Source organism: Hippopotamus amphibius, chromosome 8 (assembly GCF_030028045.1).
Source record: "Hippopotamus amphibius kiboko isolate mHipAmp2 chromosome 8, mHipAmp2.hap2, whole genome shotgun sequence".
Lineage (NCBI taxonomy): Eukaryota > Metazoa > Chordata > Mammalia > Artiodactyla > Hippopotamidae > Hippopotamus > Hippopotamus amphibius.
The window spans coordinates 11,422,444-11,637,521 of NC_080193.1; the positions used below are offsets into that span (position 1 = coordinate 11,422,444).

Below are 215,078 nucleotides of genomic sequence, written 5' to 3' on the forward strand. Positions count from 1 at the left end.
TATGGATATTTTCTCATTCTTAGATGGTGTAATTCTGAATATACTTAGGAGGCAACTTTTTAAAAAGGAAAATGGCCTCTGCCATTCTGGCCAGCAGGAGAACCCTTGCTGTGACGACGGAAGTGTCTCACTCCCTAGCGTCTCATGTCTGATAGAGGTCTTCTCTTTGCTGTGAGTAGTTGTTTTTGCTCCATTTCTAGCACCCTGAAGCAACAGACAGGAGAAAGGAAGGTTGCCTATTCCTCATCCAACACAGGGGTCTTGCTTTTTGTATAATAAATATGTAGGACACATCCACTAAGAGTTAGCATTTATTAAGTACAAGAAGGGTGGCGTCAAGAGAATGAGAATTAAGTGGGTCTGGGTGAGGACTCCCACAGAACAGGAGTAGGTGATAAGTGAATCAGGGAGACTGGCTGGATTCTCCTGAATGCAGACCACAGTGTGGCTGGTGGGGAGTACGTGTGGGACAGACATGGGACAGCAAGAAGAGGGCAGAGCACTGATTTTGGACCTCTTCCCTGCATTTTCCTTTTGTACAAAGTAGTTCTAAATCCACTGCCTATGCCTAAAGGAGGACACATGGTCTAAGAAAGGCCTAGACTCTCCCAGTGCAACAGTCCACTTGAGGAAAATCCTCACAAGAGTATATAAACCAGCTCCAGGACAAGGAGTGGGCAGAACCTGCAGGGTTAGGTTTACCTTTGACCTTGGGTATCCATCCCTTTAATCAGACTTTCTGTATGAAAACCATAGACTTTAGGGGTTGAGTGGGGGGCATAATGGAGTAAGAATCACATCAAGTGCAAAGAGACCATAATAATTAGAAATACTTTTAATTCCTAGCCTCTTGGCGACCCTCAAGCATCAGAGCCATCCAAGCATGTTGCCTTCGACTCTTCTCAGCAAGAGTAGATGATCACACAACTCTTAAGGTAAATCAAAATTAGATGAAGGTTATTTATTGGTGTGACTTTTCCTGTCATGAGCTTCCTTTACACAGCAGTGGTGTAAACAGCATCAAACTGAATGAAAAGTTTGTTAGATGTAACCATAAATAATTATAATAAATATACATCAAGTAACTTTACAGCACACATTTTTTTAGGGCCAAGGTTTGGATCTGTCTGGACCTCAATGTGCTCTCTGGGAGAAGCAGTCGTGTTAGCAGCAGATATCTTACTCACAGCTGTCACCTAGTCAAGTGATGGGCCAACAGAAGCTTCCCAAACCCCTCTTGGGGAGGTAGCTGACAATTCTGAGTCCATTCAAGGGATGGGAAGGATGCGGGGGAGGAAGGGACCAAGATTTAAAAATACAGGGAGGAAAAACCACTTCTAGTAAATCCAAAGCCTCTTTCATTATGCAGAAATGAAATAAGAGGCTCCTTGTTGTCAGGAATACATCCTGGCGTGACCCCCAGTCAAGGGGGCTATGGCCCCCACGAGGCAATGGCCGACCGCATTCCTTCCAATTAGGGAAACTGCTTGCAGGCGCCTCCAGACAGGACTGATCCTGCATCAAATGTAACTGATGCAACTGGAACAATTCATCCAGGTTGAGCCTTTCCTTAGGTCAGGGACTCTTTCTATAATGGTCCTCGTTTCCTCAATAGTAGGGAGGAGGTGGACGCTAATGCCTCTAACTCTCAATCTCACACATCTTTGCCACAGGCCAGGCCACAGCAGAGAGAGGAGCAGCAAGTCCTCTCCCCCCAGCACTCACACTCCAAAGCCTTCTAGACAGCACTCACTCACCACGTGCAATATTCACAATATTTTACAATAAATACAGGGATGCGATTCTGTGAGAACTGGCAAGGCCCGAAATGACAGTGTCCAACAAGATGGCACACGCTGCTCTCGAACAAAGTACCACTGGACAAAGACCTACTCGGGGCACAAATGCACGGGGGCAGCGGGTGAGCTGCAGGGGCTCAGCCCTGGCAGACGCTCACATAGGGCGGGGAGCGGGGGCCCGGGTGGGCCCGGCCAGAGGGGCAGAAGGACCCTGGCGTCTCCATCTGGACTTGAAGGTCTTAGTCACTGAAGTAGACCCTGAACTGAGCAGAGCTCCTCAGACAGCTCTTTTTAAAACGGGGTGCAGCCTTTCCTCTGCGTCTCACATCACAAACACCGCAGTGAGGAAGGGTCACGTCTGAGTACAAAAGTGGGGTAGGCGTGAATCATGTGCTTTCCTGTTCTGAGTCTTGGAAAAAGGTCCCCATCTGAGCACAGTCCCTCCAGCTCCAGGGGGTCCTGTCAACTCCTGAGCTGGGACGCACCTGGCCTGGCTCTGCGAACGAAGGCCAGGAAGGAACGCTCTGGTCTTCTGCTCCTGAGCAGCACTCCGGGCAGCTGTCAGGCTGGGGCCCAGGAGGCCCAGAGAGCAGAGTGGGCTGTCTGGGCGGGAAGGGACGGGGGAACCACTGTGGGCTTTTCCTCAGAGAAACCCAGACCATAGGCAAGGGTCTAAAGCCGGAAGATTAACACATAAAGCTCCCTGTGGGTGTCTCCCATGTTTGGGGAACGGACCCTACCACTTCAAGATGGAAGGAGGCCTGCAGGAACCACATCCAGGAGAAACTCCAGCTCAAGGCGGAGGGGCAGGGGGCTGGCCACAGACTTGTCTGTGGAGACTCTCTGCAGAAAGAACAGGATGTTCTGTGGGCCGAGGGTATCTCACGACCAGCTTCCTGCTGGGTGGTTCTATGATGTGGAACCAACTGGGGTCTCACAGCATCAGAACCTGGTGGCCACGAAGGAACACGTCCAGGAAGATCAAATGAGACACGAGCTGTCTGGGAACTAAACTATCCTACAAACATACCACAAACAGGTAAGCAAAAGAACCAACCCATCACAAAACGTACAAATACATAAGGTTAAGTCTTCCAGGAGGCCCTGGGATGTGGACAAAAGTTCGGAAAAGCAAGATGTCAACTCCTCACGCAGGGCCCCGGAGGAACGCGCCCGCAGTGGCAGGCTTCCCAAGCCGGCAGAGCTGTGCCTCGGTGACAGCCTAACTCGGGCTCCCTCCCTTCAGCCACTCAGGGGGTCTTCGCGGTAGTGAATGGCACAACGAAGCTTCTCCAGCATGATTTCCAGAGAGGAGTACTGGGGAAGCTTAATCATGAACATGCAGGTTTCCACTCGGATGTAGCGAGAGTCTGGGGAACCTACAGGAGAGACATTGCGCCAGCGTTAGAGCACGGGACTCGATACCAGGAGGACTGGCTGGACCCTCCGCCTCCAGGTTTGCCTCTCCGGGCGACTCCAAGTCAACCCCAAGGCCCAGTCGCGGGGATGAGGGCCTGGGGGCTGGATTCTGGAGGGGGAAAGAGCAGACACACAGCTGCTGTCCAGCACAGGCACCAAATGGCTGACCTGTGACAGAATCTGGTTGCAGGCAGGTTTGTCTGGCCAGCAAAGAGTTTTGATTTTTAAAATATAATTACTTTGCTGCATTTAAAAGTTGGAAGACTAAAACATTTTTGGATTTTAAGCTTTTAAAAATTTCAGAAGACGTGTTAACATCGGGCCTGTACTGCCAACTTGGCGAAGGTCAGATTTGGGAAGCACGTGACCCCTGCCCTCCAGCCTCTCATTTACATTTGGGCCTCGGAGTTTGGGGTCCCTGTCCACTGTTCTCCCCGCTCACGCAGGGCCTAGCAGCCCAGCTCCAAACAGGGTACATGTGTCCCTACTTAGAACACGACGGGGGTGGGGTGTGGAATACCTGCTGTGCCATCCGGGGGGGCAATCTTCATGGGGTATGGCGGCACGTGGGCGGTGTCGGGGCCCCCGTCTTTGCAGGGGCAGGTGAATGGGATGCGTTCTTGGTTGCAAGCAAACTTGATGAACTTGCACAGCTCCTCCTGGGTAAACATCTCCAGCGCTCCCCAGAAGAACTCGATGTGCTGGTCTGTCTCCATCAGCCCCACCTGGTACATGGTGTGGGCCTGGGGAAGGAAGGTCTCAGACGTCAGCAGGCCTGGGCCTCTAACCCAGGGGTGCAGCGCCCCCCTCCCCGCCCCAGGCTGGGCCCAATCCCGGGGCAGGGGCAGCAGGGAATCACTGGCTGCTGGGCACAGGGAGGTTACAACGCTGACAGAGACCCCAAGGGACGTTGTGACAGTGTCTGCTTGTGTGACTGTGGCCTACGCACAGGCCCGGCAGCAGGGGCTCTCCGTACGTTACCGCACGGACCCCGCTGGACAGGTCCTGCCACTATGCCCATGAGAGATGAAGTCACTTGGGCAAGGTCTCGAGGCTGGCACGGGCACGAGCGGGCCAGGCTGAGCAGTGAAGGGGGCTTCACCTCAGGCCAGTGGCTTCCTTCACAGGCTCGCGAGGCAGGTGGTCTGCCAACTTCCTGGCTGGGTGATCTTGGGCAAGTGACCCGTCTTAGCTTCGGTTTACTCAGCAATGAGATCGGGATGGGTACCGCTCCTCTCACACGTGAGGAAGACAGAGGGCCGGGACCCAGGAAGCACTAAGACGTGACAGGCCCCTGCCGACACGCCTGCCAGCCCAGCCTGGCCCGGCCACCGACCTTCAGGAACTCGAGGTTGATGTGAGGGAGGCCACACGTGCGCAGCTCCACCTCCAGCGGGCTGAGCGTGGTGAGCAGCTGCAGGGGGATGATGGTGCCCAGGCCCGCCCGCACGGCCGCCACACACTCGGCGTTCTGCAGCTCCCGCAGCCGCAGGCTCCGGATGGCGGCCGCGTAGATGTCCTTGTTCTCCCACCTGCAGGGGGAGCAGGGGCAGGACGATGCTCGGGGGGGCTGCTCTGGGGTCTGGGGGCCACACCCACCCGGACAGAGGCCCCAGGCCGTTACCCGGATTTCCCAGGCCTGGCAGCTCAGTGAATTCCTCTCCTGCTGTGGGTGTCACCCGCCCCAGAGCTGGTGTTTCTGAACAAAGTCTCTCTACTGAAGGCATTCCACCATCTTTCCTGGTGCCCCACCCTCCTGCCTCACACCCTCCCCCCGGTGAAAGCCGCCTGTCCCCGCACCTAGGCCCCGCGCACTCACGCCACAGGGATGTGCCGGCCGCGGCTGCACAGCTCCACCTCCTCGCCAGTCATGGTCAGGTAGGTGAACCGGCAGCAGGGCTTGTTGGGCCCATCGGGGCTCTCGGTGGCCAGGTGCTGGGAGGCAATCTCGGCGCACAGGGCCTCCAGCTCAGTCTCATCGTTGATCTGGAGGGAGAGCAGGGCAGAGTGGGGCTGATGGCTGCCCTGCTCCCCAAGCCCTCGGAAGATGGAACCCCACCTCCCAGTTGGGCAAATGCCGGTTGTTATTTGGGCAGGGGCTACCGTGGCTGCTATGAGCAGGCAGGTGGCAACAGGCCTGGCCGTCAGCCTTGCCATCGAGTTCAGGGTTAGGCATGTGACTGAGGCCTGGCTAACAAGACCCAAATTACAGCCACGCCCTTTCACTGGTGTGGACACGGCTGAAGGTGGTACACTTTGTACTGCTGGAGGCCACCTTGAGATCAGTCACGGATGACACCATCGGAGCACCTGGATTCAGCCCTGTCTGAAGCCAAATCTATATCTGTACTTTTAGTTTTAAGATCAAATCATTTAAAAAAGTTTTTCCCTAAGCTGGTTTGAGTTGGGGTTTCCGTCACGTGTCACTTGTACACAGGCCACGCCTCCACCATCGGGCACACTGATATGTAAACTCAGCCACTGAGGAGAGGACAGCGTCCGACCCAGAGGAGGACAAGCCTGCAGCTCTGGGACGGTGGAGGCCGCAGGCACCCCCGACAGAAGTTCAGGGCATTTCTTCCTGGTTCGTGTGCCTCTCCCGCCTCCCTTGGCGTAGGTCTGTCTCCCAGAAGCCTTGGCTGGACTGTCTGCTTGGACTCCGTCTTACATCTCCTGCCTGCCTCAGGCCCTTGCTGCCACCCACAGCTCCGGGAAGACGTCTCAGAGCAGCGCCTGGCAGCTACTCATAAATCCCCAGCCCGTGGCGGGGTGTCCTGCTTTGACCCTGTAAATAGTTCTTTCTGCTGAGACGCCGACTGCTGTCCAGGACTGTGGCTTTGCTGCTCCCGGGCGCTGGCTGCCCTCAAGTGGCAGCTAAGGGGACTACGGAGAGCCTGGCAATGAGGCCCCGATCAGCTGCAGAGCCGCCTTGCCAGGCCTCGGACACAAAGTCTGCTCCCCGGTGGGCAAGAGCCGTGGCCTCACGGGGAGGGCTGGATCACGGGCCACCTCCACACTCTGCTGGGACCGTCTCTAATCTGAGGAGAGCGTGTGGGGCCAGGAAGCACAGGCTCTCCAGCTGGCCAGACCTGAGCTCTGCTAGTGGCTTTGCCCCCAGCCAGCCCAGCGCGCTGAGCCTCACTTCCCTCCTGGCCTCGCCGTGAACACAGCCCTCCAGCGCTGGCCTTACATAAACCGAGAGCGGCCTGGCAGCGCCCTGACAACAGACGTGAGCCCAGCCCGGCCTCAGCCCCGGGCGGACCTGACAGCAGCTGGAGCAGCCGCCACAGGTGGACTGGCCTGCGTGTGGAGAGGGATGGCGGGACACCGCTGCGGTCTCACCACCTCTGTGCGTTCCTAGCGCCCTGCCTAGGTGACACCCCAGAGTTGACCTCCTGTGCTCTTCGTGAAGCCCTGAAACCAAGCTCTTAAGTGAAACTGGCTCTACGTAGAGCAGTTCCCACCCAACACTTCTACTCCTTCAGCTGCCAGGAACCCATTCCCCCGTGTCCTCGTGGGGCCCAGCAGGCTGGTTAGGTCACCCTGGGCTGCTGCTGTCCACAGGGAGGGAGGCTAGAGGCTCCTGTCCCCGTGAGGCAAGCCTGGCCAGCAGAGGTGCCTCACGCACCCTGATGATCCTCGGGAGATGCCGGCCGGTCCCCAGGCGGGGACACAGAGGCCACGGGGCGGCAATCGGGGCCCCGGAGGCACTGCTCCCCAGAAAAAATGTGCTTTTCACGTACACTCTCGAATTTCTTGACATAATTGTAGGTGAGTATGTCTGCTTCCTGCAGGTCTTGGTCAGGGTCCAGGGGTTCGCCCACCAGCGTCTTCCAGAAGCAGGGCAGGAGGTCCAGGGGAAGAGGGACATCTGCTCGAATCGCAATGCCCAGCAACTGGCCCAGGAAGTGCAGCAGCTGCTCCTCCCCATAGGTGATGGGGCTTGGGGTCAGGATGTACTTGCCCTGGAGGTGGAGGGAGAGGTGAAGGGACCGACGTGTGCCTCCACGCCCCCCAGGAACAGGGTCCCAGGCCCACGTGACCCACGGCAGGCAGGAGTGTGTCTGGCCAGCGCAGTGAGAGTGCCGCCCAGACCAGGAAGGCTCATGAAAGGGCGCAGAGCTGATGAGGACACGCACCCACGGGCCGAGCCCCCGCCCCTCAGGCAGCCGACGGTGGGGGCACCGGCCTCGGCTGCCCAGGCCACGCGTCTTACCTTGTTCTTGTTGACGGCGGAGCTGGGGCACAGCAGGAGCAGGGAGAGCGAGGAGCTCTGCAGCTCTTTACACACCTGCCACAGGAAGTGGCGGAAGGAGCCGCCTGCGAGACAGACGGGGACCTATCAGCCTACCCTGCCTGCAGGCCCTGTCCCCACCGTGAAGTCAACTCCACTGCCCCCGGGCCATGGCTCTGGTGGGTGGAAAGAGAAGCCACCCGAGGGCTGGGAGACCCGGACTCAAATCTGCGGGGTCACTAACTAGCTGGGTGGCTCCCGGGGAATCACTTCACTGCCGGAGCCAGCCTCAGCCCCTCGACTCGCAGGTGGGGGCAGTCCCTGTACCCACCTCCCAGGCTAGTTCCAGGGATTCAGCGAGGTCAAAGGCAGATTCTACGCAGGTCACCTCTCACGGCTGCAAGCTGACACGGGTATGAAGGCTTACGGGACCTGTGTCCGTCCCCTGCGCTGGGCCAAGAGCAACGCCCGTTTTCCTCAGCACTGCCTCCCACCAAGCCCAGGGCTCAGTGTGTGTCCAGTGAGAGCATAAATAAATGGATGGATGCACGGATACACGCAAAGGGCAAGAGCAGTGACCAGCTCCTCTCCTGCTGCCATTCCAGACATGCCTTTGGTTTTCTTGCAAAACTCCTTTCTGTGGCTGGGTCTCCTCTGCCCTTCCCTGTGCGTCCTATCAGTGCCCTCAGGTCAGGAAGCTCTGAGGACAGCTGTGCACACAGAGTACTTGCCTGGGGACAGCTGTCAGGGCCTGGCCCTCACTCAGCTTCCATGGAGAAGCAGGAGATGCCCACCTGCTTAACCACCAAGGGCTGGGCTTTAGAATCAGACAGAACTGGGTTTAAGCCCCAGCGAGTCTGCTGACCTTGGGGAAGCTACTAAAGTTTGCGGAGCCCCAGTTTCCCTCTCTGTAAAGGGGGCAGTGCTGGTGCCATGAGGAGTGTAAGGGGTTGAGCCTGGACCAGGCATGTTCTGATATCGCAATGAACAGAGCTGTTCTCCGAGGTGTGCCCAGAGGATGTCACGGCCCTGGCCAGCGGGGAGGCGGCTGCGGGAACAGGGTCCGATGATCAGGGTGGGAATGGGAGACGGAGCTGGCCCAATAGCTTTCCCCACCCAGTGCGCCCAGTGGAAGAACTTTCTCCTCTCATCCAGCATGGGAGGCATTTCCTGAATGTCTGGGCTAAAGTGACTGAAAGGACCACGAGGGAGCATCTTCTGAGCAGCCACTCCTCCTCCCTGCAGCGTGAGGTGGCTGAACATGCCATTGTCACCAAGGGCTCCCCGGACCCCTGTCTCTCTTGGGCACTTACAAGTTTTTAGCCCAACCAACCCCTCAGCCAAGAGCTCTTCCTCGAAGAGAAGTCCAATCCACACTGAGGGTGTCTCTCCTGGGTCTACTCAGCAAGAAATGTACTCCTAGCACTGATCAGAAGCCCAGTCCCTGAGCCTGGGGCAGGTGCCACACCCCCAGGGGATGGGGCAAGTCCAGGGAGGCTGGGTTTGGCGAGCCTGCATAGATGGTCACTTCAGGGCAGTCCTGGCTCTGTGCAGAGCAGGGTAACGAGGATGTGGCTTTACTCTGGCTAATAGGGAAGATATTGGGCCATTTAGGCTAAAAATAACCCCAGGAATTTTTACATTCTAAACACAGCCTCCGCCCTGAACTGGCTGCCGGAAGGCCGGAGGGGCTGCCACTTACTGGTGCCATGGACCTCCTCGCCCGTGAAGCGGATGTTGAAGGCATAGGTGGGGTCACCGCCGCTTGCCAGTTTGACGCAAAGCTGGGAAGACGGCACTGAGGCCAGCTGCCTGGCCGCCTGGCAGAAGTAGGAGTTTTCAGAGGCTCTGATCTCCCCTGCAATGAGAGAGGAAGTGCCGAAACCTCCGGGTGGCGATCTCCTGCCTCTCAGGACAGGACTGCTGCCTGGGCAGGCCCTGGCCTGCTGCTCCCACCTCGCCCCACCCCCTGGGGCAGCTGCTGCCTCCTCCCTGCTCCTAGAGCATCTTCAGTCTTTCACATCTCTGCCACGTGGGTCCCTCAAGGAGCCTGTTCTCCTGTGGTCAGCCCCTCCCATCCTTCTGCGTGTCTCGGGGGAGGCCCCTCACCAGGCCCCTGTCACTCCCTGGTTCATGCCCCTCCTGATGTCTGTCTGTTCACAGATTGTGGTGGAGACTCCTAGCTGCCTCCCCAATACCCAGCCTCCCCTCTTCTTCAGAGTCCCGATCTCAGCAGGTCCACGGCCAGATGAAGCCCGCCTCTCCTGCCCCCCCTGCACTGAGGCGCGGTCTGTGCCCCTGATGCCCCCTCACTCTGCCGCCTGGGTTGGGAGCTCGAGAGGGACTGGAGGGGGGAGTCACAGGCTGGGACGCAGAGCAGGGCGACAGGAGCAGCTGCACCAACGAGGGACTGTCACAGCAGCCCTGGACTCTCTTCTAAAGGCTTCTCTTATGTGTAAGAAATCAACGAGTTCAAACACGGCTGCCTGCATCCTCTGGTCTGTGTAGCTAATCTCACCTCCCACGATCTCCAGTGGGTCCAGAGTGATCTCCGGTGCCGCGTGGTCAGCCGTCCTCTGCACCGTGGCGTTCAGCACCCGATTCATGACGGTCACCTTCGTGTCATAAAAGATCAGCCCTGAAGGGAGGAATGTGGGAGAGAGGCTGGGATAGGGTGGCTTCCCTTCCTTCCCAGCACCCCGAGGCCTGGCGGAGGCCACACTGTCCCCTGGGGGGACACGCTGCTGGGGGCATAAGAGGTCCCGCCCCACTGGAGGTGATTAGTTAGTCTCCAGCCAAATGTGAATGCAGGATTAAACCCTTGGGCCTTGTCATGCCCAGGAAATACCTCGCTTGTAGGAATACAAACTCAAATACATAAAGAACAAGGAGGTTTGCTATGGCCACTTCTGAAACAGCAAAAAATAAAAACCATGGACGTGTCTACCTACAAGGGCACGGGCACCTATGCTGTGGACAGCAAGGCAAGGAGGGTGTGTGTGTCGACACGCAGAGATCTGGGAAGCAGAGGCGCAAAACAGAATGTATAAAAGGATACCCAGTTTTTGGTTAAAAAAGATGAAAAATGTGTGCGTGTCTATTTCTGTGTGAACAGCCAAGTCTGGAAGGACAGACTCATCTGTTAGAGATGGTCGTCTCTCAGATGCAGGGATGCTGGGGGCAGCTAGTGAGTCAGAGCTTTAACTTCATATATTTCTAAATAATCTGAAAACTTTTTTAGTAAATTAATTTTTTCAGTGCTTATTCATTTTTTCAGAGCATAGTTAAAGTAACTGCTCTTGGGTGGAACTGCCGCTCCAGAAGAGACTCACGCGTCAAAGGTAAGGCTGGGTGTGTGTGGGGGGGGGGTTCCCTGGGCAGCCGCCAGAGGCCAGACGGTGGCCGAAAACCCCAGGCGCTGACCTTTGGCCTCCTTCAGCAGGGCCGCGATGCTGTGTGTGTACATGGGCGTCTGGCGCAGCTCCACAAGCGGCAGGAAGAAGGTCTCCAGCGTGGTGTTCAGGGACTGCAGCAGGGCGAAGCGCAGGCGCAGACTCTCGATGGGCACGTCTGCGGGGCACGAGGGGTGGTCAGCGGGGGCTCGGCCCAGCGAGGCCGAGACTCTCCGTCTGTGAATGGCTCAGGTGGCCCGGTCATGGGGAGGGACCAGGAGGCTCCCGTGGTGGGTTTTATTTCTGGACCCAGGCAGGCTATTGGTGAGTGAGTGGGTCTGATTTCCCCGAGCCTGTGCCGAGCAGAAGCAAAGGGCGAGGCCTGGGCTCTTAAGGAACCCAAGGGTCCCCTCAGCCGGCCTTTGGGGCTGTGCCAGGGCTGCATACCATATTATTTTTAACTTTTAATTCTGAAACAATTATAGGCTTATAGGAAGTTGCAAAAAAAAGTAGAGTCCGGTGTACCTTTCACCCAGCTTCCCACGATGTGACATCACACATCCAAGCCGGGAAGCTGTTACACGGGCACACTGGCTTCTACTTGTCCGCCCTCAGGTAAGTCTCCTCTCTGACTGTGAGACTGACGTTGGGACAGTCTCTTGCCCGCGTTCACTGCTGTAGCATCTGGAAGAGCGCAGGGGCTCGGACGTGTGGCTGAGTGAGGGTCAGCAGGCCACGCGGGGCTGGAGGTGCCCGCGCGCCCAGCGGCGAAGCCCGCGCGGGGCCCGCTGCGTTGTGACGGGGCTCACCTCCAGGGTGGATTTACGCAGGATGTCCCTTTTCGTGTGCGCGTTCCCTTGTTGTGCATTCCTAGCTTTTCATAAACACATGCTGCTCTCTTGTAATGAGGATAATGTCTCTAACACACGCCACCAGACTGCCCGGGCCCCTCACCCCGTCACCAGCCTGGGATCCGGGGCGGCCTCCAGGCATGGGCCTGGGCGGGACGGCGGGGGTCTCGCCTCCCAGCCACCGCACTCCTGTGTCAGCTGCTTGGCTTGGTGGCAAGAAGCACATAAAAGGCCTCACAAACTTTAATTTGGTCATAATCACAGCTTCTTGTCGTTCTCTCCCTCTTTTTTTACCCACCTGGTTCACAGCAGGTGTTCCTAAGGATTTGTTTAACGGACACGTGAAGGGCATTTAGTCCTTCTAAGCACCCCCATGCTGTTGTGGGGTGGTCCCCACAGGGCAGCCCAGGGAGAGGTCCCTGAAAGGCATCCATCCCCCTGGGGCCACATACTCAAGAGACAGGCCACTCTGGGGTCGGCGGCGTCTGCGGGGTCCAGGTACACCTCGTGGGGATGCAGCCGTGCGGGCGTGATAGCCAGGTGGCGGCACAGCCGGTTGATGTACTGCACGAGCGCCACGTCCATCTCCAGGGTCCACTTCCTGGAGGCCTTGTGTGCGTGCCGGACGTCGATGCAGGCACACCTGGGGGCGGGGAGAGGCAAGGTGGGGCAGAGGTCGCTGGGGGACTGCTGGGTCCCTCCGCAGCCACGTCCCAGCCCCTGGAGGGCGTTTATGAGACAGCCTTGCCTCCCAGGCATTTCTCGGTGCTCCGCCAAGGTGCTGACGGCAGAGGGCCTGCTCGTCACGGGGGGATAGCTTCTTTCAAAAGAGACAAGCTGAGCAGGCTGGGGGGACAGCAACGCACATCCCCACATGCCTCCCTCTTGTCTGTGGGCAGCAGGGTCTTCGGGTTAAAGACGGGGCTCTGGAGTCCTTGGGTGGAAGCTAGGCTACAAAGCACACCTACTTCCTGAGCCTCAGCTCCTTCATCTATAAAATGGAGCTGGCAACAGCACAGCCTTGTGCCGTCAGGAGGACACCTGGGATGCACACAGCGCCGTGCCCAGCATCTTCCGAGGCACAGTAAGAGCCAGCTGCTGGGGATACTGAAGCCATCATCCTTTACCCAGCGACCCCACCCCAGGGTTCACCTATGCAGCTCCTTGAACAGGCAGGCAAAGGTGTGTTTGTGAGGGCTGCCTCGCCACAGCAACAGCTGCCGTAAATTACACCACCCCCAGGGACAGACCGCGAGGCAGCCATTAAAATCACCTGGGGGAACAGTATCCAATGGTGTGGAAAAATGGAAAAAAAAACCAAAAACAGACTGCAGGACAGTATATCCTGTCTGATCCCACTCTACAGTACTGAAAAAAATCTACTCCCGGAGAAACACTGGGAGAGTTGTTTTCTGAAACCTTTCAAAGTGCTTACCCCTGGGCACAGAATCACAGGAAACCGCCTTTGTGTTTGTATGTACTGTGTGAGGGTTTTGTTGCGTGTGCGTGTCCTTATTCCACAAACATTGAGCTCTTAGCCCGAGCAGGGCCAGCAGGCAGGCAGGTGGATGGACAGGTGCCTCTGGTTCCAGAACCTGTGGCACCTCGTGGCGATCACATAGCACACGGGGACCTGTCTCAGGGAGGTGGTGGAGCCTGGTGCCAGGCTCTCGTCTCTACAGGCCACCTCTGTCCCACCCTAGGAGTGCTCGAGAGACCGAGCTCCTCCAGAAGGGGGTCTCCTCTTCCAGGCTGGACGTGTCATCACTGTGGCCCCATAACACCGGTGAGTCAGCCCTTCCAGTTGTCACCTTGGAATTAGTTTGCAGTCCAGTTTGTTCCCTTCTCACTTGGAATGCAGTTTCTAGTCCAAAATAGGGGATTCTGCTTTTGACGAAAACCCCCAAAGTCGTGTCTCTCACTGGTTTCTAAAACCAGTCAGAGAACTTGGCCCCGCCACCGTGATCCAAGGCTCATCCAGAAATCGACTCTGCCTTCAATGAAGGTACAAAATGTCAGTGCCAAGGAGTAAACGATTTCTCAACTCTCGAAAACGGGATTTTAAAAACTTATGCTTGAGGCAGGCACTCCCTCTCGGAGGCCCAGCACGTCTTGCTGTGGGAAAGGGTGTGTAGGTCTGTGTGTGGCAGAGCCAGAGGGAAGGGGCAGGAAGATTTCTTTTGGTTTGCAAACATCTCGCCTGCTTCGGATTCACTTACAGCTAGAAAGAGGAAACCATATTTAGTCTTCCCTGGAGACATGGTGACTCACGACCTTGCTGTGCTCCTGCCTGGGAGGGAGACAGGGCAATGGAGACTGGGAGAGAAAGCGGGAGTCCAAAGAAAAAAAAGATTCTTTGGAATAAGAAATCATCCCTGTTAGGGACCGAAATGTCCCCTTCCCGCCAATTGCTATGCTGAAGCTCTAACTGCCAATGCGACTGTATTTGGAGACGGAGCCTTTAAAGAGGTAATTAGGTCAAATGAGGTCAAGGGTGGGGCCCTAATCCGACAGGACTGCTGTCCTCATAAGAAGAGGGAGAGACACCAGGGTTGCAGGTACACTGGGGCGAGGCCACGTGAGCACGCAGCACGAAGGGAGCCGTCTGCAAGCCAAGGGGAGCCCTCTGGAGAAGCTAACCCTGCTGACACCTTGATCGTGGACTTCCGGCCTCCAGAACTGTGACACAGTGAATTTCTGTTCTTTAGAACACTGTTTCGAAAGGGATGGAAAACCCACATTAACAATTAGGAAAAAATTAGAAGATAACTCAGTAGGCATTAAAAACAGGCCAGGTGGGATGGCTTCCCAAGAAGTGATTTCTTGGGGAAGTGTCTAGTGGCTGAGAACAATTTTTGAACAAGGTCTCAGCTGGGCTGGCAGCCTCTTACCTCTCAAAGTGAAGATCGTAACCACAGGATAAAATCGCCCTCCAGACACTGCGGATGTCTTGCTTGGCTCGGTCAATAACAAACTTGTGAAATCCTTCCAAGGTCAGGTACTTTTCCTCAGGGACTGATGGAAAAGCGTTTGCAGTGTTAGGACTCTGGTGAGAATGCTCTCACTGCACCCTCTCTTTCAGGGCCCAAGTCACCTAACCCCTCGTCCCCCGCCGTCACTCCAGGGTCTGTCAACAGACCACCTCCACCTGCTGCTCAAGGACACGCGTAACCCCTGACCTGACAGGTCTCAGCTGCAGCCTCACTTTCTCGGGCTGGTGGCCAAGTGGTGCAGTGCTTCCCCTACAGTCCCATCTTTCTGTATCTCAGAAATATTCCTGACTGACTAAGCAATTTTTTTGACAATAATAGCTTTCTCCAATTCTGCTTGGGCCTTTAGGAAGATAAGGTTCTATTGCCTCAGGTAAGTGCCCTTCTGCAAGAAAATTTCTGAGCAGATTTCTAATCTTTACTTTCAGTCACAATCATCTGTTCTTCCCTTGGGAGTACGGTATTCCTGGAGCTGCTACTCTGACCTCCGCCTGCTCCGGTCAGCAGAGGTGGAGTCCTGGAGCAATAATCACCACTGGCCAGGGATGCCTCCCCTGTCTTGAGCAGGGCTGCCCTGCCTAAACTAAAACCCCAGGGAGCCAGTGGTCAGGGAAAAGCAAAGAGGCTGCATCCCAGGCTGGGCCAGTGTCTCGAGGATGGAAGCAGCCCCAAGCCCGCATCAGGCCCAAGTTACTTGTTCACCTTCTTGTTTTTTGGTGGGTGACTTTTCTGGGTCCTTTTCATCTGGCTTGCTCTTTTCTGGTGACTTCGGCTTCACAGTGGGCTTCTTCTCACTCAAAGCAGTCCTGCTGTAGACCAAAGCACCGGGATCAGAATTCCTCACGCCCACACCTCCTCCTGGTGGGGGGAATGCAGAACCTCACCAGGCATTGGTTCAGCCTCCCCCAATGAACCAACTCATTGATGGTTCAGACGGGGCTGGGGTCAAGATCAGCTTTGTTCTGACCAAGAAAAGTTTCCTGAGCAAATGAGGAGGACAAGTTGATGCTTTAAAATGTGGAAAATCTCAGAGACACACTTTTCAAACATTCTTTCTACATACTTCAGAGCTGCACTGTCCAAGAAGCAGGCACTGGCCAGATGCAGCTACTTAAGTTTCGATTAATTAAAATTACAAGTCCAGTTCCTTGGTGGCACTTGCCACATTTCAAGTGCTCAGTAGCCACGTGTGGTTAGTGGCTACTGCGTTGAATAGCACATACAGAGAAACAGCACATTTCCATCGTCACAGAAAGCTCTATGGGACAGTACTGGTTTAAAAGCACCATTTATGTATAATCAATTAATCAAAAGACACTTTTTTCCTCTGATGATTCAAACAATTCCTCTAAAGACTCCTATTAGGTAATGTTTTACTATCTGAATTTCGACTTTAGGGTCATAAACTTGTATCTAAAGAAAATGCTATTAAATACGTGTGCATATTCACACATGGAATATTATGTAGCTGCTTTGAAAAAGGAACGGGGAAGCTCTTTTTGTGCTGGTATGGAATCATCCCCAAGACCAGAAGTCAACAGAAACAGCGAGGTACAGGCATTGCGCACAGTTGCCCACACCTGCGTGTGTGCTCGCTTGCTTGCATACACCCAGAAGAGTTCTGCAGGGCTACGCGAGCGACACTGCAGCCTCAGGGAAGGGACCCAGGAGGCTTGAGGATGGAGACGAAGGGGGGTGGCTTTTTGCTGCATATGCTTTTGAATATTGTACTATTTTAGCCAATTAAAATGTGTCAAAATAATACATATGCACAAATAAACATTCTGCACTTAAATGTTAAAAGCAGTTGCTATGTGCGGGGTACTTCAGTGTGTTGCAACATACATGGGTGCACTTTACAGTCTTTCTGCAATAGCCACGCATTCTATGTGTGGGTAAAAGAAGTTAGACTTTTTAAACAATTCTGTCCATTTTAGATGTTTTACTAATTCAAACTGGTCTGCCTTCCAGCCTGCATGGTCCAGATCTTACTCTCCTTGCAGGTAAAATGAAACGTTCTCTTCCAGTTGACGAAGCCGAGGGTGGAGAGGACCCCGGCAACAGAGCAGAGAGGAGCCAGGATGCCTGGCCCCCCTGAGGTGCCGAGAGCCTCCCAGGAAGTCTGCTAGGAGGTGGCCCCATGTCCCCCACACCCCGACTCCCCACCCGGCCCACCTTCTGAGCTCCTCGGTCACCCACCTGACGCTGTTGAGCACAGCCTTGTCCTTGGCGGGCGGCTTGGTGATGGGCCGCTTGGTGCTCACCACCTTCCCGGGGTGCTGCTCCTTCCCGGCCTTGCTGTACTTGCTCTTGTCGAACTTGGGCTTAGGCACGCCGTACTTCCTCAGGATCTGCGGAGCACCGGGGGGGCGGGGCCTCAGGCGCAGCCCTAGGGGCACCTGAGGCCCAGCACAGGCGTGGCAGGGACAGGGTAGCTACCTGGGTGAGCTGGTCCTCCAGCACCTTTTTGGGGGGCCGGACATTGGTGAAGAAGAGGTGGAGGAGGTTGCCTGGTGTCTGGGAGTTGATCTGCTCTTTGCTGAGATAAATGTCAGACACTTTGATGGGCTTTGCTGGTGTCAGGCTCAGCACCTGCTCTGAGTGGGCACAGCTCTTAAATATCTCCGTCAGCACCTCTCTGGCCCCGGGCACCAGCTTCTCACCTGTTACAGAATGGAGGGAGGGCAAACACTTCTGCCGTGAACACACTACGTCAGGATAAGCCCTGTAGCATCTGATTTATTTTTCATCAACAACTTATTTTTGAAAGTGGGTAGTGGGTGGTTAGTGGCAATGATGAGATGTCCACTGAGACCTGGTGTCCTCTTTCTGCACGCACACCTCAGTTACATGCCCAGCCTTCTCTGCCGTGAGGTGTGGCCCCGTGACATGGGCCCCTCCTGGGCCCGTCTGCTAGAGGCAGGAGATAGATGGGCTCCAGGCTAGGCATTTACAACTGGCTTCCTGTTTACATTACTTGGGGCAAGAAAAAGATGGGCTCAGGCTGGACACTTGCAACTAGCCTCCTATTTGCATTTCCTGAGACAGGAGATTGGTGGGCTCCGGTTAGATATTTACAACCAGTCTCCTGTTTGCACTTCGAAGTAGAAATAACAAACAGGGTAAATAGCCAGGCTTTGTCTCCTGTGGACACTTTAAGATAACAGTTGTGGCAGGGACAGAGAGGGGCTAAACCCTGTTTGAGTAAAAGATCAAGAGGTCACATAACATATTTCCCAACCTTGTGGCAAGGGAGCCCTCCCTGACTGCACATGTGCAGAAAGGCTCCTTGGGGGTCAACAAGGAGGGGGTACCACCCCATAATATGTGACGCCAACCACCCACCCCCGCCCCGCAGAGGCCTCTGGGCTGGAATCCATCTTGGAAAAAAGCTGCGCATGCTTGTTGGGGAGGGTCCTAGGGTAGGTCGGGTGTGGAAAAAGGAACCAGATAATTGGCCAAAGGTAAACAAAGGCCCGGAAGAACTGCCCTATATAAATGACCTAACTGCCTCTTCACTGCACTCCTCCTCACTGGGGGGGACACCCACACCCTTTCTCTCTGGGTGTGTATTTCTGCCTTGCTTCTGTCTTAAATTGATTCTCTGTGTACTCTCCCATCTGTTGCTCTGTGTCTCTAATAATAAACTTTGTACCTGTTTTTACCTCCTTGAGAAATGCATTTTTCAATGAGGGCAAGAGCCAGGGAAAATTTGCTTCTAGCCTCTAGCCCTCATGGTCTAGTGGCTAGGACGCCTGGTGTTCATCCAGGCCACCCAGGGTCCATTCCCGGACAGGGAACTAAGATCTTGCTTCACACCGCTGCTCACTGCTGCCCCTCCGAGATCACGCTCTCCTCTGCACCCGTCCCGGACACTGGCTCTGTGGAGATGACAAGCTCCCAGATGGCAGACGTCGGGGCTCACCCTGGACTCTTACATGTGCAACAAGTAAACTTCCACTGGGTCTGAGTCGCTGTACTCTGGGGTCTCTTTATTAGGGAGGCTGAACCTCCCTTAATGTCAACAGCATGTCTGTGATGGACAGTCCTCAAGGAGCAGGAGGATGTAGAGGCTGCAAGTGCTTTCAGTGCAAAGTACAAGCTGTTCAATAGTTATTATTAAAGGACACATTTCAAAGCTGGCACAATCAGCAGTTGGAAAAGGAAGTTCTCTCAGATACAAGAAAACTGTCCATGAGCATGAGAAAAAAAAGACCTATTTTTTTGGTGCCCAAACAAGCACTCCAGAAGATACTCTCACCTTTCCTAAGGGGCCAGTCAGGACCCACCTGCACATTCTTCATGGCCAAGGGCCCCCACCTGGGGGCAGGACTGACTTGTTCATCACACCCTCTCCTCCGGCCCTGCCTGTCCTCCTCATGCCCTCTCTCTGAGAGTCTGACCCTCCAGAGCCACACCCAGCTTAGGCCACGCTTCAGCAACCAGAGCACAAAGGCCCCCTGCGCATCTTGGCTGAGGGTAAGAAGACGTGTGTGTGTGTGTGTGGAAGGCATGGTCGAGACCTAAGAGCCGATTCAGTAGAACCACAACTTAAAGAATCTCAAGCAGAAGGCGTATGGCTGTAACGTGGCAAATACGTTATCAAAAGACTGAGTGTCTTACGTGGAAGTTTCAACTATAATACCATCAGAAGCTAGAACTAAATTCGGATTAAGGCATAAAAAGACTGGTAAAGCATTAATTATGGCAGAAGAAGATACCAGGGCTCCCACAGATCTTACACTAGCCACCCCTAGTGGGCAGCTGAGAGCCGAGGGGGTAAAGTGCTCGCTAATGAGGGAACAGGGCGGAAACCAGGGCACGGAGAGAGACAGGCGGCCCTCCAGGCAAAAGATTCTGGAAAAACTCAGAGATCAAGATATATAATCTACCCCCCCCCAAATAAATAAATAAATAATAAAATAATTAAATAATTAAATGAAAAAATAAAAAAATAAAATACAAGTCAAAAAAAAAGATATATAATCTAATGCAGCACTTTAAAAAAAAATCAAAATTAATACAAAAAGCCATGGTGAGCAAACTATTAAAAGAACTGTGCTGAGCCACACGAAAGCCTGATGCAAACGGAAAAATCATTAGTACCGATCCTATATTAAATATCTTTACTGAAAATTTTAATAGTTTGTTCACCATGGATACTCTGCATTAATTTTGACTTTTATAAGTATTGTATTAAAATATTATTTATCTAAATTACTGAGTTGTTTTGGAGCCCCATTAAATTTTGCGGCCTCACTCACCTCACTCTGGTCCCAGCCCTGAGGGAGTATTTCAGAATTTCATGATTGGGGGATAACAGTTTGAAACCACAACAAAACCCACACTCAAGATTACATTTCTGTCCTCAAACAACAGGAAAGAAAATAAACTCAACAACTCTATTATGAAATTTCAAACAATATTAAAGAGTTAGAAAAAAGAACATAAACCAAAAAATGTGAGAGAGAGACTGATACAAAATAAAGACGACAACACAAAGAACTATAGTTATAAAAAGAAAGGAGAAAAATTGCTGCTGCTTCTGAAGCGAAGCTGGGGGTGAGCTCTTGGCCTGAGGGTCTGCTAGATCCAGCTCTGTGGGGCCTCCATAGAACCTGGGGCCTGGGTGAACAAAAGAATCGGGGAAGTCAGACAGGGTCCCCCCACATAAGAGCCACCAGAATGACAAAGTGAGACTTTGTGAAAAAGGAACTGAAACCGTTTCTTTCCCAAGAATTCATTTTAAAGGGTGAGGCGTTAGCTGTCCTCAAGCATATTGACTAAATGACTACCAGCAACATATGTGGTACATTCTAGTTCTAGAGGACAGAACAAAATAAGTATACTTGAACTTGAACAGGGGTAAGCCTGACTAGACAAAAAGAAAAAAAGTGACTTGAGTGCAAGCCCACACTCACGGCTGTCGCATAGCATTTCCTGGCGGTCCCCTGGCTGGCTGAACGCAGCAGGCCTGCGGCGGGAACTGCCCGCTGGCTTCAGAGCCCTGACAGCTGAGAGACCAGGAGTGCTCTCATCGTGCACACAAGGCACCTTCTGCTAACCAAGCAACCAGCCTCTTGCCCCACCTCCCCAACATTCCCTGAATCGCTTCTTAAATCTTTGACCCCCAGAGCTCTTCTTTAAGGCAAGATGTTAAAAATAGGGAAAACTGGGCATGGAGAAGGGTATGAGTTTTTTTTTGTTTGGCTATGCTGTGCGGCTTGTGGGATTTTACTTCCCCGACCACGGATCGAACCCAGGCCCGTGGCAGTGAAAACACTGCGTCCTAAGCTCTGGGCTGCCAGGGAATTCCCAAGAGGGGTACGATTTTTGCTCAAGTTTTTTTTTTTTCTATAAATTTAAAAATTCTCAAAAGAAGTCTATTAATTAGAAAAAATTCTATAACCCACCTTTAATTGACTTATCATTGAAATAATCTTCTAATCCTGGACTCCCCTGTGTATCAAACAAACTCTGATTTACTACAGACACAGTGAGGATCTCTTCTGTTGACATTTCCATCAATTCGTCTTCACCATCCAAACTCGACAAACCAATCAAGTCATTATTGTTAAATAAACTCGCTCGAATTTTCTCGATTTTGGCTCGGGATCTTATCTGTGTGAACAAGGAAAAGGGTAAGGATTTGAGTGGAGAGACCATGCGGCTGTACGACATTTCTTTCCCTTCCGTCTGTCCCTGAAACCCTCTACTTGTCTTCAGCGTTGTGAGCTCGGCCTGACTTGGGCGAGCTGGTTTCCTGGCAAAGTCTCTCCCATGTGCCAACAGCGGTAACTTGCAGGAGAACAACTTAACAAGACATCTCTGTTCCTAAACCCTGGCCAGATCTGTGACTTTACGTGGATGCCCAAGGGGTTAAAGTCCATGCTTGGCTCTGAGAAAATCCCCAGGGAGAAGGTGGACAGATTAGACGAAGTGATTCTGGGAGGTAGCCGACCAGTGGACCCTTGAGCTCTCCTGTCAGAGCCCATGCAGTGGGGAGCAGTGCAGTGCGAGTTCTCTTCCTAGCGCCTTCCTCTCCACATCCAATAAGGGGGAGGATGGTTTTTACATCGCACCCGACTCCTGTTACACAGGGTGCAGGATTTCTAAAGGAGGCCCAGGAAACAGATGGGGTCTTCAAGTGGAAATGTAAGCTGGCAACACGCGCAGCATCTGAAACTCAGAATCACTCAGAACAGAACGGCGAGTCCGTTCTCACACTGCTCAGTGGGGACCCCTCGTGCCGCTGGCAATGGTTAAAACAACCCAAAGCCACTCAAAATGAGGCCACCGGGGCCTGAGTCGGAAAACACTCGATAAAGCCCACCCATTAGGAAAGGTCAGCCCCTGGAGCTCCTCCCACACTCAACAATGAGCTGTATTTACACCATATCGTGCTCAGAGACAAGACCTCGAATACAGGTAATCAACACGATAAATCATTGCTGTTGCCAAGAGCTGCCTCAGGGAGCCCCCCAAGTGTTCCAACGTCACCTATTAGTTAGTGCCTTGGAAATACCACTGGAAGGCTTAAAGAGGCCTGGGGGACTCTGACTACTCATGCTTTAAGCGGTTGCCAAGGCGTGAGGTGCTCACCTCCACGACCGCGAAGCCTCTGATGGGGCGTGCTGCGAGGGGCTGGTTGTCCAGGGATGTGACTGTGTACATGGAGCCCATGTCTGACACCGAGGCCGTTTCTGCGTTGTCCAGTGGCTCCCCCAGGCTCCCCAGGCTGCCCAGGCTGCCGGTGCTGCACAGGGAAATGTCCAGGCTCTCCTGGCTGGACACTACGTGGGGCTCCAACAAGCCCGCAGGGATGGGCAGCTCCAGGCCCGAGGGCAGCGGATCTGCAGAGAGGTCGTTGACCGTCTGCGAGATGCCCTGTGAGCTGCAGATGGAGGCCTGGCTGGTGGACGCGGATGCGGTGATGCTCATGGCGGGGGTCAGGCTGCTGGACGTGCTGACCTCCAAGCTGTCTGTGCTGGGGAAGCCGAGGCCCTTCTCCGGCTCGGCTTTCCCATCTCCACCCTCGGCCTTGTCTTTTGGCTTCTTGGGGTCTTCGTCCTGCAGGGGGATGTAGATCTCGTCTTTGAAGACGCCGCCGTGGGCGTTGCAGGCCTTGCGGATGGCACCTCTGACGATGCCCTCGTCCAGGTGGGTGGGGATCCCGGAGATGACCAGCAGGCGGCTGTGGGCAGTGGGGCCCACCAGGGCCTGGCAGGCGTCGGCGATGGCGTCGCTCGTCACGCCCAGCCCCTGCGGGTCCTTCCTGGTGAGGTGCCGGAGGATGATGAGCAAGGTGAGGGCGCGGTGGAACCACAGCATGTCCTCGGGCTTGCTCCCCCCGATGCTCAGCGTGGCGGGGTCTGAGTCCGCCGACCGCGCGGACTGGCGCCTCCCAGAGGAGGAGGCCTTTTCCCGCTTCATCTTGACCTTCTTCCTCTTGGACAGGAGGCTGGGGCTCTGCGGCGTCTGTCCTGGGGAGGATGACGAGGAGGATGACGAGTCGCTGAGGTTTGGGGCGGTCGCCGAGGTCACCCCGCTGGCGGTGACGCTCATGTTGGTAGGCAGGGTCACCTCGGCAACCGCCAGGCACCCTTCCATGAGCGCGTGGAAATACGTAGAGAACCTGCCCTGGTCGGCGGCTGCCGCGGCCCCCGAGCCCCCGCATGCGCTGCCCGAGACCCAGCTCTGCGTCTCCTCGTCGTACAGCTTGTGGAGCTCCGACTGCAGGGCCATCAGCATGGCCAGACAGGGGTTCAGCTGGAGGGCGATGGACGAGGACAGGCCGGCCGGGTGCTTCCTCTGCTCCAGGCCGTGCACCGTGCGCAGGAGCTCTGCCAGGAGGTGGAAAACCAGCTCCTTCACGCAGGCCGCCATGTCCGTGGTCCAGAGGAAGTTTCCTGAGGCAAATGAAAGCAATAATAATAATAATAATAAACCACTTATACAGAGCTTACTATGTGCCAGGCACATCTGTCCTAGGCACTTTAATGGAGTCAGCCCTCAGCGACCATGTGAAACAAACATTACATCCTTCATCCCCATTTCACAGATGAAGAAACAGAGGCTCAAAGAGGCGAAAGGCTCACATGGCTGCCACACAGTCACACAGGCTCACAGGGCAGAGCTGGGCAGGCTGGCCCCAGAGCCGGTGGCCTTAACCCCTGTGCCACATGCCTGCACAGCTTCTACAGCTCTGACCCCACAATCATTACTTTCTTTCTTATAAAGTTACTAAGCAGGTCAGTGACAAATCAGTAGAACAATGTTTCCCGAACCATGGGATGCTTACTACTGGGGGCATACAAGACAATTTTACCAGATAGCTCAGAAATACACATGGAAAAATTGATTGCTTTTAAACTCCTCTTTTAGTCCTGATTTTGTCAACAAGAAAGCCTCACTGTGGGGCTAGAATATTCTTAATACAGAATAGGCCAGAGACCCAGAGCCTCTGACAGGCAACAGTACTTTAGCCAGAATTTCCTAACAGTAACTGCTTATCTTTTTATTTTTATAGTTATCTTCTAGTTACGGCAAGGGATACTAATTTTCTGTTTAAAGTAGCAACATGAAGTTTCCTTTAACATTCAATTTAAATTTAAAGAAAGGAGAAAGGAGTTGATGGCCATAAAAACAAATCAACAAATGCTGATAGGCACGATTCACAGACACGGCAGAAACCACATAAAGGTCGCGTGAGGATGACTGAAGTCTAGGAAATGCTGTCTAGAACAACCACGGGCCACACGTCTGTGCCAAGATCCCCTTCACGCCAGATGCGTATCTTCTATCCACAGTCACATTGCGGGCAGGGAGTCCCAATGGCCAGGCCTCGCTGACTCACCAAGAATCAGATTAGGCCCAGAGCCTACAAAGGAGGGGACTAGGCTGACTACTCTCAGGGGTGATGCTGTTGTTGATAATTCTAATTGGTAATGAACTCATGGCTATCACGAGACACAGTGCTCACGGAGCCATTCACAGGGAACAAGGGCCAATGTGGTCTAAGGCCAGGTCCCCAGGTGCTCCCATTCCTTCTCTGTGGTCCTTCCTCTGCCACTGGACATTTTTGGAAGAGGACGGCCTTGGAGAGAAGCCTCCACCAAAACTGCAAATGGTGGCCCGAGAGCTAAGACCGGCCACAGACATCTCATTCCCACAGACAGTGGTTTCCCTGCTCACCTCTCCCAAGTCCCTGCCCAGCGTGTTTTAAAGAATGTGAATTAGTTGTCAACATTTAAAAACCGGGAAATTCATATCAACATCTAGATTTCTGGCTTTTTTGAAATAAAAAGTGATAGTATCTGGCAGAATGGGGCCACATTCTTATGTAGCAAATGAGTAGCAGGGCTCAGTGGCTGCCCCACAGGGCAACGTGCCCTCCACTTCACTGAAGGTCTGGCGGCCACTTTCCTCTTATATTTCTCTCACTCACGTCATCCGCCTGACCCCTGCAGGCAACTGAGTTTCCAACATGTTTTTCCCCCCAACATTTTATTATGAAAAAATACAAAAATATAAAGAAGTTGAACGCCATATACAGTTGTTTATACTGGATGCTCACCATCTAGATTCTACCATTAACACTTCGCTGTTTGCTTTACTACACGTCCGTCTATCCTTCTATTCAACCACAGACTCATCTTAGTTTTTAATTATTTCAAAATTATTTGCAGACATCAGTAAGTTTTATCTCTAACCACTTAAGCAGACACATCATTAAAGTTCAATATTTAGAAAAATTTTGATGTAAATTTATATACTAAGTTCACAACTCTTTAAGTTGACTATTTCATAAGTTTTGCCAAAATGCAATCTTTTTTAACCTTTTAGGAGCTGTGATGTCATACGCTTGAAGGTGAAAGGTGGCGTGGAAGTGAACAATGTTACAGAATCAAGGTGACAATAATGGCATATATTGGTGTTTTAAAGTAAAGTATGATAAAATTAACCTTATTTTCCTGGTTAGATGCCACCTCTCAAAATAATGAAAATACCGCACAAATCATGGATTTAGAAGTCTAGGCTACACCTTCCACTCAACTGACCGCAAGCTGATAAAAGCTGCTGCCACCGGGGCCACCGTGGCCGCCTCCGGGTGTACTGGCCAGCTCCTTCCCTGGGCGCCAAGCCAGCTACCGCAGCCCCATCCTGACGGAAGGGAGGCCTCACCGAGCAGCTCCACCACTTGTAGGAGGACGGACGTCGGGATGGTGTCAGGCTCGTCTTCAGATCTCCCTTCACCGTCCTCCAACTTCCAGGACAGCAGCTGCTCTGCAAAGGCCATCGCCAGCGGGAACTCGAGGGGCAGAGAGTGTAACACCAGCACGGCTCCGGGAGGGGGAGACACCCCTAGAAGAAGCGCCCAGGAGGAAAGCTCGTGATTGGCAGCACCTGATCAAAACAAGCTTGCGAAAAAGACCTGCTAGGCACGTGCAGAGAAACAGGGCCAGAAAGCCTGTCCACTTGTGTGCCGGGGGCGAGAGGAAATGTCACTCCCCACACTCCAGACAGAGTCAGCTGCAGGTGCAGGAGGAGCAGAGGACGTCCTCGAAGGAGTCCACATGTTAGTGTGAGAATGGGACAAAGGGCAGCAGTGGGGACAGGGAAGGGTAAACATTCCCCAGTCATTCAGGTACCACACGGCCTGATGACCCAGCATGGAGCTAGGAAGCCAGACTTTTAAAGATGCTCCACTGGCATGATACCGGTCTGGTAAAGAAATAACCAGCCCTTTGGTGCAGCTGCAATCCCATGGGAGCATCAGCTTATCTTAGATTTACAGAGTGGACCAGCAAGGGGGCCCCCAGACTTACAGCACTACCAGAATTCTCTTTATTGCCTTCTTTCATTGCCACGGGCTGAATCTGATCGAAGCTGCTTACGATGAGAGAAGAAAGGCCCTGAGGCCTGATCCCCACACATCCTGCACTGCACCCCAGCTGCCTCCGCAAGCACTGGTCAGACATAAGCTGGGGTACCAGAGGTCTCTAGCCAGGTCAAGAGGAATCTTGTTGACTGGCCTGTACTTTGGGGTGCATTTTTATTTGGGGAATGATAGGTAAGACAGAGATCCTCTGTGTTTAGTATACAGTTTTCAAAACAGTGTAGGCAAAATACAATGAAAAAAGTAGACCCTAATAAAGAGATCATAAGGTTGTTTATCCTTGACTAAATCACTTAAGAAATGTCCTTTCATTGTATTCCCTAAAGATGCAGTGTCTCCAGGACTGGAGCTGTGCAGAAGCCAAGGCCCAATTTTGGCTGAAAGTTCAAACACATCTTTATAATTGTCTCCAGCAAACATGTGTCCGTCTTTTCCTGTCCAGCATGCCAAGGGCGTGCAGTGGAAGTCTGAGACTAGGTTTGTGTTGACTCAAACAGAGACAGCTGGCCCCGGTACATAAAACAGACAGTCAGTGAGAGCTTCAGGATTTACAGAGATGGAGCTCTCAGCTAAATTCAGATCTGTGGAGGCTTAACAAAGGATGCCAGGGAGACGAGACCACTCGGGCCTCCCAGGCCAGCAGGCTTTGTTTACCATTTACACGGGGAGCGGATGATCGCCGGAGCCCATGCCCCTGGGAGCCACATTACACCCACGAGAATTCAGTTTTAATGAAAACTTGAGGAAGGGCAGCTGGGATTATTACAGCTAAATGATGGGACTGCTCTGTTCAGGGCATTCTAAACAGTATGTACCCCAGCACACACTTGTGAAAGGAGAGGAAATCCCCACTGTCGTCCGGGCAGCATCTGCCAGGCCTTCCTCAGGCAGAAAGGGGAGAATTTTAATCTACTGCCTCTGAAATACACTGGCCCAAGCAGTCCTATTCTTTACCCATAGGAAACTGGAACACAGCAAGGTTAGAAAATCCTTTCCATTTTCACAAAGAAGGAAAGCAGAGAGTGACTTCAAAGCTGTTCTTATTACCATGGGCTAATTCAGAGACTTACCCAGTTTGATGTGGACTTTGTCTGTGGAGAGGATCACAGAAGGGTACTGGTTGGTGGTGGGAGGCGGCGTGAGCCCAGTGTTGGCCGGAGATGCATCCCTCGGGTAACAGACGGCCTCAATGAGGTTTAGCTGCCCATTTCGCTTCACTTTGTGGCCCAGCCCGTACACCAGCACCCGCGCCCATGGCGCCTTGTACAGAGAGGAACTGAGGAGGAGGGATGAGTGTGAGCACAATCCAGCCACGTCAACAGGCACTTTGCTGGGGGGAGGGGGTGAGAACTGGGCATACTTAAGTCCTCTCCACCATGTTTTAGAGGGTCATTCTTTATAAAGACTAATTTCTAAAACATGGAAATTAGGGAACACGTGTCAATCATTTTCAAATACAGTATGCATGAAAGAATAAAAGCAGTACGTTTTTTTCCTCTGTAAACTGCATCAGAATTTGCCTTACTTTTCTCTCCCCAACACCATCCTCTGGAGTGCAGGCAACTTACTCTTTGCGGAATCCAGACTGACTTTCTTTGCAAGATACGACGACGAAAGCCGCCCCGGGGAAATTGACGTCCATGTTGACTTTGGACTCAGAAATCGGAAACTCTTCAGAGGGGAATTGCTCTGGTGCTGTCTGCAGAGACATTTAACAGGGAAAGCCACGGGTTAAACATGAGAGCATTTCCTCTTCCCAGTCCCCAGGCAAAGGAGAGCCAACACATACGTGGTAACAGGGTCAGGAGGACAAAAAAGTCCTCTGGGAGGAAGGACACCATGATGGGACAAGGCAGGGGAGACGAGTGGAGCGGGGGTCTTGGGGAAAAGTATCATTTTTAGCCAGCCAATAAGATTTCCAACCAAAACTTGTAACCCCAATTCAGGGACATGAGCTTTGGACTTTTACCTGCAGGAAAGAGCAGATCTGTTTCGTCAGCTCCAAAAGGCTCTCCTCACCCTGGTGCAGGGTCCGGGTGATGGCCACGTTGAGCCACTCTCTGACTGTCTGGGAGCTGCCCTGGTAGAAGAGGTCTGTGGCTGAGCAGTTCTGGGAATGGACGCAGTGCTGCAGGGACTGTGCCAGGAGGATGGAGCTGGAGCTGATGGTGCCATCTGGCGACAGGAAAGAACACACACATTGACAAGAACCACGGCAGCCAGGGGCTGGGAGAGCCTAAGTAACAAACACGGAGCGTTCTGTCCAGGAAACCGGGATGGTTAGCTTGGACATATGTCTTGGATAATAGACGTTACCAATCAGATCCTGCGGGGGCGGGGGGGATTCAGGAGTTTGGCGGTCTTTACATTTTTGCTTTCCTTTAAGCTACAAAACTGTTTCCTAACATAAAAACTTGAGCGGAGGCCCAGGTCTATGAAACAGGTAGAAGTGGAGCTGCTTGGATTCAGGGGTTCCCAGAGCCTGACCTAGCACGGCCCTGGCCCACCCTGAGCCACATCAAGGAACAACCAGGGTCGCTCGGAGTGGAGTTTATAAAGCATGTGGCAAATGCTTCTTCCACAAGCATCTTAAAGTTTTCCAGGTCTGTTTCGGAGCCTCTAAGCCCTTGGGGTGGGCCAGCGGACCCCACACGCTGCAGCGGGTCCGCGGAGAAACAGTTTACGCAGGCACTGGCTGCGGCCCCACGGCTGTGAGATGCCCTCCAGGCTTAGGATGCCACCTGCCCTCTCACTCCTGCTCCCATCTTAACAGCTAGGCGGTCAAGCGAAGCAGGCTGGAGGCCGACGTGCCAGAGGAAGACAGGAGGCGCCTTTCAGTCTTTGACTGGGCTGAGGGCAGAGGCATCAGTATTTACCAGGGGAACAAACACAGCATCAGCCCACACCCCAAGGGCCCTACACTGAGGAGATGCTTGAAGTCATGATGAATCAGTTAGGTCTCTTTGGCAGCATTTGATGGCAGGAATGTTTTCCTTTCTTTACACATCGAGCATAATGTCCGAGACAACAGTACAGTGACTAGATTTCATAAGTAATACTTCGTTTTCCTTGATCCACGATTAGTTTGGGAAACTCAATAAACGCTTAATAGGTTAATGACTAAACATGTCACCTAATACACTTAGATTTTTCAAAGAGTGAGCAAGTACTGCCAACACAACTGCACTCTTTCGTGCGGTCTACGTACACTGAGTCTAAAGGTCCCATGCAGGGACGCTTCCCGCTCACGAGGAGAATGAGGACACTCAGCACAGCTCCTGCCTGGGGCCCAGCTCCCCCTCAGGGCTATTCCATCCTGGGCCCGATTTCTGCAGTGACAGCGGCAAAGCCAAGGTTTACCTGGGAGGGGAGGAGCGAGGAGCTGATTGGACAGCAGCTGCAGGTGCTCCAGGGTAATGTCCCGGATGGCAGGGATGTGGAAGAGGCGGGTGAACAGGTGAGGCAGCTTGGGGGCGAAGATGTTGAGCAGGGCCATGCGGCAGTACAGCCTGGCCAGTGCGGCCTCGCAGCGCAGCAGCTCCCTGTAAGGGAAGGGCAGGGGATAGGCGCTGAGCTCTGATGCTCCGGCCCCCACACTGGGCTGGGCCGTGGGGCTGCTGAAGGGGAAGGACCACATCTCAGGCTTCTCTGGCCTCATGTTCTACGCTCTAAGTTAGACACGTGTGTTTTAAACAAAAAGCCACATTTAGTTATGTTTGATTTTTCCCAACTCAAAAATCACCGTGGAAAAAGAAATGAAAATGTATGTCCACATAAAGACTCACATATACATGTGTTCATCGTAGTATATTCATAGTAGCCAAAGAGTGGAAATAGCCCAAATGTCCATCAACTGAGGAAGAGTAAATCCATACAATGGAATGTTATCCACCACTAAAAAGGGATGAAGCACTAACATGTGTTACGACATGGCTGAACCAGGACAGCACTGTGCTCAGTGAAAGAAGCCAGACACAAAGGTCCACATGTTATGTAGGTCCACTTATATAGATCAGAGTACCCCCCTGATGAAACCCATACTATGACCAGAAACAGAAATGAGACTGATGGGGCTGGGCCAGGTGACAGAAAAAGGGCAACTGGCCACGAATGGGTATGGGGTTTCTTCTTGGGGGGATGAAAATGTTCTAAAACTGATGCTGATGATGGTTACAGAATTTTGTGAATATACTAAAAACCACTGGCTTGTATACTTTAAGTGGGTGAATTACATGGTATGTGAATTGTATCTCAGTAAAGCTATTATAAAAATTTCACTGTGGGAATTTTTTTTTAATGTGATGAATTTATGAAGTGACTGGCATTCACCTTGAATAACAGCCCATTAGTGACCAAGCAGATCTCATTTGGAAACGCATCTCCTGGTAAAGAATCTAATCTAGCTGACGCTACGCATAGGGGAGGCTCCCTGTATTTTATTAGCTAAGCACCATAATTAAAAACTCTGCTGGTTGTAAGCACTTAGCCATGAAGGCCCGTTAGAAGTAGCCCTTCTGTGTCTACAAAGCCTAGGTCTAAACCCACTCAGAGCCAACAGGGGTCACTTGATATCACCTACTGACCTGAACTAAAGGCAATGCTGGCCCATGATATGAAGTAAAGATACAAAAGAAACCAGCTAAGGTGCTGCTTATTAGGTGGTTTCTTTCTTGGCTCCACCAGTTTGTAACGTTCTTGTACCAGAATTTAAAACAGACCAACTTCACCTGCTTCCTCCCTCCTGGGAAGTCTGTCTGTTGACGGCACTAGCACAGCTAAGAGGACCAGGCGGCAAAACAGAGGAGGTCTATGAAAGCTGAAAGCCCTGCAGACTCCTCCCAGCTCTCTCCTCAGATCACAAAGCCTCAAGGTGCTGGACACAGCTGGAGTGAGGTTATTTTCGGTAGACCCTGCAGACGTAGCACCTCTGAAGCCTCTGCTGAGGAGCCCCTCGCCTCTTCATTCTCCAAAGTCCTCCCTCAAACCCACGTGAGCACTTCAGGCAGAGCACCCCTCTGATGAAAACCCGTACTACCACCAGAAATTCCATCACTGTATTGATCAAACAAGTCTATGGCATGTTGCATATTTCTCCCAGTACCGAGATCACCGCATTAATATAGATCATAAATGTCCTACATCGATAGCCTGATTATAACCTTAAAAAGCACTTTCTTGCCGTTTCTCTAAACTGCTAGTCAACTGTCAATAGGTTTTATCTATCAGAGAAGTTTGCCAAAAATATGACTCAGGGACTTCCCTGGTGGCGCAGTGGGTAAGAATCCACCTGCCACTGCACGGGACACGGGTTCGATCCCTGGTCCAGGAAGATCCCACATGCCACGGAGCAACTAAGTCCGTGTGCCACAACTACTGAGCCCACACACAACTACTGAAGCCCGTGCACCTAGAGCCCATGCTCCACAACCAGAGAAGCCACCGCAATGAGCCCGCGCACCACAACGAAGAGTAGCCCCTGCTCACCACAACCAGAGAAAGGCCATGCGTAGCAACAAAGACCCAACGCAGCCAATAAATAAATAAATAAATACATAATAAAATAAATCTTAGAAAAAGGCTCAAAGTCTTATTAAATGAAGTTTTAAAACTATTAAGAGTAACATATTGATATTCAAGCATGTATATTTGGGGATCCTTTTCAACAAATATTTGGAGTCCACAGTGTGAGCAGGGCCCAGATTAAGCACTGGGGGCTCTAGCAAAGAATCAGACAAGGTCTCTGATTTTAGGAAGCTTGCGTTCTAGAGGGAGGAGACATAATAAACAAGTTAAAAAAAAAAGCAAAAATATCAGGTCCTGGAAGGGAAGTAAAATACAGTGTTATGACAATGTGCTACTGTGGCCTTACTTTAGATGGCGAGGCAAGGCCTTTTTGGAAAGGTGACTATTCACTGTGATCTGAATGACAAGAATGAGACAGCCATGCAAAGTTCTGGGCAAAGCACTGCAGCCAGAGGGAACAGCTTATACAGAGACACCGCAGAGGAAACAAGCTTGGTATGAGGGAAACTGCAGAAGGAGAGTGCGCAGGGAGAAGCAGACAGACTCTGAGGCTCCGGGAGGGTTGCGTGAGCCACGTTAAGGGTTCAAATTCCACTCCATGGGAAGTGGACCGCCATGGGAAGGTTTGAATCAGAGGAGAGAGGAAGGATCTGATCTGTGTTTCTAAAAGATCACTTGGGCTGTTGTGGGGAGAAGAGAGAGCTGAGGCCTAGGCTAGTGTGGTGGGGGCAGAGATGGAGAGAAGCGGACAGACTGGGATGTATTTTGGAGGAAGAGTAATGTGACTTGCTGATCGGTTATGTGGGGCAGTGAGGACTAAGCATGACTCGGGTGTCCCTCACAGACGTGAAAAGATCAGTGGAGGGGGAGGCCCGGATGCCACCTCACATGTGACATTTTAGGTGCCTATTAGATTATCTGTGAGTAAAGGGTCAACCAAACCAGTGCCTCATCCACGTAAGAACTGACTTTGGTTAACCTGTTTTCAGCCCTGTTCTGAAAACCTGACAAAAGTAGAATACATCAGCAATATTACCAGGCACGTTGCTTATAGTCAACACGACCCCCCGTTGGCAAGCTGCACTGGGAGGACTGAAGGAAGAGCATTCTTGGTGGGAAGCCACAGTTTCGGGGCTTTCCAGAATATAGTGCCTCTTGCTAACTGGGCATGCCTCTTGCAGAAATTCCTAGAAGCTATGCCTGTGGAGTTGTTACCAAAGATACCGGCTTCTATTTGGAACACAGGGCTGCTTGGTCACGTGAACATGGCCACGTGAAGTCTATCCCTCACACCTGGGCTGTCACCGGGTGGGTAGGTGGGGTCAAGAGTATAGCCCTTGAACTTCTGCATGGATGACTATGACCCCTGCTGAAAAGCAGGCACGACACTGCCCTATGGCATGCCACGCTTCCCGTGCTGGATCTTTCCAAGTGAAGCTAGTGCCAAGTACAGCCTATCTGGGTCTTGTGAATTTGGCTGTCAAGTTGAATTTCACCCAAATGCGGTGATGAAATATCTGAGTGGAGACGGCAAGGAGGCAGCTGGATGCGTCTATCTGGTGTTCCAGGGAGGTCTCAGCTGGAGATATACCCAAGTTGCTTCAAAATTGACAATATAATGAGAAGTTATAATGCTAATGGATAAACAGTATGAAAAATAGTTTATGGACGCTTTTATCAGATAGCTCCATTCATTATTATATTTTCTTCTGAATTGCTGCAGGAACTTTTATGAATGAAAGAAGGAACTTACAGGTGCATGTGAGGGAATTTTGCCAGATCTTTAGGATTTAACCCACTGCGGGCAAGCACAGGTGCCCCCAGAGACCCCCACAGAGTGCCGGGCACAAGGCCGTGCTCGCTCTACCTTGTCAGTTTAAAGGAAGTGGGCTGTCTGCTCACACAGGGCGTAGACGCCTCTTAGTTGTCTCTTCTTGACTCACTTTACTCTTTAGAACTTTTCCACACTCTTCAAATCTCCACACGCCCCTCAATCCCCCCAGTTCATAGCAGAGTATCCATGGCATAGGCCAGGCGATACTGGATCCTGCAACTTCTCTTTCCAGCTCTTGCAATTTTGCTGTTATCTTTACTAGCTGCCTCTGTCTCTCTCTTAGCTTTGAAAGAAAAGCCTTCTTTGTCAACGATGAATAGCACACGTGATAAAACATAGTGGGTGGATTTCGGTGACCCACTAGAAAAAAGGGCTCAATTTTACCTGTGTTTTTTTTTTTTTTAAAATGTTTTTGGCCATGTCACGTGACTTGTGGGATTTTAGTTCCCTGACCAGGGACTGAACCCAGGCCCTCGGCAGTGAAAGCTTGGAGTCCTAACCACTGGACCACCAGGAATTCCCTTACCTGTGAATTTGAAGGTTGGTATTGTCCAACGTGACCAGCCCATTGGTGGCAGTCCTTCGGTAGCCTGCTGGGGGCCTTTCCAACATATCAATAGGATACCAGTATCGGACCAGCACACCTTCGCTTCGGAGGTACGTTTCTACCTGCACCAGCTCATTTATCTACAATAGAAAAAGGAAATGTCTATTTGTTTTTGGAGCACTGACGTTTTTTCCCCAACTTTTAAAATACATATGTATATATATAAGACCAAACTTTTATAGCAGTAAATGCTAGTTTCATGTCACTCACTGATTGAGTCTAAAAGTTCAAAGATATTTGGATAGTGTGTTTAGGTTTTCACACCAGTTGGCAAATTTAAATTAATACAATAAATTAAAGAACTTCAATGTAATCATGAGTCGGAAATTTAAAGAGAATAGTGCTATATTTCAGTAATAGTTCAACATACGTTGTTGTCAGGTAAAATTTACGTTCATTGTTTTTACGTTAATAATTTGGTAAAAGCAGGGAATCTGTATGTTAGCTCTACTTTATTGCTAGGAAAATAAAAAAGTAAGCTCAGCATACGCATTCTGGATTCAAATAGCAATGTCATCTTTACTTAGGGATTACTATTAAAACAAAGGGAATCAAACTACTTGGGAAATAACAGAATTATTATTTTAACCAAATTTCTATTTTTCTAATTTTCCTTTCACACATTTCCATTGCTGCAAAATATTGTCAGTTACGTACTTTCTGGTAACCAGAATCAGAAGTTTGTATCAGAAGGCAGTGGGAGATTAACAGTATTACTTTGGAATTTTCTACTTGAAAGTTCACCTTAGTTAATCACCAGCCAACAGCCTCTCTTAAAAATGTAATGATTTAAATTACATTCTGATAAAATGGAGTCAGCTGAAGATGTAAAACTTTCGATTTCAAAGCATTAGTGATATCTAACATTATCTGTATCCGTAGATAGATACCAAAGCTTATTATCTATGTGGTGATAGATACTTCTTTATCTGAGACTCTTAGGCTTGATCTGTGTATTATTTCTTCAGTTTTTCTTGCATGGGAAACATAAAATCAAGCACGTGCATGTAACCTAAGTCTCATGTAGTCACAGCCTTCAAACAGGCCTCTGTTTTCAAAGGAAAGCTTCAGCTTGACCCTTACTCTCTTCTATTCCTTCTCCCCTGCCACACCCGCTGCCCCCAATAACCCTTGCTGAGCCCCATGAGAGGGCTCTGTAAAGTGGAGAAGAAAACAACTGATCTAGCTTAATACACTCGTTTCACAGATGGGGAAATTAAGGCTGCGAGAATCAGTAAGATGATGTGATCAAAGCCACAAAACTATTTCTTTCACTCTGTGTAACAATGGTGACAATGACAGATCATTCATTCATCAGAGCCAACAGGAGAATTTTCCCTTGGAACTCGGTGGATATAAGGTAGGGGCAGTATGAACATGGCTGATGGAAAAAAACAGCAGTGGCAGCATGGTCTGAAGGCACTGACAGCACTAGAGTTAAGAGCTTATACTCTACCATCAGCTCTGCTCTGGGCCCATGAGAAAATCTCAGGCAAGTTATCTGGCATGACAGCACACAGTCTGGTTTCTTTATCCCTAATGTGAAGAGTAATCTCTATCTATAAAATCACTTTTTAAGGTACTTGGAGTTTGGGCATGAAAGTCTCAGCATATATAAAAGGCTATTCACTCACTGAATCAACATCTAAGACAACTCCATGAAGCCCAAAGGTTTTCAGCATCCCTCGGATGGCAAATTTTGGCAGGGCAGTTCCCACAGTACTGCTGGCTACATTATTGCTGTCTGGAGAGCGGGTTACTACCGTGAGACCTGAGGAAGGTAGAGGGAGAAGTGTTTTCAGGAGCAAGTACCATTATCATCTTGGGACCCTATATTTTAGGGTCTAAAATAACTCTATGGCATTTACCAATACCCTCAGTTTAGTTATAACCCAAAAGGAACATAGCTCAGTCTGGAAGATAGTAAAACAAAGTGTTATAAGAACTCTGGCAATTCAACAATAAAAAGACAAGCCAATTAAAAAATGGGCATAAAATTTAAATATTTTTCTAAAGAGGAAAGAAAAGACGTGCAACATCATTAGTTATTAGAGGAATGCAAGTCAAAGCCACAATGAGATACCACTTCACATCCGTTAGGATGGCTATAATCAAAAGACAATAGTAAGTGTTGGCCAGGATGTAGAGAAACTGGAACCCTCATACGTGCTGATGGGAATGTAAAATGGTGCAATCACTTTGGAAAACCATCTGGCAGTTCCTCAAAAAGTTAAACATAAAGTTACCATACGACCCAGCAATTCCACTCCTACATGTATACCCAAGAGGAATGAAAACATGGCCACACAGAAACGTGGACACAAACGTTCACAGTGGCATCACTCATAGCAGCCAAAAGGCAGAAACAGCCCAAGTGCCCGTCAACTGACGAATGGATACACAACATGGGGTGTTGTCCATATGATGGAATATTATTTTCCCATAAAAAGGAAGTACAAACATGAGCCTCAACAGGGATGAATCTTGAAAAATTATGCCATGTGAAAGAGGCCAGATGCAAAAGACCGCATGTTGTATGATTCCATTTTTATGAAACGTCCAGACTAGGCCAATCTATAGAGGCAGAAAGTAGATCAATGGTTGCCAGGGACTAGCAGGAAGGAGGAATGGGGAGTGGTGAGGGTACAGGATTCCTCTGGGGGGATAAAAATGTTTTGGAATTAGAGGCAATGGTTTAGTGGTTGCACAACTTCGTGAAAATACTAAAAACTGCTAAAATGTATACTTTAAAAGGGTGAACTTTATGGTATGTGAATTATCTCTCAAAAAAAAAAAGAAAGAAATTAAAAATGAAAAGTAAATAAATATATATGCCTGCCCTAATCATAATGTTCTGGTATTTTTGTGAAGGTCTAATACTGAGTGGTTTTAAATTCTTTTTTGTACTTTTCTGTATTTTCATTTCCTCAAAATATGCAACAGATTTAAAATCAAATGAATAAATACATTGTAGAAGATTCTAAAAAGCACAGTACAACCATATATTCATGGTTTACTAGCTTGGCAGCTAGGACTAAGCCCGAGAGGCCTATCTGCAGTCCTTTCCATGCCCCGCTTTTCTCTCTACAAGTGCCCTGTCTCACCCCACACGTGAGTGGTTCTAGGAATGTGCAAGAGGCCCCCAGGAGGGGCCTCTGCAACGTCCACTTGTGCCCCAGCAGGAGGCCTAGGGCCTCACATGGGAGAGCCTGGAAGAACTCACATCCCCTAGAGTAAGGACAGTCACCCTGGGAGAGCCAGTGGCTGCTTGGCTCAAACTCATGCTTGGGAAAATGCAACTTCTCATTTCAGAGGAAGTTTCACAGATGAAGGAAGGGGGGAAGCAAAACCTTTTCGAACTTTATCAACTGTGAACTTGTTTGCTTCATCCTTAATATCTTCGATGGTGGGAAGATAAAGGTCTCTCGGGATGCCACCATTCTCCTCGTACAGGAATTCAACTGTCTGCCGGGCAATATCCACCATGCCTAAAAAATATAACAGAACTGGTGACTCTCCAAAGAGCACACGATCTTCAGGCCAACCATGACACTGACATACCTAGAATGAAGAGATAAGGGGAATTTGTGGGAGTAAGTAGCCTTTTGGGAATGGTAATTACACAGCATCAGTCAAGTTTAAAACACTCAATGCCCTACTTCTAGGAATCTCTCAGATCTCTCCCACAGAAACATAAGCACAAGTGTATAAAGGTGCAAGAACACTCCCTGCAGCACTGCTGGGAAATACAACAACAAAAAATGGAAATAATGAAAGAGAGAATGCGTAAAAATGATGGTACATTACTATGCAGCCCTTTCATTTTAGTTAAGTCAAGAGGATAAACTATGGGACAAATGGAGAGGAAGAAGAAAGTAAGGGTAGTTTTTTTTCTTATTTTATACATTTTTGTACTGTGTTTGATTATTGCTACAACCAACAAATGTTGCTTATTTAAGAGAGACAGAGAGCTACATCGACACCTTCTATCCAGTACTGGAATTTGCTCTGTTCTTCCTTCTTGTGGAGGAGACATCATTATATCAATATAACAGTCACTATTAATTAATAAACCACGTAAATAAATGTCCAAGGCCTTGAAGAAAACAGCACCATGGGGAGACAGAGAGGTGGCTGCTGTTGCCACTTTCCACACTGCTGGGGAAGTTGTGGGTAAAAAACAGGTGTTGACAGTATCTGCTTTTAAACAAGGCTTATCTCCATCATACTCATCTACCATTCCTTTCTTCGCTGGCCTTGCTGCAATGAGAAGGCTTAGCAATTTTCTGAGTACAGTTAAGAAGGGGGCTGCAGTTAGATGGAGGATGCTTAGAGAAAGAAGTGTCATAGAGAATAACAAGAAATGCGGCCTGACAACAAAATGTGGTTCATGCATACCAAGCAATACTACTTCATAATAGATAGGAACGGGGAATTTCCTGGCAGTCCAGTGGTTAGGACTCAGAGCTTTCACTGCCGGGCCTGGGTTCGATCCCTGGTCAGGGAATTAAGATCCCACAAGCTGTGCAGTGCAGCTCCCTCACCAAATATATATATATATCAAATATATATATGTATTAATAATAGGAACATAATATTGGTACATAATATAGCATTAGTGAACCCCCCAAATATATGCTAGAAGAGAGACACAAACGACTACATACCAATGACAACTTATACTGAAATATCCAGAAAAGGCACTGGAACTGGGGGTAAGAGCAGGTATTGACAACAAAACGACACTGGAGAGGCTCCCTGGTGGTCCAGTGGTTAAGAGTCCGCCTTCCAACGCAGGGGATGCGGGTTCGATCCCTGGTCGGGGAACTAAGATCCCACATGCCATGGGGCAACTAAGCCCAAGCACCACAACTACAGAGCCCAGGTGCTCTGGAGCCCGTGCGCTCTGAAGCCCACGTGCCACAACTAGAGAGAAGCCTGAGCACCACAATGAGGAGCCCACACACCGCAGCAGAGGATCCCACATGCCACAACGAAGATCCTGCATGCCACAACCATGACATTATGCAGCGAGGGAAAAAAAAAAAAAAAAAGACACTGGAGAAGCTTGCTGGGCTGATGGAAATGTTCAAAAACTACACTGTGACGATGCATGACTTGTTAATTGACTAAAACTCATTGAACTCTACAATTAAAGTGAATGAATTTTAATATACAAACTGTACCTAAATAACATTGTAAAAAATAATCAGCAAAAGGTAGAGGGTTAGAAGTACAATAAAACAAATTGGCAGTAAGTTGAAAATTGCTGAAGCTGGGTGACGGGTAATGCAGGTTCATTATATAATTCCTTCTACTTTTGTGTGTATTTTTAATTTCCCATGATAAAAAGTTTTCAAAAGATTGAAAAAATAATGTGGCCTGGTATCAGAAGATTATGGAAAAATAGTATTTGCAACATTTTCCAGAGGAATAGGGGTTGGAGAAAAAAAATACTCTGCTGTCTACTAAGCAGGAATCCAGGGAAATGGGGAGAATGTCAAACCATGCACAGCACAGAGATGGTTTCATTACTTTCCCTGGGGTCCTGACAACAGGAGGCTGTCCCACCCTCACAGAGGCGGTCCTTGGAGCACTAGAGCCATCTCCCTGTCCTCCTTTCAGCCTTTGTCGCAGCTATATTGAAGGAGATTGTATTTGAAAGGTAAATGTTTTATGTTTTAATTAATATAGTTCAGATGATCTGCCATGACCACGTGGATGGGTCCCGAGAAGACGCGTGTCAGGGGCCACAGGCGCTTCTGGGCGACTCAGGAGGCCAGGAGTCACCGCTCTGGCTCTGGTCCGGGAGCCTCCTTTGGATAATCAAAATTTTTCTGCTGTGCTGTCTGCGCTTTCCCTCCTCTGAACTGGGAGCAGAGGAGGAGAAGGCACACTTGGCCATAGACATTCAGGATGGCTCTGGGACTGAACGGTAAAAGAAAGAGACATTTTGAGTTTAGCAGAACCTATGTGAAAATAAAGGCACAGCAACCCATGATCATATACTACAGCTTTCTATCCTTACACTGGAAAGACTCCTTCCCCCTTTCCTACTCTGCTGGAGCAGTAAGAAGCACCAGTCTCCCTGAGCAGATAGTGCTTCCTATTTCTAACTGTAGCACTGCTGTTGCTGAATTAGCTCCAGGTCTCTGCTTCGATACTATGTTGTGAGAAGAGCCCAACTAGACTGGGTACCCCAGTTACACCCGCGGTGGTATAACTCCCGGTCCACTGTACAGCCCTTCCCACAACACACTGTGTCGTTTCATTACCTGTTTCCCACTAGGATTTGAGCTCTGGGAGAAGGCAGCATCTGTGTCTTGCTCACAGAAGAGTCCTTAATCCCTAGCAAAGGGCCGGACCCTGGGAGGCACGTGTTGGATGCGTAAACAAGTAAGTGGATGAGCCGCTGATGGAATAAATACAACTGAGACAAAGCCTTGTAACTCTGAAAGCCAGTGACCCGCACTGGTGCTTTAAGACATCACCCTGATTAAGGGGAAGTCATCTGAAAACAAGATGAGGGCTGTTCTGCAGTCTGAAAGGGCATTTTTTTTTTTTCAGATGTTGAGAGTGCATTGAGAGGAACGAACTCTCTATCTGTAGGATCTACTACAGCAGATCACGCTGCTCCTTTGTTTAAAACCTTCCAAATACTCCCTGTTTTACAGAGAATAAAATCCAAAGTCCTCGCTGAGGCTGCCGCTCTCCCTGCTCCCTCTCACCTCTTTCTTTCCTGCCGCTCTCCCCCTCCCCCCCCCCCTTCAGAAACACCGGCTTGGCCTTGTTGCTGTTCCCTCAACCACCCAAGTTCACTCCCACCTGAGGATCTTCCTAATGTGGCTCCCTCTGCCTGAAACTCTTAGGGGAGAAGGGAAAGGGAGAATGTTAATTATCTGTCCTGGAATTTGGGTCGGCAGCGAAAAGAGGGCTCTGATAAGAGCAGAAAGCAATTACACCACGTCATGCGTGGCTATTCCCACAGGTGAAGTATAAACACGATCAGTCCACTGTCATAGGTCTTAGCTTTGGGGACAGAAAGCAGGAAAGAAAACACACACACACACACAGATCAGTCCTGACACCAATCTGAGAAAGGGGAATTGGCTATCACTGGATATCAGGGATTCAGCGTATTAGTTGGTCAAGAAATAAAGGTCTTTTGGTGGTTTCTCTCCTTATTTATTCCTAGTCTACATCAGGACAAAAGTTAAAAGAGGAGAAAGAGCAAATGCTATCTCCCTACACCACCTCTGACTGCCACACTGATGACAGAAAACCCAAACTGAGGCTCCACTGGAAGGGTAGCTGTGAGCCTTGGGAAAAGGCATCTCTGCATCTCAAAAAGCAGGTGTTTCATAGATGAGGCAAAACCTGAGAACAGATATCAGCTATCTGCACTTAAGACTCACTAATAATCCACTGTCTGCAGTCAAACTTTGCATTATTCTATGTGCCCAGTGGGAGAAAAATCTCACCATCATCATTGCTACTGTGACATTTAGAACTATATTAACTGAATCTTACCATGTGTCAGACACTGTTCTTAAGAGCTTTATCTGTATTAACTTATTAATTTTTCATATACATATGAGGTGGTTACCAGTACTGATTCCATTTTCAAGGTGACAGAAGTCTAGAAAGGTTAAGTGACTCGCCCAAGGTTACACAGCTGGTAAATAGCACAGGTGTGACTTCAAAGCCCAAGCCATTAACCACCATGCCATCCAGCCTCCTAGTATAACCATGCCAACTTCACTCTAGCAGCCCATCAACTCAAAATATTGAGTCAAATTGACAAGCAAAGAAAAGCCTAGCAAAGAAAGCAAAAGACCACAGAATTCAATAAAGCCCCAGGTAGAAGACACTGTTAAGTCTGGCTCAACCTTGGATGAGCCCCTCTTTTCTGATTTACATCCTGCGTTTCCCCTAAACATATCTCTTCAAATCATGAAGCGAGTTCCCTAGCAAAACATAAAGCACCAGACCTAGTTGTAAAGCACCCTTTATCTGGTCCAGGCCCGACTTCCGCTCTGCTTCATTGCGGAAGCGTCTTCGGATAGTAGGAAAAACCTTGGTCTCCCACGCTTTCACCAGCAGGGCGTAGTGGTCCTCCTGGAAGGAGAAGGCAAATGTGAACAGGGAAGGGATGCCTTATGCGAGAATCAGTCCTTCCCGACTTACAGCTCTCACCCCTGAGGTCTTCGCCCCCCTCAAATACCAGTGACAGAAACACACCATGAGGACCACCAAACTACATCCTCAGAAGTCAGGGGAGGCAGCAGCTGGCCTGGGGCAGGCTCTGCCTTTCCCGCTAAAGCCATACGAACACCTCACATGATCCCCAACTTTACTGCCGAATTACTATCAGAGCACTTTACGTCTCCAACATCCAGATCGCTACTGGGCAGTGGGACCAAACCGATGCGGCTATTGGATACATGGTTTAGAAAAAATAAATAGCCCAGAGTCCCTGTTCAGACACAAGGGTGTAACAGAAAGCACAACAACCCCAGCCTTGCAAGCTCACGTCAAAGCAGCCCCAGTGGCTTGTCCTGGCCACCAGGGAGCTAAGCAAGCGCCGTGGGGCTCGCACCTGCGGGATGTCGTCGTCGTCGTCGTCATCACTCTCGTCATCTGCGATGGGGGGCGGGTGGGGGTCTGGGCCGGAGGTGATGAGATTCTCATAGCTGAGCTCTACTTTATAATGACAGGAAGTGTCGCTGTCATATTCTGTAACAAAGCACAACGACGGTGAATTATAAGCGAGAGCACCTCAACGTCCTACCCTTGGACAGACCAGATTCTCTTAATCTGCATGATAGAAAGGCTTCGTTCTCAGAGAAGTTCTAAAGCGCAGAATCAAGGAACAGCTAATCACCTATCAGTTGCTTGAATCCTAACATAGTTTTTATGGGCATAATTCATTCAGCTCAGAGAAGACTCTGAAAGGTTCTTCTTTGTGATAGAAAGTTAAACAGATTCTTAAAACAATTTTCAAACCAGTATCTCAAAGGCCATATATGGCTGCAGGCATTTCATTTCAGGGAGCTCACTTTTATTCAACCTTATTATGAAATTTTTCAAATAATCAGGAATGTTTTTTAGTGCACACCTATACACCCACCACCTAGATTCCACAGTTAATGTTTTATTATTCTTCGATGGCTTCGGTTTTTTAAAAGTTTAAAAAATGCCTGACATATAAAATTAGGAGATTTTATATAAAATTCTGGAGTTCTTAGCTGTCTTATAAAAGTAGACAATCTTTCAGACTTGCATTTCCATGTGGCAATATTCTGCTGGCCTTGAGCAGTGGGCAGGCTTCTTGTATTCAGGGGATGCACTTTCTAGCCTGCCACGCTTCCTCCTGCTCCCCGCTTTGTTTCACCAGGCCTGCTACCCCATTACCAATGGGCACTGGAGTGTATCCAAGTTAAATGGATTTATGGAATTAACAGCATTCACAGTCTCAGGAAGCAAGGGGGCCCCGGGAGAAGCTGGCTTACGCTGCTGAGCAGTGGCCACGGCGGCAATCCGGCACGGTGGCCCGTGCGTGCCCGGGTCTGACGCAATACTGGTGCCAGCATCGTTGTCACTGTCGGATGCCATGGCAAAGGGCAGCGCCTCGAAGTTAGCGCTGATCTCCTCTGCCAGGTCGGTGCACTGGTCAGCGGCGTTGCGGTGGGCCTGCCCTTCAGCATAGGCAAATGGGCGGGAGCCAAAGTTAGCTCGAGTCTTGGTGTTCTGGAAAGGAGACCAAAGGAAGGATGTGAAAGCACTTAGGCAGGTTTATTTATGTGTTCATTTTTAACACCTCAAGGTGAACTTCACTCACTGCCCCCAGCTGTGGAGAGTCTGGGAACCCAGGCAGAGGGGCTGGTGCACCCGTGGACCCTGCCGCTTCAAGCTCTGCACAGCCCGCCTGGCCCGCCCTGCGCCTTGCCTCTCACTCACGCTTGCTGCTACTCACACAGTCACCTTTCTTGTCTCCAACACTGTTCCTTTCTACCTGATGCCACTGCTCATGCGGCTTCCTTCACCTGGAATGTTCTTTCCTCCAGTTTCGTCCATTTAAACTGGTTAATATTCCAGACCCGGCTCAAACATCACTTTGTCAGGGTAATGGGGATGTGATCAGATTTGCTTGGGACTTGCTCCCATAAAGTCTACGATTTTCAGTTCCACTGTGATGCTTAATTTTATGTGTCAGCTTGACTGGCCACGGGCGCCAGATTAAACATTGTTATTGCTGGGTGTGTCTGTGAGGTCAGCATTTGAATCGGTGGACACAGTAGGTGGGCACCCCCCATATAAGCTGGGCACCGTCCAACCCGTTGAGGGTCTGAATAAAACAATAGCGGAGGGAGTAGGAATCCCACCCTTTTACCCTGCATCCCTGCTTGAGCTAGGATATCTCATCCCATCTGCTCTTGCCCTTGGACTTAGACTGAATCACACCACTGGCTCTCCTGGGTCTCTGGCTTATAAACAGCAGGTCATGAGACTTAGTCTCCATAATAACAGGCGCCAATTCCTCAAAATAAATCTCCCCTCCCACCTCTGTCTACACACACACACACACACACACACACACACACACAGAGTATACATTTCCTATTGGTTCTGTTTCTCTGGAGAACCTTGACTAATCTACATAGTGTTTCTTAGTTTGTGATTATATACATACACATATGTATTTGCGTGAATGTTTGACTAACGTCTGACTTCTCCAACTGATTTTAACTGCATGAAGACAGCATATCTGTTTTGCTCGCTGTCATTTTATGTCTGGGGCTTAGCATAGTACTTGGTATATAGTAGATGCTCAATGCATATTTGTTGAATGAGTGAATAGAACAGACTGAGAATGCTGCCTTAAATTATTGACATCTTTAATTAATTCACTGAACAAAGTGAGAAAAGATGCTATCAGAGACATGCTATAGGGCCAGATGCTACAAGATCTTCTAAGTCATTATAAAGACTTGGGCTTTTACAACACGAGACATGGGAAACCACTGACTTGTTCAGAGTACAGGAGTGACATGATCTAATCAATATTTTTAAGGGATCACTGTGGCTGCTGTATTGAAAAGATGTGTAAAAGGGCAAGAACTCAGGGGCTAGGAGGGGAGGGAGATAGAGGAATACTGTAATATGCTACCCAGGAGATAAGGGTGGCTGGGCCACCAATTAAGTGGTCAGATTCTGGATACATTTTGAAGGTAGAGTCAACAAGGTTTGCTGACAGATTGGCTGTGGAGCAGGAGGAAAAGGAGGAGTCAAGAAGGAGGCCAAGGTTTTTGGCCTTAGCAGCTGGAAGGATGGAACTGTCATTTCCCGAGACAAGGAAGGCTAGAGAAGAAGCAGGTTGGGGTATGGGACAGAGCTAGGCTAAGTTTTAGACGTGTTAACTTTGACACACCAATGAACATCTATTTCTAGATGCTGCCTAGGCTGCTGAATATTTGTGTCTGGAATTTAGGGAGAGATCTGGGCTGGAGATAAGGATTTGGGAGCTACCAGTGTGTAGTAAGTAGTAATGTTCTGCAGAACATTAGCTGTTAATAGGTGCACCTTTAAAAACAGAAGAGTTCCATGATTAAGTATATGTGTAAGGATGCTGGCTTAAATAAAGTTGAAGTTTTGAATCTTTACTAAAGGATTCCTCTGAGCTTCTGACATACCAAAGCAACCCAAGGTCACGTTTGAAAGTTATTTAACCACAGACTCATTTTACTGCCACTGGAATGAACAGCAGTGTCCCTTGCACTGCTGTTTAGGAAAGATGGCCAAAAGGAGGTCAAAGCTGCTAAGCACACAGGTTCAACGCAAAGGAAGGACCCACTGCTCCAGGTTTGTTTGCGGTTCCTTCAGTTATCGGGTACCACATGTTATGTCAACAAGGCCACGTCTGGTATCTTTAAGTTTTCCGTTGCTGATGGAACAAATTACTGAGGAGAATTTGGTTTCCTTTCCCAACAAGATAACCTGCCTTTTTCTGAATGTGAACCACAGGCCACATCCCACCGGAGACGTCTTCGAGATATGGTGAGAGGCGCTGCCCACAGTATGTGAAGTACACTCGGCCCTTGGCTGGCTGCCCTGGAGGAGGAGGGGTCCCCTCGGTTCTCTCCCAGCCAATTCCTGCCACGTCACCTAGGGCAAAGAACAGGAAGGAAACAACACTTTTTTTCCTTTTATTGACTATTAATTAAACTTTCAATTTGCAACTGGCATGAGGCTACTTATCACTGACTATCCTGGTTTTTATTCATGCTATCAGTTACACCTGAAAAAGATATATATAAAATAATACAATAGAAAGAAACAATTTTAAAGTCAAAAACTGTTTAGAAAAACAAGAATAGTTAGTGTCTGAGCTAAGCTGGTTACCACAATTACACATTAAATCTAGCTTTTATTTTGCAGGCAGCCAAGACAAAAAGGGGAAACACGGGGTATGATTTTTTAATAGAGGAATACAGGTTTTTCTCTTTTGACATGTACAAGATTACTTATGCATAAAGGTAATATTTTCTCAGTAATTCTGCAGAAGATATAGAAAGGATCTAAAAAAGCATAATTTAAAACTCAACCTACAATGTAAGCTAAACATACACTGTTAAATCACATTATGTCCCCTTACTTACATGTATTAAATACATGTAAGTAAATACACGTAAGGCATTTTTGCAGGAAGCAAAGATAATACAAGCCAAGCTGCTTTCTGATGAGGTGCCTAGACACTGGGATAGAACTTAGAGAACCAAGGAGACCATGTCCACCACATCAGCACTACTACAGGCTGTCTCAGGCAAGCTGCTAGCACATGTAGCTTTATAATTAACCTGTTGTTGTAAATTCTCCAATAAGTGCATGAAGTTCTATAATTCTGTTTTTGATTAGTCTCATATGATTCTGAAACCACTAGGCTGGGCTTCCCAATGGCTGGGGACTTGTCACTGTTCACCAAAGCACCCGCAGGGCCTACAAGAGGGCCCTGCATGTAGGAGATGCTCACACAGTATCTGTTGATCAACGGACACTGAAAGTGTTGGTACAGAGGTTGGAATCCTGTTGTAAAAAGTGGCTTCTTGATTCCTATTCCCACACAGACACATTTCTCTAAGAAAAGGGCAGCATGTTTGCTTGAGGTCTGGTCCAAAATTTTCTCAAAAACTAAAGCATGATCAAACTAAAGTTAACAAAGAAATAGAACCCCGACTATGGATCTCTGGCTCTCTCTACTCCCCCTCCCTTTGTGCTTCAAGCGCTTAAGTCCTCAGCTGAGATTACAGAGTTCTGCTCCATAAAGTAAGAGAGAAACAACTTTCCAGGAAGCAATTTCCAAGGCATAACTTGACCGTAACTGAAAATACCATGCTCACTGGAAAAGTGCAATTTAATAAGCAGCTCCCTCAAGGATAAATGGTGACAAAATTACCCCCAGACAGCTACAAGAAGTTATCTATTAGGTTCAGTGACTCAGTAACCCCTATCTAAGCATCCCAGATCACCTATTATATTAAATAATTTCAGTTTTATCAGAGAGGATGCTAAGATGTACTGTCTGAAAATAAGCAGCCAACATGTTCGGCTGCTTCTAATGTCAAGAGGACAATGCCTATATTTTGCTAGTTCTGGAGCAGGGAGGACTGATCCCAATTCATCTACTATTACAGATGAAGTTAGTCATATGGAGGCTTAAAAAGAAGAGGAGGAAAGATTTCCTTTTTCTTGAATTGACTGAACATGACTGAAACATCTGGGCAGAAGATTTGTTGAAGTTGGACCAGATTCTTAGGCTATCGGCTACCGAGAGCGAAGTCTACAGCATGTATCTTCTCTACTGATAATATATTTCCTGAGCGCCTCAAGGCATCTGGTACAGGGTTTTTTGTTTGTTTGCTCGTTCGTGATTTTGATGCTGTTCATCGATGATGAGAGACCAAATTTCAGAGAAAAGCAAAACCTCAGATTTTTCTAATGATGGAGGAATGAAAGTCAATATGACTCCTAAGTTACCAAATGGAGGCTTTAATGATTGCAGTGCCTCATGAACGGAGAGGTTTGGTATAAATGACAAGTATTTCATTTTCAATGGAAGACAGTGTCCATTTCCAATGGCTGAGTTTCATTAATTTTAACCTGTTTTGACCCAAACCTGGGAACAACAGAAATACACAGAGTAAAAAAATAAAAATAAAAAAACAAAAAAAAACCCCTTCCATCACACTCACCAGGAGAGAGAGTCACGTCTAAGCGAACACTCTTCCACTGTAATAAACTGGAGCCATTGTAGTGCACGGCTCGGCCATTGCTGTTAAAAAAACCAAAGAGAAGTCAAACACAGAGAAAGGTAAGTAGTGAATGGGTGGAGGGGTTTCAGTAGCATGAGCGACATCAGGAGAGAAATCCTATGCGCTTTTCTCATTTACTAAACATGAGTACATTTCCAGCTGTTATTTTCTACATTTTTTAGGGTAGAGATTATAATGATATTACTTTAGTATTAAAACATCCATATCCACTACTATTTTTTTTTTAATAACAGCATTAGTAGCCACTTACTTATGGAAAAGACAAGTGCCCACTGGATTAGTCCAAGCCCCATCTCTTTTCTCTGCTTCTGTAGCAAAGCCAAAGGAAACGATTGGTCCAGTGTCATCATCAGTATCTCCATAGGAAACAACTTCAATTTCCCAGTAGAAAGACGGGGCCTGAAGAAACACCAGAGTGGGCAGAAGATCAGAGGGCTCGCCGTGGGCCCTTGAACTTCCTCTTTCTCTCACATTTGAAGGAAAGAGGCAGAAGACAGTGTGTCATGTGATTTCTCACCTGAACGGGCAGTGGTGAGGTGGCATAGATAAATGTGCCGCGGGGCAGACCGCCCCCAGCGCTGGGGTCAGCCAGGAAGGTGACGGAAGTGAGGTGCGATGAGAACATGCAGGCTCGGACAGGTGGAAACACTCGCGAGGGGCTCCATGTAATCTCTTTGGGCTGCGTTGGGGAAAGACACCCTCATTCAATAGAATTGCAAACACAAAATGGAGATGTTGAGATTAAGTGACATTTCTTCTTTCACAGATTTTTTTTTTATTTTATAAAGGCTGGTCACTTTATTATTTTTTTAACTTAGTTATTTTATTTATTGGCTGAGTTGGGTCTTCGCTGCTGCTGCGTGGGCTTTCTCTAGTTGTGACGAGTGGGGGCTACTCTTCGTTGCGGTGCATGGGCTTCTCATTGTGATGGCTTCTCTTGTTGTGGAGCACAGGCTCTAGGTGCACGGGCTTCAGTAGTTGTGGCATGTGGGCTCAATAGTTGTGGCTCGTGGGCTCTAGAGCACAGGATCAGTAGTTGTGGCACATGGGCTTAGTTGCTCCACAGCATGTGGGATCTTCCCAGACCAGGGCTTGAACCCGTGTCTCCTGCACTGGCAGGTAGATTCTTAACCACTGCACCACCAGGGAAGCCCTTTCACGGGTTTTTAACTTTCTTATTTTTAAATAATTTCAAAGCCACAAAAAATTGCAAGGATACAGCAATTTTTGTATATTCTTACCTAGATGCACTGATTTTTTGAGATAAAATTCACATAATGTACAATTCACCCATTTAAAGTGTATAATTCAATGGTTTTTAGTATATTCACAGAGCTGTACAACCATCACCACAATCTAATTTTAGAAATTTTTGTCCCCCTTGAAAGAAACTGTACCCATCAGAAGTCAATTCCCATCCCTCTCTCCTGCCAGTCCCTGGCAGCTACCTATCTGTTTTCTGTCCCTATGGATTTACCTCTTCAGTACATTAAAAGAAATGGAATCATACAATATGTGGTCTTTTGTGACTGGGTTCTTTCATTTAGCATAATTCAAGGTTTCTCCATACTTAGCATGTATTACCACTTCATTACTTTTTAAGGCTGAATAATATCCCATTGTATGAATATACCCATTTCATGCATTCATTCATCAGTTGATGGACATTTAGGTTGTTTCTACTTTTTGGCTATTATGAATAATGTTGCTAAGAATATTCACAGATTTGCCAGTAATGAACATTTTTGCCTCTTTTGTTTCCCTAGTGAAAACTTGTTTTTTTCCCTGTGAGTCTGCTTTTCCTTTCATTTTATTCACTAGTTTGTTGTATTTTTTTTAGATTCCACATAAAAGTGATATCATACAGTATCGTCTTTCTCTGCGTCACTTCTGCTTTTTAGTTATTCTATGCATACGTATTATGAGATGAACTATAGATCTAAAATTGTGAAAGAGTTTTCTTTGTCTGTTATTGATAACATAGAAATTATTTCAAAATTAATGAGTTCTGCTCCTCTGCTATAATCTTTCAATATTCAGAATGACAAATCAATGTGCTCTGACATTCAAAGATGAGAGCATGTCACTGCAGCGTGTACACCTCCAAATGGCTTCGCAAACACTGATTCTAAAGGTCATTAACATGCTGCTTGGCATTCTGTACTTCTTTAAGGCCGCGTACTGCAGACACCCAGCAGGTGTGGGACACCGCAGAGGGCTCACCTGTCTCCGGTCGGCCTGCAGCGGAGGTGGCGGGGGCCGAGCACAGTCCCGGTAGAGCATCCTTAGCCGTTCACACTGGACTTCCACAACCGCCAATCGCTCTCCTGGAGGGGGAGACGCTGAATACGTGAAAATAAGTCCTACAACTCCCGAGAGGGCTCCAACTCTTTTGGAGTAGGGCCAGAGCAATAAAATGCTTCCAGAGATTATTCAAATTCTTACAAGAGAGCAAATACCCTGAGCCATCTTTGTCTACTACGGGTAGCTCAGCAGCAGAGCAATGTGGTCAAGCGCATGGGCTCTGGCATTGGGCTGCCTGGATTCAGAATCTGGTTCCATGACTTGATATTTACCATCTCACTTCCAATATGGGGGTAATGATAGTAGCTGTGCCTTACAGGGTGGTTGTGAAGATGAGATAAAATAACATAGGTAGAGCCTTTAGCCAAGTCCCTGGCACAGGGCAAACACTCAATAAATGAAAGCTATTATTATCGTCTACTAAATGAAAACTATTATTCTTATCATCTAAATTGATTTTTTTAAAAGTCTTTGACCTGCTGAATATCTCCTATGAGCAAGGCACAGTGCTAGATGTTGGAAAATACAGCGTTAATACTAGCTGAAGCGCCCAATCTGGGAGCGATAAGACATGTATATGAACACACACATAGAATAAAGAACACAGTGCAAGGCTGGAATGTGCTATTATGTGACATAAGGCACAAACACAGGCACAGATGAGTGACTGCATTCCAGGATCTAGAAAGGCTTAATGGACACAGCATTAAACTAGATCTCAGAGAAGGCAGGATTTCAATAGCAGAGAAGGAAGGGAATTTTGGATGGCTTGGCACTATGAGACTAGTTTAGAATAGTCAAGATTTAGATGTCCCAGAAGTACCTCACATGACACAGAAAAATTCAAAATGGATCAAAGACCTAAAAAAACTATAGCTAAAACTAAAACTCCTAGAAGAAAATACTGGTATAAATATTCATGACTTCAGATTAGGCAACGATTTCTGAGATAGGACACCAAAAGCACAAGCAATGAAAGAAAATTTGATAAACTGGATTCATGAAAATTAAAAATCTTTGTGCTTCAAAAGACACTTGAGAAAGTGAGAAGATAACCCACAGAATGGGAGGGAGTACTTACAAATCATATCTGATCAGGGACAAGTATATCTAGACTAGATGAAGAACTGTTACAATGCAACAATAAAAAGACAAATAACCTAATTATAAACAGGCAGGAAATTTGAAGAGACATTTCTCCAAAGAAGATATACAAATGGTCAATAAATATGTGAAAAGATGCTCAACATTATTAGTCATTAGGAAAACGCAAATGAGATACCATTTTGATAGTTATAATCAAAAAGACAATACCAGTGCTGGCTAGAGTATGGAGGAATTGGGACCCTCATATGTTGCTGGTGGGAACGTAAGAGGATGTACCACTTTCGAAAATGGGCCCTCAAAAAAGGAAGCAGTTCCTCAAGTTAAAACACAGAATTGCTATAAGACCCAGCAATTCCACTCCTATGTATATGCCACAGAATTGAAAACATGTTCATATACACGAAACCTTATATATGAATGTTTATAGCAGCATTATTCATAATAGCCAAAAATTAGACACAAGTATTCATAAATTAATCAATGGATAAACAAAACGGTCCATCCATATGATGGAAAGGTATTCAGCCGTGAAAAGTGATGAACTACTTGATACCTGCTACAATATGGCCAAACCTTGAAAACATCAGGCTATGTGAAAGGAACCAGACACAAAAGGCCACACACTGTATGACTCCATTTAAATGAAATGCCCAGAACAGGCAAATCCATAGGCAGAAAGTAGACTGACAGCTGCCAGGAGCTGAGGGAAGAGGGTGAGGATAACGAATATGAAGGGTTTTCCTTTTGTGTGTGTGTGTGGGGGGGGGCTATAAAGGTTCTGGAATTAGCGGTGATGGTTGCACAACTGAAAAAAACCTGAACAAACTTTTTGGCCAACCCAATATTGAAACCCACTGAATTGTACACTTTAAAATGGTAAATCATGTGGTATCTGAATTATATTTCAACTTAAAAAGATGTCTTAGGAGGAAGAGAACGAAGTCTAATAAAAGTAAACCACAGAATATGTTTAGGATACTAACAAGAAAGATTTATTGACTTATACCTGGTACCTACAGACACTTAGACACCTAATACAGTCCAGTGATTTGGATTAGACAGCGATAGGTAGATGAGGCGAAGATAAAACAGTCAAAGTGGAGCTAAGTCAAAGTGGAGCCAGGAGTGAGGCCGGGCCATGACGCATGTGTCTAGTGTCCTTTATTTACACCTGGGAGTCGGGGACACAAGTCCAGAGCTGTGCTTCCCAACAGACAAGCCAAAGAGGGAAACTATTCAGTTACAAGGTTTGTGGAGTCCATTACATAAATGTAAACTGACTAGTCACAAAGAGCCCAATTATTTTTAATAAACATTTTCCAATTATTTTCGTGAAAATGACTTACAAATTATTCTGAGAGACCTTATACACAGCATGCTGGATGACACAATGAACACATCTGCAGCAATGTCCTTACTATCAACAAGTAACAAGTGTCATGGAGATATTTCAATGCAGACAGGTGGAATCAGACCAAATAATAAGGGAAAAGAAATTCTTAGGAAGAAGGAAGGTGGGCGCGGAGGTAGTGGCGGGGGGGGGGGGGGTTGCTGTCTGGCAGAGTTGAGGCATATTTGCCACGAGGTAGGCTTAATGTAAGAGGAGATTTTACAGTATCTGGTGTGAGAATAAAAAGCTCCTATACTCCAAATTCAGGAAAGACTGATTGTACTTTAGCTATAGTAACAAGTACCTGCCAGACCCGGCTGTAAATTCATTCCAATCTATACATGACAACTTAACAGCAGTAACTACACTTAGGAAAGCTAGCCTCTCAGTGACAGCTCTACACCCCTGACAATCAAGGCACTCAAATCAGTGCTTCAGGAAGGTAACTGATGACAGTGTGAAAAGACAAAGTGCAAGAAGGAAAAGTTTGGAGAATAACAGACATCTAAACACTATATAAAAAGCACGCGACAGAGTGGAGGTGAACAGGAAAGGGATAAATTTCAGGAGCACTGCAAAGCAAGAATCAGATATGGCAACTGATTAGATGTGGAAGGACAGGGAGGAGGCGTCACATCTGACTCAGTGTCTGAGGGTCAATGACAGCCCGAGTATTACTTAGAATAGGGAATTCGGAAAGGAGAGTGGATTCCAGAGTAAATGATGACTTTGGTTTTAACTGTGGTATATTCATGAGGTGTGTGTGTGTGTGGTGGGGGTCCTTCTATGAAAAACAGCTGCCAGGCCTGCACCTCAAGAGAAGGACTGCCCACAGCAGAAGCCATGAAAGTACAAGGGAGGGCAGATACAGCAAAGAAGGTGGGTCAGGGCAAAACTCAGAGCAGTTTCTTCATGTGTGGGGTGAGGGCCACTTGTGTCACAACTGCCCAGGCCCACCCTTGACTCCTAACTTTGTGGTGGAGCTTGGAAAGCATTTTAAACTTGTCTCCCAGAGATTCTTATCTCAGACTTTCCAAGCGTGAGAACCTCTGACTCAGGGAATTGTGTACATTTAGGAAGGAGAGAGAAGAGGAAATCTGAGAGATTCTGGCTGCTGTAAGAGCATAAAAAAGGTTGAGAATTTTTTTGGTTTCTATATGTCTTTTCTTCAGTTTCACAATCTGTTTCCTATGCTGTCTCAGCCAAGGGATCCAGTTAACTCCTCAGGAATACTTCTTTCTTTCTTCTCTTTTTTTTTTTAATATTTATTTATTTGGCTGTGTCGGGTCTTGGTTGTAGCATGCGGGATCTTTAGTTGCGGTACATGGGATCTAGTTCCCTGACCAGGGATCAAACCCAGAGCCCCCTGAATTGGGAGCATGGAGCCTTAGCCATTGGACCACCAGGGAAGTCCCCAGGAATATTTCTTTATGAGAAAAAGCTCTGTAGCGCTATCTTCCTAGAGCAAATGGAATTAGGTACTCTTTTCCCTGGGTTAGAGAAGCTATAAAATTTAGCTATGAGTAAGTTAACATTACAATGGCCAGGCGTGTGGCTTAGTTCATCCCAGATGAAGTAAAATAATAAATGGAATTCAGTGAAAAAATTTTCATTTTAGAGAATCAATATATTATTGCCTACATATTTTATGATATTTTCATACATGAAATTTAAAAATCTTGATACATTAAAAAATAAAATTAAAGAACTCTTTCTCTTCTACCTACCACCTTGAATCTCATTTATTAAACAGCATTTCTTCTGAGCACAGGCTATGACTCCCTAGCAGGCTATAAAAGAATCCACCATTGTGTTGAAAAGTAATTCGGATATACGGTTTTGTTTTGTTTTGTTTTGTTTAAGTACAGGTAAATGACTCAGGAATCAGCAAACTTGGAGATCTACATTAAACCTCAGCACTCTTTCTGGTAATCTGATAAGTGAGTTATTAAGGACTGTTAAACTTGACACAGGACACTATTTTAGAATATAAATCACTGTGTATAAGCTCATAGTCTCCTCTTTTGTAGCAATGAATTAAGAACTTCCCACACGTTTCTTTCCAACTCTTTGTTACCACAGGGTTCTTTTCCACATAAAAAAATGGGCTAGGTGGGTTATTATTGAAACCATTTGCTCTAAATTATTACAATTCCTGGCTTGTACATTAAGTACCAAAGTTAATTTCACAGAATAAGACCCCTTTATTCTATAAAATGTATAAAAGATACTCAGAAAGAGTCCTACAGAAGAGTAAGTGATTCATTCAGCAAGTTATACGCTTGCTAAAATCAGTCAAATAAGTCTTAGGATACAACCTAAGCCAAGAAGATTGAAAAGCAGAGGCAGGGAGCTACCTACCACAAGTACAAAAGTAAATTATAAGCAAGTATTTAGTCACAGGTAATTTAGCCTGAGAAGCCGAGCAAACAAACTCCTTTTCTTTTGTTCTTTTTCTCTTTTCTTGGGGCCTCTCTGAGGTTTTTTAACGGTTGCTGGCTCCACACTGCTGTGCTTATTAAGGAAAGCAGATCTGAGAAGCAAAACAGATATAGAACGAAGACAAAGAATGAAAGCAAACCAACAGAAATCACTGCCACGTGAAAAAGGACAAAAATTTAAGAACAGAAAAGAGATTAAAGAGTTACTGACAAAAGCAAACAGCATGAGAGGCTGTAAATAACATAGATGACAAAAAGGACCAAAAAAAAAAAAAAAAGCATAAGACTAAAACCATTAAGGAAGGTAAAAATATCCACTTCTTGCTTATAGTTTATGAAAATGCTAGTACTAGAGCGTTGGAGAAGTGCCAATCTAACAGTGAACAATTACACTTACAGTCCAACTGTATCCTTGGGGATAAAGGGTAAATTTTCACTTAAAAACACCCAAGCCAACTATCAATTTACAGGAAATTCAAGGACAAAAGGACACATTAAATGACACCACAGGATATAACTGGAAAAATCCAGACTGTGGGAAACTCTCCAACAAATAAGTTGCCAGGGAAAAAAAAGATACGGAGGGGACTCTATATTTTAAAAGAGATTTAGAAGGCAGCAATGAATTATAATGGATGAACTTTACTTGGATCCTGATTCAAATAAACAAATGTAAGAACAAGAAATTACTTTATGAGAAAATTAGAAAGTTGAACACTGACTTGACATTTAATAATACTCAAGAATTATCGTAAAGTTTTTAGATGTAGATAATGACATTGTAGCTATTTTAAGAGTTCTTATTTTTGACACACATACTAAAATATTTATGGATAAAATAAAAGACTATCTAAAAATCTGCCTAAAAATAATCTAGGAGGGTGCAGCATAGATGAGACAGGATTGGTTATGAGTTGATAACTGTTGACATTAGACGATGGAAACATGAGGGTTCATTATACCAAAAAAGTCTATTTTTGTATTTGTTTGAACTTTTCCATAAACACACACAAGGACATGCAGAAACACACACACAAAGATGGATGTTAGTGCAAATTCTTGACTCTGAATTCAAATGTGGCCAATGCCAATAGTCAGAGAGTATCTGCAGCCCTAAGGACAGCTCATAAATAATTCTAGTGGAGAAATAAAGGCAACTAAATATGAATGGGGAAAAGAAAACACTGACACGGTGGTCATAAAGTTAAACTGAAAAATGCTGATTTCCCAGTTGGCATATACTGAAGGTTTTTATTTACACTTCTAGATCTGAAATGAAAGTAAACTGTGGTAAGTGCTGTGTTTAGAGCTCAGTTGTTGGATGTGCAAATGAAAACAGTTAACATTCCATTATCAAATCGTAAATATGCTGAGAAAACTCAACAGGATAGGGTAGAAAGGAAAGTAACAGGTACTTACCAGCACTGCATTCCTGGGCTACTAGGTTAAGAACTTCAACAGCTGCTGGACACTGCTGTATGAATTCTTCACAAAATAAGCTGTCTTCTAAAAGCTGGGCCATGACCAGGCATGCTCTTAATGTTAAAAGATTTACAATATTTCAGAGTCATCAATGGTCATTCTCTAAAAGGTCAACTGTGAAAAACATTTCAATCAATTTTATCCCCAATTTAAACAAGGTTCAAACTCCCCATTCCTCTTGCTTTTTTTTTTTCTGAGCTGGACTGGTTGGGAAATGTACAACTAACTTCTCTTTTCCCGCATAGTAAGTGCTGACACTGTGCGGACAATCAGGAAAGGGAAAAATGGCTGCCGTCTCCCTAAATGAAGACACCAAGTGCCAGGTGAGAAACCGGCACCATCTCTTAACAGCTTCTCCTAACCTGCGCTCCGTGGGAAATATTAACATTCTGGGAGCAAGAGAGGTCCAAATGCTCGGGAAACCTCTATGCTGATCTCTCTCACCTGATTCAAAACACATATTAGAACTTTCTGACAAGTTTCATTGTCAAAAGAAACTTATTGCTATTGTTTAATTGGAAATAAATGTATTTTCTTTCCAACTCCTACACTTGTGGGCATTCCCTAATTTTCTCCTCAGCCGTTTGGTACAGATAAGTACTAAAGTGGTCTGAATCACTTTAAAAAAGGCAAAATTGCAGAAGAAGTCCTGTGACAGAACAGAGTTCTTTTACCAAAGCAAATCAGTGGAGCCTTATGTATGCGCTCCATGTATCAATCATATTTTGATTATTTATTTTCTTAGGGAAACAGCTAAACTTTTTTTCGAAGTACAGAAATTGGGGAATGCAACAAAAACTGTAGTAGACATAGCACAAGGGGATGGTTTCTGTTACTCAGTTTGGTATGAAGTTCACACTGCAGACCCACTATGCCTGGCGTAGAGGGGCCCATGGAGGACCCCTGTCTCTGCCTGCACCACCTCAGCACATTAGGGGATCTTTGGAGGGTGCTCACCTTGTTCTTATTTCAGCCAGGAGCCGAACGACTGCCATCACAGGAGCTGACCCATCTCCTGTTGCAGGAAGTGAGGTATGAATAGAGAGACTTCCCTCCTGAGGAAGCAACATGGACTGGACTGCCTGTACTACCTTCTCAGTAATGGACAGTTTATGAAGAGGCAATGCCTGATGGCGGTGGGGGGGGAGCATGGCAAAAAGTTAAATTCAAGTAGTTAGTTTATAAGAAATGAGGGTGTTATTATCACCTGGAGTTAATTCTCAAAATTTCAGTTAAAAAAAAAATCAAATCATCATATAGAAAACTGCAAACTAGACCAAAACAATTAAATATACAATACACCGTGGAATATTCGTAATCAAAGAAATGAATTTTGTCATCTAGGTAAAAATTTTCACACAAATGTTACTATTAAATGATTATGCCCAATATGTAAATACACATCACAAGTAAAATTTAAGAAAACCAAATACTTGTGCTTCTGTACTGTGTCTGTGCATATAATTTACTACAGTATAGTTACCACCTGCAGTAACATTTTAAGATGTATTTAAAAATCACCTTACCTCTGATCTTGGAACACAAAGTCTAGACAATGGAATAGTCAGTGTGTCTGATGCTTGCGAAGTCTTTCTACAGTCTATGGGTGGGAATCTGACTGTAGCTATACCTTCCTGTTCGTTGATAGAAGCCACTGCTCCGATGCTTCCTGATATTCCTCTGCCTAAAACCTAGAGACACAGATGGATTAGCACTACCTACCAGCTCTGATGGTGTGAGCAATTATCTGATGCAACAACTGGGAAGGGTAAATTTACAGCTGGCATTACTGGCATTACAATAATAGTTTCTTATAATGCAGATACCAAGCCCTGAATGTGAGTTAAAATAATAGGTCCTAAAACCTTATATCAAGGTGATCACAATATGATATAAACTTATACGTTCAATTCTAAAATATTGCCAATACGAACATCACTGCAGGACACAAGTATTGTAGTTAACATTATACAGTATTGTACTAATATCTGAATAATCTCTAGCATAGTGTGGATTAGGAGTCACGAGTTTCTTAGCTTGACGGAACAAGGAGTTTTGTCCAACTGGGTGGATGCCTGTCTTACAGATGATAAGTTAATCAATGTACTTATATACAGGGGAAAGTGCTGACTTAGGAAAATGGTGGCTGGTTACCTGAACCTCAGACCCTATCTTGATTGTCTCTTTGAAGCCTCCAAGTGCACATAGTGCAGCGACAGCCTGGCGGGCGATTCGCTGAAGTTTCGCGAGTTTTCTGCCACTACTGCTGCCATTTTCCAGAATGCTTTCTGCATATTTCCCCAACTGTGGAATGTACATCAGCGCACGAGACAGAACCTAAACACAAGAAGCAGCCCATGCAGTAGGAGTTAAAGCTTTGGTCATTTTGATACTAAAGGTGAGGCAGTGTCTACAACAGTGCCTGGGTCCCATGTACTAAAGGAACTCCGGATATGGGAGGGATGAAATAATTATCAGGTATGACCACTGATGCTCTTGGCCTATTTGCCTTATGTAATTGGACAGAACTGGAAATACACAACCTCAAAATATGGGAGAATCAAACACTGTTAATAAAACCCCTAAATGAAAGCAAACACTTACCTGCAAGAAAACCATAACAGCATACTGCCTACATCTCAACACCCAATTACCTTTAGGATATGTTATAAGGTGTTCACATGAAGAATGACTGGGAAAAGGGAAATCGATTACCAAACTCTAGCTTTCAGGAAACTGGACTCTTGTTTGTAAAGATGCATTACTGACAGAGCACTTGGGGAGTGTAAACCACACAGAGGCCTCCCTAGGACTTAGTGAGTACACTTAACAAATCCAATAAACCAAGGCTGCGTGACTTCCTAATGTTGGCACCAATCAAACACAAGCAAGGAGAAACAAGGCGTGCCACTCTTTCCCTGAGAATACGGGCCTGCCTTCTGTGAAATCAGAACTGGCACTGACAGGAGATGTGGGTTAACAGAGTTGAAACTACAAAATTGAAGCAAATATCAGGGGAAACACAGTTAACAAGTATATCTGGCCAATTTGGGAACTTTCTCTTTGTTAAAATGTCCCTTGCTAGAACAGAACATTAACTTCTGTCGTGCTTCCTCCTTTAAGCAGTAACAGGGTACTAACCTTCTCTGCTGTCGTGGTCCATATTTGAGCAGCGTTTGACTCAGGCGCCATCAACAAGCTGTGAAGCAGGGCGATCACTTCTGCAGCCATGCTGTTCGCCACATGCCCACTGATGAAAGGGCGGACGGGGTCGGTCCTGCAAGTGTCAACAGGAAATAGTGTCGATGCCCAGTGATGGTGAAGAAGGCAGAGGAGTGGCTTTAGGCTTGGCACCAGTTGGAAACATTTTCTAGTTATAAATACTAGAAAAAGTAAGTTTTGGTGACCCCCATTCTTTCTGGTAACTGAAGAAGCCTTGGAAACAATGGACCTCAAACCTTTAACTGTATAAACCATCGCGACCAAGGAAAGAGACCACACTACATCTGCCGCTGGCTGACAAGCATAGAACCTCACAGAAACTTCTCAGGGGCAACACGCCTTTATCCTTCCTCCGACTAGAAAGAAGCTTCTGTGTACAGTTGGGATGGTGACAAATATTGTTTGGATGAAGTAAAGGCAGCAAGGCCAGAGTTTATTCCTATTACTACTCAAAAAAACTAGCTGGACTGCTAGCACTAATTGATGAGTTAAGTAAAGTAGCAGGATACAAAATTAATGCACAGAAATCTCTTGCATTCCTATACACTAACAACGGAAGAGCAGAAAGAGAAATTAAGGAAACTCTCCCATTCACCATTGCAACCAAAAGAATAAAATACCTAGGAATAAACCTGCCTAAGGAGGCAAAAGATCTGTATGCAGAAAACTTTAAGACATTGTTGAAAGAAATCAAAGACGATACAAACAGATGGAGGGACATACCATGTTCCTGGATTGGAAGAATCAACATCGTGAAAATGACTGTACTACCCAAAGCAATTTACAGATTCAATGCAATCCCCATCAAATTACCAACGGCATTTTTCACAGAACTAGAACAAGAAATCTTATGATTTGTATGGAAACGCAAAAGACCCCAAATAGCCAAAGCAATCTTGAGAAGGAAAAATGGAGTTGGTGGAATCAGGCTTCCTGACTTCAAACTATACTACAAGGCCATAGTGATCAAGACAGTATGGTACTGGCACAAAAATAGAAAGGAAGACCAATGGAAGAGAATAGAGAACTCAGAAGTAAGCCCAAACACATATGGGCACCTTATCTTTGACAAAGGAGGTACGAATATACAATGGAAAAAAGACAGCCTCTTCAATAAGTGGTGCTGGGAAAATTGGACAGCAACATGTAAAAGAATGAAATTAGAACACTTCCTAACACCATACACAAAAATAAACTCCAAATGGATTAAAGACCTACATGTAAGGCCAGACACTATTAAACTCCTAGAGGAAAACATAGGCAGAACACTCTATGACATCCATCAAAGCAAGATCCTTTTTGACCCACCTCCTAGAATCATGGAAATAAAATCAAGAATAAACAAATGGGACCTCATGAAACTTAAAAGCTTTTGCACAGCGAAAGAAGCCATAAACAAGACAAGACGGCAACCCTCAGAATGGGAAAAAATAGTTGCCTATGAAACAACGGACAAAGGATTAACCTCCAAAATATACAAGCAGCTCATGAAGCTTCATACCAAAAAAGCAAATAACCCAATCCACAAATGGGCGGAAGACCTAAATAGACATTTCTCCAAAGAAGACATACAGATGGCCAACAAACAGAGGAAAAGATGCTCAACATCACTAATCATCAGAGAAAGGCAAGTCAAAGCCACAATGAGGTATCACCTCACACCAATCAGAATGGCCATCATCACAAAATCTGGAAACAACAAATGTTGGAGAGGGTGTGGAGAAAAGGGAACTCTCCTGCACTGTTGGTGGGAATGTAAGTTGGTACAGCCACTATGGAAAACAATTTGGAGGTTCCTTAAAAAACTACAAATAGAACTACCACATGATCCAGTAATCCCACTCCTGGGCATATACCCAAAGAAAACCATAATCCCAAAAGAAACATGTACCATAATGTTTATTGCAGCACTATTTACAATAGCCAGGACATGGAAGCAACCTAAATATCCATCAACAAATGAATGGATAAAGAAGATGTGGCATATATATACAATGGAATATTACTCAGATATAAAAAGGGATGAGATGGAGCTATATGTAATGAGGTGGATAGACCTACAGTCTGTCATACAGAGTGAAGTAAGTCAGAAAGAGAAAGACAAATATTGTACGCTAACGCACATATACAGAATCTAAAAATGGTACTGATGAACTCAGTGACAAGACAAGAACAAGGACGCAGGTGCAGAGAATGGACTGGAGAACTCGAGGTTTGGGAGGCGGCGGGGGGTGAAGGGGAAGCTGAGACGAAGTGAGAGAGTGGCACAGACACATATATACTACCAACTGTAAAACAGATAGCCAGTGGGAAGTTGTTGTATAACAAAGGGAGTCCAACTCGAGGATGGAAGATGCCTTAGAGGAGTGGGACGGGGAGGGTGGGGGGGACTCGAGGGAGGGTGGGGGGGGAGTCGAGGGAGGGAGGGAATACAGGGATATGTGTATAAAAACAGATGATTGAACTTGGTGTACCCCCCAAAAAACAACAACAACAACAACAACAAAAAAACTAGCTGGTGTTCCTGGTGGTGGCCTTTCTCAGAAAAACAACCCTCCAGCTACAGATGTCCACTCAGCCTGGAGGGCCTCCCTATTCGTCCCTCACAACCTCAAATCCACCTGGATGGTCATCACTTGCTGACTCGACTTTGGGAGCAACTACAACAATGGGTGGGTATTTTAAGCCCCCAGTCCTCATTTCCAGCAGGTCAAGGGGAGGATATAAAACTAAAACCCTCAAAGCAAACCCTTTATAAAGTAAGTCTGAGAAGGGTGCGGACAGCTTCTACCCTGTGAAAGGTTTTACCTGGCAAGTTCAGAGTTCCTCTCTCGGCAAATGGAGGTTTGGGCGGTTTTCTTCTTGTCCCCAGTGGACAGGCCACTGACAGTCTCCGGGCTGAGTGACTCCACGGGTGGCCCGATGCTGACGATGAGGCCTGACTGTGCCCACTTGGTTGCTTTTCGCAGAGCAGCTGCCGCCTCCTCTGTAATCACCTCACAGCAGCCGCCCTGGGGATCAGTTTAAAGACATTCATGATATTCCTTTCACTCTTCTCTAAAAAATCTGTTTCCCCCAATCCAGGCTCATTTTTATAAAGTCAAATATTAAAATACTACATGTAGAAAGTTAAATCTCCACAAACATCTCTTGTCCTCACCCAGTCAGAGATCATCGTTAGTCCTCCAGAATTTTTTCCGTGCAGATTCTGACATACATAATCACAGGTCATTCTACACACAGTTTTGATTTCATTTTATCAGTTATCAAAACATCATGAATGTTTATCATTGGTATGAACCTGATACCATATAATATCATGAATATACATGTCTGTATATATATAGACCTACCTGATTATTTTTTATAGTTGTACAGTATTTCATAAGATGAATGTAATAATTTAACAAATCCCCGATTTACGGGTACATGGATTCCATTTTGTTTTGCAGAAACAGAACTGCCAAGAACAGGCTTGTCTCTTCTCTGGATACTTGAAAATGCTTATTTACCTTCACCTTGGCAATAACGGGTACCATCAGTCGTAACTTTATCAGTGCGGCAGGTAAAAATGATACACTACTATTGTTTTTATTCCTCCCCTTTATTTATTTATTATGTAATCTGTGAGCCTGGGCATATTTTTATATCTTCATGGGCTACTTGTCTTTATTTCTTATTATCTATTATTACTCTTTTAACCTTTTACCCTATGATCACTTTTAAGGTATTTTTAGGCTGCAGAACTTTCTTAACAGAGCTAAGAAAATTTCTAGGTCAAAACCAGGAGTTCTCCTCTACATTTTAACGTGAATGATACACTGATTTTGACTAGCACTCTTGAACATAGCTTCAGTTAAGCCACTGACTTCAATTTCTCTCCCTGGGGTAACCTGACATTTAAAAAAAAAATTTCTCGTGAAAACCTGATGCCTGGGCGTCTTCCACATTAGGGTTACCTTTGTCATGTCTCGGTCCATTTTCACAACTTTCTCCATGTTGGCACCAGTACCAAGTCGGAAAGGCCGTCCTTCTGAGCTACTAAAATGGGAAGGCAGAGAGAGGCAACGATCTTACAGGCATGGTCACAGGTGTGGCTGCAGGCCAGGAGGCAACCCGGTAACGGTCAGGCCACCATTACATGCTACACCAGGCTTTTAAAATCCACAGTAAGACTCCATTTTTCAAAAGGAAATGATTCTTTATTGCTTAATTATAGCACTTTTAGGGGTCAAAACAACAATTTTTTTTAGCGTTATGATATTTAAAAACTTGCACGAAAATGACAAACTAAAGGGCTGAACAAAGTGACAAGCTGAACCTAAAATAAAAAGAAGGCCGGCACACAGGAGGCCTCAGCATGTGATCTAAATCCCAAAGTGAGGGGATTTTATAATGACGACAGCCTGGATTGGTGCCTTGGTGTGAACGACTGGCTCTTCCTTTCCAACAATTCAGCTCCCCCTGCCTCCTAAACCTGGCTCTCAAAAAAAGTCTTTCACCAAATTTGTACTACGACATTTCACAGTGGTCGGGAATGTTTCTTGGAAATTTCTCCATCTACGTGCTGACTTGCCCTGACCCCGCTTAGTCTATGCCAGGAGCCCAGCAGTGCTTTCGGTTGCCTCGATGGCAGACAAGGGACCAATTATGATGACGCCATCATTCAGTCATTTACTTTAAGAGAGGACTCTTCCATCTGAGACATAAACATCCCTTCTAAATTCCTTTGTGTTCCGTGCAACCTTCCCCTTGTCCTGGATTCTACTAACAGGGGCCTGTAGGTCTGCAATCTCTGGACAGGAATTATATTTTTACTTCCTTGTTGAGCAATCATACCATTCATGCTTCGATTAAATAAAGCTTTAAAAAAAGTTTTTTATTTCTTCACCTCACAGTCCATGGTATCCCTAAATTTACTCATGGCTGAAGGATGCCAATAACTGAAAACCAAGCTACATCATTCCTTCTCAAAGCCCAGGTCACACTGCAGACTTCGTCGGACACAAACGATACCTTCTCAACAGGGCTTTCACTCTGTTGGGTCTGGAGAGACAGTACCGAGTTGTGGTTAAAAGTTTGGGTTCTGCGGTCAGAGGGACCTGTGTCTACATTTCAGCTCAGCCTCAGTTTCTCCACAGGTAATGACAGGGATGACAGTAACAGTGATTGCCTCTTAGGGGCGTTAAGAGGGCTGAGACAGTTGATATCTGCAAGGGGCTTACTCAGCACAGTGCCCGCATGGCTAGTGCTCGATGGCATGCAGCTACTACAATCATCACCTTAGTAATGGCTGGAGAACTTCATGGGACGACTGGTCTTCCCGCTTGTGGATAAAGATGGAAAGCTTGCCATCCACTGCTTCACTCTCTTCTCCAGGATCTTTATCTCCTTTTAAGGAACTCTTGGGGCTGGTTTTTGTCAATGTGGTGTCAGGTTCGGAAGCGGTTGGAGATAGGACTGTCTGACATCCTTTAAGGGAACAGAAAAATTGCGAAGTTGTTTGTGCAGCTCCCCTTTACAGGGAAAGTACTGGCTTTGGAATCGCTCTTCCTCCCTCTCTCCTGCTCTGTCCCTTCTCCCCTTTCTCTCCCCTTTATCACAGGAGGCACAGCTTCAGTCACGGACAAGGGGAAGCTCGGTCCACAGGAAGTGAGCGCCTTGGTGCTATTCTCCCGTCCAGGAGGCTGCTCACCTGGGACCACATAATCTGCCAGCTTTGCTAAGAGCAACGAGGCGATCTTGGACGCTGGGTCACTGGGATCCTCCTGCTCGCTGTTTAGGGAGGGGACGGAGTAGCTCCAGGGCGGGAGCTCCACGTTCCCACAGTCCTCTACGCTCATCAGCGGAAGCGCCGCCCGGCACAGCTGAAGAATGATAAGAACCAGCTTGGGGGACGGGCGCTGGTCAAGCAGCAGGGAGAGGAGTTTGGACACACAAGCTGGCTGGCTCAGGATGGCTTTACCTATGTGACTCCTGCAGAAGGAGGAAGAAAAGGGCCACCGTGCTGAGAATGTTGAGCTACAGAAATTCAGAAGCAAGAGTTCCCCACATGAGGTTACGCAAACTGATGACTTCAGATTTCATGAGGAAGACACAGATTTGGCAATATGTTTTCATGAAGGATAACTAAGGTTTTTTGTAAACATCTAATGACCAACAATACTTTAAAAGATTTTTGAATATTTTGATTGCTGACATTTACTTAATGGAGAACCTATAGTTCAGCACGATTCACAGAGAACCGAGACTCAGAAACCCAAGCTAGGAGGCTTTTAGTTTAGTCTCTTATTCCTTTTCAAGATGTGTTTCAAGGCCAAAGATATCATACAGTGTTGTCCAGGCCTCAAGACTCTGTGATCTGCCACAGATGAACTTGTTACATGTCAGCAGAAACCAAAGAATAAGCGGCCTTATGTGGACAAGCTTTTGTGGGCCTCACAGCTCACACACCATTAGACTTCCACAGAATATCTTCTTTTAAAGACACAGCATGAGAAGGAGAATTAATTATAGGTCCTGGCGGATTGTTCTTTTATCTTGCTGTAATGAAGGTAAAGATGTTTTGTTACTGAATGCAATTGTACTGACTCAAAAGGCTAGCAGCTGTTGCCAGCAAAGTACTGAAGCAAATGACAATATGTTATTTTATGATGTAGATATTCACCTAAATACATTTTCACATGTTGAAACTAAATGCTATTTTTCAATGACTTTATTCTCTACTATTTTCCTTGAGGCAGGAGCATGTCAGGATGGCCTAGTAATTTAGATGTTTCTAAAGACAAAACCCCCCACCACCAAAGGAACCCCAATCACTCAAAGGAAAAGCCACCTCATCCACAGCTCCAGCTGGGCCTTCCGTACCTCGAGAGGTCATTGAGAAGACTCAGCACGTCCTGGAGGGCATCGTTCCCGGCAGCCTGGTTGCCACAGCACTCAGTGGCTCGGGCGAGGTGGTTAGTGAGAAGGCTGGACACCTGACGGGCCAGACCCGAGTGCACAGCCTCTGTGGAGCCGCCTTCAGAGTTCAAGAAAGAAAAAGCGCACTGAAAACCCCAGGAAGACGTGGGGCGTCTGCAGGTGTGGTGAGTCTGCATTAAAGTCCTCCCTTTGCCCAATTTTTCTTTAACCTGTTCAGTATTTCGTTAGCCATCCAATTAGTGTCTCCTCATTAGACAACAACTGCGCATAAAGAAGGTAACAGTAACTTGAAAAATGATTCAATGTTGGGGAAAGACATTCTTAATTAAAACTGAATATACTGCGAATATTCCCGCTGTTCTGATTTTGTAATAATCAGGGCAGGCTAAACATTCGCTATATTAAGACCATGCATGTGTCCCCAGACCTAGTTCTTTTCCTAGATCTGGTTTTATAAATGCTGGTGATAAACCAAGTCCGATTTATACGATGAATCTTATATGGGAAATGTCTGTGACTCTAGGTATCTGATCAACCTTGAGAAATGGCAGCACAGCTAGTGTAATAACTTTTGAAGATAACCATTGCTAATTTGATGATTACCAGTTGCCATTAAGTGAACTGTAAAAGTACTGTTTTATTTCCTATGTGATTCTGATATCATTAGAAGCATGCCAGAATAGACTGGTGAAAAGTAAATCACGCACAATTTTTCTTTAATAAGACTGGCCAGAGCTTGCTTTAAAAAAAAACAAACTCTGAATATAATTAATCCACACAAAATCCAAGAACATACTTTGATTAACAAGGAAGAATCACCATTTTACTGTGATAAAAACATCTTGTTGTTTTTTTTTTTTTTAGTGAAGCATAACTAATGTACAATATAAGTTACAGGTGTATAATATAGTGACATAATTTTTAAAGGTTGTACTCCATTTATAGTTATAAAATACTGGTTATTGGCAGTGTTGACAAGAAGGAAATGAAAGAGGTCTTCAGTTTCCTGGGGTTACTGTACTCCTTCAGGTGGTTATCGTTCCTCCCCAGCCCCCTCAGCTTTACTGAAGGTGTGATTAGCAAATAAAAATTGTACATATTCAGATTGTAGAACGTGAATTTTTAAAAAGGTATACAACATGATGATTTAATATGCATATACACTGTGAAATGATTACCAAAATCAAGTTAGTGAATACATCCATCACCTCCCATAGTTACCTTTCTGTGTGTGGGGAGAGGGTAAGAACACAGATTTATTCTCTCAGCAACTTTCAAGTATAAAGTATAATTAATTCTAATCACAATGCTGCGCATGAGATCTCCAGAATGTACTCATCAGTGACAATCTGTCCCTTTGAACAACATCTCCGTGTTTCCCCCTGCCCCTAACCCTGGCAACCACTGTTCTACTATTTCTATGAGTTTGGATTTTTTAGATTCCACATATAAGTGAGATCACTGCAGTATCTGTCTTTCTGTGTCTGGCTTATTTCACGTAGCATGATGTCCTCCAGGTTAGGATACTGTTTACTGTCATAGAGTAGTGATAAATTTTCATAGAACCATGCTGATGGTCTCACAGAGCCATGAAATTCTAATTGATTAAACCAATCTAGTTATGTAATTTCATATAGCTTTTCTTTCCCCTATCTAGCACAAATACTTAATACATAAACACGTCAAAGAAGAAATCAATGAGCCCTAGAAAGGAATTCTGCTCCTCACCTTCTTCTTTTTCCCATTCAACGCAGCGGTTGGCAAGCACCTGGAAGGCTGCCCACGCCATGGTGGCCACCTTCTGCTTCTTGGTTTGTTTCTCACTGGAGCTGGACTCGGTCTGACTGCTCAAGCTACACAGTCGATCCATGAGCTGAACAAGGCCACTGCGCACCAGGCACTTCTCCTCACTCCTGCGCCAGGCAGAAAAGGGTTGAATGAGAGAAACATAACTGACCAGCCCTTAGGAACTTCTCACGTAAGATTCAGGTTATCAAAGGGCCATAAAACATGTTGGTATAGTTCTTTGTCTACAACTTAGGATACCAATGTATAACTCAACACAGACATTTTTTAGAGTGATCTGGTTAGTTCATACAGAACAGCAAAGTAAAAATCGATGGAATCAACACAAGGTTACCGTAATATTGGGTTGGCCAAAAAGTTCGTTTGGTTTTCCATAAAAATAAAAGACACATTTTTCATTTTCACCAAGAATTTTATTGAACACTGTATTCACTAACTGAATGAACTTTTTGGCCAACACAATAGAAAAAAATACATTTTATCATAAGGGAATTCAAAGAATGACTTCATGAATTCTTGACATCTTCAAACTATTAATCAAGTAAATGTGCAAAGGCAAAAAATTTTGCTCAATATATAAGTAATTTCCTAGGGACCTAATTCTTTCCTTCAAACTTCTCCATTTTGACAATGTAATATAATCCCTAATGTGGATCCACGTGTCATCATGTAGGAATTCAACAAGGAATTTACACAGTACCTTTAAGTGTCCGTCAGGAGACAAGCTCATTTAATCAGAGTGATAGTGTCACCGGATAATCAAAACCAAAATATCCAACTTATTACAAATACTTCTATTTAATCAACTACATTGTGGTGTAACTCACACACAATTAAAAGCATGTCCTTGCTTACCTGGTGTAAGGTATGGTACACAAGAGTCCGATGCTATTTGCACATGCAATAGGATAACGGGCGCACAAAGACACAACAGAGGTCATGGTCTCGCCAAAGGCTTCCTGGACCTGCTCAACCATCCCTCCACAGGTTAGTTCTTCAATTCTAGGGAACAGAACCAAAGCTCAGGCTTCCTCAACCATGTCAAGAACAGCAATAGTGAACACAAGAGCAGGAGAGTTCTTCTGAGAAACCCAAGACTGTCTAGATGAATCCAGAACTGAAGGAATCCTGGAGGTGAGTGCTTCCCAAACTGCAGGATCACAGAAGGCTGCTGTGCGGGATTCCTATGTGTGCCTCAAAGACAATGCCCACACTCAAGAAAAGTCTGAGAGGGACTTTCCTGGTGGTCCAGTCTCTAAGGCTCCACGTTCCCAAAGCAGGGGGCCTGGGTTCGATCCCTGGTCAGGGAACCAGATCCCACGTGCCACAGCTAAGAGTTTGCATGCCACAACTCAGACCCAGTGCAACCAAATGAATATTAAAAAAAAAGAAAAAAAGAAAAAAAAATCTGGGAAATCTTACATTAGGTAAAGGTAAGCAGGATTCCCCACTACAGGACTACTCAGAACCTTTAGGGACTTCCCTGGTGGCACAGTGGTTGGAATCCGCCTGACAATGCAGAGAACACAGGCAAGCCCTGGTCTGGGAAGATCCCATGTGCCACAGAGCAACTAAGCCCGCACGCCACAACTACTGAGCCTGCACTCTAGAGCCTGTGAGCCACAGCTACTGAAGCCCATGAGCCTAGAGCCCGTGCTCCGCAAAAAGAGAAGCCACAGCAATGAGGAGCCCGTGTACCACAATGAAGAGTGGCCCCCGCTTGCTGCAACTAGAGAAAGCCTGTGTGCAGCAACGAAGACCCAATGCAGCCCATAAATAAATAAATAAATAAATAAATAAATAAATAAATAAATAAATAAAAATGTGACTACTAGAAAAATTTTAAAAAAAAAACCTTTAAGGTTAAATTCTTTCATATCTCTAGGAGCAAGAGAATGGCACCCAACGTTTCCCAAACTTACTTAATAATGAAACCATTCATTTGACACACCTAGAACATTCCATGCAGCACTGAATACTGTAAATCCAACTGCACTCGTAAGAAAACCAAGACACAAACAGATTAGCTAAGTGTCCTTTGCAAGTTCACACTCTGATTATGAGAATCCAGTTGGGACATAAGACTTTCCCAATGTAAAAACACAACCTGGGATAGATTCTATAGCAATTAATGTTAGTTGAAAACGGGAACTATCGGATTTATCTACAAGGATATACAACATAATGTGGTTTGTAATAGCAAAAATAAATTAAAACTAAGGCTTAAAAATAGGAAATTGGCTTAATAAAGGTTCAGGAATATGATGCAGTGCTATCCAAGCACTAAAACATCACAGGAGATTGCTACAGTTAGAATAAAGACTGAACAAAAACACTAAAACGTTAATAGGTTTTATTTTAGGATGCTGGATTTACAGGTGATTTTTATTTTATACTTTGGAATTTTTCACATTTTTTTTTTTAGACGCCTGACACATGGCATTAATAACGTCACGAGGGAAATGTAATGTCATGAGGGAAAAGGAAAAATGCTGCCAGTGTTACAGAGTAAATACTCTGGAAGTAAGAGGGAGTCACTAGTGTTACTCACTATGCCTTCTGGGCACCCCTGCGGTTGGGTGGGCGTGTGACTAGTCTGACCAGTGACCCTGAGCTCTGACAAGGGGCCTGACAGCTTTCGAGATGGTGGTCTCCTCCTCTGTCCTGGGCTCTCTGTGATTACCATGGGCCAAGATGGACCTGTGGTGGACACGAGCAAGAACCAAAAATTTTGTTTCTTTAAGCCACTGAGATTCTGGAGTTGTTTGTTTCCAAAGAATAACCTGGCTTCTCCTGACTGACACAGAAATTTCTCAAGATACACGCTAGCTCTTAGTTCTCATCTTCCTCCAGCCATTGCCTCTGCTTCTTGGCCAGAATTCCTCAGAGCTGTTAGGAGGCACAAGCAGCCTCCAACCGTTCTAGTCCAGTCCTTGTAGAGAATGCTCTTCTATTTCTATCTGAATATCTCTGAAGCCCAGTAGGGCACTAGAATAGAAAAACTCCTCACAAATTAGTTATAAACCCATCTTTGAAGTATCTACAACTACGTTTTTAGAAATTTGATCTAATAAAAATAAGCACAAAAGTATACAAAAATAGGTATATAAGATTGTTGACTGAAGCACTATTGTTGATGCAAAAGAAAAAAAAAACAGAAAGAAGGAAGAAAGGAAGGATGGAAGAAAGGACGGAGAGGGAGAATGAAAGAGAGAAAGAAACAGCAAATAAACCTACGTGTCCATCAGCAGCGGGTGAGTTAAAGAAAATATAGCCATCCATACAATGGAGGTCCATGAAGTTCTTAAAAGCTATAAAGCAGATCTATACATATTAACATGAAAAGATACAGCTATCCAAGATATATTGAGGTAAACAGCTGATTACAATAAGGCATGTATAATACAATCTGAACTGAATTTTTAAAAAATCACACACACACTTAAGAGAATGAAATAGCTATTTATGTAGGTCTAGTTGATACAACAAGCTCTTAATGAACAGAGTGGAATTTAGGAAGGGAAGGTGAGTAAGGAGACTTTTACTTTCTGTTATGTGTGCTGAATTTTTAAATTAAATCATGTGCCAGTTTTATAACAATATATTATTTTAAGGGACAACATTAAAATACCACCGTCAGGGCTTCCTAGGTGGCGCAGTGGTTAAGAATCCGCCTGACAATGCAGAGGTCACGGGTTCGATCCCAGCTCCAGGAAGATCCCACATGCCACGGAGCAACTAAGCCCGTGTGCCCAAAAAACAAAAAAATTTACCACTGTCTAAGACCTGGCCCCAAGAGTAATCTTTCGAATGGCTTTTGCCCATTCCAGACAGGACAGTATACACTAACAGAAACAACTGACCTGGGTCCTCCTTGAAGGACCATAGTCACTGGACCCACAAGGTGCGTCACTCCCCCGACTCGCACGGCAGCCGTCAGCAATTCCCGCATGTGCACCAGGGCCTGCTTGCGAGTGTTTCCCCGCCGCCACCTTGTCTGCGCGGCCAAAAGGAAGCTGCTGCTGGACACCTGAAACGCATGAGAAGGAAGTGCCCCTGACGCCTGCTGTCATAGGACCCCTCGTGCTATTCATCTGTGGTCGGCAAAATGTGACGTACAGCTTGGTCAGGGTTGGTGCCGATGAAAGCAAACAGCTGCCCCAGCAGGACGCTGTAGGTGGGCTTGTCCCTGCTGTCCTCGGTGGCCAATGACTGCAGGAGCGTGAAGGAGCTGCTGCGGTGGCTGGTCACGTGGCGCCGCCTACGGCCAAATAAGAAACCCGCTCAGGGAGCCTGTCGTGATGGACGCGTTCAGCTGCACGTGGGAATCCGACCTTGGCCATCAGCAATTTACCTCTGATTTGCTCTAGTAAATTCCAAATCTTCATTACCAATCATTTCCAGGTCAGAAGGAGCTGACATGCTGCGAAGGAAAACAGGCTGCCGCACAGCATGAGATATCACCTTTGTTTCAGAGGCTGATTTACAAGCTGGAACGGAAAGGAAGAAAAAGGTTGACATACCTGCTATCCTATTTGCTGAGGATGGCAGCCGCAGCGAAAAGTAACAAGAACTACTAAACTGTCTAAGAGGATCTTCGCCTTCCATGAGATCGGCCACCAGGCCAGCTGGCACAGCACACAGAGGATGTTTAGGCCAACTTTTAAAAATCTTGAATAGTCAGGTTTAAATCCTCAAATATTAAGGTTGAAAATTACTTTAGCTGAAGAAGTAAACTCTTTTTATTAAATTGGGTTTCCAAACAAAGGCTGAAAAATTCACTTAAGTTCATAAACTAGCAGTGTTAACTTTAATATTAAGCAATCTAAAAAGCAAGAGAGGACAGAGAAAGTAATTTCTGGAAGCAAAAAATCTCAATTCAAATAAATCCAGATTTTTTTTTTTTTTAAGAGAAGGCCTTTGTTCCCCCTTTAATCCTGGATTTATTCAGCTGACTTAACTGCCATTTGGTGATACCTTTGTTTTGATCATAGTTGGTATGAATAAATATCACACTTTAGCTAGAATCTGACAGGTCCTTCCTATAAGATTTATACTCCTATACAGGAAAGAGTTGTTTTGTAAAAGAACACTTTAAGAGGACTGGGGCGGGGAGGGTGGGGGGGACTCGAGGGGGGGGAGTCAAGGAAGGGACGGAATACGGGGATATGTGTATAAAAACAGATGATTGAACTTTGTGTACCCCCAAAAAATAAAAAAAAATTAAAAAAAAACACTTTAATGTACGCAACACTGTTACGAAGATTGGCTAAGGAAAAAAGATGTTTAGAAAGTTGAGGCCATTTTGAATCTGTCTTAAGCATGGTTACATAGCTTCACTCTCAAAAAATATGTATAATTTTTGAAGATGTTATCTCTTAGGAAACTAGTGGTTCATCATCTCTGATGCCAAGAGCCTCTTGGAAAGCACCACCAGCCTTACTAAGTAGGTAAGTCTTTTATGGAATCTTTAATGAACAAGGGCTAACATGGCCAGGGACATGGTGAGGTTGACCATCTTGGCATGTGATCACACAGCACACCTGGTGCACTTCCCCTGATATTCTCAGGGAAGGGGACCATATTACTGGGGTCAGAAACCTGGAAGTCATCCTAGACTTCTCTCCCTAGTGAGAGAAGCCCTGGGCAATCAGCTGGGATGCAAACAAGCTCACTTGCTCCATAGTGTCCATCGGGCAGTGAGGCTAGATAACATGGAATCTCATTTACGAATGTGTTTAGGGACTTCCCTGGTGGTCCAGTGGTTGAGAATCTGCTTTCCAATGCGGGGGACACGGGTTTGATCCCTGGTCAGGGAACTTAGATCCCACATGCTGCGGGGGCAACTAAGCCTGCGTGCTGCAACTACTGAGCACGTGAACCACAACTAGAGAGCCCATGTGCTGCAACTACAGAGCCCACTCACTCTGGAGCCCACGTGCCACAAAGAAGATCCTGCATGCCAAAAATAAAAATAAACAAATATTAAAAAAAAAAACAACCATGTTTATGACATTGTCTCAGGGCTAGCTATTATGGGCCCTGCCCTGTGTATGGGCCCTGGCTTAAGTAAGAAGTCTCATTGATTTCCCTGAGAAATGCATTCTCAGACTAACGATTAAAATGTGACCAGGAAAAAAATTAAGTGGAAATTCATGCTAGAAGGTTCCACATAATTACTAAAGATGAAATGCAAACTCAACTTCAAGTAAAGAGGAAAATAAGATGCAGTACAGGATTCACAATGTTAACTAATTACATGTTACTATGAAAATGACAATCTAAAAACAGGAGGCACTGGATAATAAAAATACAGGTCACTGGGCTCCTTAGACACTCCCCCAAAAAACTAAACAAGGCAGGCGATGAGGCATCCCTGATGCCCAGATGACTCACAGAACACCACATGAACTCAATGAAAAGCATTTCTTGGCTGGAAAAAGTAAAAGGCAAAATAAAAAAACGTTGAAATTTCCTTTTTTCCCTTTCTTCGAGTACACAAGAGTGATTTTCTTTTTTCTTTTTCCTTTAAGTAGCTGATGTGTGTTTTATGAACAGACTAGCGCAGAGAGCCTTGCAGGGCTGGCTGTCAGCAGTACCCGGTGTTTCTGCAGGGGTCCCAGAGATGCTTCTCGTGAGGCCGGACTGGGCCGCGATGGTGACGTGCAGCAGCAGCTCGGCTCGGTTCATGAGGCTCTTCACCAACGTCTTCGTTTTAGCCAGTGGGTGCGCGGGTTTCTGAATAAGGGAATTTATTTCTTGTAGGAACTTCTCCCTATAAAGAAAGACTGATGTGCATTTAGTCGTCCTCTGGTTTACCTAAACCAAAGTGTTTAATTACAAAGGATATGAGAAGATAGCGGGAAACCTAAGCAGAAGTAACCTGATAAACATTGCTCGCCTTCCCCTTTCCCCATCTGAGGAGGGCAGTGCTACACCCTGCGGCCAGTTTTAGTTCCCTTTGCCCAGTTTCAAGTGCCTACATGCTAAGTTTTGAAGGTTAAAATCAACATTTCCAAATACCAAATAAGTTCCAACCCTACAATATTTACTGAAAGCACAATATTTTTTTTAAATATCTAAGAGATGAGATCTTTGCATTTTGTTTTGAGCATCAAGGGGATAAAATAGCTTCACACAGTTACTAACATCACTAACCTCAGAGACAGGACCATGTTTTCAAGATCATTTCCATCAAAGGAGACTTCCTTCATTGAACACAAAAGTTCTAGTTCTTTCATTTTGTTCTAAAGAAGGAAAAATCAAGAAAAGATGGTATGCAGGATCTGCGAAAAATGAGTTTTACTGTATGTCTTCAAAGGAACAGAAAATTTCAGGGAGAAAACCCATCTTTGGTCCATATTTCTACACCAGAAGCACATTTGTAAGTTATTATTTGATATTTTAATGATCAAAAATGGCACGACTACTTTCTGGGGATGTCCTCGGTACTTATAACGCTGTCTTTTATTTCTTTTTTAAGGCTTGAAAGCAGAATTTGATAACGATAACTGCTTTACAAAACTATTAATCAGTTAAATAACTTAACGAGTAACTTATTCTTTGTATCATTGACATGTTCATCTAATCAACTTTATTCTAACCCTTTTTAAAGACTGGGTACATTTCGAGGTATACAACGTTTTAAGAATGATGTTATGTTATCTCCACACGCAGTATATACCATTGTACGATAAACAGCAATGCCCCAGTGCTGAGTCACACAACTTGCTCACCTCATTAAAATGGTAATCATAGAAGAAAGGCATGTTGTTCTCCAGTTTCCCCTGCATGGCATCATCAACCTCACTCTGCCATTTCTGCTCCAATTCTGCAACACTCTGACATATTAAAATATAAAACAATGTGAAACTAGATGCAAATTAAAAACAAATGCAATTTGTAAATCCAGAAATTTTAATCGCAATAATCTTTTTAAAATTCTGATCACTTTTTAAACTTCATTCAATTTCTAGGAAAGAAGTCATCTCCAACAGTTACAAGAGACATCTAAATGTTTTAACTTTCACTTACCTGCAGCTGTCTCTCCATGGCATTGAGTTTCTTAAATGTCTCTCCCATGATTTTACACAATAAATCATATTCCTCAGCATGTTCTTCTTGGTACTGGAAATTTATGAGGGACTGCAGTGCATCAACCAAGTTCAAGTGCTTAATAACACATGATACCACCATCTCCTCCATCACGTCTGGCTGAATTACCTCTCTGTGATCACAAGGGAAACTAGTCAGGTATGTGCCGTGCTCTCAACTTGTCAATACTATGTTTTATAGATGGAAGAATGTAAGTTTTAAGTATGTTAAATATTCATCACACCTTCTTTATTACAATAAAGAGGCACGAACATTTTGATGGCTTTCATAACAAGTTGGCAATAATTTAATATATTTAACTGATAAAACAGACATTGGCTGATGAAGGTAAAAACCAAAATTAAACAGACTTCATTTTCTACGATTTGTATATTTTGAGCTCGCGTTATATTAAAGCTGGAATAGGTCTAAGGCTAATAAAAGATCTTTGGTACTATTTATCTGCCAATTAATTTTATACAGTATTGTGGCTTGCAGTATTTTGGGTGTATGGACGTTGGGCTGAAAACAATGGTGCTTTTGTATTTTTTCATGTTAAATTTCATCTAATCTTTAAAGTTTTCTCTCTGAAATGGCCAATCTTGCCTCAGAAGGCAGAACAGAGGCCTGCAAAACAGACTTGACTTTAAGCAAAAATACCACACAGACATTTGTAACTGCAAGAACTCACATTCTAGATTAAAGACCATTACCATCTCTCTAGGAATCGAAAATAAAGAAATGTCTCTAGACTCTATGGAAACCAAAGTTGATGACTACTTTTGAGTAGAATGTCAAACAACCTGAGAAAAACCTAGAACTTGTCAAATGTTAGCATGCATCAGAATCACAAGGTGGAAAACTTATCAAAATACAGATTACTGGGCCTCATCCTCAGAGGTTCAGATTCAGTAGGTGTGAAATAGGGCCCAAGAACTAACAAGTTCTCAAGTGATACTAATGCTGCTGACTGAGAACCCACACTTTGAAGCCTGCGGACCTGGAATAACACCTGGGGGTACTTCCCAGAGTGCCTGGTTAACATTCATTAAGTACATGTAAAATTAAAGGTTCAGGGACTTCGCTGGTGGTCCAGTGGTTAAAACTCCCACTTCCAATGCTGGGGGCGTAGGTTTGGTCCCTGGTCAGGGAACTAAGATCCCACATGCCACATGGCGCAGCCAAAAAAAAAAAATTAAATTAACGGTTCATTTGCTAGGCTACAAGAAGAAATATACCCCCTTCACTTGTTTAAACATTTTTTCATTGGGAAAATAAAATGCTTTATGGCAACATACTTTATACTTGGTCTAAACTGAGGTCTAGCACGCCCAGAAATTTCCCTGAGCTTTATCATGATTCCTGGAGGCAGCCGGATCCGGGGCAGGTCAAAGTAGTTTCCAACAGGAGGCACGAGGACATCAGAGGGGTAAGTGAATTCTCTATCTTCCTCAATGGTCAGAGGCAGTGGAGATGGGCTTGGAGTAAGGGCAGGGGAGATCACACCATTGGCCTCCACCTGCCACTGGCACCTGAACATAAAGAAAAGAGATTCTTCACTTCCTCTTCTACCTGGAAAGCTACCTAAAGTTCACGGATATATTAAACATATAAAGGATCACACTACATATTAAGTATTATTCATCAAACTTCCTTCAGAGGCTAAAGAAAAACAAGCATTATATGACACCCCATCGTTGGGACTGTACCTCTTCCCCAACATTTTATTATGAAAACTTTTAAATATATAGAAAAGTTGAAAGAATTACACAGTTAACACTCATATACCCATAGCCAAGATTCTAGAAGAAACATTTTGCTATGTTTGCTTTATCATCCATCTTCCCATCCTTCTGGGGATCCTTTAATTTAATTATACAATATCTGGGTTGGAGAAAAGCTTACACAGATCAAGGCTGTAATTTCAAATTTAGTAAAGTAAGGGCCACAAGGCACTTTGGTGTAATTTTCATCTTATTTCTTAGACACAATGATACCCACGGGATTGGCAGGCAGTAGGCACAATCAGCTGGGAAATGCACTGAAAGCAGTTTTCCACATAAAGTCCTTTTTCTTTTGCAAGCAAATCTAGTCCAATGTGAGGCTTTTGTTACCTTTGTAAAAGTTTGGACCGCAACAGCTCCTGACAGGCTTCTTCTTCTTTGGTAATTTCTGGTCCGTTGTATAGGATTCTTAACATGGAACAAGCTAACACAGATAGACCTAAAGCCAGGTCTACCAGAAAGGGCAAGCCTCCTGACACATCCTCCGAAGACTCCTACAATGCAGATAGGGCAAACCGCACCGGTCAGTTACATGGCGGAGTGCTTCACCTGTGCTGCACCACACTGCACTATCCCCAGCCACAGGGGCTCACAGGGCAGCATCAAGTATCACTGCTAAGGGACACAGAGACAGCACCCAACACCATGAGCAGATAGATGGTGGCACTGGAATGACCACAGAGTGAAGTCTCAACACAATTCTGGAGAGAGAAGAGTCGATGAGACTCTATATTAGAAACAGCACAAATCGCATGCAAGATTTTGTTGGATAGCTTCCTCTCTGCTGTACCTATCCAGGTACAAATCACTATTTTGTTTTGTCACCTCCATCCTGTGCTTGAACGAAGATGCTGTCCATGATTACAGTGAATTCATTCAATAAATATTTATTGAGTGCCTACGGTGTGCCAGCCATTGTTCTAGGTGCCTGAGATAAAGTAGAGAACAAAACAGAGATGCCTGCCCTCACGGAGCTTACATTCTAGCAGACAATCCCACTCTACAGAGTCTTGGCTTCGTTAAATTTAAACAACCTCCAAGTCTAAAATACATTTTACAAATCAAGCAACTAGAGGAGTTAGTAGAACTCCTACTGCTCTCTCTTTTTCTCTTTTTCCAGGTGGGAGAAGAATTTGTTTAAATATATTCCTGGGTGGAAAGTAACTGGTACTGTTAAGAGGAGTAGATTAAACCTATATACAGAGTATAACATGAGTAATTAAGCAGAGACAGATCTAGACTAGCAAGAAGAGCCTTTGGGAACAGAGTAAAAACCATCCGATTCTACTACTCTTAAAACCCAGAATCCAAGTGCTTACTTCTATCAAGTGTCTGAGTCCTCCTTACCCTCTGGAAAGAGGCTGGAGGCAGATCACCTCTCTAGGCTTTGAAGATGGAGCCCCTAGTAAGGGATTCTTTCTGTCGTGCTGTATTGATTTTAGGTCCCAGCTACTTTTATTCCATAAAACTACTACTTATATTAGTGGTCTACTACTGCCAAATGGAAGAAATGGATGAAACAGTAGCTCATATTTTGCCCTGTTTCCAAGGCAAACATGATGTACATAATCAAGGCACACAGGAAAAAGTACATTATGCTCACAGCAGTGGTTAGATTCAAGTACCTGAGCGCGAACTGTGCAAGCAAAGCCCCACATAGCTTTATCGGGAGTGTTGTGTTCACGGCCACTTCTCATTTCAAAGGAGAAGGTGACTGTATCTCCTTCCACCTTAAAATTTAAGGGGGGAAAACGCACTTTAAAAACAAGACACACAATTTTTGAGAGAGCAATGACTTTCAGAGATTTACTTTCAAAAGCACCACAGCAGTATTTCACTCCTTTTCTCACTCGCTTTTTGATTCAAATTCCATCCCCTCTCATCTGGACACCAACCTTTCAGCTGTCTCTCCTGACCAGGTAGCTTTGGGAACGAGGCATCTGTGAAATGGACCACGATTGCCCAATAGCAAGATCAGAGTAAAGATCAAATCTTGAACATAATTTCAATAAATTCCTCAGATTTCTACTCTTTCTGCCCTCCCCCTCCTTCACTTCACCACCTCACGTGTGCCAACAGGTGGGCAAATGGCCAGTATTTTGAAGAACACAGAGAGAGTGCTGAAAGACCTTGCTCTATATTGTAGAACCAATACTATGAGTAAGAAACAAAATCAGAGAACCATTAAAAAGTATTGTGCTGATCCGGATTTGGACGCATCTGGACTCTACCTCTGGAGGTAACTTGCTGCCTATGGCTGAAGTAAAGAGGGTACATAACATATGTGAGAAGAGGGCTCTGGGAGCAGACTTTGGAGAGGTTTTCAGGTTTTAGTGAGCATTTCAGTTCATATTCACATCCTAGGTAGATATAATTCAACGGGCCACATTACAAAGCATGGCTCCAACCTCCTCAGTTTGAGAATGGACTGTTATTTTTGCTCCAATGGCAACACTGATTCCACATTTTAAAACGGCAATGGCCCTGTGGTTCTAGGACACCCATCATAAGGGACTCTAGAGAATAAGTGATGGAAGAACTAGCAGTCTTTTCAATGGACAGGGAAAGAAATGCTGTGACAACCTCAGCCCATGGAGTAACCTATGGAACAGATATAAGCTCTGGACCAGATGGGGGTCTGATGCCTTTCGAGTGAAAGGGGGGTCATTCTGAACAAAGCAGTGATTTTACAGGCCTAGCGAGGTAGCCCCACCTCAACAAAAGCCCCTATGGCAAATTTCTTCTAGAATTACAGTTAATACTTGGGCCCATGAGGAATGCAAGCTCATTTTCTCTTCTAGGAAGCGAATGTGCCTGGATACCATACCTTCACCAAGTCTTTCGGCCAACCAGTTCCTAAGACACTACGGCTGCCATATCCCAGTGTGTTGCCTCCATACTCAGCAACCTTCCTACTGTTTGTGTTAGGCCCCGCGTATATCACCAACTTCAAAACAGAAAATATACTGTTAGACTGTAAAAGAAAAACAAAAACAACATCTACAAATAAAAAGGCTGCAAAAAAATGTTTGTTTAAAAATACATTCATAACCAGGCACTGGTGTCATTATAATATAACTAATATTTCCTGATTTTTTTTTTTTTTTAGGTACAACAGATACTAGTTTAGATGCCATTGGTATTTACAGGGGAGCCACAGAGTGGTAACAAATATTACCGCAATTTAATTGGCTTGGGGACCTCAAATTAAAATAGTTACACTCAGCTATTACAAGTACTTGTAAAAGTAGCTATTTTAATCCTAAGTAATGACGTATAGCCCATTAATAACAGGTACAGTTTGCCCCCTTAAATCCTCCCCAAAATTAATAAAGTGAGCAAATACAGATGGCAAGATGGTTATATCTAACACAAAAAATAGAAGTAAAAAAAAAAAAAATTCAATGAATGAGGATCTTAAAAAACGCAACAAATTGAAAATAAGCCATATATTCTTAGAATGTTACTTTATGGTATAAAAAGAAAATGACACAAATTTGGGCCAGAAAAGGGGCTGCTTTTTCTTGGGTTGGTTTTCATGTATCAACATTTTTCTTCAATAAAAGCTATTTGTTTATATACAATTAACCAACTTTCTAATATGCAGGAAAAACATTTAGAGGTCATTTGGCATTCAAACACTTTCACAGGAAGAATAAGTCTCTGGCTTCTGTAAATACCAAATTCTGTCTTGTAACGTGCACTCTGACCACCTCTGAGCTCAGCTCGGATCTAAAAGCTGCACTTTTAGCCCTGGATGCTTAATCATTTTGTGATTTCTTACCCTTCTGCACCTTTGGAGGACACCCGCCAGGGACCACTGGAAATGTAAGAGTTACTTTTATCCACGTAGTAAGCCTCCCTGAGCCTCCACATTTAACGCTAATGTCTACTGCAGATGGAGGTTAGCTTACAACAGAAGCTACTGTTTTTTTAAAGGAGAAACAGAATGACACCAGCTAAAATAGCAACCTTTCCCATTTCCATTTTAAACAGTCATATTATTTGAATGTAGGAAATGGGGGTAGCTACTACAGGGAGCTATGAAGTGGGACAGGCTGATGCCAGGAGATATATTTTTTGAAATGCCCACTAAAGAATTTCCTAAATTCTCTTGCTTCCAGCCAAGGTGAGTTTGAGGGGCAAGTCTTAAACGTCCCCAGACATCTGGGAATCTTCACTACCCTAAAAGATAAGGGGAGAGAGGATTCTATAACTTGCCCAATAATGTGTTTCACCATCTCAGTATATACAGTTAAGAAGCTCTCTATTTTTACCCTAAAACTCTCCCTTGATAGGATCTAAGCCCATTTGCCCTTACAGTTCACAGAAAAAGACAACAGATAGCTAACAATCTACAAAAAAATAATCCTGTGTAGGTACAACGCTGTCAGACAATCCTTCAGTTGTTCTTATATGTTACATATCACAGTTTCATTAGCCTTCCCTCATAAGTTCAACACCACGGTTTACAATGCAACAATTAGAGACAGAAGAAAATACTTCAACCCCTAAAATGCTTCCTTTTACTTGTAATTGTTAAGCCACTAGGTTGGAAACTATACTTCCTGAAAATCTATGTGGGCCCTGAGGTAATGGCAAAGAAGAACAAATAATTTAAATAAATATAAACCAGATCCTAGGCACATCTGAAACCCTTCTGAAAAGCCACCTTCTCCCAAAAGATACATGAGAAGCCCCCAAGAATTGGGCAGTAAGACCTTTTTAGATGACTGGACACCCACTTCTACAGGAATTCCAAGCACAGAGGGAAGGCAAGAGGCAAGCAGCACGGAAAGGAAAATTTCCTTTGACTTGGACCTACACCTTTGAAACTTACAAAGGTCCACTTTGAACATGTCATTAAAACACTGTTCTGAGACCGCAGAGGTGCTGGCTCTGACTCCCCCCAGTCGCTACCCTTCAAGGCATTATCTTAGAAAGCTCTCCTAAGAGATATCTGCAGACAGAAATAAGTCAAGAATGGTGACCAGCAGCAAAGAAAAATAAGAAGCATCTAAGAAATCAGCTTACTAGATGTGAAACCCACACTAAAGCAGCTCTTGCTTACTTTGTCGTAGTCGTACTGTGAAGAGCATCTGCTATCAAATCTGAGGTACAGGCAGCGAGCTCCGGGGATGTGGACAGTTTCTTTGAATTTATAGTTGTCTCTGACAGGGTGCACTGTTTCCACAGTCTTCCCAGCAGCCCATGGAGCAGGAATCTTTAAACCAGTGAGAAAACCTGGCTCTTCCTTCTCTTCCAGCATTCTAAAACCAGACAAAGAGAACGTGATTGAGCTTAATGGCAAGGAAAGGTCAATGTATACACAATAAAATACAAAGGTTAAGAAATTCTGCTTTAATTTTCCACAACATCCAATAATGACAACACTGTAACCAAAAACATTTCAAAAATTCCTATATTTAAGGTTCTTTTTTTCTTTGTTAGACAATATATTTGCATTCCCCCCACCCCCCCCAAGGGGGAAGCTCCATTCACATCCAGGAGAAGACTTTGCCAATCCTCATTTAAAATTCCTCAGAGGGGAGAAAAAAGATACTGTAAAGGACCTTTAAGATTGGCCACTTTCCAGATCCTACAGGAAGTGTCCTGTAGTTTCCTTTTGATGCTATCTAAATGTCAACTGTTGAAAAATCCATGAGTCTACATGACTACTTTCACTATAAGTTTTACTAAAGAGCCTTCGAAGGTCCTCTTCTCTACTGTAACTGAACTCTCAAGGCCTTCACAGCCCAAGGTTGTGGAACACATATTCCTACACCCTAAACTTAGCTGTTGTGGAATTCTCTTATTGTCTTTCAGCTCTGCGCTATCCGGCATGGGGGCTACTTAAGTCAAATGTGGGCATTTAAGTTGAATCTAAATGAAACACAGTGTAAAATTCAGTTTCTTGTTCACACTGGCCACACAGCAAGTGCTCAATAACAGACAGCATGTGGCTGTGGCCAACAGCACTGAACAACAAAGATACAATTTTCATCACTGCACAAAGCTCAACTGGATAGCCCGCTGCTCTGAGAAACCCAGAAGTCCTTTCTTTCTGATCACTGTTTTTAAAGACAGCTTTAGTGAGATGTAATTGACACATATAATAAATGGCACATATTTAAAGTGTACAGTTTGGTGAGTTTGGCCATATGTATATACCTGTGAAGTTTCCTCCTTCCTCTTGGTAATCCAGGTGATCACATCTTTGCTTTCTTTCAGTAGAGATTAGTCTGTATTTTCTAGAGTTTTATATAAATAGAATCATACAGTTTGTACTTCTTAGGGGGCTCTGGCTTCTTTCACTCAGTGTAAGTATTCTAAGACTCATCTGTGTTGCCGAAAACATCAGTAGCTCATTCCTTTTTATTGCTGAGTAGGGTTCCATTGTATGGATATACCACAGTGTGTTACCCCTTCACTTATTGATGGACATTTGGGTTGTTTCTTGTTTTGGACTATTCTAACTAAAGCTGTTAAGAACCTTCACATACAAGTCTCTGTAAGAATCTATGCTTTCTTTTCTTTTGTGTACATACCTAGCAGTGGAATAGCTGGGTCATATGTAGATGTATGTTTACTTTTCAAGAAACTGTCAAACTGTTTGCCAAAGTCATACATCTCCATCATCTGTATATGAGAATGTTTCGGTTTTGAGCTAATCTCTTGATCTGTGGGGAAATTTATTCTAACCTGTTCCTATAATCTCCAAAGCAATTCTACAATTATCTGTAAAATTTGGAGTCTCAAGTCTCTTTCTTTTCCCAGTTAGAAAAATAACTGTAAAAGGAGTATTAGGCTTTCACCAGAAGAAAATGTGGCAGAGGTTCCTGTAAGGAAGCAGCATCCCTTACCTCTCATCGGGGAACAGCCTACCCTTCTGGTCTGATGCACCACATGGGGAACAGCCTACCTCGGCAAAAACCGGACACTGGGTCTTGAGCAGCAAAGCCGTCTGAAACACAAAATCATCATGTCCTAAAGGGCTTACTTGTCAGTTATCAGGACGGTACTAGAGCCAAATTTAGAATTCTCACTTAAATCACCTTTTTACAATCCCAGTCTGTTCTCTTTCACTAAGAAATGGTTAATATTGTTTTATTTAACACTGGAATGGAATATATCATTTATATTAGTTACCAATATCCAGCAAGGGCTCAGGAGACTAAATATAACGATAGGATCTCAGTTGCATTGCAGATAGCATTTTTACATCTGACCGGCAATTAATACTTATCAAAAGATTGCAGTAATTCGAACAAATTAAACGTTTTCCTTTAATAGTTCAGCTTGTTTTTACGACACAATGTTATTCTTCGTTCCATCTTTATCTCCCTTTATTTCCTGCTCCCGAAGTGCAGTTCACTTTGGCACACCTAGGACCATACCTGACTGGTATAGAGTACCAGCTGCACTAGCTGAGGCATCAGGGCATCGGCCATGGTCAAAGTTTGTAAATTTGGATGCATCAGGGAGGTCAGTAACACTGGAAGAAGGTGACCAAGCATAGTAGCCTTAGTAACTTGTTCCAAGCCTTTTAACCTACAAAAGTTCAAGAAAACACACAGCTTAAGCAATTCCCAAGCATGCAAAGAAGTGACTATCATCATTCTTCTCTGACAAATTCTCTTAAACTGCATCTCCTTGAACTAGCTAAGCACTTATTGTTATAGCGATTCGCTCTCCAAATTTCCTACTTACCATGAGGGAGACGGAGAGAACAGAAATCTAGTAATAGATTTCACCTTCGACCTGTGATTTTGCACCTCCCAAAAGTTTATATGGTGCTTTTCATAGCACCTGCAAAGCACTTTATAAATGGGTTCTAAAATGCAAACAGCTACTCTAGTTACCACCTGCCAAGTCCCCTTGCCTCTGGGGCTGCAGGTCACAGTGCTGCACTGAGTCTCTGATAAGGAGACAGTGAATGGCTACAACACTGACAGCTGCTCAGAGCAGCGACACCCACTTCAGGCCTACAGAAACTGGTTCACATGGGGGACAGAGGCAGGCAGATTTTTAATCTACCTTTAAAATCATGTTCTTCCCCCCCCCCCGCATTTACTGATATATAACTGACATCACTGTATAAATTTAAGATGTACACTATAATGATTTGATATATGTATATATTATGAAATGATTACCTAAAATCACACTCTTAATATCCCAATCCTCTGCTAGGAGAATTAAGGTATATGACTCACCCAAAGAAATATGTGGGTTATGTAAATTCTCTAAAACCACTTAGGATACTGGGGTTGAAACCAGAAACAACCCTAGCATCTCCCTAGCTCTCAGACTGCACTTCCTCCCTGGGGTAGATCTGCACCCCCTGCTGGCAGTGAACCTTACACGTCCTAACAAGCCCCGGTGCAATGGCTTTCTGGGTTATACTGTTCTCAGTTCCAACCTGCCCATCTACTCTCTAGGAGTGGGCAAGAAACAGGGACATGGGACGGACAGGGTTACTGGAGGAAAAATACACTGCAGGATTGTTTCAGATCAGCATCTCAACACTGAAATCATCAGTAAACACAGGATGTAACTCATCTCTGAGAACAAACCATAAAAGAAATTTTAATGGGGAGGACTGAGAAAGAGCTTTAATACTGGGAGAGAGAAGTTTACCCTCTATACCGGTTACTCCTGTATTTGGAAAAACAGAATTACAGTAAAATCTTGAGATATCATGTCCACGTCATCTTTTGCATAGCAGTGAATTATCTGTATATACTAAGTCGCTTCTATCTTCCTAAAGTACTTACCACAAGGAAACTAAGTGCACACGGTGCTGAGCTAGATAGTAAAGGAGAGGCCAACTTGGGAATGATGATGGCAAAAGACCCGTGTCAGAGCCGACGGTGTCCACCACACCTTGCTATCCTTAGATCATGGCTGTCAGCCCAGTCCCAACTAAAAGCACCATTCAAGAGTTCAATTGCCTTTGGCTTTGAAACACCTGCCATTTCAACCTATTCTCAAAAAAAATCTCTCTATATTAAACGAACATTTGATGTTCTCTTCTAAAAGATTTCACTTTCATAAGCAAATTCTTCTTCCCGAAGGACAGCAGGTCACAGTTCACAACCCATTTCCTCACCTCTGCTCCCGGTCAGCTATGTCACTATTTATGAGAGCGGTTGTGACCTGCTGTAGCATTTCCAACACTTCATCACATCCAGTCAGGATTTGGGTGGCAAGAGCCAAAATACTGACCTTTAGCTCCTAGGTAGAAAATATCATAAAATTATTTTTAAGCTTTGTGATGAATATACACATACGATGACAACATGACATGATGTATTTAATGGTGCATTTCCAAATTAAATAATGAGGTGACCAGAATAAGCCCAAAGCAGTAAGTTCCGCTAGGATGGCAAGTAACAATTTGATTTGGGAGGCTGAGGTCTGGAGTGCTGACAGAAATACGCAGTATTTCACGGGGAGCACACCGAGTCCCTAGGAGAAAAGGCATTTCTCCCATCCCCTCCAGCACAAGAGAGCTCCCGGTGGCCAGCCCAGAAACTGTCCAGGTGGAAGATTGCCTTGGGTGGTATGAGGATAGCTAAAGAGAAAAACAGAACAGTAAAAGGCGCATGTATAGGCGGTGAATAAAATGAGACAGAAACACAACATTCTGAAACAGTACAAGTGACCTTTTTACTTAATGTTTTAAATCATTACACTTGAAAACAGGCAAGTTAAAAAATTCAATTAAAGTAGCAGACAGTTACAGGCTATTAAACATTAAAAATAATTATTAGAGAGTTCATGGGAGTACAAATACTAAACAGTGTGTTACAAAACACTAGTTAAGATCAAAGAAATGTTTAGTTTATAGTCATTTTCTATCAGGGAAACAAATACAACCAAACTCACTCTTTAAGGTGAAATCTCTATTTTTTATATTTCTCAGAATTCCTAGACAAGCCAGACTACTCTGCCTTTACCCAGAGTATTTCCTTCCATGGGTTAATTAAGAACTTATAACATTTAGCCTTTCAAATAGAAAACACTGGTTTTCATTGCTGGAATTTTCTGGAGTCTTTTTTGGGTACTATGTAGATATTTTTATCATTAAGAGAAAAGGAATTCTGAATTGATTAGACGAGGAAAACCAGGGCTTAAGTCACACTAATCCTATCACCCTTCATCTACTGGCTATATGCCAGCAGCAGCACGTCCAGGTAGTGCCCAGGCCTCGGCTCTATCCTCACAGCAGCCTCACAAGGGAGACGTTATGGCCCCTTTTTACTGATTAGGAAACTAAGGCAAGAGAAGTTAATAAACAGTGTCAGCAATTTACATGATTAATTCAGGAATTTCTACCTGTTTAAAAACTGATTACAGAATGAGATAAACCCATAAATATGAACTAGCAGATAGAAGAAATCTTTTATTTATAGAGTGTATATGCATAAAGGGGTAAGAAAAGGGCAAACTACAGTGGTTTCTATCTTTAACTATGGCTTCCTTAATTTTTCAGTGTGTTTTAGTCAACATTTTAAGGAAGAATTAAGTTCTTATTGATTTCTCTCATTCTCTGACAAAGATGAAATTCTGAAGAACAATGCAAACAACAGCCTCAAGCATCTGTCAAAATTATAACAACCACGGCTATAAAAAAATCTGTGGACTGCTATAAATTGCCATGTGGGAACAAATTATTGAGTTTACACAGAAGCTAACTTAAAAATAATTACCGAAAATGGAATGAACTATAGGTTCAGAAATTATTCAATATAAGGATTGTGAGAAAATTATCACTTTTAAATTATTTGATTCAAGAGAACATGATAAACCAGCCAAATGTCAAAACTGTGTAAAATGTTATGCTCCCAGGTTTACTTATCTATATCTATATACATCTACATACAGATATATATGTACATTTATGTATATTTATATATATATAAAACTTTCCGGTGCATATGAGATCACTTGTAAGTGCCATATTTTATAGTTCTTAAAAACAGATGAAAATAAACCAAGGCACAAAAAGACTGACAGGAGCAAATGGATGACACATTTATGAGAGTGTCACAAATATGGTAACCACTGTGCAAAGACATAAAAATCTATGAAATGAGTGACCTACTATTACCTCACACAAAAATCTAAGCCACATGGTGAAATCTGACATCATAGTACACAGAAATTGAGCCAGTTAAGCTGTGCTTTTACACACTGGGTAGAAAGCATCGTTAGAATAAAGCTTGGTGTTTACCTGTACCTTCAATGTCTCTCCCTGCAAGGAGTTGTCACTGTCATCATTCTCATCAGGTTTAATCAAAATAGTGTTACTGAGAAGGTGGTTCTGAACTGCCATCAGATAGCGCAGGCAGGAGGATGCAGCCTTTAATACAAATAAGGGCATTTAAATGATCTAAACCCTACTGAAAGAAGGGCTCATGTAATCCTCATGTTTTTTTAAAGATTTCGACAAGAGAAGCAAAAGAGAAAGTACAGAAAACAGACCAAGTTAGTTTCTCAGGTGACTTATTTCCACATGGCTTTTGATACAGAATTTGACACATTAAGCATAACTTTCTCCCTTCTGTTACATATTTCTCACTAATCACTCCAATACTTGCATATTTGCCTCTTAATAATTAATTCTTCTTTCCCTCACATGCATCTCCATGAGAGAAGCCTCTACCCAAACCCTTAAAAGAATCTTTCGGTTCTTATCCGTCTCTGTAAACCACTGATGGTTTAGAAAACAATGTTAAGTTAAAAATTAATAAAAGGGAAATCCCCAGTATTTTAAACAAAGTGAAAACAACCAAATTCAGTCTAACAATTTATTGCATCAAGACATTTAAGCAGGAGGAATAGTCTTTGGAGAAAGTACTTCAAGTGAATTTGTCTAACTCTACATTTCTAAGACAAGCTCAGTCATGCACTGATTTTCATCAATTAAGTCTATCCTTGCAAAGTATGTGTGTAAGTACGTGTGTACACACACATTTCCAGACAGTAAAATGAAAACAGGGACACTTGATATAATTTTTCTTTCATTAAACACATCTTTACTTACAGGCACAGTTGAAAGGAGTTTTTGAAAATCATCTTTAGAGACAGTTTGGCACTTGGTGATTAAGATACAGGATTCTCGTACAACAATCTTCAGAATGTAGTGTAAAAGTTCATCATTTAGTCTTTAAAATGCAGGAAAAATGTAACAATAAGATACTGATGGCTGATTAATACAAGGATAGAATTTATACAATCGGTACAAGATGACAAACAGGAGATACAAAATTCATTGCTTCTGTAAGCAAATCACCTTAGTCAGTAATGATGCTAACAACTAGGTATATTATCAAAATCAAACTTATGGAGACACAATGGTACTCACGCACCTCGTTCAAGTATTTTATAAATAGCAGAGACATAGCTTCCTCCCCTCACCAGCTCTAACCATACCTACACCCTCTCACAGACCAGCAATTTGATGACTCCTTCCATCAAGATTTCTTAAATAAGCTCCACCTGCTTTGTCTGCTCAGTACCCTTTTGCCAGGCTCAAGTTACTTCACTCATGAAAATGAAATGTGCTATTATCCTTTCTTAGGGCAACTGTGGGATTTACTATCTTTCAATTGATCTGTAGTTTAGATTTCAGATGCTAATTATCATATAAAATATTACAGGAGGCTCAAGGTGGTCAAACACATTTAACTGTGAATTAATTACTGAGAAGAACACAAAGAAAAGGCTAGCAGCGAATAATGTAACACAACATCACCTGTAATGGTCGTCCTCCTCGCTGCCAAACCGGTTGTTTTGAAGCTGCTCAGCTAAGTTGGTTAGGATCACATCCCGCAGCTGGGAGAGGCCGCTGTTTCTCTCTCCTAATACAGAACAAAGCTCCATAAACTACCTTGATAACTACACTTAGAAAACTGATGCTATTAAAAAAAAAAAAGTTTTTAAATGAGCAGACTGTTGATGATTTAGGGGCACCAGGCAGATGTACTTGCATAAGCAACAGCAGCAAAAATTACATCACAACCAATCAGACTTTCTTGAACCAGCACATTCTGATTTAAGTGTAGTTACTGTCTTGATATTTCATGAAGTGTGATTTCTAATTCCTTAAACTAATGTTGCTTATAAATGAAGAGTGTCTTTAACATGGTGAATTTTGTTGCTGTTGTTGAGTCTAACTTTAAAAGTTGGATTTTAACGTGTGGGGAAAAAACTGGCTTAGAAATCCCAAGAAGTCATTATCTTTAATGTTCATTAAACATCTACAGTCAGGTACATTATGCTACACAGCGGGGATAGAAAGAGGTTTATAAAGCTTGACAATATACAGAACATGGTTTCTGCTTTCCATCTGGTTTGTGTTGGCATATGTGCATTTTTTAAATAATGCTGAGATCAAGCCTCAGTAAATTTAAGAAAGCTGAAACTGTATCAAGCGTTTTTTCCAACCACAACGCTATGAGATCAGAGATCAACTACAGGAAAAAAACTGTAAAAAAAACACAAACACATGGAGGCTAAACAACACGGTACTGAATTACCAAGAGATCATTGAAGAAATCAAAGAGGAAATTAAAAAATACATAGAAACAGATGACAATGAAAACACAACAACCCAAAACCTATGGGATGCAGCAAAAGCAGTCCTAAGCGGGAAGTTTATAAAATAACGCTGACTGACAGATATGAAGAAAAAAATATTCAAATTCAGTCATTTCAGGGACAAAAAAAGGATGTTTTTCCAAGGGTAATTAAAGGATAATTCTCACCTTCTGTTAAGACCAGCTTAAGTAAGTTATTGATTTCAGTTTCACCTGGGTACAAGATATTTAAGCCAGAGCTGAAATGACAGAAAAGTTTAAAAGCTTTTAAACACATGTTCTAGAAAATCCAAACTCTATTTAAATTTTTCTTAAAGATGCCAGTTTGCGTAGTTTCACCGCTAGAAAAGCAGCTGAACCTTAATTCACTGTTGTGATATAGCCCAATGACCTCCCTGATAAACAGTATCCCTCTCCTTCTCATACTTGTGAATTACCAAAAGGATAACTTATCTGAGGCTAGATGCAGAACCAGTTAAAGAGAACTGAGCTGTAAAAAGTCAATGTGTGGAAACCCAAAAAAGAGGGGATATATGCATACATATAGCTGATTCACTCTGCTGTACAGTAGAAACTAACATAACACTGTAAAGCAACTATACGCCAATAAAAATTAATTTTTAAAAAGTCAATGTAGTCAAGCCAGCTATATGCAGAATGTGCCAAAAACTCATTTGGGAAGTCAGTGGCAGAGCAAAGACTAGAATCCAGGTCTGCTGGCTGCCAAAGTCTGTTTCTTAACCACCCTGCCACATTTTGACCCAAATGAAAACATCCACTTGCAAACCACCAAAATATCTACATAAAGGGATTTTTTTCTTTTATTGTTTTAAGATCCAAAAGTCTAGGTGAAGAGTGTTTGTACACGGATAGCTTGAGTCCTCTGGGAGTGGGGCCACAAACCTCTCTCCAATTAAATTATCTTCTACACGTGAGGTCCTGACTGTGGGATGGGGTAAGACACATCCAGGCTACCAGCCTGTAGGGAAGATTACAACACAGTGCAGGAGAAGCCTTCTGCAGAGAACATTAAGAAAACCATATGCTGACTACCTGATGGCAAGGCACACCTCCTTCTGAATTTCAGGGCAAATTTGATCTTTCGGTGCCATCAACAGCTGCCAAAGGAGCAATCCCGCCCGTCGAATGATGTCTCGATTCCTTTCAGTTTGTGGGCTGAAGAAAAATTTAAACACCACCTACAGAAACATAAGGGGTGGGGGGATGTGGAGTCAAGATGGTGGCGTGGGAAGACGTGGAGATTGCATCTCCACACAAATAGATAGGTTGCCAGAGGCTGGCGGGGGACCTGAGGCCCAAGGAGACCACAGGAACCCTGGAGCAACCGGCTTGTGGGATCTTGATTCACAAGCCCGGGGTCAGGCCAGAGCTCCTGAGGTAGGAGCTCTGAGTCCAAAACATTGGACTAACAGGGAAACCCAGTTCCCAGGGAATATTCATCAGTGAGGTCTCCCAGAGGTTCTCACCTCAACACCAAGACCCAGCTATACTCAACAGCTTACAAACTCCAGTGCTTGAAACCTCAGGCCAAACACCCAGTGGGACAGGAACACAATCCTGCCCATCCAAAGTGGGGGGAAATTGAGATGACAAAAAAATATGTCACAGATGAAGGAACAAGGTGAAAATACACAAGACCAAATAAATGAAGAGGAAATAGGAAAATTGCCTGAAAAAGAATTCAGAGTAATGATAGTAAAGATGATTCAAAATCTCAATAACAAAATAGAGAAAATACAAGAAACAGTTAATAAGGACTCAGAAGAACTAAGGAGTAAACAGTAATAGATAACAAAATAACCGAAATTAAAAATACTCTAGATGGTATAAACAGCAGAGTAACTGAGGCAGAAGAACGAATAAGTGAGTTGGAAGATAGAATGGGGGAAATAACTGCCACAGAGCAGGAAAAAAAGAATAAAAAGAATGGAAGACAGGCTCAGAGACCTTGGTGACAACATTAAGCACACCAACATTTGAATCATAGGCATTCCAGAAGAAGAAGAAAAAAAGAAAGGGTCTGAGAAAATATTTGAAGAGGTTATAGTGGAAAAGTTCCCCAATATGGGAAAGGAAATAATTAACCAAGTCCAAGAAGCACAGAGAGTCCCATAGAATAAACCCGAGGAGAAACATAAGGGGTATATCTGAAAATGCTAAATCTACTGAGGATAAAATTATCCCTATGAAAAAAGAACATGCTAGTTATTCTTATGAATAAATACCCAGGTGGATTTTTAGCCACAATCTCTTCTATTGTGTAATGGTATAATTATAGTAAATATTTTACATATATTAATTACAATGAGCTATCAATACATATAGCAATACTCCATTAACAGCAGTGCAGTGACTATGATGATAATTCTAATTACAGGATTACACTGTGGTAAGATGCAAAACAGGAATGTTATTACGTTTTTCTTCTGGTAGGAATTAGCTGACTGAAGCCAAGGTTTGTGTTTCTTTTTCTCTATTTTATTTCTCTCAAAGCAGTGTACTTACCTGAAAGACCACAAGAACGCAGCGTATGATACAGGTGTCTCCATTAACCATGGCCTTCTCCATGATGTCACAAATACTGCTAAGGTGATGTGCTTCGATCGGATGCTGCTTGCCCAAGACACTTGTGATTGGAAGATTGGGGTTGGTAGCAAGAAGATTGAGTTGGTGTATGCACATCGCACCAACGTGGTGCAATAATTGGTTTATAACCTCATTCGTGGTTATAGCCTCCTCTAGAAGATGAAAAGGAAAGTCAGTGAGGAAAGACATCTCTGTGGGTGGCTACCAGGGAACGTACTTATGACTTACAAAAGGTACGCACACACTAGAAGAGACTTTCTTGGCTCCAACCTCTTCCACTACTCCTGGAGAACCCTTTGCCCTGCTACAGAGTGCTGGGGTGAAAACACTTGGGAACTTCCTTTTTTTTTTTCAGAGAGCATAAGTAGCTACCACTTCTTAAGCCCTTTCCATACGCTAGACAATGGGATGAATGCTTTACATGCATTGCCTTACAATATCGTTATCAACTTAGACTAGCTTAGCCCTGTTTTGTAGAAGAGTGACTCAAGAATCAGAGAGGTTCAGTAACTCGCCCTAGGTCACACAGCTACTAAGTGGTAGGGCTGAGATTTGAATTCAGGCCATCTCAGCTCAGAGCCCACGCTGGTAACTATTCTAGAAAAATCTCTTCATCTTCTATGCATCCTCTCTGGTAGAACCCACCACCCTCCCCGTTCCAGAAATATCTCCTCCCACATTACCTCAAACGTTTTGATTTCATTTAGTCACCACAGCCTAGATAGCAGTCAGTTCAACCTTGTGAGGGCTGACTAGCATCCTCTTACATAATAATAAATGCCTCACGGATGGCTACAGACATTCAGGGAATGGAGGTGAAAATAATCTAAACAGGCAAAGTACAAAAAGAGAGATTGCTTTGCCCCTTAAACCAGCTGAAATGAACTGTGTAAAAGAAAGAAGAAAGTAGGTAATCTTGGAGAGTCAGGTTTGGGTGGAGTAACCTTAGAGCTGCAAAAGGATTGTGGGCACCAGGAGCTATGAGGAAAAGACTCAAGGAAAATCGAACAGAAGGTAAACCATGCCAAAACTAAACTTTTCAATTGCATATTAACCCTAAGGCCTGGCTGGGTCCCACTCTCTTCTGTGCCTTTATGAGTCCTTGATCTTACCACAACAGAATTCAGGTTAGTACTGTTCATCTTCACCAAACCCTTTTTGAAAGGTAGCCCTGGGATCTAACCCAAATAAATGAGGTCTTTACAGTTTATTCTGAGTTAGATAGGAAGCCAGCGGAGGTGTCTGAGCAGAGGAGTGACAGATCTGACTATGTAGAGTGTAAAAGACTCTGGCTGCTGTGTGGAGATGAGCCTAAGCAGGGTGGAGGAGGGCGACTGCAGGGGGAGTAGGAAGACCAGTGAAGGGGCTACTACGAAAATCCGGGTGAAGATGGCCTAGACTAGAGCTGCAGCAGCAGAGGTAGAAGGAAATGGTGAGATTTAGGATCTATCTTGAAGATGGGAGTTGACAGGATTTGCTGATGTCCATCTGGATGTGGGATATTAGAGAAAGAAAGTCAAAGATAACCCTAACTTTTTGGTCTGAGCAAATGAAAGAATAGTGGTCCATATACTGGAATACAGAGGACTCGGGCCATACGGATTTGCAGGGGCAGACATAGGGAGCTGGTTTTTCACATGTTAAGTTGAAGACGTTAGACATCCGAGTGGAGACGAATACACAGACTGGAGTTGAGGCAAGAGGCTTGGAGGTAATAATCAGGGAGTCACAAATATATAGAAAAATTTCTTATTTTTGCTCTTTTACAAGATCTAATTTACATATACCATGAAGCTCATTCATTCTAAGTGCACAAAACAATGCTTTTTAGTGAATTTATACAAATACCAGGGTCAAGAATGAAAGCACAGAAATTACTACTGATGCTATAAAAATTAAACTAATTATAACACTAGGAGCAACTTTATGCCAACAAATAAGAAAACCTGGATAAAAAGCACACATTTTTAGAAAGGCACAACTACCAAGATGAACTCAAGAAGAAATAGAAAATCTAACAGATAATTCCAAAGTCTCAAAGTGACACCTCCTCCAAAATGTTAATTACTGTGGTAATTAACAGACACCTCAAATTTTTCCTTCTAGGAGGTGGAACTTAATTCCCCTTACCGTGAGTGTGTGAGTCTTGCTTCTAAAAAACTGAATATGGAAGGAGAAGAAGCTCTCTTCACTTTGCAGTGAAGAAAGTTGGCATTTAAACCAAATGATCAGGACTTCCTAGGTGGTGCAGTGGTTAAGAATTCGCCTGCCAATGCTGGGGACATGGGTTTGATCCCTGCTCCAGGAAGATCCCACATGCTGTGGAGCAGCTAAGCCCGTGAGCCACAACTATTGAGCCCATGTGCTGCAACTATTGAAGCTCACGCGCCTAAAGCCCATGCCCTGCAACAAGAGAAGCCACCGCAATGAGGAGCCCACACAGCACAATGAAGAGTAGCCCCAGCTCTCTGAAAGCACACGTGCAGCAACGAAGACCCAATGCAGTCAATAAGTAAATAAATACATAAAGAAACCAAGTGATCAATTTTAATATCACTAGTAATAAGTCATGTTGCTGTCATGTACCCTGTGATATGACCAATGAGAAAAGCACTTCCCCCAAATCTATAACCTCAGTTTCAAAGGAAAAAACATCAGATGACCCCAAACTCAGGGACATTCTACAAAATATCTGACTAGTATTCCTTAAAAGTGTCTTCTTCTATTCTTCAGATAGGATAACTCTATCCACCTATATCCAAGTTGGCTGATTATTTCAGTCATTATTTTTATATTTTAGTCATTGAACTTTTCAAATCCAGTATTTCCAACTGGTTCTTCTTCTTCTTCTTTTTTTTTAAATAAATTCTTTGTTGAAATTCTCTATTTATGTAACCATGGTCATCACACTTTCCTTTAATCTTTTAAACATGGTTTCCTTTAGTTCTTTGAAGTTATTTCTAAAGGCTGCTTTAAAGTCTTCATCTGCTAAGTCTAATATCTGAGTTTTGCCTGTAGTGTTTAGCTGCTGATTGCTCACTTTCTCTTTTTTTAAAGACTTTTTTTGATGTGGACCATTTTTAAAGTCTTTATTGAATTTGTTACAACATTGCTTCTGTTCTATGTTTTGGTTTTTTGGCCCCAAGGCACATGGGATCTTAGCTCTCCGACCAGGGATTGAACCTGCACCCCCTGCATTGGAAGGCAAAGTCTTAACCGCTGGACCGCCAGGGAAGTCCCATCACTTTGTTTTCTTAAATTCTTATTTCTATTTTAGTTTTTACTTTCTTTCATTTGTTTATTTTTATTATTCTCATCTTTATTTTTAAGCCTGCCTTCCTAGTGGTCACCTCATCTGAGTCAGAGGTTGTGCTCAAATACCCTGAGCCAATAAGACTTCCACCCTGGATGGAGCCACATTTCCTGGGGTAAACATATCAAATTTCAGGCAGTTTTAAACTCTTCCATGGTCTTCACCTTCTGCTGGGCCCTCTCAAATCTCTACATGTGTATGCAAATTTATTTTCAGCTAGACCTGTGTGAATAGCTTGGGCCTTCTCTGGTTTCTATGCAGATGTCTGGGGAGCTTACGAAGGCCCTTTGTAACTTTCTCACTACCCAGATCTCACGAGTAAATTTCTGGCTAGTTTGCTGGTTTGCAGCTTGCCCTAACCAGGATCACCACCTCAGGCTAGCTAAGCCGCTGGTTGTCTCTGTTTGTTTGCCCCAAGACCACTACTGTTGCTGACATTGCTGCTGAGTATGAGTTTTTTTCCTTGCTCTGCTCCAAATCATCAGCCCCCTCTGGCAGCAAAGCTGCTGGCTTCCATGATCTGCCCACCCTGATGGAATTACTGCACCCAGCTAAGGGCACCACAGACTTCTATACTGTTCTTAGCCAAAGTTCAGTGATTTATTTCATGAATACCACTTCTGAATTTGCTTTATGCCTTTGGTCAATTTTGAAAGCCTGGAAATAGTTATTTTTTTAAGTTGACACTCTAATTTTATAGAAAGAGTTATTTTTGATAATTCAGTCCATTTTATCATTGCTTTATCAGGAGAGGATTTGCTGAACTATTCACTACTCCATACATACCACTATAGTTGACTTTGAAGTCACAAGATTTTAAGTTAATATTAACTTAATATTAAGAATCATAATATTAAGAAATATAAAGGCCCTTTACCGGATAGTCTACCAAAATTGTAAGTTTGTGCTTAAGTTGTTATCAATGCAAAACATTATAACAGCGTATATAATCCCATGCCAAGTACAAATAAAGAACGAACTTTCGTCCCAAAGTTCTGACAGTTGCAGAAGGGACATAACAATTTTCCCTTAAAAAGTCTGTGGACCACCTCAAAAGCTCTATTTACTTACACACATATTTACTTAATCATAAACCAATCAGGAAACAAGAATTTTAAGTTTCCAAATTCAAAGAGGGAAGGCTGTTGACACATTTTGCCGCTTGGGCCACGTTCCCACTTACTAAAGCGGCTGTCTTCTCTCCTGTTCCATGGGGGAAAACCTCTCCCTGGAGGACCATGAGCACACCTCACCTTTGGGCTCAGTGATGATATGGCTGACTCCAAGTCTCTGACAGACGTAATGGAAGGCCTGATTCCCAGGATTACACCACTGATCGATATAGTCATTCGAGCATGTCCACAGCATGTTGTTCACTGTATCATAACAGGCGCCTGCAAAAAGAGCATCCTTTATTCCACTATCATACCATCATCTGCTTGATACATACTTCTCATAAGCACTGCTAAAGAAGGGAAGGGCAAGGATTCTCCCCAATGCTGGCAAGCCACATCCCACATCTCCTCAGTGCTGGCAAAGCATGAGACTGGGGCTCAGCAGGAAGGCAGGATTCAATGTCTGCTTGGCTTAACGCATATGTGAATGCAGTAAGTCTCACGGAATAGAAAGTTTTTAGTAACTGACTTACATGTGACCTTTTTAATTCCAAAAAGGATTTAAGTGGCTTACATTAAAACCCAGGTACAATAGGACTAATTAACACTAACACACAGTAAAAGCCTTAGTAACTGAGCCCAAAACTTAAATATGAACTTCCTAGGTGCCAAGACAAAGAGAAAATCCAGGATATTACATAATGCTCAGTTTCTAACAATAAGATGTACACTAATCCCTTAGGGGAAAGAAACCTTTTTATGGCATGAACTTTAAGAAGAATTTGTTACAGGCACATCACACAACCTAATGGACAGTATCTTCAACAGTAATTTAGCAGAGGAGTTTCACATATGACAATTTCTTACATTAATCCTCACAATTAAAGAGTAGCATAAAAAATTTCTTTCAAGGAAACTAGAATATCATAGAGAATTGGCAAGATTTTTTGAGAGAAACTGCTAAAATTTTGAATTTTCCAAGGAACATCAATGTGGGCATTTATTTCTTACCCAATCCTGGTACAAGAGCACCACGCCCCAATGAGCTTCCAGCAGCATCTATGAGATCGGCACGACTTGTGAATTGACCATCCGAAATATTATACACCAAGCTAGAGGCTAGGACTTCAGAAACAAACATTAAGCAGTTTAATAAGCCTAAATAGCTTAAATAGCTTAAACTTTAGCCTCTTAACAAGACTTTCATGAGAACCACATCTTTTTCTGTTGTCTATTGGTGGTAACAATGAGGAGACAAAAGACACACATAAAGACCACAAACAGAAAACTGTCATAAAGTCTCTTCCAACACAGGAAACCATATTTTTGAGCATTTTCAAAATGGCAATTTTACATACAGGTTTTTTCAATATAGATTGTCCAAAGGGTAATTGCGAGAAGAATTAGGATCATTAACATCAGAAGGTAACAACATTTACAAGAAATACTTTACATACATTTGGTGCTCAAAAAAAGGTTAGCGGATGTTCAAACACAGTTCAGTTGCTATCCTTCCGAGCACCGGCTCTAAAACTTGGAGACACTTTGGCCTCTTCCCTTCGCACTGGAGAGTGTAGTGGTGACGAGCGTGAGCTTTAGGGTTCTGATTGTGAATTTCAGCTCTGCCACTTCTGTGTGACCCTGGGAAATTGACTGAACCTCCTGGTTTCCCCATGTGTAAAGTGGAAATAATAAAAGTACCTACTTTATACAGGTATTGTGAAGATTAAATGAGTTAAAATATGTCAAGGATCTGCACCAGCACATATAAGCTAGCTGCTATTTTTTTTTTTTCCTGAAAAGGTTTCATTGTGCACAGAGTGGAGGGGCTCAGTCCTTCTTGGTGGCTGCTTTCCTCCTGGTGGCCAGGACACTACTCAGCTTCTGTCTCTTCCTCACGGATATATGTCCCCACCCTTTTCTTGATGAACCTCAGGGCCTGCTTGTTCTTGGAGACTCTGGCATGCTGCTCCACGGCATGCCGTTCCTAAGGGGCAAAGCTGCACACCTTTTGGATCACGTCTCGCAGGGCTGTGCCTCGGCCTGCTCATGTTCTTGGTCACCTGGTGGCCCTTGCTAAGGCCCATGGCCATGGGGGAGCACAGAGCCATGGCTGCAGTTCTTCAATGGCTGCCACGGCAGAAGGGGCTAGCTGCTATTATTGATATTTTCTTTCCCACTTTTCAACAGGAAATTCTAGCACTATCTCTCAAGTTTCTTTCTCTTATTCCCACCACCCTAGTAATCTGGATTCTCATCATGCCTGACTTGAGCTATAATCTAAACTGTACTCTTTGTTTCTTTTCTATTTTCTGTTATTCTGTCCTGCACACCAACAAAATGGTCTTCTCCAAACCTCTTTTTCATTGTGTTTACCATGCATATGCCTTTCCCCCATATGGCCACTTACATGAATAAGAGCCATTTTTCATGACTTCAACTCAAAACTTCATGAAGCCTCTCCCTTCCACCCCACTCGACAATGACCCTTTCTTTCTCTGATTCTGCACCACGTACATCTGCTCCCCATGGTTCAGGCAGTGATACAGCACTGTATATCATTTTCTAGTTGTTTCACACACCTACATCATTTCTCCCAACCAGACTATGAGCTCCTCAAGGCAAGTACCACTTTTTCCACTTACTGAGCAGCCCCCACAGTGACCAATGTGAAACAGGACATAGAAGAAATTTGAGCATTTATTTTTCTGTTGGTCTAAAATAGAATCACTGGGTAAGCTATATGCTCATGAAAAAAATGGCACCATGAAGCCCTGTTTTAATCAAATGGGGCTAATTTCAATGGAGTGGAAAAAACCATGCCAAGACCAAAAAAAAAAGAGTTTAAGATGATTAATGGTCCATAAAAAGACAAATAACCCAATTTTCAAATGGACAAAGGATTTGAATAGATATATCTCCAAAGAACATATACAAATGGCCAACGAGCACAAGAAAAGTTGTTCAACATCATTAGTTGTTAGGGAAATGCAAATCAAAACCACAGTGAGATACCACTTCATACCCACTAGTATGGCTATCAAAAAAAAAAAAAAAGGAAAACAACAGATATCAGAGAGGATGTGGAAAAACTGGAACCATTGCTAATGAGAATCTAAAATGGTACAGCTACTTTGAAAACAGTTTAGCAGTCCCTCCAAAGCTTAAACATACAGGTACCACATGACCCAGAATTCTACTCCTACACACATACCCAAGAGAAATGACAACATGTCCATGCAAAAACTTGTACATGAATGTTCACAGTAGCATTACTCAAAACAGCCAAAAAGCAGAAACAACTCAAATGTCAATAGAGTATATTCACACAATCAAATATGATTTGGCCATAAAAAGAAATGAAGTAATGATTTGTGCTACAACATGGATGAACTTTGGAAACATTATGTTTAAGTTTAAAAAAAGAAAAAAAGCCAGTCACAGAAGCACATATATTGTATAATTCCATACATCTGAAAAGTCCAGAATGGGTAAATCCATAGAGTCAGAAAGTAGACTGGTGGATGCCAGGGGCTAGGGGAAGGGGGGAAAAAAAGGGAGTGATTGCTAATGGGTATGGGGTACCTTTTTGGAGTGATGGAAATGTTCTAGAATTAGATAGTGGTGATGGTTCGACAACTCTGAATATACTAAAAACCACTGAACTGATATACTTTAAAGGGGTAAATTTTATGGTATGTAAGTTATAACTCAATAAAGCTGTTATTTATTTTAAAAAAAAGAGAGAGAGAGTAGTAAATTTACATCATTTACCCAAGGGCTAAAGGGAGCATCCTGGTCATATGTTAGAGAAAATAGGCTGTTGAGAAAAAGTCTAACCAATTTGATTCTAAATGCAGAAGAGTTCAAGCTGTTATGAGTATCTAAATCCCAAACACGTGCAACTACTTGAAATGGCCTAAAAGTTAAGTTGATATTAGGTGAATGATTTTGTTTGAACTGCTGAGGTCAAATTTATATCTGCAGGCTAAAATTAGGGTAAGAAATGCTTTCTTAAAAATCTGAATGTAAAATATAATCCTTTAATGGAAGTACTGTGAGCAAATTATTTTAAGGGGATAGAATATAAAATACTGGAAAGTGAAAATAAGTAAACTGATTTTAAAACATTTTAATTTTGTGCCTAAACAAATTTCAAGGAAAAAGAATGTTTAAAAAAAAGGTGTTATCATATATAAAAGGAATACTTTGGGTTTGTTTTTGTTTTTTAAAATACTTTTACTTTATTGCATATGATAAACAATTATGTGAGATACTACTAGCCTTTTACTTTTCACAGGCAGGAAAACTAAGGCTCAGAGGGGTTAAATGAGGTCCTTAAGGTAAGAAAGACAGAAAATGGCAATGTAAAAGAAATTTTTTTATTCTGTATTTTTTCGATTTCACTATTTGTCCACTCTGAAGCCAAAATCACATTGATTTAATTACTATAGTATGCTGCCCTCTTTTATGAAAATATATGTATACTTAACGAAATTAATGAATTTTTGCATATATTATTCTGTATCCAAACATTTTTTGTTTAGCGTTTCATTTATGTGTCCTAAAATGAAGGCATTTCACAGACTTATTTTAATAGCTCTACAGTGGGTAGAGTTCTTGCTGTGTCATCAGCAAATAAAGTGGCAACAGATATTTCCTAAAATCTTCCCGACCTCATTATTATTTCGAGTAATTTTTTTCAGAAGTGATTTCATCTACAAAAATTCTATTTTTAATTCTTCTTAGCCTATAACTATACTGATAAGGTTTTTTGTTGTTATCAAAGAGCTTTTGCACACAACTGTTTAAAGGAGTAAGTATAAAATCACTATTAGGAAAAACTTTAAATTTTAAAGTTGGAGACAAATTGGGAAAAGAGTCACAAATATAGTTCACTTACTTTTTAAAGATGACAAACCACTTGTTCCACCAAAAAGAGATCGGGTGGCAGAGCTGCCTGATCCCCCTGGAGGTGGGACCAGCATCACCAAGTATGTACCACAGGTATAAATGGGCGTCTTCCGGAGCATTTTTAGAGGAAGCCCACAGCTAGTATTTGCTGGTAAAAGGAATGAAAATGTTGAGTAGAATAGCTGACACACACATTTGATTACCAAACTGAATTAGAGTATAATGAGGGGCCCCAAACTCTAACAAAGATATACTCAGATTCAGAAAATAGAGCAAGAAATAATAAGCTAAGGGAAAAATAATGATCTGGCTCCATACCCTGGCCCAAGCCTCCTGGTTACATGATCTGAACATTTCTCAAAGGTGTTCCCAGTATTCAATACGCCCTTATGTATCTAAAACATCTTTCAAAAGAATGAACATGGACTAAATCTCAAAATAAAAGAAGAATCCTACTGTTTATGTTTCCCCCTAGGAAACTGTGCTCCAGTAAGAGATCTTTTCATTTTATATAGAACAAATTCTTAGCAGGTTTGGGATATTACATTCATTATAAACAGCTTTGAACATGAAATGTGCCAGAAATTTCAACCCATAACTAGTTAATAAAGGCTTTCATAGTATCTATCACAAAATAATTTTTTTATGTCTGCAGGATTTATAACCCATGATGTATTTTTTCTTTTTCTTTTTTCTTTTAGGGTCAGTGACATAAACTATCATTAGGAAAATAATTATCGTATCTAATCAAGAGGTAAAAAATGTACTTTAATTTCCCTTGCTCGCTGGCAGATCTGAAAATGTAGGGTGAATTTAAGGATTTTCTATAAATTAGTCTAGTAAAGACTGATGATGGCAACAGAAAGTCAATCAGTGTCGTACCTAGGAAGCTGTCAGGGTATAAAATATAACTGCCTACACTGATGTAAAATCATCTTCAGATGGTTTAGATTAGAAAAATGAGACAAGTGAAACCTAATCTGTCATTTGCTTTGAATGTTTGTGGTTCTAAAAAGCTCCATCTTTAAAAATTTCAAGCTTCCAACAAGTATATTCTTCATTTAGCACATAAATCCAGTAGCATAAATTTCCATAAGTAAGAAACCCAAAAGGGGCTATGACTGAAAAACTAGCAACTTTATGAGTATAACATTTTCATCAAGATGTTTTTAATAGACATACTCTTATTAACATGGTAATAGGTATTAGTTTATCACAGAATAAAAAATCCTAGACCCCCTGAATGTTGAATTAATTGTCCAAAGTTCACTTAGCCTATAACTGGTGAATTTCTATGTAGCAACATCATGTTAAATGAATACATAGAAAATGTGCATAAAAGTAAGAGTGAGGTCATATGTTTAGAATATAGATACCAGTTTTCACAGGATACACCCTTGCCTTCCGAGTCCTCTTTCTGATACCACCCATATTTTCCTATGCAACAAACATTCCTTTAGTACTTCTATTGTGCACGGTGGTAGTCAATTTTCTCCCAAGGGACAAACCCAGATCAAGTCTTTGGCTTGTCAGGAAAATGTTTATTTAGGTAATAAGGACGGTCTTCCACAAAGTATTTCCTATAACTCAAATACCCAAGTTATAATAACTATTAATAAATTCCCTACTTATATTTGATACAATAGAGACCTGTGGAAGTAAAATACTATCCTTAAATTCTAATATGGACTAATCAGTATTTAAAATTTGATAGTCTCAAAATGAATCAATCACAAATATTTTCTCTTCCTAACATTTTAGTGTATAAAAGGATTAAAGCATAAAACTGCATTAAATTCATTAAACATGCATTAATTCAGATACATTTTTCTATACATGGCATCTTTTTCTAGCCTTATCTTTTACTACAGGTCATGATTTGTTATAAATTCATGCAGTTGGTATGTAATATGAAAACTCTTCAAGAATAATGGTTCTTGACTGGGGGTTCTTGAAAACCTGATAAAAATAATGATAATACAGATACTATGTCATTTAAAACTTTGGGAGAGCATGTTTATGAACACCTGAAAGGCTTATTCCAGCTAACAATGCCTACTTCAAAAGTACAGAAGTGTGTTTAGAAGCTACCTCTTATTGAGAAAAGAAGGACAATAAAAATACATAAATTTATCTTTCTAAATCAATTTAATTTCTCTTTGCATAAAGAAACTCTGCCAGAATAAACAAAAACTAATAAATAGAGCTACCTAAAGGGGGCAGGTGGGGTAAATACAGAATACATCAGGACGTGGGAGTAAGATTTCTTTGCACATACCTTTCTATACTGTTTTCACTTTCAAATTCTGTAAACATATCATCTATTTTTAAATATTAAAGTGCAAACACTAAATGCCAAATTCCAGAAAAAGCCATCTCTCTTGTGGAGGGTTTGCCCCTTATTTGCTTGGTCAAGAATATATTTAGTGAAGATGATGCTAAATGTGAGTTTTTACATTCATGAAGCATATGCTAAACATGAAAACAATTTACACTAACGGTAATGACAAGGTATTTACATTTAAGAGAGAGCTGTTTTGAATTATTACAGATTCATGCTAATTCACGTCCACAGCTAACAGTATGTATTAGCTTGGAATAAAAAAAAAATGAACAATGACTGGAAGGACGTAAAAAGGTGAACTATGTAGAGCAAAGTGCTTTGCATGGCACACTGTAAGTGCTCAATAACAAGCACTGCCTGAATTCCACAGGCAGCATGCACTAATTACAGGCTGAATGTATCAAGCCATGAAATGGCGGGAGGGAGGGGATATGGGGATATATGTATAAATACAGCTGATTCACTTTGGTGTACCTCAAAAACTGGCACAACAGTGTAAAGCAATTATGCTCCAATAAAGAGCTTAAAAAAAAAAAAGCCATGAAACGGTGTGGAGGAATCTTAAAGGCATATTACTAAGTGAAGGAAGCCAACATGAAAAGGCTAAATCTGATTATAGGACATTCTAGAAAAGGCAAAATTATGAAGACAATAAAAAGATCAGTGGTGGCCAGTGCTTGGGGGGTGGGGGTGGGGATGAATATGTAGAGCACAGAGGATGCTTAAGGCAATAAAACTACTTTATATGATACTATTATGATGAACACATGTCAGTGTGCATTTGCCCAAACCCACAGAATGTGCAACACCAAGAGTGAACCCTAAGGTAGACTATGGACTCTGGGTGATAATGTGTCAAGGTGGGTTCGTCAGCTGTAACAACTGCAGCACTCTGGTGGGGCATGTTGATAACAAGGGAGGCTGTGCGTGTAGGGGGTGGGAGGTATGTGAGAAATCTGCACCTTCCTTTAATTTTGCTGCGAACCTAAAACTGCTCTAAAAAAATAGTCTTAAAGCATATGTATAGCTGAATGGACCTATACAAGGTAAACATATAAGGGAAGGGCAGCCTACCTGCTTGGTCCTCTTTCAGGGTGTTGGAGATGGTGGAGCCGGTAAGGGCAGCCAGCGTTGCGGATGGCGACGCTCGGTAGCGAGAAAGTCTGCTCAGAAGCATCTCATTAATGCTTTTTGCAGACTCTCCCTCTTTTCTCATCAGAATTGTGCGTTCCTGCAGCGGGCTGGCTACAAATACACCATTTTCAACCTAATATTTAAAGAAAAAGAGGTCCTTAAATGATATGTTTCCATTCATTTAGCAAATTTCTACTTGAGAAGTGTATTATTGTCATCTGGTTACTCAAAGACATTTCCCAAAATTGTACCTGAGTAGGTGTATATCTCAAAACCTAACTGCTCTACAGAAACTGAGAACAAAAGGAAGGCTATGAGAAGTTTGAGAGCCTTCATTTTTTATAATAGCCCGGATTTGAAAAGTAATGAGCCAAGTTTAATAGGTTCTATGAAAGGTTGTTGATTAAAATTCCTTATATTGAATTCCACAGGCAGCTCTCACTAATTACAAGCTTCTGACAGGTACAAGTAAGATGAGAGGAAAACAAATCAATCAGTTCTTGATTTACTATTAAGTACAACTATGAGGATAATGTCTTCTTGAAATATAATTAGTGGCTAAAATCCACGCTCTGTATTAACAGCAGTCAACATTAGCCCCACCTGCTCGGGTATTGGCAGAGCAATTGTGGAGAAAGGCAGACTTTGCTAAAAATATATGCCAGCTTCAACTGGATCCTTGCTGGTACTTGGCAGTTCTTCCCTCATCACGTGATTATTTCCCAGCAAAATCTCTGGTGTGGTGATTCCAAAATTCCTTCACCAAATTCTGAGTTTGGCTTTAAGCAGACCGCCTGGCTTTCTTTATTGCTAAAAAGATCCAGACCACTTACTATAAGCTGCTCCCACTCATCTCTCTTCCCACTCAAGAATCTTTGTATCCAGCCTCATTTCTTCCTTCCCTCTTAATTCAGAGGAAGAAGCACTTCACCTCATGTTATTTAAGGAGGAAGCACTTCTGCCTCCTTTCTAACTGCTCCCTCAATTATCTCCCATCTGCCCCTTCACCCTCAAAGTCTCCCTCTCTGATTTCCTTCTACTTGGTTTTAAATATTCACAGGACTCTGAGATCTTAAACAAAACCTTGGTGGCCCACTGCAATACCATCCCTCTTCTCCACTCCTTCTCACTGTCAAATGTCTCAAATGTATCTCATGCAGCCTCTGTACCCACTGCCCCCTCCAGACTCGGGCTCCTGGATCTGTCTGGAGTCTCAGAAACAGGTGCCACCAGCAAAAGTGGACAGGACGAGAGATAGAGAACAGGAGCGCAAAGTGGCAAGGCTTCCAGAAGCAAATAAAAAGCAAAGAAGGAGTCCAAAGTGAAAGGCTGGTAACAGAGAAGAGGCAAGAGAAAGAGAGCAAATTGAGGAGCACAGGTTGGCAAGGTTTCCGGAGCGGGCTGCACCTGATGGGGGAGGCTTTTATGACACATTTACAAATGATAAGGGGAAGGGTTTCTCAGAGAGTTCGAAAATGCTGTTCCTAGTTCTTCACCTCTGCTTTTTAACCCTTTGCAGCTACTTAGCTCCCTCTAACAAGTGGACATTCTTGATGGTCTGAGAGTAACCTAAAACCAAAATCAGCCTCTTCCTTGACTTCCGTGTGGGCTGTGCCATGGTTGCCAGAATCCCTGGGGTTGTCCTTCCTCAGTCTCGGTGGCAGAACACAACCCCAGTTTCTTTCCTTTTTTTCCTGGTAATAGCTTTATCGAGACACAATTCACATATTTGAAGTGTACAATTCAGTGGTTTTTAGTATATTCACAGAGTTATGCAGCCATTATCACAAAGAATTTTAGAATATTTTCATTACCTCAAAAAGAGACTATGTACTCTTTAACTATTACACCAATTCTCCTAATCAACTCTAAGCAAACATTACTTTGTTATCTATGAAATGCTTATTCATGACATTTCATATAAGTGGAATTGTATTCCATGATCTTTTGTCTCTAGCTTCTTTCATGCAGCATGTTTTTAAGGTTCATCCATGTTGGAGCATCTATCAGTCTTTGATTCCTTGTTGTGGCCAAAGAAGATTACACTGTAAGGAAATACTACATCTTGTTTCTACATTCACGACGGATATTTGGTTAGTTACCACCCTTTGGCTGTCATCAATAATGCTGCTAAGAACATTCATGTTAGAGATTTTGTGTGGACATATCTTTTCACTTCTTTGGGGAGCCAATTTCTTTTTAACATGAACACTTACCTATGTGTAAGGAACTCTTCTAATGAGCAAAGCCAGGACAGTTCCTGCCCTCCTTGCTCTCCTCTTATTTGCTCATTCCCAGCTCCACTGACTTAAATGGGAGTTTGCTTAGAATTAGACCCAGCTTCTGGTGTCTAAGACCTCTGCCAGGAACACTCTGACCCTAGATCCTCCTGTGTATGGCTGGCTCTTTCCCATCATTTGGGTCTCAGGTAGAATGTCACCTCCTCAAAGAGGCCTTCAATGATTACCAATCTAAAGAAGAATATCCTCCACCCACCCACCTTCCACAAGCTAGAGCACATCACCCAGTTTTGTTATCTGCACAGTACTTACCACTTACCATTCTCTGAAATTATCTTACTCATTAATTCATTTATTGTTTGACCTTCTACCTTCCTCATCCCAACTGAATACCGGCTCCCCGAGAGTCAGGACCCTACCTGCCTTTTTCACCATGACATTTCCAGCAGTCAGAGGCACGCAGTAAATACTTGACCCTTTGCTGAGTAAACAAATCAGTGCCCTGACCCAAATCCAATCCCACCTCTCCGTTGTGACTCCCACACTTCTATATACAGCCCCATCCTTGCTACTGAGATCTAGTGCCACTTTTCTAACTGCCTCCCACTCCCTGGCATTTCGACCGAAATAGCCTACTGTTGCCTAAAATTTAACACATCCACATCTTACCACATTGTTTTATTCCCACCCTCCAGCTAGATTACCCTTTACCAAGTATAGCTCTAGTTATGTCTCACAACTGTAAATATGACCCTTCAAAGGCATCCAGATAAAAACCAATCAGTGGATTAAAAAGCATTACCCAATCTGGCCCTATGAGAAAAACAATAGATAACTTAAGAAAAAAAATTGTACCACTGTGTTCAAGTACTTTGAAAACATTGAAAAAAAAACCTGGAAAAGCGCCTGTGGGAAGCAAGGAGGGCTGGGCTTTGGCGCCCAAGTGGTAAATCTGGGAGCCTCTATTCTTAGCGAATAAGCTCTTTGGGATGAAAAAGCTACTACTGATTTAGAAAGGAGCGGAAGAGCCTGGGAGAAGTAAGAAGCAGCACAGAGTCAGTAATGATGAGAAGCCTCCCTCTGGCTCCCTTCCTGGCCCAAGCTACCACCTCAAGCCGGATGACCATCCAGCCTCTCAACTGGCCTCCCATTTCCACTCAGACCCCATATGCTTTCCTCTCTACAAACCAGCCAATGATTTATTTACAAATGTAAATAAAACCATGTCCTTCCCCATTTGAAACCCTGCAGCAGCTTCCCAACACACTTATAATAAAATCCAACCTACTGGTGAGGCCCACAGGATCCGACATCCGCTGACCTCCCGCCTCGCCTGCCTCTGCTCCCCCTTTCTCACCACCCTTCGGCCGCACTGCTTTCTGCCACCCCTCCGAAATGCCTGTAACGCTAGGCCTGTACTTGCTGATCCCACTTCCTGGACTGGACTAGTTCTGGTTTGCCTGAGTCTGTCCTGGTTTTAGCACTGAAAGTCCCATGTCCTGAGAAATCTCTCAGGCCCAGGCCGCCAGGGAGGGCTGGCTGCGTCTCCAGCAGGACGTGTGGCTGCTTCTCACCAGTCTCATCTCAGCTCACGTGGGCTTCCTCAGAACGGCCCTATCTGCCAGGCAAACTGGAGTGGCTCCCCTCCACCCCCTCACTCTCTATCGCCTCACCCTGTTTTACTTTCTCCCCAGCATTTGTCACCAGCTGAAATTATGTTGTTCTTGTTGTTTCCCTTCTTACTAACTCCCCATACTCTAACGTAAGCGCCTTGAAAACAAAGGCTTATTACCCTGCAACCCAGACAAGGCACTGGACTAACACTGGGTGAATGAAGGGCATCTCAAGTCACCCGCATCATAATTTAAAGGAAATAATAAACCAGTTGGGGAAAGGGGGAAAGGGACCTCGTGTGTCCATTACTATACTGACCATATGTTAAGAAGAGATATTAAAAAAAAGAGAGAGATATAAACAAGGCAAAATGGCAGTAAAATTGTCACTGAATATACCTAAAGAACAGCAGTTCATAGAAAGCACATGGGGGCAGGAAGAACTCTCAGAGCAAAACGGAAGTGAAGATGTAAAACATGTGTCCAGTGTACAAGTAACCAAATCAGGCAGGAAGATTCCATGCCTGAGCTATTCTATAATCCTAAAGGCCAGAATTCTAAGTGTCTTAGAGCTTCAAGAGGCCTGTGACTCCAAGTTCACATTGGTGGCCCTGGTGAATGATGTGTCCTCATACTCATGCCCCCTCCCACACAGGCTCTGGGCTTGGCCATTAGAAAGCATGATGCAAGCAGAGGCTTGATGAGCACTTGTCCTCGTGAAAAGCTCCCATCTGAAAGCCAGACTCTATGCTGTCCAGAGGCTCAACCTAGATTACTGACATCCAGTGGAGAGAGAGTCTGGAAGAGGCCAACTTGAATGTTACAGGCCTAGTCAAGCTCCAAGTTGAGTGAAGCTGTGGGTGTGACCTCAGCTTTGCTATGTGGCGAAGAATCACCCAGCTGAGTCGAGTTAACCTTTAATTCGTTGTTGCCTGAAGTCACTTAGTTATGGGGGTAGTTTGTTGAGCAGCAGCAGATACCCCAAAAGTCAGAGAAAATCTACAACCCAAATGTTAGAGGTTGTTTTAGATCAATAATAGTTTCAGCATTAATTACAGTTTAAGACCATATTTCTATAGTAACGATTAGTTATCTAATTCCATTCTGAGTTAATAAGAAGTCATTTTGAGACTTAGCTAGTTGGATCCTATTCAGTTTAGGTAATCCTTGAAGCCTTTAGTTTTCCCTCGATCCCAGGTACCAAGAGGCCTAGTTTGTAGATCAAATTCAGCTGATTTTTCATGAAAAATGACACAAAGGAAGAACACTGGTGGTGTTCAAGCTTCCAAAAATATGTTTTTAATTTTTTTTCTGATCATAACGTATATGGTCCCTTCTATAGCTGTTTAGTTTCTTTAAGAGCCTTTCAATCTTGCTTTAGTCTATTATTGACCCAAAAGCTACAATGAACTTTTAAAACCACATCCTGCTCAATACTCTACAAGAGCTTCCCGTGTCGCTTGAGATAAAATCTGAATACATTGCAAGGCCCTGGTGTTTGCAAGAAGTGGCCCTGGCTACCTCTCTGACTTCACCTCTCATCACTCAACCCTCTCATCGCTCCACTTGAGCAAGGTGCAGAAGAATGTGAACAAGTCACCATTCATGTAAAAACAGGAAAATAAACCATACGTGTGTATTTGTTCCTACGTGCTCACATCACCTCTGAAAGGACAGAGAAGAAAATGTTAACATTACTCGCCTCTGGGGAGGGAAACTGGACTTGAGGCAGGGTAGGTGAGAGACTTTTGTACCATTTGAGTTTTGTTAACTATATCATCTTTTTAAAAAACAACATTTTTAAAACATTAAAACAATATAACTATCACTAAAGTTGGAGAGAAATTTAGCAATACTTCCAGGTATCTGAGTGAAATCATAATTCACAGCGAATCTAATTCTTTCCAATAATAATCATTAGCCACATTTATGTGGCAAATATATATACCATTTAGAAACCAAAATTTTTCATGACTCTGCAAAGTAAAGAAGTAGAGTCACAGATGTAGAAAACAAACTTATGGTTACCAGGGGATAAGCAGGGGGAGGGATAAATTGGGAGACTGGGATTGACACACACACACTACAATATGTATAAAATAGATAACTAATAAGGACCTACTATACAGCACAGGGAACTCTATTCAATAATCTGTAAAGGCCTATATGGGAAAAGAATCTAAAAAAAAGAGTGTATATATGTATGTATATAACTGAATTACTTTGCTGTACATCTGTACATTATAAATCAACTATACTCCAATAAAAATTAAAAAAACAAAAATCTTGAGGGCATTATGCTAAGTGAAGTCACACAGAGAAAGACAAATACTGTATGATCTCATCTATATGTGGAAGATGAGAAGTTGAATTCAATGAAACAGTAGTTTCAATGGTAGTTGCCAGGGTGAGGGGTGATGGGGAGATGTTGGTCAAAGGGTATGAACTTTCAGTTAGAAGATGAATAAGCTCTGGGGCTGTAATATACATACAGCATGGTGACTATAGTTAATAATATAGTATTTTATACTTGAAATCTGCCAAGAGAGTAGATGTTAAATGTTCTTAGCACACGCACACACAAAAGTATGGTAACTGTGAGGTGATGGGCATGTTGACTAACTTGATTGTGGCAATCATTTCATTTCACAATATACACACATCACATCATCATGCTGTAAATCTTAAAAATATACAACTTTGCCAGTAATACCTCAATAAAGCTGGGGAAAAAAATTTCAGGCCTAGAACCCTTTGAATCATCCCATCTGAAGGCCTCATTTTATATATAATTTTGAGGGGTCTGTTTCGGCTCAGGCAGTTCACTGGAGGCCTATGGCTAAGCCCTATAATTTGTGACTTCTGAAGCAGATGATTTTATTATCTATTCAATAACTTAAGTTTTAAAAAACGAAGTTAAAAACACTTCAATGTCCTCACAGTCTACTCCACTACCTCCCCCGGATTTCTCTCCTTTTTTCACAACAAACGTCTGGAGAGAATTATCTATTCTTTGCCATCATCCTCTCCACCTCACTCCTCAGCCAGCTCCATCTGCCTTCCACCCTTAGCCTCCCCCAACAGCTCTTGCTAAGGCTGCCACCAACAGCCTCCATATTCTGCATTCAAAAGACTTCTTTCAGGCTCAATCTTGACTTTCGAACAGAATTCAATGCTGTTAACCAAGTTCTCCTTCTTATAAAAATTTAATAAAAATTTGTTTTATAGCCCATTTTTAAACTTTTAAAACACATAAAAACATGAATGGTGGAAAGCAATTCCTGCCCCACTACACTGTCTCCCCAGAGGCAACCAATGTTACCGGTTTCTTGTGATGCTTCCATTCATTTATTCATTCAGCAAATATCTAATAAGCACCTACCATGTGTCGGGCATTGTTCTAGGTGCTGGGGACACAGCAGTCAACAAAAGAGAACAAAATCCCTGCCCTAGAGCTGACATACTAGGCAAGGGAGACAGTCAATAAATAAGCAAATAAATTGGTAGTCATAAGAGCCACAAAGAGGGACTTCCCTGGTGGTCCAGTGGTTAGGACTCCACACTCCCAATGCAGGGGGCCCAGGTTCGATGCCTGGTCAGGGAACTAGATCCCACATGCATGCAGCCCACATGCCACAACTAAGAAGCCCACATGCCACAACTGGGGATCCTGCTTGCTGCAACTAAACATGCCACAATGAAGATCCCACATGCTGCAGCTAAGACCCAGTGCAGCCAAAATAAATAAATTAAAAAAAAAAGATCCTCGAAGAAAAATAAAGCAAGGCAAGAGGGATAAGGAAGGACAGGATTATATTTTATACAAAATAATTTATAAAGCATGGTCAGAAAGGTCTTTCTGATAAGGTGATATTTGAGCAGAGACCTAAAAAGGGTGAGAACAAGCCATCTGGTTATCTGTGGGACGACATCCCAGCACAAAGGCCCCGAGGGGGGAGCACATTCAGTGTGTTTGTGTGTTAGCAAGGCCAGCTGTGGCTGGAGCGGGGTGAGAGGGGGCCCAACTCACACCGTACCTTTACAGAGGTGAATGTGATTTGGGAGACATTTTGAAGGTAAAGCATGAAGCATGTGCTGACTAGACATGGAATTTGGGGAGGAAAAAAAAGAGGAATAGAGAGGGACACCAAAGGTCTCTGGCCAGCACTGAAAGGACACAGATGCCATGAACTGAAATGGGAAAGCCTGTAGGAGAAGCAGGTCTGGGGTAAAATCAGTAGTTTGGTAGAGGGCATATTTAGCTTGAGGGAACTCTATGAGACTCCCAACTGGAAAAGTCTCATATTCTGTGCATATACAAACACCCACCCACATCAATATGCATCTAGAGCTTCAGGGACAGGTTTTGGCTGAGAAGCAAATCTGAGCATCATCTGTATAGAGAGGTGTTTCAAGCTACAAGATAGGATGAGATCAATGAGGGAGTAAGAGCAGACAGTGTAAGGGTCCTGGAAATAGGTCCTGGCATCCGTGACTGTTGAGTGGTAGGGAAGTCAGGCTGGGCAGGAGAAGTCCTATGGGTGTCCCAAAGTCCAAGTGAAAACAGTTTCAAGAATGGGGGAGGGGTGAAACCACATTAAATACTGCTAAAAGGTCAAGTAAAAAGAAAACTGAGTTGCCTTTGAATTTACTATTGTGGAAGTCCCTGGTGAGCTTGGGAAGAGCTGTTTCAGTGGGAGGATGAGAATACAAGGCTGACTGGAGCAGGTTCAAGAGAAAGTAGAAGCAAAGAGCAGAAAACAGTAAGAATAAACTCTTTCAAGCACATTGCTGTAAAGGGGAGCCAAATATAGGGGAGTGGAGGCGAGTGTGGGTCAAGGGAGGTGGTTCTGATTTTTCAAGACTGGCATCCTCTCGTGTATTTGTATGCTCTGCTGAATGACCAATTGAGAGAGGACAGCTGTTATCGTAGGAGAAGGACAATTCCAGAGATTTTCCATGCCCCCCACCACAACTTTCATCACACAGCAGGTAGTGATTACACACAGTACTCTGAGCCTAGCTTTTTGTGCTAAGCAATATAGCTTGGAAAGTAATCTACTTCAGTCTATGCAGATCTGCCCCATACTTTCTAATAGCTACTCAGTGTTCCTTTCTGTGAAAGTACCATAGGCTGTAAGCCAGACAGATACCTACGTTTAGCTTCCCAAGTCAGCATTTTATTTTAAATCTTTTAAAGATTTTTTTGATGTGGACCATTTTTAAAGTCTTTATTGAATTTGTCACAATATTGCTTCTGTTTTATGTTTTTGGTTTTTTGGCCACAAGGCATGTGGGATCTCAACTCCCCGACTGGGGTTTAACCTGCACTCCCTGCATTGGAAGGCAAAGTCTTAATCACTGGACCGCCAGGGAAGTCCCCCAAGTTAGCATTTTAGAAGCTCCTAAACCAGTGGCCAGTGATACTTAAAAATTTTTTATCTTATGATGAAAAATTTCAAACATATGCAAAAATAGTGAATAGTATAGTGAACCTCCATATATCCATCATCCAGATTCAACCATTTCCAGTTATGGCCAAATCTGTTTAACCCACCCATCTCTTTTTGCTCAAGCATTTGAACGCATGTCCCAGACTTAGGATTGACATTTACATATTAGTATATATAAAATAGATAACTAGTAAGGACCTACTGTATAGCACAGGGAACTCTACTCAATACCCTGTAATGGCCTATGGGGGAAAGAATCTAAAGAAGAGTGGATATATGTTTATGTATAACTGATTCACTTTGCTGTACAGCAGAAACTAACACAACACTATAAATCAACTATACTCCAATAAAAATTTTTAAGAATAAAGCATGTCCCAGACATGTAATTCCACATCTGAATAATTCACTATACATCTCTAAAAATATGGACATTTTCTTATATAACCACAATGCCATTATCATACTTTAAAAGTAAGAATAAACCCCTTGGTTTCCTCTAATACTCATTTTATATTCAAATTTAAGATTGTCTCCAATTTTTTTTTTCTACAATGGGTTTGATTCAGACTCCAAAAGTGACTCAAAGGTTGTGCTTTTAATCTAGAGCAGGCTCCTTCCTCCCCAACTTTTTATTTTATGCCAGTGGCAGAGGCTTTTAGTTGTTCTATTTCCTCCAGGGCAGGTATGCGCTTTTGATTGTATATGTCTAAAGATATCTTTATGTTGTCTTTACAACTGATTGATACTTTGGTTGACTACTGACTTCTGGGTTAGAAATTGATTTCCCTCAGAATTTTGAAAGTATTGCCCCATTTTCACATCCAGTAATGCTACTGAACAGTCTGATGCTTTTCTTATTCCTCATTATTTGTACATGATTTTATTTTATTTCTAGAAGTTTTAGAATTCTCCTTGTTCCTGATAATGTGAAATTTCAAGATGATGTGCCATAGTGTGGACCTTTTTCATTTACTATGCCAGATACCTTTCAATCTGGACATAAGTGATCTTCAGCCTGACATTTTTCTTCTATTATTTCTTTGATCATATCTTCCTCTTTATTTTCTGTCCTCTTTTTGGAACTCCTGTTACTAAGACTTTAGAAGGATTACTCCTTTATGTCTTTTATCTTCTTATATTTATGTTCTTTATCTACTTGTCCTACTTTCTAGGAGATCTCTTATCTTTAATCCTTTTATTAATTTTTAAATTTTGACAAACATAGCTTTAATTCCCAGGAGCTCTCCCATTCTGAGAGTTCTTTTTTCATGACATCCTGTTCTGTTTTATGAATGCAATATCTTCTCATATCTTACAGAGCAGTGCTTATGAAGTTTTATTTTACTCTGTTAGCTGTTTTTCTGATTTCTTTTTCTTATTTTTAGTTTCCGAACTGTCTAGGATTCTAAGTGGTCTGCTTTAAAATTTGTTAAAGAACTTTTTATTAGGGCATTTTTTAAATGTACACAAAAGAAGAAAGAATAGTATAATGCTCTCCCCATGCACCCATCACCTGGCTTCAATAAGTATCACTATTTTGCCAACATTTTTAAACCTATTCCTCTCCCCTTCACACACATATCTCTCCAAAGTTTTGGATTTTGTTTATTTGGGGTTTTTGTGTCTGCCTTTAACAGTTCAGCACTAGTCAGGAATACTGTGCACAGGGTTGAGGCCTACTTACTGGAAGGCATCACTTGTGGGTGATTCACTGGGGCAGCAAGTCTTTTCCTTAGACGAACCACAGTGTCTGCATATTAGGGTCTTTTTTTCCAGGTTTGGTTTGTTTCTTCAGACAATAAACATCTAGACTTTTGCTTGGGCAGCTGGCATCTGAGCAAAAATGTGTGCACCAGGAAGGGGGTTGGCCGTTCCTTTTACAAACCTCGGTCTACACCCCTGTCTCACAGTGGCTCTGTATCATACCTGATGCTGCCAGTTATTAAGACTTTCTAAGCCTGGGTGCGGGTGAATCATCTATCTTCCCCTTGGGATTCCCCTGAACATATACTTTTAGTTTTGGCTTTCCCCACACTTGTCAAGGGACAAGAGATACTACCTAGAGCTGAGGAACAAGTAATAAAGGTTTAACTGTAAGTTACAAAGATATTCTCCTCCAAAGAGGAATTCAAATGAGTGAAATAAATACATTAGGAGGAAGGAGGAAAGAAAGGAGGTGAACTGAGACAAATCTTCATCTATCACAGCAAAAAGCATCAAAAAAAACACAAAAAACAAAATACACGCGCGCACACATACACACACACACACACTATATGGAGTTAGTAAATCAAGAAACAGCAATATAAGCCTTTTATACTTAGATATGAAAGTAACCATCAGAAGGAGGAAAAGCTGACGCCATTAAAGTAACTGTCTATGAGGAACTTGCTAGGGATGGGGCAAGAGACTCATTTTTCATTATGAGCCTAGATGTGCTACCTTAAGTTTTAATCCATGTGCATGCTTTTCTTTGATACTTTTTTAATTTAACAAAAGCATATCGTGAAAAGGGGAATTCTTTGATGTTTTCCCATTACTCTTAAGACCTAAATCCTTTAACTAGCTGGTTAAGTCTGTTTAAAAACAAATTTTTTAAAAAAAGGCATTCCTGACAATTTAATTATGAACACATGTTCTAGTAGTACAATCTCTAGTGGATCAATTCAAAGACTCACTTTGGCTAAGACATTTTATAAGAACTAATCTGAGAAAACTGAGAAACTAGATAGTTAAAGGTTACCAGACTGAAATTAGCTGGCAGAATGGATGACTGCTTTCCCAGAACAAGTTTTAACTCCATTAAAGTTTATTAGAAATTGCTTCAGTGTTTTTATTTTTTTCCCCTTCAGGAATGCTAATTTCTTCCCAGAAGGAGGCTGTAAATTACATCATGAAAAAAGGTTTTGTGACAGACCTGGCTTGGGGCAATTTTTTCTTTATAAGTCTGTACAAATACTATCTAGACTAGTGTTGTCCAATAGGACTTTCTTCAATGATGGAAATGTTCTCTATCCTTGATGTTCAATATGGTAGCCGCCAGCCAGCCACATGTGGCTACTGAGCATGTGAAATGTGGCTAATATCACTGAGCAACTAAAGCTTTAACTGTATTTAGTTCTGACTAAATAGCCACATGTGGCTGCTGGCTATTGCACTGGACAGTGCAGATCTGGACCACCATGGTTCCCAGTCTCTTCTCACCCCAAGCTCTGCTCTCTGCATGCATCCACTCTGGCCCGCTGTCATTTCCCATAACACACATGCTCATTCCCACCATAAAGCTTTTGTATTGTGGTCTCCTTTTCCTAGAATGTCCTTCCATCCCCTGTTCCCCAACTTCTTCATCTGGTTAGCTACTACTTTATCTTCACTACCTCAAATTATGTTTTCCACTTATTTGTTTATGGTTAATGTTTTGTCTCTCTACCACCACCGCCACTCAACCCACCCACCAGCCAGAATACAAGCTCCATTTGAGCAAGGATCCTGCCCCCGCTTGCCCATCACTGTATTCCCACCACCTAGATACCACCATGCCTGGCTCTCAGTAGATACTTAGCCAATATCTAATGAATGAATGAGTGCCTTCTCACAATTTCAACTGTCATATCTCAGAGACTCCCAATATCCATCTGTAGACCCATTCCTGCTACTGCAATTTAGCTCCAAATTTCCAATCAGCTCATGAGCATTTCTACTTAAAAACCCTACTGTCTACACATTAACTATCGTTATCTCCACTCTGTTGCTAGATTAACCTTCAAAAAGCTTAGCTTTATTTGGGTCATACAACTCCAAACAAAGAACTTCAAAGACATCCAACAGAGAAATCACTTTTGAGGCAAGAGTGAATACACTGTACAAGTACTTCAAGTTTCTTAGGTCCTTTGTAAACCAATATAAAAAGAAAGCAAGTAAAAATGTCTCTACAAAGACATAAAATGAGAAAGTGAAACTTACCACAAGTTCAAAAATGTCCATGAAGACAGAATGTCCCTTCGGTGTTTTCTCATTCAGACTGGCTGGAGACCAGATCCAATAGAAGTAAGTACCATCTGAAGAAAGGTGCACGGTGCTCATAGTGCTGCCAACAGGTAGGTGATTGGCTGGCATTGGCACCATCTGGCACACCTGGACATGAAAGGGAGGAAAACTTCATTAGTAAAGTTTGTAAATCACATGTAAATTCTGATTCCAGCAGTTCATCATTAACGCCATTAAGTCCAAGAAGAGAATTCAATAAGCCTCCTGGTCAAAATAAAACTGATGTTTATCTCTAAGAATAATATATAAAATTTACATGACAATAATATAGGAGTTCATACAATGGGCCATGCAACAGATTAAAAGATTCTTGAGATTAATTCAAATTACATTTTAATAGGAAAAAAGTATTTACTAAACACTCTGAATCTGCTATGTATGTGTGGTTTATCAAACATTTATTAAAAACAAAGTTTTAGAGAAACAGCACTTTCTGAAATTTCTATAGTAAATAAATTTAAGACAATTATATTTAACGGTCAGGAACTATATCTTATTCACCTTTATACTCCCAGCACCTAATTCAGAATCTAACTCAAAATTAATAAATATGGACAGAAGGAAAAAAGAGAAGGCAAGAGGAAAACAAGAGGGAAAGCAGCGAAGAAGGAGAAGGAGAAAGGAGTAAAAAGATGGAGGCACACACAAGATCCTAACTTAGCACATGAGGGCTTAATGAAATTCACCAAGTCCATCAGGAGGAAAAAGACAAACACCCACTCTCTACTAGACATGAAGCATGTGTTTCTAATACTAAACATCCTTCAGTTTCAGTATAATGAATAAGTTCTGCATCACTTCACATTAAATGCATAGTTACATATTAATTTTTACTGCCAGAGAAAAGCACTTAAGATGAGAGAAAATGAGAATCAAGAAAACTGCTGACGAGCTTTAAAAAAAAAACAAAACCCAAGAATAGGGGCAGAACTGAAAATCCCCAAATAAAAATAATTAGAGAAGATCAGGTGCCTTCAGGGAAAAGTAAGAATGACCTTCAGTTACTCCATCTCTTTGGGTGAGTCACTAGTTTTCCTAAGGTTACTTTTGACCCCTGAACTCATTTCATATGAACTTTTCTCTAGACTTGTTTGGTCTACCTCAAAAGTTAAAAGGCATTTAGTTGCTATGACCACACTTTAAAATTTGTAATGCCAAGAAATCTAGAAAGTTGACAGCTACTGAATGGCTGAAGCTACCCCCAAACTGTTCCAATGCACATATTCAGTTAGTGAGAACACTGCTTTCTTGGACAACAAAACTTCTGCAAGAACACAGAGGATACCAACATTACTTCAAATGTAAACCACATTCCAAGATTTAACATCTATTTAACTCCCAGGCTTATACCTCTATTGCAAATAAATACAGGCAATGTTCTCATCTATCTGCATTACTGATAAGAAATGAAGTTAATCTGGCATCTATTTGTTCACTTTATTCATCTAACAATTTTTGAGCACCTCCTATGTGTTCTGAAGATGCTATGGTGAACAAGACTCAGACCCTGTTCTCCGGGAAAGGCACAGCTGAGTGATAGACAAAAGATGTAACATCCCGCTGAAGTCCTGGATGTGACTACTCTCAGAGAACTCACTCCACAGATGGTAACTCTAACCGTTCAGTTTGACTTTGGTTGAAAAGCAGAAAGTTGTAACATGAAGAGCTCAAACTCTAAAGCAGATGGGTTCAAGTTCTCGTGCTGCCATTACTGTGTGACAAGTTACTTCACCTCTCTAAGCTCACTCCTTTATTGAACAACAAACACTTACTGAGTGCTTACAATGTGCCTAGTCTCAGATGCCTTAACTGTAAGATGAAACTGCCATAGTCACACCTCACAGATAGGAGAGGAAGTGTACGTAAACTGTCAAAACCAGGGCCTGGCACAGAGAGACACTGTTATTATCAATTGGTATTATTATCAATCAAATGCTGTGCTACATTCTAGGGACACAAAGATGAGTAAGACAGGGTCCATACCTAAAGGTGTGTGTGGTCCTGGGGAGGAATTAGACACAAGAGCAGGTGACTTCAGTGTAATGCAGCAAGCGCCGTAATAGAGTGCTATGAGAGCACCAAGGACGAGCTCAAGCCAGAGCACGCAAGGATTTTATCTAAACTCACTTCAAAGCTCCCATTCCCACAGAAAGGCTATTTAGAACAGTTGAAGAGGGAAATAATGCCTTCCCAAAATATATCTAGTTAAAAAAAAAAAAGCTGGTATTTTTACTATCTTTGATTCTCTAGAATTTTTTTAATCATAAAAAAGTTTGCCATTGTCCTTAGGAACTCTTAGAGTGCACACTCACTCAGATCACGTGGGAAAACTGAAGAAGTTAGAGAAAAAACAGAATGCCCAAACGATGACAGTTAAAAGGATGCCACTCTGGCAGGAAACTATATCAACTGCGCTATTATTCCTTCTGATGATGCCATGAACTCCCCTCACTGTCTCCAAAATATAAAACAGAAAGCCTTGGTGTTCTGTTTACCTGAAGGGTATTCTGGTCAATGACCTGGAAAAGGGAGTGAGGTTTATTGTCAAAAGATACAGGCCGGTGGAGAAGACTGCCACTGCCAAAAGCAACCCATCCTGGTTCCAGTTCCTCATTGCGGCAGTACACAAAACCTCTGTGGGAAAAAAGGTATACAGGCTAAGTCACCAGGTCATGTCTGAAGCCCCACAATGAGCTACAACACACAAAAAAGCATTTCCCTCCTAATTTCTTTTACATGACTAAGTATGCAAAACATCTGAAGGAGAACAAACATATTATATTAACTTGTAGACTGACAAACTATGGCAAATATTAGTTTCCCACAACAAACTGGAGAGGAGAAAAAGTTGGGGAAACGGTCTAATTAAATATACATAAGGATCTCAAACTGTGGTTTCTTTTGGCAGCAATACATAGATCTTATATCCCAACTGGGAGAAAAAAAAAAAATCACTGCTGATCCAATGTCAAATCCAAGGACAAAAAGACTTAACTAGAAAAATATCCGTTTATAGACATGGAGAAGTCAGTAATATAGACATTCTGATCATAGAGGAATTTCTGGCTAGAAGCTGGAAACAATGATTTGGGGCTACCAAACTCTTTATACAGTCAAAACAAAGCTGAAGTGCATTAAGAGAATCAGAGAGAGAAAGTGACAATAAGAGAAAAAACCAGAATCATATGAAGTCATTGGGACTTGTTTAGTCACTAGTCAGTCTATGGGGAGTTAGCACGAACTCCCAGGTGTCTTCATCACAGATTTATGTAATGAGGGAAACTTCCCAGCCAAATCATTTAGCAAGTTCCATGCAACTGACCTGAGAGTACCATGTAATCCAGACCCCAATTTGCTTACTCCTCTTCCAACTGAGTTAGTAGTATACAGGTAAAGACCATCTGCCGTGAGACAGCGTCCCAAGTCAGCATCTGAAATCGTTTTTTCACAAGTAAATTATATACATGCTTTTTCTAATGAAATTACAAATGTGCTTTTTCTAATGAAAAAGCCATTAGGAGGCTGGGTGAAAGATAATTTCCCATTTCTAAAATAAGTGCTTCTTGGGAATTCCCTGGCAGTCCAGTGGTTAGGACTTGGTGCTGTCACTGCCAGGGCCCCGGGTTCGATCCCTGGTCAGGGAACTAAGATCCCTGCAAGCCACGCAGTGCAGCCAAAAATAAAAAATATAAATAATAAAATAAGTGCTTCAGTGTGACTTCCAGGGAAGATGGCTTGAACCCCTAAAACAAAACTCCAAAATGCACGTAGGGTTAGGGATCAAGATCAGGGAAAGAGGCAGACAGTTATTAGCAGGAGAGCACGGTTCAGTCTGCCAAAAATTCTTTTTCTTTCTTTTTCGAATAGCAAAAACATATTCCTAACTCTAAATCTGAAACAACTAAGAATACAATTCTTTTCCTAAGGACTGTGTAATTTAAAAGGTGTGAGATTTAGGAGTTTGGGGCACTTATTTGTTGACCTTGGGCCTCTTTGAACTTCAGTTTCTTCATCTGTAAGATGAAGCTAATGTGTACCTCAAGAGTTACTGTGATGGTTAAATGAGACAACAGAGGTAAACACCCATACTGCTCTCTGGTACAAAGCCAGTGCCCCATAAATGGCAAATGGTATTATGTTGATAGACTAATGATATACACTGAACTAAAATCTGTACCTTGTGGATTTTCCATCTAGAGATCCTAATTTTAAACTTCTGGAGTGACACAGCACAAAAGTATAATATCACTTCTACTTAAAAAGAGCAATTATGCTTCCACTTAGGTATATCTTCCCCAAGCTTAAAACAAACAGCATCTCGCTGAATGACAGTATATAGTTTACTAACATATTCTAGACAATTTACCTTAAAAAGAGAGCTTGTAAATAAAACTTTGTGTTTATTTTCAAAATCAACCCACTTACTATGTTTAAGTGGAGTTTCTCTACTACTTGTCATATTAGAAGAAATCAAATGTCACAGCACTCAAATTAGTACTGAGTATGTGGTTATCTTAAAAATTCAGTCTACTAATCCAAGACAAATAAGACTTGTTCCTATCAGTTCTTCAAAAAACAAAATAGGTAATCATTTTCAAAAGATTAATTTCACTCCTTAAACATTTTATTTTAACTTAAAACTTACAAATATACATTTATTCATCACTCTTTAGATTGAGGCCAAGGCCCTTTGAGTATGGATGTGACTAAGAGTGAGCGTGAAGGGGACAGAGTAAACAAGTTTGGCCAGAGCTGATACTTGTTGAAGCTGAGTGATGAGTATACAGGGTTTACTACAGTATTCTTTCAACTCCTGTGTATGTTGAATGTTTCCACGTAAGTTAAACAATTTTAAATTTTCATAAGAAAAACATCCTCTAGCCAGAAGCGAAACCAAAGGTACAAGAGAGTGAAAAGCATACAGATCAGCTTAATACCATCATCTTCAGTTAGAAATTACTCCAAAGGAGATACTAAAAGGAGTAAAAGGAGAGAGTAAAGAAGGGGGGTTTGGTTTTGTATGAATTTGTAAGTTTCCGCCTATAATGTTTAAGAATTTCTTAGGCATTGCAGGCTAATTGCTTCTCCTGTTGTCTCTAGTGGAGTCAGTGAAGGTGGTAATTCACATCCCGAGGTCTGGCCTGTTCCTCACACCACTTTCACATGACTATCTGGAAGAGGCAGTGGACCATGAAAAGGCACAGGCACCGGAGGAGAGGTGCGGGCATGGGATACTGCTTAGACCACCCTGTGCCCTTACGGTTACCTGGGAAAGCTGCCCCCATCAGGAGTGTGAACAGAAGGGGTGGACAGAATAGATTCTGAATCCCACCCTAATTTCTTGGAGGACACCAGTTTCTTAGAGATTCGCATTGTTGAATCTTTCTAAAGCATTCCATTTCTAAATGGAAACAATTTCCTAGGGTTTTTTAAAATTCCTACTTTATCAGTTATGTAATATTTAATGGTATAATCACAAGTACCAATTACAATAACAAACAGGTTTGGAAGCAAGGCGGACTCTTAGCAAGCCTGCAACTACGCAGGTGGGAGCGGCAGTGCACAGACTCTAAGAGGAGCCTACTGGCCTCTCACGGGTTTGTGTACCACAGCAGTGGTCAGTACATCTACCAGGTGAATAGAGGCCTCATTCACCTGGCAAGTCAGTTAACTGCAGGTCATTTCAATGACTCTGCCATTTTCACTGAGATCACAGAATAAACAGATATGTAACACCTGTGAAACGGTATAAAAACATTTTAATCCAGTCCCCCTTATTTAAAGGAAATAGTTAACAATTCATGCTCCTTTGAACAATCTCATTTTTTTGCTTTTAGGACAGGTGGGTTCATCAACACACACACAATAAATTACTAAAGGAAATAGTATCTGGCAGCAAGACCTGATACTCTATTCATGGACATAAAGATTCAACTTCAGGCTCCCAGGCCCACATTCAAATACCCAGGAACCAATTTAAGTAACTCCCGCCTCCTTGGCAGGCGTGTCTGGATGATCCTTTCCCTCTGAGAGTAAAACCTATCCGTTTTCTTACCTCACTGAGTATCAGCTTTTATACGTTTACTGATAAAGCAGACAATGAACACACTGTATCAGAACCCGGAGCTCTTAATTAAAAGGAATATGGAGTTATATCTAAATCATTCGCTGTAATGATCTAAAACCACTCTTTTCATATCTTAATTTCAATCATAGGACCAAAACCCTTGCATTACCTTTATTTTCAGAGCTGGAGCCAGTGTTGCTATCTGGTGCAGGCAACATGTCTTCATATCCCCATGACACGATGTGTTTGCCACCAAGCAAACAGGAGGGGGATCCAGGCCCCCCTTCCAAAAGCAACAGCCTAAAAAGGGGAGATAAAGAATCATAAAAACATCGAGACTATCCATTTCAGCAAGAAGATAAAAGTCTACTTACCACCTCAAAGACCAGAAAACTAAAATAGTTCTACACAAATATTACACATCTGAAAAGATGTCCACAATATGTATATTTTTAAATTAAAAAGTTACAAAGTAGCACTTACAGAAATGTTATAATAAAATTGTAGCTGTGTGTAAAATGCACATCTTTTACATGTATACGTGTCTGAGGGACTGAGAGAGAGAGAGGGAAAGATGGAGAGAGGGGTATGAACTAGGAAACATAACATACAACATTAGGAGTGGCTATCTTTGAGTAGTGAGATTATGAATGACTTACACTTTTTTCTTTATACTTTAACACATCATCTTGAAAACTACAATAAGAATTCATGACAAGCTATTGCATTTTTTTAATCCACAAAAATGAAAAAATGAAAAATAACATGCTCTAGGAACACCTTCCAAGAAGGAAAGTTCTTACTTCTGATGAAAAGAATAACATACTTACTTAAAAATATGTCATTAATTGATAAAAAGAGTTCAAACAATTTACTTATTAAGAGAGCTTTTATGCACAAGGCTCCCTCGTGTAGAAGGAAGGTGAGGATCCAAAGTGACAACTTACCTATACAGCACATCAGCTACAGGCAGGGACCCTAGATCAGTCTGTTTCTGTAACAGATGGACTGTATGAACAAAAGTTTTCAATGATCCCCTAAAAATAAAAGGAGGGAACAGAAAATCAAAATTGAAACATCAAATAATAAGGTTGTTAACATCAATGTTATTAACCACATGGGAAGCTCCCAAAATGAGTCTGCTTCTGCCAATCAGTAGATGTATTGTACAAAAGAGCAAAATAGACTTGATTCTTACCATGCCAGTTATGATATTCTTCTTGTATTTGTAAAGGTAAATAACTTTCCCCTAACATAAAAGCTCAAAACAGAAAGCTCAAGCACAGAGAAGTGTGGTTATTACGGCTGGATACTATTTCATCATCAAGTCAGTCCCTAGTCTGAATGAGAGATTTCATAGGAAGAGGTTATATTTAAAGTAGAGCTGTATTTATAGGCTTAATTTTTTAATATCTTTGTTAAGTTCATCCATTTTACATAACATTTCACAGAACCCCATCACATTAAATATGACTGAAAAGGAAAACATTCAAATAATTAATACTTTGTACTGAGAGGTGTTTCTTCTCCTTCACCCTGCTATGAAGTATGTGACTGCAATGCTTGCAGAGCTCACTAAGACCCAATTTCTTTTCAGTTCCCAAAGCTTGAGGCTCTGGGAAGTATATAATATGGTCAACAGGATCTAAAAGAAGGTGTTTTTAAGAGGCACAAGACTTACCTGGCCAGATCCCAAGTATAAATCATCACAAGAACATTTCCTGAACTAAATGATCGCCGGTATCAGATGGGCTGATTTCAGATTGCTACCTTAGTCTCTTAGCCAAGGCTTTAATTGCTAGGTATCATGTGACTAAACCCCCAAAAGAAATGGAATATCTAATACAGAACCAAGCAGGCCTAGAATCCTCCTCTTAATTGCCCCTTTCATTATCTCTGATGTTCAAAGAATCAAAACCAAAGAACTATATAAGGCAGGGGAGGCAACAGATAAGAGTATAAAAGCACAAGTTGGGAGTCAGGACCCCCATGCTCTGAAAGCCGGCCTAGGCACTCACCAGCGGCACCATCTCAGTCCTGTCACCAAACTCCCATGGGTTTTTACTTCTTCATTTGTCCAACAGGGATGCCTCCCTGCGGTATGATAAGGTTAAAATAAAGGGGCAAAGGCACACTGGAACATTTAAAACATTAAACCAACTATAAGATATGATTAGCTGCCAGATTCAGATTTTAACGAGTAAAATTTAAACTCCTTCCATGGCTCCTAAGCCCCTGCGTGGTCTGGACCCTGATCTCCTGCCCCTCTCTTTTTTTTTTTTTTTAATATTTATTTATTTGGCTGAGCCAGGTCTTAGTTGTGGCATGCAGGATCTTCTTCATTGCCACATGTGTGATCTTCAGTTGCAGCACATGGGATCTTTAGTTGGGGCATGCGAACTCTTAGTTGCAGCATGTGAGATCTAGTCCCCTGACCAGGGATTGAACCCAGGCCTCCTGCATTGGGAGTGTGGAGTCTTAGCCACTGGACCACCAGGGAAGTCCCCTGCCCCTCTCCTACCATTGCATTCCAGCCACTGTGCTCACTTTGCTGTCCTTCAGCTATCTCAAGCACAGAAAGAGGATCAGATTTGTGCCCCTTGCTGCTCCTCTTGCCTGGAACTCCCTGTCACTGGGTTTTTTGCATGGCTGGCTCTCTCTCATCATCTAGGGCCTCAGCTCAAATGTCTCCTCTTCAGTAAGGCCTTCCCTGGTATCTCTAGCTAACACTGGCCCCCACCTCCACTTAAGTCACTCTCTGTTATCAAAATATCCTGATTTGTCTTCTTACAGTGATTATCCTTCTCTGAAATTATCTTACACATGCATTTGTTGCTACTTGTCTGCCGCTCTCACTCTCATGTAAACCTTGCAATTTTAGGGACCATCTACCTTGCTCGCTGCTGTATCCCCACTGCCTAGAAGAGTCTCTTGCATGTGGTAAATGGGCAATAATGACTGACAAAATGAAACCCACTCAACTATAAGATTAGAGACCATGAGTCACCCTGAGTCATTATTTCCCTAAGACCTAGGAAGGTCCCTGGCACATCAGAGATGTTTGATAAATGTTAGTTGGTTGAAATGAATGAACATCTTCAAAATAATTTTTTGGAAATGCTGTTCTGTCTTTGAGAACATCAATTTCAAAAGTTCAACAATATGCTCCTAAAAAGCTTCATTAAAGGAGATGACCTAACACTGAAAAGCATGTGACTTCTGAGGTAAATAAAGTCCGGAACAAGGTGATAATATTAGCAATAGCGTGTAGGCACCATCTAAAACAAAAACAGAAACACACACCTAAGAAGAAGAAAATAAAAGCACTCATTTCAACATTTCTGCTGAATGGAATTTGGAATCCCAAGTATATGAAGCAATTTCAATAACTATCTCTTGGTTCAGACTAAATTAGGGCACATAATAAAAAGGTGAGTTTTACAATCCCATGTTCATTAAAACATTTGAAAATAAATGGTTGATAGTTATTCCAAACATCCTAAATCTGTCTAAAAGATAGGACTATCTAAAAGCAAAATCTCCCAAAGTAGGACTCTGCATTAATAACAAATCTATTTAGGGCTCAAAACTCTTCTGCATATCCAAAAAAATAAATAAATCCAATATAACGCCTTTACAGAGAAACTTACTTCAGTACCACCCAATAATGTCTCCAGAATTAAGTTCATGTCAGCATTTCCATGATCAACTACAGTCTTCAAGTATCTAAATCTAGGCTATGACAGTTTGCTCAGGGCAAAAAAACTGACAATAAATGCTGGTGCCATTTTGCCTTAAAAATAGCTTGAGATTCAACCATTTGAAGGTTAACTTTGAAACCATAAAAATAGGAGAAGGAGTATTATAGCTAAGAACTTTATAATCCTCCAAGAAGAACTTTCCCACATACACTTTGCTAACAAAAGGAAGAACTCAAAGGAAAAGTTCTGAAGGGAGAGGAAGAGATTAGTGTCCCTAATCTGTCAGACCACGGTCCTAACTGGTCCCGAGACAACTGGGTTAGAAGAAAGCAAAGGTCGTGAACCTTTTTCTCACAAATATGTGAGAGTGATCATACAGTTTACTGGGCAGGAGAATGTAAGAAATCCTCTCCTGGAAAAGTAACTGCAAGCACAGTTCCTAGTGACAGTGGATCAATAACATCAACTTACACACAAAGGACAGTACACTATTAAATCTTGATATACACAGAGAGATCTTTCAATTAAATTGATGGAGTCAAGCGTCAAGGTCCAGAAATATAATTTGTGTCCAAGTCTGTGTGACTGAGTCCAGGTGAGTAACAACCCACTCACTTGTTGATGCACTCCTTACAGACATGCATGAAAAAAAATTACAAGCTCTACAGATTTTCTGACTGTCCTTCCGGGAGAAATACAGATGTTAACATCCTCTACTAACTACCTGATGTAAAACAGTAACCATCTAAGGGTGAGTAGAAAACAGCAAGTGTTGATTCTCCATTTTAAACTGTTTAAGCTGTTATCATGGTGTAACAGAAAGCAAAAACTTGAACTTGGGTTCCAGCTCCAGTTCCTGGTGCCAAGTTATGGTGGAAGCATCTTATGCACTGTCAAGACTGTGAAATTCAACACTGAAAACAAAGAAGGACTTCTGAATGTTAAGACTTCCCTCAAATACGCTTGCCCTCTTATTCACCCACCCCACCCAGGCAGCAGCCGTCACAAGGTCACCAGTTGGTACCTTTGATTTTCCTTACCTGGCACATGCCAAAGCCACCAGGGCAGCAGCAGCATTTTCTTTTTGCTTACGTGGGATATGTCGGCCTGTGTCAGAAGTCTCCTCTAGCCAAGAGCACAGCAAAGTTTCAATTCCATTGAGACAGTCAGCAGGCTCCTTGGTCAAGCTCAAAGGCTGGCAGTCACGAAGGCAGTTCAATAGCACCTCAGCAGTTATGTTACAGAGAGAGGGGTCTGTTCTACTCTGGGACTGAATAAGGGGGAAGACCAGCAGGAGCCCCATCCTCGACGTGAAGGGAGCTTGCTCAGGTTGCTGCAACAAGCCCTGGCGTTTGAGCAGGGCCAAAGTTTCTTCGTCACCCGAACTCTCCCTTTCATGCTGTTCTTCCAAGGCCAGCTGGCGCTGGGCATTCCACAGTCCTCGCAAGGCATTCAGGCGGTATTCAAGCAGGCGGGCATACGCATTGCTTTGATTCCCACAAACAGAGCGCAAACGTTCTGCTAATTCCGTCGGGTTCTTGGTCTCAAATGTTAAAATCTAAGGAAAGAACCAACAGAGAAGTTGGTATGTATTGCTTTCACCACTGTTCTCATCTATGGAAGCAAATCTACCCAATGGTATCTAAAAATGGTCCACATCAAAAAATCTTTTAATTGTGACCAAATATGAAAACGTGCTATAAAGCCAGGTTGCTGATGGAGATATTTTTTCTTGGCATTTCTGCTAATGCTCCTACTAAAAGTGAGATTAGAACCCAAATCATGAAAATAGTTAAGCGTGGAAATCAAAAGTTAATTTGAGTAACTTATTTTAGAAAGTTGAGGTATAAATATTTATTCAATGCTCAGGTTATAAATCTAAGTCTCTAACTTCTATTACTACGTAGACAGTCAGTGAAAGGAGAACAAGTTTCGTCTTCAAAATCTAATACACCAATAAATGATTGTTTATCATTCTTTGATTTTGAAGAACACTCCATTCTTACTATTGTTAATCCATTACTTCAATTGGTGACATGGTATAGATTTATCCAGTTCACACTGATAGTGGATCCACCCCTATTTTCTTACCAAAAACATACAATCATCAGATCTCCTTGAGATTTTCAGCAGCTGGGGAAATAATAAAACCATTAAATCCTCACTCAACTAAGAAAGGAAACAGCTATGAAGATAAAGAATCGAACTAAATTTATGATGTAAAGAATTTATGCATGTAAGTTTGCCTAAGTTAAGATGAACAGACTGTTGTAACCAATAAATAAATGAGGCCACTCTTGGAACAAGCACATTAAAACAGACTATCAGGTGCCAGGGACGTCTGGTTCTCAGTAGACCAGAAAGACAGGGTGGGAAGGGGCTTTGAATAAAAGCAAAGAAAATTCTGTGAAGTCACTGACACTGATATTTTAAAGGGTCATAGGTCACTTTATTTCTCTTATAAACCTGCAAAGTACTTTTTTTTAACCTCAAAATTTGCCCTTAAAAATTGTTAGCCCAATAAAACAAGAACTTTCAAAGCAATGTGAATCCTGTAACTGCCTAGCTTAGCTATACATGCAAGTCAAGTTACTGAACTGAATTGAAAAAATGTTCTGTTTAAAAACAAATTCCAATTCAAATAATTTGCTACATGTGTATCTCATTTAACTGATTTAAAAAAATATTCATGGTTTTTAAAAGTAACCAATTCAAACTTCAGTTCCAGTGTGTCAGATCAGAAATAATATCCAAATGCCACGAAATTTCAACCAACAACTTAGCAATAAAAAGAAATGAACTACTAATATCCACAACCTCAGTGAATCTCAATGGCATTTTCTTGAGTGAAAGAAGTCAATTCCAAAAGGTTCCATCTGCATTATTCTATTTCTATGACTTTCTAGGAAAAAACAGTCTATAGTGATAGAGAACAGATCAGTGGTTGCCAGAGGCTGGGGTACAGGCAGGGTATGACTGTACACGGATAGTATGAGGGAGTTTGGGGAGGCAAACAAACTGTTCTATATCCTGATTGTGCTGGTGGTTACATGAATCTATACATGTGTTAAGACTCATAGAACCGCATACCGCCCCCCCCACAAAAAAGGTAAATTTTACCATATGATAATTTTATTTATTTATTTACTTATTTATGTATTTATTTATTTTATTGGAACATAATTCCTTTACACTCTTGTACCAGTTTTTGAGGTACACCAAAGTCAATCAGCTGTATTTATACACATATCCCCATATTCCCTCCCTCCCTCGACTCCCCTCCACCCTCCCTGTCCCGGCATATGATAATTTTTAAATAAAATTTTAAAAAGTTCTAACCAGGCTATAGTTGTATTCAACCAGGTATCATTTGGTAAAGCTATATCGCAAATCATAACACTAAAAATAACAACTAGGGACATTTTTATTTAGTTTTTAATACAATAATATCAAACAAACGATGAATGATTAAATGTCCTTTACCATCAAGTCATACAAATTGTATTTTCCTACCCTTTTGTCTGGATTCAAACATAAATTACCCTTTTGATTATTTTTCACATGGCAGCAGATAAAATAACTCCAAATTCCTTTAAAAAGGATCACATTTCAAGGGCAACCATCTACCCTGAAGTAATCATATCTAAGGAACCTAGACTGCATTTTTTTCTTAAGATCTCCCCCCCAAAAAAATCAGCAGCAAGCTTCCACCATTATGATCAACAGCCAAATATGGAGATTTTTAATGTTGTGAAAAAAATCACAAAATTTTAAATTTGATCATCTCAAGTTATAAAGATCTAAACAAATTTTGTTGCATTTTTAAAAGCTTTTCAGTATTGACTTTGTGATTTCTACCCGACACAACTCTTCGATATAAAATACATATGTGCTCTAAATACATTTTTACTTATGCTATACTGAGAAGCTACTTATGTTACATGAAGCAACTACTAAAAAATTCAATACAGGCTTTTATTGGACACAAGAATCAAAGAACAATTCAGTAACATTAAACCCAGATATTTACTTTTATTACCAATCTCAAACATAAGTGCTTCTGAAATATATTTCATAGTTCATAAAATGATGCATACGACAGAATCTGTAGCTAATTCCAAATATTAAGATTATCTGAAAAAAATATATACTATACTTCTGCATTTTTCTGATGGTTCTATTTTTATAAGCACTTTAGTTATATTTTTAGCATTCCACTTGAAAGACAAATATTCTGAAAGGAATTGAGTTATAATATAATTAACCAAGTATTATATATACACACTTAAGTGACTGTTGTGTTTATTGATTTAGCAGTATCTAAAGCACATTATGCTTTCAGAAACCCATTAGATTACTCAGCATTATCCATTTCAGTGGCCCCTTATGAAAACTAAGAACTGTCTGATATGCTGCTGTTTTTAAGAATTCTAAAGTTTGAAGGTCATGGCCTAAAATCATTTTATAAAGATATCATACCTTTGGGTTTTAGTAAGTCACCTATGGAGGATCTATTCTGGTACTTATGAATATTAAATGATTTGTCTCAGATCCTCATATAAAACCACTGCTCTTAGTAATGGCTCTTGACCAAGAGGATAAAAGGCCAAAATGTCATTAGAAAAATTAATGTTTTTTCTTTAAAAAGGAAAAAGGCTATTTAAGGAAAAGGGAAGATCCTTGTCACCCTTAATCAGAAGACAGGTTCACTAACTGTACTTTGGTAATAATGCTGAAGTTACCCCAGTTAAGGGAATGACACTCAAAGTGACCCATAGCCTTAATGTAATTTTTTTTATCATATATGACATACATGTTTTTAAGCTAAATAACAATCATTCTGGAAAGCTAAGAGAAGGTAGACAAAATATTCTTTGCCAGCCAAATCTGGCTTTGAACAAGACTCCAATATTTGACATAGGAAGTATAGAGGATCATATTTTAGGCAATTTTTTTTTTCTTTTGGGAAAACACAGAACATATACCTGCCAGCCATGATGCGAAATGTAAAATGCCAACATGCATTTCAAATAAATATGGTAGGGAGAATAAGCATATAGAGGCTTTTCAAGTAATAGAGAATATTGTATATATATGAAGTAATAGAGAATATTGTATATACACATAAGGAAATTAACTAGACTAATAATTAGCAGAAAAATAAAGACTAGGGAATGAACTAATATAGTCCCGTAAATGTAAATCTCAATTTCCATCTACTTTGCTGTTCAGAATAGCAGAGATATAATTCTCTAAAAGGGTCAAGATAGAAGCTAAAAAATATATTATCTCCTACCTCTGAAAGAAATAGAAAGTAATCCTATTTCTAAGAATTTATCCTAAAGAAACATTCCAGAAACAAAAATGCACAGAGATTTTTCACTGCAGTCTCATTACAGTGGAAAAAGTAGAAGCAATCTCAATATTCAGAAGCGTTCAATTAAATTATATCACAATGGAACACTATGCAATAAATAAAAATAATTAAAACCACACAACAATAAAAAGCAGTATAAAAATTGTATATGCCCAATAATAAGGGCTATGTAAAACATGCTTATTCAATTTTGAAATGTCACTGATAACTGTAGTTAATAGAAACCTGAGGGGGTTTTCTCCTCTGTTAAAAAAAAAAAATAGTGATGACAAGCTAAATAGTTTATATTGAAGAAAAGCAGTCATAACTAGAGCTGGTATTTTACAGAAGTAAACACTATCTTTAAACAACTGCTAGTCAAACAAATAGTGACACAATAGATATACTCAACATTTGGGGGATATATCTGACAAAGAAGTACCACAGGAAGTGCTTTCCTTAAATCAATTTCACTAGTCCCATCTACTGAATTTCAGCATCAGTTTCTCTCAATGTAGGGCTGGTTAGGAGGGAGGACTGTGTGGTGGGATGGGGGAGACCACCGTAGATGCTGGGAACTATCAATGAACAGTAAAACCTTTCATTCTCCAAAAAAGAAATGATATTTAAAACTCAGGATCACTCACTTGAGTGATAAATAAATTATTATACTCCCTAGTATGATACATTACCTGATTCAATTCATTATAGGAACCTGTCAGCATAAAAAGAATTTATACCCGGATTATTACAAAGCAGATCAACTGGCCAGACTCGCAACCCCAGGACAAAACTTTTCAGTAGAGACTGTAGAATACCAAACCCTCTCAAATGTTAGAGTGAATTTTTAAACCCTTCTACAGATTTTCCTACCAATTTTACGTTATGAAGTTGGTAATCATGGCCAAATTGAATTGCACATGGCAACTCAAAGATCAGAAAGATTTCATGTGAACCAAGAAGATAAATCATGAACAGAAGGATGGAATTCTATCTCTAATTTGAAAGCCTAAATCAAGAGTGGATCCCTTATCAATTAAATTAGACCTTGAAGCTGGATGACCTTATCCAATCTTGGAAATACATGTTCACTCAAACTCTCAATATCATCTATTTTTTAAAAGGGTCTTTAAGGCTCTTAAATGATAACCACAATTAAATTTCACATTTCAATTCATGAGTTCAGCCCCTACCTTGGTGCCAAAACTAGGAATGGTTTACCCTGACTTGTTACCAGACTAATTAGCTTTGGCTCAGCCCTGGAAAGCTTTCTCCAGCACACGGTGATTTTTCCCAGATCTCTGTACAACTGCTATTGAGAGCAGGATTGTTAGAACTCTGAGGACTCCCACATATAAGAAATCACATTCAAATTCTTTTTGCGTAAGAGTTCCATCTTGTCCTGGTCCCTGTCCAGTTTTCATCTTTTGTCATGTTCCATGACCAGGGTCCTATTTTTCCATCTCCCTGCTAATGTAGCGTGAATGTCCATACCACTCAATCTAAATCCTACCTATCATTCAAAACTCAGCTCTGCTCTACCACCAGCTTGGAAAAACTCTGATTTCCTCTTTCTTCCCTTTCCCCTCACTTTCCCTTCCCCTTTCTTTCCCTTCCCAGAAGAACTTTTTGGTGTTTCCATATTATCCAGGGCATACCTCTACCAGAGGGTCAGATACAAACTCTAAGGGAACATGTGTCTGGTATTTCAATAGGAAATGTATCAATGATTTGTTTTTAATAAATGATGTTCATAAAGGAAATGTAGTGAGTGGTACAGAGAGTAACTCTTCAAAGTTGATGTGAGGCATTGAGTTCAAATCTGAAAACTTGTGTGTTACAAAATCATTTTTTTCACCAACACAAAATCTTGACAAAACCAATACAAATCATCTTCCTGTGCTTAGTAAGCAACAGAATAAAATTTGGAGAAAGATGTAGAAATGAACTCTCAAAATGGTTTCAACACTAGTATAAATTTTATTATTAGGAGTATTTAAAGAAAAAAGATATACGCAAAGACTAACTTTACCTGCTATTGCTTGAGTTATATACTTAATGTAAAGACTGTCATTGTGACATATTCACTAAATGCTTAGCATATCTTACTTAGTAAGAAAATCACTGTTGATAATTTAAAAATATAAAAATATAACAACTTAAAAGAAATTACAGAGCTCCCAATATGTATAACATACCACACTACAATGTTATTTAAATCTGTCACCCCTTTCAACTGTGAGCTCTGAAACCATGTCTTATTCATAGTTGCATCACCAGAGTTGAGCACAGTGTCTGGCACATAAACGTTTGATAAATTAATGAACAAGAAGATATATAAATTCCAAGAATAATTCCCTTAGAACATACATCTCGTTCCCACTGTACATCTGAGTAACCCTCTTTCACTTGGACTGATTATATTTCTGCCTTCTGGAGCAATGGAAAATAATTCTTCCTCTTCCACCTAAGAATCTTTTAATTAGGTGAAGAAAATATATGTGACGGGGAGGGAACACGAGGATATGAGTAGGGCAGTTGCTCTCAACCCTGGCTAAACATTAGACCTGCCTTGAGAGCTTTTAAATAATACTAAATGGGTCCCACCCCAGCTCAATTAACTCAGAAAATCTAGGGATGGAACCTAGGTGGTTTTGTTTTTTTTTTAACTCTCCAGGTGAATGAGATGTGCAGCCAAGATTGCAAACCACTTAGTTAAGGAAAGTAGATTCTAACCCATCCTCTTTAAACAACTCTCCCCTTAGGCATTTTACTTAAATTCTCTCCGTCTGTGCTTCTAAATCTATAAAATGAGGGTTTTACACTAAGATCAAAGGAAATAATGTATAGGGAGTGCTCTGAAAAACTTGAAACTGCTAAACAATTGTTAGGACATTAAAGATACTTCCTTATCTTGGACCAGATCACCACCAAGAAAGGGAACTTTTCCAGATAACCCTATAAGAAGGAAGACCTGACTAGATAAAAGCTGGGAGTGCTGAGGTGGGGTAAAGGAGGTTTGAATTAAACACATGCTTCATGTGAGCCAACACCATTTTAAAAATGCTAATACAATCTTAATACATTAGTAGAAATTCAGTGTCAGAAACAAGGGAAGTAATAATCCCATTTATATTCTGCAATGGTCAAACTATAACTGGAACACCCCATTTTAAGAGGTCTTTAACAGCCTGTGTGTCTAGAAGAGAGTGATTTGACTAATCTGGCAATCATGTCACATGAGAAATGGTTAAGGAACTAGGGATGTGTAGCCTACAAAAGATCAGGGGGAGCTGCCTTCATAAGATTGCAGGGCTGTCATGTGAAAGAGGAAGACATTCTCTATTGCTCCAGAAGAGGCAGAAATAGGAAGTTACTGGGATGCACAACCTAACAAAGAACTTGATGATAACTCAAACAGAATTCCTGGATGTATTTACTCTTTAAAAAAGATTCTTGGGATCCAATTATAACCATTGTTTCAAGAGGTCTAGGATATACCCTGGTATCTGCATCTAAAGCAGGCTCTCTGGATGACTCTGGGTAATCTTTTATTTTTTTTAATATAATGATCTTTATAAAAAGGCTTATTTTAATGTAATTCACACACCATAAAATCATCCATTTAAAATATACAATTCAATGGCTTTTAGCATATTCACAGAGCTGTGCAATCATTACCACAATTTTAGAACATTTTCATGTTTCTCCAAAAGAAACCCTGTACCCCTTAGCAGTCACTCCCCATTTTCCCCCAAATCTCTCAGCCCTAGGCAATCACTAATCTCCTGTTGCTATAGATTTACCTATTTTCTTTACATGAAATAGAAATGGAACCATACTCTAAGGAGTATTTGGTGACTGCCCTCTTTCACTTAGCATACTATTTAGAATTCATCCACGTTGTAGCATGTATCAGTACTTCATTCCTTTTTATTGGTGAATAATATTCCACTTAAATGGCTATCCCACATCTTATTTATCCATTCATCAGCTGATGGACACGAGTTCTTTCCACTTTTTGGCTATTATGAGTAATGCTGCTATGAACATTCACGTGCAAGTTTTTGTATGGACATAGGTTTATAAACAGGAGGGATGAAAACACAAGAGTGAAACTGCCAAGTCATATGGTAACTCTGTTTACCCTTTGGAGGAACTGTTAAACTCTTTTACAAAGTGGCTGCACTATTTCACATTCCCACCAGTAATGTATAAAGATTTCAATTTCTCTACATTATTGCTAACACTTATTATTCTGTCTCTTGATTAGAGCCATCCAAGGGCGCTTGAAGTGGTAACTCATGTGGTTTTGATTTGCATTTCCCTGAAGCCTAATAATGTGGAACATCTTTTCATAAGCTAATTGTTCATTCATATATCTTTTTTGGAAAAAGAATAGTCCATTTTGAGAAACAGTTTTGCCAAGCCAATAAGGACAATAACTTCAATGGATAGAAATACATCAACCGTATTTAAATTCACAAGTTTACAATATATTTCTAAAAAACCCAACCACTGGAGGATGCTGGCAAACCGACTCTAATTTGAAAATTGGTTAATATAAGGAAAGACTCAATCATTTATCCTGCCTTTCTTATATGACCTATCCACCTAGGTAAGCAAACAGTTGATAAAAGAAAACTTCTCTTTATAGAAGAATTCCAGCTAATAAATGAAGGAATGACAGGCTATCACCATTTTGCAATCTCAGTGTGCTAGATCTAGGCATTGAGCTTTAGCAGCTGCAAACATCACACATAAAGAAGCTGACATTATGTGCCTCATGATGAAAATACAAACCACCACCCGTAAAGTAGTCTTGCTAAAAAATAAAGAAAAAAAAAACTTAAATCTGATGGAACTGGGGTCTAGAAGTGAGAGCCAAAAATGAATTTACAGGAAATAGGGCAGAAAAAACATGTTAAACTATACCAAGGGGGTGCAATAAGCATAACTGAGACCATAGGCAAAGAACCAACTTTCTTCACCAAATACATTGCAAGGCGGGGGGGGGGGGGGGGGGAGGAAGAGAGAGAGAGAAGGAGAAGTAACATGTAGTTGAAAAACATCAAAGATGCAGATGTAGAGAACGGACTTGAGGCCACTGGGTTTGGGGGGGGTGGCAATGCGGAAGCTGGGATGAACTGAGAGAGTAGCTTTGACATATATATACACCACCAAATGTAAAACAGATAGCTCGTGGGAAGTTCCTGCGTAACATAAGGAGACAAACTCGATGATGGGTGATGGCTTAGAGGGCCAGGATAGGGAGGGTGGGAGGGAGTCGCGGGAGGGAGGGGATATGGGGATATGTGTATAAATACAGCTGATTCATTTTGGTGTACCTTAAAAACTGGCACAGCAGTGTAAAGCAATTATATTCCAATAAAGAGCTTAAATAAAAAATATGTCATGTAATAAAAAAAAAACACATCAACCAATCTCAATGTGTATGTCTTATTTGTATCATGATTCAAACAACCTTTTAAAAATATTAGCACAATCATAAGACAATTGGGAATGCAAATACCAGCTGCATATTTAAAGAAATAATGTTAAAGACATGAAATATTATAATTATCTTTGTTAAAGGAGTCCTCATCTTTTTAGATACATACTGAAATACTTACAGATAAAGGGATAAGATGTCATGGATTTACTTTAAAATAATACGGGAATAATATGGGAAAGAGAGAAACAGGTAGCAGTATGGCTGAAACAAGACAGGCCGTGAGTTTAACTGTTGAAGTTGGTGATGGGTACATAATCGTTCACTATGCAATTCTGTCTACTTTAATATTTGGGGGCATTTTCCCAAATGTTTTCTAAGAAAAGGTGTTTTTTGTTTGTTTTTGTTTTTTAAAAAAGCTTGTCAAAACCAGAAGCTTAAGAGGTTATAAGAGGCCCACCACTGTCACAATCAAGAAGAAACTAGATAGCCCTTCATTATAGTTCTTGTAAACGACACACAAGGATTTCTTCTTCCAATGCTAGGATTCTATGAAAATGAGCAGTCTTTTAAAAAGATCTAACTAAATCACCTGAATTTGCCACTTAATTTTGCTAACAGAAGATTTTTCTAGGGACTCTAAAACTCTTTACCAACAACTATGATTAAGTCAGTTTTCTAAGTAAATATATTTGTTTAAATGCTTACCCTTAAGAAACACAACAAAAGAAGAAACAAATTAATCAAATGAGGATATAATTTTTAAATTATTTTTTAAAGTGCCAAATGCAATTCATCCCTAAGGTACCATTACTGTTAGTATGTGCAATACGTTTATCATCAAATGATATACTTCATGAGTCAAGGGCATGATAACATTTTCTGGGATTGATGACTAAATATCTGTTCCCTCAAAATACATGCACAAATATACTATCTTACTGAGCAGATAGGTTATAATTACTGCCCCGCCCCCACAAAATGCTATTTTACCAATTTATGTTTAACCCAAAAGATTCAACATGGGATAGAGTAAAAACAGAAACGAATAAAACAGAAATTAAAGAGCGTGCCAATTCATGTAATGAGTACCAAAGAAGCACTGGATTATTTTCAAGAGAAGGAAGAGTGTGTGCAGAAAATAGTAAGTTCAGTGTTTAGAAGATGAGCAGGAGAAGTACTAGGTATAACACAACATCTAGAGCATATGTATGAATTTAACCAAACCCCTTAACTTCATCATTACAGTATTCAATATCAACATTTTTACCTTCTTATTAGTGTATGCAGTTTTTTGTGCCTTTGCATCCTGAACTAAGTTTTTTAAAGTTTATACTAAATTTTATACAGTTGCTTAGAAAAATCTCCTATTGGTAAAATGCAAAAGAACCAAACTGCTGAGAAGAATGTGAAACAATAGGAATTCTTAAGACACTTCTGGTGGAAACATGAATTAGTACAAACACCTTAGAAAACAACTGGCATTCTCCAGTTAAGATGAAAACACAGATTCTGGAGCAGGGAGGTTACACCACACATCCCAAAGCTTCCCGTGGCAGAAAATTAACTGTTTCAAGCAAAGGAAGATGGGAAGGAGAAAAATCAAGATGGCGGAGTAGGAGGACGTGCGCTCACTCCCTCTTGCAAGAGCCGCGGAATTACAACTTACTGCTGAACAACCATCGACAGAAAGACACTGGAACTCACCAAAAAAAAAACCACCCCATATCCAGAGACAAAGGAGAAGCCAAATGGTAGGAGGGGTGCAATCGTGTTAAAATCAAATCCCATAAATGCTGGGTGGGTGACTCACAAGCTGGAGAACAGTTATATCACAGAAGTCCTGAGGGTTCTGAGCCCCACGTCAGGCTTCCTAACCTGGGGGTCCAGCAACGGGAGGAGGAATCCCCAGAGAATCAGACTTTGAAAGCCAGCGGGATTTGATTGCAGGATCTCCACAGGACTGGGGGAAATGGAGACTCCACTCTTGGAGGGCACACAAAAAAGTGTGCTCACCAGGACCCAGGGGGAAGGAGTAGTGACCCCATAGGAGACTGAACCAGACCTACCTGCTGGTGTTGGAGGGTTGCCTGCAGACGTGGGGGGCAGCTGTGGCTCACTGAGGAGACAGGGGCACTGGTGGCAGGGGTTCTGAGAAGTGCTCATTGGCGTGAGCCCTTCCACAGTCCACCATTAGCTCCACCAGAAGAGCCTGTAAGCTCTAGTGCTGGGTTGCCTCAGGCCAGACAACCACCAGGGTGGGAACACAGCCCCACCCATTGGCAGACGAGCAGATTAAAGTGTCACTGAGCTCCACCCACCCAGCCCAACCCACCATCAGTCCCTCCCACCAAGAAGCACCCACGAGCCTCCTAGACAGCTTCCTCCACAAGAGGGCAGACAGCAGAATCAAGCAGTATCAGCAGTATTTCATCTTGTGGAACTGAAAACCACAGCCACAGAAAGACACAGACAATGAAAAGGCAAAAGACTTTGTACCAGATGAAGGGACAAGATAAAACACCAGAAAAACAATGAAATGAAGAGGAGATAGGCACTATTCTGCAAAAAGAATTCAGAATAATGATGGTGAAGATGATCCAGGACTTTGAAAAAAGATTGGATGCAAAGATCAAAAAGTTGCAAGAAAAGTTTACCAAAGACCCAGAAGAATTAAAGAACAAACAAACAGAGATATGCAACACAATAACTTAAATGAAAAATACACTAGAAGGAACCAATAGCAGATTAACTGAGGCAGAAGGACGAGTAAGTGACCGGGAAGACAGAATGGTGATCATCACTGATGCAGAAAAGAATAAAGAAAAAAGAATGAAAAGAACGGAAGACAGCCTAAGAGACCTCTGGGACAACGTTAAACACACCAACATTCTCATTACAGGGGTTCCAGAAGGAGAAGAGAGAGAGAAAGGACCTGAGAAAATACTGGAAGAGATTCTAGTTGAAAACTTCCCTAACATGGGAAAGGAAATAGCTACCCAAGTCCAGGAAGTGCAGAGAGTGTCAGGCAGGATAAACCCAAGGAGAAACACACCAAGACATATCGTAGTCAAATTGATAAAAATTAAAGACAGAGAAAAGTTATTAAAAGCAACAAGGGAAAGACGACAAATAACATACAAGGGAACTCCCATAAGGTTAACAGCTGATTTCTCAGCAGAAACTCTACAAGCCAGGCGGGAGTGGCACGATATATTTAAAGTGATGACAGGGAAGAACCTACAACCAAGAATACTCTACCCAGCAAGGATCTCATTCAGATTCGACGGAGAAATCAAAAGCTTTACAGACAAGCAACAGCTAAGAGAATTCAGCACCACCAAACCAGCCTTACAACAAATGCTAAAGGAACTTCTCTAAGCGGGAAACATAAGAGAAGAAAAGGACCTACAGAAACAACAATGAGACAATTAAGAAAATGGTAATAGGAACATACATATCAATAATTACCTTGAATGTAAATGGACTAAATGCACCAACCAAAAGACACAGACTGGCTGAATGGATACAAAAACAAGACCCATATATATGCTGTCTACGAGAGACCCACTTCAGACCTAGGGACACATACAGACTGAAAGGGAGGGGATGGAAAAAGATATTCCATGCAAATGGAAATCAAAAGAAAGCTGGAGTAGTGATACTCATATCAGATAAAACAGACTTTAAAATAAAAAAGTTTACAAGAGACAAGAAAGGATACTACATAAAGATTAAGGGATCGATCCAAGAAGAAGAGATAACAATTATAAATATATATGCACCCAATATAGATGCACCTCAATACATAAGGCAAATGCTAACAACTATGAAAGAGGAAATCGACAGTAACACAATCATAGTGGGGGACGTTAACACCCCACTTACACCAATGGACAGATCATCCACACAGAAAATTAATAAAGAAACCCAAGCTTTAAATGACACAATAAATCAGCTGGATTTAACAGGTATCTATAGGACATTACATCCAAAAACAGCACATTACACATTCTTCTCAAGTGCACATGGAACATTCTCCAGGATAAACCACATTTTGGGTCATAAATCAAGCCTTGGTAAATTCAAGAAAATTGAAATCATATCAAGCATCTTTTCTGACCATAACGCTATGAGATTAGAAATCAATTACAGGAAAAAAACTGTAAAAAACACAAACACATGGAGGCTAAACAATACGCTACTAAATAACCAACAGATCACTGAAGAAATCAAAGAGGAAATCAAAAAATACCTAGAGACAAATGACAATGAAAACATAACGATCCAAAACCTATGGGATGCAGCAAAGGCAGTTCTAAGAGGGAAGTTTATAGCGATACAATCCTACCTCAAGAAACAAGAAAAATCCCAAATAAACAATCTAACCTTACACCTAAAGAAACTAGAGAACGAAGAGCAAACAACACCCAAAGTTAGCAGATGGAGAGGAATCATAAAGATCAGAGCAGAAATAAATGAAACAGAAACAAAGAAAACAATAGCAAAAATCAATAAAACTAAAAGCTGGTTCTTTGAGAAGACACATAAAATTGATAAACCTCTGGCAAGACTCATCAAGAAAAAGAGGGAGAGGACTCAAATCAATAAAATTAGAAATGAAACAGGAGAAGTTACAACAGACACCACAGAAATAAAAAGCACCATAAGAGACTACTACAAGCAACTATATGCCAATAAAATGGACAACCTGGATGCAATGGACAGATTCTTAGAAAGGTACAAACTTCCAAGACTGAATCAGGAAGAAACAGAAAATATGAACAGACCAATCACGAGTAATGAAATTGAAACTGGGATTAAAAATCTTCCAACAAACAGAAGTCCAGGACTAGATGGATTCACAGGTGAATTTTATCAAACATTTACAGAAGAGCTAACACTCCTCCTTCTCAAACTCTTCCAAAACATTGCAGAGGAAGGAACACTCCCAAACTCATTTTATGAAGCCACCATCACCTTGATACCAAAACCAGACAAAGATACTACAAAAAAAGAAAACTACAGACCAATATCACTGATGAATTTAGATGCAAAAATCCTCCACAAAATACTAGCCAACAGAATCCAACAACACATTCAAAGGATCATACACCATGATCAAGTGGGGTTTATCCCTGGAATGCAAGGATTCTTCAATATACACAAATCAATCAATGTGATACACCATATTAACAAACTGAAGGATAAAAACCACATGATCATCTCAAGAGATGCAGAAAAAGCTTTTGACAAAATTCAACACCCATTTATGATAAAAATTCTCCAGAAGGTGGGCATAGAGGGAACCTACCTCAACATAATAAAGGCCATATATGACAAACCCACAGCAAACATCATTCTCAATGGTGAAAAACTGCAAGCATTCCCTCTAAGATCAGGAACAAGACAAGGATGTCCACTCTCGCCACTATTATTCAACATAGTTTTGGAAGTCCCTGCCACAGCAATCAGAGAAGAAAAAGAAATAAAAGGAATCCAAATTGGAAAAGAAGAAGTAAAACTGTCACTGTTTGCAGATGACATGATACTATACATAGAAAATCCTAAAGATGCCACCAGAAAACTACTCGAGCTAATCAATGAATTTGGTAAAGTTGCAGGATACAAAATTAACACACAGAAATCTCTTGCATTTCTATACACCAACAATGAAAGATCAGAAAGAGAAATTAAGGAAACAATCCCATTCACCATTGCAACAAAAAGAATAAAATACCTAGGAATAAACCTAACCAAGGAGGTAAAAGACCTGTACTCAGAAAACTATAAGACACTAATGGAAGAAATCAAAGAAGACACAAACAGATGGAGGGACATACCATGTTCTTGGATTGGAAGAATCAACATTGTGAAAATGACTATACTACCGAAAGCAATTTACAGATTCAATGCAATCCCCATCAAATTACCAATGGCATTTTTCACAGAACTAGAACAAGAAATTTTACGATTTGTATGGAAACGCAAAAGACCCCAAACAGCCAAAGCAATCTTGAGAAGGAAAGATGGAGTTGGTAGAATCAGGCTTCCCGACTTCAGGCTATACTACAAGGCTACAGTGATCGAGACAGTATGGTACTGGCACAAAAACAGAAATATAGATCAGTGGAACAGGATAGAAAGCCCAGAGATAAACTATGCTCAACTAATCTATGACAAAGGAGGCAAGGATATACAATGGAGAAAATACAGCCACTTCAATAAGTGGTGCTGGGAAAACTGGACAGCTACATGGAAAAGAATGAAATTAGAACACTTCCTAACACCATACACAAAACTAAACTCAAAATGGATAAAAGACCTACAGGTAAGGCCAGACACCATAAAACTCCTAAAGGAAAACTTAGGAAGAACACTCTTCGACGTAAATAACAGCAAGATCTTTTTTGATCCACCCCCTAGAGTAATGGAAATAAAAACAAAAATAAATAAGTGGTACCTAATGAAACTTAAAAGCTCCTGCACAGCAAAAGAAACTATAAGCAAGACAAAAAGACAACCCTCAGAATGGGAAAAAATATTTGCAAACGAATCAACAGACAAAGGATTAATCTCCAAAATATATAAACAGTTCATCCAGCTCAATATCAAAAAAACAAACAACCCAATCAAAAAATGGGCAGAAGACCTAAACAGGCATTTCTCCAAAGAAGATATACAGATGGTCAAGAGGCACATGAAAAGCTGTTCAACATCACTAATTATTAGAGAAATGCAAATCAAAACGACAATGAGGTATCACCTCACACCAGTTAGAATGGGCATCATCAGAAAATCTACAAACAGTAAATGCTGGAGAGGGTGTGGAGAAAAAGCAACGTTCTTACATTGTTGATGGGAATGTAAATTCATACAGCCACTATGGAAAACAGTATGGAGGTTCCTTGAAAAACTAAAAATTGAACTACCATATGACGCAGCAATCCCACTCCTGGGCATATACCCAGAGAACATCATAATTCTAAAAGACACATGCACTCCAATGTTCATTGCAGCACTATTTACAATAGCCAGGACATGGAAGAAACCTAAATGTCCATCAACAGATGAATGGATAAAGAAGATGTGGTATATACATACAATGGAATATTACTCAGCTGTAAAAAACTATGAAACTGGGACATTTGTAGAGACATGGATGGAGCTAGAGACTGTCATACAGAGTGAAGTGAGTCAGAAAGAGAAAAACAAATATCGTATATTAACACATATATGTGGACTATAGAAAAATGGTACAAATCAACTGGTTTGCAAGGCAGAAGTAGGGACACAGATGTAGAGAACACACATATGGACACCAAGTGGGGAAAGCGGGGAGGGTTGGGGTGGGGAATGAATTGGGAGATTGGGAGACCAAATAGTACACTCTAAATACATGCAGTTTATTGTAAAAAATAAAAATAAAAAAATAAAAAGTTAAAAAAAAAGGATGAAAACACATTGTTTTAGTTCCCGGTGGCTGCTATAACAAATCACCATACTTAGTGGCTTAAAACAACGGATATTTATTTTCTCACAACTCTGGAGGCCAGAAGTCCAAACTCAGTATCTGTAGGCCAAATTCAAGGTGTTGGCAGGGCCGCACTCCCTCCAGAGGCTCTAGAAGAGAGTTTGTTTCTTGGTTCTTCCACCTTTTGGTGGCTGCTGGCACCCTGAGCTGTGGCTACAACACTTCAATCTCTGCTTCTGCGATCACCTGGCCTTCTCCTCATATTCTGTGTACTCTCCATCGGCCTCTCCTCTATTAAGGACACTTGTGATTCATTTAGGACACACCTGATAATCTAGGATAATCTCCCCAGCTCAAGATCCTTAACTTAATCACATCTGCAAAGATCCTCCTTCGACATAAGGTAACATACAGGTTCCAAGAATTACGACCTGATATCTTTGGGGGCCATACTTCAGCCTGCTCCATGCATCTAGCCTACAATACAACAATCCCCTCCTAGGTAATTCCCTACAGAAACTCTCGCCCAGCAACACCAGATGACAAGTACAAGAATATTCACAGCAACACTGTTTACAATAACAACAACAACAAAAACTGGAAACAACTCAAACATTTATCAACAAAACAGATACAGTGTGATATAGTCATATAATTACACGACAGTGAAAATAAATGAAGCACAGCTACACGCATCAACATGGAAGAATCATATAACATGTGGAGCAGGAAAAAAAGCAAGTCACAAAAAATACATATGGTATACTACATTTATATAATAAGGTCTTAAAACACACAAAACAGATCTGTAATGTTTAGAGTTGTGTGCATAATACAGAAAAGCAAAAGAAAAACATAAAATTCAAGAGAGTGGTTTCCTATGTGGGAGACAGGGAGGGTTGGATGGTAGAGCATGCAGGGCTCTTTAAAGGTATTGGTAAGGACCCAGTTTTTAACTGGGTGGTGGAATAACAGTGCATCTTTTTTTAAATTTATTTTTATTTATATATTCAAAACTTCTACCCCACAATATATACCTTACATATATACCATTTGAATTCATGACATATTTAATAATAAAAACGTTGTAACTCCCATTGATTAGCTCTGAAAAGCAGACCAAGATCATTATCCCCACTGCTGATAAGCATTTAGTGATTTCTCTAGAGACACCGTCACCGTAAAACGACAGTATTCCCGGTATGAGGAGTGAATAGCCCAAGCATTTCACATTTGTAGGAAGAGTGTGAGCTGATGGCACAAGCTAAGCTTTGGGTGATGCTGCAGTTGGCTCTGCCTCCTGAAGGAGCTGCTGACGGTCTAGAAAGGCTAACGCCTAGAGCAGAGATTCTTGATGCCACCCAGGGGACATTTGGCAATGCCTAGAAATATTTTTGGTTGTCACAAGTGTAGAGGTGCTACTGGCACCTAGTGGGTAGACACCAGGGACGCTGCTAAACATCCTACAATGTACAGGGAAGCCCCCACAATAGAGAATCATCTGGCTAAGGTTGAAAAACACTGCTCTGTAGTAACCACTTGATTGAACGCACGCAATAAGCCCAACTAACTATTGTCACCTGACATTAAGTGTGACAAACAACCTCCCATTAGGGACACAGAAAGTCCCGGTTTGCAAAATTTGTCAATCCTCAGAATTGTGCACAGGAGGGATTCTAATCATGTGCTCAATTAAAATACAAGTTCTACAGATAATTATCGTTACCAGAGGGATTCTGACAGATTGTAAACTTCTCAAGGGTGCACACATAGATTCGTTCATCTTTTTATCTCCTGCACCAAAATCTCAGCATGTTGTGAATTGTTTCTCCCGAAATAAGGCACCTGGCGTGTAGTAAGCACTCAATAACATCAGCTAATATTAGTTGAAAAAAAATCTTTTTCAAATTTATTTCAAACTCTGTCAAAATGGCTTGCAACTTGGTCTATTTTGTTCCCTAATGTATCCCAAGCACCAGAGAACCTGGCACATAACAGGTACTCAATAAATATTTACTGAATGAGCAAATGACTAAAGATGCTACCTGACAATGCACATACATGCCTCCCAGAACAAAACAAAACAAAACAAACAACTGAAAGCAATAGACACAATAAGTAAGGAACCATTTGCAAACACACTCCTAGGTCAGTACTTCTAATGAGACACCAGATCTCATCTTCCTCTAGTCAACATGAACAAAGAAGCTGAAATCAGTGTCATCCACTGATTATATGACCTGAGACATTACTTCTAAAGCTGCAGCATGTAATCATTTGGCTGGGTTAAGCAAGAACATGAATAGGCACCCAGCGACTACTCAATAAAAATTACTGATGACCACGGCTGACCACTAAGTACCTCTAAGAAACACAAGAAATGCTGTATCTTTTATGCCACTGAATCTTGCCCTTCTCATCAATTCCTGTTCACAGCTGTGCTGACTAATTAAAACTGCCTGGAAACCTCGTCTATCACTTTACTGGTTATTTCTTCTACTAAATCAAAAGACTCCACTTCAGAATTCAAATCCATCTGTCTCCCTCAGTCTGCAAAGAACAAATGTTTAGAAAAACTAACCAACTAGCTAAAATTAAATGTACCTTTTGTAGCTAAGACTTAATATGTTGTTGGGGGCCGGGAGCAAGGATCATAAGGATAAGCCACTAAAAAAGAAGGTAACACAAAGCTTAATCATATTAGCCACTTAGATATTCAACTTCTATCTTAGCAAATCAGGGACAAAGCCAGAAACTCATGGCTAAAATTAGGTCTACATCTAAAGGCAACTTTCTGGAGAAATTAACACATGTCAAACATTGCTCTTCCAAAATAATTACATAGGGCTATGAACCCCAGAGGTTTGCTCATCCATTTCCTCGCATCTGAACATTAGAAAACCTAAATTGGCTCAAAATCATATCTAAAATATGAATGATGCATTGCTGAGCTACTGGTCCTGTCCCATGATCAGAAAAACATAAGAAAAAAATCCACTTTTTATGGCCTTTATTTGGAACCTACAACTTCAAATTTCTAAGAGTTTTATACATTATGACAGAAAAATACATAAAATTCCCCCTCTTAGCGCAGCTTTTGCTATCACTTCTGAGTTATGAAGTCCTTGCCTAGATATGATAAAGGAGGAACACGTGAAACAGGCCTATTGCATTATGGATTTTAACAGCCAGAAGTTGCTTCTGTGAGATTTTGGATTGATTAATTTTTGCTGCCAAAGCCACATGTACCAAATTATACCATGTTATACTCATACCCTGAAACATCACAAAATATCTGAAGTCCAATTTTTCTTTCCAACGTGATTTTTTACCAAAGAAATCCTTTCTCTAGTACGCAATTTAACAGACAACAAAATGAAGCATTAAAAATTCTACATCCTGGAAATTTATTTCAAAAACACTACAATTTACCATATCAATGGATATTTAACTTACAACACTCTGCTATTCAGGGGTTACTGATAAAATGAAAAATGAGGTTCCTTCTTTTTCTTCAAAATCATATAACTGCAATTTTCGAATTTCACTAAAACTCTTAAAACTACAGACAAAATCACTTCTAAAGACATTAATTTTTTTTTCTATTGCACGGAAAATATGTTGTACTAAATTTAACAGAAAGTAAATGCCCATTAAGTATAAAAATATTTTTGTTACAACAGTAAACGGGTTCAACTAACATGATGTCCTAGAGCATATAGGTAGCTAGTGATACTGACATTCTCTCAAAACTATCCTTCAAATTTTTTATAATACTGCTACTTTGACAAATACTATTGAATTCTATTTATAAATAAGTAAACAAATCCACATTCTTCAAATTCAGTTCAACAAACTTTATTTCTGATGTACAAAGTACTGATAAACAGTGTGAGGATTCAGAAGACATTGAATATTGTACTGGAGAAAAATTGGACTCAACCTAAAATGTCTATTGACAGAAGAAGGGCATTACATAAACTGTGAGGAAGTTTAAAAGAATGAGGTTGAGCAATTCATATAAATAAATAAACAAGCAATTTGTATACATAAAATATAATTACATATAATTCATGAGTTATATAAAATATTATATGTAACCCATATACTCATATATACACAGTTCATATACAATTATATATAACTCAATATAGCTCCTATTCATGTATGTAATTCATACACACACACACACACATGAATCAAGCGCTAAGATAACACTGAGTAGAAAAAAACAAGATGTGAAAACATGTATATAACAACATTCATGTTTAAAAAAAAAAACAATACTACACATCTTCTACAGGTAGCATCTTCAGGCTCCATGAGCAAACAAGCTAAGAGCTGAGATGAACATGCCTGGAGGAGGCCAATTATGGCAGGGGGACAGTGGGATGGGATTTGAAGAGGGCTGAATGTAAATCCTAAGTACCTCTACTAAGAATTCCTGAGGCAAGTTTGCACATCACTGAAATTTTTGTAATACATTTTGATTTCCATTTACTTAAAATTGCTACTCTTGGGAAAACTTAAAACTTTAACTCCAAAGCATTTCCAACTCTTAATGGTTTCAAGGAGGAAAATCAACACACACAGAAGTATCCTACAATGTCCTGTTTTAGTGAAACAACTAAAGCTGTAAACCAAAAGCTGCAGGGGTGTTATAACTGGTCCTGTGATTTCTGAAACAACTTGGATGAGTGTTCAGCATAAAGAACACGGCCTGGTAAACAGTCACATTGTAAGAAACTAAGCAAAGCAGCAATGTCTCTGTTCAAAATACAAATTCCAAAACTAGCTTAACTCAGAGTTCATAAAAAGTCCAATGCAGCAGAGGCACATAAGTACTAACAGAAAAGAAAGGAGACTGGAAACAAAAATGGCTGTAGGTCTCTGGACTATCTTGAATTTTTCCTACTGCATACAAAATTTTTTGATTAAGAAAAAATCATGAACAATCAAACAATACAAAAACAATAAACAAGACTCTAAACCCTACTCTAAGAACAACAAAAACACCAACCAAAAAACCAAAACCTTAATGATAAATTGAAGTATAGTTGATTTACCATGTTAGTTTCTGCTGTACAGCAAAGTGATTCAGTTATATATAAACATGCATTCTTTTTTTATATTCTTTTCCATTATAGTTTATCATAGGATATTGAATATAGGTCCTGTAAGAAGTTATTTTAGAAAGAGTAGAAATGCCTTTCCTAAAGGTGCTAGAAAGCTGTAGTTCAGGAGCTCACAGAAGGGAACTGTTTGCTAGTGAGGGAACTATGTTGACAAAATTTACCAAATGTTTATGTGCCAGAAGCTGTGCCAAGAAGGTTCCATTCACTGTGGTCCTTAATCTGGAAAATCATAGCATGAGGCAGGTGAGTAGCAGTGCTGTCCCCATTAGATAAGGAAATGGCTGGTTTAGAGGGGTTGGGATAAATTGGGAGATACACACTACTATATATAAAACAGATAAACAACAAGGACCTATTGTATAGCACAGGGAACTATAGTCAATATCTTATAATAGCTCACAATGGAAAAGAATCTAAGAAGAATATATATAATATGTATGTGTATGTACATACACATATATATATAAATAAAACTGAATCACTTTGCTGTACATCTGAAATAATGTAAATCAACTATACTTTAATAAATAAATAAACAGAAAGAAAAAATGGCTGATTTAGAGGTTAAACCAATGACCAAATCACTTCACTAGTAAATGGTGAACTGGGATTAAAAGGCAGTCTGTAAACTCAGAGCCTACATTCTGAACACCACCACCAGTGTTTCCTACACGTTAAGAATCATCTTGAGCACTAGTTAGAGAAACATACTTGCCTACACCTTCTATCAGAAGACCTGGAAATCTGTATATTTAATAGGCATCCCAGTAATTCTTACCAGCTATAACTTGGAAAAACCTGTCCATCCTCTACTACCACCCAAAATTTTTGTTTAGGATGAAGCTTACTGCAGCATACAAACTGGCCCTAATTGCTATGAACTGTTTAAAAACCAGATACTACATTCTGCAAAACACAAAAGAAAACCAGGACAATCTACTGGTTGAAGTCACTCTTGGGTTTCCAAAGAGAGAAAATGACCACTTTACAACGTGAAGCAGGACATAAAGCTTTTGTGTTGAGGCTGCCATCATTTCTGAATTTCTACAGCCTCCACAACGGCTCTGATCAGAGTCACAGGTGGCTTGTTTTCCACGACCACAAACTGGGGAAAGGAAACGACAAGGACCTATTGTATAGCACAATACGGCTATGGAAAGGAGGAAGAAGCAGGAAGGAGAATGAGTTCAGTGACCTCCCTACTCTGCTGCTCACTTTTGAAAATAGGAGAAAATGAAATATGGAATTTCATACTCCTAAATAAGAGCTTTCCAAGTAGAAACAGGTTATCAGTTATTTGAATTAATATTTCATACATACATATATACAGGCAACAGTGAGGTCCACCACAAACTAGAAAATGCGAGTTCCTCCTAAAGGCATTCAAATATTTTGTAAAACTCTGCAGGCCAAACAAAACCTATCTGTTGGTTAAATTTGACTTTCTGACTACAGTTTGCAATCCCTGTGGGTGCAAATTTTTCTTACCTCAGTTTCTTTTTCCATAAATATATGTAATTTATTATATTAAAAATATATATGTTTCATGCAGGGAACAAATGCTGAGTTTAAATGTCTCTTGTTTGTCAATCATACTTCAATAAAGCTGAAAAAAACCTCTGATGAACTGGCATCTGTCAAGTAGGCTCTTCGAAAAATGAAACTCAGGACTGGGAATAACCTAGTGCTTGAAATCCTAAGCCAGAGGACTTCCCTAGTGGAGCAGTGGTTAAGTATCCACCTGCCAACGCAGGGGACGGGTTCGAGCCCTGGCCTGGGAAGATCCCACGTGCCGCAGAGCAGCTAAGCCCGTGCACCACAACTACTGAGCTGTGCTCTACAGCCTGCGAGCCACAACCAGTGAAGCCCACGTGCCTAGAGCCCATGCTCCACAACAAGAGAAGCCACCGCAATGAGTAGTCCCCGCTCGCTGCAACAAGAGAAAGCCCGTGAGCAGTAACGAAGACCCAACGCAGCCAATAAATAAATAAATTAAAAAAAAAAAAAATGAAAGAGAGAAATACTAAGGCAGGTAAAATGAGGAATTTACCTGCACTTCACTTACCTACCACTAATCACCAATATGCATACTGATATTAGGAATAATATCAGACCCCTAGTGGATAGAACTTGGAGCTTCGATTCACAACCTTCCTTCTATTTCAACAGAGCTGAGAAAGATATCACTCTCCCCAGTCACCGTGGTTTCCTGACACAGTGATGCTTGGGGCAGAAGGAGGGGGGCCCCGCGGCAGGTGTTAAGAACTGCTGATTTAGAACATAAGGACAGTATGCTGGCCCAAGCTGTGTTTGCTCTCATGCCAACTGCTTGCCATATGAACAATAAACACACTGTATTTATATGGATGATGTGTAATAGGACAATACACAAAATTCCCTGCTTGAGCTTCTTCGGCCTGTCACTTCATTGGCTTTGCCAAGTCCTTCCTTGCCCCAGGCTTGCACAGAAACAGTTCACTTCCTAGTTTGGACAAACCACAGAGATAAAACGATGAAGCACAGTGAACATAAAGTTGGAATGTTTTTGAAGACCAAGCATTCTAGTTGAAGTGGAAAAACTTTATCTTTTATTTATTCAGATCACTGTGGCACAAAGTTATGATTGCTTTGATATTAAGAAATATACTAGATTAATATAAGAAATGCTCTATAAGGGGATGCATTGAGAGGACTATATATTTTATCTGGGTGACCCTAGCCTCTTTCTAGTTTTGTAAGCAATCTCTAAAATAAGATTTAAGGAACTGATCACTTTTATGGTTGAGAGACATAAGCCTCCTGAAGCAGATTCTAGTATGTTCTTGAAATAGGTTTTATGATGCTCCTGAATGTTATATCAATCAGAGCTATGGATCAAAAACTTAAAATTTATATTCACTAAAATGTTAGATGGAGCGTAATCCTATTTTTCAAACGTGCATACATGTGCTTTAAATATAAATGTATGTGTGTATATATACTGTATATATATATGGGAGGAAGAGAGAAGAGGAACAGGTTTGAAATCCTAAGAGTGGAGGAATTATGGTTGACTTCTATCTTCTTTTTTTCTTTATTTTTCAAGCTGTGTACAATAAACTCAAACTGCCTTTGTATTGAGGAGACAGGTGGATATAATATCATAGGAAGAATACTTAAAATATAACATTTGATAAAGCAGGCTACAAAACAAAAAAAATTTTTTTTTTCTTTTTTTGGCTACACTGAACTGCGTGTGGAACTTACCTGACCAGGGATGGAAGCTGCACCCCCTGCAGTGGAAGCACAGAGCCTTAACCTCTGGACCACCAGGGAAGTCTATAAATATTTTTACTACTTAAAAAAATTACACATAGAGAAACCTAGAATGAAATACCTCCAAATCAACATTTTAAAAATTTGTTGGGACTTCCCTCGTGGTCCAGTGGCTAAGACTCCATGCTCCCAATGCAGGGGACATGGGTTCAATCCCTGGTCAGGGAACTAAGATCCCGCATGCCACACAGTGTGGCCAAAATTAAAAAATGAAAATAAATTTTAAAAAATTTGTTGCAAAAAAAAAAATTGTCGGACTTCCTAGGTGGCGCAGTGGTAAAGAATCCGCCTGCCAATGCAGGGGACACGGGTTCGAGCCCTGCCCTGGGAAGATTCCACATGCCACGGAATAACTAAGCCCGTGTGCCACACACACACACACACACACACACACACAAAATAAAATAAATAAATAAATAAATGACAGCTGTTGTAACAATTAAAAAAAAAAAAATTGTCGCATGATATTTCCATGTCAAGTTATTCTCCAGTGAAGACTCTTCTTGGGGAAGAAGTCAGATAAAACATCTAGTTTTGCTTCTCTCTCGTTGAATGAATCTCAACTTATCCATGCTGAGAACAGATGGCAAAAGAAATTGGTGCAGACTTCAGCTGTGGCAGTACCAATATGGTGGTCAGCAGGAAATACGTTATTCTTAATTTTAGCCTTTTCCTAGAAATAGTGCCTGGAATGTTATGGAGTAAAACTGGATGAGCAAGTGTAGGGATATTTTATTTTTGGCAAGGTCTGAGTACAAAGGAGAAAAACGAATTGACTAAAGAAACCTACTTAATTCTAGAAAAGCAATAATGTTGAGAATATCTCAAATTATTTTATATTTCAAAATTTTTCTATTTGAGGGGAAAGGCTATTGGTGATAAATATACAGCACTTTTTATTTTGGTACCAAATGCCTTTTTAGACTCAAAACCCAAAATAAACACGCCATTCTCACAACATGCCAAAAGGAGGAAGGTAATGATCATTTCTGGGGAAACAGCATATGTTATCAGGAAAAACGATTTTGTGTAACTTTTCTTGTTTTGATTTCACTGATTTAGGAAGCAATACTGTCATATTCTCCTAAGCTTCTAAGCAGTCTAATGCAAATTCCAGACGTTGCTTCTTAGAAGTTTAAACTGTCTGTTTTGTTTTTCTTTATGAAGGATATGAAGCCAATGAAGAGGCCCTCCCCAAACTCTCAGCATATTTTTATCTAATAAACTGCACGCTTTAGTGTTCTTGGATGAATTCATTTTTCTAGGCTTCAAAAGAATCAACCATCTTTACAGTGTCCCCCAAGTGTATAAGACTTTATTTCATCATAAGAAAATAATCCAATTTTAAAAGCTTAAGGCTGTCAGCAAGACACACCCTCAGTTTTTACCGTCCACATGATTTATGATGCCAATACTTTGGCCACACATCACATCACCCTTTGCTCTCCTGGTTATTAGACCTTTTGGTGAGAGGGCTGGGTCAACTCTTTGGGCTAACATGACTAGCTCAGTCAGTTGGAACCAAATACTAAGTTGTGGTTCAATCTATATTAAGGGCCTTTTAGTCTCCCTGAGAAAGGGCTCCATCCTATGTCAGAAATCCAACCAAGTGTGAATGGTAGCATAAATCATCACCTTCATTTATCAGCCACCTTGTTTCCTGTTCTAGCCATCGGTTCAGTTCAGGTAACGGTTTATTTTCTATACCTTGCAGATCTGAATGATCGGAACCCAGCTTTCGTGTAGATGCATCAAGTAGTCAACCCTTGCACAGCCCTCCTGCCTCACTTTATTAGTGTTTACAAAGAATTCAAATCTCTTTGCTTCTAAAGTATATCAAGCTTCCTGTGAGAAGAGAGGTCCCCAGTGCACAGAGGGGCCAGAGGTCAGCATCAGCTCTGACCCACTATCACTTCTCACCAAATACGCCAGGGTGGAGTTTGTTTAGTGTCTGCCAGGACACAGATAAGGGCATACAGCTGGCCCTCCTCTGCTATCTCAGAATATGGCTCACAACACCATGGTGCTCTCCTCTAGGTAACCAATTTACAGAATCTTCTAATAGTTAAAAAAAAATTCCAGGTGAGGGGTTTAGAAAAGAGGACTGTTTAAGCAGGTACCCCAACAAAGACAACTCTGGAGATTCTAGATCTATCAACTATTCATAGTGGCCAATGGACTCTCATGCTTTAATAAAAAGAAATTTCTAGAGAAAGGGGTAAAAGTGAAAGTTTTTAATTTAGCATGTTTAGTTGGTTTTTACCCCATTAAAGCTACAATAAATCATGAAAGATCATAACAATAGTTTTACATATTTTTATGCTGCACTGCCTGACTAAAATTAGGCCGATGCACAAGAAAGAGTTCATTACCAAGGTCATCATGTGTACTTACTTGGTAACACAGCTTCATGGAGAAAACACACTTAGCATGTTTAAGAGGCAAAAAGTCTAATTCAAGATATGTCAGTCACTAATCTTTCTGTTCCTCAGTTTCCTAGACTTTAAAACAAAGACAGAACAACCCATATCTAGCTAGCTCTCAGAAATGTGACAAAATAAGATTCCTGTCTAATATGCCCATTCTCTCTCATATATTGGTGCTTTAGTTCAATTTAACAAATACTCAGCAAATATACCACACTGTGGATAGTAAGTAGGCTGAGGGGCTCTCATTCAAAAATATACATGTGGTTACAGGGAAACTGAGAAATTTCCCATTAAGAAGGGTTCTGTTTTTTATTTTACAGACTGCCTAGCTCTGAAAATATATCAAGAAACTTAAAATATGTCACAGTTTCAATATGACTTAGAAATAAGAAAATCATCAATAAACATAAGACTTCTGTTTAGTTTTGGCCACTTGAGGTCCCTTAAAAGTAAAAACATGGAAAAAAGAAAAAGAATAACCCAAAATAAGATCACTAGGTACAACCCTTGCTAGCCTAGGAATAGGAGGCCAGCAAGCCTATGGAAAAGCCTAACAACAGGAGGGCTGGAACAGAAACATCTAACGAAAAAATGTACTGTGTTAGATGAATGAATTACTGTCACTGAATATTAGATTACATAGAAAAGAAAAAGCTTATAAATAAGCTTTTGAGGGTAGATTTGACTTTGTGAAGTTGATAAGGATGCTATTTTTGTTTTTTTGATGGTACAGAAATATATAGTTTCTATATGCACAGAAACTACACCTTATGATAAGGCTATATTCAAGCTGGTCTTTCACCTCTTGATTTCTTTCTACTATTTACTTGCATCCATTCAAATAAATAAGATAGGATAACAATAAGAAACTCTGATGAAAGGATAAGAGGAAACGGTAAGGATCATCTGACATCTCTAAGCTGCCAAACTATGATTTGAAACAAAAATCCCCATCTCTTCCCCATCACCTCAAGGTAGGTTTATAAAATTCTCAAAACAAAATTCATTTAGATTCACTTTAATTATAAGAAATACATTCAAAGATCCAGAGCTTTTGGACTGTGTTGCGAAATTTGAACAGGATTGGTTATGATCTAAGAAAGGGGAGAAAAACGCACTCTTTCAGAACATTTAACATCTTGAAATCAAGACCTAAAAGCCTTTGACAGTCCCTTGCTAGAGAACCATAACCTATTAGCCAAAGTCTTTCCTTAATATCAAAGAGCACAATTTCATAAATAAGAATCTGAAGTAGTCAATGACAGCGGGAAGCCAGGGAGCTACACTGTCCCTTCTGCCCAAGCTTTGAGGCCTCTTATTTTCTTTTTTTTGCTCCAAACAATCTTTTCCTGTGCTTTTACTTCTTCATGAAACTTGATGTTTCTTTATATAAGACTTCTGTTTTTCCTTATTATGGTCTAAAAGCTTTGTTCAGTCTTACAGTGACTCCTTCAGAAGCAGAGCTCTTTTGAAGGAAGAAACCTCTATTTCTCTAGTTTATGATATCAAATTGGTTTTATCAAAAGACTGGATTTTTCCTTGCCTTCTCAGAAAATTAAAACTTCCATTTTCTTTCTGGAGGTTTAAAAAAAAAACTGGCCTATAATACGAAAAGCACGTAAGTCAGAAAGAGAAAAACAAATATAGTATATTAACGCATATATGCGGAATATAGAAAAATGGTACAAATCAACTGGTTTGCAAGGCAGAAATAGAGACACAGATGTAGAGAACAAACATTTGGGCACCAAGTGGAGAAAGTGGAGGGGGTTGGGGTGGGATGAATTGGGAGATTAGGATTGTCATATACACATTATTAATAAGAAAAAAAAAATATCAAATTCTACACTTTAAATATATGCAGTTTATTGTATGTCAGTTATATCTCAATAAAATTTCTTAAAAAAAGAAAAGCACATAAAGCACTTTCTAACTAGAACTGCATCTTTGATATATCTAAAAAAGTAGCTAAAAAAAATTAAAAATAAAAAAATAAAAAAGTAGCTAATATTAATGCTCAGTTTGAAGGTTCATTTTTAGATAACGTGGATTACATGTGGATTTATTTCAGAAACTGAGAAGGAAGTGACCATCAACATAACTTTATCAGGATAGGAAGCTGGAGATTTCTCAGAAAAAGATTTCATATCTATTTTACTAACATTTCAAATCCTAGACAGGCAGAAACTAGCCATAATCACTCAGGTATAAAAGCAAGTTGGAGAAGTTGGCTTAAAAAGTCATTAAAACATAAGCATCACCTAGCCTCCTTCATGGCTATTAAAAACATTTCTAAGGGATAAAAAAGGAGGTAGGGATGAAGAGGGATAACAGCAGGGAAGGACATGACCCAACCCAGTACAGGACTGAACCTCATTCAGGTCACCTATACTAAATACACATAGCCCCACAGAGATATGGCCATGGAGTAACACTTAGTCATAAAACTAAAATTTTCTCTGCTTTATGTAGGCACTTTAAAATACAGGAAGCAAAGGGAAAAAAGTTTTTGAAGTATCAATCTGAGTTTTAAACTCTAATTGATCCTCAAAACCTGAACAGCAGAAACTGGTGAGTTTTGTCTATGATGAAACCTTGTCTACAATGAAGAAAACATCAGAATTCCAACAAAGTTGCCAAAAGGCTGGAAGCATCATTGTTTTCATGTTAACAAACATCTGTGACAAGGATGAAGTCCCTGCCTTAGCCCAGACCAAAAGAGAATGACAACACTACAGAAACAAGCAGAAGGATTTCATAAGAACTAAGAACCAGACTGGAGAGCCCCCTAACTAGCAGCCACCAAAACCAGGTTAAAACAATGCTGACCTCTCTAGCAATTTTTTTTTCAGCCATGCTGCACAGCTTGTGGATATTTAGTTCCCCGAACAGGGATTGAACCCGTGCCTTCAGCAGTGACAAAATGACAGCGTGGAGTTCTGGCCACTGGACCACCAAGGAATTCTCTCTGGCAATATTATCTTGACAGCTCTGCAGCTTCCAGGACCAGCACAAGATTTTGTTACAGTCAAGGGGCAACTTAAGGTCCTTGCCTGGAGGTCCAGTGATTAAGAATCCACGCTCCCAATGCAGGGGGCATGGGTTTGATCCCTGGTTGGGGAACTAAGATCCCGCATACTACCCTGCACAGTCAAAAAGAAAAAAAAAGGGGGAGGGGGCAATTTAAGAATAGGTGAGGGATTCTTACTAGGGACCTTTCCAGGCCAATGGAAATTTCATCAAACCTGTACTATTTCCCTAAACACTAAACATGCTACCTGGAAGAAAAGGCTCTGAAATTATTAACCCACTTACAGACTAGTGTTTATCAGCTCTCTCATAGAAGAACATATTATACCACTAAAAGAGTTCTAGTTTCTTATTTGTCTTTCATATTTTCCAAAATGTGGCTCTTCCTTGAGTTTCAACATGACTGCCGAACAGAGATAAATTGAGTTATTTTAAGAAACTACAACCAGATTCTTTCATGCATCAAAGCAAAATCCCATAATAAATTCTAAACTTTGACTTTGAAAAGTTAGGCTAAAAGAACGTTCATTTCCTGTCCCCCTAAGATCTACCTGCTTGCTAATGACATTACAGAACTATAACTTTTAAAATGTGAATGGTAATTTTAATCTCATCAGCCAGATTTCCCAAAATGTAATATGTGCTTGACAGGATTAATAATAGTGCTTCTTTTTTCTGAAGTTCTTCAGCCTGACTCCTAAAAGAGACAGAAAGAGAGGAAAATCTGGATGTGTTATTCAAATGCTCCTACTAAAACCAGGGAGTGACACTTCAAATCTCAAATTGTTTTAAGTCATCACTTCAAAACTACTCTCAAACATGGTGTATGCTGGTTATTTGAAATCCTAGTTCAGTCTCGAACACCGTGGATATTAAGAATTTGATTTAAAAAAACAATGAAATTTTGCCATTTGCAGCAACATGGATGGATTTGGAGGGTATTATGCTAAGTGAAATAAGTAAGACAGAGAAAGACAAATACCGTATGATATCACTTATATATAGAATCTAAAAAATACAATGGGGACTTCCCTAGTGGCTCAGTGGTTGGGAATCCACCTGCCAATACAGGGGATGCGGGTTTGAGCCCTGGTCTGGGAAGATCCCACGTGCCGTGGAGCAACTAAGCCCGTGTGCCACAACTACTGAGCCTGTACTCTACAGCCTGTGAGCCACAATTGTTGAGCCTGCGTGCCACAACTACTGAAGCCCATGGGCCTAGAGCCTGTGCTCCGCAACAAGAGAAGCCACCACAATGAGAAGCCTATGCACCGAAATGAAGAGTAGCCCCCGCTTACCACAACTAGAGAAAGTCCATGTGCAGCAACAAAGACCCAATGCAGCCAATAAATTAATTAATTAAAAATAAAATAAAATAAAAAATACAACGAACTAATGAATACAGCAAAACAAGCAGACTCACAAATATAGAGAACAAACTGTGGCTCTCAGTGGGGAGGGGGAAGGGGCAAAAGAGGGGTAGGGGATTAATAGGTACAAACTATTATGTATAAAATAAGCTCCAAGGATATACTGTATAATATGGGGAATATAGCCAATATTTTATAACTACAAATAGCCTATAACCTTTAAAAATTGTGAATCACTATATTGTACACCTGTGTAAAATATTATACACCAACTACACTTCAATTTAAAAAAATAAAAAATTAATTTTTTAAAAAGACAAGAAATAACCAAAAAAAAAGTGAGCCCTGTCCAAATAAAAACGAGTCTCAAAAGAAAAATATTTGATCTGCCCTACAGATCAAATATTTGTTCTACATTTAAATAAGTATAAAATTAAGGATGTTCCAAATAGGATTTTTTTAATGTGTCATTCCATTTCATTATATGGATAAAGATTTATCCTATTACATTATGTATATGGCATCACACGGAGGTGAATGCTATTGCCAAGCAAAAAGCAATCCTTTCAAGTTTCTTAACATTCAAATAATTTTTTCAATTTGCCAAAATGAAATCTCATAAATCAAAGTGATTTGTTTCTAAGGATTCTTGATTATAAACCGAATTTTTAAAGGGGTGACATTTGAGGAGAGTCACCTGGCTCAGTCACTGACCTTTCTTTATCCTTAAATAGGGAGTGGCAATTTCATGATCTTGAGTAATATTAAAAATATCCTGCAAACCTGTAAACCACAGTAAGCTAAGAGCCTTTAATAATCTATATTTACTGTGTCATATGTAAGCTCAACTACAATTTAATTCAATTCTAAAATCAGGACAAGACTAATTTCAAAAAATAGCCAAGGATTACTAAAAAACATAAGGGCTCTTGTATGCGGCATGAAATTGCTTCAAAATAGGAATGCCAAATAATATTACAAACATGTACTTTCCAAAAGCTGAATGACATGAGAAAACTGACAAAAGCCCCAGTGCTTCTCACTAGATCTTTTCCTTCTCTTATCCAAGGAGATAATACATACATACTGCCATGATGTATTCAAATATTTATGGATATGGCTAGCTACCAAGAAGTTGAAGTTCCTTCAACCCTGCTGAGCTGACGGTTTAGTAGCACATTCAATGTTATAAAGTATCTCCAAGAATCAGTGCAAATATGTATTACAGTTCTACTATGTACAAAACGGAGCTGCTTGTGTTTGAAAACAAGCAGTGTCAATTTTAATCCCCCCATTTCTATGATGTTTCATTTATCCACTACTCAGATCTCTAGAACCTCATCCAAAATAAATGCAAACTTTTAAGAAATAAGGAAGCTATTGGGTTTTGAGAGCCTACTATGTGCCAAACATTGTGTTAAGATACTCTTTATCGGTGCTTCTCAAACTATCCGTGGGGGAAGGACTGGTTTTGCAATACAATACAATAAAATCAATCAGCACCTCCAAGAAAGTGAAAAAAGGCACACACAGTCCCAAGTTTTATTATGTTCGGCAGATATAAAACTAGTCTAGCAATCTGTTATGAAGTTTTAAAATGCTTATTCTCAATTCTTGTACTTACCTTCTTGTTATGGGTAACAGTTCATGGTATGTGGCCCACGCTTAGAGTAGCACTGCTCTATATGCAACCTATTTAATTTTCCAAAGTGATTTTCAAAAGTCTCCAAACTCTTAGTAATGACCACAATAGGCTAAAAGAACTCAGAGTCTTCCGGAAAAAAAGCTGTATTAAATGACCTCGGGATCCTTTTCAGCCCCACAAACTCTATGATTCTGAATGCTGAAGATGTGACATGACCAGCAAATAAAACCCTCATTGCCTAATGACAGCCACTTCTGTCACACCAATGGAGTGACTAAAAAAGGAAAGGCAATAAAAAGAGGGAAGAATAAGCTTGGAGAAAAGGAATAAGAATTAAACTGGGAGGCAGATACTGACAGTGAGGAGATGTAGCTGAGTAAGAGGGATAAACACCAACTACAAGAGCTTTTATCTGGGAGCATTCAGGGTGGGGGTGCAACTCTCCTACAAATCAGTCTCTAAAAATTGGACATAATTAAATCTAAGTCATGAGGAAAAACATTTTTAAATGTAACCAAGAAATGGAAGTGGTTTTTTTTTTTTTTTTTTTTGGATGGATCATCAGCTTTATTTTTTTCCCTCAGATCTTTATGGGAGTATAATTGTTTTACAATGTTGTGCAGTTTCTGCTGTACAACAAACTGAATCAGCTGCATTTACACATATATCCCCACATCCCCTCTCTCTTGAGCCTCCCTCCTCCCCTCCCTATCCCACCCCTCTAACTTCGAGTTGATCTCCCTATGTGATGCAGCTGCTTCCCACAGAAATGGAAGTTTTGACAGGTGGCAAAAAGCTGGCTAGATGTGTGTGTCAATGCCAAAGCCTACAGACTTAACCACTAGGCTCGCTCTCTGTGGCAACACATCCTCTGAAGACTCCTGCATTTAGAAGTCCCAGATCTGTCACTGACTCAGTATACCATCTTTCTTTAAATCCCATATTCTGTGTGGCCCCACATATTAACATGCATTCTAAAAACAACAGGCAAAGAAAGAGCCATTCAATACAGTACTTTATACACATTTAAAAACCAGTCTTGTGCAAGATAAATATATAGTTGCTTATCATGTAAGTTGACTTACATATTTAACTCCAGTAGCAGGATGGGTGACATTTTAGCACCATATAGAACTACTTAGAGAAAGATTAACCCGTAGATCAGAATTTGGGGAGAACTTCTAATTCTGGGTAATGCTGTATGTCCCAATTATGTGAAATTACCACACAGTCTTGCAACCAGAGAACCTTTGAACTAAAAAGTCCTCTGTCTCCTTTGCCATGCATGGTACTCAAAGTATGGTTTCTATCTGTTATGTGCTACACATGTAACTGTTCGTATCTATTTGAAAAGATTCATTGTTTTAGTTGTTTCAAAGTTTTCCCACTGGTCTGCTAGCAGAGCTAAAGCTGCCCGTGGTGATATGGCTATTCTTGTTTTCTAATATGTTAAGTTTCTAAGTTTTTCATACTCTAATATTCTCAAAAGTACCACTTCTGTCACCTTTGCGGATATTGCCTCATGGAAGCTAATTTCATCCAGAGGGAAGAGCAAAGGCTCTGAAGAAGGGACACCTTGGGACCCCCAGCCTGACCTATGATGAACACCAAGAGGCCAAGGTGGCTGCAGTGGAGTGAAGGGAAGGAGGGTGGGCATAGTGGGAGCTGAAGTCCAAAGGAATCGGCTATGTATCGGCTTGTATGTGCATTAAACATCTCTGGGTGGGGGGGGGGGTGGGGGCACCTCTGGCTCCTGCAGGAGACTTTCCCCTGAACTCCCTTTTGAACCTTAAGAATTTTGAACCATGTGTTGCTTTCCTAAAATTTTTAATTAAATAAAGCAACCTCATGAAGCCACAGACTTCACGTGTAATTTATGTATTACAAGATCAGAAATATGAACTTGATTATGCATATAAAATGGTACAATTAAACAATGAAACAACCCTATCAATTTACACAGTTACAACATAGTTCTGAAGCCTCTCATTCTGACTTATGTTAAAAAAAAAACCTAGATGGTCATATATGTGTGTTGCAGCATACTTAAAATCTCACTGTTTATAAAAACTATTTCCCAGGACTTCCCTGGTGGCCCAGTGGTTACAAATCTGCCTGCCAATGTAGGAATCACCGGTTTGAGCCCTGGTCTGGGAAGATCCCATATGCCGCGGAGCAACTAACCCGTGTGCCACAACTACTGAGCCCACACTCGCAGGGCCCATGCTCCGCAATATGAGAAGCCACCGCAATGAGAAGCCCGTGTACCGCAATGAAGAGTAGCCCCTGCTCACCACAACTAGAGAAAACCCGTATGCAGCAACAAAGACCCAACATAGCCAAAAATAAATTAATTTTAAAAAATTAAATAAATAAAATAAAAACTATTTCCCTAATTTTAAAAACTTTTCCACAGAATTGGCTAAATATCCAACAGTAGAGGAATGGGTAAATAAATCACTGAACTTCCATATAATGAAATACCATGCAGATTTTAATATCTATGCATGTAGTAAAAATTATATTCTCAACAATACTGGAAGTTTTGGAGAAATGCCCCCCCTGCCCCAAATAACATTAAGTGACAAATGCAAGATACAAAATGTATATATTAATATAATGATCCTGATTTCTTAAAATAACTCTGTAAGCATATATGCATAGAAAAAAGTCTGAAGGGAAATACATGAAAATATAAACAAAACTCATCTCTAGGTGGTATTACTATTTTCTTCTTTATACTTTTTTTACATCTTACAAATTTTCTAAAATTCTAACATTTTCATTTTTAAAATTTTAAGCATTTTGTGATGTTTTAAATAAATTATGACTAGTAGCCTTATTATGCTAATCAGTAACTAGATTATGCTAAGTCCTATAACTTTTGTGACAGTTCAGTCCTCGAGGCACTGCCACTCAATAAAAGCTAGTAAATGGACACAGCTGACTGAAAAGCCTGAACCAAAAATCTCTACATGGAAATGTTCAAAATAAACACAATAGTGCTCAAGTTCACTACATAAGCATAGAACAACTAAGTTAAACAAAAATTCATTCAAATTCATTGTTTTATAATGAAGAATAAAGCAAGGTATTTTCAATTAACACCCTCTGATCTAGCTGTTTTCAGAACTCTCTCCAGAATTCATTATTCTCTATGCAAAGTCTATTACGCTCTACACAAAATCAAAGGTCTTAACCCCACCTTCTCCACATTCCACATTAACAACATTTATTACAACTACTGGGATGTGGTCTATCTTCTTATCTAAAATGCAAAGCAGGGCTTCCTAGGTGGCGCAGTGGTTAAGAATCTGCCTGCCAATGCAGAGGACGTGGGTTCGAGCCCTGCTCCAGGAAGATCCCACATGCCACGGAGCAACTAAGCCGGTGTGCCACAACTGTTGAGCCTGCGCTTTAGAGCTCATGAGCCACAACTACTGAGCCCATGTGCTGCAACTACTGAAGCCCACGCACCTAGAGCCTGTGCTCTGCAACAAGAGAAGCCACGGCAATGAGGAGCCTGCGCACCACGACGAAGAGCAGCCCCCACTCACAACTAAAGAAAGCCCGCGCACAGCAAAAAAGACCCAACACAACCAATAAAATAAATAAAATAAAATAAAATGCAAAGCATAACTGCAATTAAAATTCCTCAAGTCTCACCTGAACTATTTACTTTAGTTCACCAAAAATAACTACCTATTCTTATCCTATTCTCTGTGAACAAATTTTTCCTCATCTATGTTCTCAACTCATGTTCATTAAATCACACTCATACATCTTAAGTGCCCCTTTTAACATTCAGTTCAATCAATATCCAATGTTGGAGCTCCTACTATATTAGTAGGTACTTGATGTATAATATGAAATGGCTGTTCTCAAAGAGCTTATAATATAGTAAGGGTGATCAAGATGCAAATAAATAACTTTAATATATATAAGGCAGTGCTATGGAGAAATAGAAGAGATGCCTTCTAACTGTGGGCATTACGAAAACTTCATGGAGGAGTGGCATTTGATTTGCCACTTGAAAGATAAAGAGTAGGGTTCCAAATGTGGAGGTGGGGTATCCCAGGGCAATGGAACCCCAGAAGCCAAGACTGTAGGAGTAAATGTGGTGAGTTTGTAAAATATGGGGGGAGGGGGTGCAAGGATTAATGATATAAGACTAGAAAGATACATGGAGCCAAATCATAGCTACATTGAATTATTTTATTTTGCACGAAATGGGAAGCCACCAAGGATTAGAACAAGGAGGTAACATAACTATGCTTTAGGAAGATTACTCTGGCAGCCATGTGTAGGCTGGGCCATGTAGTTCTTATTTAAAATAGCTTCCATTAACTACTGTCCCAGAGATAACAGGTTGTTAAGATCAAGTGCTACCTAAAGCAGAGGTATAGTGCAAAAATACTCAAGAAATGAAATAGAGTCCTAGCACTAATTGTATGACCTTGGACAAATCATTTCACTTCTTTAGGCCTTTTTTTCTAAAATAGTAAATATCTCCTGCCTCATGGAGCCACTGAAAGAATGAAATGAAAATAGTATATATGGAAGCCCCTGGAAGGCTTGCTGGTCATAAGGTCTCTGTCACAAATACTCAATTCTTCACTGTATCGTGAAGACAGATAATATGTAAACGAATGGACTGGTTATGTTCCAATTAAACTTTATTTACAAAAACAGACAGCTGGATATGGCCATGAGGGCCACAGTTTGCTGACCTCTATACAGAAGCTCTGTCCAATAAAAATAGGTATAACACATATGGAATTTAATATTTTTCAATAGCCACATTTAAAAAGGTAAAAAGATAGGGAGGCTCAAGAGGGAGGGGATATATGTATACATACAGCTGAGTCACTTTGTTGTACAGCAGAAACAAACACAACTTTGTAAAGCAATTATACTCCAATAATGATGTAAATAAATAAATAAAAATAAATAGGTAAGAATAGTTGAAATTAATTTTAGTATATTTTAATTTAAATAATATATTTTATTTAACTCATGATATCAAAATATTATCATTTCTACATTTAGTCCATTTAGATATTATTAGGGAGATATTTTACAAATTTTTTGTATAAAGTCTTCAAAATTTGATGTGTCTTTTACACTTTCAGCACACTTCACTTCTGACAAGCTACATTTCGAGTGCTCAAAAGCCAAATGTGGGTAGTGTTACCCACTGGACAGCACCGTTCCAGAGGCTAGTTAAGTAAAACTGCTAAACTTTGACAACACAAGCGTAAAATAACAATTTGAACAATAAAAGAAACCAAAATCACATAACTGTATTCTACAGAGAAGATGAAAGCAAAATGAATTTCAAACTTGAAAAATAATGTTCTCTTGGGATACCAACTGTTACTGCTTGAGGCCACATGTTTCTGATCTTAGAGGGAATGCTTGCAGTTTTTCACCATTGAGAATGATGTTTGCTGTGGGTTTGTCATATATGGCCTTTATTATGTTGAGGTAGGTTCCCTCTATGCCCACCTTCTGGAGAGTTTTTATTATAAATGGGTGTTGAATTTTGTCAAAAGCTTTTTCCGCATCTATTGAGATGATCATGTGGTTTTTATCCTTCAGTTTGTTAATACGGTATATCACATTGATTGATGAGGCCACATGTTTAAAACGGTTCATTATTAGCAGTATAAGATACCAATACAAAGTATACTGATGAATTTTTATTCCCATAGTTTCAGTTGACCAACATTCTGCCCAAAGGCGAGAAAAATATTTAATGAACAAAAAATTGTTCTATTTCAAAAGAATTATCATTTTTTAGCAAGTATTTAATTTTCTTTTTTCAAAAAAATAGCTTCCTTGTTAATGATACCATGCTTGGCAAATGGGCAAAAATCAGATCACCCAAGAAGGTTATTATTAGCTAATAGCTTACAGTTAGTAAGTAATGGAAAAAACTGTAGGAGAATTAACATTTTCTACCACAGAAAACATTAAGGATTTCCCAAAATGTGGTTACTTTTGTTTCAAACAACTGCAAACTATGCTGGTCTTCAGCAAACTTTGATCGAAAAGGGAGAGATTCTGGCAGAAAAAGAGTCTACCTCAGGAGCCTCTAACCTTCACAGGTTTGGTGACACCTACCAACCCTTCTCAGGTAATATTTTTAAATGCATAAAACAAAATACACAGGATTATAAGAAACCAATTACAGTACACTAAAATATAGTTACCAAAATACTTACAAAAAGAAACAAATTTGTGATATCAGTATAGGAGCTTCATTATTAGTACACTGAATAACAAGATCTAATGCTTCCCATAATTTCTAAGTGGTCATGAAGTGAGCATAAACAATATTTCAAGATATGTTCAACAACTTTAATATATGAAAATATCTATGATTCCTACTGGTTACAAGGTCCCAGGTTCTGCCACTACTACTAGGGTTGTTGACTACACTCATAATAGAAGGAAATGCTGAGTTCTAGCTAGCGGTATGAGTAAATAAAGATATTATTTTTCCCATCCAAGTTCACAGACACCCTCCCCCCCCCCCCCCCGCCCCCGAATTCTATTCAGGCTCAGAACCCCTGAGGGAAAGCAAACTTTTATTATAAGCTTATCTAAAAAATTCTTCCTCCAAAGTTCCCCAAATGTATCTTTACCTTTCCACCACCTATTTTGCCCCTTTCCAGATTAAATAAACCAGTAGGTGTCTTTCAGCCACACCACAACTGGATGATCAGGAAGGAATCAGTATCAAGAAATAAAGAAGGTAATTATTCTACCATGGGCCACTGTTTTGATGAAAATATGCTGACACAGACTCTCCTTTAACATTCTCAATGATTCTATTTCAAGAGTAAGGAAAGCAAATATGTCAATAGAAATAAGAGGTCCAGATTTTCTACTCTGTCCTGTAAATAGCTATATCTTTTATATTAGACTTTGTTCATTTGAAATCAGTAATGCAAACTACAGAGCTCAAAGAAAATACAGTAAACACAGAAAAGATCCATTACAAATACAAGCTGAATGCTGATATTTTGTTGGTATAAAACCACTATTTGAACCATGTATTTGTAATTAGTGTTGCTAAACCTACAATCTGCATAAAATAGTTTGTAAATTATGTATCTCTTTATTGTTAATCTAAAATTGCTACACACTGTGCTCTGACCTAGTAATTCAGCGGAGTGCAGGTTTCAGTAGAAACACCAGGGATTCAAGTGTGTCCACTTCAAAGCGTCCCATCATGGAACATTAATTAATTATTCTACACTTGTGCTTAATAGCACTTCATAAACTCAAAGCTCTGCACAAATATTCAACATTATTGGGAAGGGAATCATACAGCACTATAAAAATCCCTTTCAATTATAAACTGCCAATATTAACAGGTTGCAGAAACACACTTTTTGTTGTTGTTGTTGCTTTTAAATTTTTTAAAAACTTTTTTGTTGAAGTATAGTTGATTGAAACACACTTTAATAAGTACCACAAATTTCAAATTTACCAAAGTTTATCAAGAAAATAACACGCCAAAAAAAAAAAAGACAAAGAAAATGACACTCCAAACACGAAAAATCTTTGGATTTACTTATAAAAAAATATATAAATGTGAATTTAAGAAGGAAACAGTAAAAAAAAATTACTTAATATGGCTATTTCTGGGTAGTGCAATCAAAGGATATTTCTTTTCTCTCTCTCACCTTTAGTGTTTTCTCCATTTTCTACAACGTCCATGTGCTACTTCTTTATAATCAAAAAAGTTTTGAGGGCTTCCCTGGTGGCGCAGTGGTTAAGAATCCGCCTGGCAATGCAGGGGACACAGGTTCGATCCTTGAGCCGGAAAGATCCCACATGCTGTGGAGCAACTAAGCCCGTGTGCCACAACTACTGAGCCTGTGCTCTAGAGCCCTTGAGCCACAACTATTGAGCCTGTGTGCCACAACTATTGAAGCCCGAGTGCCTAGAGCCCGTGCTCCACAACAAAAGAAGCCACTGCAATGAGAAGCAGGCATACTGAGATGAAGAGTAGCCCCTGCTCTCTGCAACTAGAGAAAGCCCGTGTGTGCAGCAATGAAGACCCCAATGCAGCCAATAAATAAATAAATAAATTTATTTTAAAAAAGTTTTGATAGCATAAAAATATAATGAACTTACTATCAATTATTTCCCACATAGGTACAAAAAACATAGAATTACTCCTTATACTGGAATACAAGAGAGAAAAATTTAAGACAATCTGAGTCCCACTAGTCTGCCTAACAACCGCTATGCACTCTGAACACACTTCAGGGACCAGTGCATCCTTTTCCCAGGGTGGGCAGCTTCCTGGCTCTGCTGGCCTCTGGTAGCATCCCCAGACCATCAGAATACAAAGTTGTTGCTCTCTCCTGCCTATATATGGACATAGTCTCTATCAACTGGATTACTGACTAACATGAGTACATGCCAGGAGGTGAAGGCAATCAAGCCACAGGAGAAGTCCTCTGAAGTGAAGTGATAACAGCTAAGGCAGCACTAACAGAAAACTCCGGCTTCTTTCAGCTGACCATGATTCGGCATGCATGTCCAGGTACCCAATTACATCTAGTGGATTCATCTTTTGGAGTGAAAGCCATTGGCTTAAGCAAATGATAAATTTAAGCAAATCCATAAATTCTAAAATGGTCTCTATGAGGGTATGAGGAAAAGAGGTCCTATCAAGCATGGTTACTTGGGAGTATGAATTGGTACAGCCACTCTGGAGAGCAATTTGGCAGTATCTATTCAAATTTAAAATGGTCACCTATGACTCAGCAATTCTACTTCTCCAGAACTGCTCTAGAGAAATACTCCCACGTGCACAAACAGGCACGCAAGGATGTGCACTGAAGGACCGTTTTTAACAGTAAAAGACTGAATTTCAAACAACAAAATGTCCATTGTGGTAAGCTGAATAATGATCCCACCTCCTCAAAGATATCCACATCCTAATCCCTGGAACCTGTGAATGTGACCTTGGATGGCAAGAGGGACTTTGCAGATGTGATTAAATTAAGGATCCTGAGATGAGGAGATTACCCTGGATTATCCAGGTGGGCTCTAAATGTAATCATAAGGGTCCTTGTAAAATGGATGCAGGAAGAATCAGTCAGAGGAGAAAATGTTATGATGACAGATCAGAGACTAGGGTGATATACTCTGAAGGTTTGAGGAAGGAGCCACAAGCCAAGGAATACAGGTGGCCACTAGAAGCTCTGAAAAAGGCAAGGGAACGCATTCTCCCCTAGAGCCTCCAGAAGGAACCTGATCTGCTAACACCTGACTTTAACCCAATGTGACTCACTTAGGACTTCCGAACTCCAGCAACGTAAGAGAATACGTTTGTGTTGTTTTAAGCCACTAAGTTTGTAATAATGTGTTCGCGTAGCAACAGGAAACTAACACACCCATCAATAGGGGAATGGCTAAATAAACTATGGTATTTCTGGAGTCTTGTGCAGCACTTAAAAAAATGCAGTAGATCTATATGTGGAGACATAGAAAAATCAAAACATATTGAGTTTTTTTAAAGATGCAAGTTATAGAAAGATATGTCTAGCATCAAATCTTTTAGGCAAAAAAGAAAAAATAATAAAAAGTGTTATGTACACACACACACACACACACATTCAACAATGGTCTTGAAGGATACGCCAAAAAAATTTATCATTGATTTAACCACAATGGGGAGGATTAGTGATGGTAGTCAAAAGGAACTTCAGTTTCACCTGCATTTTTTTTATAAGAATGTATTCATGTATTGATTTTTTAAAATTTAATGAATACATAAAAGTGCTAAAAATGCAGGATCAAAGTAATAGTTATATAATTTCTGCAGTCTTGTCTCCTTTTAATTATGCTTTTGTCCCACAATTGATCACCTGCTGTTATCTACATTTGCCTACAACTACTGACTAAACATCTTGCAAAGCAGACTACACTCCTTGTGTTCCCCCCACCACCATGGCTGTAAAACAAGCCAGAAAGGTGGAGGCGGGCGGGGGGGGGGGGGTGGAGGAGAAAGCATGGGGCATTTTCAGGAATTGACAGTCCATTCCTAATTATCACCACAGGTGCCTTATATGACTCAGGAAAGAAAAGTCCACCCAGTAGCCCTGGACAACGGGCGGTATTTTGTGACAGCCAATGTGGAAGCCAAGAAGACAGATAATAATCAAAACTGATTTATCAAGACCCTAGGCATACAATGGGAGGAAAACTGAAATGAAGACTATTATCTCATCTGCCAGCCAGATTCCAAACAAATTGGGAAGGAAGAAAATTCCAGAGGGACCACACATCCACCAGAAAATGCACTATCCCCACTATTCACTTCCAGAAAAAATAAAAATGTTGACGGGATAGGTTTGCTGTCATATACAGTGGGCAGCTAACAAAATATATATAAAATAACTTTTCAGCAACATGACACCTTCCAAAGAGAGTTCATACACTGTAAGTGCATAATCACATCCATCCTTAACTAATCCTTACACTAACCCTATTATTATCTCCCTCTTACAGATGCCTAGGCAGCCTAGCGATGGTTTTCAAGCCTCCATTCTGGGCTGGAATCAGACAGATCTATTTCAGCCTCAGCTTTACTAGTGACTGTATGACCTTCGTCAAGTTACTTCATTTCTGTGCCATGGCTTCCTTATTTGTAAAATAAAGATAACAATAGTAGCAATCTCATAAAGTTTCAGTGGGGATTAAATGACATAATGGGTGGGAAGTGCTTAGCACAGAGTCTGGCACACAATATGCTGACACTGTTGTCCTCATGGTGGTAGAGGTGGTGACGATGACAGAGAAGCTGCGGTGGAAGAAACCAGGAATTATTAAAGGTAACTGAACTTGCCCAAGGTCACGCAGCTAGTAAGGGGCAGAGCTGGAATTTCAATCCCAGTCTGACTCTTTAAACCTTATTTTAACCTCTAGACAATACTGCGTCTCACAGTCTTCTGATACTTTGTCCTAACCTTATAGCCAGCCAGCCAGCCACGCCTGATAACTTTTTTTTTCCGTTTTTTAAAAAATTGAATTATTGATTGGCAATGTTGTGCTAATTTCTGCTGTAAAAGTGACTCGGTTACACACATATATACAATATTTTTTATATTCTTTCACCTGGGAACTTTGGAGCCATTTGCTGAAGTCACAGGAACACTGTACCAAGATTCAGTGACTCTTATTCCAGTGCTCGTTAATTACCTGATAATTAATTCTGTTGGTGAACAAAGGTAGTTTATTCATTTATTCATTAACTCTTCCAAATCTAGAATTTGGAATTCTCTAAAAGTACATAAACACTTTCCAAAGAATTCTGACCAAAAGATAAACAAGTGGTAGTATCCTCCTATAAGAACAGATCAACATTTATGAATTTAAATATCACCTCAAAGATTTCACTTGAGTGTAATGTAAGTATTCAAAGCCTTGACTATTTAAGCTGATCACCTCCAAACCCAAAGGTTCCTTCCCTTACATTAAAAAAAAACAAAAACAAAAAAAAACCCCGAAAGACTTGTTGAGCCTTTTTCACTTCTTTTTTTTTTGGCACACGGGCTTAGTTGCTCCGTGGCATGTGGGATCTTCCTAGAGCTGGGATCGAACCCGTGACCTCTGCATTGGCAGGCAGATTCTTAACCACTGCGCCACCTAGGAAGCCCCCTTCACTTCTTTTTTTTTTTTTTTTTAATTTTTAATTTTTTATTTATTTATTTTTTTATTTTTTTGGGGGTACACCAGGTTCAATCATCTGTTTTTATACACATATCCCCATATTCCCTCCCTTCCTTGACTCCCCCCCCCTCGCCCTTCACTTCTTAAATAGTATCTGTAAAGCATTCTGGGCTTCTGTAGGTTTTGTTTGTTTTATTGAGGTATAACTGGCATACAGTAAACTACACATATTTAAAGTGTACAATTTGAGGAGTTCTGACATATGTATACATACAACATGAAACCATCACCACACTCAAAACAGGGAACATTACCATCACCCCAAAAGTTTCCTCATGCACCTTTGTAATCCCTTCCCCCAACCATTCCTGCCTGCCTCTATCCCCAGGCAGCCACTGTTCTGCTTTCCGTAACCACAGATTAGCTTACACTTCCTAGACCATCATATAAATGGAATCGTACAGTGTGCACTCTTGTATGACTGGGTTCTTCCACTCAGCATAAATCCATGTTGTCAGTATCAACAGCTCATTCATTTCTATTGCTGAGTAGTATTCCAGTATATGGAGGTACCGCACCTGCTTATCCATTCACTTGTTGATGGACATTTTGATTATTTGCAGTTTTTGGCAATCACAAATAAAGCTGTCATGAACATACACGTTGAAGTCTTTGAATGGTGGGGGTGGGGGGGAAGGGGTCCTTATAAATAAACACAATGAAAAATGAGAAACTAACCAAAATGCTTGGGTTCAAAATTAATGTAAACTACGGAGTAAAAAATATCTTGGCCACCTTAAGCCAGTCAATTAGCTTCTCTATCAACGTCCATATGTATGACGCCTATGCCCCCCCGGAATTTGTAAAGGAAAATGAGGTAGGATGCCGAAATCTTTGGAACTTCCACAAAGAAGCGAATGCTTTTTTTCTTGTAAATTTCCTTTATTTTAAAAAGACTAATGGTCTATGAAACGTAATACAAAATTCAATAATATTTGAGTTGTCATTTTTGAACAATTGCTTTTTTATTTCTCATATTTTTTCAACATTTAAAAAATAATTTCCTGCATGCTTTCACTTTTTGCCAACAACATAAAATTAAATACAGATAGCTATTTCAAAGGCCAAGAAAGAGCTTCACTCTGCATCTTTAATTCACTCAAGTAGATTCAAAGGTCTTATCTACAAGGCCCTACTTGATCTGCAGCCCCTGCTTCCATCTGCTATCACTCACTCTCCTTTCCCCCTTTGCTTACAGGGCTCAGAGCTCCACACTAAGGATGCTAAGGATGCTTCCCTCTCAGGGACTTGGCTCTTGCTGTCCTCTGTCTGGAATGCACTTCCCCCAGTAGCCATATGGTACACTCTCACTTCTCTCAGGTCGCAAATGCCATTCTGGGCTTTCCTTTCCTGCCCACCGTATGTAAAATAGAGCGCTTCCCATCCACCCCACCCCCGTTATTCTCCATCCCTCTTACCCGGCTATACTTTTTTCCATAGCACTTATCATCTGACATATTATATACATGTCCTATATTTGACAATTTGTTATCATCTGTATCCCCCACCAGAAGTTTTTTTAAGAACAAGAATTTTATTTTATCCCCTGCTATGTCCCCAACACTCACAACAGTGGGCTCAGCTCACCTCTGAATTCCACAAACACTTGTTGAATGAATTTGTTGATTAGACACTACTGATTGAAAACCAACCAAACAAAAACCTTCTGTTTAGAATTCACTGGGGAAAAAAATTTTAACTCAAATGCTCTGCTATTGCTTAAATTAAAATGCTAAGTTGATGCTGATCTATTTCTTAGGATGAGTTCTTTTTTCAGATTGACATTTAACTTTGAGCAGCACTTACAGAGTGAAAATAACAGTGGAATTCAAAGGCATTTGCCCTGCCATAACTAGCTATGCTACCAAGCCAAAACCTCTCCTGATCTCAGATAACTTTTCTCTAAAATGAGGGAAATAAGTATCTCTAAGGTTCCTCCTTGCTCTAAAATTCTGAGACACTACTGCAGCTAGCACAGTCTTACGCGTTAAGGTTGCCAATCATGAATTAGTCAGCTCAGTTTGAGTCTCATCTTTCTTAAAATTATTAACTGAAAGATTCTATATAACTATAAAACCCTGTAAAAATTGGTCATTTTCACCCATATGTCCACTGAAAGGAGAGGTATGGAAGAGTGTACTTTATAGGGGTAGCATTTCAAAAGTTTTTAAAAAGTTGATGAACCTCTAATCTTCCTCAAAGTTAAAAAGAATAAGTCACTAGAAAGGAAATAAAGATACCTGTGTAGTATGCTATCTTTAGCCAGTTATTAAGTTTAAAATAACTACAAATATGAGTATCATACATGCATGAAGATAGTGGAATATTATGATTAGGAGCAGATATGTTTGAGACTAAACAGACCTGGGTTAATAACCAGGCTCTCTTCTCCAACTATGTGTGATCTTGAGCAAGTTGCATACCTGCTCTGCACTTTACTTGCCTCATTGTACATGGATACAATATTTACAATTGTTGCAACAAGCAACAATATTTAACTACCAGGATTTTTTTTTTTTAACCATGGATCCATCCCCCTTTGAGAATTTACTAAGACAATGCCTGACACATAGGATGCACTTAATCAATATTATTATTATTATTATTAAATAATTAAATGTGAATATACCCACACAAAACACAAATCTAAGTCACAAAAACAAAGCTATTTCTCCTGATACTATGTTGCTTGTATAACATATGGAAAGAAGTGAAAAAAGTTCTGACTACAGTCAGAAATGTTTATCATCCATACATATATTGGTTTCTGAGAGGTTAGATCACAAAAAAAATGTTGAGTTTTTAAAAACTCTTCCAGGCCAGAGAGGTTCTTTCTTTTAAAATCATTCTTCTGTGGAAATACCTGACAAATACTCAGTATATTTATGCAGTAAACATCTTAGGAAAAACAACTTAACAGCTCAGGTATTTTTAACTACTCTGACATTTTTTAATCCTAAAAATAAATAAATTACATACATATAAAAATTCTGGATCTGTGAACTTAGTCTCTAAGGAACAAAGGGCATCCGCTTATCTCATTTCACATACAAGAGAGCCAATTAAATCAAAAGATTCCACCATTACAGTATAATGCCCCTTGAGTTTTCAAGCAGATAAGACACGCAGACACACCTTGCTTTTTATAGAAGAGGCCCAAATGAAACATAATAAAACTATGATTCCATGTTAGGAATTCCCTACCAATTTGTACATGCCTTTTTTTTGGTGGCCAGACTGTAAAATAAGTCACTAAGAGTTCACAACGGGAATGCTGCAACAACCTCAAATCCAGACACAAAAATACAGAGGAAGGTATTCGCATCTCAGACACGTCCAAATGTCTCCGCCAAAGGGATCCCATCACTGCCATTTCCAGAAACACACAGTAATGGGTTTTAATCCATTTCTATAAATGTTCGCTCTGCTGAAAGCCAAAGTGCCTACAAAACCGCAAAACACAAAAGATTCCCCGCATTCCGTTTATAGCCAGAAGACAGGCCATCCTCTCTGCGCCCTACCCCAGAGAATCCTCCTTGCGACAATAAGAATTTCTTGACACCCCATGCTACCTACACATCAAAATGTCACCCCACAAAGTGGAGGGGGAGCAGCGCCTTGATGAACCGATCCTGCCAATGCTCCCACCCCTGGGCAAACACGAAACCAAGAGAAGTCGGTTGAAAGTTCCCATCCACCCAGCATATTTGGTTTCCTCCTGCTCCCAAACTCAGAGGCACAATTGCTGAGATTTGCTCTTGCACCTGCCACGGCTCCTAAGCCTGGGCTTCTCCGCGACCCCCGAGCTCGTGAAAAGGCCTTGCGGCCTAAAACGCCCGTGACCCTTGCGGAAAGCGCAACCGAGGGCCGATGTAGCACCCCCCTTGCAGTCCACACCGCCCGCTTCCCTGACAAAAGGCCCCCTGTCAATCCTAGGCACGACACAGAGGAGTTGCTGGATTGACCATCACGGACCGGCAGCTGCCACTACCTTCTCCGGAGAAAAACAACAAAACACACGCGCGCGCGCGCACGCACGCACGCACACACACACACACACACACACACACGCACAGCACTGGGGAATGACGGGGTCGGAGGGGGAGCGGGGGTGTAGAGCGTTAAAATTAAAATGTCCCCAAAGCTAAGCAGCCTGGGTGTGCCTTGCAAGTGCGTCCAAGGGGTCCGTGGGGGAGGGGAGACAGGGCCCGGGAGGCGGCGGCGACTCCTCCGCGGGCGTAAAGGCCGTGCCGGGTGATGGTCTAATAAAATGCTGGGAGTCGGAACGTTCAACATGAAACCGCAAATGAAATCCCCGGCGGGCTTGAGGCCCCGAGGAGGGAAGGAGGGAAGGAGGGAAGGAAGGAAGGAGGGAGGGAGGGAGGGAGGGAGGGAGGCGGTGGGTCTGCAGACTCGCTGCGCGGCCCGCACCTGCCTGCCCGGCGCCCACCCACACCTGCTGGGGCAGCCTTCGGGCGCCCGGGGGTCGGGGGTGAAGCGGAGATGCGGGGGCCCGACCCTCGGGATGCGGGACGGGTGCGCTCATCTGACGGCGGAGGCCGGGGGCAGCCTCGCTCACCTCCAGGTCGGTGTCGGCGGCCTCCGGGGCCCCGAGGATCTCGCTGGGCAGCTCGGCCAGGTCGGTGACCCGGATCAGCCCGTCGTGCAGGAAGATGGTCTCCTCCTTCACCGAGAGCCACTGCGCCGAGTCCGCCGCCGCCGCCGCCGCCGCCGCCGCCGCGGCCGCCGACGAGCCCATGGCCCCGGCTGAGGGGCCGGCGCTGAGGAGCGGCCGCCCGGCCCGGGGAGACGCGAGCAGGAGCCGCCGCGATCACCAGTCCATGGCAGCGGCCGCCGCGCCCGCCTGCAGCGCCCCCGCTCGCCGCCTCGCCCGTGCAGCTCCGCCCTAGGAGGTCCGAGCCGCCATCCTCCCACCCCTGGCCCCGGAGACCCCCCGGCCCCGCCGCCGCCGCCGCTGCCGCCGCCGCCCTGAGAAGCAGGATCCGCCTCTACAGCTCGGCAGCCAACTGTCAGTGAGACGCCATGTTGGGGGCGGGGCTCCCGGCATGCCCCGCGGAGCGGACAATACCGGCCCCGCCTACCCGTCTGGCCCCGCCCACCTCCCCGCGGCCTGGAGGGCAACCAGGGCTGCGAGACCTCCGCCTGGTGGCCTTTCACTGCGTCTTGCCCTCAGAGTGACCTCCCACGCCCCTTGCTATTCGAGGGCGCCCTGGTCCTGCAGGGCACCAGGAGAAGAGGGCACCGCCTCCCCTCCTCCCCCCTGCTCAGGTGTGCAACCCCTCTCTCTCGGGCCTGAATCCCCACCCTTGGCCCCTGGGCAGAGCACGGAGTTTCGCTCCCTGTTTTCACGTTTAAATGAGATGTGCAAAAATCTGGCGCAGAGTAGGCGCTGCACATTTGTTCATAAACGCTTGGTAGAAGCGCACAGTAGGTGCTCCATGTTTACTGCAAATTTTGGTACCCAATAAGCACTCAAAATCTGGTAAAAAATAAAGCACAGGTCACAATGTCTGATGTCCAGTGGCTGGCACTTAGTAAACGCTCTGAGAGGGAGTTAAAACTATTGTTATACTCCATCAGTATTCAACACTGATCGATATACACCTTGCCCGCCATCCCACTTTTATTAAAACAAGAAAGAACTATGTGTGTAAAAGAAATGTGTGGGAGAATACGTACCAAATTGTTAATGTGAATTGCCACGCAAAGTAGGAGCAGCCTGGAATGGTTGAGGTGAGATTACCTTTGTATTGCTTTTATACTAAAAAAATAAATAAAGCACTCTTTGGTATCAAAGGACTTGAATACATATGTCCACCAAAAAACCTGCATAGGGAAGTTTATAGCGGCTTTATTCATAACTGCCAAAACTTGGAAGTAACCAAGATACCCTTCAGTAAGTGAATGGATAAATAAACTGTGGTACATCCAGACAATGGAATATTATTCAGCACTAAAAAGAAATTACTATCAAGCCATGAAAAGACATGGAGGAAACTTGAATGCACATTACTAATTTAGAGAAGCCAATCTGAAAAGGCTACACACTGTATGAGTCCAACTAGATCATATTCTGGAAAAGGCAAAACTATGGAGACAATAAAAAGATTAGTGGTGGCTAGTGGATGCAGGAAGGGAGGGATGAGTGGGCAGAGCACAGAGGATTTTTAGGGCAGTGAAAATACTCTGTATAATACCATAATGATGGATACATGAATTTATATGTATGTCCAAACCCACAGAATGTGCGACACCAAGAGGGAGCCACAGTGTAAACTGTGCACTTCAGGGATTATGATGTGTCAGTTAGGTTCATCAGCTGTAACAATTGTCCCACTCTAGTGGGGATGTTGAAAATGGGGGAGACCATGCATGGGAGCAGGGAGTATGTGGGAAATCTCTGCACTTCTCAATTTTTCTGCAAACCTAAAACAGCTCTAAAAAATAAAATTTTAATAAAGAATGAATGATAGAAGAATCTTAAAAAAAAATTTTTTTAAAAAGAAAAGAATGAATGAATGGTGACTTCCCTGGTGGTCTAGTGGTAAATAATCTGCCTTGCAAAGCAGGTGATGCCGGTTTGATCCCTGGTAGGGGAACTAAGATCCCACATGCTACGGGGCAACTAAGCCCGCAGGCCACAACTACTGAGCTCGTGCGCCTCAACTAGAGAGAAGCCTGTGTGCCACAATGAAGATCCTGTGCACCACAACTAAGACCTGACATAGCCAAAATTAAATAAATGATTAAAAAATAATAAAATAAAACTAGCACATTTTAAAAAAAGAATGAATGAATACATTAGAACATTAAAGTGCATACCAGCACTTTAATGATCCAGAATTTCTTTAATTGATCAGTTCTTTAATTGAGCAACACTTTAATTGATCCAGCAAATAATCAGACCCGTAATCAAAGATGTACATACAGGGATGTGCAGTACTGTTTGTAAGAGGAAAAATTATAATCAGTTTAAATATCCAACAATATGGGACTGGTTAACTATAATAATGGTATATCCATGACATGGACTATTATGGAGCCACTCAGAATAACGTTTATGAAGAATATTAATACAATAGAATGTTCATGATATATTGGTGCATGGAAAAAAATTTGGCTGAAATACTAAGGAAATTTTGAAGTTTAACTGTATTTACTGTATGATTGCATTTTAAAAGTTACATGCATGTATGCTATAGGTATAGAAAAAAAGACAGGGAAGGTAGCATGTCTGATAACATTTGGATAAATCTCAGCAGTGCATTTACAGGTGACTGGGGGATTTGTGGTTTGGGCTTTGCAATGTTTTCCAACTTTTCTTCCGAGAGCATGCACTACTTTGGAAAAAAAGCAAAACAAAACAAAAATCTATTGAACACCTAGGAATCAAGGTGCCTCCACTCATATATCCATCATATTACCCCTCCAAGTATTCATTAATTGCCCCATTCTACAAGGAACGAGGCTCAGAATTAAGTGACTTGCACCTGCCTAGGAACTGGTAGAACTGAGATTTGAACACATAGCTGGCTCCCTCCTGTACTGCCTCCCTCCCAAATAAGTAATTCATGCACATTGTACTGTTACAACAATCTCATGTGCGTTACAACGATTGTTAATTTCATTTCCATGATATTTATCCCACACACGTTTGTTAAGTTCCTAGCAGGTGTCAAATCCTGGGAGGTGTACAGAATGGAGATATTATTACCCCCACTTTCAGCCAGGACACCGAGCCTCAGTTGGATACTTTGCTCAATATTTCACAGACAGCTTCCGTATTTTGGCTCACAACTTCCAAATCCAATGGCAACCATCACAGTTTTTGAATGCTCAGGTTTTGGAATCTAAATAACCTTCTCATGTGGCTCAAAAAATTCTCCTCATATTGTTTATATTTCAAGATCTGGAGTCAAAAAGCCCAGGAACTGCAGATCTTTCTTGACCTATGATGGGGTTATGTCCTGATAAATCCATCATAAATTGAAAATATCTAAAGTAGAAAGTCCCACTGAACATCATAGCTTAGCTCAACCTAACTTAAACGTGCTCAGAACACCTACATTAGCCAACAGTTGAGCAAAATCATTGAACACAAAGCCTCTTTTACAATGCAGTATTGAATATCTTTGTAATTTACTGATTACTATACTGAAAGTGGAAAATAATGGTTGCATAGATACTGAGTGGTTGTAAGTCTATAGGTTGTTTATCCTGTGATCACATGGCTGACTGGGGGCTGCAGCTCGCCATCACTTCCTGGCATCACGAGAGAGGATCTTACTGCATGTTGCTAGCCCAGGAAAAGGTCAAAATTCAAAAATCAAAGTTCAGGTTCTACTGAACGTATATCAATTTTGCACCACTGTAAAGTTGAAAAATCTGTAAGTCCTACCATCCTAGGTCAGGGACAGTCTGTACTGTCCTTCACTACAATTAATGAAAACAGCATGTAGCCAAGACTGAAAGTCTTTAGACTGCATAATGAATAGTTATTTAATATTTTAGCAACAGTAATTAATTAGTCATAGGCCTGCATGGCTGCCACTGTACCACGATGGGGCAGCTGATGAATTAATATTTATAGAACCCCCTCTGGAAAAAGACCATTTACTGGGAATTTCTAGAACAGATCAGCAAGACAAAGAAAGTCCCTGCTCAAAAGAACCCTATGCTGGAAGCCTGGAGGCAGAGAATCCAAATTTAGTCAAGATTACACACACACGCACACACACACACACACTCACACACAATGCACACAGGAAACATCCATTCATAGAATCATAGAAAGGAAAGGCTTATGGTTTATGACTTATTTTCTTTGGAATTGTCCTTTCCACTCTTCCATTTGAGAATGGGGGCTTGGGATGGGAAAAGGAGCAAGAGAAGGCGTTGGCTGGGCAACCCTCTTTTGGAAGGAAAAAGGAAGCATGAGGAAACAGGAAGAAGAGCTATGAGTAGATTGGACTTCAGCTTCCCCTGGGAGGCATCTCCCCAAGAGACAGCAAGCTTGTTGATGGAGACCGTCTCCCTCCTGTCAGCTGCTGACATGGTGTTCACTGGCCTTGGCTCAAGCTGGGGCCCCTCTGGGATTTTGCAATATCTCTCCCTTCTGCTGGCTTTTCTGAACCAGCTGACTGTCTAAAATGAGTCTGTAATCCTTACCAGGCCCACAAAAATGCGAATGTAGCGTGGAGATAAGTGGCCCTTGATAAGCCTTAATAGAGCTCGAAATAGCTTTAAACAAAGCAGTCATGTTAATTTTTAAAGCCTTTTAAGACACCAAGGAAAAAACACATGCTTATATCTGCTAAATAAATACATGCACACACATTGACAGAACCTGTGGGGGAGATTATTTCCATCTCACTAATCACAGTCTCAAAAAGGAAACACACACACCTACTCAAAATCTTTTTTTCAAATGATCTGGTTGGCCCTGTTTTCTTCTTTAAAACAAAAATTATTTCAAGGAAGATTCTTTCAACTCCTAGGTGGGTTTATGAGACAGCAGAGAGAGGAAATCGGATGAAAAAGATACTTGAAAATGAAGAGCGGGAAATTCTCCTTAGAGCTCCCTTGATTACTGTAACTAAGGGACAAGCCTCCACGTTTATGAAAAGCTCCCAGATGAAGCAGCATGAAGTGCAACTGTCATTGGAGGAATCTGCACCTTGGAGCTCCGAAAGATGCCGTGTCCTCTATCGTCCCCTTGTGGACACCAGAGGCCTTACAGCACTGAAATTTCCAATTCTGACTTAAAAATTTGGAAACATTCTGCTGCTTCAAAAACTTGGATTAAGAAACGGTAGCCCCCACAAAGGAAAAGTGGGCAAAAGACACAATCTTAGAGTTTGCACAAGAGGAAAAGCAAGCACTCTATCTTTTCATTCATTCAGTATTCACTGAGTGCCTACTTTGTGCTAGCAAAGTGTTGGTTTGGTATTCCTCTCTAGGAAAAAGGCAGCTACCCTCCCTCCAGAATCTTAGGATGGGGAAGTGACTTGGAAAAAGTAATTCCAAAGGGAATGAGAAGTCCAGGGACCTGATCTAAGAAATGAGGAAGGTTCCCTGAGGATGTCCTAGGGTTTCTTGTTGTTGTTTTTCTCTCAGGGTTTTTTTTTGTTTGTTTGCTTGCTTGTTTGTGAGATATAACTGATATACAGCACTGTATAAGTTTAAGGTTTACAGCATAATGATTTGACTTACATATATCATGAAGTGACTATCAACGAGTTTAGCGCATATCCATTCATCCCATATACAAACCAAAGAAAAGAAAAATAAATGTTTTCTCCTTGTAATAAGAACTCTCAGGATTTACTCTCTCAACAACTTTCATATATAGCATACAGCAGTGTTAATTATATTAATCAGGTTGTACATTACATCCTTGGTACTTATTTATCTTATAACTGGAAGTTTGTACCTTTTGACCGCCTTCATCCAATTCCCTCTCCTCCACCCCCATTCCCAACTCCCACCTGCACAGATTTGGCTACCCCAAATCTGATCTCTTTTCCTATGAGTGTATTTGTTCATTTGTTTGTTTGGGAGACATAATTGACCTAGAACACTGCATTAGATCCAGGTTCACAACATAATGATTCGATATTTCCTCACATTGCAAAATGACTACCACGATGTCACATTTATTGCTGGTATTTGGTGTGTATGAGTTAGCTAAAGGAACATGAGGATGGTGGGGAAACTTAGTAACCAAAGAAAAGCATGTGCATGAAATGCAGGATGTGTAGTGTTTGAATCATGGCCTGTGTGGATTTGGGTCCTAGCTCCTTTGTGTGTTACCTTGGACAAGTTATTCCTCATATCTGTGCTGCATTTTCCCATCTTAAAATAAGATGATAAGGACTTCCTTGGTGGCACAGTGGTTAAGGCTTCGAGCTCCCAATGCAGGGGGCCTGGGTTCAATCCCTGGTCAGGAAACTAGATCCCACATGCATGCCACAACTAAGGAGATAGCCTGCCGCAACTAAGATCTGGTACAACCAAATAAATAAATTAACTTAAAAAAAAATAGGATGATAGTAACAGTACCAACCTCATAGAACTTTTGTGAGGATTAAATGAGTTAATACAGGCAGGACCATTAGCACCATGCCTGGAATGAAGAAGCTCTCAATACATATGAGCTATTATTAAATGTGGCACCATTTTCTACCTATTAATTCAAATATTTTCACTTGAACCCAGGCATGGTGAAGCTCTGGGGTAAACACACCATCTATTGCTGCTGGCACTTTAAATCAGCATAGTCTTTGGGGGAAAGCACTTTGGCCATACACATATCCAAATGTCACAAAAAGACCGTGACTTTTGATCCATCATTCCACTACTAGAAATTTACCCATGGAAAATTTTCATCCAACAAGGAGTTATTAAGTTCCTACTTACTGCTAGGCTCTTATAACTAAAGTATAGCTCCTACCCTCAAGAAGCTTAAAATCTAATGGGAGAGAAGACAAGTAATCAGAACAAAGGCTGCAGAGCAAGAAGTCCTGACTGTGATGGGACAGGTCTAGAGTACAGAGCAGAAGCACATGATCCATATTTGGGGTGAATGAGAGGATTGCCTTTGCATTTTCTTTTTCATGTAAAATTTTTTTTTAATTTACTACTACTATTATTATTATTATTATTATTATTACAATGGAATATTACTCAGCCACAAAAAGGAATAAAATTGGGTCATTTGTAGAGACATGGATGGACCTAGTGACTGTCATACAGAATGAAGCAAGTTAGAAAGAGAAAAACAAATATCGTATATTAAGCCATATATGTGGAATCTGAAAAAATTGGTATAGACGATCATATTTACAAAGCAGAAATAGAGACACAGACGTAGAGAACAAAGGTATGGATGCCAAGGGGGAAAGGGGAGGGTGGATGAATTGGGAGACTGGGATTGACATATATACACTACTGATACTATGTATAAAATAGATATCTAATGAGAACTTACTGTATAGCGCAGGGAACTCTACTCAATGTTCTGTGGTGACCTAAATGAGAAGGAAATCCAAAAGAGAGGAGCTATATGTATATGTATAGCTAATTCACTTTGCCATACAGTATAAACTAACAATATTGTAAAGCAACAATACTCCAATAAAAAAATTAAAATAAGAAATAATTTTAAAATTATTATTATTATTATTATTATTATTAGTTGTCTTTGCATTTTACAAAGATCCTCTGGCTGCCTTGTGGAGAATGGCTCAGCCTATAGGCTGGGTGCCTACTTAAGGGGCTGTCGTTGGAATCCAGACATGAACTTGAACTTGGGCTTAGGTGAATGACTAGTGGCATGGAATGAAGTGGGTGAATTCAAAAGCACTTGAGAAGATATGGGAGCTTAGGGAGTGGCTGAGGGGGTCTACCAAGACTAAAGGCTGGGCAGGGCCTGGGAGGTTGTCTAGCGTGGTAGGGCTGTCGGTAACAAAGTATCACAAACTGAGTGGTTTAAACAACAGAAAGTTGTCTCACAGGTCTGGAAGCTAGTAGTCTATAATCAACAGGGAGGGTTGCTTCTGAGGGCTGTGAGGGCAGGATCTATTCCAGGCCTCTCTCCTTGGCTTGTAGCTGGCTGTCCTCTCCCTGTCTTCACACTGTCTTCCCGCGATGCGGGTCTGTGTCCACATTTCCTCTTCTTATAAGGACACCAGTCATATCGATTAGGGGCCACTCTAATGACCTCATTTTAATGTATCACCTCTGTAAAGATCCTACTCCATAAGATAAGCTCACACCCTGAGGTTCTGGGGGTAGGACTTCAACATCGGAATTTGAAGGGACACAATTCAATCCATAACAGAGATGGAGCTATGATTCCCTGAGACAGGATGTATTAGGGGAGGAACAGGAAGGAATGAGGCAGCACAGCAGAAAACTCTAATTCCAAAGAAAACAGTTGCATTCATAAGGCTACTTATTTATAATGATACGCATTTAAATGAGATAGCATGCAGCCATTTAAAAGGATAACTGTGAAACTTTGACAGCAATATAAAAACATATGAAATAATATTCTATGAAGAAAATCAAAACATAGGAGTTTACCTTCACTCATAGGAACTACATAAAGGGTCTTTCCCAAACTTCCCATCAGAGCAGGTGGAGTATATTTCCCTGCCCCATAAAGTTGGGCTTGGCCATGTGACTTGCTTTGGTCAATGGCATTTTAGCAGATGTGTTGTGAGCAGAGATTAAATGTTCTTGTTCGTTTTGGCATCTGTCGAGAGAAGCACACACTCTGGGAGCTGCTGGTCCCAGAATTAGATACGGGGACAGTCCTGAGCCACCAGGTCACAGCCTGGAGCCAAGCCCTGCAGATCTCAGTCTTGAAAAAGAGCCAACCCACTGAACACTGAGGGGTCAACTACGTGCTTTTTATTATCAGCCACTGAAATTTTAACCCTAAGTCCCTAGACCCTGGCATGGTGCTTAGAATAAAGTAGCTGCTTCGTAAAGTCTTCTTAGTGCTGAAAGATTTTGAAGATGCCTTACAAAAAAGTTCACACATGATGGGGCTTCCCTGGTGGTGCAGTGGTTAAGAATCCACCTCCCAATGCAGGGGACACGGGTTCCATTCCTGGTCCGGGAAGATCCCACATGTCTCGGAACAACTAAGCCCGTGCACCACAACTACTGAAGCCCGTGTGCCGCAACTACTGAAGCGTGCGTGCCTAGAGCCTGTGCTCCGCAACAAGATGAAGCCACTGCAATGAGAAACCTGCACACCGCAACGAAGAGTAGCTCCCGCTTGCCACAACTAGAGAAAGCTCATGCGCAGCAACGAAGACCCAACGCAGCCAAAAATAAATAAATAAATAAAATAATAAATACGTCTTAAAAAAAAGTTCACACATGAATTCACAATGTTGTATCCCTTTTGCAGGTGCTGCAGCCTCCCTCTGCTCCCACTCCTCATCTGCTTCTTCACCTCACCTCAGGCCAGTGCCAATCTTGATCGAAGAAAGGCACCCTGGCTTCTTTCCAGTTCTTTACCCTTGTACAATTGTTCCTACTCTGGGCCTTTGCACATGCTGTTCCCTGGCCTAGACTGCACTTCCCACCTATTTCACTTGGCAAACTCCTATTCATCCTTCAGGTCTCAGCTACCTTGCAGAGAAATTACTTGACTCCCCCAAACATGACAAGTCCTCCCGTTTCTCAGTCTCTTTGCACACTACACTTCCTCTTGGTAGTACCTATCTTAACTGCAATTAAATAATTATTAACAAAAATTTAGATACCTGTCTTCCTTGTTAGACTGTATACCTTAAATATATACTAAATGCTTATATATTTAATCAAATATATATTAATTAATTTTATGTATTTAAATACATATATTGAATTTTACATATTAAATACATTACATATTAAATTCTTAATGCCTTAAAATCTTTACAATGGTACATTTTGTTATATATAATTCACCACAATATAATTCTAAAAAAAAGTATATATTTTAACTGCTTGGCACAATAGCATTTGCCATTATTATCGTTTTGACTATCTAAAAGCTAAATGAATAAGCAGCAAAGATTCAAATCCAAGTCCATTGGATCTCCAAAGCTATAACTTTAACCTCTATACCATTTTCTATTTTCTATTTTCTTTTTTTTTTTTTCTGGCCACACTGTGTGGCTTGTGGAATGTGGGATGTGGGATGTTAGTTCCTCGACCAGGGATTGAACCCCGGTCCTTGGCAGTGAAGTGTGGAGTCCTAATCAGACTGCCAGGGAATTCAAACCTCTACACCATTTTCAGTTAACCTGAACTCAACGAATATTTTTTTCATTTTTATTTTTATTCTTCTGAATTTTTTTTAAGTATTTATTTATTTGGCTGTGCTGGGTCTTACCTGCAGCATGCAGGATCTTTTTAGTTGTGCCATGCTGGATCTTCAGTTGCAGCATTCCAACTCAGTTGCGGTCAATGAATATTTTTTTAATGCATTTTGCCACCTTTTCCCAAAGACATTCCAATTTTGTACTTGTACAATCTATAGGGAAACTCAGAACATGGTTGCCTTTCCTTACATGTATTTTCCACTTTGACACTTTTTTTTTAATAAATTTATTTTTATTTATTTATTTATTTTTGGCTGCATTGGTTCTTCATTGTTGTGCACAGGCTTTCTCTAGTTGTGGCGAGCCAGGGCTACTCTTCGTTGCAGTGCACTAGCTTCGCGTTGTGGTGGCTTCTCTTGTTGCGGAGTACCAGCTCTGGGTGCTCAGGCTTCAGTAGTTGTGGCACTCAGGCTCAGTAGTTGTGGCACACGGGCTTAGTTGCTCCATGGCATGTGAGATCCTCCCAGACCAGGAATGGAACCTGTGTCCCTCTGTACTGGCAGGTGGATTCTTAACCACTGCACCACCAGGGAAGTCCCTTTATCACTGTTTTTATTTTGAATTACATACATGGCGCATAGCACTAGGGTATGCTCAACAGAGCTTCTAAAGGTGGGAATCAGGCCCTGGCCTGGAGCAGGAACCCTCCCCAAATGCTGGTAACCAGAGCTTGGCAGGGGGCGTAGGTTAAGTGCATTCCTGTCTTAATCCCTCAACGTCGTGTATATTACTTTATATGGCAAAAGGTACTTGGCAGGTGTGATTAAGTTACAGATCTTGAGATGGGGAAGGTGGTATAACACAAAAATATATTGATATATGGTCTTTGTCCCAAGTTCCTGGTACAGAGCTCTTAAAACCCATGGAATTTCCTGAGTGATGGGAGTGTCTTTTGTTATTCATAGGGAGTTCTTTCTGATCACACCTGAGTTTATGTTAATGAGGTGACTTAGGGTAGGACCCCTGGCCTCAGGATAGGGCTGGTCACCAGAAAGACCAAGGGATTAGAAGGTTGCAACTTTCAGCACTGCCCAGACTTAAGGAAAGGTGGGGAAGGGGTGGTGGTGCTGGTGATTAAGCTCCATGAAAACTCTTGGACAACAAGGTTTGATGAGCTTCTCGGCTGGTAAACACATCAAGAGGTGCTAGAAGGGTGACGCACCCAGAGAGGGTAAGGTGCTCCGGGCACCACCCTCACTTTGCCCTATTTCTTTCTTTCGTTTGGCCGTTTCTGAGTTGTATCCTTTATAGCAAACTGGTGAATAAATGTAAGTAGATTGTCTCCCTGAATTCTGTGAGCCAGAAATTACAGTAAATTATCAAACCTGAGAAGGGAGTCGTGGGAACTCTCCACTTGTAGCAAAGTCAGACAAAAGTGTGGGGTAACCTGGGGACCCACTACTTGTGATTGGCATCTGATGTGAGGGGCAGTCTTGTGGGACTGAGCCCTTAAACTGTGGGGTCCATGCTAACTCCAGGTAGATAGTGTCTGAATTGAATTGTAGGACATTCAGTTGGTATCTGCAGAGAACTGGAGAATTGCTTGGTGTAGAAAACCCACGCATTTTGGTGTCAGAAGTATTGTGAGTGGAAAAACATCTTCATAGAGAGATACCCTGAATTATCCAGTTGGGATGTAATAACAGTGGTCTGTATAAGAGAGATCTAGGATCAGAGGAAGAAGGTGATGTGATGACAAAAGCATTTGGGCTGGTGCATCTAGGAGGAAGAGACCACAAATCAAGGGATATGGGGGGCCACTCACTACCAACAGCTTGACATTAGCTTGCTGAAACTGATTTTGGACTTCTGACCTCCAGAACTGTAAGAGAATATATTTGTGTTGTTTTAAGCCACAGACTTTGTGGTAATTTGTTACAGCAGCAACAGGAAACCTAAAGAGGTATTTGGATGCTAAGGAAATAGGATCTCAGGCACGGGGTTCACAGCTTTGTCCATGATGAGAGTCCTGCCCTAAGCCTTGCACAGATGCACCAGAGCTATAGGAAGCAGGTGGGCTGGAAAGGAGGACATGAAGGTAGAGATATGGATTCCACCTCTGGGACCCTCCTAAGGGATTGGGCAGTGGTTCTAAGTATGATCCGGGAATCCTTACCGTCCCTGAGATTCTTAAAATGAATCTGTGTAGTGAAAGCCATTTGTCATGCTGCTAGTAAGATGTTGTCTTTCACTTTTATTCTCTCATAAGTGTAGAATAGAGTTTCCAGAGGCTGTAGGACATAATATGTGATACTGCAACAAACTGAATGGAGAAGCACACATGAGAAGCCAGCTGTCTTCTATTAAGCCAGACATAAAGCGATTTGCAAAAATGTAAAACAATGCCATCCTTCTCTTTTTTGTTTTGGAAAATGTTTTTCACAAAAATATTGCATTAACATGGAATGGTTTATTGTTATTTAAAAACAAATATTTTAATAATTATTTGGTCTCAATATGGTACGTATCAATAGATGCAGTGCACACAAAAAGCTCTTTCTTATCTTTAATAATTTAAAACTGTAAAGGGCTCCTGAGACCAAAAAAACCTGAGAACCACTGTTCAATGTTCATTTCAACAAATCTTCAACAACATGAAGTGTTAAAATATATTTAGCTAATCTTAGGTGAAAACAGTATCTCATTTTTTAAAATACATTTAATTCATTAATTCATTAATTTACTGCATTGGGTCTTCATTGCTGCACACGGGCTTTCTCCCTGCAAGGCTAGCAGGGCTACTCTTCATTGCAGTGCATGGGCTTCTCATTGTAGAGGCTCCTCTTTGTTGCGGAGCACTGGCTCTAGGTACGTGGGCTTCAGTAGTTGTGGCATGTGGGCTCAATAGTTGTGGCTCACGGGCTCTAGAGTGCTGGCTCAGTAGTTGTGGCTCATGGGCTTAGTTGCTCCACAGCATGTGGGATCCTCCCGGACCACAGATCAAACCCGTGTCCCCTGCATTGGCAGGGAGATTCTTAACCACTGCACCACCAGGGAAGTCCCACAGTATCTCTTTTTTTTTTTTGGCACACGGGCTTAGTTGCTCCGTGGCATGTGGGATCTTCCTGGAGCAGGGATTGAACCCATGTCCTCTGCATTGGCAGGCGGATTCTTAACCACTGCGCCACCTAGGAAGCCACCCCCCCCCCCCACCCCCCCCCGCCCAGTATCTCATTTTAAATGTACATTTCTTTACTAGGGAAACTAGATTTTTTTCATAAATACTAGTAATATATATGTCTTTTGTGAATTGCCTTTTTGTCTATCAAGATTTTAGTCTCTTACTAATCTGTATTTTTTTAATATTTAATTATTTTATTTATTTTTATTTTGGCTGCACCAGGTCTTCGTTGTGGCATTCAGACTCTTAGTTGCGGCATATATGAGCGATCTAGTTCCCTGACCATGGATTGAACCCAGGCCCCCTGCATTGGGAGCATGGGGTCTTACCCACTGGACCACCAGGGAAGTCCACCAATCTGCATTTTTAACAATCTATATTCTGTGGATATCAATCTCGTTTTTTTTTTTTTTTTTTTTTTTCTTTTTCTTTTTTGGGCCATGCCACATAGCTTGTGGGATCTTAGTTCCCCAACCAGGGATTGAACCCCAGCCCTGGCAGTTTAAGTGCCGAGTCCTCATCACTGGACTGCCAGGGGACTCCCCAATCTTGTCATTTTTGATGCAACTATGGTTTTACTAGCTTGCTTTTTGTCTTCCCCTTTTGTTTGTAAGTTTTATGACTTCAAATTTAAAATATACTCTTCATAATGTAGACAACTGTTTTACAGAAACTGAAAATTCTATAAAATATGGATATTACTTATATTAATTTCCAGAATTTCTTCAGTCCTTCATCACATATCACATGAGGTTACCTGATGCCTGGAAAAGATGTTTTCTGGGAACTTCTGGGAAAGAACATCTCTATTCCTCTGTATGAAGTGATATGAGATATGATACCTGGAACTGCTGCAGCCATTTTGCAACCATGAGGGAAGCCGGCCCTGTCTCCTGGTAGGCATCCATTGAGGAGACAAGTGCTTGGGACACACCAGCTCAGATCTGGACCCAGATATGGGTGAAATACTATGCATTTTATCTTGTAGCATTTTTTTCAGTTAATGTTTACCACCTCTTTGTCAATAAATTTTTGTCATATTGGCCAGTCCATACTCAAATTTTCCTAATTGTCCCAAAACATTCCCTTATAAGTTAGTTTGTTCAACTCATGATCTAATCCAGGACCTGATATTACATCTGGTTATGTTTCCAACTTGCTTTTTCCACTGGACACGTGATGTAGGGACCAGGGATAGAAACTGTGCCCCCTGCAGTGGAAGCTCGGAGTCTTTCAACCACTTGATCGCTAGGGAAGTCCCTTCATAACAGTTTTTATGCAGCTACTTCACTCTTCATGACACTACATCATACTCCAATGTATGGAAGTAAATTAGTGATCCTCTACTGATGGAACTTTTAGTGCTGCAATCAACATCCTTGCATGTACCTAAGAACTGGTGTGAATCTGCAGGAAAAACACAAACCTTATTTTTCAACACCCTGAAGGTAGCTCTAGCCCTAAGTTCACAGACACCTATAAGTCACAATATCTTATCCTTATCATAACAAATATATCTGTCAAGTGGGCCAGATGCTTGCACGTGCCTAAGCAATGTTTCCTTGCTCCTGGGTAACCTACTTGAGAAGTGAAATTATCATTACTATTTAGTAGAGGCCAGTCACATGGTGGGAAGGGCAGTTCAACACAGGGGGTGCAAAAGCTCTGAAGCAGGCAAAACAGCCCAATCTGAGGAACTAAAGGAAACAATATAGTGAGGGGCAGAGTAAAAAAAAAAAAAAGAGTCGACTGGAGAATGGGCCAATCAGAGGACTCATGGCCATAACTCTGGAGCTGAACCTAAGAGTGATAAGGAGTCACTAAAGGGCTTTAGTGGGAAGTGATGTTTGCATTTGTTTCAAAAATGCCTGAGCGCCTATCACTATATACCCATCAGTACAAACTTACTGGAACCACTAGAATTAAAAAAGACAAGCATGGGAATGCAACATATAGCATGACGACTATTGCTAATACTGTATTGTATATTTAAAAGTTATTAAAAGTAGACCTTAAAAGCTCTCATCACAAGAAAAAAAAATTGTAACTATGTATGGTGATGGGTATCCACTAGACTTACTGTGATCATTTTACAATATATACAAATAACAAATCATTATGCTGTACACCTGAAACTAACTTGTCAATTCTACCTCAATTAAAACAAAACAAAAACAAACCAAAAAAACCCCAAAGAAACAAAACCCTGAAAATAGCCAGTGCTGAGAAGTGGAATTGGAACTGTTACACATTGATGGTGGGATACAAAATGGGGTTGGCAGTTTCTTACAAAGTTAAACTATACAACCCAGCCAACCCTACTTGTAAGTATTATAACCCCAGAGAAATGAAAACGTATATCCACACAAAAACCTGTATGCGAATGTTTATAGTGGGTTTCTTCATAATCTCCAATAATTATAAACAACCCAAATTATCTTTCAATGCATGTATTTTAAAATAAAGTGATACACTGATACAATGCAATGTTGACAATAAAAAGAACTACTGAGCTATTAACATGAACAAATGTCAGATATCATGCCAAAAAACACATTATATGTTCTGGAAAACACAAAACTAGAACAACAAAAATTTGATCAGTTGTTACCAGGAGTGGGAACTGTGAAAGAACATGAAGGAACCATGGTGGTGGTGGTACTTCCCAAACTGTATAGATGCCAGAACACAGCACACAAAATCAACTTTACCAAATGTAAATTAGAGCCGTCTGGGCAGTGGGAGCGGCACCACCAAGCTCCTTCCCTGGAACACTTGACATCTCAGCATCAAGAGCCATCGCTTTGAACTGTCTGTGAGGATTTGCGTTTTATCCCATTTTATGCCTCTGTTCGCAAGATGTGCCATATAATTACTTCACTTTATGCCATTTCAGCTTACAAAAGACTTCAGAGGCATACTCTACTTTTGGATAGCAGGGGAAACCTGTATAATTACAAATGATGGAAACCCAAATATTCATAGAAGGCACTACTGTGCAGCAGTGAAGATGGACGCTTCCTATGGAATAATCAAATTCACTGTTATCTGTATAACAGCATCTACTGCACATATGGTTTCTGGTTGAGAAGGGGAAAGGCAAATAACTGTATTAACTTGCTGCCTATGCTTTAAGAAACTAGATACATAAGAAACTAATAGTAATGACTATGGAGAGGGGCTGAATTGGACAGAAATGGACGTTAAGTCATGGAAAGGAAGGAAAGTTTGTGGCCCAAAGAGCTCACAATAGTTTCTTATTCACATACAGTTAAGACTGACTTGTTCAGAGATGACTGGGAGAATGCCGCTACTTTGTATCGGTAGGTGCTACTCTGTACTGGTAGGTGCCTGGTGAAAGGGGAGAAGACAATTAGGATGCTAAGAATGCTGACCCACTGCAGCTGACAGCCCTCCCCTCCAATCCCATGCTCTTAGTAGAGGCTGACATCCCATCCAGTTGGCTGAGTCATACCACACCTCCAGGCAGATTAAAAAAAATAAAAAGACACAAAGGAAATGGACCAGAGTTATTTAATTAGGTTCTTTGTAAGAAGTTTAGAACACTACTTTGTGAGGATAAATTCCATTGGTAAGAGCAAACACAGAGCGGAGGTAGCCCTGGAGCTGAGGAACAGCTTTGATTCTTCGCAGAATTTGTGAGTCCACAGCTTTCTGATCAACCTTGCGCTGCTCCGTAATTTCGTATTTCTAAAGAAAAAGAAAAATCATTTTTTAAAAAATGGGCACAAATACCAAATTCCACATTAGCTAAGAAATCCTACCGCACAAGTACTCAATCCCAGGAATATTTTAGAAGGCAATTGTGGCGGGCTGTGAAATATAACCTGTTTTTAATATGACAGAAACTCATCTTTTTTTCCTCTTTAATACCCAAAGGATAAATGATTGTAAATTCCCAACAGAACAGTAGTTCATGGAGTTTCACTAAAACCTCGGGATTCTGAGTTGAGCTCCTCCTAGCTGCCATTAAGAACTACCAAATTTAGCAGAATCTGGAACAATATTATTTCTCGGATACTCATTACTTTCAGCTCTTCTTTTTCTTTTTAAACAATTCTTAACCTTGTTTATTTTCACTCCCAACTAGGGGAGCCAGAGCTATCAGAAGCAGAGACAGAAACAGAAGCTTACCTCTCTTTCTGTGTCGAAGATCTCACCTTCCTGGTGCCTGGGCTTACGCAGCTTCTTCTTCTTGAAGTAAGCATCAGTGAGATGTTCTGGGATTTTCACACCACTGATATCAATTTTGGTGGAGGTGGCAATGACAAATTTCTGGTGTGTTCTACGCAGAGGAACTCGATTGAGGGACAGAGGCCCTAAGGGAGAAAATATTGTGAGGGGAAAGAGGAAGCAAAGATTCAAGTTCTAACTTTTCTCTGGATCTGAAGAAATTCCAAACTGCTTTCTACTGTCAGCATTAAGGCTTTTTTCAAGACAGTTTGTCCACCCTCAAATCTTAAAGTTACCCAGATCGGGAGAGAGCATAGTCACTTATAAAGGTCGGTTCCTGATGACACATTTAAATGGAGCACTGTTTCTCTGGAATAAACAGTTCACTTTTCCCCTATCCAGGAACTCCATCCTGGTGCCAAGTGGCAGAACAATTACAAGTCTTATGAAGGATGCATTCCTCAGAGTTAGTGCCAACTGTTCTTCATTTTAGCTGGCAGTTATACTTGGTGATATGTCGCCCTGCAAAATTTAAATACCTGCCTCCTCAGAACCCATGTGTACCTAAGGGTATGAAATAGCACTCATGGCACTGAAACTTCTACTTAGGTGGGACTTCAAGCATTTAAAAACACAAGCTTCACAGACTTCCTAGGTGGTGCAGTGGTAAAGAATCTGCCTGCTGATGCAGGGGGCAGGGGTTCGAGCCCTGCCCTGGCAGGATTCCACACGCCACGGAGCAGCTAAGCCCGTGCGCCACAACTATTGAGCCTGCGCTCTAGAGCCTGTGAGTCACAACTACTGAGCCCATGTGCCACAACTATTGAAGCCCATGTGCCTAGGGCCCGTGCTCCACAACAAGATAAGCCACTACAATGAGAAGCCTGCGCACCACAATGAAGAGTAGCCCCCGCTCACAGCAACTAGAGAAAGCCTGTGTGCAGCAACGAAGACCCAACGCAGCCAATAAATAAATAAATTTATATATATAAAAAAAAACCAACATAAGCTTCAGGACTTCCCTGGTGGTCCAGTGGGTAAGGCCCCATGCTCCCAATGCAGGGGGCCCAGGTTTGATCCCTGGTCAGGGAACTAGATCCCACATGCCGCAACTAAAACCTGGCACAGCTAAAATATTTTTTAAAAATAGTAAAATTAAAATAAAAAACACAAGCTTCAAGAGAGTAAATCCTGCAAGTTTTCATCAAAAGGAAAAAAAATTTTTAATCTGAACGTGAAGACGGACATTGCACCTACTGCGGTAATTATTTCATAGTCCATGTAAATCAAACCATCACGCTGTACACCTTAAACTCATAACAGTGATGCATATAAATTATTTCTCAATAAAACTGAAGATGGGGAGACCTGCAAATTTCAGGGAATATTAAATCCAAGAATTTTCTTACCAGTCACAAGTAGCAAGCCACTGCCCAGCTGCTTCAGGAAAATGACCCTCTGTAAATTAGAAAGAAATGCTAGATGGTTCCAGTTAGAAACTGACTTCTGAATTAATCAAATCACAGGTCTCAAAATTTGGTAAAGGAAATTTCTATGTACGTATATGTGCAGCAGCTCTGGATACCAAACTACTAACAGGAGTAACTCTAGGATATGAGCACTACTTTTGTGTGCTTGATTTTTTGAGTAGCCACTACGTTTAACATTTAAAAAAAACAAAATCCTTTAAGTCAGTAATTCTATCCCTGCAAATTCATCCTAAGGAACTTAAATACATAAACATTTCTGGGTACATGGACATCTGAGCTGTCTGTAACCAGCAGTATCACAAACAACAGGAAATGGGAATAAACTACTGTCTGTTCTGACTAAACACTAAACATAGGGACTGGGTTGTTGGTTCTGTTATGGATCGCTCCCACAGACCCTCCCACTGCTCACTGCAGGTAACACAGATAAACAAACCCCATCCAGAGCACAGCAGATGTATCAGCATCAAGTACTTCAGGCACTGGAACTCACCTTGCCTCTGTGGCGCCCAGTGAGGATGATGAGAATGGTCCCAGGAGTGATGCTGGCGCGCAGTTTTCTCACATGCTTACTGAAGGGCTTTTTGCCGTGACTCAACAGCTTTCGAGGCACATCTTCAGTAGGATAATACCTAGGCTGGAGAGAACCCATAGGTCTAAATTACTTAAATAAGCTAAACCAGTCAGTAGAGCTGGTTGTGGGGTCAGTGAACCCTTTGCTACAGTCTTAGTTATTTGAAACTTTATTCACACTATTGCATTTCCATGTCTAAGATTCTAAAGGTAGAAAAGGTCAATGCTTTACATGAAAACATAGGGTGGAATCCATTTAACTGAAGGAGCTGTGTGTTCAAGCAAAGAGGGAAAGCATCAAGCAAGTTACCTTTGTAAATTCGGAATTAAACCAAACTTCGGAGATTACGTGGCAAGCTATCACTACACACTGTCGTGTAGCAGTGATTCTCAAGCTTTCCTGGGGTCCCTGACCCTCTGTGGTCCCTACAGTCTCCAGAAACACATGCCTGACACACATTCTGTGTTTTCAAATTCGAATTAAGCGTGTTCATATGCTTCACATTAACATGCATCACTCCCATCTTATCCACAAAGAATACATTGTATAAAACCATAGACATTAGTTTATATCAAGACTACCCTACACAAAGACTCTTTTGCTTATGACAAGTAACTCACAATAATCTATTTCTAACTGTATCATTTTAGTGCAGTCTTGCTTTTACCACAAACATTAATACCTAATAGAAAAATCAGCTCACAAAACCTGTGACAAGAAATCAAAGTGCCATTTTCCCTCTGGTGCGATAATATTCAACTGTGAAGAGTGTAATACATCTGGGAATAGTCCCACAATGGAAATCATAGCAAACCTTTTTCACAGAGAAAATGCTGGGTCTTGTGCATGGTAAAGACGGGCCAAGAAACACTGCTCTAGTGGACAAATGTTCTACAAGCCTGGCTGCAACCTAGGCGCTATGCATGCTGTCTCACAACCACCCTGGTGAGGTAAACCTTTATTCCCAGTTTTATAAGAAACAAAAGCACAGAAAAGTAACTCTACTAACCCTCTGATAAATACAAACCTCAAAAGACCTGAGCACACACACAAAAATCCTCACAGGATTCAAGCTTCAACTAAACACCCCAATTACAATCTACTCCAAATCTTACCATTTTGCGAAGTTTAACCACCCGGGTACCACCATTCTTGTCACCACCAACTGGTTTTGTGACAGTAGCAAGAACCTTCACCTTCTTTTTCTTTTCAACCTATCAGGACACAGATGTATCAAAAAAAAAAAAAAGTCAGAGGCAGACAAAACATTTTAAGGTTAAGACAGAACACTCAGGGGTTCCCCTCATCCCTTACCTTGGATTTAGCTGCTGAGTATTTCCTCTTGTACAAGGCCTTCCTGGAATACATAGCCGATCGGGAGTATCTACCAATTCCTCTGACCAGGACAGGGTTTCGGCTGCAGTGGGGCTTCCCCCTCTTAATCTGCTTCCCCTTTTTAACCTTGCCACCAGCATCAGCCTTCTTGGCTTCAGGTTTTTTCTCCTTAGTATCTGGCTTCTCAGCCTTTTCACCCGCCATCTACCAGAAAAAGGCATGTATTTTTTTAAAAGGCATCTCACCAATTATCTCATCACTATACATCGATAGGCCTCCCAGACTACAAGTCCTCATCCTCCCTCTCCAAGTAGCTAAAACATCCTTCTCATGCCTCCCATTGTAAGATACAGGCCTTCCTCCAAATCCCCACGCATCTGCAACAACATTCATAAATGGTTAACTTGTGGGCTGCCTCCCCAATACAGCATAACCTTTTTGACGATTTGAAGACATCTCACAACCGTTATCTGTTTGCTACGTATACTTAGTGGTCGCAAACCCCTACTCCATTATTTCTGCTTGCGAATTAGAAACCCTACACACACAGCTTTAACAATCCCCACAGCCAGGCAGCAGCGAGGCTGGAACTTGAAACCGTTTGCTTTCAACTATTCTGCTATTATCGGTTTAGGAGGCGAAGACACACACACACACACACACACACACACACACAACTGGCCCAAACTCACTCCAGACTGAAAGAAACGCAAAGCCTAGGAGGCGACTTCCGGCCGCAGACGTGGGGAGACGGGAAAAGTTGCTTCTGGCCTCAGCCCCAAATTCACAACGTGGCGGAGACCAGCTCGGCGGCCTCCTCTGGAACCCAGGTCCGGGATTCCGGAGCGCACGCCGCCGCCCTGGTCCCTGCGGCCCCACCAGGCCGCTACGGAACCCTGGAAGGGTCCTGCTTCCCCAGCCCAGTAGGGTAGCCAGCAACCGGAGCCCCATAGCCTCTACAGCATTCCACCTCACACTCTTCGTGCCCCACTGTAAACCCAAGGGAGAGAAATGAAGCGTCTGGGAGGCCTCCCTGTTGGCCCCGAGCGTGTCCGACCCCTGCAGATGTCGACTTGGTACCCTCCTTGTCAGGATGGCGAAGGATTGGGGTTCTGAAATCGAGTATTGCGGAGAAACCCCGCCATTCTTACCTTGCAAGATAGGAAAAAGAACTAACGCCCTGCCTTCCGGTCTATAAGGAATCACGGGAGGTGTAGAGTCTCACTTCCTTCTGGGTCTGGGGCATCATGGGAAATGCAGTTTTCCCTCGTTCCTACTGTATCTAGAACTTAGGAGGAGGCGAAAACGGAGAACTTTTTTCTGAAAATGCTTCATTTTATAGACCAATAGAATTCTTAAAGTACTTTGGAGACCGGGTATAATGTTGAAACTTTTTATATTTGCTTACCAAGGACACTAGAAAGCACTACCATTTTCAATATAAGAAGGTATAGATGGATAAAGGACGTAATTCCCAAGTAAAGTGAAATCTTTTATTTTTTATTGAAGTCTAGTTGATTTACAAGGCTGTGCAAAGCTCTGCTGTACAGCAAAATGGCTCAGTTTTACACATATATACATTGTTTTTTAAATATTCTTTTTCATTATGGTTTATCCCTGGAGATTGGATATAGTTTCCTGTGCTATCCACTAGGAAAAAAGCTAGAACTTAAAGTGAATAAAATATCCTGTTCCATTGATTATATTTCTATTTTTGTGCCAGTACCATATTGTCTTGATTACTGTGCTCCCTGTATAGTCTGAAGTCAAGGGAGGCTGATTCCTCCAGCTCCATTTTTTTTGCTCAAGATTGCTTTGGCTATTTGGGGTCTTTTGTGTCTCCATACAAATGTTAGGATTTTTTAATTCTAGTTCTGTAAAAAAATGCCATTGGTAATTTGATAGGGATTACATTGAATTTGTAGATTGCTTTGGGTAGTATAGCCATTTTCACAATGTTGATTTTTCCAATCTAAGAAATATAGATCAATGGAACAGAATAGAAAGCCCAGATATAAACTTTGGCCAACTAATCTATGACAAAAGAGGCAAGGATATACAGTGGAGAAAAGGCAGCCTCTTCAGTAAGTGGTGCTGGGAAAACCCGACAGCTACATGTAAAAGAATGAAATTAGGACACTCCCTAACACCATACACAAAACTAAACTCAAAATGGATAAAATACCTAAATGTAAGGCCAGACACTATAAAATTCCTAGAGGAAAACATAGGAAGAACACTCTGACATAAATCACAGCAAGATCTTTTTGGACCCACCTCCTAGAGTAATGGAAATAAAAACAAGAATAAATAAGTGGGACCTAATGAAACTTCAAAGCTCCTGCACAGCAAAGGAAACTATAAGCAAGATGAAAAGACAACCCTCAGAATGGGAGAAGTTATTTACAAATGAATCAACAGACAAAGGATTAATCTCCAAAATATATAAACAATTCATCCAGCTCAATATCTAAAAAGCAAACAACCCAATCAAAAAATGGGCAGAAGACCTAAATAGGTATTTCTCCAAAGAAGACATACGGATGACCAAGAGGCACATGAAAAGCTGCTCAGCATCACTGATTATGAGAGAAATGTAAATCAAAACTACAATGACATCTCACCTCACAATGGTTAGAATGGGCATCATCAGAAAATCTACAAACAGTAAATGCTGGTGAGGGTGTGGAGAAAAGGGAATGCTCTTGCACTGTTGGTGAGAATGTAAATTGATACAGCCACTGTGGAGAACAGTATGGAGGTTCCTTGAGAAACTAAAAATAGAGTTACCATATGACCCAGCAATCCCACTGCTAGGCATATACCCAGAGAACACCATATTTCTAAAAGACACATGCGCTCCAGTGTTCATTGCAGCACTATTTACAATAGCCAGGACATGGAAGCAACCTAAATGTCCATCAACAGATGAATGGATAAAGAAGATGTGGTACATATATATAATGGAATATTACTCAGCTGTAAAAAGGAATGAAATTGGGACATTTGTAGAGACATGGATGGACCTAGAGACTGTCATACAGAGTGAAGTGAGTCAGAGAAAAACAAATATCATACATTAACACATATATGCGGAATATAGAAAAATGGTACAAATCAACTGGTTTGCAAGGCAGAAATAGAGACCCAGATGTAGAGAACAAACATATGGACACCAAGTGGGGAAGGGGGGGAGGGGGTTAGGGTGGGATGAATTGGGAGATTGGGATTGCCATATATACTTTACTAATAACAAAAAAAAATCAAATTGTATACTTTAATTATATGCAGTTTATTGTATGTCAATTGTATCTCAATAAAAGTTCTTAAAGAACAAAATAAATAATATGAATAAAATACATTCCTGCTCTGAAGAACATACATTCAAGGGAAAAGCAAACAGACAAATTAATAATTATAAGTTATTTCTTCTGGGAGATTTAGGAAAGTTTTGCAGAAGAGTCTTCTGTGTGTGTGTTGGATTTGAAGAATAGATGCGAATTTGGCAGATGAAATGGCAACTGGAACAATAAATGCAAGAGGCCGGGTAGCATCAGAGTATGGTTGTTGATTCCCTTTACAAGCATTTCTGGCCACTTTGTACTCTGTGTCTTTATTTCTAAAATGGAGATAACCATATCTACCTCACAGGGTTGTTGGGAAGATTAAATAAGTTAACGTACATAAAATCAGTAAGAATGGTATTTGATGCATGGTACGGGCTAAATAAATGTTAGTTCTTGTCCCTCCGCCACCATCTCTCTCTACATCGTAGTTGTTGATGATGTAACAGAGCAGGATCCTGTGGGATCTTACTCTGTGCCAAGTATTCTGCTAAAAGTTATATACCAGGGATAAATAAGAGCGATGCTGTATGCTATGCGTCTAGAATTGTTCTATGTGCCTTGCTTTGTTTTATTTAATCCTCCCAAAAATTCTATAGAGGATACTATTATGAGGAAACTAGGACTCAAAGAGGTGCAGTAACTTGCTCACAGCATGGATCTGATTCCAAAGAGTGCACTCTTTTTTAAAAATTTTTTATTGAAGTATAGTTGGTTTACAATGCTGTATTAATTTCTGCTATATAGCAAAATGATTCTGTTATACATGTACATATTCTTTTTCATATTCTTTTCCATTATGGTTTATCACAGGATATTGAATATAGTTCCCTGTGCTATACCTGGTTTTTTTGTTTGTTTTTTGTTCATTTTTTTCTTTTCTTTTTGGCCAAACCATGCAGCATGTGGGATCAGATCGCTGACCAGGGATCAAACCCGTGCGCCCTGGTAGTGGAAACACAGAGTCTTAACCACTGGACCCCTAGGGAAGCCCCAAAGAGTGCACTTTTAATCAACAGTCTGTAAAGATTGAAGAGCTGACTAATGAAGATGAATGAGAGTTCTTTGCTCATATTAGGATTAAAAATAAGAACAGTTATTATCTTTTGCAAAGCAAACAGCACAGTATATCTTACAGGCTTGTTTGTTTGTTTGTAAACTGCGTCAAAGCCCTTAAGGTAACGTGTACACAGTGTGACATCATTTGGCTTGAATTTTCCATTCTCTTCCATTTGCTTGTTGCTGGTGGCGAGAGCTTTTCACCTTGATGTATCCAAACCACCTGCTTCCTGGCTTTGTTTCTGGGAATCATGTAGCCTTTTTCCTGGTTCTGATTGGCTGAGGATGCAAACACAGTGATCAGATGCTTCCGAAGGCCTCAGAGATTTCAGTGGGATCCTTCAGACGACAGTCAAGGCAGAGTTGCCATGCTTGCTGAAATATGTGACTTCTAAACATGTCTGCCTTCCATACAGATTAAGGATGAATGTGATCTTTTTTTTTTTTTTGGCACACGGGCTTAGTTGCTCCGCGGCATGTGGGATCTTCCTGGAGAAGGGATCGAACCCGTGTCCCCTGCATTGGCAAGCAGATTCTTAACCACTGCGCCACCTAGGAAGCCCCTGAATGTGATCTTAATAGGCTGCCTTTTATACCTGTAACCAAAGCTGGGGGCTGGCTGCTCGCCGATCAAAAACCGTTAAGAAAGGAAAGTTTGCTTTATTTTGCATGCCAGCAACTGGGGATGGGGAACTCCTGTCCAAAGGCTGATTCCTCACCCCACCCCAACCCATCCCACCCCTGACAATCAGGAGGCATGAGTTTTTATAGGCTGAGAGGCAGGGCTACATGTGGAAACAGCACTGTCAGCTCTGACAGTCATCTTGAAACTGGTCACCGGTGGTCTGACCAGCATCATCTTGACTGTTTCAAGTACAGTTAATCTTCACTTCCAGGGTCAGTTTGTTCCCATTTTCTTGAGGCTAATTCTTGGAATTGTGGCAATTTATGTCCTGGTTACAGTCTGGTCATCATGTAGTGAACTTCTTCCACCTGGTGGGGCTTTCAGTATCTATAAGACAGCTCATAGGACATTGCTCAGAATTTTATCTGTAAAACATAGGAGGAACTAAAGATCCTTGACTTTGCTTACTGACTAAACTATTATTACTTTGTCTCTTTTGACTGTTTTCCTTTGTTTCTGCATTTTCTCACTTCTCTGATTAAACTTATTCTTTGGCTAAAGTTTTTCCACAGACAAAAGGCAGGCAGAGGACATGGAGTGGGGGGCAGGGACCATAGGGTCTTGCTCTGTTTCACATCCACTTAGGAGTATTCACTGTCCAGGCGGGTATTGTTCTCAAGGAAAAGCTAAGGCACTGCTCTTTTTTGAGGACGGGAAAGTCTGCACCTTTTTTTGTTCAGTTTCCTGAGCAGAGCACCTTTTAGAAACTGCTACTTCAGAAAATGTATCACAGTGAATAAAGTGCAGAACTGCTTACTTGAGTCCCTCAAAAATTCTGACAATCTGAGAGACTTTCAGCTAGAAGATGCCCCAAACGTTTATTAAATGACTTGCCATTGAAATAGAAACATAAGCAACACCCTCTTGTGTTTTGTTGTGGTATTGCAAAGTTTAGCATTCGTTAGTTGGGCAAAATACCATAACTCAGTTATAAAGTAAACGGTATGATTAAGTACCTGGTTTTGCCATCTATAAAGTGCTCATAAATTTGTTCAGTGCTTTATTAATTACAAAGTAAACATTTTTGCAGACACTACATCATTTTAAGCCTCAACACAACCTGCCTATGAGGTAGGACTTCAAGATGAAAGAACTGAAGCTTGATTACAATAAATGATTTATCCATGGTCACACATACAGTTACATGGAATTATATCTCCTTGTGCCACAGCAAGACAGAAAACCAGCAGGCAGTTGTGCTGAAGAAGGGTAATGTCCTTCTAGTAGGGGATCGCTTGTTATCTGATTTCGTGATCAATCTCTGCACATGAATTTTCTTATTTATAAAATAGGGATGGTATTGGCAAATTAATAATAACTCCCTAAATGTTAATCTTAAGGTTAACATAGTGATTCACGCCCTCCTTCAACTTTCTCATAAGGAAGTTCATGCAAGCACCATTAAAAAAACAAAAACAAACAAAAAACCAACCAAAAAAACCCTCCCAAAATCACCCTGCAAATAGCTTGAATGTCAACCAACACAGGAGTTGATTAAATAGTGAACGTCCATACTATGGAATATCATGCAGATATGGAAAAGAATGAGTTACATCACAGTGTGCTGTCCAATATGGTTGCATCAGCCAAATGTGGCTCTTGAGCACTGGAAATGTAGCCAGTTCACACGGAGATTTTACACATTGGTTGGACCTGTAAAATACACACTGGATATCAAAGCCTTAACAAGTAAAAAAAAGAGTGTAAAATAACTCAAGTAATTTTTTATATGTATTCGTTACATGCAGAAATATTATTTTGATGTATTGGGTTAAACTTTTTTTCAAATTGATTTCACCTGTTTCTTTTTCCTTTTTTTAGGTGTGAATACTAGAAGCTTGAAAATTACATGTATGGCTGACATTATATTTGTATTGGACAATCAGTGCTGGTCTAGAGGGATGCCCATTATATTTTAAGAGAAAAAAATAAATCTCAGTTTTATATATATAGACAAATTGTATATATAATATATAGTTATATATATACAAATGTATGTGTATGTATAAATATATACATATGATGAACCTGTAAATAATATATACACATATTATGACTCCATTAAAAAAAATCCCTACATATGTTACATGTGTGAGTGAGTGTGGGTGTGGAATATGTGTGTGTTCATACAGGTATAGAGAAAAGTGTGGAAGGATACACACCAAACCATTAACCCTGGTGGGAGTTGGGGAAGGGAGGTTGTATACATTGCAGAGCAGGGAAAATTACTGTTTTTATTTGACCTACTTCAAGGAGCTTGTATTGTTTCGGTAGCTGAGAGAGAAATTAAAATAAAGTATACCTAAATAGATATTTCTTAAGCTTGGGCCTATGCTAGCCTCTGGGCATATAAAGACAAAGACTGCCAGGGAATTCCCAGGGAGAGGGTTTCTATTTTATTCTCAGGAAGTAGTCAAGGGGTGTGTGCAGTGAATGTTTCCTAGAGGAGCTGATTGAGTTGGAGCTGAACCTTGCATGACACTTAGTTTTCCAGATGGAGATGAGTTAGAAGGGTATCCAGACAGAAGGAATTAAATTTTGGAAGACAGGGATACAAGAAACAGCCAGAGGCCTTTGGGAACTGCCAGATTATGTGAGGAAGTAGGAGTAAATGAAACTGAACAGGTAGGCATAGATCATGTTTAGAAGGGCCTGACATGTTAATGCAATGATTTTCACTCAGTGCTAAAGGCTTTGAACGTCCTTCATAGAACAGGACATGACTAGATTTGTATTGTAGAAAGATCATTCTAGCTGAGGCATATTCAGAACACAGGAAGGACTGAGGAAGCAATGGTTTCTGCACTCAAAAATCTTCCAGTGTGGGAATTCCCTGGCGGTCCAGTGCTTAGGACTTGGAGATTTCACTGCCGTGGCCAGGGTTCAATTCCTGGTTGGGGAACTAAGATCCTGCAAGCTACACTGCCCCTGGGGTGGGGGAAGCTTACAGTTTACTTTGGAAAAGAGACAAATGATTACCAGCATTTATCACATGCTTACTTTGCCAGGCACTGTTCTAAGTACTTCACAAATATTAACTCTTTTATTCTTCACAGCCTACCCTATGGTGGGTAGTATTTTGATCCTTCTGTTTTACAGAGAAGTAAACTGAGACACAGAGGACTGGAGTGACTTACCTAAGGACACCCAGGCAGGCAGGCAGGCTGACCTTTGGAGATTAAGAACTTAATCCTCATATGATATTGTGCCTTAGATTTATAACGGAGTGTATTCAATTCTAAGCTAGGATAGCTGTCTTAGGGACCATCTAAGCTGGACTGGGAGAATCAGGTGATTCTTCCTACTCTGGAGGAGATGATTTTAGCCTGAGATCAGAGGTAGAGACTAGAGTTCATGCGGAGGGGGTAAGAATCCTCCAGGGAAAGGGAGTAGATCATTTATTTATTTATTTTTTTTGGCACACGGGCTTAGTTGCTCCGTGGCATGTGGGATCTTCCTAGAGCTGGGATCGAACCCGTGACCTCTGCATTGGCAGGCGGATTCTTAACCACTGCGCCACCTAGGAAGCCCGGGAGTAGATCATTTAAAGGCCCTGAGCTGGGAGAGAACATGACTACTGAGAGGAACTGAAAGTTATTCAGCATGGCTAGGTCATAGAGTGGTGGGGAGATAAAGGGCTGGTAAAGTGAGCAGGGACCAGACCAGGTGGTTGTTAAAATTTTTTTGACTGCACCCTAAAAGCAATGAGAAGCCACTAAAGTGTTCAATTTAAGGAGCAAGTAGTTTTGCATTTTATTTTTATTTTATTTTATTTTTAATTAATTAATTTATTTAATTTCATTTTTGGCTGCATTGGGTCTTCGTTGCTGTGTACGGGCTTTCCTAGTTTTGGAGAGCGGGGCTACTCTTCATTGTGGTGTGCAGGCTTCTCATTGCAGTGGCTTCTGTTGTTGCAGGGCACAGGCTCTAGGTGCGCAGGCTTCAGTAGCTGTGGCATTCCGGCTCAGTAGTTGTGGCTCGAGGGCTCTAGAGCACAGGCTCAGTAGTTGTGGCGCATGGGCTTAGTTGCCCCAAAGCATGTGGGATCCTCCCGGCCCAGGGATCCAACCCATGGCAGGCAGATTCTAAACCACTTCGCCACCAGGGAAGTCCCTAGTTTTGCATTTTAGATTACTGTGGCTATTACGTGGTGAATAGATTGGAGAGGGCAAGCCTGCAGGCCTAAGATCAGTTAGGATGTTGTTTGAATCATCTGGGTAGCCAGGACTCAGGTGAATGGCAAGAAACTGTCTAGACAACTGCTTGTTGAATGCCTATTACCTAAATTAAACTGGCATATATTAAAGACAATTTTTGTAAGGATTATGTATGTTAGCATGCTGTATAAGAGTTCTTTGTATAGGAATGAGATGGGGAGCATTGGGAAGGAAAAAATGAGGATTTTGGAGCTCTGTAGATGTGGGTTTGAATGCTGGCTTGGCCATTTACTAGATCTGTGGCCCTTAATGAGTCACAGGAACATTCATCAGGTAAAAAGCTTTACCTTCTTACTCAGTTCTGAGCTACCTCATCTCCATCATCTTCGACACTACAGTATTCTACTATTCTGAACTGGTCTCTGTTTCCAGTTTTGCCCTCTTTTTCTTTTCTTTAAATATTTATTTATTTGGTGTGTCGGGTCTTAGTTGCAGCATGCGGTATCTAGTTCCCTGACCAGGGATCAAACCCGGGCCCCCTGTATTGGGAGTGTGGAGTCTTAACCACTGGACCACCAGGGAAGTGCCATAGCCTTGCCTTCTTGATTCAATTACTCAAAGTAACATTTAAAAAAAAATTTTTTTAATTAATTAATTTTATTGGCTGTTTTGGGTCTTCATTGCTGCACACGGGCTTCCTCTAGTTGCGGCGAGCAGGGGCTACTCTTTGTTGTGGTGTGCGGGCTTCTCATTGCGGTGGCCTTTCTTGTTGCAGAGCACAGGCTCCAGGCGCGTGGCCTTCAGTAGCTGCAGCACATGGGCTCAATAGTTGTGGCTCACGAGCTCAGGCTTAACAGCTGTGGCGCACGGGCTTAGTTGCTCCGCGCCATGTGGTATCTTTCTGGGGCAGGGATTGAACCTGTGTGCCCTGCATTGGCAGGCAGATTCTTACCCACTGCGCCACCTAGGAAGTCCAAAATAAAACTTTTAAAACACAGCTTATATTCCTTTTCTGCTGAAAATCTTTCAATGGCTCTCCATTTTCCTGTTCATTTAAATAGCCTCTAGGACCATGTACCATCTCTACCCCTTTCTCACCTCATTTCCTACTACTCTCCTTACATCTCCTAAACCCCTGCCACCTGCTAGTGTGCTGCAGCCAGACATCTCTTCATTTTTCTTCAAATATTGGAGGGAGCCTCCTGCCTCAGGGCCTTGCCCTAGCCTCTCCCTGTGCTTGAAATGCTCTCCCCCTAAATTATTCCCACAGACTGCTCCTTTACTCAAATGTCATCCTTAGCGTAGCCTTCCCTAAGTACCCTATTTAAAATAATATAAAGGGCTATGGAGAAAAGAAGGGAATGAGGATGGGCGTATTATCTTGGAGGTTTTGTCTTGATTACTGTAGCTCCTCCCATGAGAACACCGGGATTTTTGTCTTTTCAGTTCACTGTTGCATCCCCACAATCAAAAATCAGTGCCTAGCAGATAGAAAACACTCAGATGTTTCCTTCTAATGATAATACAGCTAAAATCACAAAGCACTATGAAATAGCCAGGCCTAGTTCTAAACATTTTACGTATTTAATCCTCCCCATAATCCTACGAAGAAAATACAATTACTATTTTCATTTTACAGAAATGAAGGCATGGGGGA

At 41.8% G+C, this 215,078-nt stretch overlaps 2 protein-coding genes, 2 non-coding genes and 1 pseudogene across 13 annotated transcripts; 2 read left to right on the plus strand and 3 right to left on the minus strand.

Moving 5' to 3' along the window:
* Positions 1 to 333: 333 nt before the first annotated feature.
* On the minus strand, positions 334 to 183,480 carry HECTD4 (HECT domain E3 ubiquitin protein ligase 4). Of its 9 annotated transcripts, none has more exons than XM_057747155.1 (76): positions 183,136 to 183,480; positions 132,631 to 133,148; positions 128,837 to 128,926; positions 128,059 to 128,189; positions 125,145 to 125,253; positions 124,318 to 124,456; positions 121,739 to 121,909; positions 108,407 to 108,599; positions 104,978 to 105,136; positions 101,086 to 101,199; positions 100,213 to 100,353; positions 95,566 to 95,798; positions 94,093 to 94,238; positions 93,208 to 93,278; positions 92,196 to 92,301; positions 91,485 to 91,605; positions 90,678 to 90,800; positions 88,545 to 88,669; positions 86,830 to 86,983; positions 86,296 to 86,396; positions 84,504 to 84,702; positions 82,260 to 82,379; positions 81,058 to 81,162; positions 79,763 to 79,926; positions 78,947 to 79,180; positions 77,589 to 77,781; positions 77,291 to 77,395; positions 76,713 to 76,801; positions 76,154 to 76,329; positions 73,909 to 74,044; positions 73,674 to 73,815; positions 73,418 to 73,584; positions 70,410 to 70,556; positions 69,477 to 69,661; positions 67,692 to 67,845; positions 66,520 to 66,800; positions 66,107 to 66,296; positions 64,784 to 64,865; positions 63,633 to 63,835; positions 60,744 to 60,879; positions 59,757 to 59,939; positions 59,129 to 59,293; positions 58,560 to 58,729; positions 57,540 to 57,655; positions 51,102 to 51,205; positions 49,396 to 49,557; positions 49,129 to 49,277; positions 48,798 to 48,877; positions 46,550 to 46,713; positions 44,061 to 44,298; positions 43,148 to 43,284; positions 42,540 to 42,666; positions 37,899 to 38,036; positions 36,183 to 36,319; positions 34,468 to 34,628; positions 29,945 to 30,126; positions 28,554 to 28,759; positions 28,153 to 28,283; positions 27,655 to 27,860; positions 25,870 to 26,049; positions 22,288 to 23,594; positions 21,099 to 21,306; positions 17,125 to 17,348; positions 16,885 to 17,036; positions 15,388 to 15,494; positions 14,587 to 14,710; positions 12,148 to 12,338; positions 10,876 to 11,022; positions 9,971 to 10,090; positions 9,155 to 9,310; positions 7,435 to 7,538; positions 6,962 to 7,183; positions 5,038 to 5,204; positions 4,555 to 4,750; positions 3,739 to 3,961; positions 334 to 3,178 (listed from the first exon to the last, which is right to left on the minus strand). In XM_057747155.1, the coding sequence occupies exons 1-76, from the start codon at positions 183,313 to 183,315 to the stop codon at positions 3,042 to 3,044; spliced, it is 13,254 nt and encodes a 4,417-aa protein (XP_057603138.1). In that variant the 5' UTR covers positions 183,316 to 183,480; the 3' UTR covers positions 334 to 3,041. The 9 variants fall into 9 exon arrangements, 8 of the variants coding, with proteins under 8 accessions (XP_057603138.1, XP_057603136.1, XP_057603137.1 ...); XM_057747153.1 differs by having other exon boundaries at positions 82,260 to 82,406; XM_057747154.1 differs by having other exon boundaries at positions 90,672 to 90,800.
* On the plus strand, positions 68,089 to 68,220 carry LOC130859712 (small nucleolar RNA SNORA72). Its single transcript, XR_009055270.1, has one exon. It is a non-coding gene; the product is annotated as a small nucleolar RNA SNORA72 (small nucleolar RNA).
* On the minus strand, positions 101,256 to 103,534 carry LOC130859592 (60S ribosomal protein L36-like; annotated as a pseudogene).
* TRNAD-GUC (transfer RNA aspartic acid (anticodon GUC)) lies at positions 125,394 to 125,466 on the plus strand. Its single transcript has one exon. It is a non-coding gene; the product is annotated as a tRNA-Asp (tRNA).
* Positions 183,481 to 200,101: 16,621 nt separating the features above from the next.
* On the minus strand, positions 200,102 to 205,399 carry RPL6 (ribosomal protein L6). Of its 2 annotated transcripts, none has more exons than XM_057746446.1 (7): positions 205,328 to 205,399; positions 204,156 to 204,380; positions 203,957 to 204,055; positions 202,761 to 202,904; positions 202,187 to 202,235; positions 200,739 to 200,923; positions 200,102 to 200,294 (listed from the first exon to the last, which is right to left on the minus strand). In XM_057746446.1, the coding sequence occupies exons 2-7, from the start codon at positions 204,378 to 204,380 to the stop codon at positions 200,142 to 200,144; spliced, it is 855 nt and encodes a 284-aa protein (XP_057602429.1). In that variant the 5' UTR covers positions 205,328 to 205,399; the 3' UTR covers positions 200,102 to 200,141. The 2 variants fall into 2 exon arrangements, with proteins under 2 accessions (XP_057602429.1, XP_057602428.1); XM_057746445.1 differs by lacking the exon at positions 205,328 to 205,399 and adding an exon at positions 204,869 to 204,885.
* Positions 205,400 to 215,078: the final 9,679 nt, after the last annotated feature.

Excerpts from the sequence above, each read along its gene's own strand:
- HECTD4 (XM_057747149.1), bottom strand. The coding sequence starts at position 183,315 with ATGGGCTCGTCGGCGGCCGCGGCGGCGGCGGCGGCGGCGGCGGCGGCG. Across the intron at positions 36,320-37,898 it reads AGTTGATAAAGTTCGAAAAG|GTCTCACGGTAGTAACCCGC; the intron begins GTTTTGCTTCCC and ends TACCTTCCTCAG. Across the intron at positions 12,339-14,586 it reads TACGATCTTCACTTTGAGAG|GTGTGCCTGCATCGACGTCC; the intron begins GTAAGAGGCTGC and ends CCCCGCCCCCAG.
- RPL6 (XM_057746446.1), bottom strand. The coding sequence starts at position 204,380 with ATGGCGGGTGAAAAGGCTGAGAAGCCAGATACTAAGGAGAAAAAACCT. Across the intron at positions 202,905-203,956 it reads TGGTTAAACTTCGCAAAATG|CCTAGGTATTATCCTACTGA; the intron begins GTAAGATTTGGA and ends GGTTCTCTCCAG. Across the intron at positions 200,295-200,738 it reads TCTTCGACACAGAAAGAGAG|AAATACGAAATTACGGAGCA; the intron begins GTAAGCTTCTGT and ends CTTTTTCTTTAG.